The sequence below is a fragment of the Chamaea fasciata genome, unplaced genomic scaffold, assembly GCF_029207755.1.
Source record: "Chamaea fasciata isolate MVZ Bird 193981 ecotype frontalis unplaced genomic scaffold, bChaFas1.0.hap1 SCAF_7, whole genome shotgun sequence".
Lineage (NCBI taxonomy): Eukaryota > Metazoa > Chordata > Aves > Passeriformes > Sylviidae > Chamaea > Chamaea fasciata.
This window is the reverse complement of record NW_027094092.1, coordinates 37,801,327-38,053,396: the sequence shown is the minus strand read 5'-3', so window position 1 is coordinate 38,053,396 and position 252,070 is coordinate 37,801,327. Positions and strand designations below refer to the sequence as shown.

Genomic DNA, 252,070 nt, shown 5'->3' with positions numbered 1-252,070 from the left:
TCCTGCTGAAACACACCTCAGAGGTCTTTTAAAAGAAAGATCATGTAATAACTTGCAATCAATCCCAACACCAGTTTTACTGCAGTTACAGCTAAGCTATACTCAGGACCAGATCAAGGGATAAGAAAAAGGTAATTTTCTGTCACCTTTGTTATCCATTTTCATTTCACACACAGTAAAAAGCAATGAGCTAGTTCAGTTATCAGGACAATTTAGAGGAGTCTTTCTGAATTAGTTATCTGCAAGGAGCCACAGATAGCTGTCCCACCAATGGCAGAACTCTGCAGTGAAGAAGCAGTATGAAATCACCTCTTCCCACCACAGGACACAAAATGCAGAAGGAAGATGGGAAGAACTAGACCTGTGCAAGGTCACTACATCCAGGACTGGAAATGGTTTAAATCCTGCATAAGGGGTCAAAGATGTGCCTAAAACTTCCAAGATGATTAGACTCCTGTTTCTGTCTGTAATAGGTTATCTGTTAAGAATTTTGATCCTCAGACCACTAGCATTTTATCTTGAGGATAAACAGTAGGACTTTGTTATTTCTGCAGGAAAATGGATATCTGCTGGGATCTCTGAGGTTTCTCCTTGCTGCCCCTGGTAATGGCACCTTCTCCTGCTTATTTGTGACCACAGCTAGCCATCAAAGCTTCCTACAACATCCCAGAAAGCATGAGGGGACAACACCAGAAAGGTGAAGCAGTGACTAGCACTTGCAAAAGAGTTTCTGAAGAGCCCAGAAGTGTTGCAGATCACAGCACACCACAGAGCTGTCCAACCTCAGCAAAACCTGACATACAGCTGATTGCCTCCACAGCCAGAAGGAGGGCTCAGAGCTGAAGGAAGTCACAGTTCAAATATCTTGGAAACATTTTGATGGTCCCATGGACTTCATGACTGTTAATGACACCAGAAGCAGAGAAGCTGAATCTATGATAGCCTATTTGAGCTAAATACATTAGCTGTGGTCAGTGTGACAATCTGGGTGGGAGGAGCTGAGCAGGCAGCAGCCAAGATACAGATCCCTTCCTGACTGGCTTCATCACATGTGTACAGCTCTGAAGGGATAAATATCTTAGCAGCTTTTCTGGTAAAGGGCGATTACCAATTCAGCAGCACCAACTGGCTAATGCAGAACTGAATTAACAGAGCTGACAAGAGCTCAATTCCCCAACACTGCCTGGATTATATTGACTAGGAAAAGAGGGCAGCATATATCCAATCCATGGAGGTGTGCATTAGACTCATTCAATCTTGCTGCCCAATTTCCATCCCCTCAAACACCACCAGCCACATGAGATTTTGCACCTGTAAGAGATGGGATTAGTTCTACTGTAAGTATGACTTAAATAATTTAAACTTGAATAAAATATGTTATCTAGTTCATCATCTAAATTTCAATGCTGCATGTTAACCAAAGCTAAATAAATCAAAAGTACTCCACAAAAAGCCAGATAGAAGAAATGGGCACTTTAAGTATGGTTTTAGTCAATTGGTCTCCTTTATCACAACCTAGGATTTTGCAATCATTATTTCATCTTCTTTGTGCCTGAAGCTTTCGTGCTCCACAATGGTTTGATCCTTTTTGCCAAGCCTCTTCAGCTGTAGAAAGCTTTGGTTTGCTCTCCAGTTCAGGTTCCCGTCTGCCGCTTCTAATCCTCATTTTCATTCTTGCCAGTTAGTCATCTGATTTCTTTGATCCTTTGTAGCAAACCTTGAACTCTGTTTTTATTCAGATTAGAATTCAGCACTGAGAAGTAGTGTTTTCTTTTCCTTGTAGTTTCGCAGCCTCTAGCTTGTTAAATCTTGTTAATTTTTTCAAAAACCTTCAATTCCTGCACTTGAATTTTGTGTGGTTTCAGGCCATGTTTCTGACCTACATGCAGCATCTGTGACAACAGTTATCAGCCTCTAAAAATTGCAAGGGATGAACACCTTCCATGTCTTCTCTCTTTTTCATTTGCTAAGCGTTGTTTAGGCAGTATGGCTGGCGTGCAGCACTGGGAGAGCAGTGAGTTACTCAGCTGTAACAAGCACTGCTTGGACTGTCACAGCCTTGCAGGTGTGTAGGACAATGAGATCTTTCCTGGTCTTACGTTCACTGAGCTGGAGGAAGTGCTCTGAGGATCTCTGCTGTTGTACAGGAAGTTCCTGAGAACTTAGTGTGTCCAGGCTGGCATCTCAAAGCACCACCATAGCATAAATGATTGCTCCATGTGTGCTCCAGAGTACAGCCTACTACAGATGACTGACAAATGCAATTCATCCGGCTCATGCTAAAGAGGATGGTGCTTGACTTTAGCATAGGTCACCTGGATGAAGATGCTGGTGGACAGTAGGATCTTGGTGTGCCATAATGATCATGAATTCTTAGTAGCCAGAATGGTCATCTGAAGCATCACTCCAGTGTGATCCAATTAAATTTTCCTTTCCACAAAGATGGAGGAAGATTGATCAGTTGAAACCAGTGGAAGCAATAAGTTGAGTGGGGTAGCTGAGCTATGGTCTTTTAAGGTGACTCAACTGCTGCAAACATCCGTCTCAACTGCTAGTTCCTTGTAGAGGATATTATTGGACAAGGTGTTTAATCCTCTATTTGGATGCATGAGTTTAGGAATTGTTCAGACATTATTAGTACAGCAGTTCTTAGAATTATATGAGATGGTTAGTGTTAAGGAAGTTAAGTCAAGAATACCCAAACTTTTGCATTCTCAGACAGACATAAACATGCTGAACACTTCTCTGGGGCCTGAGTTTCTCTAAATAGGACATACCACGCCTGTACATGAATCCCAAAGGTTCAGAATTTGGCACAGAAGACATCATGGTTGCAAAACAGTATTGAACAGGCCTAGCAGATATAGACTTCGAAAAAATATTAACTTCAAATAAGAAAAGGAACAAAGCTCTTCACGCCTTTGCAAAAAGGTTTACAGACTTAAAAGTTTGCAAACAGGATGAGCTGAGCAGTCATTGGGTTGCATCTGAAGAGTGCTACGGAAGAGCCATTAATTATGTGTTCTTTATACTCATGCATTTAAGCATGAAAGTCAGAGTTTATATACATGTTCTTGAAAGATCCTGCTATTCAGAATTCTGATTTTTCACACACATGTGCCTCTGGGTCCATGCTGATGAGTACTCAAGGAACACAATACGTTGTCACAACAGAAAATAGAGTCCAGACAAACAGACAACATGAAACAATGCCACGAAGCCATGAATATGCTGATTTAAAACACTGTTGACAAATTTTAAGGACTGCCAAGATACATAGTCCCCTTAAGCACAGCTAATCAAGAAATTAAATGTCAAGGGATCATTGTAGAAGTCCTTCTGAATGGACCTTTTCTATAGGAGGATTAGTCACGTGTTTGTCCAGTGAGACCCATTATTTGCCGAATAAACACCAGTATACCTTTTTTTTTTGTCCCATACATCTGGGGAAAACTGGAGCATTGGCACTGATTCCTTGACCTCTTTGCTCTGTTGTTCTGACCAGCAATGTAACTAAGCACTGATTCTTTACAGTTTTCATATCAGATATTTGTATCTGCACCTGAGACACTGCAGATACAAACCCTGAGAGGGAAAGAGATGTTGTGTGAAGTTCTTTTAGTAATTACCCTAAGTGGAGATGAGCTTTTGTCTCTTGTTCTTATCTTTCAGGCATTAATTGCTTCCCTGGTTCCTAACAGCTGCAGAGTTTTCTTTTCCTAAGCTTCTTTCTCTTCCAAATACATTTCTTGCATTTCTTACCTGTATAAAGTTACTGAGCCCTTTGTTGCTATGGTTTCTTTAAATGTTCCCATGTCTGTCCTCTCCTGTTTTCCACAACATACAATTCAAAAACTTTTGTCAGCCAGGATCTTAATTACTGACATAAATCACCTAAGTTAACGAGAGACCTGTTAAAGAGACTTTTAACACTGTGATGTTTGCAATTTATGTTTTTGATTTAAGCATTTGCTAAGACTTAACAGAAAACAATTTTCTGTCTCCTAAAGCTTTACTTCATTGTAACTCAAACAGTGTGAAATAAGAAAGAAGCATTCAAAATGTAAAACCTAAAAACATAAAGCCAGGCCCACCCAATCCTTAAAACAGTTTTTCAAACAGTTTGTCTAACTATGGTCTTCCAGGTCCCAATGCTATCTTCATCTCCCCTGTGATGTTCATGCTGCTTAACGAAGAAGGTAAAATATTTTGTCCAGATGGTAATTTGTTCCCAAAAAATGCGTGACTCATAAGGATAGTCAAAGATGAGGCTAAATAAAAAACAAGGGGGGGAAAGTTCATGTTACTTTTCTTCCATCTACTCACACTACATTCCAGTTTCAAGGCTGGTGGCTGCAGGACAAGAAGGAATAGCCACATTTGCTTTAGTTTCTCTGTCACTGGATTGCACAGATATTAACATGTACATACGAGCCAAATAGTTATTCATTCGTAAAAGAAACAAAACCAAAACCAAAACACCCACAAAACACCAGACAACTCGTGGTTTATTTGACTCATAACCAGAAGTTCCTTCTGATGTCTTGTAAAGGGAAAGCATATGAAGCACTAGCAATTCAGCAGTAGCATTCCGGGCAGGAAATTTCACCAATAGATAATGATATCTTTAACAGCGACTACGAAAAATTTGTATTTATTTATTTATTTTCATGGAACTTGTTAAACAAGAAGCACCACATGAGCAATGGGACACGGGGTGTGTGCAGAGGTGTCGCCCTGTGAGCACACCTCACACGCCTCCTGCTCCGACATTTTCCATCGATGTACCACCAGCCACACTGACAAGTATTCCGTACTTTCAGAACGAAAAGCCGAGGGCCAGGCGGCGAACGCCGGACGAATGCCTCTGCGAGCTCTGTAAGGCCAAAGGCGGAGGTGCAGAGTTTAGGACGTGCTGAGGTCGCGTAAGAGAAACCGCGGGTCTTTACGCCACTGCCGGCTTGGAGACGCATCGCCACCCCACCCGGCAGCGGCGGGAACTCCCGCTCCCTCCGGGCGGACGGCCGGACACCCGCTCCCGCCCCCGGGCCCCGCTCCCGCCGCCGCTCCCGGCGCCACCGGGTCCCTTGTGCAACGGCGCCATCTGGCGGGAGCGGCGGGCGGCGCCGCCGGGTCTGCTCGCCCTCCGCCGCAGAGCGCCCGGGAGCCGGGCGGCCCATGGAAGCTGGAGAGCCCCGGGGAGCCCCGGGGAGCCCCGCGGCCCCGGCTCCGCCAGCAGCGCCGCCTCTGAGGCGTCCGGCACCTTGCGGGCCAAAAGCGTAGGAAAGGCGCTAAAGGTGACTCGGCAGAGCGTCGCTGGGAATGCCAGGGCTAAGGCAGAAGAAAAGTCTATTTTTTAAATTATTACTGTATTTTTTTTCAGGGGAAAGTTTAATTTCGAAGGGATTTAGTCACAAGATACCAGTTTGTCATAATAGACCTGTTACTCCATCGTCAGGGCCACGCACGGAAAGTTCCCGGGGCCAGCTGGTGTTCCCAAGAATAAAACACAGGGCGCAAGGGCAGAGAGCTGAGCAGGGGCCAGTTTCTGCGGGCGCGGGAGTTCACTGTTTCCAAGTCTCACCTGCTGAAACAACTACTTCAGGGACAAATTCAAATCATTCACGCTCATGAAAAACATTCGAGGAAAGATTCTTATCAGAGGCTGGCACTAAAGTGAAGTATTTGGGGGCTGGCAGCCCTCTCATTTTCATCGTAGGGATGCTGAACTCCTGCTCCTCTAAGGAATTTGTTTTAAAAGCTCCTCAAAAATTTTATGCCTGAATGTTTATGTTTCTCTGCAGCAAAAATATGATATTCTCTGTATCCAACAAACCACAGTTATGTTGCTATTTTATGTACACATACTTTTCAGCTTTTTTTTTGTCTACTTACTAGTTTTCCTCTTAAAAAAAAAGCCATAACTGAAAACAATGCAACAAAAAACCCCCAAACACAATCTGCACACACACACAAAACCCAAAACTCCAAAAGCCCACAAAAACTGACCATGTGCTTGGCGAGTCAGAATCTTTAGTAATTTGCAGCTCTCTCCTTCAGAACTGCTGCCTGTGAATTTTAAAATTACTCATCTCAAGAGAAATTGGTATGCTGGCAGAAGAATAAATCTCAATAGCTGTATAAGAATCTGTATTCATTCAATCTCTTGTTGAGGACTTTGCTTTGTAAGACAGTATTTCATAATATGTCAGGTTTTGCTTTTCTGGTTCTTTGTTGTTTAAACTGACGAGCAATAAGCAACCTTTTCTTTCTATACTCCATCACTAAAAAGTTAGCAATTTTCTACAATAAATGGAGCATAGTAAAAAAGTAAAAACTTACAGTGAAAAAGGCTTGGAAAAAATCTTGAAAAATCATACCTACTCTTGTTTGTAATGTGTGAAATTATTACAAGTATGTTCACTATGAGGACTATTGATAGATTACTCACAATTTAGCTAAATTCAATGAACCACATACTGTGCCCATCTCAGTAGGTGACTCATGCATTTTGTATTTCAAGTATCAAATGTTTGCCAAAAACAGTATTTAAAAAAGTAGGAAAATTGTTCAAAAGGGCTTGTGAATAGGTTGGGACTACCCACAGGCAGCTCTTACTTATGTTCTGACCACTTACGTAGGATTTCATGGCACTACTGTAGTATTCTGCTAGAAGTAGTGCTTAGCCACAGCAGCCCCACCTTACGCACTTCATGTCTTTTTCTCACATATATTGCACCTTCTTTAAATACACACACATTAGAATTTAATGTGATACTTTAAAGCAGTTGTGTTTTGAAGAGAAAAGCCTGCAGAGTAAACATTTTCCCTACAGAGTTACTGCTCCATAATTTTATACACATTTCCTAATTTTCCTAGCACCATGCTTTGTCCTTCTAAATTTAAATGTTAAAAAAGAAAACAAATCAGCAATGTCAAAAGAATAATTTAGTTGATCCCTGAATAATGTATAATACTGTTTTAAATCAAATATTTCAATGTAAAGCTCCAGAATCAGGTCCACAAGAAGGAATAGGCTTCAGTCCTCCTGGTGTTGACACCTTTTCACAGTTTCAACACCTGCGGGGTGACAAAGGAGGCCACTACATGTTCAAGACTCAGTAGGTTAGCTTAGATTTAGGCAGTTTTCCAAACCCATTCACACAGACCTCAGAATGCATCTGGATCTAATTTTTAGCTTCAAGCAAGAGTTACCTGATTGCAGAATATCGTGCGTTGCATATACACAGCATCCATGTATTATAAACTCTTTTGTGAAAGCAGAAGATCATGTGCCTTCATGGTGTGTGGTGAGAGAGGACAATTTTTTTTCACCAGGGCCTGTGGATTGTACATATTTATGGAGGGCATGACTTTCAGTGTCTGTTTTCTGGCTGCCTTGGGACAGGTGAAAAATTTGGTGTAATATTTTTGCATGTTTGGTGACTTCTTTAATTGGTATCAATCAGTGAGATTTCATTACTGATCATCTCTGCATCTTCTTTCCCAGCATTCCTTTGGCACTTTCCCTCATGAGCTGGCTCTTACACAGAGTCCCTTCTGATCCCTGAAAAAGCCAGTACAGTGTCATCTGAAAAGTAATGAACCTAGAGTTCACAGAACCGTAGAATGATTTCAGTTGGAAGGACCCTAAGAGATCACCGGGTTCCAACACCCCTGCCATGAGCAGGGACACCTTCCACTAAACCAGGTGGCCCAGGGCCCCATCCAACCTGGCCTTGAGCATTTACAGGGATGGGGCATTGTCATGGTTTTTGTAAAGAGCATATTATTCTATTCCATCTGGGTGGAGCAGAATTGCTTATCTTTGCCCAAATGGGTCAGTGTCACTTATCAGATGGTGGTGTGCTACTTATCTCTCTTCATTGTTTCACTGCTTCCATGGGAATGTCTTCTGCTAATGGACCATTAAGAGCTCATCAATGACATTACACATTACACTGCACTATTGTAAGCTGCTCCACAGAGGGAGGAGGAGCCAAACCATCTTAACCTAGATAAAAAGGAGCCACAGTTCCACTAGGTATCCAGTTTTTCCACCGGATCCCTGGAGGAAGACCGGACCCATCTCACCATTACTGTACCCCTTTTTTTTTCAACAGGACCATCTCTACTCCAACAGAACCACATCTGCCACTCCAGGAGGGCTTACTTTGGACTGCTTCCAATACCCTGACTAACAGGGTGTCAGGCTGTATTTCTGACTCTGTCAGGGTTTTTTCTAGGATTTCTTGTTTGTTTATTTGTTTGCTTATTCTTCTGTACTACAACATCTGTATTTTTATATCCCTAGTAAAGAGCTGCTATACCTATTCCCAAAATCTTTGCCGGACAGCCTTTCAATTGCAAATTTATGATAATCTGGAAAAGGGGGGGGGGGGGAGGGGCTTACATTTTAAGGGAGACTCCAACCGTCCCTGGCAGATACCTGTCTATCTAAACCAAGACAGGCATTCACAGCTTCTCTGGGTAACCTGTTCCAGTGTCTCATATCCAGTTCCTAATATCTAATCCAAATCTACCCTCTTTTGGTTTAAAGCCGTTACCCCCTTGTCCAGTCTCTGTGTGTTCTCTCTGTGTGTTGGAAAAAGCCTCTCTCCAGCTTTCTGAGAGGAGTCCCGGGAGGTCTCTGTGGAGCCTTCTCTACTCTGGCTGAACAACCCCAACTGTTTCAGCCTCTTCTTCAACCTCTTGAGAGTTGCTCAAGCCTTCTGACCATCTTTGTGGCCTCCTCCTCCATGGGTTCATGTTGACTAGGGATATGTTAAGTTGATGGAGTCACAGCTTTCATATATATGCAGAAGTGGTAAAATTGAGTATAATATTGACCCCTGAACTTCAATTTAATAAATTAAAAACCTGGCATGAAGCATATTTTATTCATTGTTTTGTCAACCGCTTCACATTTGTGCCCCGTTCTTCTTGCAAAATCTGTCAAAAGAACACATGTCTAAAAGTATTGTGGGAAAACATTTGATTTATTTTAGATTCATTTAATGAAATTTAGCAACCAGGCAGCAAGTAGGAAAAAAAACATCAGTATGCCAAGACAATTCTCTAAAGGCCTTTACCAACTGTTTTGCAAGAGGATCATTAGCGTCCTGCCTATGAAATTACCAAAATTGATTTCTTCATATTGACATGGGTGAAGGTAATGATACTTGAAGGAAATATTACAATTTGAGCATAGAAAGTATACATATTTTGCTGGTAATATTAACTTGTCCAAGTGTTCTACATTAGAAGTGAATGCATACACAATATGGAAAATCTCAAACAACATACAGATTGTATTTTTTTAAAACTCGAAGATAAAGCATTGCTCCACTTGGGAAATCATGTAAATTGTTAAATGATGACAGCTGTACTATTAACATTTTTAACAAGGGGGCCAGATTATTGCTTTACTATCCATGCATCATGATCGAAATGCTTTTTAACATCGGAGACTCAATATTTATCAAGAGAATTTGATTTAGTAATAACCAGTATAACAGTACTCCACAGTTTCCATTCGTTTGATTGAATGTTATATCTGTCTAAGCAAACCAAGCATTAGGCGCTTCAGTGAAAGTCACTTGTCATAGAGAAAAATATAATGCATGAATATTTCATTAGTAGATGAATACCCATCAAAACTTTACTTGAAATGCTTGAAAGCACCTACTGAATGCTTGCCAGTTATTTCATAAAACAGAGATGGTAGTAATGCTGCTGTTGAAACAGGAAAAAATCTATTAGATCATTTAACATACTAAAACAATTATGCTATAATTATAAGGAACATAATTATATGTTCTTGATGTCTTTAACCGTGCAAGCCTCACTAATTAACATTAGAAATTCAATCAAAACAAATTATGCTTTAAAATTTAAGGGTGAACTTAAAGAGAAAGATCACATTTTCCAAGTCAAACAAATAAAACTTTAAATTCCACCTCAGAGTAGGCAAATTCTTCATGTGTATGTTTGCAGTCTCTCTCTCTTTCCATTTTCTAAGTGTTACTTAGTGTATATGGAGATACACTGAGAGAGAGATGTATACATACACTCAAAGTACTTACCATGATAGAAAGCTATAGTGTCAGTTTTGCCTGAGACAAAATCCAATAGAGATTCTTGTGGTTTTTGTTTAAACTTTAAAGGAACAGTTCATACTGTTCCTACTGTATTAGGGTGTTCTCTGCATATCCCTGCATTGTGCATAAACTTAACATAAAATTTTCATCTCCAACTCTACCCTTGGTTTCTGTTTTGCTGTTCTCTGTTATTTTTCACCTCTCAGAACTATGGGACATTTTATAGAACAAAAAACCCACCATTTTGGGGGGAAAGCATTCAATTATTTTTTAAAGTTTAGATATGTCATGTCATTAGGACAACAAAGAAGATCTGCCCAGACCTTCCCTTCTATAAACTATTCTCTTTGAAAACATCTGTTTTGCAGAACTGGAATTAGCCTAATTGCTTCAATCCTGTTGTCATTCTCAGTTTTCCACTGGAAGGGATTTTTTCTGAGGCTCAAGCTGGTTCCTGTCAAAATATACAGGTTCTTTGTTTTGTTTCTTCATAAACAAACATTGTGTTTCACATCAAATATGCATCTCTGCCTCTGTCTCAGTTGCCATTGTGCTTCACAGGAAGGATGGACACTCGCCTGTAGTCCCTGCACCCCTTCAGAGAGGGGACTTCCTGGGTTGCATTTCTCTGGAGATGTCCAGTGAAGCCCAGCTCTGTGAGCAGCACAACCAGTCAAAGTGTACAGAGCAGGAGCACTTGAAAACTTTGGAAATATGTAGAGTAATATTTAATCCAAAGGAAACAACCATCATTTGTTTTTGTTAGTATTAGAGTGTTAGATGCAGAAACAAATTTATGGAGTGGAAATACTCCATTTTTGGCTAGCTCTTTTCCTAGACTGCTGCTGGTAGTCTGATAAGCTTTTCTGTTTGTTTAATAATCTCATAAATTCAACAGAATACCTACAGGGTATTTTCATCTCACACTGTGGCGATTAAAAAGAGAAAGAAGTTCAGTTATTGACATTGCATTAAACAGATGAATGTAAGAAACCTCATGAACGAGAGAAAGACAAAATTCTCCAAAAAACATAGAGCATTGAAATACTATTCAACATATTTATATTATATTTTTACTGGGACTGGACTGTAGAAAAAATACTTCAAATACCTTCCTCTCTCTTGCATTGAAAAACTGCAGAATGGCATCATCATTCATAAGGACAGAAAAATGGAAACCTCCAAGACTTGGTTTCTCTCTTAAAAAAAATAAAAAGTAGCGTACAGAGTAAGCACTGCATGTACTCCACTTTCTATATTTTTGCTTGCCACTCATTTTCTCAAATTAGCTAAGGCAGAATATCTAATTAATATTTCAGCCATTTTCTGCTGCTGTTTTAAGTGGACACAGACATTCGAAAGTCTAATCATGAGTAATGCTGAGTACTGTGGGCACCAACCAGTTCCCTAAATGTAGAAGACCAGTGCTAATTGAGAGACCTTCAGACAGCCCAGGCAGTCATCCCAGTGCAGGCAGATGGGAGTGTAGGAGATGCTTGCCCCTTTTGGCACAGCCAGAGCCCCAGCACCTCCTCTAGGTGACTCATCAGCCAGCTGATCCTCACCATGTCTCTCCAGGTCTGCCAAGCTCTACTCAAAGGTAGCACCACTTTGGTTAGCTTAACTCCATGTTCCTGGCTGGCTTGGCACTTTGGGATGCAAACCCCAACACAATGTAAGACATCAAAAATACTAGAAAAGTTAACATGATCATAGCTTATTTCAGGTTAATCCTCAAAAAAAATCTTGGTATGAGGACTATGAGATTTCAAATCCTTATTGATCATTAGAAAAGCTGGTACTTTAGACCCAAGTATATTCCTAGAAACACTGGACTTTATCAGAACACATCAGCCACAGCAGTGATCAGTGCCAGTGAAAATGTGTAAATTTTTCACAGAATAATTGCATTGGAGTATTTGAATTCTGAGAAGAAAATTCAGACAACTTCTTGCATAATTTGATTAATCAACACCTCCTCAGTGAATAAAGAGTCTCTCATGCTATTAGAGGTTGAATGGATTCAAGAGCTATGCTGGAGAATTACAGCAAGAATTCACTGAATAACACAGAAACAAACTTGTCTAGTTCCCCACATATAAGACTTCTTTCTGTTTCAGGTTCTATTCCATTCTTCCGCAGAACAAATGATGGGATGCCTTGATCTTCCATATAAGCCCTTTAAACATAGCAGTATAATGCTTTTGTTGTTATATGACAAAATATCCCTGTTGTGGTAGGGCTGCCTGCTCTGGTTTAACCCCTTCACCACACAATGTTTGTTGGTGCAGCGGGAGTGTGGAGAAACCCTGTACAGTTTTCCCCTGACAATTTCTATACTAGACTACATTTCCTTCTGTGAACTGGAGTTTTCAAAACAATTTTATTCACATGCGATTTTCATATGGTCAGCTGTGCAGTACAATAGGCTTCTGTTATTTGGTTTAATTTGCAAATGTTTTTAGTAAAGCTTATAATAAAATATTTTCCAATGCCTACCATCATCTTTCCTCTTTTGAAGAACCACCGAAATATCTCTGTGGCCCTGGCATGCATTTTGCTGGTGTTTGGAATGGCAGCACACAGTGACAAATAAATAAATAAATGGTAATAAAGCAAAAAAATTACATCAATTTTACTTGGAAAAAAATTATTACAAAGCAGCTGATTACAGTTGGAGAGAAGATGCAGAAAGACAAAATGCTGGTAGTATTAATTGGAGTGAATTAACTGGGGTACTCAGGCACAGTCTCAAGAAAAGGATTGACTGTCAGAAAGAGTTTTAGTGGTGTGAAAACTGCCCTTACATTTCTTGAACACACAGAAGAGCAATCTACCTGGTTTTCCCAAAAGTACTAAAGCAATCAGGTATTTTCCCAGTCTATTTCCTAGGATGGCAAGAGGGATGGGGAGCCCTAGAATGAAGAGGAATGAAAAATACCAGAAAATCTTTATTGTTTGCTAGTACATTTTCAATAAATATTTCTCATAAATTTTGTCTTAAAAAGGAATTTTTCAAAACACCTTTGGAAGAAAATATAGCCCTCGTTGTTGATTTGTTTATTTGACATTTAAAGGGAGAAGCAGTAGAAAAACCATTTTGGATGCTGCAGGGGCCTCAGACTGAGTTTCTCGTAGAGTTTTCTTTCCCAAATTATATCTAGCTATTTCAGTCATTTAAAAGGTGTTTTTAAGCAGAAATTCCAATACATGTACTAATAATTTTAATTTTTTCCCTTCTGCTTACGGCCTGTTGTGGCATTAGTTACAGTTGCTTCAGTAACTTTCCTAAACATCTTCAGCCGGTGTATCACCAAGTTAAGTATGTCTAGTCTTCATCAGGTCCAGGAAGGATTTCTGTGGGAATGCAAGGGAGATTTCCAAATCTGCTGGTCTGAAAGAGCCTGACTTCCATTTTCAGACTTGAAAGTGTTAAAGTATTCTTTTCCCAGAGTCACCTGGCTGCACATGTACTGCACTTTTTTTCAGTATTTTAAATCTGTAATTAAATGGGTTTAGCAAAGAGAAAATGAGTCTAGAAAGTGAATATCCTGGCCTTAAGACCTAATACTCTGAGCACATGTTAATTTTTATTTAATTGCTACAAATATAGCTGTACCTTTGTCTTAGATGCAAGGATTTCAACATCTTGTCAAAGTATTCCACTACAGCAGAATTTATATTCTTTAACATATGGTCAGAAAAAAGTGACCAGAAAAAATAAAAAGTGAACTCCCTTCAGAAAAGCTTACTGCGTTCCTAAATTGTGTCTTACTTGCTAAATGGATTTTAATCAATATTACCCATTCACAAAAATTAGCAATGCGATGCATAACAAGAACATAATTTGCTGTACTGGGACAGTGACAAAGCAGAGTACTTGCTTACCCTGTAATGGCCATTCAGATCAGGAAAGAAAAAGGGGAGGCACACCAAACTAATTAAGACACCAAGGCATTCTGACCTAATGACCAGGATCTTGGAAAAGCACTTGTTAAATATTCACAGCTGTTGATTCTCGCAGTTTCACTGTAAGATAACACCAATGAAATGAGGGCAAAGTCAATCTTGGTGTGGTTAAACTAATGGCATGGAGACCACGTAGCTATAATATTTTTATATGTATCCACTTATGAACTGTAACTTGTGATGTATTTGTGGTGTAACTTGTAAGACTCTGTAAAGAGGTGCAATAGTAATGAGAGGAGAAAGTAGCATCTATCCTCAGAACTTGCTTTCCCAAGAGACAAGCATGAGAGCAGAAGGAATAGCAGAGAGGCTGCTCAAGAGGCATTTTGCCATCTGAAAGAGAGTAAAAAGAGCGAGCTACAGGTGATATGAGAAAAGATGCCATATCTGTCATCCTTCAAGGAGTGCTCGAAGAGGATGGGCTCAGCAGGGACATGCCAGCCTCCGTAAGGGTAGGTTTCCATCCTCAGCAGCTAAAGCAGGGAGCTGCACTTAGTGTTGGGAGTGTTGTGTATTTGCTTTCAAGCAGGAAATCTGACATCACTCATTTGTCACATTGTGATGTAACAGGCTGTGATCAAATCTCTGTAGAGACACTTTCCTGCCATGGAATATGGGACCGTGGCCCTCAAGGGACGATAGCAGCAAGAAATCTGTGGGCAAGATGCTCCTAATGAAATCAGTATCTTCTTCAAACCTTCCTCTGAAGCCCAAAATTTCTGCGAAACCTGAATGTTCAGCATTTCTTTTCATGGTTACTTAAGCGTCAAAAAGATTTCAAGATAAGGATTGCAGCTAAGTAATTTCTGACTTGCCCATCTGGAGGACATCCCAGTTCTCTTCAGAAATGCAAGCCTTACCTATTTTATTAACCAAACCAAAAGATACTACAATGGTAGTGCTCCACTGTGTCTTGCTGTCCAGGTTTCAGATAGGATAATTTTCTTCCTGGTGGCTAGTAGTACAGTGCTGTGGTTTTTTGATTTAGTATGAAAATGATACTGATAACACACTGTTTTGACTGTTGCTGAGTAGTGTTTATGCTAAGTCAAGGACTTCTCAGCTTCTCACACTTCCAGTCAGCTGGGGGTACACAAGAAGCTGAGAGGGGGCACAGACAGGACAGCTGACCCAAAATGACCAAAGAGACATTCCAATATCATAAGACATCATAAACCAAGGGGAAAGGTGGCCCGGGGCCACTGCCCAGGAGCTGGCTGGGCATCAGCCCTAGGAATGCTAGGAAATGCTGACTTTCTGATTTCATTGCTTCCTGAAGGCTGACAGGAGGTGGTTTAAGCTGATCCATTTTACTGTGAGTTGCACCATGCAGGTATCCAGTTACCAGCCCCAACAAATAAAGCAGTAACCAGCAACATAATTGAATGTGCTAACAGAATTTTCTGAATTTGTCCTGCAAATGTCAATGTACTGGTTCAATCAACTGATGGCAGAATCATGATGAAAATTATAATCATTCATTAGTTCTAGATCAAATTAAAGTAAAGCAATTAAAATTCCCTTACGCAGTCCACAGAACAAGTAGATTTAAAAACATTCACTGTGTTGATAAGAAATTTAACAAAGAATAAGTATTGTTGATTCTAGAAGGCTTTTTTTTTTCCCCCTTCAAAGAACAAGCCTTAACGTACTGGAGGTCACATTTTAGATCTAAAATATGGAGATAATGAGACTCATTTCTTTTTTACAGTGCTTTAAAATCTCCTGATGAAAAGTGCTATGTAAGACCTTGATATTATTATGATTAATGCTCATAATCACCATCTTGTCAGTACCTTTTCCCCTTCTGACCTTGTAGTTTCCGTGTAGTAAAAGGCACTTACCTCACTGCTTGATCAAGCTCTTAAGACAGCTCAGGCAGCAGGTTTATGCCTCCTTTCCAGGAGGTGGATTCAAGAATCTACCTAGGTGGCTTGATAAAAGGAATGGGATGCTCTGGAAAGGAAAAAAAGAAAAAAAAATTTAAAAATCATTGATTCTTATTTATCTGACAAAGTTTTTCTTCTCCTCAGCTCTCAGGCTTTTTTCTCCTTGGGTCACTGTCCCTTTAGGTAGGACATCCATGGAAATCATTCTGAGTGATTTTGTTTGAGAAGGGATGCATTAAGGATAGTGTTTTAGCAATGAGACCACTTGTTCAGCAGTGCTGATTCCACTGCAACAACTTCAGGCTTGAGGGCAAAAATTGGGTTTATCTCTGGTGGATTTTGGCTATCGGGCATAAGCTGCTGAGCTGCAGCCTCATCAAATACAGGATTTGGAGCAACACCGTGAAGAGAAGTTAGAGTTTAAGGAATTGTGTAAATTACACTTAGATGCTTTTCTGCTTGTACTGGCACTGGTATTTCTCGTAGGCTGCAAAACGGCAGTCTGGCAGGAAGCAAGTGACTTTACAGGAGCTGCATCCTTTTGTGATGTCTCAACTCTACTGCCCCACCCTAAAGCAAAATGCAAACTCACTGAATAAAATCCTGTTCTCAGCAGAGTTAATGACAAAACCTCCTCTAGCACTGACTAAAGAGATGTCATCTCTCCTCTGGCTGTGCAAAGAAAAGCTGGAAAGCTTCGTTCACAGGTAGAACATTGTCTAGTTTTTTTAAAAATGCACTCATTTCAAAAATATGCACTGAAAAAAATCGTGAATCCAGAGCAAACCAATTTTTTTTTTTTTTTCCAATAGATGCCTTGGAAAGTTTAACCACTGTACACTCTTCTCCCTAGAGAAAAAGTCCCCTTACCAGCCAGGGCTTGTTGAGTGTAAATCCATTTATGATAAGCTTCACTCATATACCTTTCTGTTAAACTAAGAAATGATGGGGGGTTTTATACTGAAGGTGTTTGAATATGAGATGAGAGCGGATATAAAATTTCTCCTTATTTACTCACAGATTAACTAAATATTATTTTATGAACGTGCTTCTTTACTGTTGCAATGTTTGTTTCTGTGTTTCTAGGCAGCATTTCTCCTCATGAAACATCAGAATGCATTAAGAAAACACTTAATAATATTGTAAATAGAATAGCTGAGCAAGTATCAAGTAAAGCAACTTGATAAAATTAAGTAAAGTTCATTTATTTTACCTTTCTGTTACTTCATGTCTTGCTACTGTAAGTAGAACACATTTGCATTCTAGGTAATGTGACTGACCTGGGAATGCCAGTTCCCTACGTTCTGGCAAGAAGAAATTTGTTACATATTTAAAATAAGCAGAGGTCAGCATTTTTGGGCTATAATCCAGCACTGCTAGAGCAGGCTCCCCACCCATGAAGCTGATGTACCACTTGTGGTATATCCATAACTCTGAGGTAAAACATTAGTTGATATATTTCCCTCTGGAAAATTAGAATTAATTTCCTAAGTTAATGAGACTACATAGTGGTTTCGGCATTAACAAACATATTACCTACATTTTCCACCAAACAGTAGTCAACTACAAGCATTTTTTAAAAATACAAATATCTCTGGAAAAACTTACTGTAAAAAATTCAATGAAATTCTGGTTTTAGGAGGAAAACTCCATAAATTTAACTGAAACTTAAACCAGGAAATATATATTCAGAATAAATGTATAAGTCTTTATGTTTCTTGTCTACTAAAGTTCAAGACAAATTTCCAGAACTACATGCACTCAGATGTTTAATGAGGTCTAAAATAATTGTGGTTACACATATTTATAGCTGTTTTGACAAGCGGATAAGATAATTAGAGGCACATAAACAGAATACCCAGGGAGCAGATTTTCCCTTTTCATTACAATTTTCCAATCCCAAATCAGACTACAACAGTCAGAACATCTAAATACTATAAAGAATTAGTGGGAAATCCACTTTGATATTTTTTCCTCTAGAATTGCCTAGATACAGACTGATTTCAAACAGGTGAGATATTCAACTGCAGGACAAGACCTGCAGACCATTTGGTTTTGTCTTACCTTGCAAATAAGGGCAGCAGGTGGTTAGGGTCTCATATTTCTGCATATTATCTTTGCAGCCATCCTTAATGCTGTCTTAACTTGGGTGTCACTGGAAGCGAGCTGGGGAAAGCGAAGAAGTGAATTTGATGATACAAATTTTATTTCTTAAGTAGAACTATCTTAATTAAAAGAGGAACAAAAAGGGCCTCTAATTAGCAGTAGTTGCTTAACTATTACTCATGAAAGAGGCAAGGAATTAATGGAAATAATACATGAATAAATATATTCTCATTCTTCAAAATTCCTCCCTCACAGTAAATGTTTAAGCATTTGTGCGGGCCATTGTAGAGGAACTGTGAATAGTGCCATCAGAGCTTGGTCTTTGGAAAATTTAGTCACCCAACAAATTTAATAAGTCCCAAATTCACATTAAAATCTTCCAGTTTTCTTGATAGTCACAGGCAGGTGATTAACCCTTTTCCATGCCAGATCTCCACTCACACTCAGATGTCTCTCCCAAATAACCTTGACTTATATTATTTTTACATTTCTTTGTACATTTTTCTCATTGCTTTGCTGAATTAGTTGTGTTTATTTTTACCTCGCTCTGCCAGCTGCACAGATACCACTAGCTGTGAGACAAAAACCTTCACAGCTGGAAACAGCCTAAAATAAGCACTGGGATGATGCCACAGATACACAGCATCAATTAGCAGCAGGAGCAGCTGTTGCAGCAAGCAAAGACCTTCCTGTGTTTGGTTTGTTCCCTTGTCATTTAGCATCAGATGACACCACTCCTCATCAGGATGCAGCCATTGCACGCGTGCTGCACAACAGTCATTCCAGCATAGAGGGCCAGAATAAGTCTCTGGAGCCACTTATATGCAGCATAAGCTCTATTTTCAGACTGTAAGTAGTGCACAGGGAGTTTTTGCTGGCCCTAACACATCTTAGCATCCCTTATGGGGAGCAAAGCACAGTGAGAGCTTAGTCACTGAGGAGCTGCCCTATTTTTAGGTGGCCCAGATTTATGAGAGTCCTCTGTCGTCTCAGTGACGCTGTCCCAAGGACAATATATGGCACAGAGGCCTCAAAAGTCATTGATGATGCTGTACAAAGCTGAGGGAGTGTTATTTGCATGTAGTCATCTTTCAAACTGTAGCAAAGATGGTAGCTCAGGCTTCTGCTTCTTGTCCATGATTTCACGGGGAGACAGATGGAAAGACGACAGGGATGAGAAGGGGGAAAAAGAGGGTGCAAGGGAGAGGAAGAGAGAGGGGAGAGAAAAGGACACATAAAACTCAGGTTGTAAATTATAGACCAGATAATGAGATTGTTTCAATAAATTAGTGTTGTTAAACCAAACACAATTATCCTCCCAGTACTGTGTGTGTGTGCAGGTTCATATCACAAATGACATTGTTCCACCAGGAATCCAAGACACCATCCTACATCAATGTATAATAATCCTGCTGTGGCTCATGAACAGAATCACTTGAAATTACTTGCCAGACTTTCTAAATGAGAAAACATATGTAGGTACTGTGTACAAAGCATTTGGAGGGAACCATAAGATGAAATGCATTGAAATAAGCTTGTCTAAGACAAACTGCAGCATGGAAACACACTGAAATTTCAGTGCTGTCTAGGAAGGATGCTCTGTAGGTGGGATTTTGGTAGACAGGTGACTTGCATTAATTCCCTCAAACTCTTCTTCTCCCAATTCTCAATATCTGAAAAATTAAGCATAAAAATTATTACAAGATACCAATAGGTCTTTCAGAACTACAAATAGAGCATAGAAAAAAATAAGGAAACATTTGGCCATATTTTTGTGTATACATTGAAATGGCATCATCACAAAATATAACACTGCTGTAAAATATGTTCTTTATCATTGAATTGTTGCATTTAATTCTAAACATAGTCAGTTGTACTGAATCCAACCTCAAATTAATTGAGGTTTTATAGTTTAAAATTATTCTTTAAGGGAAATTCGTAATGAAGAGTCAAGTCCCTCACAGCTGAATCACCAGGAAAATATGAAGTGAGGCATTTAATCTCATCTCACAATGGGACAGTTCCTCAAGAGAACCAGTAATCTTTGTATTACTCACACAAATAACAGGAGGTTTAGGGGATTTTTTCCCTAGAAAGTATTCCTCCGAGCTCCAGTAAATACCAATGCCAGATCAGGAGAAGTGCATTTTCCATGCCTAAGTGTTTCATTCCTCCTGTATTTTAAAGCCTCAATGAAAATGTTAATTACCTCACCATGACTGTTTCACAGACCATAATTCATGTAACTTCAAAAATTCTCAAAAAGAAGACAAAGTCAAAATTGCCAAAATTTCTTCTCTTTAACTTGCTAAAAGCAGTTTACAAAACTCAGCCATAACTGGCATCATACACATTGAAAAATGCTTAAACCTCCAAAATATCTCAAAGAAAATGTTGTAGATACTCAGAGCTGTCCTAATTTTTATACCTAGAGGTACCACATCTTTGCTGAACCACCTTAATACTGATTTTCTTGCCTGAGATTGCCCGAAATTCTTGAACCTCTTTTCCTGCTGTGCCCAGGGTGTTGGGTCTGCTTGGTCCCTCACACCCTCCCTCACCTGATGGTGGTGGCAATGTCTTTTTTCCCCCATCCCTTGACATCACTCCCAGCATTGGGCTGCTCAGTGTACAGCAGCCAACCTCCTCTCACTTTAGAAGAAATGGATGATGTGATCTCCTCAGATCAGGCTGGGGCTCCAGTGGAACAGCCTATCCAGCTAAGGCAAGAGTGTGTGTGTGCCAAACACAAAGCCTCGGTGTATGTGCAGTCCAAGTATTCCTGACAGGGCTCCTTGTCTCTAACATCTTTGCTGTCTGGAGTTATAGCCTTTGAATACACTGCACGTAACTTCTGAGGTACACACCAATTTTAATACAAATTTACCTTTACATTTGTGTTAGAACTACTGTTGGTGATGCCAACATAAGCATGTCTATTCTAGTTCTTTTATGTAAGGACATTTCCTCCACTCTTTCAATCATCACATTTCAGCTGAGCTAAAGAGCTGGATTAAATGGAAGATGTTTCTCTCACTGGAGATTACTGGTGCAAATCCAACTGGTTTAAAATAAAAGAAGATTACCTGTTAGAAGTTGTTGTATACCTTGTGAAGAGGAAGGTTACATGCAGGCATCCACACCCCAAAACCTCTCCCCAGCTGGAATCTGCCCACAGTCCTGTGGCAGTCTCATATGAAAATCAAACAACAGAAGAGCATCAGAGATGACAGCTTTTATTCACCACAGGTAATAATGTTAGGGCTGTGAAGAACGTGTGTGAGTACAGAAGGACAGGAGTGTTGCTACCACCCCTGTCTGCACTGCACAGGGACTGTGAACAAACTTAGGGCCTCTGTTCCCTGGGCTGTCAGTGCAGGGCCTTTCACAAACACTAAATTCATGTAAAAATGCAGTAAAGTTTTATTAGGGGAAAAAACACCCTTTAAACAGTTGGTTCAGTTCTCTGCTCAAGGAAACCTTTCTCCTTGAAAAGTCGAAAGTGCTCGGACCAAGACAAAAGTACATTGGGAAAGTTAAGCAGAAACTGGCACGAAGCTAAACAGTGATTTCCACATGCCAAGTATCACTAGCTCCTTACTTTGGTCATATATCACGTTTGCCCATGTATTTTCTACACTGAAAACAATGGTCACTGAGTTATGCCTGTGTTCATGCTTCACTCTTCCACAGTCCAGACTAAGCCAAGACATTATATAGCACCACATATTAAGTGAAACTGCTCTCAAGAACTTATCAAATTAAACTAAACAATGTTACATTTCTCTGTGCTGTTCTTTTCTCTTTTTTTTTCCAGAGAAATAGTATGTGATTTTAACTATTACAGCTGTAAACAAAATGATAATGCCATCACTTTCTCTTTTGTTTTCCACATTTCTATTACCACATGGCAGGTAATGCAGCAGTAAAATGACATAAAAAATATACAAAGATGCATAAGTGCCTTTGGAGCCTTAGCCCATTGGGCTTTTATGGCTGATTTCATATATATTCTGTGTCTAAAAATATATTAGGGCAAATAGAGAGATAGAGAGATAGAGAGATAGATAGGTAAAGGTGCTGAAGAGATCAAGAGTCTAAATCTAACTTATTTATGCTGAAAATCTGTACATGTCCTGTACAAATAGTATCAAAATAAAGTGAATTGCCCATGCACCATTTTTTTACAAAAGTAAAATGCTTCCATGTTCTTTTACACTCTACATATTTTTAAAAAGTTGCTTCCATAAATTAGATTCAAGAGGACTATGCAGGATCTTGATACCACTTCAAGAACCCAAATCAAAAATAAAAAATTCAAATCCTCAAAACTTCTGCAAGTTTCCACAAGAGAAACCTCCTAGGAGACTGAGTTCCTGCACAGGGAATGAGCATAAGTGCTCAGGTCCTGAAAGTCCTCAGCAATTTGATGTCTATCTCACATTTAAATGCACTGACGTTCCCAGAACAGGTTTTCTACCACCTACCTCACCCTCAAGAGCTGACATGTCAGATATATTCCGAGGATGTCTCACCTCAGATGAAGTGTGGCCATTCCCTCAATCCAACCATTATTTTCCCAGCCAGTAGTAGTAGTAGTAGTAGTATCACAAGTGTTTTCTTGGGATCAGGGTGAAATCCCCCTTAGACTTCTGTATTTCTGTATTCCATGTGAGCATCTTAATCATCAAACTGCATCAGGCTGCCCTGTTCTGCAGAAGCACATCAGAGACATGCCTCACCCTTCACTCATAATTGTGGATTTACAAGGTTATAGAGACACATGTTCCTCTTCTCCAAGATGACTTGGGACGGGGACAGAGGGGCAATTCAGTAACTGGCAAGGCATGATACTCATTTGCCAGTTATGTCCCTAATGCTCCTTGGTATTTCTTCCCACAGATAATTATGGTTGCTCCCTAATTTTTTCACTCAGAGAATGTGAGATTGTTGATGTATGTTCAGTGTGTGGCAAGACACTTGGAAATTGGATGCTGCCTTGCAAATCCTTCTTGGTCAGTCCCAGCTCAACTGTTTAAGGAACCAAAACTCTAGTTTTTGAGCCATTTATTTTATTTTCAGTAACTCAATCTGGTTTATCACTTTCAATAAATAGAACTCAGATGTCCACCTACCTTCAGAAACTGAGGCCTCAGCTGATTTTGAAGCTGTGGAGTAGGCTTCTAAATTATTAAGAATCCGTAGTAAATTTTATCAAATATGACTTCCCTCAGTATTTGCAAAAGACTAAAATAGCTAGAGATAAAAAACTTTAGACCTCAATAAATAGTGTAAGATCTCACTCTTGCCTCTACACTGAAAACTGTAAGATAGATTATGTAATGTAAGAACAAGCTATAATTGGATGAAGTGAGACTAAAAAATTGCAGCTTTATGTTCCCCCTAATATCAATTCTCTGCCAAAGCACTTCATTAAATCTCAGTTACAGGTCAGAGTAGCACCATGAAATAGTAGGATATGTTAAATAATTATGTACTAAGCGTGGGTCTATATTGCCTCTCTTCACTTTGTGAAAAAGGTAAATGAGATTTTGTGAGGCAAAAATTCCATATCCACCAGACATTTATAGATCAGGAGAAGGAAATACATTTGGCTGCAGGATCCCCTGGTGTTCTTCCTCCATAAAGTATTTTCTCAGGTTACCTATGAAATCAGTGAAGCAATGGTGCAGCTGTTTTTAAAACATGCAGCTAGAAAAAATTAAAATTAAAGGAAACACGTATCTTTGTTTTTTCTTAGATGAAAAAACATTTGATAATTCTTCTGTGTTTTCAGTGATTTGACTGAAAAAAGTCAGCTGAGCAGTGTAAGATAATAGGAAAGCAGGGAATATCTGGGTCTGTAAGGGCAAACATGGTGCTTGACTCGTCCCTAATGCGTGGAAGTCTTAGTACCAAAGAAGGGCAGTCATATCATGCAATGGTCTCCTTCAGTTTGCAGATCTAAGGTATTCAACCTGGATCTGTGCTCTTGACAGGACAAAGGATCCGAGATCAATGACATTTTTGGTTTCCACACTGGCCAGCTGGTGTTGGTTTTGTGTTCCTCTTACCCTTGCTAATACAGGGCATGTTCTACCACAGCAACTAGAGCAAGAACTCATTACTTTTTAAGTGAATAGGCTGGTTGTGGGTTTTTTCAATAAACAGTCTAAAAGTTCAAACTACACTATCATCTAGAGTTTATAATTTTTTTCTCTGATCTACTTTATTAAAATAAAATTGGCTGCATTACGTAGAGACGGTTTTATTCAGCTTTTCTGCTGCTGAACACTCAGACTGGATAATTGGCTACCTTATACATGCATAGTCGTAAATGAAGCTTAAAATGTGGTCCTTTACACTCAGCATAATTTGGAGGGAAAAGCATCCTAGACAGATGTCTACTCCATGGTTTATAAGAGTATGTGATACCATCCGCACTTTTCACAGCTAAACCCTTGAAAACTGGGAGATTGACAAAGGGACCCAAACGTGAAGAGCATTCATTAAAAGATGTAAATAGCCAAGATCCATGCTGTTTTGTTTCAATCTTTTTTATCCTGTTGAAAACAGGAAAGCCTCCTGTCATGCAGGCTCAGGGATTTTCAAGGCCTGATAAAGGTTAGTGACATTTTCAATTCATGTTTGTTTTCATTCTTCTAATCATGAACCCTGTGTCAGCCTGAGAAACCAGCTGAGCTTAATCCATAACCTTTTACAAGTGAAACATTAACTCACAACATGTTCTGTTGTCTTTTTAAAGCAATAAAACAGCAAAGGGAGGGGAAAAAAAGAGCCACAACATACATGATAAAACATAGCAGCAACCAAATGTGAAGGTTACTTGAAAGCAGTTACAGTTGTGGACAACAGCATATTTTTAGGTCATTAAATTCATCATGTTCATATGTCATAGTATGAATTATTTTTCACAAGAATATTCAGGACAGGAGAATAGAGGCAAAAATGTAGGAAGAGCCAAGTAAAGATAATCTACAATTTTATCCTATATTTTGGTAAATATTCTAACACATTTCTATACCATCATTTTTGATTGGTATTAATGATGGAAAAAATATCCAACTAGTTTCTCCTCTTTCCTTCTGCAGATTAACTCATCCCACTTGTTTTCCCTGCAATTTTGACCAGATCAGTGGACAATGCTTGAGGGTTTTTGGCAATACAGTGCAACAGGGTGAATTTTGTGCAAGGGCAGACTACTGGCCACATATGGCAATCTTGCTGCCCCACCAAGCATGTGGAATGGCACACACTGACCAAACCTGGAGAGAAGAACAGCTCTGACTACAAAGCACTCAGGGTCAAGGAAGGATAATTATTCCTCAATCTTGTAAAAGCCATCATAGAGAAAACCTGACCTCCCGTGTCTTTGTTGGATAACAAATACAATACACGTGTATTAAGGAGGTTCTCAAGTTAAAAACTTCTGTTACTTAGAACAAGAAAACATCTTAATACTTAGAGAAAAATAATGAAACAGCAGTCAGAAGCTATCTGAAAACAGAACAGTAAGACATAAATAGAAAGGTATTTGATTTTAAAAACCAAACAAAGATGAAAAGGGAGCTCTAAGGGAAAGTGACTATTAAGTTTGAATTAATGTATGTACTGCAGATAGTTCCTGTGAAAAAGAAACCTAAACACTGGCTTTGCAAATTATTGATGATATATCTGAAATTATAAAGAGATGCAAAATAAGGGAGATTTCACAGGGTTTCTTTTCCTTTCCTGACCACCTGTGTTCAAATCATCTTTGGATTCTCTATTTCTGTGTGATTGGATTTGAAGAATAGGCTGAAAAACTACAGAGCAGAGGGAAGAGAAAGGGAGAAAGGAAATAACTAAAATGTAGGCAGAGAGGTATGTACACACACATATGCAGTGAGATCCTAGAAGGGCTATTTCCTTAGCAAACCAGTCTAAAACATTCAGACATAATTAGAGAAAGATGACATGTGAAGAAAAAAAGTAGAAGGATGTTACTCCACTGATGATGCACCAGGATGTGATGCTGTTTCCCTACCCAGGTTGCCCGACCATGACATTTTGCCAGTACCTATGTGCCTGCTGGCCACCACAGCATTGGGACTTCCTTGTTTAGCTTAAGGCTAAGAAAATTAAAAATCTTGAAGCTGAGGCTCACAGAAACAGCAAAGTATTACATAAGCTGCTGCATGTTGCTCTCTTGTGCAGCAAAAAGTTTGGCATGGAGAGCAGGACTCATCACCTGCACGCAAATCAGCAGGGAAATCAGTCATTGTATCTCCCAAATGCCTTTCCCTCTGGTTTGTCAGACAAAATTACTGGTCAGACTGGCGGCACACAGCCACAATCCAACCCTGTCTGCAGGAGCAGAGCACAGAGGGAGACCAGAGTTCCAAGTCCTGCTTAATTACCTGACCTGCTCTTGGGGCAAAATAACTAATTATTGAGGACATATTGTAGCATTACCATCAAATCCAGAATAGGTAAAAAGAGGCTTGGGAGGATTAAAAACGCTTTTATGGCTGGGGAAGCGCATATGAAAGAAAGTCTATTTACAAATGAGGGGGATGAAATTAATTGCTGCTCAAAAAAAAGTAAGATAATAGTCTTGCTAAATGAAAAATAGTAGGAAAAAATGAACTGAAAGGTCCACCAAAAACAACCATTGGTAATCACATGTAACACTCTACAATTTAAATATTTACTTATACATTTTAAATTTGCAATTTAAATTTGCAATTTAAATTTACAATTTAATTATTTATACAATTTAAATATTTCATTCATCCTTATGTATTATGAGAATTAGCTAAGAAATTTATTCATCACTGATTATTATAACTTCAGAAAGCACATCTGCATATTCAAGCATGATCTGTGATGGTGTTGTAGCAGTTTCCAGAGGCTTCTCTAGTTTGACTCATACGTCTGTGATCGCACAAATCCATCCATCATCTATCTGATCTTCATGTTGACTAGCCTTCCATGTGTTATTACTCCCTTAGTGCTTCCCTAATTTCTTTTCTGAATGTTTTTCAATTCAAACAAAGATTGTCATAAAGTTTTTGAGAGTCCCTTTTTCTTTGACTGTATTTCTACTACTAATGAGAATTTATCTTTAGGACTTATGTCAGTGTATGTGCTTGTCTTTTTCAACATATTCAGGACAAGTCATGTCCCTGGTTAGTTGCCCATTCTCACCTCCAGAACTGACTGTATTGCATCTGTCACTGCAGTACAGAACATCATGCCATTAATGTATCAGAGAACATTTAAGACAGTCACACCACTGGAAACTCCTGGTCCTTCCATCTTTCAAAATTCTTTCACTGGAGGTTCAAAATAAACTTAATAATCCTGTTGAAATGGCATTTTTTAATGCTGAGTCCAATGGAATCATTCCTTCTCATTTGTTCTTCACGCTGATACTGATGATAGAGGCCCGTGGTGAGTTCAGTGGCATGCTGTTGTATCTGCCAGCGTGCCCCTAAACTTTTGAGATAAGAGATGTCAAGTGCTTTCATAACAATAAGTAAAATATGCATTTAGTGGGTGATTGTGTTTTCTCAATTATGTGGTTTCAGCACTGTGGATGGTTTAGGTGCCTTCTCCTCCTCTGACACAAACTTTCTGTACCATGGCAATATTCTCAGCATTTGCTTCCTGTGATCATATAATACAAGGAGATGAATTTTTCTTGAAAGGAATATCAGTAAGGTGGCTCAGCTGTAACACTCTTGCATCCACATTCTTTGTCGTGGATAAAAAAAAAATTCCCTTCATCCAGTCAAATGGCCAATTTCAACATTCATACGCAGTCGCAGATTTTCACAAGATCAGCATGAAAGCTGTCAGCCAAATTTGGCAGTTTTGCTGGGGCATTGTCTCTCTGCAATTCTTTCCTGAGTTGCATTTTCAAATAAGCACACATCACAAGTAGTATTAGTACCTTGGTACTTCCTACGAGTTGTGGTCCTGAATTTTTTCTGTTTCTTTTGTCTTAGACTGTGAGTAGCTCTATGGGTTGGCAAAGTGAACACTGCTTAAGTGCTGACTGTTGCCTGTGGTAAATCTGGCCTCACAGACCTTTTCACCATTACTTTTCCTTTCTACTTCTGAAGTTGCATGCATTTGCTCTCTCTTGTTTTGCCAAACTTGGACTTTATCTGCCCACTTGTGTCTATGGTTCCTTTATCTGCTCTCTATGTGTGAGCTTATTTTACCACGTCTCACTAGCTCAAACTTTTGCATGATGGCATGGTCCAAAGGCCTTAGAGCAGAAAGTGGGCTTTACAGACAATTTTTCACTGCATCACAAAGTTTTCACTTTTGAATCATTCACAATGCTCACACTCAGTCTGGACCTCATGTTCTTTCACTTTTTAAACTTCAAGAAGTCACCGTCGATCGAACATTCAATTTCTGGCCCTGGTTGGGTTTTTTTTTATTTTATCAGGTTATGCTTCTAGGGTGTTAACTGAGGAGGGATTGACACTGATCAGGTTACCAGGACCACTGTAATAAATTAAATGCCTTTCTGCCTTATTCCATAAAGCCAGATCAATGTTCTCTATTAATTTTGAGAATTCCTGTTGTTAATAATCCCAAGTCCTGTTACAGGAGTGACTGATTAATTTACTTGTCTTTTAATGGGCTTCTCTTGGTCCCAAGAATTAGATGACAGAATCAGAAAGAGTAAGAATGAGGAGGTGAAACAGCAATGCAGAGCTAAGCAGAAATTTCAGCGGCTGGAAGACTGATGATCAGTGTTTCCCTCAGCCTCAAATGGGAGCTACTGTATTCTCAACAGCTCTCTGAAAACCTAACCCTCATCATTCAGTCCCCATGTGGTTTAGTTGTTTGTGAGCAACTTTGGAACAGATTTGGAAGCCTTACCTAAGAGCAAGTGGAAGGAAAGGGTCAAAGCAAGGGGAGAGAAAGCAGTGTTTGAGCACTAAGAGAGTGCTACTGATCACACAATACAGATGTTCAGTTGCAGTAGTTTCAAAAAAAAAACCAAAAGGCCCAACACCTGGTGTGCCCAAGCCAGTACTTCTCACCCACCACATCACCTGCTCTCATCCAGAGCTATGCCAAAGTTAGCAATAGTCTTTAATGTCATATCACTACTATTCACTGCCTCAACCTCCCAGAGGGCTTCCCCCGTTTGCCAGATGCAATTGCAAAAATTAAAACAAAGTCCCCACTACCAGTGCCCTGAGAACAGAGCCGCGTTTCAGGCTGTGCATTAGGCAGAACTTGAAGCAAACTGAGCCCCAAGTCATGAGGCTCTCCCTTGTTAGCAGGAGGTGGGGGTTGAAGCCAATGGGTATCCTTGATCTTTAGCATACCATTTATTTCATTACATTTAATTTGGTTGATATTATCAACATTATTACACTGATAGTTGTTTCAACTCAGACTAATTTAATTGATAGAATTCTGTGTCCTTGCTATTATATGAGACAATTAGCTCTCATTAGTTCACATTTCACTCATTTTCCACTGACTGATTGCACTACATACTGATACTTGCTATCAATATGTAATGCAATCAGTCAGAGGAAATGTTGGTATAGTATCTCTAAAAACTATCACACTTCACATTCTGATTGTCTTCAAAGTACCAATATTTTCCTATAACTTAATGGTTTCATAATGCAATGTTTTGTAGTAATAACAATTTTTTTAAGGTCACACAGTTAATCACATACTGATTAAACAGTAGTTAACTAATGAGGGTGACAACTTATTAATAAATTGCAGGTGATACATTTCCGTTATTCAGTGTAACCTTTAAAGAGCAGAGCTAAGACTGAGGGTTAACTTAAAGACTTTTTGCCTCTCTTTTCATATATTTTCCTGAATGTTTCCTTTCTTGAATTCCTGGCATTTTTGCGTGCTGTTGTCACAGTCCTGCTGTAACCATATGGACACCTTCAGCAAAGCAAGAACATACAGCGGATTCTTAGATACAAAGGTGAAGAGGTTACTTGAATTGTACTACTGTTAATTTGTCCTTTAAGCACCTGCAGCAGGGAGTCTATAACGGTAAGGACTGAAGAACAGAGGTCTATCAGATTATTACATCAGAAATGCCAAAGATTCAAAGGAAAGGAAAGGGTAAAAGGTACAGCCAACTTACCATAATCCACTGAGCTTTCACTGAAGTCCATCTGAAAGTGCACGAATAATTTACTCCATAAATTGCATACCTAAATTTCTCTTCTTAAGAATTTGTGTACCACTAATCAATGGTGTGAATTTGTAGCTGTGTTTATAAATAATAAACTTCCAGTCCTTACATTTCTATGAAGTATAAAATTCCTCAATATGCCATAAAGGATAGATCATTCTGTGAAAAATAATAGTCCAACATTCTTCAGTATTTAATTTGTAAATCTCATCTATTCAATAGCAAACACGTTTAATCAGCTCTACAGTGAATCTGAAATGGACTCTTAATCTTGAAAAGTTAACAATATAAAAAAGCATAAAATAAATGGTTTGCAGTTGGGGTCTTTAAAAATTCCCTACAAACATATTTTAAAGAGTAAATCCAAATTAGTCTTGCAATGCTAAATTTGATGCTAAATAATGATAGAGGACAATTAAATACCATACTTACTATAATAATCTGTGTTTGAATCATGGTTTCCATGAGCCGGGCTAAGCCTTTAGACAGAAACTAATTGCTACAAACATTAATTTTCAAGTCCCTTTTGTTTCCTATTGTAAGCACCTCTGGATGCAAAAGGTACCCAATTAGCAGAATTCATGGTTCTGATTGTGCATTGTGGGACTAGTATAAACACTGCTGATTACTATTCCACTGTAATGGTTGATTTTTATTTTTTTTTTTTCTGATTGCTTAATAAGGCCATCTATTCTGCATCAGACACTGGCAGGGTTGCTGGTGAAATCAGTTAGGTCACTTTTTCTGGTCAAAGTAGCAGGAGGAGCCTTGTGATGGTAAGAGATGACTAAAAGCATAATTACAGACTATTTAACCACATCTGTTTCCCCACTTAACATTGTCTGCTCGAGTTAGTTGTAGTTAAATAAATAAAAAGGAAAATAATGGTGAAGACACCGAAAATTACTATTACATGGGTAAAACTCTAGGGTTTTTTTATAATTACAGAAAACATAGTTTGCCATGTTTTTTTAAAGGCACTAATTTATATTAGAGAGTTTCTATACACATAGACTCTCGCTGGTTGCTGCTGCTTTTACAACCTATGTTATTTAAATACCTACTTGGACAGAAGAATTAGTTGGAACTAGAGAAAAAATGAAGATGACTATTCTTTCTTGAATTTTGCTGTATGTCTTCATTCAGTATAATTACATGGCAAGACCCTTTGTGATTTTGTGTTTAAGAACAAATACGCAGAATACCACTAGTTCTTGTCAATGACAATGGGAAGAGCAGAGAGCTCTGGATACCTCCATATGTTTCTCCAGTCATACAGGGATTCTGTTTTCACCCTTTTATTTATAAAGGTGGATCACTTGTTGTCATTTCTGAATATATTGCTGCTTCATGATGAAAAATAACACATAAATAAATTAGTGCTGTCAAAGTCCAGCTTGCACATGCGCATGTAGCCAAACCATCTAGAGCGGCATCTAGATGTCTAGCTAACATCAGGATATATGTTTTGTAAATTACCTGCACTCTTTTGTTCTGTGTAGATAAATGACATAATGTAATGAAAATATCCACTGTAACAATGTAACATTGACAGAACAAGGGAGATAGCTTGGCTGGTTGTTGTAAAACTAAGATATTGAAATACCAGAGCAAATATTGAGCTTCTTCACATCAGTTGCTACCAACAGACAGACCTCTAGCTACTGCCAGTGGAAAACCCACTGAAAACAGTGAAGTTTTGTCAAAATAAGGCAGGTGTCCTTAGATGTTCAGACTAGGAGTCCTGGCACAAGATCATCACATGATTTAAAATACACTTAAGGCAATAGAATTAGAGAGTCTTTATCAGGTAGGATTATGGTCCTATTTCCTTTATTTGGGTGGGTTTTGGTGGTTTTTGTTTGGTTGGTTGGTTTGCTTTGCTTTGCTTTGATTTGATTTGGTTTGGTTTTCATGTTCATGTATTTTTGACAGGCCATTGGAAATAACATGAGCTAGAGAAGGAAGAGTGGGGTGTTTTCTTCAGGTTTCCAAATGCTCAGTTGCTCTGGGACATGGTTTCACTGGATACAGTGGAGGGGAATGATGAAGTTCTGCATCCTCAGTTATACACTAGCACTACATTTGTAACCATGTGACCAAAAAGAGTTATGAATCAAATACTTTAAAAGCAAAAATGAAGTAGCAGGAAATAGGGAGTAAATATGAAATGGTCATATATGCTGTGTATATGTTCAAATTTCATGACAAAGTCACCATCAAATGGTTCTGCAGTTCACGTCTCCCATTATCAGCAGGTTCAGGATGAATCCACTGCTCATGTAGTGGTAATGTGCTGTAATTTAATCAGTCATAAATACAGTGGGCAATCTGTGTCAGGGCACTATTTAAAATACAATTTTATTTGCCATTTTCCCTGGGTAGGTAGGCTGAGAATGGTCAGGAGCACCAATACGTATCTGAGACTGCATAGCTCTGCCAGCTGCTTGACGTCCTGTCCATAGCAGCGTGACTTGCTGGCAGGCAATAGACCTGTGGATGACAGTGGACAATAGATCTGATATATATAATCGCTTCTCTAGCTCCAGTTTTTTGTAATGAATTTATATCAGGGAAATTAGGGCTAAACAAGTCTTTTTCAAATTTACAGAAACAGAGGTATAATTGCTTTGGTCCAAACTTCAATTTTCTGTTGTAATAATCAATAAATTTTGTGTGAATTGACCTGTGTTTTTTACACACAAAAGAGCTCAGCAGCTTTGCATGTGTTACTGTTTGTGTCCCATAAAAATATTCTAAGGCCTTTCTCACAGATTTTTTAATCCTTCACACTCACTTACACAATTTTTCTTTCATTCAACTTATTTTTAAAATTAGTATTACAAGTTATCATCAACATTTTTAATGTTTTTCAGTAAGTGCTTGCCTAGTTTGCTAAAATAGTAGAGAGGGCAGGAAATTCTGACATCAACTATTTTGTATTAATAAACATTAAGAGTGTTTCTGGCTATTACCAGGTGAGTTTTATAATAGAAAAGGCAGTATTGGTTGGTTGAGCTTGGTGGAAAGAGAAAAGATGCTCAGGGTTTTTTAACTACTCTAATAAGTAACAATTTTATCTGGTCTTTACTACCTTCAGTTGTTGCAAAGCTTACTCAGATGGTGAAAGTGTTCATAGTTGAGTCAAAAATATCTCAGTTCTTTGGAGATGTGCTTTTAGTATGATTGCTGGGTTTTAGAAATGAATTTATCACTTTTTGAAGAGTTTGACATTGAATCACCTGTCTACTGCTGAGGCAAAAATAAGCATCCCATTCACAGGGTCTTTCTTCAGCATATATGTCTGTAATATAAAATAAGGGACGGTATTCTGACTTATTCCCTACTCAGCAACATCCATGAATACTAAAATTATCACTTTCCACTCCCCCAAAAAAAAAAAAATCAGATTTTATTTCCTGTAATACTATCTCCAAAACATCTGTTCCTGGTATTACTGTAGGTGTTTATCGCTGACCCTTTATCTCTCCTCTTCATTATTCCTTGCAGCATCCTCTGTTTTATGGCACCTCTACCTGCAGGCAGTGCTGGCAGAATTAGCAGACAGTTTTACTTTGCAGAATTCAAAGTGTTTTTCTGGGTATTATGTGCCCAGAAGACATTTTTCTTCCTTAACTTCATCTTGGAAATTTTATATTAATGGTTGGAGCACAGTTATGGTACCTAATCATTTTTGTATATGATTTTGCCTTGTGTTTCATTTTTTGACAAAGTTATTCAGTTAAAATCACAAAACCATAAATCATTTTTTATCATAGTTATCTGATCATTCCATGATGAAAATTTTACCTGGCATTGTAAATGAAGATTACATTCCTCCTAGTGATCTTCTACCACTCTGCTGTAGAACTGCATGGAGTTAGTTTTGATTATCTTTCTTCCAGAGAGCTGATGACATCATTGTAGCCTTACATGTTTATAGATACCCACCTTATCTGTTGGTCTTCCTTTTCCTGTTCGGAGCTGAACAGTAGGGTTGTTTTTGAAGTTTTGCATGGCACTAATATATGCAAAATAGCTTAAGCCCCTACTGTATTCCCCATTATAGCAGGGGTTTTTTACCCCTTTGACTTGACTGACAAAAGTTTACCTTTTCATGAAAGTACATTTTTTTATGGTATCTAAAGGTATTCTGGTTTTGGGTGGGGGAAGCAGGGAAGGTCCTCCAAAGCTATAGCTTGTTTTTCCATGCATCAGTAACTTATATCTACTTATAACTTTAAAAAAGATGGTTCTTACAGAAGAATATTAAAATGACCATACAATATCAGTACGGGCTTACTGTAGTCTTCTCTCTTACAGCCCTGTTAGACATTTGCCATTTTCTTGTGAAGATTTAAGGATTTTAAGTCGGCAAACAAGGTTTCTTTCACACTCATATGATGAGAGGAATAGAGGGTGCTACCTTTGCTGTTTTTTAATGTTGTTTTGTTCTATTTGTTTTGTGCTGATTCACGTGTCTTTAGGATGGGAGTCACTTTTGCTGTTACACTCAATCCTCAAGCTGAAGTCTCCATTTCTCTTCCAGATAGGCTAGTACCTCTCATAAACCTTTCCTGAAAGTACCACTTCCATAAATACAGAATAATACAGCACCTTTGCTCAGAGATGCTCACATACCCAGTAACTCAAACTCAGCCATAATGTACAAGCAGTAAAGATGATTATATAGAATGAATAAAGGCACAGAAATATCTCATGTGATTCCCACTGATCATAAATCCTTTTATTAAGCATTTTAAGAATGAATCCTCAGGGAAAATTTATATACATAACAAAAAAAATATTAAAATATTTTGGCTTCATACATTGGTTAAATAAATTTTAAGCATGTAAAAATTATTAAACAACCAAGAGTGAATAACTTTTTAAAATTAAAGGATGAATTATTATTAATTTAGGTCTCAATTTCAAACTATATATTTTACAAGAGAAGAGTTTGGATATGTTTGGGGTTTTTTTATTTCCTGTGTAGTTTTATATTTCTTGTGTTATTTAAACTATTTAATTCTCTCCACCATGCCAAGCAGTGTTACCAAGCAATCAAAATCTGGAAGCATACAAGTGTCACTGAGGACAAAACATATAGATCCTGTATTTTGAAAAGCATGTTACCCTTTTGTGTCAAAAATATTATCCAGCAATTTTGTTCCAACTGGATGTCAACCAAAAAAATAAGACAAGTTGAAAATCAGTGGAGTTAAACCCCTTGGAGAGATGTAATACTGTGCGTATAATTGAAATGTTTATAATTATGCTCATGCTGATAATTACCAAGAATAGTTTGGTATAGTAGTTACAGAGCTCACCTTTCACCTCTGGGTCTTGGATTTGATTTCTACCTGGGACTGCATGAAAAGAGTTCAATTATCTCCATCTGCCTTTTAGTGGAGGGATTTTCCACCCCATTCATACTTCAAAAGTAAACAAAAATAAAAATAGATGGACAGAAAGAATATTTTTTGCCCCCAATCAGCTAATTAGTATGAAGTTTTGGACGTTCTTTTTAATAAAATTTGACAGGAAGTGTAACACAGTTTAGACCATTTGGAAAAGACACAAAATTACTGATAAAATGAAAACTGAAAACAAATCTCTACTCCTTCCTCTACCATTCCGCTTGGTATTTTAAGTTTAACACACAGAAATTACTGTAGTGTCATAATGTAAAGATAAAACACTCGTTGCTGTGCAACAGCCTCATAGCTATAAATCCAACCTTATCAACATGACACAAACACTTTAGCACAACACTTACCCTATTCAGTTTAATGCATAATGAGAAAAGGAAATAAATTACAGTTTATACACAGGATTGACAACAGAAATTCAAGAAAATGCATTAAACAGCCTCAGTATTTTGAGGGTTTTAATTAGCCCGATTGCCTCCATCTACTTGCCACATTTAGCAGGAAAAGAGTAATGATTGCTAGATTATGTAGAGATCTAAGCACACGTTTGTCTTAAAAGTTTCAGACATTTTATAAAGTTCTGCCCACTTTGCAGGGCATCTCTTTTACACCATGATTATAAGAGCTGGGAAACACCTGAAGCCCTGATGCAAAGTTATGAGGCAGTATGACATTGGGAATTTAAGAAACAGTGAGGTTTGTTTTATCAAGAAAAATGAAATCTAAGAAAGTCCTGCAGTGATAGGCAAAAATTAAGAAATAAAGATCAAAATTTAACAGCAATCATTGTTTATGAGACACTGCAGTTAGTTTCCATCGGTTACATACCATTTACTACGGTAAACATTGATTTAATCTGTGAGTTGTGAAAGTCTGAAGAAAACCCACAAACACCAAAATCCACCGTTTCCATAATAGGCAAAGCTGCACTCCTTAACTGTCTCAAGATAATCCAAAGGGGATTTTATGCCATTTTTATCTGAAAGAAACACCATCATTATCTGTGCTCTTCTTTCTTAATTGTTCTAGATGCCAAGATAAAATAGGAAATGAAACAAGATCTAGGCATCACAAAGAGTGTATTTTAAAAAATTTAGGTTCTAGTACTTTAATACCACTAGACAGGAAAATGAATATAGTTAAAGCCTGGAAATGAACAGGAATTCTCCCATGGATTTCAGCAGTATTCAAGAGAAATTTGAAATAAATTGAGCTAATGGCAAGAATGTGAGAGTATTCAGCTCAGTTTGGAATTGAAATACGCAGAAAGTGCTCCAGTTGCTGGTAGCAAGACACTCCCATTGCTCCATTCCTCTGCCCCTTTCCCTGGTTTTTAGTTACAAGTGCTTCGATTTTGAGTCAAAGAATAAAAACTGTATTTATGTGTGCGTTGTCCCTTTTCTTTCAGCAATGTAGGGAGATAAAAGTGGAACAGAAGATACTGAGGGTAATGCAGTCAAGCATAAGGCCAAATTTTTCTGAAATCAAGATTTGCTAACTCTGTTATTAAGATCCAGACGGAGGCGGATAGATAGGGACAAAACCCTTGCCTTCCATAGGATATGTCTGTGCAGTTTCCTGGGGTTTTTTTAAATTTTTGCTTAGGTTATGCATAGCTTTATTTTTCTCAGAACTCCCTTGGTACAAATCAAATATATATCTTACAATTATGACACATGTTCCACTTTTTCTGAGCACCTTGCTTGATTCCTCCTATGTGGTGAAGCCACCTAAAGTCACTTCCTCTAATAAAAGTGCTTTGTGATTCTCTGTGTCTCACTATGCTGAGACAAGGTAACCCTAAGTGGACAAATTAGCTACAAGAGGTTCTTTAGATTAATTTAGGTTATAAAAGACCTCTGAGATCACTGAGTTCAACTGTTAACTCAGCACTGCCAAGTCCACCACTAAACCTTGTCCCTAAGTGGCACATCACACTTTCACACTTTTTAAATACCTTCAGGAGTGGTAACTCACCCACTTCTCTGGACAGCTAGAAAAAATATTTCCTAGTATTTTTTTCCTCCCACAGTGCAATTTGAGGCCATATCCTGTCGTCCTGTTGCTTATTGCTTGGGAGGAGAGACCGACACCCACCTGGCTACAGTCTACTTTCAGGCAGTCGTAGAGACTAGTAAGGTCAGCCCAGAGCCTCCTTTCCTCCAGCCTAAACACCTCCAGCACCCTCAGCCACTCCTCATCAGGGTTGTGCTCCAGACCCTTCACCAGCTCTGTTGCTCTTCTCTGGACGCGCTCCAGCACCTCAATGTCTTTCATGCAGTGAGGGGCCCAGAACTGGACACAGGACTTGAGGTGTGGCCTCACCAGTGTCCAGTACAGGGGGAGGATCTCTGCCTTGGTTCTGCTGGCCACATTATTTCTAGTAAAGTCCAGGGTGCCTTTGGCCTTCTTGGCCACCTGGGCGCACGCTGGCTCATGGTCAGTTGCTGTCAACCAGCACTCCCAGGTCCTTTTCCACTTTGCATCCACTCTGCCCCCAATCTGTAGCACAGGCTGTTGCGACCCAAGGGTAGGGCCCAACATTTTGCCTTATTGAACCTCATACAATTGGCCTTGGCCCACTGATCCAGCCTGTCCAAATCTGTCTGCAGAGCTTTCCTACCCTCCAGCAGATCTTGGTGTCACCTCCATCCAACTTGGTGTCATCTGCAAACTGACTAAGGGTGCACTCAACACTCTCATCCAGATAAAGATACCAAAAAGGATTGAACACAAGACTAAGCCCTGGGGAACACCAGTAGCACTTGTGAGCCAAGCGCATTTAACTCCATTTGACACCACTCTTTGTCCTCACCCATTCAGACAGTTTTATACCCAGCAAACACTACACCTGTCCAAGCCATGAGCAGATAGTTTTTCCAGGAGAATGCTGTGGGTAAATCCTGTGTCGAATCCTGTGCTGAAGTCCAGGTAAAAGAATCTTTCCCTCATCTACTGCATTTGCTGCTTTGACATAGAATATTCATTTATTAACAGAACAGTCATTTATTTAATAACACTTAAGTTTGGTTTCACACTGCTAGCAGGAAACTTTATTTGTGAGCCATACTTCCATTTGGCAAAAATATGAATTGCTCACCGTTTACCATGTCTACCATTTTAAATGCTACAATTACAATGCATGGAAACACTAAATGCCTTACTGAAAATGGAGGATTGTGAATTATCCTAGCTTTTCTTTGTAAAGCATCAGGATTGTTCATTCATCCAGTGGCATTTGAAGGCCTTCCTGAGAAGAAAAATACTAAATAAGCCTTGCATTTACTGCTGTGAAATAAATACTGTGATCCCTGCATAAAAAATACAATAATATTGGCAGTAAAAATGCTAATTACGTGAACATAATCTGTCTGGTAATAAAGGCACCTAATAAAAAGAAGGACAAGTTAATGCTGTGGCTGTGGGAGCTGTAAGATGGGAGGTATGAAGATATATGGAAAGCATCCTGCCCCAAGTCTCACCATAGAAGGACCAGAGTCAGAGCGGAGGGGTTGAAAGGCCCTGCCATGCACATTTAACTTATCAGAGAGATGTGCACAGGCACAGCACTGCAGGATTGTGCAGTGTGGGACAATCTGGCCATGCCCTGGTTCATTCTCTGACTGTATTTCACCTGTGGTTTTGTCAGTCACATTTTTAAAAAATTACAAACCTGCATCAACAAGAGTCTCACAGAAAAAGTTACCTAGCAATTAAAATGTATTTTGAAAACCTTGAAGTGATGAAATGCATAAATCTGCAGGGAATGCCTGAGACACAGGAAGGAATAGGGCAGGGAAGAAGAACCCCCTCAGTTAAACATAATCAAAGGCTTTGATATTAAATGTACAGCTGCTGTATTGCACCCACAGAGTTTCAAAACAGTTAACATAAGGTTTTCACTCCTTGGGCTTTAAAACAGGAAAAATACTAAACCCCAAGTGAAACTGTGAAAATAGAGAATCCATTAAAGATATTCTCACAGTAGGGCACAACAGGCCTTCTATTTAGCAGCTTACAGATAATGGGTTTGCAAAGCACATAGTTGTCAACTAAATGACAGATGAAGGAACTTAAAATAGTGATTTCAAATCTGTATTTCTTCAACCTTGCCTTATTTAAGAGAAGTTTATCTAAAAAATGTTTAGATACCAAAGGATTCTGGCCTTGAAACTCCTTTCAAACTTGTTTTACATGGTTACCTCATACATCCATGATCCCTTTCAAAAATATAAACATTTCCACTTCTTCAGGTATAGCTTGACTACTGTCCCTGAATCCTCACATTTCTAAAGGATAAGGATCCTCTAATTTCTAGCACTATAAGCAAACCCAGCATTTCAAGCACAAATGCATTAACACCATGTGCCTTGCAAACACTGCTGCTTTTCATTTGTGCACTTACTCACAATGTTTCACCAATACCAGCCGGTGCTTCAATTTGCAGCTTCACAATTATTTTTCTTATCTTTAAGACTCCACCCATCTCTAAACTTAAATTCTAAAGAGCTAGTCCCCAGTTTTTATGCACCCTATTGATTTTCTTTCCTGTGCCATATATATATGGCCTTACGCTTGCTGGTATTTAATCTTATGTCAGATGTAATTTTTCAGTCATGCACCTTCGAAGCATTTTTTTCTTTTACTCCTTTTGTATGATGAATGTTCTAATCCTTGCCCATATCTTTATTTTCTTTGGAATTATCTCCCTGTTCTAGACCAGTATATGTCCTTATGTGCAGGCAGCTCCAATGTGAAAGCTGTTGCCTGTTGTGTACTTACACAAGTTTGTCACAGATCCCAGAACAGTCACTTGCTCTGAGACCTGGCATTACGCAAAATAGTGGTCTAGGTCATCATTATGCTCGGCTCCTTTCCTTCCACTTTGTCCAGCTCATTTTGACATTTCCAGGCTCTGACAGCTGCTTTTCCTGTTGGAAAATGTAAAACGCTGTGAAGAGGCAGTGGGTGGGCAAATACTTCAATGGAAGAAAAACAACTCTGTACTCCTTCATAACTTGCTCTCCTTTGATGATATCACAGGTCTAAAGAAGTCCTTTCGCACCTGCTACCAGTAGGACCTCTGTAAGTTACTCCTCTGTATTCTCTCTTCTTCCTCATTTAAGGTGCAAATTTTACACAGTATTTTCCATAGGCATGAGTTGGTGATTAAATACCAATTAAGGCATTGCTTATCACAGCAGCTATCAGTGATCCCCTCTGCTAGCAACCTAGTGCCACAGCCCAGGCAGCTGCTCAGCCAGGACATGGAGCAGGCCAGCCAGAGGATTCCTACCCGGCATGATTTGGGTCCCCAGCCCTGCACAACTCTCACTTGGGCTCAGCTGCTCCCGTGCACTGCCCAGCTGCAGCTTCAAACAGGCAGATTACACTGAGCTAGCTACACAAGGGTCTAGTAAGTTGGCTCTGGAAGTCTTACCTGAAGTAGAAATACCCTTCATTTTTATATTAACTTTTCTTTTTCCTTCTTCTTATCACTGCTGGGTTTTTTCCTCTCTGCGGAAAACTTCCCACAATTCTTTTTCTTCAAACAAATGCAGATTTCTTTCACTTGATCAGCATTTTCCTTGTGTATGGATAATGGTTCACATTAAAATTGAATTGAAGGATTTTTATTAAAAGTACTGGATCGCAAAAGTACTGGATCGCAAAAGGAAAAGAAATCTACCTTGACATGTCCTTTATCACTCTTGGCAGACCCTGTTCCAGTTCATCTGACATTTTGGCATCTCTAACTGATTTCTTTTGGCAAATTGTTGACTGAGTTTTTTAGACACCTGGGGTTTTTCACTGGGTTTTTTGTTTTGTTTTGTTTTTTGTAAATAAGTATGCATGCTCTACACTACAATGTGTTAGCTTGGTTAAAGAGCTTTTTCTCCATTTTTCCACAAATACTGTTCTGTTGCAAATGAAGTTGTAGGGCATTGGTTTTCTCCGTGTCTTTGTAAATTGACTCTGCTTTTTGTTGTTGATGTTGTTGTGTGCCCTCCCTCTTCCCTCTGTCTTCTTCATATTTCTATGGCTGGAAGACAAAACTGAGCTGGTTATTGAGACAGTATCATTTATTTGTGTTCTTTAAGCAGGCTGTAGCAGAGCCAGAAGATAATGGGTACCTCATTTATTCAGGCTTTGAATGATCATATTTAATTCCCAGTGACAGCTGTCTTCACCATATTAGCATTGCAAATCAGCACTGTTTTGTAATGGCCTTCTATTGAACATGATTCAATTATGTGTGGTCCGTAGCGAGGCAGGATACGGTCTTAGTATCTATAGCAATATTTCTGCAAGCTGCTGCTCTTTACACTGCTCACATTTAAGCTGTCTGTTTATCACAATGCTTTCCTTGAACTACACTGAACTCTCTTCATTTTGCAGCGAAATAAAGAAGAATGAATATAATTTGTAAAAGCAGTTATCTAGTCAGCTATATTACATACCCTATTGTCTTTATACATGCCTGGAATCAGGAAACACTTGTTAAAATAATTGTTATTATACTTAAAACATTTATATTACAAAAGTCATTAAAACACATTTAAATTATTATACAGTATTAGATGCTGGCTTAAGATTAGACTAAAGCTCCAATGCTGGCTTGAAGAAAACGGTAATTGTAATAACATATGAAACAGGTAAATTTTGTGTTACTGTCATAATTTTCCCAGAAAAGGGCAGTGAGGTTTAACTTTTATAAAAGAAGTTAAAAGCCATAAAATTTAAAAAACTATAGTTTCACAAGGTTTCAGAAGTCCTATTTCATTTACTGTGGAATGGCTAAATCCTGTGCCCCATATATTCTTCTTTTCCTGCAATGTGAGCTGACATGTGCATATGACATTTCAGACATTTCAATATAATCTGTTGAAGGCCTGAATTTCAAGACCATAGCTTAAAAGGCGTGTGTGTTTATTATAATATAAAAACCTTTATAAATTCTGATTCCAGCTGTAAGATAAGTTCTCCTATTGTGTTAGGCAGCCTCAAAAAGCTTCCTCTGCACAAATTCAGCAAATACATGCTTCAGTCAGTCCAAGGCAAAGCAAAAACCTTACTCTTTTCTTAAGGTTTTCCATTAATACATTCTCTACAACATTTAGGTTGTTTCTTGCAGAAATCTCATTATACACAATACAGCTGTCTCCAGCCCCAGGACTCTCTTAGCATCCTTCGTCTTAGTGACAAAGTCCACCTATAGCAGAAATACATTGTTCTTTCCACAGTCTAGGTGCTGTCCCATCATTTTAAACTACTTGGTAGATCAAAAAGATGGAAGGTTTTTTAATCAAATACTGACTTTGAACTGTTTAAAGATACTTTCTAGGTAACTGCAACAGAGGAGATGACATTCCCATTTTGAGGTTGGTCCAGCCAAAGATGCCCCAGGTGGGATGGAAGGCCGAAGAAAGCCATGCTAATCATAATACTTCCTTCAGTGACTGCATTGGATACCACTGTGCATGTATCACATTTATCCACTTTTTAAGAGATTACTTAAGGGTGTTTTCTTTTTGTTTTTTTTAAGTCTTCATTCAAAACTTTCCTCTCCACTGTCTCCTCCAACAGATTCTGTGCCTTTTTTGCAAAGATTTGATACATGTTAATTTCTTGATTGCCTTCCAAATTTCATTTATGAGATCTGTCGGTGGCTAATGAGCAATTCTATTGTGTATCACTTGTTGTTCTTGGGGTTTTTTACCCTCTCTCTTTTTTATGTCCCATTTCCTCTTCTGTGTCCTTCTCCCCATTATTGTTAGTAGTATTAGTATTAGTAGCATCAATAGTATTAGTATTGTATTTTATTTTTTTTCAGTTACTAAACTGCTCTTATCTCGCCCCACAGGTTTCACCTTCTTATGATTCTCCCATCCAACCCACCGAGTGAGGAAGCAGCTGCAGGGTACTTAGCTGCTGGCTGGGGTAAAATGCAACAATATCAAAATATGCCCCTTTCTTATTTCTTACGTGTTTTTCACCTCAGAAGAATTACACTGTGACTAAAAAGGAAAAGCCAGGGGAAAACCTACACTGTGGGAGGCCCTGATGGGGCTTCTAGAGGAGCATAATGCCATCTTGTACCAGTCTGTCACATGGGTCATACTGTATGACCTTTCTAGATCATTATCCAGGGCATATATTTGGATATTGACCTTCACACAAAACATTTTTCACTGTTTCTTTGCCTAGGGAAATGTGATTTCTTTTACCACAGTATCTTCCTCTCATCTAATTTCACACACACACAATCACTATTAACCCAAATTTGAGACTTACAAATGACTGCACTCCTACAGGTTTCCTGAAGACCAGCAGTTCACAATAAAGTCTAAAAGACAGGAATGTATGTCTGCCCCAGAGGAGCACAAATAGCCTTTGCAGCTGCCAATGCAGCTGGCACAAACACTGAGAGGAGCTCCATGTGTGGCACCCACATCACTGCTTGGTTTAACACACTAGAGAGGACTTAGAGGGAGGTGGAAAAGGGGCTGCAATAGTGGACACAGGAAATCCTAATCTACAGGCCCCCAGGCTCCACTGGTTTTATCACTCAAGAAAAACTTTTTTACTCTGAAATAAGTAAGCTATTTTTATTTGAAAACTACACAAACAAAACATCACCTCAACATGTATTGCTGTTATGTAAGAGTGGTCATGCTTACAGTCAATTACCACAGAAAACCAGGGAGTTTCTTTCTGTATTGCTGTATGTAATGGATACTAATGACAACTTCCTCCACCTGTCATGTAATTTGGTGTAATTAATGTAATTTGTCTGGTAATTGTAAGAAGGTCAGGATCAGAGTTCATGAAATATGAATCACTTCCACATATTCAATATTTATCATCCTGTGCTACCCACACATGCCATTATTATACAAATAACTTAATTGAGAAACAATAATGGTTTCTATAAAATAAAATAAACCTTTCACAGAAGTAAGGAAATGAAAAGTAAATCCCTTAACACCTTATTGTTCAGCCAGAGGTACATGTTCTGTAGCATTCATATAGCATAGGCCACCACTCCAAAATCTCCTAGAAGTGCCAGCCTTCCAAAATCATGACTTATCAACTGCATTGCAGTAACACTTTGTTTATGCTACTTGTCCCTGCCTCAGATGATTTATTTTGCAAAGTACAGAGGAAATTAATGCAGGCATCAATGGTGGAGATAAAGCAACCAGCATTGCTCAGCTTGATCTCAGGAGACTGTGCTCATGCTCTCATGTATTAGTCTTAGTTAAGAAGAATATTAAGCAGGGATTTGGAGGATAATGGAGTAGATTGGGTCTGCTTATAGGGATATTCCTGTTTCCCAGCTTAAGGGTAGGTATAGGAATACTACAGGAGAAAAAAAAAACAAATGTGTCTCCCTGGAACTTTAACAAGTAGGTGGAAAAGGCTGGGCTTCAGTTAGGTTTTCTAAATCTGATCACAGATTTTCTGGTCTTCCTTCTGCATCTGCATTTTTGATAGTCTTCAGATTTGTTTCTTGATTTGAAAATGTGCCTCTGATCTATTTCCTGTGTGGTTGCATGTAGTAGTGCTGTGTTTTCCTGAAGCTGTTGTTTGTGATGAATAGGAACTCCTGGAATAATCTGTAGTGATGCTAATTCACATTCACTTGTAGTGCTGCTGCCTAGATACATAGTAATTGTTCCAGAGCCAACTGGAGCTTGGTGCTCACCGTCAGTCTTGAAGATAAGGTCCTAAGTATGCTGCAAACGGTTGTGAAAATCCTCAAGAATTAATCAACAGCTTAAGTTTAGTGAAGCAAGGGGGGATGGATTTTGCAAAGCAAAGGAATTAACAGTAATAGAAACACAGGAAGGAAGACCTTTGCAGCAATATGAAGAATTGTCAGGAGGAAAAAAATTACAACAAAAGACAAAAAGTATGCCATAGGAATGAAGTCAAAGATAATTCCAACTTCTGCTACATGAAAAGACAGGAAAGATTTGAAATATTGCAGCAAGAATCATAAAGACAGCCTGAATGGGAAAAATTACCCACACAGCAAATCCATGTTATGTGCCTCACTGACAAGTCTAGCAGCATCCATACTCAGAAAATGAAATTGTAGGCTGGAATTAGAATCACAGGTTAGTAGCTATCTCTGAATTGAACATGAGTTCACAGGTCTCTTGGAGACAATACGAGAAATTGGTCTAAAATTTCAATTTGGACAAAATAAGTCAAGACTGGCATAGAGAGACAGCTTGTGAGGCCTTTTCTAAAAGGTTATCAAATTCCTATTTTCACAGGCAGATATGTAGTGATACTCTTCATCCAGATCATCAGTCCTGTATTAAACAGGACTGGCCCTAGCAATGAGCCCTGGGGAACCCACTGGTGACCGGCTGCCAGCTGGATGTAGCTCCTTTCACCACCACTCCCTGGGCCCGGCCATCCAGACAGTTTTTCAGCCAGAGACAGAACAGAGCACCTGTCCAAGCTTCTCCAGGAGAATGCTGTGGAACACAGTATCAAAGGCTTTGTTGGAGTCCAGGTAGACAATACCCACAGCCTTTCCCTCATCCACAAGGCAGTCAACTGACCACAAAAGGAGGTCATGGTGACTGGGCCTGGTCCCCTGCTTGTCCTGTATGTGCTTTGTGATGCATTCAAGGTAATCTGCTCCATAACCTTCCCTGGTACGGAGGTCAGGCTGACAGGCCTGAATCCTCCTTCCAACTCTTCTTGCAGGTAAGCATCACAATGGCTAACTTCCAGTTGTCTGATACCTCCCTGGTTAACCAGAACTGATGGTAAATGATGGAAAGTGTCTTGGTGAACAATTTCACCAGGTTTCTTGGTGAACAATTCGTAGGTGGATCCCATCTGGCCATGCAGGCTGCACAGAATCTAGTAAAACCCGAGAATAATTTGGGACAGCGCATTGTATCCATTTGGAAAAGATTCTGCAGTTACTCCATCGACAGTCTATTGCAAGTCAATTCCTTCACTAAATATCCTACCCAAATAAATCAATGTCTTTGTGGTCACTGGTTCTGGAGTTTTTGGGAAACTAAAAGCAATAGTTTCTCAACTTTTTCTTTATATGATTTAATTGCAACGAAGCATCAGCCCTTTAAAAGGCGTAACTTATCAATGGTAGTTACTGACAAAAATGGAGTCAATATGGGTAAGGAGGAAATAAATGCCTAGATTTTAAATCGAAAAACATGTGTTTGATTCTTCAGGTATACAATTCATAGAGATTTTCTTTGTCAAGAGATAGTACTATTTAGGGAGATTATTATATTTTTTTTAATTAGTTTCTAAAAGCAGAATGCCAGCAGACAATAGCAGTCTGCATGAGTTAGAAAAACAAGCACTCACTCCACAATTGCTGATGTAAGAACAGGCAAGCTACTGCTTATTGCTCCCTAAGTTACACTGTTAATAAATGATTTAAATACTTATATGGAGAAGTGGTCACCAGTAAACCTGAAGCATATTCCAGTATTCCCTGAGTGTTATCTTAAATGTTAACTGGTATGAATAAAACCCCTAAAACCTATATACTCTCTAAATAAATATACATGTAGTTTGAATTTATTGCTCTTCATCCAAACTTTAATTATCCATTTTCTGGATAACAACTGGTAGCAAAAGCATGTAGAAGATTATAAAATTCTCTCTTAAAAGATGAAAAGAAATCCAGTTTTTCCTAGGTTCTCATTCTTCTCTATGGTATTTTTTTTTCTGGAATGCAGTTTTATTTTCTCTTACATTCCTTTTCTCTCATATAGATTCTCTGTACTTGATACATGATAATTAGCATTTACCATTTTTTAAAAGGCCTTTAAGAATACTATAGGTAGAACAAAGAGCAGCTATTCTGAGAGCCAATTCCCTGACTCCTCTGCGGACAAAGAAGTCAGATTAGCAAACTGCCATTACAAAAGGTCTCCAGCATTTTCTCCATTTGATTCAAATTAACAGTTGCCAACTAAAGCAAGAAGACTGGCGCTGAGGAGTCAAACAAGATAAAACTATTCAAATGCTCATGAAATTCAAAGCAAATCAACCTGTTTATCATATTCCAATATAGTTAAATAAACATGGTGTTAATAATATAAAAAAGCAGTCCTTTGACTTTCTAGAACTTGCCTGTTGTCTGTCTCCGGAGCACCCCAATCACTCAGGGCTTAGTAGCAGCATGAGAGATAAAACTGAGAGCTGAGTACTCTGAAAGCTAAGCCTTTAGGTCTGCAGCTAAAGAAAACTCTGTATTAACTCAGAGCCCAACAGAACATATGACACAGAGTCAATTATTTTATGCACTCCAAGACTTCTAGAAAGATAGCCTATTTTGCTTTTAAAATGCCAGAATAGATTGCATCACCTAACCTTGGCTGTTAAAAATGGTCACTTCAAAGTTACTGCCAATTGATTCAGTGGTTTTTTCTACAAACCCTCTTTCTACCACTCTGAATGGTACCCATCAGATATCCCAACTCCAACTAAACACTTTAGAACTATTTTTAATCTGATCTTAAAAACTATTGCAAAAACCCTTGTCCACAAGCACCTGCATTTGCAATTGATAACGGCGTAGTTATATACACCCATACAAGAAAGCAAGCAAAAATCCCCAAGTGATTGTTTTATTTTACTTTTTTTTTAAAAAAGGCAAACCACTGTGGAATAAATAAATTATCTTCAGTTTATTAAAGGCTGCAAATACAGAAACTAAATAATATCAGACTTAATGACAGTCCAAAGGTCTCCAGCTTGGTGAAGTTCTAACACTGTGCACTACTACCAGAAACCAACAGTTGGTTGAGGAACACTCCTGATTTTATCTTCAGAGAAAATCCCTCTTGTACAACAGCACCTTAATAGTGCTGATGGACAGGGAGGGTTGCAATGGGTGATATGCTGGCATTGTGGTATCCAAGACATTCATACTTTAAATACATTGTGGCACACAAAATTCAAACAACATACATCACGTTTTCAACTGATTAGTCATAGTATTTTAAAGTTATTAAAGTCATATATATACATCCTCAAAACCTATATACATGTCCTTTTGCTTCTCTTCATCAGGAAAAAACAGTGTAGTTCTGAGCTTAGAGAGCAAATGAGTTAAAAATCAGCAATGTCTTCATGGTGAATATTTGCCCTTATCAGAATGGAGGCTCCTGTAACAATTACTATGGATCTAGGCAGCAGCACTACAAGTGAATTTGATTTAGCATCACTAGATTATTCCAATAGTTCTTATTCATCACAAACAACAACACCTTCAGGAAAACATAACAGTACCACATGCATCCAGATAGGGGATATATCAGAAAGCACGTTTTGAAATCAAGAAACAAATCTGAAGATATTAAAAATGCAGATGCTGAAGGAAGGCCAGGAAACCTGTGCTCAAATATAGAAAATCTAATGGGACTTTTTAACAATATCTGACAGCTGCACCACAAAATCTCTTACTTGAACAACACGAAAGGCTATTATCAGAAAATCCATTCAGACAGTTAGCTTGCCAGAGAGTCCTGGTGGGTAAAAAAGCCCCCACATTCTCTGTCACATATCTTGCAAGCAGAACTAGATCCCACTTTTATGTCAAATTGTTGAAGTTAATTTTCACAACTAAGCACACAAAGAAAAAATGTGTTGTTTAATGCATTCATTTTAGGTGGATAATTTAGAAGAAAATTCTATCAACTTTGCTTGAAACTTGAAAAAATCTTAATTCTGACGGCAGAAACTGTACTGCTAAGAGAGAGAGAGAGCACATCTTTTAAAATATTACAGTCTGAATATTGTTAGAAGGATTGAAAACCATTTTCCAGTATTTTGTTCCTAGGTAGGGGAGGAGCTATTGTTTTTACCTTACTTGTATCAGACACACTTCAGTGGGCCAGCATTTCTGTGACTGCACAAACCAAAAACCAGCCTCATTTCTGAAGCCCAAAGCAAACTTGCAGGGGTAAGTCACAAAGAAGACAAATTTCTATTTTACTATTTTCACATGTTTTGAGGAAATATTTCTTCCCCTCTTTTTTTTTTTTGTTTGGTTGTTGTTGTTAAAACAATTTTGAAATAGTATTATCAACTTTAAATACAAAATCATTTTAAAGCATGGTCAAGATTTAGGACCTGCATTTTAACAGCATGAAAAAATGAAGCCTGTGGGTCTTGAATATTTTATTTAAAATTGCAGAGTAACAGCAGGAACTGAATCCTGTTCTTTCTTTTCACCCAATACTTTCTCTTCACTAGCCCACAGAAAACAAACCTACATGGATACTATCCCACATAGACTGCACATGAGGAATTTTTCCATTTTGAGTATTCCTACTCCAGCATTGGAGTAGGTTCACACAGATCCCATTTTTATTCTGGTTTCGTCGAACTGTCATTCCAGGAGTTCAAGAAGCGAGTTCAGCACAGTTCTTCAAATAACTAGTTGATTCCATCAGCTGCAAACATACATCAAACATAATCAGAAATCAATTGGCAGTGACCATGACGGATCAGACATGGCAGAGCAGATAAGAAAAATGTGAAAAGTTCAAGACAGTAATTTTGAAGTCTAATCCTCACTGATACCTGCATTCAATTTGCATGTCAGTTTTTGACACAAATTCCTCAAAGCACCTAAATGTGGGCGCTGAAGCACATGCAATGACACCTGAGCCCTGCTCAGGGAGAAAATGTTCCCAGAGTCTGTCCAAGTCTCAAAGGTCGGGATGTTTATGCAGTGCTCAAGACAGTGCTTCTCTTACACCACAGGCTTACAACCTGACAGGACCATTCAGCCCATTGCCATTGTGCAATATATCCAACACCACCAATATCCCCCTCCACATGGCATTTCCAGCCAGTCCAACTTGACACAGCAGACATGCTACTCCTACTGCTGGAACCTGTCCAGATGCACACATGTCATCACATGAAGCCAGTGCCTTGTCTAATGCTGGCAGACCTTGTATCCTGGAAACAAATATCAGAACAAGTCCCAGCTCCATTAGGAAGCTGCCTGAGTGGCAGGACACCCGTTCAAATGAGCTCTGTCATTCTTCAGTTTGCAGAAGAAATATTCCAGAAAATACAACAGTACCTGCTTATAAATTTGAAAATGCTAGGAGAACACGTGGTCCTTGAAAGTTCAACTCAGTATTTCAGTTGTTGATAGCAATTTAAACAGCCAGCCTTTCTATTTTCTCTCATTTCTCCTACGGCATGAGCTCTAAGGGCTTAATTCTTCCTCAAATACTTAGGGCTTTTTTTTTTTTCCTCTCAATATTCTCAACCAGCAGAGCAAATCCAAGCTATATCTTTCTCAGCCTTGTGGTCAGGAGAATCTCATTTTCTCTCCTCAGAAAAAACCCTCAGGATTTTTCCCTCACTCTCAGTGGCAACTCTGCTAACAGAGTTAACTTAGTAGCTAACAGGCAACTCTGCTTTGTAGACCTTCCATATGCCAATTCCAAAGCTGCAGTTTTGTTCATGTTGGGCCTTGACAGAGAAAGGATCATTGTCACATTAGCTTTGAAGATCTGTGAAGACACCAACATTCTCCAACCAGGCTGTTTTCTGTTCCCACAGAAATCATACATTTAGTGGGAGCAGCCCTTGAAATTAATGGAAGTCTCCACATTCCTACAGTAATAAAGACCAAAAATCACTGGGGTTACTGTTCTTCTGGTACTATTTTGCAAACATAAAGATATTGAGAATGCTTAATCATTCATTCCTTCCTAGTTTTGCTTCACTAAAGCAAAATTAGAGAAGCCATAGAGAAACTGAATTAGCATCCCTTGCAGGATTGTGGAGATGTATTTCTCCCATTTGTCCTTAAGCCATGCAATACTTACTGAGTCTCAAGTTATATATTCTATATTTATTCCTTTTTCTTAGTAACATTGAAAATATTTGTATACCATTACATACATGATAACTGTCTAAAAAGGATCATTTAATAGAAGGTTCTGGTTGGATTATTATTGACCCTTTATTGATTCAGAAGTGCTCAGTTATATGACATTTAATCATGCCGCCCAAAAGAAACCAGGTTACCTTTTATATTAACAATAGGCAGGGATAAAGGATAGCAGAATCAGAGTCTACATACTTAGTATTGAATAAACCATATTTTCTAGGCTGCTTTACATAAAAACAGATATGCTAGATCAAACTAAAAACCGAAGGATTTTTCTCAGCTAGTGGCCCACACCTGATGTTAAGAAAAAAAGAACATATGAAAGAGGGGAAGTAGAACAGTAGCTGCCAGCTACTTCTGTTTCAAATCATCCATCTCATGTTTAATAGCTCTTCATGGTCTTTCCTTTACAAAATTGTTTAATCATTTTTTAACTTACTTGTAATTTTGGCATCCAATGAAAATTAATCTCAATGTGTAATATTGTTATGCAGGAAAGGGCTTTCTTTTGTTTGTTTTAAACCTACTGCCTAATCGTTTCCTTGGGTACCCCACAGTGAGTAATCATTCCCTATTCAGTTTCTTCATGTCATTCATAATTTGCTATTCCTCCCTCACACCCACATTTTGTTGTCTCTTTTCCAAGCTAAGGAGTACTGCTACACAGTTAAATGTCTCACAAAAGTTGTCCCATACCTCTAGCCCTCCTTCTCTGCTCTTCTCTCTGCCCTTTCTAGGTCTACTTGCCTCTGCACTTTCACAAACCGTTTACTATGTTTCCATCTCATCAATATACATATAATGAAGCTTTCTGGTGCTTTTTTATATCATTGCTTTTCTTTCCCAGTGCTTCCTAGTATTCTGTTTTTCTTTTGATGCTGGTGGCTGAGATTAGGGCTGATGTCTTAAAGGAATTAATCAGAAGAGTTTCAAGATCTTTGCTAATTTAGAGTCCACCACTGTGAGCTTCATCATTAAAATTGTTTTTCCCTCAGGAGGTTTACTTAGCATTAATTTAGTCTTTTCTCACCCAACCACTCAGCACTAATTCCTTACACAACTCTTTACGATAAGATTCAGCTATCTTGAATAATTTCATATCTGCCAAAAATTGTCTCATTATTTGCACCCTTTGCTAGATCGATGAAGAATATATTGAGTGGCTTACAGCTCCATCCATTAATCTACAAAATCTTTTGGAAAACAATAACCCATCCTATTCTTTTTTTTTTTCCCCCGTTTTTTAACCCATTGCTAATTCAGGAAGAAATTTATTCCATATTGCATTTGTGGAAAGATGACTGGCAGTAAAATCAGAGGAAACTGAGAAGATATATTCACATCCTAAAAGGAGTTACAACTGTACAGAAATTACAGGGTAAAATATAGCTGCTGCTCCCTGGATGGAAAGCGGCTGGCATGCTCCAGAATGATTTCTGATACAACTTTAAGTACCTGCTAAGGGGGATGGAATGGAGGGTGGAACAGAGTGGAGACACTGCAGGCCAGACCCTGCTGAAATCCTTGCAGGGAAGGGAACTCGATGGTACTTGGCAGCTGATAAACCTGTCAGCCAAAGGAGACAGAAGATGTCCGGCTGCTGAGCCAACAGCTGTGGCAAAATCCCTCCCCTTAGATTCATTGGTTGTCTCCCTTGGTTCATTATAGCCTAATTGTAATGTCAACACACTACCCCAAAGTTACTCGCCCCCAGGGTACAACCAGTACAGCCACCCCTCACTGGGTGTATGTTTTGTATTGTGTTAACTGTATCTTTAACAGCAAAGCAGGAGAATGTTACACCAATCAGTAACAAAGATATTTGTGACTGGAGTCACTCAAGATCCAGCTAAACATAAAGAAATAGCATGACAGTAAGTTGAGAATGGGGGGAAAGTTAGGGAAGTTTCCATTGTAACTGCTGGGATCTGTTGACAGGCTGAACCTGTCTTCTCCCCCATTGGAAAACGTATTGGGTAACAATCACACTCTATGCGGAATAGTTGTACTGGGGATTGGAGCTTCACTGTGTATTGCTTTAAATACGTGTTGGCAGTCACGTACTATCACCGACAATCCCCGAACCTTAACGTGTCACATTTTTATATCAACAAAGAGTTTTACTCCATAAACTGTTGGTGTCAGTCCTTCACAGGTGCTGGCAGTTGCCAGCAGGGGGTAACATGCAAATAGAGAAGAAAACCCAGTGAGGGGTCAAAAAGTGGGAAGACCAGCTGAGGGGCCTCTCCTAAGGTGTTGGCAGATTTCCTTGGGCCACCCTGCAATCCTCTGACTCTGCCCCAGCCTGCAGCACTGCCTGGGGTTGTTGTGACCTAAGGAGAGGACTCAGCATTTCACCATTTAAGCTAACACAACTGGCCTCAGGCCATGGATCCAGCCTGTCCAGACCCCTCGAGAGCCTTCCTGCCCTCCAGCCTGTTAACACTCCCACCCAACTTGGTGCTGCCTGTGACCTTGCTGAGGGTGCATTGGATGCCCTTCCCCCAGACCATCAGCCGAGGTATTAAACAGGACTGGCCCCAGCACTGAGCCCTGGGGAACCCACTGGCTGCCAGCTGGATGTAGCTCCTTCACCACCACTCCCTGGGCCCGGCCATCCAGGCAGATTTTCACCCAGAGACAGAACTAGAGCACCTGTCCAACCTTCTCCAGGAGAATGCTGTGAGACACAGTATCAAAGACTTTGCTGGAGTCCAGGTAGACAATATCCACAGCCTTTCCCTCCCCTATTAGGTGGATCAACTGGTTATAAAAGGTCAGGATGATCAAGCAAGGCCTGCCTTTAAACTCATTCTGGCCTGATCCCCTGCTTGTAGGTACATGTCTTGTGATGCACTCAAGGTAATCTGCTCATAACCTTTCCTTGCACCAAGGTCAGGCTGACAGGCCCACAGTTCCCCAGATCTTCCTTCCTAGCCTTCTTGTAGACAAGCATCCCATTGCCCAACTTCCAGCCATCTGGGACCTCCCCAGTTAACCAGTTTCATCCAGATCACAATGAAATTGATTAAGGGATACAAACAGTGCTTGATATTTTTTTCTCTATGGCTTCTGTTACCCAGACTGGTTTTGGGGTTTTGTTCCAACTCAGTGAGCTCCCTTGAAATAAGATCAGAATGAAGATTTGCTTGTTAAACCGAAAGATAAATTCACTAAGGCCAACCCAGCACAGTGAGGGTCAGTGTGTGAGAAAAGAGATTCTTTTAAATAAACATGTATTGAATGGTCTAAAACCACTGTGCTATGAAGCAAATATTGAACACAATTCAAGGGTGAATAAAGGTGACTAAAGACTATATTTGGGCCTCTTACTTTCTTAAGTGAGTATGAAACTAGCGACAATTTCCAGGACTGCCTTAAATTTAAATGATAGGAGCTGAAGAATGTCAGCACCACTGCCAAGAGGAATTTTCCATCTTGTAATTACATGGCTTGCAACCAAAGCCCTCTTCTATGCACTTCACACTAGAAAAGCAATATTTTTCTTTCAAATACACTTAAAATATAATAAAATATTGCACACAACCACCTTATGCAAGAATGTAGAGAAATCGGGTTTAGTCAATCTAAGATATGGACAAGCATCCACAAATCTACAGATACAACATTGAAAATAACTTCAACCACATGTAAATCTGTTTTTGCAACAAACTTTTATTAATAGAAAACACAAAAAGGTCTTTTCTTTACCCTCTTCAAAATTAATACAATTCTTTTCTCCATTTCTCTACACCTTGCTTTGTTGATTTTTTTCCCTGACATTTTAGATTATTTTTTCTCTTCTTCCGTACCTTTGTACATTCTTTTATTCGTCTACCTGACTTTCTTCCTCTTTTTAGCCTCTCTTGATTTATTTCATTGTGTTCAAAGAGCAGTGGTACCTGGAACATGGCCTCTGCCTAAGCCAACCTCAGCTAATTTACACACATTTCTTTCATAAGAGGGTACCTAGGGAATAAAGGCCCTTTTCCCTGATACCTCAGTATCCAGGTACAATCTTGTCATACAGCCATCTTAAAATAGTAAGAATAGGAAACTAGATGGCGGAAGGATCTTTACACTTATTTGCATTCATAGAAAACAATAGAAAACTTACTGTGCTATCTTCTTTCTTCTCTGGTTTTGCATTTGTTTTGTTCAATATTATGTTGTTATAAAAATAAAATAAAGCAGGTTGTCTCTTTTCTCTGAGATGCTTCTTTTCTCCTCCTCCCATCTCTGCCATGCTGGACAGCTCATCTGTAACACAGGTACTTCCCACACAGCAACCAGGAGAACGTGGAACCATGAAAGAAGAATAGAAACCACATTTGTCTTGCAAAACCTACTTTACAATTTTGCCACTAAACTTTGTGGTTCTGTGAAATTCATTTATAAATAGATGGCCTGTGATGGATATTAAACCATGTTAACATCAGTGAAATGCCTGGAAACACAGTCCTCAGAAAACTGCACACAAATACAGACCCAGGTTCTGGTTGAGACAAAAGCCAGATAAGTTATCCAGGAATCAAACAATCATTTGCACATCTTTTCCTGCCAACATCATGAGGTTTTCAAGGACAACACTCCACCCTAGTACTCTTGCTCAAATTAACCCACAGTGTAATCAATGAGATGTGTAGCTGTGAAGCTCTGAAGAGATTTTGTCTGTCTATAAAACAATCAAATTGAAGTTTTTATTGTTGAATATACAAACGTCTATTCACCGAAGCTAACAGGTGTTTGCTCCACTTTCTGCAATTTAAATGTTTAACCTTCAATTCTATTAAAATCTATTGATGAGAAGAGGAGGTTCTTGTAACAGAATGCTAACAAAACATTCATGAAGCCTTCTTAAGCATAGTCTGCCAATTATTTCTCCATGAGGTTCTTGCAGAAAAAAAATCTGCCTTAGCTTGTGACAAGCTCTGCATCCCAGAAGTACCTGAGCTTGAGAAACTCTGCATTTTTCTACATTTAGGCAAAAGTGCTTCTCTCAGCCAAAGACCCACAAATTCATTAATCAAGAAACACATCACAATGTACTCTCTTTAGAGGGTGAAATCAGAAGAATACTACAGTTGTCAGTTTATCAAATTTTTAGCATTTTTAAAAAGATCGAAGGAAATTCCTGCAAGTGAGAGTTTTCTTCTTCAGAAATGTTTTAATTTATTTTTAATTTAACTTAATTGTTAGTTTTCATTAAAAAAAATAACCATATAATTCTACTGGGAATCACTTAATTGTTGACCCTTACTAATAAACCAAGCTGTCCAATGCATCCATAAAAATAGAATTATTGTCCCAATCTTATGTTAATAGATTTGTAACCTTCACAAACATCAAAGTCATAACTTAGACTGTAAATGCCATAGCAAGATTGGTTGTTAGCCACTTGAGCATTAAAGTGGTGGATAAACTCCTTGAACAGAGTTCTTTATTTTGCCTATATCTTGGTTGAAGCGTTAGATTGCCACTGACTCCCTTTTTGAATTTTTTTTCTTTTTTTTCCCTTTTTTTTATTTTCTGGCCAGGCAGGTTTTGTATAAATTCTTTTCTGCACATTTATCCAGATTTTTTAGACTGATATTTCCTTGCCATTAAGAGTTAAGGCAATATTATGCACTGCATGACCTTTATTACTTGTTATTTATGAACCCATAAATAAAGTTTTTTTACTAATTAATTAAATAATCACAGTGCGTTTCTGTTTAGTGTTCTTGTTATGTTGTCAAAACAGTTTCGTTTTCCTCTATGTTGATATAATGGGGGTTTTTTCAGTTAGTTTGGAATATTAGTGGTAAAGAATTGTCCTGATGCTGCAGAAAACCCACACATATTTACCTCTGCAAAAGGCACGTGTATGTATTTGCCACATTTCAAGTTATTCCTCATTGTTCCACCTAGCCATTATTTCAAATGTGGTCTATTTTCAGTTTTGAGTTGCAGGGGTTTTGGCTCCTCCGCTACTTGCTATAGCATATTTTCTGTCTAGAGACTCTTCGAGTGAAGCCACATGCCACGACTGACAAGGAAGCAATAACCATCCTCTGTTCAGATGCAGTCTAGCACCAAAAAGAAAAGTACATCATGCTTCCCACAGAAACTCTCATTCTGGATTTATTTTGAGTTTCATGTTTAAAACAAAAATTATGAGGCCTTGAAAGCAGAAGCTACCCGTGGAATGTGGCAACTTGATTTCCAATACACTAATAAAATGTTTCTGAAAAATCTTTTGTTAGTTTCTTGTGCTATTTATTACCTGTATGGAAGCTGATTTAAATGGCTGTGTGCTTATTGTATCCCACCAGACAAGAAGGCAGCGATGTACCTAAAAGTCCAACAGCAGACAGGAGGAAAGTTGCTCTGGTCAAGAGTGCCAGGACACACAGAGTCCTGGACTCAGAGGAGGAAGCAGCTGCTCCACACCATCCTGTGAAGAGAGATTCAGTGCTGAATGAGTGAGCATGGCAGACGAGATATAGGTTAAACCATATCACATCTGATAAAGGCTTTCAACAGCAAGCTACTAAAAGCTACAAGAGGAATCCATGAGTTAATAAGCACTGTTGGAACATGTATTAGGACTGGCTCACTCACTAGCAGTGAGAAATGGTTTGATGAATGTTAATCATTTTTCCCACAAGAGAGTTGCAAAAGCAATTTGTGCAGCAACTGCTAATATGAAAAAGGGTCTGCTAGTCCACTTCAATGCTTACAGGTAGTTTGTCTTGTCTTTTGTAGTGTTCAAGTACACAGATGGTGGGATCAGAGCAGTGACCATTCTCAGTGCTAAAGAGACCTTGTGTTGACAGACAGGCCAGAAAAAAGGAGACAGCAGTAGAAAAAAATCTATCTCTTTTATAACAAGTTACAAAACAGGCATGGGCTATAGTTAAAGTAGAAAATAGAAGATCAACACAAAAACATTCTCATTATCTCCAGAGAAAAAGATAAATGAACAGATCATTTTTAAGGTGCATTAGACACACAACTGCTCAAAACAAAACTAAATCTCAACATTATAGTCTAAGCAGGCTAATTTTGACATTTTTAGCAAGAAAGTCTCTTTGGGCTGTCCAAAAATCAGAGTCCTAACATGGCATGGTGGAATTAGATAAAAATCCACAGGTTTGCTCGAAGAGGCAAAGAGAACATGAAATAGTTGTTCTTTGTCTGAACATGCCAGGTCACCAGAAGGGCTGGAGAAGGGAATCATCATGAAATTGCACTAGACAGAGTATTAAAATACCCTTAACAACCGGCATGGAATCATGTTGGTAACTGCTTGTGACAGTGGCACTGCACAGTTTTGTTGATCATAATACTAGCATGTTAACAACTGCATATTTTAATTCCCCTTTCTCCTCCCAGTCCTGTCAGTGATATTCTTTCCCTCATCTCCCAAGGTACTACTGTCACAAAACAAAATTGCCAAATAGAGTTGGATGGGAGGTGCCTCTTTTCACTTAGAAATACTTCAATAATGTAGGTGAAGGCTATCTGTGATAGATGGTGAGATATTTCTTTGGGAAAACACACCTTTTACAAGTTTTGTGATTAAAGGAAATGTCCTGGGATGTCCGAATGGAAACAAATTTATTGGCTGAATATTTCCAGAATTATTAAATGCAGATATATCCTTTTTCCATTCCAGTTTGTGTTACAGCAGGTCTCCTGCATGGATTAAGAATTCTACAGGAACACAGAGGACTGAGTTTTGCTCCTGTGTCTATGGCTGTGAATGAGCCACAAGTCTTGCCAAGGCAAGGCTTTCAATGCAACATGTGACACACCACAGAACCACCAAGCAGAACAAAGAGGATTTGAAGAATGGAAACAACCAGCAGCTCTGCAGCAGCAGGGATGCAAAGGGGAACTTATCTCACCACCTCCTTGCAAAACCTCTTTTTTTTTTTTTTTTTTTTTTTTTTTTTTTTTTTTTTGCAAGCCCAAGGACCATTAATGCCATATTTAAATGCTATAAAACTGCTTAAAATATTTCTCAGAATCCTCTGGGATGATATTTCATCTGCTGGCTCTATATCAAAGCACAGAAAAGTAACTGGATTAGAATGAGGGGAAAAAAAATCCAAAATAAAACCCAATGAGTGGGGTTTTCTAGTGGTGAGGAGCAATGTTATTCTATATTTTTCTTCATACTTGTATTGTTCATTGAAAAGATGTAATTATAAGCAAAGCGTACCCCCAAAGCAAGTTAAACTTATGCACTGCAGGAAGTGAGTTTCCCAGCTTTGAAGCCAAGATGTAGGACTGATAGGTGATAGGGTTTTAACACTACTGGATCGCATTGCTCCCTCCATCACATTTACAGTCAGTGAAAATTAGCCAGCATAACTACAGTCATCTCTCACTTGCTATTATTTCAAATAGAAAAAGTCCTGGTGCAGCCATACACTGCAGATTACTCCAAAGAGTAAATAAAACAAGATTACAATTCTTTTTCTAAAGAAAGGGTATTTTTTAATAAGAATCTTTTAGTAAATAAGACCACAGCCAGGAAACAGCCTTGATGTCCTTTTTTGGATTTAATCTGAATTGAAATGCAGTAACAAATAATATGCATTTTTAAAGAGACCCTTTCAAACCATACAGCTGTCCTCATGCTTTACAGTTAATTCTTTAATAATTTCCATGAAAAATACTAAGGGCCAGAAAGTGGAGTAGGGCACAGAGGAAAATGAGATTGAGCTTCACTTTCATTATAATCTCTATTCAGCTGAAGGAAAACACGAATTTGTTGAGGCTGGAAATCTTCCTTTTCTGAAGTACAATTTCCATTTCAATTTTTTTAAAACCTCAAGTATGTACCAGAAAATGGTGGTGTTTTTCCAACATTATATTTTCATTATGCTAATTCAGATAGAAAGCAAACACTGTTAGTCAATTTAGATAGATATTTAAGATGCTTAGTTTCTTAATGTAAATTTTGAGAAATTGCATGCTGTCAGCTTCATGCTTTCTACTCCTTTCTCAAAGCTGATAAATGCAAAAAGTGTGTATCTAGCAACGGCAGGTCCTTTCCTAACATTTTTGGGGGTTGCATTTAACAAAATAACTGCAAATGTCAGGTATTAGAAGGTTTGAAACACCCTTTTCTATTTTGTTGTCTCTAGAACCCCATCTTTTATTCATGACTTTTCTCTTAGTGCTGGAAGGGAGGCTGTGTTGCTATAGCAATGCCCTGCATATCCTTGTGGATAGCTTACAGTTTCACTTTTTTTAAGCAACAAAGAGCCATTGATACTACATGTTGCCAAAGGTTACAAAAGTTGAATTCTAAAATGGAAATATTTCTTCTATAAGGCTGCATAGGATATGTGCCATGCAAATTCAAATCTTCAAGTAAACATACAGCCCTTTTGTGAATACAGATGAACCTAGGATAATACTGTTTGGCTTCAATATAATATTTGGAAGAAACATGTTTAAAATATACTTGTTATCTACTCTTTTCAAGACATGAATGTACCAAAATGCATGACCTACTATTACACCTTTCTGACCTGCAGTAGAAATAAAACCTTTTTTCATTTTAACAGATCTGGAAAATAAGACACAATTTCATATTCCAATTATGATTTAATAGTAAATACACTTCCAATGTCAGGGAACAGTCACCTTATAAAAGCTTCCCTGCCCACAATGGATATTAAATATAGTTGAGTGTCCTTGAAGACTTCTTCAAGTGTGGGGGGTTTTTCCTACCCTAATTGATTTCTCTTCTGTCAGATTTGACTCCCACAGATAGATGTTTACATAGTACAAATTCAATAACAGTTCAACAAGTCAAATCAAATAAAGAGCTGGATGGAAAAAAATAGGGTTACAGTCATAAGAAAGAAATTTATACTCATGATTCAGCAGGCAGCAGCAATTTACTCAGAACAGATCAAAGAGGGTAACATGGGCAAAACATCACCCATCACTACTACAGAGCAGTAAATTAGAGAGGAAATCCAAACTTTTCCACCCTCAAATACCTTCTTTTACAGCAGGTATTTACTGCCTCGCTCCCGCTGCACTGATGGGAGGAACGAAACCATTCCAGGAGCCGTTTCGATTGAGCGATTCCGTTTTCTGTGTAATCGTTCTAACACCGCTGCCTGGCAGCCACAAGGGCCAGGTTCAATTCCCAAACCACTGAAACACTTAACGAGCCAGGCTCACTCTCCGTTCCACAGAAACCTGGCACAGGAAGGCCACCTCCCGACAGAGAGCGACAATGCCACGGGCAGCCTTCCTGTGCCTTGCAGCCTCAGCCCTGCCCGCTCCTTCCTCGCAGGGGCACTGGGGCACTCTGCCGGGGTCAGGCAGTTATGAGTTCAAGAAAACAGTTATCCTGTCACTCAAAACATCTGCTTTAACTTCCAAATCTCACCAGATTTAGAAATGCATGAACAGCTGCCTAAACTACTGCAGGGTAGACCACAACTCAGGAAGGAAGGGAATAGTCATCAAATATTATCCTGAGCATCCTGAACTATTTGGGTTCTGGACAATCCATCTCCACTGTCAAGCAGAGTGGGACATGCAGAGTTAGACCTTGTTTAATTTGAGAAAAAAATTGAAAGAAGGAAAAGTAAAAACATAAAAGATTCACAAGAGCCAATGCGACTGCCCCAACAGAGCCTCTAGCAATTTTCCTGACCCTGTCCTCCTACAGGTGCTCCTGATCCCATGTTCCATCTGATAGCCTGGTCTGCTGGACCTGGTTCTACTGCTGAGGACCTGGTCTGCTGCACTGCTCTCCCAAACCACCTTTCACACCAGTCCTGTGCAGCACAGTGGGACAGTGACATGGCAAATCCACTCAAGGACTTTGTCCTAAAGGAGCTTTGGCACATTATTTCTTTTGTCTGCAAACCCTCAACTGCAGAATTGGATTATGGTGGTTCCTTTGTCCTGTGAAAAACTAGACTGTTTGAGATTTGCCCAACTTGTTTATAACAGTTCTGTTCTTCCTGGTTTTACACTTTTATTTTGCAGCTTGGAAAAACCCCTTGGAAGTTTAAAAAGCTTCCAGTAGGAACAGGTTTCACTGCCACAGTTTACCAGTCTATGCCAGCCATTGCTTTCCGAAAGAGAGTCTCAGAGGAACAGGAAAGTTCCTCTAAATCTAAAATCAGATTCCCAGAGAAGCACTGATCTTTTCCCTCCTTTGCATCCACAGTCAGGCATACAAGGAAATGCTACCTACCACAAATAAAAGCCTAGAGTGCCACAACATCAGCTCATATTCTCCAGACTGCCACAGAACATTTTTTAAAACAAATATGTTGACTTTCTTTCTCTTAAATGATGACAGTGCCACAAAGCTTGCCAGAAGTTCCTTGCTAGACATCTGCAAGAGTGCTGTGTGTGAGCCTGCTCCCCCATCAGAAATGGTCCACAGAAAGAGTCTTTAGGCCATGACTTCCTTGCCCCATAGAAACCAGGAGAGTTAGGACAGCACACCCTGTTGTACTCCCGCAGACACTTCCATGCTGCTGTCCTCATGCCTGTGCAGCACCAGTGAGCGAGGCAGAGACTGCCAGCATGGGGATGCAGAAGCCAGAATCCAAGCTGTCTGTGAAACCCGTTTGTCTTACGGCATTTGATGTCACATCCTTTTTCTGAAACATTTTATCTTGCTACAAGGGGAAATTATGTGTGCACTGGGGATGGCCCAGGAATGCTGTACTCAGACATGCTGCACATATGTTGCTGTTGAGGTAGGGCTAAGGACAGGCAAAACAAGATTCACCTTATGCCTCCTCTTGTAAGCTCATCTCAAGTATGTGGTTGTGGGCACATTTTGTGTGTGTGTTGGTTGAGACTTATTGGTCACAATATTGATTTTGAATTCAGGCATGGGCTTATCTCTTTTAACCTCTCCACTGAAATGGGAAGCACCAGTTCCTTTTAGACCACACAAACTGGTTTAGCACGGCCTTTTAGAGCCCCTGGGCACCCTGGGCTTACTTTTACCAACAGTGTCCTCTGTCAGATGCCCCTCACAGAAGTACTTTTGGGTACCCGAGTTTCCAGCAGGATCCATTGATTTGGCCTTTCACCCAGAGTCATATCATGACAGCACAGATGGCAAAGAAATCCCTGCTTAAAATGAAGTTCTCAGTCTGATACAAGGTGTGCAACACTAAATACAGCTAACAGACTCTACACATTAGCTCCCCCAAAATATCCTACACAGCTTTTATTATTTGCACCTCCAAAACCTGGGCCAAGCTGTGACCATGAGCCACAGCTGAGCTGAAACCCAAACTAGTCAGGCTCATCAAGTCTCCATTCAGAAAAAAATCTTCGGACTATCACACTAACACATCTGAATCTTTTATGCTCATTCTCTGGGGCTCTCCCTACTGGCAGGCTGCCTGTTAAAACCAGCCTTTGTGGGTTACACAAAACAGCAGTTTGAGGTGATTGGGAAATTTTCTCTTGTGGGTTTGTTTGCAGAAACAATTGCCTTTACTACTTGTTTAGTATTCATAAGTATTTTTGTTATGTTAATTGTGGGATTTACTGTTTGAAAAGTTGCTAGTTCAGTAACAAATTCATTTGTTGTCTTCCTACTTTAACCAAAATTACAACTTCTTGGTTAGCCTACTTGCTCCAATTTCCACTGTGGCAGAACCTGGCATCATAATCTTTTCTTGGTATAGATACCTGTAGATACCCCTCCCAAACTACCTGCAATACTGAGTGCTGCCTGTCCCTCTTCTCAAACCCTCTCTAGTCTTATTTTCATGCTTTCCTCACATTGCTAGTCCAACTTTTGACCCTTATATATCCTCCTTCTGTGACACATTCTACAAACGTCTTCTTTACCACATGTCTGCTCTCACAATGCTGAGTCCCGCCTCAACATGCTCTTAAAGATGAAGTCTTGGCTTATAACCATAGAACAAATATGTAGAAAGTACCCCTGGGCAACACAAGTTCTGTACTCAAGACTGGTGCTGAGCAACAAAGAGTTGTCACAGTCTAGATTTATAAAAGTCTTATATGTAATTGTGTTTGTCTTCATTTCTTTGCTGTGTTTGAACATAGGGTTTTATGTTGCAAGTTATACGTAAACCAACACGGATTGGACCTCCCTCTGAAGCAGAGATCAGTGCTTATTGACAGATAAAACTCCAGGAAGGTGGAGCTGAAGTTAAGATGTCTGATGCAATGACTTGGGGTAAAATCATTACAAGGCTGAATTGTAACCATTCTAAAAATCAGATTTATAAAATCAGATTTTTAAAATCAGGGTAAAGCACACTTGAAGTAAATCCAAATATGTGAAAATATCTAGGGTATTGTTATAAGCTTTTTTTTTCATCTTGAAGGGCTTTACACACTGGCCTGAAGTAATCATGAGATTCTGATTTAGCAAATACGGTTTCGAGGCCAAGTTAAGAAACCTGCAGCTATTCCATGGAGTGATATTGAAGGTTAGAGTTTTAGCATAGCTTTTTGAGAATTTTTTCTGAAAAGTATGAAAGTAGATGGTAGACCATGAGAAAATGAAAAATTTCCACAACTGAAAAGGGGTTCATTGATGATGAGGGATTTAGTGTTTCTAAATGTGCCCAGATAAAATCAAGCTTTTAAAGAACAACTAATTTTTTATGTTTTCTTGATCTCACAACAGAAGAGATATTCTTATAGTCATTCACAGAAAAATAAAAGATGCAGAGATTTTTTACATTACTAATTTTTAAATTATTTTCAAATTAATTTGCGCATTGAAATGCAATATTTTTTGAAAAAAAATTGCAATCCTGAGTCCATCACATTTTCTGAAGAACATCCCTGTAGCATTCATATATGCAAAAAATTTTTTTTGCTTGTATTAAAGAGGTCTCCAGTGGAGATCTGGGTTGCCAGACCGCTTTCCCAAATTAAACAACATGGTGATAGGAATGTAGGTTTATACATTCTTGGTGGGAGTCTTGGTTACTAATTAAAAATAGTTTTAGGAGTTTTCTCCTTACTCTTCCTGTGAATGTTCCCTAACACCTTAAAGTTCGTATTCAACCACCAATGGATCAAATTTCGCTGGAATGTGCAAAGTTTTTCCTTTCACTCGAAACTTTCTACTGAAAAAAATATCCTATTGGGCGTATGAATTATTAATCAAATTAGAGAAAGCACTCTTCCATTCATTTTCAGCTTTGAGAACTTTGGTTAATAACTGAAGAAACATCTTCTAGGTACAAAGAGAGTTCTACTGTTTTATAGCAGGATGCTTTACTGTGGAAAGTACTAAAGGATGAATTCTGCTCCTTAATCTCCTGTCCTTTTCAGTTATAGCTGATAACAACAACAACAAAAATCTGACTTAAATCAGCTCTTGGATCCTTCCTTATTCATCGCACAGTTCTAGATTACTGATAACACCATAAGAACAAATATATGCTGGGAGTCCCATAGGCCCATTTGATTCTAACTAGGTTTATGGAGTGTCAAGCAGATAAACTGCCCCTCTGGGATTCCAGTAATGTGTGCAGAAGAGATCTCATAACTCCCAGTACAGAAACCATTTGGCAAGAAGTGAAAAAACCCCCATTCTTTCTAAAGGACTGGTTTTCCATGTATGAGGACCCTGATGGAAACAATCTGTCAGGAAGTAGGAAAAAAATTACCAGAAACATTTCTGACAAGTAATTTTATACCAGAGGGGTTACAGGAAGCAAGAGCCTAACAGAATTAAACTGATACAGTTGCATGCATAAAACTAGTAATATTTGCAAAGCCACTAGATTTTAAGCGACAAAATCCTATAACCAATGTATAAAAATAAATTCGAGGTACTTATTGTAGGAGGTCTGATGAAATCAAAGCCAAGTTTTCAGAAGACTTAGCAATAGAAGCAATTGTTCCTGTAAGGTGATGTGTGCATTTGAAGTGCTTTGAGATCACTGTGAGGCACGGGAGGTGGTAGTGTGCTGCCCCCCAGAGACTGCACTGCTTCTCTTTAACAACCGACCTTTTTTAGTACCGACAGCCAAATCAGACATCCTTGTTTTGCCCTTGGCCCAAACAGTTCTCATCTAGTCAGTTCTGAGCTTTGTGTGCTTCAATAGCCATTTGAGGGAAAGGAATAATTTTCTTTACTGCTGCAGCTGAAATTTGATTCTAAAGGCAATAGATAGATGCAGTGTCCCCTGCTTTTTGTTATATCTGAAGGTACCAATTTATCTGCAGTCATAACACACAAAAAAATTTATATTTACTGTTTTCTCTTAGAGAATCACAAGCTACCCATATTTCTTTTTCTTTGTGTGTTTAAAATTACAACATGAGAGATTTGATGGCACCTTATCTTATCTGTTTAGCAATCACCAAAACAATCACCAATCCCATACAAGATGAGGAAGGCTTCCCACTCATTCTTCCAAAGCTTTTCTTGCTGAGTTCTTGTTTGGTCTTGAAAAAGCAGTAAATGCTTTTTGCCCAACTGCAATGGCACCAGAAGGTATACAAAGTCATGGATGTTTATGTAATATAGGAAATAGTTTTATCACTAACATAACAGGGCTAGGATGTAAGACCTTTAGGTTCCAACACTCACAGTTGACACACTGGCTCAGCCATTCCTGCCATTCTACATATATTTGTTTTTCATTAGATCTCTCTAATCTCCTCTGAGAAGATAAGTCTCAAGTATCTCCTCCTCCTGTGTTTTATCTGTCTCATTCTCTTTATTTTGGTTCCCTTTTCCCTTTGCCTTTTTCAGAATTCTGAAAGGGCTTCTTTCCAATTCTTGCCTTTTCTTCCTAGAACTCTCTTCTCATGTTGTCAATTTCAATTGTATGTTTCACAGGCCAGAAGCCAAAGTCTATTCCAAGTTAATTAAGTATGGAGTTAAGATGCTCACAGTATTTTTCAATTAGATTTTATCACTTCAGCATCCTTTTTTCCACCCCTACATTCACATTCCTCCCTTTTTCTCTCTGAGGTCTTTAAGGCTAGATCTATTTTGGTAAAAACTCAAAAGTAGAAGAAAATGTTTGCAGAGAATATTTGGTGTAAGGCATTATAGTATCAAGGAATGAAAATTACTAATTTCTTTCCTGTCCATAATCAACCAAAATTGAAATTTGATACTTACAGGAGGCTGAGAGCTTGTCCTATTAGCTGCTGCTGCAGAAAACTCACATGCACCTTAAAGGAGGGACAAGTGATCTAGAAAAGGCAAGGTTAGTTCTGTTACCCATCATCTGGGTAGCAGCTCATCCTAAGGGTTTTTTCCTGGAACAAGTGGGAAATGAGATGCAGAATATGCAACATGAAGGGGCATGCACATGGCTCCCCCTAGCTGCAGGACATTTATGACCCATACAAATTTTTGAGGGGATATTTTCACATCATTGAAATCAAAGACACACACAGATAAACAGTAGAGGTATATCCCCAACCAGTTCATCAAATGAGCAAATTTGACCACTGAAGTCACAACCCTCACTTGGAGTTCAGGATGTTTTTCACAGCTCTGTTAGCTGCTCTAACACAGCTCTCCTAATCTTCAAGGAAAACCATTATCCCCTGTCCAGAGGACTACAGGAAGAGCCCACAAAGATGCAAGGACAGGTGCAGTCTTGCATACTATCCCTATTCCAAGCCAAGGAAAAGTTCTCAAGCCACTGATCCAAATCAGATCATCTCAGATGTAGGCCAAAACAGACCTCAGAGCCGATAACTCCCAACTTTTTCCTAAATTGCTGGATGAACAGCACTCTCCACCTGCTGTCCAACTAATTTAACAGAGTAGTTTTAACTGTCGCAAAAAGCAGCTGTTAATTTCAGCAGACATAAGCTAGAAGTAAAACAACAACCACAATTTTTTTAAAAAGTGTGGTTTGTAATCACCAGGAAAATGCAACAAATCCCCTTTCCACAGAAGGAATTTTCATACTCAACATATATTTTGTTTAAGGAAGTGAGAGATACAACACAGTATCTGCCACTTTTCATCGTGAATTCATCAATCTTGGGTCAACATTTGAAAAAGATTGCTACCTTTATCAAAATCACATGCACAAGTAGCCAGATGAGAGAAGTTTTGTACTGCACTGAACTCACTCAGCTAGCTGCCTCTGACATTTCATATATAAGCAAGGATGTGTGCACTGTATAGGTGAACAAACAAGAGGGTTATGTACATACTTAGAAGCAAACTGCAGTGACAATTACATCGATTGCAAGCTTAAGGAGAATGCAAAGCCTGCTGTGAGCAGTGCAAGAGCTCAGTTAGGTGCTCCGAGCTGCCGTGCCAGTGCAGCCAAGGCACAGGTGATGGGCAGAGAGGAGGGCAGGGCAGAGCCCCTGCGGGAATGGTGGTCCATGGCAGTAGGCATTCCCTTTTAGTGGAGCAATCAAACAGGTTTGATTGTCACTATCTGCTTTTGTCCAGCCCTGACCTACACATTGCCGCTGAGGGACATCTTTGTCTCACTTCTCTTTGGTCACGGAGTTCATGGAGCTCAATGGGCTGCGGCCGGCAGTCCATTAACGGGGGTGCTGGGCTCAGTCCCGGGCCACCCAGGAGCCCCGCTGCATGTTCTCACTGAATGGCTTCACTGGTGGCCCATTCAAATGCGATAATGTCAGCAAAAAGGGTTGAATGGAGGAGCCAATGTACACCATTGCTCAGGCGAAGTGACTGCAGCCTCCAACAAAGCCTCCCCTGTGGCGATGTTAAGCAGAGTTATCAATAGTGCTAAGGCAGAGCAAGAACTAATGCTCCAATCATGTCATCCACAGGTGGCACAGATGGAGCCACTTCAATACAGAAACCACAGGGCAACATTTCCTGGTAATTCTATCCTCTTTCCAGTGCTAACGTACAGAAAAATGTGCAGATGTCATGTGGATCTCTTGTAGTGTGTCAGACCCCCTTCAACCGAGCTCCAAAGGACTTTTTTGTTTCCTGTTCCTTTTACTATTCACACCAACTGTAGGCAATGTTAAATTCTCATTTTGTGGGAAGCAGAAAACTTGGGTTTTAATGTACACATAAATAAATTCCCTCACTTTTTCTGAGCTGCAAGATTGGACCTTGTGAGCAAGAATGGAAACTGCTTCACTATTCACAACAGTACAAGACACATTACAGCATTTCATTCATTCTTAGAGGGCAGACTAAGTTATTTTGATTATGTAAAAAAAATTAAATTAAATTAAATCAAAACATTGTTGAACTCACATACACTATGAGCATGAATATCTTTTCTTCTCAGCTTAGTACAATGTTCATCTCTAATGTTTCAGAGACAAAAAAGAACACAATAAAAACAGGGCTCCTAACAATTCTGAATGCAGCATCTATACAAAGTGAATTTGCAAAGCACATCTGAGGCAAAGAACTGCCAGTTTCTGCTCTAATTAACAACTCATAACTTCGTCTATGGATTTCCATTGATGCGTTCATAGTAGGTGGTAAATGTGCACCAGAAGGGAAGTAAACATCTCCACAAAACACATTACTTCTGAACAAGACAGACACCTTCCTTGCTTAGGCCTAAAGACTTGCATTCATTTTCAAATCCTTCATATGAGACAGAAGGGGAGAAAACAAAAACACTAAAGAAAATTCCTCTGCCTGGGGAAATTCCACCACTCAAAGAGGCTGAGATAGGATTCATTCCAAAAGGGGTTCCCACAATTACAGGCAATCAGTCAGGACAGGCCACAGGTCATGGATGCAAACCACTCACCAGAAAGCTTTGCTCAACTCTAAAACTAACCAAAAACCAAAACCCAGGACCCTGAGTCACACAAAGAAACAGAAGAACACGTCAGTGTTCTAGGTCTTTATTCTATAGTGAATTGATTAAGTACAATTCCCAGATGATTTTAGGAAGAGAATTAAGCAGAGCACTACAAAGGTGAGAGGAAAACTTCCCTCGCAGTCCAACCTGGGTTAAAAGAAGTCGCTTATTTGGATTTTGGCTCTTGTTTGAATCCCCTGATTACCTACAGGGACACCTTCCACTCAAAAGAGGCAGAAGAGAAATTGTGGGCCAAAAATACGAAGTAGGGAGTAGACAATTCTACACAAGGAACAGATTCAACATTTCTCCACTACAAAGCAAAGCAAATCCACTACATTGACAGAATTGAGGAAGAGTGCTGAGATTAACGAGATTCAGGTGGGATATTCCCATTGGCATCATGTGGTCTGGTGCATAGATTTACTATCAGAAGGTGGGTTATTTCCTGAGCTGCTGTAACTATTTTCAAAATCCACTGCTACAAATACAGAATTCTTTATATCAATACAGTCACTGAACTAAAATTTTATTTTATTTCTACATTTGACAGTCTGGATTTGTCTTGCATTACTTACTGATGTGTTCTTCACTTGAGGATAACTAAGCTATTACAATCTCTGGCTGATAGCATTAAAAATTGTGAGAGAGAGTGATAACATTTTCAAATAATCATTAAATCAACCTGTCTGTGGGATATATGATTACCTATTGAAAGGAGTAGGATGGTCTACTGAAGAAGAGGTTTTGCTTTAAATTCTATAAATATGTAGAGAAATTACCATAAGATACAAACGAGCCCTATATAGACACCTATCCATTTACATCAGGTTTTCTATGGCCCTCTGCATGAAACTTTAGACCTGTTTGCTTGCTTTCTCTAAGAATTCAAAAGACATAAGGGAATAGAAAAGATATCCTGATAAAAATAAATGTTTTCCCTAGTACCTTACTGTTTGCTAATTGATAATAATTGTTTTTCACTTCACATCCAGCATACAAATGTTCTAGAAAATTTAACAGAAATTTTGTCTAAGAAGATGTCTAATGCAGACTTCAAGAACACTTTAAGCAGTGTTCATCATCATTACACATTTTTAATAACTTCCATTACAGTTGGAACTTCTCAGAGGCTTTCAGTCCAGAAATTTTTTTTCTCATTTTGACCTTAAATGCTGCTATACAATTTCAAAGGGATGTCAGAAGAGATTCTACCAGAATAACACAACAAGAAACTTTTTCAAACTAATTTTCCCCAAGGAAAACTACGTTCACTTAGTGCAGAATCACCTGCTTTTCATTATTTCTGGCTTCTTTTTCTCTCCTTGCCTATGACCATAAAGGCTCAGCAGACCTCTGTGGAACTTTAAATCAGGAAAGAAACTCCTGCTGTTTTGTGTGACTTAGTCTTCGATGCCTTTGTAATTGTGTACAAAACTACAAACTGCAATAATTTCACAGCTGGCCTTCTCCTTCCATGTCTCCAATTCTACAGTTCTAAAATATTCCCTTTCGTGTTGCTGTCCCTCATGGCCAGCAAACAGAGGAACCTGATGCCTTTCCCAGAGGAATGAGCAGGAGCCTTCAGTACTAGCTCATACAATGGCTCTTTTTACACAATTTCTGGTCTTAATGTATATGCCAAAGTATTTTACAGGATGACATTTATTTTCTTAATTTTTAAAAAAAACTTTCTGAAATTTTTTCTTTTCCCCCTTTAAATCACACCTAGTTTGTGCTATCACTCAGCAAATATCCAGATTAATTCATATCTCAGAACATGCCACTCGCTTCAGACATGCTTTCCTCCTGTGGTGCATTTTGATTGGGTTTGAAGATACCTTTGCTCAAGGAATTTCTTGCTCCTGTGAGTGACTCACTGAAGAGAAAGGTTAAGTGAAAGGGTAGCTGTTTTATTAAGCCCATTGAAATTGCATTTGTTACATCCAACTGGATTTTTTTCAAGCAGTGCACTGGTTTGACAAGAAAGCAGATACTCTGAGGCAAATGAGTGAAAATTCATAGGTGACCAAGGCAAAAGAAAGACTCTGGGTTTTGCTCACCATCATCAAATTGTTGGGATTCAGAAGAGCACCCTTTGATCTCCCCCATACTAATTACTGCCCTGGATTTGACTGCTTAGTACGTTAGTTGTCCTTCATATAAAAATGCAACCATTGTAATACAAATCTGTACTGGAAATAAAAGTGAAAATACAGCATCCAATCACAAAAAATAGCAAAAGTCATCCATCAGAATACCTATGTCACACAACTTTTTTCAAGTGTTCTTCAGCTGAGCAGCAGCACATGCACTGGCTGTTAAAATGAAACAGTTCTGAAAAGGAAAAGCATGTGCCTAGGAGCAAAACAGATCAACACAGAGCTCTATCATGCATATTGTATTTCTTCACTTTTTCCGATATGAAGTTGCCACATACTGTTGTTCTAAATTATAAATTACCAGTGTAAGTCCTATGTTTGTGGATTTTTTCTATGATAAATTCGTCTACTGCGCCCAGGAGTGGGATGTTCATAGAACACATGGCCTTTGCTGCCAACAGATGATGAGTGAATATCAGATACAGTTATACACAGGCTGTACCTTTAGCTTGTACAGGTAAGGTAAAGGAGAGAGTATGTTAAAACTTTCTTAAGGTAAGAAGGAATTAAAATGTGAGATCAGCACAACATACATAAACACCCCTTACCACATTGTACAGCAATATACCATTCAACATGTGTTGAAAACAGCCCCTTTCACAGCCTGGGCCTTTGCCTGGGAGTCTAGAGCCAGGCAAGGATGGCTACAGATGTATCTAGCTCAGGGTTACCTCCTTTAGCAGTTCTAGATTTACGAGCAGTACATTTACTGTGCACCAGCAGCCTGGTACAACGGTGGCACCTCTAGTGTGGATTCATATCAGAGCAGCATGTCACCAGCAGGCTGCTGTGTTCCTGCCATAGCCATTAGCCAGGGCACAGATCTGCTGCCCCCTTGGAGCTGGGCGCCATGCCATTCCACATCTGCCACAGCATCCACTAGCACACCTGTGACAAATTCAGCAGCAAAAAGCTCAAGGATTTCCCTCAAACATTTCTATTCATTTCCACTGTCAAACAAGCAAACAAAAAAAACCCCATTCACAGGAGAACTTGTTGGCACATTTTCAGGTAAAGACATGGACACCCGTGTGGTGTGATCACTGGTACCGACTGGGAGTTGCCTGCACGCTCCATCATCACAGTTCACTGGCAACATTTATCCTGTGGCCAAGGTGTACATGCAGCTCTGAAAGCAAAGCTATAAATGCAATATAGAAGCTGCTAAAGTGCAGCACAGGCCTGCAGCTCCTCAGGCAAACTCCCATCCTTGGTCAAGCATCACTAAATCGTGGGGTTTTTTCCTGCTTTATTTAAGAATTTTTCACAGCCCTCAAAAAAACTCCCAAAGAAAATAATTATCTCTTATACACATTTAAATTTGTTGCACCAACCATAAAAATCAAATTTCTAAATATGCTGATATGCACAGAAAACCCTAAAGTATGGCCATAATACTTTTGATGCAATTACATTGTATTACTTCCTAACTATTTAGAAAAGAATTGATATATGCTGTTGGAACTTACAGACCACAAGATACCTATAAAATTGCAGGCAGCACTATGAGTATTTAAGATTAAATTTATAATTAATGTATAAAGCATTATAAAAGTGATGAAAAAATGCAAAAGGAAGGAAAAAAAATGCCATTCCTGGCTTTGGTTTCCTTGCTCACTATTTTAGATATTATATACACATACCTAGGATAATTTTCCAAGCAAATGAGACTGATTCAACTACACCTTCTGTTTATCTATCAGTCCTTTCACTCTAAAATGTTCTTCAACAGCTTTAATTACATCAGACAAGGCAGCAAGAGGATTCAGAGAAAGCACTTTGCTACAGTGAATGAGAACTTGGGGGGGGGGGGGGGGTAAGAGCCCGCACTGTTGTTCCCTTTGGAGGGAGTTAGAGGAGACCTGAGGGCTGAGGCTAATGTCCTCCTTTCACCAGCTACAATATCTTCCACTTCTCGCCTTTACAGCATCAGAAATGTTTCTGCTGCCCAGTCCTGGTTGGAGGACTGTAACTTTTAGGCCAGGGAAGTGGCTTCCCACATATATTGGAATTGCTCCTTCCGAGGAAGGGACGCCAAATCCCAAAAGATGGTGATGAAAATTTTCCCAGATTATTATCACCAAATGAGATTGCTAATGTCCTGGTTCTGTATATTTCCAAAGTTAAAATTGGAGATAATGAGATACTAGGTATCAGGAGATAGCCCTTGCTGTGATAGCCTGATTCAAAAAATAAAATATGAGTGAGATATGGTCAGTCCTCTGTAACAAAAATATTTCTTGTATTATGAAGTAAAATAATAAAGCAACCCACACCCTGAATCCTATATAGCAAGGAAAAAAGATTATTCTATACAATTTCAAACAATACTGGGTTATTTATACCTCAGGAAGGGAAAAAGCCAACCATTACTACCAACAGACCAACCAACCAACCAGAAACCCACAAAGAATGAGCATTACTTAAAATGAGAAACAATGAGCTTTCTCCAAGTTTGTGTGTGAATTTTTATGACAGAACCCCATCCAGATGAAGCCTGACTAAAAATGTACATTTGTAGGCAAGTTGGATTTGGCTGACTACTGCCTAATCATTAGGAATATTTATATGCATCTCAAACTATTTAAAATGCAAACACTGGAAGAATTTTAAAAAACAAAACAAAACAAAAATGCATTTCATCCCAAAAAAGCTTTCCTTTGGTTTCTATTTAGAGATATAATGAATACTACAGTCATACAAGCAGCAAGACCACACAATCAGAGAAAGAAAGCCCTTGGACAAAGATGAGAACTTAGTAACTGTTGTGCAACTATTATTTTATCACATGATCTCACCTTTTTCTATAGGTGCTGAGTTTTAGGCTGTTCATCACAAGTGAGTTTTGGAGACAGAAATTATACACTCATAAAACTGATTTGTGGTTTGATTCTTGCTGTTAAAATGGCTAAAAACTTGAAACGGTCAGCTACTGTTTACATACCATGCACAGATTTTGCCTTACTGAAGTTATTTGTGTTCTTCAATCCAATAATCATTCCAATAAAATAATCCTTTGAATGACTAAAAACTAGATCCTGCTTCATCGTTTTAAATGCAAAATGACTTACTTATTGTGTAGGGCTCAAAATACATTCTATGTAATATAGCGACCTATTTTTGTTAGTTCTAGGGTTCCCCACAACCAAATAATCTGATAAATCAATGTCAAACACCTTAAACCTCATGGCTTCCCCTCAAGGAAGTGGTCTTTTACAAGTGGGGACAGATGAGAGCAGAGATTAAGAGCCAAACTCTCAGTAGTACCTAGGAACCGAGTAGCAAAGCTTTGCCTAATTTTGAGGCAAGAGCAAACACCCGAAGTGATCACCTACAGGTGGCTACAACATCCCTGACTCACACACATCCATTTCTGGACAGGTATCGAAGCTGTGTATCCCAGACCTACAGGGAATGTCATCAGCACCAGATCTCAGGGACTTGCACTTTCACTTGTTGAAGTTGTTGCCTACCTTATCATTAATGTTTACTGGAAGCACTTCAGTATGTGGTTATTACCACTATGTAGGACTTTTGCATATTGAGTAATTTTGCCACTAGACAGCATCCACTGCCTTCTGCTGGCTGCCTCCAGCTTCAGAAAGCCAGGCAACAGAGCTGAGAAATAAACCATGTGGGATTAGGCAGAAAACAAACAAACAACTCAAACAAACCCCACACCTTTCAGGGATTGGGCTTGCCCTGAATTACCCATTTCTAGGGCACCACCAGTATTCAGGCAATTTAGCAGGGCAGTGGCTGCACTGAGAACAGATTGGGCTGCTCAACTGCTTGAGCCTGAAAAGAGGCCTGAAAAGGACATTCAACTTCGATCCCCCGAGGTTTTGGGCATGTGCCCATCCCTACCTCTCATTTTACATGAAAGGTTGGAAATTATTTGGTTGCTTTAAACAAAGTCAGGAATCAAAAGAACATTGAACTGATTCAGCCTTTAGGAAGTTGTAGATGGTTTAGGAGTCAAGTAATTTGCAATAACATTAATAAGCATAAGAACATAAGGGTAGTGTTAGCCACAGAAAATTAGGAATTTGGCATTTTACAGATCCTTTTACAGTGTTGGAGCACAGCATGGTGTTAATTTAAGACAAGAGGTAAATTGTGACAATTTTTCATTACCATGAGATAATACAATATTTCTAGGGATAACACTTAAGAGTTTTTCAGTCACAGTAGGCTTTGTAGCTATGAGAAACTCCCAGCAACTTTGTTGAAAGACAGAAAAATGGTGCCTTCAGAAGTCTTGCCAGTGGCAGGTATCCTAAAATATTGAGGATTTAAATGTGTTTAAACACCCCTGACCTAACCCTGCTTATCCATCCCCCCAAAAAGGGAGGGAAATCAATGCACTTTTCTAGGGTTTGGGGGGATTTTTTTTTTTTTTTAAGATACGTACACTGATAGACTTTGTTAGCTGGACTAATGCTTCAGATGCTTTAGAAATCTGTGTAAATACAGCCAAACAGAACAACACACACTCCTACACCTGAGGAATAAAAGGCAGGCAGATCTCAAATAAATTACCAGCCCAGAAAATTTTAAGAGTTCAGTCTTTTTCTCCCTTTTCTCCATTTCCCTTTTGGTTCTGAGTGAGGAGGGATGTTGGACACACTTTGCCTCTGCAGCCGAGCTGGCACTCTGGGACCGCTCAGCATTTCCTCCTGTTTGTTTCCACCCCAAGATGCAGAGCTCTGGAAATATGTGTGCTAAATCAAGGCTGCTATGTCCTCAGCAGGACTGTAAGAAATTATTCATTCCACATAGAAGGCTGGCAAGCAAATGCAGATGTGACACAAAAAGTACTTCCAAGGTCCACATTGTCTGGATAAGGTAGATTCTGATATTAGCCATGTTTTGGCATAATCACCTGAACTTGAAGTCATACATTTAACTGAGTGCAGGATTTCTTTGACTTTTCACTCACTCTGAAGGAAATAAAAGTAAGAATCATATACCTTTTTTTTTTTTTTTTCTTGGAAGGGTGATGTTGATAGTGTGAAATACAAAGCCAACCAATTTCCATCCACCTCCCAGGGCCACACACTGAGATGTGCTAAATAAGAGACCTTACCATGGAAATAAGTCTCCTCAGTTTAAAAATAGCAGAAGGTAGTCACCTACAGAGTTAAGCTAACAGAGAGAAGTAACAATCACTGCTACATTTCTGAACTTTAAGTCGTGAAATTTTATGGCAAAAGAATGAGAAAGAGAAGTCTGAGAACACGAGTTAAACTTCTTTTAAAATTAGTGTTTCAAGAGAAACCTCAAAGTGCCCTCTCCTGGCACCTGGCACTAACTGCGGGCTCTGAACCATCCTAAACCCGCAGCACTTACTATCTAGTTAAAAGGAAGTTCTTTTGACACACATTTTTTGTCAAGAAATTGTCTTTACTAGCTATAGAGCAAGGGTAAGAAACTCTTTGCCTATTCTCACAGAACAACAAACATTGAAGTGATCTGTTAAAAAATATTTTAAAGTGTTCATACTGTTTTGGTTTTTTTTCCAAAAAAGGCATGTGCTTGAGATTCATTTAATTGCATTATTAGCATCACATAACATTAATGTTATTAATCTGCAAAAGTATGGATGCAAATTTGCACTGCATTACTTGTTGCTGATTATTATTGACAGTCCTTTTTATAGATTCACCCTAGGAAGGAAAACATTTTTGGTTCCAGTTAACCGAGCACAAAAAGTGCAGCAAGTGAAAGTTGCATTAGAAAAATAAACCTGAACCCCCTCTGTTTATTTCTGGGTTTGGTGTTGCAGGTTAAAACACTCATTCCATTGTCCCACCTTTCCTAAACACTTTCATCAGTGTAAGAGGTATGTTTCATCTTATTTAATTACATATTTTGTTTCTATGGCAACTAGACAGAAGCTAATCCATTTCTGTTCCTTCCTAAGCCTTTACATAACGACTTTCTTTCACAGTATAGTAGGAAAAGATAATCCTCCTTTAGAACTCCGAGTACTGTTCTTTCCAAATATCCCTTAATTAGCATGCGTTAGGATTAAAACCATTTGTAGTTGTGCTATAACTAAGAGAAACTGTGAAAAAAAATCTAACAGGATCTAGACCGAAAACTCGAAACTACCATCAAGTAGCTTCAGCATAAATTTACTGCCACCTGCAGGCAGGCTTTCAATATCCTGGATCTCCAGAGCACGGGAGCAGGGGGACGAAGGGAAAGCAAATTTGATGTTCCAACTCCAGCTAATTGATTAAGATTTATTTTACTTACAGGAAAAGGAGAGCCCACTAATGTTGCCCTATTTAATGAAATAATGCCGATTCTTTTAATTTCTGTTGTCCTATTCCAGCTTACTTCTATTTGAGAAGACAGTGGTGATGTCTGAAGATTTTCCTTCTGAACTGACACTGTAATAAAAGACACAAATTCTACTGCTGCTAACCACCTCTTGAACAGTGTGCTATCCATATTCTTCTACTTTTCAAAGAAATTATTATGTTCTAAAATTTAAGCCAGATTTTTTTTAAAAATCTAGTAAGTCAAATCTTTCAAAAGGTATCTCTGTGGTCAAAATACAAAATTTGGAGATTACTGCCTTACTAAATGGCTTGAGTCCTATACATTTATATTCTTTCACACAGAGAAACCAAACTGAAAGAGCAACGCTGACACTTGTAAAGCTTACAAATATCAAACATAAAGTTTACCTACAAGGCCATTTTTGGAGCCATTATCATCTGAAACAATCCTAACTTACAAAATCATACAGTATTTTCTCCTATCGGAAACTAATGCTGTCTCAGTCACTGCTGAGGGTAACTAGGGCTAAATTACTCATCTTACCAATTTTTTAAAATGCTAGTGCTTAACACACACTTCATCCCTTCATTTGTTCCATCTACCCATCCAATCTTTATAGTGCAGTAGGAATTTTTTCCTCTCAACACTGCATTCAGCACCACATCTAACCTCAGGTACTCTGCCTGCTAGTGAATCTGTCAGATTATTTTCAGCCTTCAAACCTTTCATGCAGCCTCTGGCAAAAAAATTAAATTTCTGGAAGTGAGGTCTGCAGGGCTGCCAGCACACTGAAATAGGAGTCAACTCAAAATAAAAATTTTCAGCTTTCCAGGCTGGTAGTTCCAGAAAAAAACCAGTAGTGAGTCTTAAATACTGGAAGTCACATTTGATCCATCACAACCATTTTCCGTGCAGAGAAACAAAAGCATACATAATGCCATACAAGTACAGTTAGGCTAGCTTTTCCAGGAAACATACTTTTGCTTCAATTACAGGCTGCAAATTCCATTCCAGAGGTAATATACCAGCTACCTGGTCTTAATTCCAGCAGCAACTGTGCCTCTGCCGGGGAATAGCATAGTTAAGAACTTTCTTAGGAATGACGATTTGCCCTCAGAATAGAGCTTACTTTGCCACGTGTAAAAGGCTGTGTGACAGGGCTGTCATCTGTCAATCTCTTATCATAGATGGATAGAAAGGCTTGGGTTGAAAGGGACCTTAAAGATCATCCAAGTTCCATCCCCTCTGCCGTGGGCAGGGACACCTTCCACTAGACCAGGTTGCTCAAAGCCTCATATGGATTAAAGCACTGAAGATTTTAGTTACTTAAATGCAAAGTCTATTGGACACATGGTTTCTTTCTCCTTACCTCTCTTCCTTGTCCTCTAAAAAAACAGGGGGAAAAGAAGGCTGCTCTTTCCCACAGTAATATTTGAAGAATTTCTCCAGGAAGTTGTATTAGCATGTCTCTCTTTTGCTAAAAGTCTAAGCCTATTTTTTTCTTTCCACTTAAAAGAAAGAGGAAAAAAAAAAACAAAAAAAAAAAAAAAAAAAAAAAAAAAAAAAAAAAAAAAAACCAAACCAAACCTCACACAGAACAGATTGAACCTACTGCTGAAAGACAGCACAGGTTATCAAAATGAGTGAAAATTTCAGTTACTTAATCATCTCTTACCACTTGATGGGGGTGGTGAGCTACTTAGACAGGCCTTGGCTTACAAATACAGAGTAAGATGTTCATGGACTATAAATAGCCCAATTCTATAGTTTAAAAATAAACACACTATGATAAAGTGCCAAAATTCAAATGCATTTGGAAAGTTTAAGACCTGCTTACTATGAAATACCTAAGCTAAACTCCATGTGATACTTATACAGTAAGTATTGTCTGGTTAAATCAATTGCATTCCAACTAAATATATCAGACACTTCATTGAGGGAAAGATGAGTAGATCAATTTCCTTTGTGTGTTTGGCAAAAACCAAACTGCATCTCCTCTGAAACATAACTATTGATAGAGAAGCCTTTTCTACACGTGTACAGAAAGTTACACTTGGTTGTAACTTTCTGTTGTACACCAAGTTGTACTTGGTGCTTCTTGTTCTTCACTTACTTACCTTTTCACAAATTACAGAATTCCTTGCAGCACTTCACAGATCTAAATCCTATTTGTAGGTTAAAACAATGCTACCAAAGCTTGGAAAGTTTTAATGTAGTGGTGTGAAAGATAAAACAGATGGACAAGAGGCTAACAACATCTCTTATTTCAAAGGCCTAAAATCTGTGGAAGACCCCTCTTACATTTTATGTTGGATCAAGAAAAACATTAACTGTTCAAATATTAAAACGATACAGAGCATGTACCAAATATGATTCACCTAAGCATGAAACAAATAACCAGTTATAAACAAAGACCAAGCTCACAGCTCTCCCATCACAGAGGCAGAAATGGTGACATTTCAAAAAGGAAAGCCACAGCTCAGTTTCCTGTACTTTTAGTAATAGAACAGGTAGGTCCCAGTTGTCTGATCACTAATCTCCATACTGCTATGATTATTACCTCTCATATTGATATGCATTATATTTATTATTCTGAATTAAGAAACCACACTCATGAAGTGTCAGTCCAAACTGCAGGGCTGTATGAAGCAAAGTTTTGCTTTGTAGATCAGATCAGAAAGAGCTGCAGGAATAATCAACTGCAGCTAGAGGGATGCAAAATACAGAAGAGGTAAAAGGAAAGTGGTGAATCATAAAAACAGTTTAGAATACTCAGCATAGCCTGAATACAAATGATTTCAAGTTATGAGATTCTTAACAGTGCTTATGTTTGATTTATAAATGTAACAGAATAAAGTTTCCATAAAATATTTTGTAAAAGTCTGTAAAAACAAACAAAATCTATACAGACAAACTCTCAAAAATCAAAAGAAAAAAGTGCAAGTCAAAAGTTTTTTTAAAAAGCTTTAGGCCTTCTGATTATTTGAAAATATTTCCCTCTGCCATTTGGTAGATCAACAATTCCAACAAGGCTAGAAAATCAAAGAGCGAAACAACATAAAAGATGTCGACTACCACAGATCATTTATTTATATACTAAGTTAAAAAATGCAAATATTTAATTACAAAAAGTTTATCAAACAACTGTATACATACAGTTTATATTGTTAAAAGCCAACATGTCAATCGATACTTATGTACATTTGATTTATAATGTCATACAATTGTAGAAAAGCATCACTCAGCAGAAATTGGCATTTGGAAAGTACTTACCACCCTGCACTAGAAGAGACAATTAATTTATATGTTACAATAAAAATATTTATTTGCTGTGATCATTTAAAGCAAATGGAAGCTTTATTTTCTCCAAGAAAAAATCATCATAAGTGGAGATTAAAGTGCACATAACCAACGCATTAACAATTCTTCAGCAATCTCATCTATCATTCCAGATGCTCGAAGCACATCACAGTAACATCAAGCATTTAGGACTTTTTCCGCCGTGGCTGAAAGAGCAAGACTATAAAAGACATTCAGCTTCCTAAGTTGCATGAAATACTTCTGATGTACAGTAAGATGAAATGGGGTACAGAAATTTTGAAAATAGTGTTTGGTGAAAAACTGATTCTCCCAGATATATGACTTCCTGGGGAAATACTTTCCTTTCCTAACTAAAATTTGTCATATTTCATACAGCTGTGGACCAAACATGCAGGCCATGCAACAGCATTTATGTAACCATCCCCCCAATCATTCTTTGTGGGCTACATATAACACAGGTTGGAGCAACTCTGTCTACCTTATGCATAAATTTTGCTGGCAATCAAGAACAAACATCACCAATGATTTGTCTGCTATAGAATAGGGTCCTACACTAGAAAAGTGCTCTTCAAAAACATAGTTCAAAATATTGGCTTTGTCTCATTACAAGCAATATAGTAACCCTTACAAAATATAATACAGTCAGTACTAGCAGAGCTGTGGGGGACAATAATTATAATAAATCAGCACACTTTGGATGAAAGAATGCCTATGCGTGTTACAATCTATTCAAAAGCAACAGCTGAACAGGCTAAATTTACATCCACAAGAGAAGCATGACAGTCACTGAAAATAAAGTGAGTTGCTGGTAATTATGGTTATCATTTTTCTCACACCAACTGGTCACCAATGGAATAAGAATTTTTTTTTTTTTTCAGTTTACAAATTATGATAAGTTTTGAAGCGTTATACTTGAAGAGCATACTTCATATCTTAGGCACTGGACCCAGTTTAGAGGCAAAATGTCTGTTAACAGGATTTACCCTCCTCAGGTTTCTGAAGGCCGTCCATATGAAGCTTACATACAGCACGACCAATACACATTAGATACTGCTGTAAATATATAAGGAATACAAAACACTATTAAATACAATTTTCACCCCATGGCACATCACGCATGGCAATACCACTTGTTTCATATCCGGTGAGCAATGGTCAGTTGTGGTTATGCTTTATTGAATATTTTCCTTTCTGTAGCTGAGAAATATACAGCTTAGACTTGCTTCCATCCGGTCTTTTAAACCAAACTTCATCATGGTTAATTGTTGTAATTATGGCACTACAGAAAACGAGGGAAGAAGGGTCAGGGAAAGAAAAACAAGAAGAATTTAGAAAGCTTATAAGCTAAAAATAATCTCAAAACTGCAGCTGTATTTCCACACACTAAATGAAAATATGCATTAGTTGTAACTGCTAGGCCCAAAAGATACTAGCACCACTCTAAGGATAGCTTTAACAGAATTCCTTGGCAACTGCATGTGTCTTTAGCGAAGGTAGCTAATGTTTCAGCCGTCTATTTAAGTCTCTTACAAGAAAACTCTAACAGGTACAAAAAAGAACAACAATCACACAGAGAAAACACAACAATAAACTAACCATAGTAAAACTGAAATTACATTGAATATGAAGTACTTGAAAAAAAGTTGAACAACCTGAAGCCACGATTTAAAGCACAAAATGTATTCGACTCTTACTCATTATACCAAGACCATAAGAAATAAACTGAAAACTGATTTAGTGATTCACTGTTAAACAAGCCCTGCTTTTACGCTCCTTTAACACCAATAGTGAAAAAAACTCTTTCCCCATACCCCACAGAAAAAACACCATTTAGTAGATTGATGTGGAAAACAGAAAGCACAAAACCAAAGATTAAAACAGTTAATAGAACAGAGATCTATATCATACTGAGGTTGACAACTCCCTTTAGTTGTAGAAGTTGCAGGGGTCTCGAAAGCCCAGGAAAGCTCCACTGCAGGATTGCCCTGTTAAGCATCAGCTTTTGGCTTTTGTCAGACACTGGATCCTAAGATCTTTACTTGGTCCAGTATAACTGCTGTGTTCTGCTAAATTGATCCAGAGTTTTTTTAACTTCAGTCACCATCTGTAGTTTACTGAAATACCTTCCTGTTTCCGCCCTGAACACCACAATCACCAAAATTTGTTCCTCTTCACCATATACAAGGAAGAAGAGGAACTGCAAGTTCTACAGTAAGCTACTGACATATGAAATCAATTTTCCTGAGTACATGTGCGTATTTAATCAACACTGGGCTTAGACTTATTTGCCCCATTCAGTAAAAGGTAAAATACATTCAGACTTTCAGAATTTACAAATATTATCTATACAGAGAAAACACATTTATAGATCTTAAACATTCAACCAAATTTGAACTCTAATATTTAGACTGTTCCAAGGTAGAACCTTTCTTAAGAGAAGAAAATACCATTAAAAAGCTCCTCTCTTCTTTCAGAGCACTAATCAATGGAAAACAAAGCTTATCTTCAACAGCATAAAGCGTTTTTACTTAATTAAGCATTTTTGAGTGGACCAACAAATCAAATTCTCAAAGCAACAAATACCCAAGATACTAGAAAAAAAATTACTCAAAGGCTATCAGACAGTTGTAACAGCTTAAATTGTTTGAGAGATCCTAACTTGACAACCCTTCAGCCAATTCCAACCTTTACTAGCCTCTTTCACAAGTCAGCATTCATCTGTGGTAATGCCTACATTCCAAGATGAACTCGTAAATGTTACTGAGGTGGCAGTATTCCCACACAGGCCTTACTCTTCAAAGCCATCATCCTAGTTATTGCTTAACATGAATGTACAGAGCTGCATAAACTAAATCATGTTTACCTTGTAGGACATTCATCTTTCTTGTCAATGCATATCGTCTGCCCTCGTCCATACCACTCGCCATCATAATAGAGTCTTCCTTCTTCAGATCTAGCACTATGAAGATGCTTTTCTAATTTGACAGGTGCTAAATTGAGCAATGAAAGTGATTTAATATTGACTTCACAGAAATCAATTAGGTGGTTAAACACAGTTTCATCAAGTTATTTACATAGAATACACATTTTTTCCAAAAGCAGTCTGTCTTTTAATAATTGCATGAAAATGGGAAGCAATATACTTTTTTATTTCCAGTCAGATAATTAGACGTTATATTTTCATTTTCAAACAGAAGCTATCACCTACGTTCCTACTGTCCCTTTTCCTCCTCACCTCCAAATAGGTGATTTTACTTAGCAAGAACATGCTTCTCACTTCAGTACCAAATATGAATACCACTCATTCCCCACAGCTCTGCTTTTTCAGGCTTGTAGCTTGCAGACAATGTGAGCATCCTTTGAAATGCACCTGTAAGGTCCAGATGCTCTCAGTTTTCTGCTTAATCTTGTGCAAACACTGGCACAGCTCGCTAATACGAATATAAGTATGAAGTAAACCACTGTTAGAAGCCTGAACTTTTGTTGATAATTTTCTAGAATGTGTGTCAACAGAAACAACAGCAATCAAGCAAGCTACAGGTATCAGAACCTGAGACAGGGGAAAGACAAAAGCCTCATCTTCCAGCTACTTCATCCCATCCCCCATCACTACACCAGTACTGTAATAAATACAGTCTGCCTGGATGTATTTTGCATCATTGTACACAGTAAGTTCTGTCTTGTGAAACTGGACCATGTTTACTTACGTTCTGGCTTTACTCTGTGTGGCCCCAGCGTAGCCATTGCCTTGAAACACAAAAGAAAATTGAAGTTAGTCAGCAGGCAGAGTCATTTTGTCTAAACTGCCAGCTCTAGCTGTGGAGCAACATGCAGTGGCATTTGCTTTTATATGCAAGTATATACTTGCATTTACATGCATAAAATACAATGAGAATTCCAAAATAGAAATGTGTTCAATAGTGACTCAGTAGCTAAATAAAAAAAGCATTTTGAGGGTGAAAAAAATCACCTTCTTTATTAAGTTCTGATTTCAATAACTCAAGCTTTTCTAAGTGAAATCCTCAAAATTGCTCTTATGTAATTCTGTCAAGAAAACACAAAATTACATTAACTCATTCTGAAAAACAAAATGCTATATGAAGAATCTCATCTTAAAAAAAAAAAAAAAAAAAAGCATTTAAGAGTTTTTGGGGGTTCATTTGTCTGCTTTTTGGGGATTTTTAAAATTATTTCCAGAAAAGGCAAAACCCTAGCAGATGGGTAGATTTGTTGCTATTGTTTAAAATTATGTAAAACTGCAGAGAAGAACTTCAGGGAAAAATATTTTGTGTCTCTTCCTCTGATGTGACAGAAAGAGAAGAGTCAGACAAGTTCTCACATAAAGGTCACATTTTACTTCTTGTTTAGGAAATCAGTACAGGGGAAAAAAAAGGATAGAAACTGACTCAGAGCCAGCTCCCCACCAAGTTTTTGAATGCACCTAAGTGGTCTGCTATTCCATAAGCTGGGAAGCACTAGGATACTAGGGAAAGCTTTCTGACTGCAGGAGCAAGACAAGGATAGCATTTCATTACAGCAAGACCTAAAAAAGGCATTATGCAATTGAAAGTCGGATTCATTTTTTCAAATACATCAATTGACTAAACAAATTTCTCTTCTTATAAACCAAGATTCTCTTGTAATCTGAGAAAAACACAGTTCCTCATTTTTATGTAAAAAAAAAAGGAGAGGTCAAAGCACAGAAATCTTCTTAAAATAAAAACTTTATTCTATGAAAACATGCCATATGAGATTTTAGAACACCTTCACGTACAGCAAAATTCTATCAGTTTATGCTATCATAGTTTCTATCCAATTAGCCTGAACTATGAGAAGGCAGAACCACTTAACACAGGCTTTAGGCTCACTCTCCCATGAAAAAACATGAACTCCCCATTTTAGAGATCCAGATGCACGCCCTTTAAAGGATTCCACAGTCTGATTTAGGTAGAATCAGAAGAAATAGCAGTAACACAGACCAAAGTGAAAAGATTAACTGACTGAAGAAATAAAAATCTATTGAGTGTTTTGACCATGTAAGAAATCCAGTTCCATATTTTTAAGCAGCAAAAGGACTAGACATTAACCCAGCTAAATCCAAAGTCACTGGCATTCATCCTTTCATCTTACCTTCCTTATTGTTGTCCAGTCTTCAAGTATATCAAGGTCTTGTAACATATAAACTATATAAGGGCGTGGAAATGTTAGGGAAAACTCTTTTAAACAGAAATAATAAAAATACTCTGATGTTTGTAGAAAGATATCATTAGCTCAGTTCTGCAGATCTTTCACAAAAAGTGTACCAATACGAAGTAAAAGCTCAATGCAAACACATCCCTCTTTGAATACTGCAACCTAGAAGTACACTGTAAGAATTATTACGAGAGGTAATAATAGTATGTAGATATTCAAGCTACTGGAGTTCAACCTAAGATAAACAGCTGAGATACAACCATTCCATTCCTAACAGTTCGAAAACTATTCTATTTGCAATAAGTCAAATTACAATTAAAATTCATTGCAATTGCAATGTACCACTGCAAAACAGCACCTACACTAGCATCAGCTTAAATAAAATAATTATTTTCACAGTATTCCACAACATGTATCTTCAGGAGAAAAGTATGGTCAGCACCACATATCTGAATATCAGATATCCAAAAAACAGGAGGTAGAAAGTCCCCTCCCTTAAACTATCAACTGCAAAAGAAAAAAATGTGTATTAGAACAATGCATGAACTTCAAGTCAAAATTCCATATAGTACAGCTATTCCATTACAATAGTCTTCACTTTTTACTTTGTTTCTCCCCATTTTATCTCTGAAAATTAAGTTTAGCAAAAGTTTCCATGGATGTTTAAAAAAAAAGTCTCCTAAAATGGAGAGCAAGCTTAAACTTAAAATTCCATTTGAAATTTTAAAAATCTTCAACCATTTTCAAATTTTTTTTTCTCTAAATAGCAAAAAATTACAAATCAAAAGCTGTGTAAAATTTCTAGGTATTTGCTTTGCACAGATCTGACAAGTTCACAACTATCTCTAAACTACAATCAAAAAGAACAAATTCATTTACTTCACCACTGAACGGATTTTTAGCTTTACAAACTGCCTGAAATTGCTGAGATTTTATACCTAATACTGGATTCATATTTTTGGTTTGGAATATACTCTAAAATCGCAAGGTAACTTGTAACTCACAGAATCCAATGCTATTTATATGGTCAGTTGGTGAAGTTCAAGTGACCTAACTTGATTCTGCTTTTGTCTTGTAACTCTATTTTTCTTTATGAGTTATAAAAATCAACTTTTAGAAACATTTTTACATAAAACTAGTAGCTAGGTAAGAGAATCTTCATTTCAATTTCCATGACGGGATGGGTGTGTCAACATGGCTTCTCTAATCTGAATTAGAATAATGTCTGCCAAACAAGAATCAGTTTTGATAATGCCTTATCACTTCAACTTGATATTAATGACACACGTAATAAAATTAGCTACAAAACTGCAAACACTACTAGAAAGAACCATGGTTTCAGTAAAAGGATATCTGATACAACAACAGGTTTCTTCTTATCTGGGCTAAATGGATCCTTCCTTTTCTTCCTGGACTGGAGCTCATCATTCCATAATTCTGAAAAGATATAATAAGAACATGCAATGAATCAGAAACATTTTCATATTTAGCTCTCTTTATAGCAGAAAACATTGTCCACAAATGAAAAATAACATTTTCTGGTGAGACGCTGTTTCTAAACAGAATAAAGGAGTTACAAGATTATGTAGGCATAGATTAATACTCTCAAAAGACACAACAGACGCTGACAGCTATAAAACCAAAGTTAAAGTTTAAATTCAACCCCCTGCCTGAAGTCTACAGCTGAATAGTGTTCTAGCAGATAACCTAAAACTCACCAGAAATACTATGTGTACAGTTAACTAATTAGTAGCCAGCAGATTAAAAACAAATAAAAAAAGAAAAAACCAAACTGAATTTCCATCTACCTGAGGTAATGTCAATGCTATGTCTGTCTTCTTCAAGTCTTCTAATCTTCTCTTCTAGTTCACTTTGTACAGTATCATACAAGAGAAGCTTCTCACTCTATAAAAGTAAGATTACAGATTTTTACATTACTAAATTCCATAATCTAAATATTGACAATTTAAGGCATGAGTGGAAGGAACATAAGAATAGCTTTTTTAGAAGCCACAAAGCATATGATATGTCCCTCTATCCACTTTCTTAGCATGAGATCCTAGCTCCTTAAAGACAGCACACTCACTTAACACAAGTGAAAATATAATTACATCTTTATCTAGATAGATAGCTAGAGACAGATAGACATATATGCAAAGCCAAACTAATAAAAAGCTTTTCAACGTCTTCATTAACAACTCAGATACAGGACTCAAAGGAATACTAAGTAAGTTTGCCAACAACACTAAACTGGGAGGGGGCTGCTGACTCCCTCAAGGACAGAGAGGCCCTACAGAGAGACTTTGACAGATCAGAAGGCTGGGCAATTGCCAACCAAATGAAGTTAAAAGAAGAACAAGTGCTGGATTCTGCATCTAGGACAAGGTAATCCTGGATGTACAGACAGACTGGGGAATGAGAGGCTGGAGACAGCACTACAGAAAGGGACAGAAAGCTGAGTCTGAGCCAGCAGTGCCCTGGCAGCCCGGAGGGCCACCCTGTCCTGGGGTGCACTGGGCACAGCATCACCAGCTGGGCAAGGGAGGGGATTGTCCTGCTCTGCTCTGCATTGGGGCAGCTCCACCTCAAGTGCTGGGGGTAGTTCTGGGTGCCACAAAATAAGAAAGCCATTAAACTATTAGAGTGTCCAGAGGAGGGCCAGGAGGATGGTGAAGGCTCTGGAGGGAAAGCTGAGGTCACTTGGCCTGTTCAGCCAGGAGGAGACTGAGGGGAGACCTCCTCTTGGTCTTCAATATCCTCACAAGGGGAAGTAAAAGGGCAGGTACCAACCTCTTTACTCTTGTGACCAGGTACAGGATTTGAGGAAAGGGCAGGAAGCTGAGCCAGGGAAAGTTTAGGTTGGATATCAGGAAAAGGTTCTTCACCCAGAGGGTGGTTGAACACTAGAACAAGCTCCCCAGAAAAATGGTCCCAGGTTGTCTGAGCTCAAGGAGTGTTTGGACAGCACTCCTAGACACATGGTATGATTCTTGGTCCTTCTAATTCAGCACATTCTATGATTCTAATTTTTAGATGCTTTGAATAACCTCCTGCATGGAATTAAATATTACACAGCAATTGCATTCAAATAGCAAATAACTGCAATAATAAAAACATGCACTCAACCTGAAAAGTATGACAGACAGTAAAGTTAGATGAGATTAGCTATCAATGTGAAATAGCTCGTACAACCTCACAGTGCTGTCGAGAGGCTTGAATTTCACATTCATATTTGTTCTTCACAGATTCCAGACAAAGCTCTCTATAGATACCTGTAATCAGACAAATTACAGCAATATTACTTTCTTTAGCATATATCCACCTTCAGTATTCTATTTTAAGATGGCCTGCAAGTCCCAACACATGCACACAGTGGAAAATACATATATATTACATTAGGCACATTGGCTGGCTGCTTTAAAAAATAAAAATAAGAACAAGTAAATCCTTAATTCTGAAGATCTGAGAAAAATTAAATGCTATTTCAACTCCTTCTCCTTTGAGTCAGTAAATTACACCAGTGGTCAGACTAACTTTGGAAAATATGTCTATTTCTTATTTCTGATCAAACTATCCTGAATATTATCAGTTTTCAAACTTAACTACTGAATGGCCTCTTCTATTTTCTAATTAGAGTTTAAAATAAGGTTTTGGGGGTTTAAAACAGCTGGAAAACTGATTGAAAGAAATAGGGTTTACAAGTTAATATTTGGAGTAAAACTTACTTTATAATGCATGACCTAAATAAATTACATTAATTAACAAGACTGCTCCATTCTTAAAAAGTCACCTTGTGATAAAGAGTACCGCTTCTAAGTATTAAAAGCATTTTTAGACATTTCTGGAAATGTGTCCACTAAGCAGCTGAAAAAAAAACCCCTCAGGTACCTGAAATGTAATATCTGGCAAGCACCAGTAGAACTTGATTTAATATATTCAATGCATTCAACAGAGAACACTTATTTTGCTTCAGATTAGAAACTTGAGGAGTCCAGTTTGCACACACAATGGTGGTGTCTTGCAACTGAAGAACTTTCAAAACCAACTTCCCATATAATTCAACTTACTATAAATGAACACAGTACTAGAGGAACAAAACTACTGGTAGCAATCCCTCTGAAAAATAAACCACAAAGTATTGTGTCAATCATCTTTGCACAGTGATGCTATTCTGGAACTCAAAATGTTTTTTCTTACATTGCTATGTTATGCTGGCTTTTATTTTCTTCATATTTATGGCTGACTGGCATATTTAGGTCACTGTGTATTTGCCTGAAATTGAAAGATATAGGTATGAACCATTCTAGAAGAACAGCTGTTTTTCTGACTTGCTATAATTGTCAAGATACACATTTTGTGTGAATAGTGCCTTACAGAGCTGAGGAACACAAGTTTCCTTTCTAACACAGATGCAATTATATCTGAAGTTTAGCTAAATATAGTTTAGTTTGGGGGTTTTATCACCACTTCCTCCCCTTTCTTAGGTAACAGTGGGTCTTTATGGGTTACCTGCTGAAACTCAAGTCCTGCTATTACCCACTTCTGTCAAGGCACTCGAACAGTAAGAGCAAATAAGCCAGTTCTGTAGTGTCTTGCTTTTTATAGAATAACTTTATCAAGGTCATTCAGTTGGCGAAAAATGGGAAAAAAACTCTTTATTTTCTATTCTCAACTTCAAAGAAACTGTTGTTTTTAAGCTGAGCTTTTTTTACATTGAAACATGGCTCTTCAATGGTGCTGAAGACCAATCAGGAGAATGTGTAATATGCATATCCCATACCCACCTACCTGAAAGCACCGATGGACAGCCACACTTAAAACTGAAAATGGAAAGCCTGGATTAAGGCTGCTTTTATACCAAACCCTTTCCAAGTTCAACTGAGATCCTTCTGCAAAGCCCAAGTGGGCTACTTAGGACTTGTCACGTAAATTTGGGCTAAGAACTTAAAACCCAGAACTGCTGGATCAGCAGCTGAGAAAAAGCATTACAGGCAAGATCTGGAGGGAGAGAAATGCAATGGATCATAAGATTTCAAATTCTCAGAGTCAGAAGAACCAGCGAAGACATATGGAAACAGCACTAGCACTATGAAAAGTATAAAGTGGCTTGCCATTTTTCAGTTAGCCTGCACCATGTTTCTGCTAAATTTCTTAGAAAAGACACTGCTATAGCTTCTCTGGCTACAGAGATCACAGGTGTCTGTCTTTTGGCTCTCTGGCAGCCTGTGTTGGGTAACCCTTAGACACCTGAATCCTCCTAACTGAATCAAGCTGTAACATGAAACAAATTTACAGTAGGGAAGTACAGAACTTTGTCTTCCTATAATATTACCATTTCATATGATTGTGTATGGTTGTATACAAGAAGAAGATAAATGTTCTTGCCTTCTTCTATGAGCACAAAAACCTGTATAAACATTAGTTTTAGTAACTAAAATTTAACTTAGATAAAAGCACCAAAGACAAGAGGTTTTTCCTCTTTTCCTAGAAAGAACAGAATAGGAGCAGAGCAGAAGAGACACAGACTAGAAGAGCAGGAAAAAATGTCATATTAGATAGCAAGCATTTCATGACATAGCACCTACATATCTCTTAAAAAATTACCATTATGTAGACTTGATCTCAAACCTTCTGACTAAAAACTTATTAGCTTTTACTGAGTAATTTTGTTCTTACTACTCAAAAACAGGCAGATATTAAATGAAACATAAAAAAGCCATATTTTAGTGTGATGTTATCAGGCAACTTATGCAAGGAGGTAAGCAACATATTCATTTTTACTTAAAAACTACTTCATATTTAAAATTATGCTACAATATTTCTAACTTTAAAACACACTCCTTCAACAATTCTAAAGAAAACAAAGATTGACCTTAAAATGCATAGCAAGCTTCTACTTTGACACAGCAATACTCATTTTACGTGCCTACCTGCCACCTTGGTTCGGATTTGCATATTTTCTTGTAAAGCTGCCAATGGTTCTAAATATTCAGGTGCTTTTCCAGCTATGACCTCTTGCAGCTTTGCATCCACTTGGCTTAATCTTTCTTTGTAAAGTCTTAAAAGAATAGAAATAAAAATATGTATTTTATTTAAAGTAAAACACAAGGTAGAAGAAATGTTTTTAAAATAACTATTTGTCATCCCTTTGTTAATGCTATGGAACACTGAAACAAAATGAGGATTTGCTAGGGTTTGAATTTTCCAATACGTATTTTCTTTTTGAACAACACTGTCCATGTCCATTAAGACTTTCTGAAAAGCAAATGCAAGTAAGTGCAGAAATGTTAAAGCTGAATGTATCTCCAACTCTAAGGAAGAAGAACAAAAATTGCACATCTGTTAATAATAGGACATGAATCAACATGGAAGAGGAGATGAAAAGGTGCTACAGTATATAAGAAAAAACTGGGTTATGTCATGAGAGAAAAAGACAGTTTGTGGATAGAAATGATCATTCATATTTGTGTTCACACATCTGCTCCCACACTACCATAAACCAGGGAAAAAGAGATGGAGGCGCTTAATGAAGCAAACCTCAATTCATCTCCTATGAAAATCGACATGTTGCTTACTGTTACAAATAGCATTGTAACACTCCTGCCAAAAGGAAATGTATATAAAATATTTTTATTTTACCTGAAATTTAGTCATTCCATAAAAGCTGATATTTTCTGGCAGACAATGAATCAATCTGCTTGCACTTTGAAGAATTTAATGTAATATCAATTACAAACATTTCAATCTCAATAAAGCTCCACTTATTTGTAACTGTTAGTGTTCCACGTTAGAATCATCAATATAACTAATTCTCCCTGTCCTCATTTTTCACCTTGCACCCTACAATCAAAAGATGTAAAATTAAAGCAAACATGTACAAACTCTGTAAGTGATACAAACACATCAGATGTTACCTGCTTAATCAGATACACCAGATGTCCTTGGGACAAAGATGCTGCTTTTTACTTATTTAAAGTGCACAGGTAAAGTAATTAATTAGACAAAATATAGTTCATGTATACTGATATATCAAGACCTCTGAGAAATAGCTGCCTGTTTACCTTGCCACCAGGATCTGCAGTTAGCTACCACAGCCTGCAGCTGATCAAACCCCAGCTTGCTGGGCTTAACCCTTGTTGAGCATGCTCTGCACATGGCGGTTACCACAGGGCTACAGCAGAATTGTTTAGCCAGACCATAAGCCTGAGTGCACAGGGCACCTGACTGAGTCAGTCACTAACATTTGATTACACAGCACCAAGTACCAGCTAAATAAGAGCAAGCAGTTATGGACTGGGTGCCACAAGCACTTGGTACCATGCAGCAGTTGATGGACTGCAACTATTTATCCAGTACCTTCAAACAATGATTTGTCCAAAATGAATAAATGTTACCAAACCATCGTAAATGCTACTTATAAAATCCAAATTCAATTTCCCTGAAAGGGAGGAGGAGGCAGACCCAGTCATTACACCATCTCTGCTGCTAGTTGTGACAAAAGTCCCATTGTTTATGCATCTACTTCTACTTTCCCAATGTTATCATCTCCCCATTCACAGCTGCTTCTCCCTATACTCACTTTTCCATCATTCTAATGCTCTATTTCTGATATTCCCACCATCACTGTTCTTCCAGCCCACACAAATACCTCTATCCCTCAACTAACCAACGTGTCTCTACACCTCCCTCCATATACCACAGCTCAAACACCATGTGTAAGCCCTAAGCCCCCAAAAGTACTTGCTTCCTTCCTCATAAGACCACCCTCTTTCATATTCACTCCTTAAAGATCTGTTTCCACAAATTGTTTTCAGTCATCCAAGCTGTTCAACAGATGGAAGAGTAAAGCTGAACTCAAAAGCTGACAGTTTTACAAATGCCAAACCACTCAGTACCAACTGGATCCAGTACTCATCAGCTGGCTGCATTTCCCAGGTTTTTCCATGCTCAGCCCAAAAAACAGCCGGACAAGCAGTCTTCTCAAGACACTGCAGCAAGGAATTTCTTGTTGGGCAATTCTTTCCAGACCCTTTTATTTCCAGACCTCACAGAGCCCTGTTATGCAAAGCCAGTTATATGTCTCAGTTCTGTAGCAGAAAGAACTATCTCACAATATAAATATGCATCTGAACCATAATAAAAACTGACTAAAGTTTCCAGTTAAAGCCTATGCCCAAGAACAGATCAGGTCTTCTCAAAGTTTCATTTACCTTACTAAGTGAGTTGCCAAAATGCCACCAAATTTCATCTAGAACAGAAGCACCTAACTCGAAGTTAAAACAAATTTAACTTCCCATACACTGCTGGAGCTTGTCCAAAGAAGGACAATGGAGCTGGTGAAGGGTCTGGAGCACAAGTCCTGTGAGCAGCAGCTGAGGGAGCTGGGGTTCTTTAGCCTAAGGAAAAGGAGGCTCAAGGGAGGCTTACTGCTCTCTACAACTACCTGAAAGAAACTTGTAGCAAGGTGAGGGTCAGCGTGTTTTACCTGGTAACAAGAGGCAGGACTAGAGGGAATGGTTGCACCAGGAGAGGCTTAGATTGGATATTAGAAAAAATTTCTTTGCTGAAAGAGTGTTCAAGCACTGGAACAGGCAGCCTAAGGAAATGGTGGAATCCCTGAAAGTGTTCAAAAATATGCATAGATGTGGTGCTTAGAGACATGGTTTAGTAGTGGACCTGGCACTGTTAGGTAAATGGTTGGACTTCACGATTTTAGAGGTCTTTTCCAACCTTAATGATTCTATGATACAAATGACAGTCTGTAATACAAATGACAGTAACTTTTGAATAACTGTGGCTATTAAGTTTATCTCTTAAGTAGGTTTTTACTAGCTACTTATGTAGGCATTATGGCAGACAGAGATAACAGTATTTTCATTTTATCTTGTACTGGTACCTGGTTTGCAGTAATCACAAGAAACTTTCATTGGTACCAACTATAAAAACTATTGCTACTGCAAAAAAAAACCCCAACCTGATTTCTTACTTAGCAAAGACAATGCACTTAGGTCTGTCCCAAATATATAAAAGTATGAGAATGATATTGAATGAATAAGTAATTAAACAAAATCTCAAACTTCCCTAAAATCCCAACTCCTTGGTTCTACTAGGGAGTTTGATGCAATAGACCCAGACTAGCCCTTCACAGGAACATTTCAAAACCATCCTCATAGCAAAACAAAAAATATGTGAATACACAGAAGCATTCTGGAGCAACTGCCTGTCAGTAATTTCAGAATTCCCAGTCCCCACTCTTCTCCAAAAGTAGCATCCACATACATGAAAGACAAGAAACACCAGCTGCACACAATATTTTCATGGAATGGATCCTCAAATGAGGCACTTGAAACATTAAAATACTTACTGATCCTTAAGGTCTGTAAATTGCTTTTCAAGATTGGACATTTCATCTAAACATTCCATTCTTCTTCTTTCACAGTCCTCATCATCCATTTCTAAGAAAAAAAAAATTAACAATGGAATATATAATAATAATAATTAATAGATATAAAAAAAAAACAACCACTTTGCTAAGCAATATTCAAAAGTCAGATAAGTGAAACTGCTTTATAATAGTATCTGCAGGAATTAGCCCTCTGCAGTTACACTACAGCTGACCATTATCAGCCAGTGGAAGGCATGCAGAAGGGCTGGCCATGCATGAAGGAACTGTGACTGAACTGCTGCAAACAGGCCAGAGGCTTGACAGAAGGCCCTGTCCTAAGGAGCCCTTATTTATGTAAGCTGTTACTCTGGCAAGAAAAACCCTACCTCCTGACAGAGAGGCAAAGTAGGATCCTGCACCCAGCAGGGATCACTCTTTTTCGCTATAAACAACTCTGAACATTTTGCTTCTTCCTCACTCCCATTTTTCCAACCAACATGTTCAACTGCTTTATGTTGTCTCCTACACCAACTCCAACACCAACCAACTAGAATGCAGCATGCAAGTCTTCATTCTTTTTGTTTTGCAAAACAGGATGGCAATTTGTAAAGCTGATGAGGTAAAAGGAGTAGCTTCGGGGCCACTAGCTGCTTGGAAGGATCTTATTAAATCAGATTGTCTGCTCAGCCCTCTCCGCACTTCTTCCTGAAATCAACACAAGTTTTTAAGACTAAAAAACATAGTAACTTTCTCTGCCTGGATCTGAAACCCAGCAGTCAGCACAGCAATACCAATCAGCATTACAATGGCACCTATGAGTCCAAATTAAAGATCCAGCACAGTCTGTCATACTACTGTTAATACAATCAAACAGGGCATAGTTTTAAACCACAATATAATCTGAAGTATTTGAAAGCAGAGCAAGAAAATTTCAAGACAGAACTTAAAAAAAAAACATGAATGGGGAGAGTGGGGCAAGAGCATATCAGGTTGTTAAGAGATATTATTTGTATTAAAATATTATTTTCAAAAGTAAGGCAGAACCCTAATCCCAGAAGAAGGCAGAAAATCCTATTAAAGAACAATGTTTTTATTTGACTGTTTGACACAATATCCAAGCCAAAATCAATTCAGCAACTTATAATTTGGCCAGATTCAAGGAATGTGGCAATCATATTACTCAGTGTTGTATATAGTGTATTTCTGTGCTACAAAAATAAAGCTTCTTTAAAATGTGAAGGCATCTCCCAGTGAAACCAAACAGGAACGAGCACAGGGATACCGTTTTTCCTCTTTACTCTCAAACATGTTTCAAATGTGTTCTGCTATGCTTTTGATTACTATGGTTTTTGATTAGTATGTTTTACTAAGGAGTTCACTCATAAGCTTTTCTTAAAACTTAACATGGATTTTATTGTTTGTGTATGTTTAGAGAGTGCAAAGCAAAGCAAACTACAACTGTAACCCTGGCTGAGGATCAGAGAACACTCACTGTTGGAGGGGAAAGGGACTGCATCTTAGATTTTAAACTTGTGTTGCAAGGAAATTGCTATTCATTGGCATCTGAGGGTATAGCTGACTTCCTTGTAGATAGAGAAATAACACACAGCTCTCTCCACTCTCCTCTCAGCTACAAATACTCTCAAAAGCCTTTGACCTTCTGCCTAGAAGTCTTCATTCTACCTCTCATCCATACTAAATGTCAATTCACATGCCAAGTTGCTCTTCAAGTGTTTCGTCTCTATTCTTCCTCCAATAAGACACATAAAATGATGAAGATTCTCAGAGTCCTGACATATCTTTAATTTCCCACTTACGGAATTTCTTCCTCGTGGCCTTAAACAACACACAGAGACTATGGAATTTGCATTGCTGAAAAAGTAAAATGTTCTAAGATCAAATTGCATGGCTTTCCAATTGAAAATTTACATCACAAGAGGTGGAAGACTGCTCATTTCATATTAAAACAATTGCTGGTAGGCCCATCCTGTCTCAACACTTCAGATTTACCATACAGTTTCATACTGCAAAAAGTATTTAGGGTACTTCTAAGCACTTTCAAAATCCCAGCTGTTTTATCTTACTATGTTCAAGCAGTGCAACACAGTAATTAGGGCAACCTGGTTTAAAAATAAAAAAAAAAATCTACACAGCACTTAAAATGTAACAGTACCTAAAATAGCTTTTTTTAATAAGCTGTGGCCTATATAAAGTGCTTCAAAAATGGCCAAATTCTCCTCTGGGATAGTGAGCATAACTTGTGGCTTTTTAAATTCATCCCTAAAAACCTATTCTGTATCCCAGTCAATAAAACACCTGTACTAAATACATAACATCAAAATGGACAGGCTAGAAAGAGTGCCAGTTCTCAAGGATGAATTATGCTTCCTCTAACAGCACCTTTTGTCTTCTCAGGCATCTACTGGAGACAAAAAAAAAAAAAAAAAAAAAAAAAAAAAAAAAAAAAAAGAAGGTTGAATGCAAGTAAAGCAAATGACAAATTTAAGAAAAAAAACATTATGCATTTCAATTGAAACTTATTTCTTGGGGTACTAATCATTTTAAGGGTGTAGAAATAATATGCTTCCAAGGAGCATGTCATATTGGTCAAGACACTGAGACAAGCATGTAATTTTCTGTAATCATCACACTTTAAGCACTCTCTTAAAAGCATTCTTCTGTGGAATGCAACAAAAATTATCTGTAGAGCTTCTTGTACTGTTTTAAAGAAACACGAACAGGCTATGTTCACCTAAACCACACTTACTCCTTTGTAATCCCAGACTCTCAGGCACATGGTGTGACTCTTGGGGTGTCTCCTGTGCAGTCAGGAACTGGTCTCAATGATCCTTCTGGGTCCCCTCCAACTCAGCAGATTCTATGATTTTAATTTGGCGATACAGGGGTCTCAGCACTAAATCACTTAAGCCGCCAGAACCACATGTCAGGACTAGGGCTGGTCCTGGTCCACATCAACATCAGGACTTTTCTCAATTCACTAACCCTGTCCAACTCCCTTTCCATCCACTGTCTTGCACCTCACCACTATTCAAATAAGGCACCACAAACTCCTACTGGTTATCAACTGGAAATACGTTTTAAGATCAAAGACAGAAAGTAGTAATCACAAGGCAAGTTTGAGCAGATAATAATAACCTTCTTAATAATACAGTGGGGATATAAAAAGTGATCCTTTCAAAGCTAGATTTCATCTACTAATGTAATTCAAAATCTACAGTCCAGAAGGAAACTATGGAAAAAAGAAAGGACCCTCAACTGAGCAGAGGCTGAAGTGATTTGCAAAAGAGGCCAGTGGTATTGACAGGGCTTCCAATATCCCCTCAAAGGCAGATCTTAAAACACCTAGTTGAAATTCATGAGCTTGCATGGAAATACGTGCTGATATATACGGACGTACACACGTGTTCACGTATGCAAACGTATGTATATAAATACCAAGCCTTTAAGTGGACACCTCAGCGAGGAGTCCCCCTGCGAGGACGCACTCAAGCCCACGGCTCTCGCACGGTGCGGAGCAGCGCGGCCCGCCCCGCCATGGCCGGGCGCCAGCCTGCTCCGGAGCCGGGGCTCACCGGGGTTCCCGGCCCGTCCGCCCCGCCCCGCTCCTGCGCCCTGGCCGGCGGCCCGGACAGAAGCCGCTGTGCCGAAGCAGAGGCTGGGCCGGGGCGGGGTCACGGGGGGAGGGGAAGGAGAGACACCGACAGCCCCCAGAGCCGGGGCGGAACCGGCGTGTCCCGGGGGCAGCACCGAGCGCTGAGTGAGCCGCCGCGGCGCCCTCTCAGCGGCGCTGCCTTGCGGGCGGCTGTGGTACCTGAGCTGTCCCCCTCCTCGGAGACGGACGAGCTCTCGGTCTCCTCCTCCTCAGAGCTGCTGCCCTCGTTCTCTCCGTAGTCCACCTCCATCTCATCGTGATTATTCTCCTTCTTCTCCCGGGAATGGACCGGCATCGTCCCCGCGGCTGCTGCGGAGCCCCGAGCCCGCCCTTCCCGCCGCCGCTCCGCCGCTGCCACCGGCCGCTCCGCCCCGCCCGGTGGCTGCGCGCCCGCCCATTGGCCGAGTCCCGCCGCCGTCTGGCGTCACCACGCGCGCGGCGCTCTGGGAGTTGTGGTCCGCCCTGAGGGGACAGGGCCGGCGGGGCGCTGTGAGGAGCCGGGTCCGTGACGGCGGCGGCGGCTTTTCCGCCCCTCTCCCGTCCCGGGACACTCACAGGACTGCTCGGCGCCGAGAGAGGCTTCATCGCGGCCGGGCAGAGTTCGGAGCGCTATATACGTGCCCGCGTCTCCGCAGGAGGCCGAGCGAGGCTGTGGCCCTGTACGGCAGGGGGTTCGATCGTGCCCGTTCCCTGCCCAGTAGCGGAGGGGCCTCGCGGGGCCTCACGTGTGCCCCCACACCCGCCTGGCTCCTGCCGAGGAGTTCTGCATCCTGGCAAGGCGTCCCTTGCAGCTCCGATCTCAGAGGGAAGAGGTCCTTGCGGTTATTAAGGGGAAATTCTTTACTGTGAGGGTGGTGAGGAACAGGAACAGGTTGCCTAGAGAAGCTGTGGATGCTTCATTCCTGGAAGTGTTCCAGGCCAGGTTGGATGGGGCTTTGACCAGCTTGGACTACTGGAAGGTGTCCCTGCCCATGGCAGCACATTTGGAAGGAGATGATCTTTAAGGTCCCTTCCAACTCAAACCATTTTATGATTCTATGAATAGTGGCCTCCCCAGCAGAACTTGCTGCTTCCCCAGTGTCACATGCTGTCCTGTACCCAGTCTGATATGCTTTAAATTAAATCAGACTTAACTAAGACTGACAGCTGTCCACTGACAGTGGATATGAGAAGGGACTAAAGAGGTAATACTGCAATCTGTGCAGGGTTGGGATCGTTTTTTGGCTTTGAGTGTCATTACTTTTCTGTTCATTCACCAACTGCTGTTAATTGGGCTACATAAGATGTACTGAGTAGAAGGGACACTGTCTGGAAAAAGCTGTCCCAACTGTCCCTTTGCTCTGAGGAACTGTCAAGGAAGTCTGGCAGGGATCCTCAAGAGTCCTGAAATACAGAGTTGGTTGTGGCCTGCAGGCCAGTGTGGATATCTTTGGGGTGAAGGTGAGCTCACTTATACTGCACAGGCTCACTCTTGAAATCTGGGCCAGCTGAAAGATCAGTAGAAAAGCACAGTGTGTCTCAGTGATGTGATGTGCCACTTCAAAGAAGTTAAGGTTCTGTGTGCCTGGCAGGAGCAGTTCTTCATACTGAGAGCCAAATTTAGTCCCTTTCTGCTGTCTGGATGGATGTTATGGAGGCTGTATTGTGAGGCAGTTAGTAACTTCTGAGTTTCCCTATGGATTTCCACCTCCATAGCAATAGCTTCCCACCTCAACCACAATAACCATTGCTTTATGTTAGTCACTTCTCCCACATCTCTGTATATCCAATGCAAATAATTTCTCTGTATCTCCCCCAAGAGGAGTGTATGTAGGTGTGCCACCTCTTCTCCAAGAACACTGAGCGAAAAAATTGGCAAAATTAATCTCTCATCCTTCAGTGTGCAAACTCCATCCCTTCTCTTTTTATTGTCTCTGGCTTTGTAATCATCCAGGGACACAGCACAACTTGGCATGCTTTCATCATACCCATTAGAATTTTCTTTTTTTCTTTTCATAGATCCATAGAATGGTTTTGGGATGGAAAGGATTTTAAAGATAATCTAGCTCCAACCCCCCTGCCATGGGCAGGGACACCTTCCACCAGCTGCTCAGAGCCCCATCCAACCTGGCCTTGAACACTTCCAGGGATGGAGCATCCACAACTTCTCTGGATAACCCACTCCAGCTCCTCACCGCCTTCACAGCAAAGAATGTCTTCCTAACATCTAATCCAAACCTACGATTTGGAAAAGAGCTGAAGCCCACGTGGGAATCCTGAGTCCTTTCCTAGATCCGCAGCAGTGGGCAGCTGCAGTTGCCAAAGCCATTTATCATTTCTCCTGCCTGCCCTCCTGGAGCCCCTCGGTGGGCCCTGTGCTCCCGGCTCGCAGTGCCGCGGGGCGTGCAGGAGAAGGGAAGGGGCAGCCGAGCGGCGGTGGCCGGGCCGGGCCGGACATCGATCGGCCTAAGGGAGCCAGCCTGGCCCAGGGCTTCTAAACGTCTCTGGCTGTTAAATGGAGCAACGGCAGCTGAACTTGTTCCTAGGTTTTTCCCAGGAAACTTGTGAGTCCCCGAAGCCTGGCCAAGTGCTGATTGACATAGCTTTAAAAATTGACTGAAGCAGTTACCAAGGAACTTTTTCTTTTCCCCAGTCTGGCATTCTTTTGAGGTAGCCCGGTTAAAGTGTAAGTATTGATGACTGATGGTCAAATGGCTGAAAGGAGCTAGGAGACAGCCTGAAACAAGACCAGGAGACATCCCAGAAGAAAACCAGGAAATTTGACCAGCTGGATCTAATTTTTTTTTAAGATATCCGTGGAGATCCAGAAAGGGGAAAAAAAAAAGAAAAGAAAAAAAAAAAAAAAAAAAAAACAACAAAAAACCCCACAACCAACACCCCCCAAAAAAACCCAAAAAATCAAAAAAAACACCCCACCTAGAAGTAAAAATGTCTAACAGTCCCCAATTCAAGTATTGCCTTTTGGACTAGCAAGATAAAAAGATTAGAAATCAAAGACTAGGGCAAAAAAAGACCTACTGGAAATAGTTGTGGGGAAAGGAATGGCAGGAAAACAGGAAACCTTTGGCTTGATTTTAATTTCCTATTCAAACAGTTGGAACTAGGTCTAAAGGAGCTAAAAATAAACCCCAGAAGGAAATCAAAGTTCCCATGCCCTGGTGGAAATCAGCAACCAAGATGAGGAGTTAAGCCAGAAACTTATTTTAATAACACAATTCTACATGCCTCTATTCTGTTTATAGCCAGGAGAGGGGGGAATTACCCAGCTAAAGCAATATAAACATTTGTTGTGTGGAGAAAAATAAGGTACTGGTTGAAGTCAACTTGACCGTCCAAATGGAGTGCTAGAAAACGTAGGAGCAAAGGGTACTTCTGGGCACTACATATGGGCACAGGGCTAATGGCAGCTTATAGTTTATTTCCAGACTATAAAGCTAATCTACCAGATCACCTAGAAGCCCACATGTCAAGTGGCAACACCTTATCTTAATCAGCTCTCTAGAGGCAAATGCTAGAAGGAGTGGGGAAAGAAGACATTCTATCGGTCCTGGTGGAGGACTTGCAAGGATTTTTGTTTAGTTGTTTACATCTATGAATCCAGCCACCTGCAGAGGACCAGTCTCTGGATTGACCATTTGATCAGTATAAGTGCAGATAATGCAAGTGTTAGGTGCCTACAAAGGTGTGATTTATTTTTTTCCCCTCTGGATCATGATTTTTGCCCCTCATTAGAGTAAAATAACTATTAAGAAGGTGATGGTCATCATCCTACTCGGTTCTGCATTTAATGGGAATATGGGGATTAACAACTAGGATTTTTTTTGGTGGTATTTTCCAACAATTAGAAAGAGGCCATTAACAGGGACAGCTGGCAACCATGTAAAGATTCAAAACTGGAAATTCTGTTGAAAACTGGTATTGAAAAAATTTGGATGCAATAGCAATCATTATAAATACAATGCTGGCTAGTACAGACAGTGATATCTCCTTTGCCAATTTGGTACACCTTTAGAAAAAGCTGGGAAGGAAAGCTGTAATTTTACACCTAATTTATTGAATGCAGGCAGGGAGTGGAAACATGTATCACTTTAGATTCTGAAGAGCAGTTACTAACTTTCTGATTATAAACTTGATTGCCAGCTTTTGTTGTAGTGAGTAGTTGCATAGTAATTGAGTATTTCTGACAGGAAGATTGAAAAGGGAGAAACCAGAAAAAAAAATATATATATAACATGAGTCATTAGGATACAGGTATGGATGAAACCTTGAAGGAGACGCAGGGATGAAAGAGCTTTCATCATGTGTGCAATTTAGTGCACTATATCTTAATGAGTTGGAAATACCTTCTCATTAGGAGTCTCTCCCATTTCAAAGATGTAGCTTGTCTTGGACTGATCATCCCAGGTATAGTTGTTGGGGGTGAGGTCCTCCAGAGGGGACAGGACAGCAACCTATTAGCCAGATCAGCCAAAAAGAAGTGATAGCCCTTTCTGTGTTTGGACATGGAAAAGTTAGTAGTTGTTTGGACTCCAGCAAACCAAACTATTTCACTTTCTGTCACTAAAAAATGATACACTGAATACTTTCTTAAATCCAATTCTTTGCTCTCAATTTGAAAGTGCAATATTAGGAGGTCACAAGAGCTCTGAAAAGACTTTTTCATGCAGGTCAAGATCAGCAGCAATTTAAAGTAGCAGTCATGGAGTGCCCGTTATGAGCTATGTTTGAGGGCTGTTGGATGATGTTCATTCCTCAGATTGTGATTTTTCTAGGCAAAATATTCTGATACATGCTGCAAAAGGTGTAAAGTTGTACTAATCAAAATAAACACAAAGAGATGTGACCCATTTCTAAAATACCCATTTTACTTCTGCAGGTGGCATAACAGGAGAGATCCGGGCAAAATATTTCCTTTGGTAGAAAGGAAATAATCTGTACAAAATTCTCTGTCCCCTAGAGGCTGGCAGACATGCAGGGTTTCTTTTGTGCATTTGTCAATATTGCAAAACTATTTCATAAGTTGGGAAAGAAAAATAAAACATCTCAGTGGTTGAGTGTTTGAGTACTTTTGGTTAAAAGAAAAGTTGTCGCAATTTCCACTGTTATCAGAGTATTCACATTTCAAAAGCTCTTTCCTATCAGATGTGGGTGCTAGTGCTTACATTAGAACTCAAACATTGTGAGTTGGAGGTGACTTTGCATAGCAAAAGTCTAAATTCTCTGGCACTGCTGGCCAGTAATGATTACACCAGTTTTAAATAACTTCCACATGGATGAAAGTTCTCATCATGACAGGCCCTTTACCCCTTCTGTTCTCTGAGCACGTCTGACACAGCCTTGGCACACTAAAGAAACAAAGCTTAGGTGATGATTGGTTGGTTGGTTTAGGGGGGTTGTTTGGTTTGTTTGGGGTTTGTTGGGGTTTTTTTTCCCATTTCGCTCTCCCTGCTACTTTTGAAGCCATTGTCTGATTTTGATCTTATATTACATGAGAGTGTGAGTATTGAAAATACCAAGTTTTTGCATGTTTTGGGAAACAGCATTTGGAACAAACAAAACGTAGTACCAGACAGGGATATATGTTTACTTAGCTTTTGTCCAAGGGACAGCAGCTTGCCAACCTGTACACATATAATTAAGATTTAACTGCAGTCCAGCCTCTTGCCCACACCAAACAGATAGGGGAGGACTAAACAAAGGAAGGCTGATGGTTGTGAAGGGACATGGCTCATGGCTTTCAGTGGCTAGAATACAAATTTGGAGGAAATCTGGCTTCATGAGTTCTGTAGTTCTTGGAAAAATGTATTCAAACTTGTGGTCTTTGGTGATTGGAAAGACTGCAGTGTCCTGAGTTTGTATCACACAGAAGTATTAATGCAGATACACTGCTAATGAAACAAAAGCAGAGTATAAGCTCATGAAAAGCTCCTTCCCTTAAATACAGATGTGTTGAAATTCCAGATTTCGTCTGTGAGACAGAGCTGTGCAAATACAATGGGAAATCATGGGAATCATCATCTTCATAGGAAGAGGATTTTCTTCAAGGGACAGCTAGCTGTTCCATTATTATACTTGAAATATACTAGAGGATCCTGATATTTGATTGCTTAGGTGAAAGTAGCAAACATCTCTAGTATCAATATGTTACAGTAGAATATTAAATTGTACAGAACTGTGGTTTTGACTACTCAAACTTAAATATCTAGTTTGGGGGGGCCTTTTTCATAAAGTAAATAGTTGCCAATTAAGTAAAATTTTGTTACTGAGGATGAACAGGAATACTGCTGCACAGGCAAAGCCATATACTCAGAGGTTCACAGCACACCACTCCAACAGCCACAGCAAAATTTAAAGAGCCTTTCTCAAAAGCAAGACATCCCTCATAGGAAGGACACTGTGAAGCTAAATAAGAAAAATCAGAAGCAGTGACACTTTTAAAAAATTCTTTTAAATTTCTTCTTTTCTCTTGAAGGACCATATGGGCAAGTAGCTCTTCAGTGCATGCACCCCAAAGGGGTCAGGTTTAAGATCTATACTAGCTACCTGAAAGATGGGAAATACTTAGTGAAAATTTGAGTAATTTTAACTTACTTTTAATCATGTACTCTTATGTGGTGTAAATATTAGTAAGGCAAGAATTCCAGAAACATAGATATCTGTAGGTGTACCCAAGTGTCGCCCTGATTCTTTAGCCTTCTGATGACTGTTTACATATTTCTAGTGGAGTCTCTCACAAATGTAACATAAACAAGTAGATTGTTTTCATTCCAGTCTGTGATGGACTGGTGAACTGACCACTAGGGTCAGAAAGGTGTTCCTCTCATCCACCAATCCTTGACCAAACTCCAAATCCTATTTAAATCACAAATGATCATAAACTTCCTCTTTCTCTGCTCACCTCTGAACCTGAGTGAGTGTGGTTCTTTCATGTCCCTAACGGTGATACCCAAGAATTCAAAACATGATCTATCCATTTGGAATGTTGAACTGTTGAATTAGGCCACAACTGAAGGGTTAGTGCTCTCTAGAATAGATTAAAAAACACCTATATGTTTTCTGAAGTATTTGGCAACAGCTGAAATCTTAAGAAATCATAAATCCTAGATAAACTGGGAGAAGTTTTTTGATGGTATGAATGTAATCCAAGTTCCCCCTACTACTCTGAGTGTCCTGTGGGGCCCTGTAGAGATCACAGAATCACAGAATCTGCTGAGTTGGAGGGGACTGCTGGAGTGGAGTCCAACTCCTGGCCCTGCTCAGGACCATCCCCAAGAGACCCACCATGTATCTGAGATTATCCAAATGCTTTCTGAACACTGTCAGGCTTGATGACAGTTAATAGAAGGACGGAATAAAGTTCTGCAGCATTTAACTGTCTACAGTACTCCGCTAAAAGTCCAGTTAAACTTAGTTATGATAGTACTCTTGCATCTGGACAGAAATATTTTGAGTTCTTTCTTTAAAGTGGAAATGCAAAGAATTGGGCACAGTAATATCAGCCTGGAATGCAGCAGGACCTACCTTCTGCCTAACTAATCCTGCTCTTTTCTAACCTTGTCCTTCATGCATATTCAAAGGAACCGAAGTCACATGCTTCAAAGTCAAGCCTTTGCAAGATCATGGCTTTTCTTGTGCACAGAACATGCCCTTCCTGCCTGGTGTGCCTGCACAAGGAGGTTATCTGTAGAAGCCACTATTATCTTGGTTAGCACCACTCCCTCCTGTCATTTAATACTTTATTGATGTCTTACTCTATTATTTTTAATCTTGAGTTAAAGATCTAAAAATTAACAGAAAATCAAGCAAATTCTCCAAAGAAAAGATATTTCAAAGTTTTTCAATATGAAGAATTGTTTAGAATGAATGAAATTTAGGAAACAAAGCACATAAATCAATGTATCATTGTCAGATCTTAGCTAAAGTGTACCATGTTGTAGTAAACTAAATAATTGTAATATTAGCTATTACCTAACATTGTTGATCTTCAGATCTCATTTACAGAGATGGTAGAATATTAAATGCTTTGGGGCAGACCACATAGGCAGGCAGACAACACTGAGTCCCTCACTGATGGTCTGCTGACTATGTTCCCACTGCCCTTGTGCTTCTAACATTAACTGTTATCTGTCATTATTTTAAACACTTGGGTTATGTTATTTACGTGACAGGTCTGTAAATGTTGACAACTCTTGTAATTTTAAAACAAGTCTCAAATAATTAAATATTTCCAATATTAAAACTCCAGCTGTTTCAATCAGACTCTTAGCTCGCAGAAATGGATATATATCCTCAATCCAAAACAGAGCACCAGTGACTGTTTAAAAATGTCCAAGCAAAGAGATACTGGAAAGAGTCTTAAATGATACTACAGCAGATATCTTTTGGAAACTCCAAGAATTCTCTATCTCACGAATACAAACAAACTTTTAGGAAAAACTTGGGACTTTTTCAATGTTAGTAATTCAATCCTCAGCAAGAGTTGATGTGGCACCCCATCCATTTCCCTGGCTTTTGTTGTGGGCCTCGCTGTGAGGTTTTGCGTGGGACTGACACAAACATGTTCTCTTGAGCTCATTTGGCTTTGCTGTAGGAGCAGAAGGGACATGACCATCCTAACAGAGGGCAGAAGAAATGAGGATGCCTCAGACCTTCATGCCGAACCCCGACGTGCCTGATGGTTCAGTCTCGATGCCAGCACTGCAGCTGAAGGCGTAGGCAGTGAAATCAGGGAGAAGTTTGGTCAGGAGCTCGGCGTGAGGAGTTGCAGCACTTTGACGACCAATGTGGAAAGAGGAACTATGAGGCACATCGTTGCTGGTTGCACAACTGAGGCTTGAGTAAAGGTTTGGAGTCGCTGCCGTGGTGAATACGGTCCCCACCTGGATTTTATTTCCTTACTGCTCACAGGATTGCCCCCTTACACTGCAGTATCTCTATAAGCCAGAGTAGCTGTGTGATGGGATAACTTTACACTTTACTTACAAACAGCAGAAGTACAGTTTCCTACACCAGTTACTGTTGCCGAGCTGCGCAGAGGATCCTGCACCGAGCCCCTAAATGTCGGGCTGCAGCGCCCGCCCTCCATCCCCGGCCCGCACTCCGCGGGAGCGCGGGCGGCGCGGCCCCGCCCGCCGCGCCTCGGAGGTGCGCGGGGCAGCGCCGCCGTGACGTCACGACGCGGTTGCCATGGGGACGCCTGGGGTCGTACCTGACGGCTGTCGTGAAGCAGCGGGAGGAAAGCGAGGGAGGAAGAAGGGGGAGTCCAGGCCCAGCCCGGCCCCCCGGCCCGCGGGGAGTTGGCTCCGCGCCGCGCCCCTCCGCCCTCGCCGCATCGCAGTCGGAGTCAGGAGGAGGAGGAGGAGGCGGCGCTGCCGCCTCTGGCTATGTAGGGGCCCCAGCGCGGGCAGATCCGGAGGCCGCTGTCCGCCTCTGGAGCTCGGCGCCGGGGCCGGGCCCGAGGCCGGGCCCGGTGGGATGTTTTCCAAGAAGCCGCACGGGGACGTGCGGAAATCCACGCAGAAGGTGCTGGACACCCGCAAGGACCCGCTCACCCGACTCAAGCACCTCCGCGTCCTTATCGGTGAGGCGGCCGGGAGGGGGGAAGGGAGTGGGTCAGCGGGGGCCGCGGGTCCCGACGTGGGAAAGACCGAGAATCTGGAGGGGCCGGCTGGGCGCTGGGGCGAGAGGCGGACCCGGGGCCCAGCCCCGGCGAGAGAACCCACCCGGCGAGCGGGGGAAGACCCCCGCCCGGCACGGCGGGGCGAGGCTGCTGCGATGTGCCGGGGGCTGCGGGACCCCGCGGGCGCGGCGCGGGATGCTTCGCTCGGCGCTTTGGTACTGAGGCACGGACGTTTCCGTCTGAAGGTGGAATTGCTTTGGTAACTGGAAGGAGGCGAAAAGGTGGTGTTCTTCCCATGTGAATTATTCTCTAGAATACACAGACTGCTAAGTTGCTGCGCATGAATAAAAGTGGCTGGTGAGCGCAAATGGTGCCTGTAACTCCCGAATCCATTTCCCTTACCTTCTTACAGTAACAATTTATATTTGTGTACGTTTTCAAAGTAAGAGCTACACTAGTAAGTGCTCACTAGCGTAGATGTGAATGAGCTTCTATACAGCCAGATTTAAAACGCTTTTGGTTTGCCAGTTGGTAAAGGAGGACACACAAGCCCTTAAGGGCTGCCGCAGTTCCATGTGAACTGACATTTAACCTGACCAGTGAATTAGAAATTGTGATTATACGGCATAATTGCCTAATGAAAAAAAACAGTGGGAAACGAAAACAAACCTAGAGTTAGCCATTCCAAGATATCTGTTAGTTGCATGTGTTTGTAAAAATCGAAGTCATTGTCATCAAGCTGTCCTTGAAAAAGGAAGCTTGCTCTGGAGTGTCTTTTGAGCGCTTCAGTCCTGTAAATGTGAGTGTTGCTTCTGACAGTTTATCAGCGAGTGAGCAGGGCTGGGTCAAGGGCAACTGCATTCCATGTTTAGCACAGAATGCTGAATGGATTATTTTGGGTTCTGCCCACAGTCTGGTGGTATTTGTGTATCTTGTCCTCCAAAGCTGGATTCTTTCCTTTCAAAGGAAAACGGCTATTGCTCCCTTGTTTTGTATTGGTGTTTAAAGGAACAGGTGTTCCCATGTTGCACCATCTGCTGTTTCATGAGTTATTTTCTGCAACATAGTAATTATCTAGACTTGAAATGGAGAATAGTTGTGTAGCTGTGTAAGAGACTTCAGTAGTCAGATGAATCCCCTTGCCTCACTCAGAATGTACCACTCTTCCTAACTGGCTGTACTGAGCCAGCTGTGGCTTGCTCTGTGTTGGTTTTTAGCTACTTCTTGAAACTTTAAAGGAATAAACATTGTAAAGAAACTAAGTACCTCTCTGAATTCAGAGTTCCTGGCTAAAGTATGTTGAATATTTCTAGTTTTGCTTTAGTCTGCAAAACACTCTGAATGATTTTGATCTGATCTGTTACAGACTTTGTATTTATGTTGCTTGCAATTTATTTACAACATTTTTTTTTCTTCAGCTTTCTTAGTAATAGGATGACTTCTGTAAGTTGCAAGCCTTAAGCTATGTAAAGCAGACATTCTTATCTAAGGTTTCTGTTTACTGGCTGTATGACAGACTAAATTTGCTGGGGATGTTTTCATATGATGCCCCCTCCCATTGTGTATATCTCAGCTGTTGAAGCACAGCTCTCACACATCCTTTCTCCAAGTTTGAGAGAACACAGTGAGCGAGTGACTGTGTAATTAGAGAAAGGTGTAACTGTACTCTTCAGCTTTTTGTCTGTTTTGGATACATCCACAAGATTTTGTCATTAGGCAGTATTCTTAAGTGCATGAGGTTCAAAAACCAGGTCTTTTTTTAGAGCAGAAAAGTAAGGTATTTCCAGACATATTCCCACTGAAGAGCACGAGGCGTATACACTAGATTATTTGAAGCCTGTCTTCTGGTGTGATCATCTCCTTGCCTTTATCCTTTCTCTGCTGCCTCAAGTGCCTTCCAAAACATGAACTCTATGCCCTTTCTTCTGCAGTTGTTTCTTTGGCTAATCTTCAGAACCAGATTAAAAAAAAAAAAAAAAAAAAAAACAAAAAAAAAACGGTGCCCACATAAGACAGACTGCTTCCTGAGGTGGCTTCTCATACAGGCACCATCCCACAGCTGGAGCAGTGAAGTACTGCACATCATTTTGTCCTCAGTAACAATTTCTCCAGAAAAATAATTGCCATATTTCCCATGTGTTCAGGGGAGCCATGTTAGCTATTGCCAACAGACTATCTGAGGGGTTAGGGCAGGAAATCTCGGGTCAGCTCTGTTCAGCCTCTTCCTGAAGGAAAAATTATTTAGTTTATTGCTCTTAGCCTCTGCGCACTGGAGACTAAAAGACTAGCCAGAAGAGAAATTTCTGCAGTTTCACTTCTAGGAGAAGGAGGGAATTTTCTCTTGTTCTTTAATTTAAAATACTTTCAGTGCACCTGCAAGGCATATTGGACCAGAGTTTGTTTTGTTTTGTTTTGTTTTTTTCTGTACATTTTAGTCTTTGGTTCAGCAACAATAAACAGGTATGGCCTTGGTTTCATGGTTAAGACCTGAGGTGAGGAAACAGAGTATTAGTTCATTTTCCTGCTATTTTACTGAGGCATCCAAAGCAGCAGTTCTCCAGTAAGCCAAAATAATGGAATAGTCATGAATTTGGGTGAGTGCTTGTGAATTATAGACTGTTGGCTGTCTATTAGCCGAAGAAAAATCTAAAAATTTTAATTACGGTAAAAGACTGAGAGTTGCATCCTCCAAGGCAATGGTGTAAGTCAGCCACCATGTAGTCTAAAAATATTTAAATTATTATAATGCCACTTTTAGTAAGGATCCGAAGAGACTGAACATTATCAAAGCACCTAATATGAAGCTAAGTGGATGGATAGCACAAAGGCCTGTGACTTTTATTTTTAACAAACTAAGAGTAGCATATATTAGATAGAATTTTTAAATGTCTTTTACAAGATAGCTTAGAACACACAGTGATTTGAATTCTTTTAGGAGAGTATCTTGTCATTGGTGACATCTCAGGTTAAATTTAGTAAAAAATGCAAATTAGTCTGCATAAGGATATATAGAAAATTTTGTGTGTTTTGTAAAGCAGTGATGTACGATTATACCAAATACCATTGCAGCTTTAGGAGTCGTGTTGCTATAGTCAATGTAGGTATGGGAATGACTCAGATGAGGGTAAAATTTTAATGTGAAAACACACTGAGAGCTTTAGAATTCCTTTGTTTAGAGACAGAAGGTGAAAAATATGCAAACATATATGAAAAAAGACTAGGAAATAACATCTCCTAACATGATAAAATCAAGGCTTACCCAATTTGAAGTTACAATAAATGATTTTTGTCTTGGGAAACTCTTGAATGCTAGGCTAGTGATCAGTTATAGGTGTGCTGGGGGGAAAATGCATTTCTTGTGGATTGAGTTTTGTTTTTGCTTTTTTTCTGTTGTGGTTTTTTGGGTTTTTTGGTTGTTTTTTTTTTTTTTTTTTTTTTGTTTTTTTTTTTGTTTTTTTTTTTTCTGAAGCTCTTTAGTAGATAGCTTCTCTTTGCCACTTCAGTCCAGTGTCCTGTCTCTGGTTCTCTGATCTGCTTCTGATCTGCTTCTGATCTTCTCTGATCTTCTGATCAAAAGTTTGGCTCCTTTCAGTCTTTATTTTGTAATTCGGGAACCAGAGAAAATTCTGTGAAATTCAGGTGGTGACTAATTAAGAATTGATTAAATTATTTGTTAAAGTAAATACAATATATGACATATTTATGCTCGTCATGGTGTAAGGGTTTTTTTACTAGAAGTTAAAGCCTTTAGGAGACCTCTAAATTGTAAGAAATACTATTCTTGCTAAGAAATGGTCAGAAAAATTGGCAAGATTGAAGACTCATATCTTGGGACTCAGCAGTATGTGAGCAAAGCTAATCTGCTTTTTGTCATTATGCTGCTGCAGTATATTTCTTGAAACAACTGTAACTATCTGGTTTCACAGATTTTATTCTTTTGAGATGTATTCCTTTATTCCCGTAGGGACGTGTTTACCCCGCCCTGCTCCACTGGGTTTTTTCTTCTCAGTTCTGGAAAGTGCCTGAAAGTCTCATACAGTTCCCTGGTGCTGATTTGGTCAATGTGTGATTTTTTAGCCAACTGCTCTGCTGCTGTCTTGCCTTCCCGTGTGCTGGAGGTGCTGTGGCAGTTGTGTTCACTGTGTGTGGCTGCGGTAGTTGTCACACACCGTGAACCTTGAGCGGGAATGTCAAAGGGGATTCCCTCGGGGCCTGTGTGGCAGCAGCGGGGCCCTGCTGGAAGGAAAGCTGCAGTGGTGCAGGTGTGATCACTGAGGCTTCTCCAGCTGATGGAAGGGAGGCACATCGTGTACCTTACAGAGTCAGGTATTGCCTGTACAGTGATTTTCCAGAAAATCTCCCTCTCTCTCTCTATCTCTGTCTCTCTATCTCTGTCTATCTCTCTATTTAGCAGTGCCCAATCAATTAGCAGCTAACAGCAATTTTTAGGATCATTAAAGTGGAAATAATGTGGCATTATTCTTATTATATAGATGCACTGTTTCATCAGACTTCAACATCAAACTAAAACTCTATGATTTTAAAATGGTAATTTATAAAAGTTTGTGGTGGTAATCTTTCAAGCATCACATCTTGGTTTATATGTCCTTTTACTAAAAGGGTGCTTTGAGCATTCTATAAATAATTAAGACAGCTAGGTCTGTTGCCCTTCATAAGGTCATGCTTTAACAATATTGACTTTTCATTTTGATATTAAATATGTTGGTGCTACCTGTTGAATTTGAAGTTTCAGTCAGAATTTGGAAATGGTTGTATTTTTTTAAAAAAGCTAAAATCTCTAAATATTTAATGATTTTTGTGAAATCCTACTGTGTGCAGGTAAATCAAATGAATCTACTTGGTGTAAAATTTTCTTATAGGGCGGAATTCTTAAGATACTTGTTTTCTTGTTGGGTTGGATTTTTTCCCCCCCTCCTTTTCACTTTTTTTTTTCTTGAGCAAAAGTTACAGGCCTATAATCTGTTAATCCAGAGTAAAGAAAAAAGGAAATATTATTGTTTCTTGTTAATTATTTTATTTACATCTGATATCTAAAGCTATACTGCTTTTATCTCTGGAACTGTGGAGAGAATACTTGTAAAATGCAAGAAAACAGAGTATCTAAAGTATAGGGTGTTTGTTATAATCTTCTTGTGTTATTCTTGGTGCTTGGTCAGTACTGGACATCTCATGTAAAAAATCTTTGAAAGGGAAAAGTCAAATTACATGGGACAGAATGAAATGGACTGCATTGGACATCCATTCTGAGATATTGTTTAATATTAAACAATATACTTAAACAGAGATTGCATTCGTTTAAAGGGATTTTAATTTAAGAAATCTATTTCACTGGCAGTTAGCCTTAATGCTTCAGCTGGATGGCATTCATTGGTGTTGCGCATCATCAACATCAGTCATAAATGAAAAATGTTTTATCATTGTTAAAGTGACAGCAAATGAGAAGCTACAACAAAAGTAGCTGCCTGGAGTTTCAGTGGATGTACAAAGATTTATTATTTTTGGCAAGAGTTGTAGATTATTTTTTCTTTCCCAGTTAGTTTAACTGCAGAGGATGTGTCACTGCTCATATAACTCGGGGATCTGGATGTGGATTGCATGAAGTGTAAGAAATTTGGCTTCATGTTCTCTCTTGACTTAACCCTGGAGAAGTTATGTTTTGGTCAGGAGCAGAGGGGGAAGATTTACTCTGCTCTAGTATTTTGGCTAATATTACACTCGACTTGCAGAGTTCAGCAGTGGCCAGGGCTGCTGAATTGCAAGGCTGAGGGCTGGAGCCGGATCAAAGCCCCAGGGTAGACAAAAGGGAGGCTCTGACCACTTGGTTGCTAAGGAAGGGTCTGTGTGGGTTTAGCTTTGACAGTTCAGAATGAAAATAAGTACATTACTATGGAGGTGCTTGAAGTTGCTTAAATAAAAGTTTCAGATCTGGAACACGTGTGAATTGTTGTAGAAGTATTTCTTAAGAGTTTACTAGTGTAACTCTCAGAGTCTGCCAGCACCATTAGAGAATTAGCTTGGAAAGCTGGCAGCTGCTTCTGCTCACTCCTGTGAGCACAGGGCACTGGTGTTGTAGCAGTCTGTATGCACATGATGTTCATTGGTTCTGTTAACCTACTTATTCATTTGTGATTTTTTTTAATTTGTATCTAAAAGATTGTGATCAGGGGTTCAGGCTTGTCTGATGCAAAATAGAAGTCCATTAGACGATATAAGTTACATTCCTTTTTCAGTACCAAAACCTTCAGGAATATTTTCTTTGACAAAATTACCTTTAAAAAAATGTTTTTGCTAAATAGCTGTTGGTTAGATCTGAAACAGTAAGAGCTAATGTGGAACCTTTGTGTAATAGATTTGCATTTGTGGTCTGTTATCAGAGCTCTTTCACTTTGACAGTGAATGCCAGACTATACCAGAGCCAGCAGTTAGTTCCTGAGGTTTTCCACTTAACCTTTCTCGGTTACATGCTTTTCTATTCAAGACAGTCCCTATGTAACCAAATCTCTCTACTGTTTTACTGTAAAGAAACTCTTAAATTTTTCAGCATGGAGAATTAAGAATTAATAAGTTTGATTATCTGTTGAGGACATGGAAACCTTTGCTTTCTAGTGGCACCAGTTTGTTACAGGGATTGATACTGACCATGTCAATCCATAGCAGGCCTCTGCTTTACAGAAATAGATCCAGAATTCTGGCCATCTTCCAGGTCATTGTTTTCTGCAGTTGTCAGTTTGGGTTTTGGTAAGGCAAGGGAAAGTGACTTAAAAGCCAGTAAGTCCTGGAATAAGACAGGATAATGTTTTCATTATACAAAGTGCTCTGACAATTTTATGTATAAACATAGTATTACATTCTAAAACTCTTAAAATAGAACATAAAATTAACCTCAACTTAATCTGTAATGATACAGACTATTTTCTTAAATTTCTGCAACGCAGTGTGAACTGATCAAAGTTTTCTTTAGAAGAGTTAAAATATATGTCTAAAATCTGTTTTGGCAGGGTTTGTTTTGTTTTAAGGAGGAAGTTACATTTAAGCAGCATAGTGTGTAAAATTTAAATATTGTAAAGCAAGTAAGATAGTACTTTTCTGCACAGGCTGAAAATTTAAAGGTAAACAAAGCACTGGACTTAAAACAAACCCCACCAAAATGGATTTTGGCCTTTCCCCCCCCCCCCCCCCCCCCCAAGAAAAAGCACTCTTGAACATAGAGCTAGCATGGAGATCAAATTTGTACCAGTTTTTACATTACACAAAATTATTAAGGAAAAAAACCAGCAAAGATCTGTGTCTCTTGCTCTTATAAAGCATGAAGAAAATTGCATTTTCCAGACAAACAGCTTTCATAAAATCCTGAAAATCTGGATTTTGGTGTACTGAAACTATGTTTTGTACAGTAGAAACTTTAGTTTTTATGTCCCTCTGGAATACAGTAGTATCCCATTTTTCCCTTTCACGTTCTGAGGAACTTTTCCAACTACTTCATGTGGTGCCAGATCTATTTCTGAGTCCTTCCCTCCTCCCAGTGTGGACATAAAAGCAAGAACATGAGTACATTAGTTGTTGTTAGTTACATGATTGGTGGTAGAAGAATATAAAGTTCTTTTGTTTTAAATTAAAAAATAGGAATGCACTGGAAGTTGTAGAGGAAATCCTGTTTCTGTTTAAACTTGCTTTTGATTTTGCTGTCAAGTATGATCTTTGAAAGGAATCAGAGTGAAATGCATTTGCTACCAAAATTGCAGTGTCAAGGAGTTTTTTACTCTCCTCCTACTCTTGCAAGCCATAACTATATTTTGAAGATACGCTTTTAATGTTTCTTGGGTGTTAGTGGTAATAATACAGGTCTACCATGTCTCCTTCAAGCATTTTTTGAGGTGATTGACACATTGTTCTAAAATAAATACAGAACAAACAAACAAAAAATTTAAAAAGGGGCAAACTTCTGAAATTCCACCTCATCCTCCACCCGAAGGCAGAATGTCTTACCACAGTACCAGTTGTACATATGCAATTATGTGGTGACCGTCACTGCTCAGCTGGTTATGTAGACAAGCCTCCAGTTTGTTGCCTGAAGAATTTAGGAATAGCGTCTCCCAAAGTTACTGACTGTTGTATTAAGATTGAGTGTTTAAAAGAATACATTTTGTTCAGGCATTTGGGTTTTTTTTCTGTTGGTCAGCTTCAGAGTTGACCCATGTCTGAGGAAAAAATGAGGGCCTATTTCAGGAAACAGAACATTTAACATGCCAGCAAAAATGCAGCATTCCTGTGTTTTGATTGGAAGAGATCCTGTTTAACTGCTTCCTATTCCTTTATTATTTGGAACTATTATTTTCTGCACCTTTGCATTGAGTGAACCATTCCACTGCTTTCTAAATGCAATGCCTATACAGTCCTATAAACATATGGACTACAAGATAATCTTCTGTCACCCTTCTTTCTCCTGAAAGTCGAAATCCTTGCTTTCTTTTTTTTTCTTTAATCCTTCCATCTCAAACTCCTGGTTTTTCTTCCAGTATTTTCTTGTGCCTAGCCTAGGACTCACTTAGGGCTCTGCCTGTGAGTGGAAGTGGTTGTAGTGGTTGTGCTTGTGCTCTAGTCATAGCTCCATTTCGTGTGGATTTTCCTGATCATCTGAAAATTGTCATTCGGCTTGTTTGAAGTGGATCTGGTTTTTGTTATCCTTAACGTTTGCATGTCTAAACTGTAGCAGTTCAGCTGCTGATCTGTAGGTGGTGTGGCAGTTTCTGCTGGCCCGGGCGTTTGGTAAGCCTGTAGATGGTCAGGCACATGCTTGGGTGCTCTCGACCACTGTTTCTTCCAGCTGAGCTGCCTTGTTTAAGAGTTGATCTTGGCTGCTGGTGTAGCACTATCTGCTCCAAGAGCACCCTGGCTCTACTACACTCATTATGCGAGATGTTGGTAGAACGCTGTGATGCAGCAAAAAATTAAATCTGTGTTGGAAATTTTTATAGCAAAATTTGTGTTAAAATTGAGTTAATAGTCCTCTAGAGCTATATAAAAAAGCATAACTGAAAATACGCCATGCCTTTGGCCATCCTTTCTGTTCATTGTTCCTGACATTATACTCTACCGTTTGTATATCCAGTCATGTGAGATGATAAAGATTGATGTCATTTTAAAAAGGGCTAAAAACTCTGTGGTCCAATACACAATTAGAAGGAACTTTTTAGAAGATATCTCTACAGGGAAAGAGTCTGTTTCAGTGTATACAGCTGGTGAAAGGGTAAAAAGGTTTTGTTTGCCTCACCTTTCTTCATGTTTTGCTTTTGTTTGTTTCACATCAGCATTCTGAAAGAGGAGCCATTTAAAATGCTGTCTTCCTGTTCCTCTGTGCTTCCATGGTATTGTTTTGTCCACCTAGTTTCTCAAGTCTTAAGTAGTTGAATAACAGGACAGGGAGTGTCTAGACAGTGTGTACTAAGGCTTGATTGTTTAAAATGATCACTTTAAAATTAATCTAGATAAATTACTGTGTATTTCTTTATTGGGAATTTTCAGAAAACCATCTAGTGAGTTGGGAATAGAGTCTGAAAACCTTCCTGGGGTACACAAGAAAGCACATTCTCCTATACTTAGAGTGATGTTTCCACCTCAGGGTATCCTTGAGTTCCCATCTTCTGGTTTCCCTAGACCGCACAATCCGAGGAGTGTGAGGGACTGAGCCAGACTAGGACGTAAAGTGTGTCTTGGAACTTGGAGGGAATAAGGAGACAACAATGGGAATCTTGTGCTCCTGTTGTGTCCTTCGAGCTTGTTTATCTACAGAGCAGATGTGTTCATCACTTAACGTCCTTCTTCCACTTTCTTCAGTAAGCTTAGTTGTGCTTAGTAATTACAATTGGAGATTGTGATGGTCTTTCTGTTGCAGAGTTTGGGCAGTGTCACTGGCTTTATTTCTATTAAATTAACAGTTGAAACCGGATTCATCTGTGCAGTAATAGTCCTGATGGAATTAGGGTTCATGACTGGCATTTGTTGGCATTACTGTCGTGCAAACAGTGGGTGTGCAAGAAGATGCTGCTTCCTGTTTTAAAATTCACTTGGTACTTATGGCATGCCATACTGAATTTCATCAGCCTCAGTGTAAAGAATGAAAACTTCAATAGTTTCTCTAATTATTTACTTAGTTATTTAAAAACCAAGAATTTTTCTTGTAAATATCTTCAGTTCTTACTGCTGGATAATGATATGTAGTGGTTGACTCTGAATATTTGAAAGAAATATAAACAATGCTCTGTTCTGTTTTTCAGATAATGGAGAATCAATTGATCTCAAACAGTTTTTCGACCTACATTTTTCACATATATATTATGTGTTCTTTGAAAACTTTGTGACTATTGAAGTGGGGCTTAAACAAAAAGGTAAGTATTGCAGATAGAACTCTTTTTGTCTTGATGCTTGTGTCTTTGTTATGAAGGAAAGCAGGGTGCTGTAAATAAAGCTTTCTGTGGTCACAAATGACAATATTAGTTGTGCAGAAATATGTCTAAGAACTAACTTTGGAATTAAAGGCAGAGCAATGAGGTATGCATGCAGTGGAGGTGAGCAAAAAGTGTTTATTCTACAGTGACTGTGTTTGCCCTTTTGCAAAGTGTGGATTCTTTAGGTGTTATACTTTGTGTTTTGCAGAATTATTCCTTAACAAGATACTGTGTAACTTAATCTCTCCCAGTTGTAGATTCCATAATAGGAAGTTATGCAAGTTGTAGCTGTTACAGACTGTATTTGTGGAGTATAATTTTTATTTGCAGAAGCAGTGCAAAGTTATGGTTGTATAAATGCAGGTTTTCATTTTACGCATGTAAGGATCTTTGCTTTGATAATGAAAGTGCATCTTCTATTTATATTTAACTATTTAACTGTTTTCACTATTTTTGCAACTAGGTCACAAGTCGCAGAGAGAAGAATTAGATTCTATTCTTTTTATTTTTGAGGTAAGATATTTTGAATATTTTTTCTTTAAGTCCTATTATTTTACAGTCATCAGTAAATACACTTTGCATTTAACTGCATTCCTTTCTACTTTCGCATAGAGCTAAATTCATGTGCTTTGTGTGAAAAATAAAAATTTGACTTGTGGTTTGCAAGATGCCTAAACTGGAAAAAGATGTTTCTGTGTCTCTGATTACTCTTTGGTGGTGGTATTTCCCCATAATGTGTTAAACACATTGAAATTCATAGAAAGGTGATCTCTGTTTAGTCATGATACTTTTGACCTTCTAACTGCATATTATCTCTGATTTTTCTCATAGTAGATTGCTGCTGCAGGATTTTTTAATAGATCCTTTTTGAAAAATATTCCTTATTTGAAAATTGCATTTCATGGTATTCTTTCTAAAAGCATATCTTGACTTAGTTAAGATGAATTAGACACTAATGAAATAATTTAATAAAATCAGAACATTTCTTAGCAGACACTATAGTTTAAAAATAGCTTAGAATGTCAAGTTTTCATCTTTCCATTTTGTTGGAGGCTTCTAATTATAGAATAAGGATTGTGTTTCTTAAAAATATGCAAGACTAAAAGCTGATTGATGCTTATCACATGGCTGAATACAAATTCAGTTATTATTTATTTATTAGTGAGGTGTGTTGGTGAATGTGAAAGAGAGCTTGTTCATTTGTTCACTGGTTCCTCCATAAAGGATTATTAGGTGATCTGTGCTTTGGAAGCAGTTGCACGTTGTGCTGGAGGGCCACAGCCAGGAGAAATCAGGTTATTTACAAATGCCTCTAGTGTAAATGTTGCAAGTCTTATGTGATAGATTTTTAATTGCTAACTGTGCTCTGTTTCTTGTTTCTGGAGATGATCATTCTATTTGTAGAGGTCTTGTCTTCACTGTTTTGCTGCAGCCCATTACCCCTCTGTTGAGAAGGCTGAAGCAAGTGTTTGCTTGTGCACAGAGGCAAGTTCACACCTGAACATCCTAGCTGAAGCCATTAGAAAGGTGGACTAACTTAATGCAATCTGTTGTGAACCAGAGCAACTGAGACAGACACTCATCCCATTCCATTCCATTCCCTGTGCTGTAAGCAGCAGTGTCTGTCAGAGAGGTAGTGGAGCCAGATGACCTAAAGTAACATCTGAAGTCTCCAGTGTAGGATTTAAAGACAGTCTGTCAGAACCTTTGGGCTTGCTTCTTAGCTTTTGGAATGGGGTGATCTTGAAAGGACAATAATGCTTCCAAGGAAAGCATTGTGGAAATTTTCTAAGTTGATGCTTCTGCTTCTGATCTATGGCCTTTGTGAAAGGACTGTTTGGTCTTTGAAGAGCAATATCTGCAACATACACCCTTGGGTTCTGTTTCTTTATAGAAAATTTTACAACTCCTTCCTGAAAGGATTCATCAGAGGTGGCAATTTCATAGTATTGGTAAGTTGATTTTTTTTCCCTCTCCCTTTCCCTCTCTCTTTCATTTTACTTTTTATTAGTAGTTACCAGTTAGTGGCTACTGTGCCACTTGTTTCCTTAAACTGTAAGTGACTTAACAGAGGTTGTGGTCTGGAGAATTTTGTAAGTTAGGTGAAGGAAAATAAGAAAGAAAATAAACAGACAAAACCCCCCACCAATGTAATGAATACTCTTCTGTATAGATTTAAATCTGGGAATATAGAAATAGGAGTGGCTGAGAAAGAACAAGGACAGGTGAAAAGTTTGAAATTTTAATTACTTTTTTTTCCTTATTTTCTTTATATTGGTAATACATTTCAAGATGACATGAGGTACTTGTAAATAGGGAATGCTGATTTTATGCACTGTGATGACTTGAGAATGATTTACTTTTAATGTAAACATCTTGAAAGTCTTTGGGGAAAATATTCTATGAGGAGGCTGTGGAAGGTGATATTTGATTTTTTTTTCCTTCTGGCATTGAGTCAGTTGCTTGAAGGTATCAAGGTCACCAAGATTAAATTAGAGATTGCCAAGGACTTGTTTAAAAGTGGTTATCAAGTCTGACCGAGAACTCTGACATTTTACTTAATATAGAAAGAACAAAAGCAAACTTTTTTTTTTTCTCTTTTTTTTTTTTAGGGTTGATTTTAAAGAAGCTTCTTCACACTGGAAATTCATTAAAGGTATTGCAAAAAGTTGCATGCATTTTTGTCTACAATGCTTAAAAGTAAAAATAAGAACATAAGGGCAATTTTTTACAGTAAAAACCCAGGAATAAGAACCAGGTCATGACTTGTGTGTCATGAAAGAGTGACTCCAAATCATCAGCTTTATCTCAGTAAAACTACTCACAGTAGTAATGTGTTTATATAGTGTAGACGGTGGTTTAAAGAATTTTGCATTAACAAAGCAGTAAGCATTAGCTGTTCATTGTTAGGGCAAGGAGGCTGATTTTGGAGCTTGGGCTACCTTGGAAGTGGAGGATTATCTATACCAGGGAGACCTGCTGGTGGGTGGAGTAATTTGAATGGTTGGGGCAAAACAGCTGCACCATTCCTCTGTAAACCACCTGCAGTCTTCTCTGGTGCTGAAACTCTCCAGTATGAGAGCCAGGAAGGGAGTGCTCTAGGACTCTATTACCTCTTTTGAAGGACAAATGGAAGAAGGTAGAATTGGTCCTTCTGATACAGAAAGCTCCCTCACTCTGTTGTTATAATTAATGAACATATTTAGAAATTTTATGTCAGTCTTTGTATTTTCTAAAAAATACATCTGGCATCTTGCAGTGCTGTAGTCAAGCAAGTGATTAGACATGTTGGTTTTCTTCCTCTTCTTTCAGAGAAACCCCTGTGAGAAATTCTTTGAGGCAAACAGCAGTGAGAGTGCCAGGCTTGCCCTTGCGTTTCATCAAGAACAGCAGATGTGTTACTTTGGCCCTGCTGCTTGCTGGGGGTCATACTGTCTGTCCTCATGTTTTTATCATTCCCTTTCTCCTTCACCCTCCAGGACAAATGGAAATGCTTTTGTTTGTTCTAGCACAAGATAACTTACTCCATTTTTTTTCCTTTAAGATACGTCGAGAGGGTGTGCGTCTCTTTCTTTTGTGGCTGCAAGCACTTCAAAATAACTGTAGTAAAGAACAATTATGGATGTTTTCTTGCTTGATTCCTGGATTTTCATCACCACAGTCTGAATATGGCCCCCGAACATTAGATAATCTCATTAACCCTCCCCTTAATGTCCAAGAAAGTAAGTAATGTGGTAATATTAATAAGTTCTCAACATAATACAAATCTTGTCACAGACAAGGCAAGTTGAAGTAACTGACATACACATGTACCAAGGGAGATAATGGAGCTGTGATGAGTTTCTTAGCAGTTTGTCAGTTCTTCTTTCTGTAGCAATTTCTGTCTTTCTTGTTTTTCAGAATGAGTTGTTTTTTGTGGTTGTTGGGGTTTTTCCCCCAAGTAGGTTATTGTAGCTTAGCACATAGTGCTGCAAATAAACTGACCAATTGTGTGTAATTCTTAAGAATTGCAAGAGGATCCTGCATCTACTGCAAACTTGCACAGGTGAATTCTGCTTGTGTCAAACACTTGCACTGGCTTTGTTCATGCTCCAGGGAGTAGGCTGTGAAAAGCTGTTTGTGGTGTGGCTTTGAAGAGAATGAGTGGTTGGTTGTTAGGCCAATGTGTAAGCACAAATGTGTCTGTGTATGACCAGGCAATGAAAGCTGTGGTATTCTTGCAACTTGAAATCTTCTATAAGAATTAGACCTTGTAAATTGCAAAACTTGAGGCCTTACAGGTTTGCATGAATGGAAAAGCTGGAGCATTCTGAGATGAGGTTTTTATACTTGCTGGTTGTTTTTTGTTTTTTAATGGTAAGGTCATTATCTTGGCCCTAATCAATAGAGTTAGGATGACTTTTCTCTTAAGATGATTCTTAGGACGGTTTTTCCTTTGTACACACTAGTATTAAGTTCCTCATATCTCAATTTATTCTTGATAGTGGGATTTGAAGCTCATTTATTAATGATTTGCAATTGGATGGGGTCTTTGAATGTAAGTGCAAACTATGCATACACATAAATGGGAATAAAAAGTTGAACACTTTTTCCCCTGAATTTTGTGCTTTGCCTTCTTTCCATCTTCTCTTAGTATTTGAGTATTTTACTGCTTGTAGAGAAAAGCGGTGTCTCCATGACTAGTAATTAAATTTGCAGACAAATTTCTTAGCAGGATAGCTCTGCAGGTAAAATTTTGCTACCTACTCAAGCCCTTTTTTGGCGTTATCTTGTGAAATTCAGAGTGCAAATATTGACATATGAACATCTAACTACAGGAACAGGAGAAAAATCAGCTCTGAACTAGCTCACGGTCGAGGCAAAGAAGGATACTGATAGTAAAACATAAAGGAAGTGTAACTGATCAACCGCTAAATGGGAAAATGGTGAAAGATATAAGGAAAGATTTGGCATTTGTGTACCGTAACTGTTACACTTTGGCATAAATTCCAAAAGACATTTTAAAAAATTCAGGTTTGGCAGGTAGATTCCAAAAGTACATAGAGAAAACCTACTTCTTGTCTGCTGTGCTTTTTATATGTGTAAGAAAATAGTTCTGTGGTGGTTTATAAGTTTAAATTTCCTGGTTTTCATTTATCTATGGGTGTCACACTGTTTTACCTGTAACTGTCTCTGCTTGCTGCAGTGCATTTTTACTTTTGTAACTTTGTAGAAGTTTATGCATGAGAAAAATGGTCTAAATGTTGGATGTATTTCTGTTTTTCTTTAAATAGCTCAAGTGACTATAGAAGAAATCACTCCACTTGTTCCTCCACAATCAGGAGATAAAGGACAAGAAGATTTAACAAGCTATTTTTTAGAAGCACTTTTGAAATACATGGTAATTCAGGTATGTTCTATAATTTTCAAGCAAACAAGTATGAAACCATTAACACCTCTTTGTCCTTTACAGTAAGTTTTTTACTTGTAGCACTGCAAATGCATATAGAAATGTTTTAAAGAAACCCTCCTTGCCACTCCATTTTTTGTAAAAAGCAAATTCTTCAAGAAAAATGTTCCCTTGTCTTCTGTATGAAGATTCCTAGATCTGTTACCACAGGATCTTCTATCAGATTGTGGCATGGAGACAAAACACGACTTGTCAGTCACTTCTAGCAATGCTGATATCAGCTCGCTTCTCATTTTCATCTCCCCTTCCCTGTCCTGTTGTTTCCAACCAGTGGATCAACTGTGTGCAGAAAATTAAGAGCTGAATGAGCATTTAGTCCATGGTGTGCAACTCAGACCCACGCAATGTTCTTCCCTTTGAAGTTTGACAATTCCGTGATCTCAGCCAGTATGGGGCATAGCAACAGCTTCTGTCAAAAACTGTGGCTCAGCTGTTACATGTTATGTAATTGATTTGCTGGCTAATTAGCACATGCTGCTTCTGAGCCTACTGTGCTATCATGTGCTGCATGACGTGGTAGGTGTTGCTGGGTACTGCCTTCTGGGTCAGACTTGTCCCGCAGAACCGAGTTGGGTACCTCTTAAGTTTTTCTTCACACTTATTTTATTCAGGTTTTACTAGAGAAGATGGATATTGTGCAAATATGATATCTGTTAAACATTTCATGGCTTCCCTTTATCCATCTTTCTCTGTGAACTTGCCATGCTGGAACGATTTCCAGCCTCATTTTATTGCTTCCAGTATCTCCCACTTTGAGTAGAGGTCTTCAAACTTGTGATCTGTAGGGTAAGTTTATTACTGGCTATTTACTTTGAAGAAAAATAGCCCTTATATTTTTGAAGAAGACTGCCTTTTCTGTAATAAATTGGTAGTATTATATTTAAATTCAGATAGGTCATTGAGACAGGTGTCATAGAGCATGTTTGCTATGTGAGTGCTGAAGTTGTTTGCTGAAGTCCCTTTAGAGGCCACTGATAATTGCAAGGTTCTTTGATATTAAGTTCTGCTAAAGGACTTTGTGTCACTAAGTTATATGTGTCAGCTAATCCTTTGAGTTATATTGGGGGGTGAAATATATGCATGTATACTCCACTCTATGCACCCATTGCCCTGAAAATGGATCATAATAGAACTGTGGCCTTTGAGTAAGAAATGGAGAAGTAGAGGGGAAAGGAAATAAAAGAGAGGGGATTCTTCCTTTATATTATTTATTATAGACTTGGGAGATTACCTAGCTCTGCAGGCAGATGGATTCTCAGGAACAAAGATGGAAACTGCACGCTGTGTTTCTTGAGGGGAACTTACCATGCTTGGTACCACTCACCATGTAGGAAAACATTTCGTAAAGGGGAATGCTTAGCACTCACAATCCATGAAAGTACATTGGTACTTGTAACTCAACTTCAAAGTTGTATCTTCTGCTGCTTGTGGTTGAAAAATTTGTTTGTTTCATGTTGCCAATTACACAAATGAATCCAAGTACCTATTATGACTGTATGGACACGTGTTAGTCAAAATGTCTTAAAATAAGTTGTTGAAGAAATATTTGGAATGGCATGGGTAATTCTTATTTTTTTTATAAAAAATTTTGAAATATAAAAACAGTTTCATTAAAAACAGTTTGGGCATACTCCCTGACTTGGCAAGATGACTGCAAAAGCAAATGTATTTCTGTTGGTTTCCGTATTTTATGTGTTTAAGTTCATTTTGAAACAGTATTTTGGGAGAGAGCAGTCTTTGTTTCATTGTCATTTCCCAGCTAGTTTCTGTCTCAACTTTCTAAAACTGTGTATTAAAATATGTATGATTTTGTTTCAAAGAAATAACTTAAAAAGAGGACATTTCATCAGTTACCTGTTTCTTCTACTTGTAGATATTTACTTTGTCCAAATTCTTGTTTTAAGGTTAAGAGTTTAGAATGGAAGAACAAGGAAAACCAGGAAAAGGGATTTTCATTTTTATTCTCAAATTTTAAGAAATACTACTTACCTTCTATTTTCCCAAACATCTGTAAGGAGACCAGCTTGTATAACCCTATACTTGGTAAGTGCTCACACAACTGATAAAATCATTTCATTTTATCTAATAGCAATGTTGTGATCTGATTAGTGAGACATGCCTCTGCCCAAAATAAGGTGACAACAAGACCAAATGCTGATTCAACAGCACTGACTTTATTTTGTCACATTGACTGCACGGATAAAGAAAATACAGAGGGAAGAGGGGGAGAGGGAAAAGAAGAGAGTGCAAGCAGAAGCTGGTCACCACCTGTGGATCACCACCAGCAGTGTCTTGTTGGGCCTTCTTCACCCTGGGCTTGGTGGTGGGGTGTGTTAGTAAGTTCCATGCTAAAGGGGGTGCTGCGTCTGCAAGGTCCGTTGCTGGTACTCAAGATCTTTTCAGTATTTATTCATTTTAGAAACAAAGGAATTCTTGCTTATTGGCTACAAGTAATACAGTTCTCTTATTAATTAGTATTCCATCTTCTGTTGGTTGAATGCATCTTATGCTAATTAGTCTGCATGTTCAGTCTTTCTCTTCTTTTGAGATGGTGGGTTGCTTAGGTTGGTGAGTCAGTGGTTGCAGATCTTGCCCTGTGGAATTACCTTTTACCCAGCTGGAACTGATTTCAGCAGAATTGCTGCAGTGGTTTTAATAATTTCTTCCCTATCTTCTGCCAAATGTTCTTATTGCCCCTAAATTCTTCATTCTTTGTATCCAATATCAGTAATACATCATTCTTCCTAAGCTTTGTTAACCTCCCCCTAGGTCCTAACACCTGGACAACAGTACTGCCTTTATACAGACCAGATTCCCGGTGTCCACAGGGTGTATTTGGGGGAGCTTTGGTGGCCATTGATCGCCACAGATGTGTCCCATAACTTGGGATGATGCTTTTTTGACCAGTGATATAAGCAGGTGCTTCTTGTCACCCAGTCTGTCACAGTGGGAATGCGTTAACCAGGATGTGCTAATCAGATCTTCCCTCTGTCAGGCCTGGAATTAGCACCTTCCTGTCACAAATTCCTCCCTTCTGTGGCCTTAACAATGCTTGAGACATGCAATTGTGCTCTCTAACAAGACAGTATAGCAAAGCAGTTTTTAGCTTGAGTCATGTTGCCCATTAAGGGCATTCTTCAAAAGTATTTGTCATGAAAGAACATGTTAGGATTCCTGTTTCTGGTTTTTTACTTCTTTCTTTGTGGGAGCCTCTGACCCTTTCATTAGAGTCAATCTTGCTCTGTTAACCTGAATGAGGTAAATTAAATGTTCTTGTAAAACCTTTCTTTAATGTGACCTGTATTGTTGATCTCAGTTGTGCTCTGAAGAGAAACTACTGGTGCTGAAATAAAAGGTTTTAGTGTGCTATTCTTTAGGTGTGTTGATTTTATCCGTACAGAATCAGTGTTTGGATTATACAGTGCTTGCTCATATTTCTGACAGGACATAGTTAGGTTTTTGTGCCAACTGCATTTTATCAAGAGCTTGCGGTAGGGAAAGGAAAGTAGGGTTTAGCACAGTCTTCAAAGCTGATGGTGCTAGAATGTATCTTTCCATATAGAGAGTGGAATGTTAAGTGTTTCTAAGCAAACCTGAGTTTTACTCAGAGTTTTTAGCCCATTTTAAACCAGAATGTTGTTTTCAAATCTTGATTTTGTTCTCTCAGGTTTGCATGCACCCATGCACATGTTGGTTGTAGGCCAACAGAGTTCAAGAGTCCTCTTTCGCAATGCAATACCTTGTACACAGGCTTTAAGTTACCATTTCATCACTTGAGTCATACAGTCACATCACCATTCCTCTTATCTGTTGATGCAGCATCTCAGGAGGACTCTTGAGAGTAGTGATCTGCAGACACAATTCCATATTCTAAAATCAGCCTGTCAGGGAAGTTTGTTGAAAAGGTTTTAGCTTCGTCCAGTCCATGTTCATTTATTTAGATTTGAGAGATGGTTGTGTCAAAGCCATGTTCTCTCGGAGAAGACAAACACTGGGCTTTCTCATCTACAGGAGAACCTTATAAATACAGCCATAAGTAACAGTAGAATAATAGTTATTGTGCAGATGCTGAAGAGGTTCAGTGATAAAATATCTACAAGAGGGATAGTAAGTAGTGCTGAGAAAGCGAACCTACTGTTGCTTCATGCTCCGGAACAAGAAATATGGAAATGCTATTTTTCTCTTTCTATGAAGACCTTGATTGAGTCCATAGAAGTGTTACTGTAGTCCTCTGTTTTTCTGTGAACTGTAAAAAAGAAATTCAAAGGCCTTAGTAAAGAAGAGGACAATGGGAAACAAGAAGAAATGTGCACAGGTCCCCAGAATTATTGCAAGTGCGTTAAACTGTGCACAGTGAGCAACTATAATGAGGATTTTTGGAACAGTACAGTGATGAAAACAACAAAAGCATTGGTAAGTTGAATAATTTTCTCTCCTCTAACACGTTCTTCTCTGGCATGCATCTTCCCAACCTATTTGAAAACAGTCCTGTGCTTGTTCTTAACTTACAGTTTTGAAAGCAGGGCAAACTTGGGCACTGAGCCTGCTACTAAGAACAGTTTTCATGCTACTGGTGTAATGTTTAATTTAGGAGAAGTCATGAGGTACAAACCAGAACAATAGTTTTAGTAAGCAAGCATTGATACAGAGCTTTACTGGACATGGCATACTGGACTGACATTGAAATTCTGTTCAAATTCTGGCTTTAGTATTACAGACTTAGGAGAGGAATACAGCCTTAGAAAAGCTCATGAGATTGTTTTTTGAGGGGGGTTGGTTTTGTTTAAGAGTTTTTTTTGCTTTTTTATGTTTTGGTTTGGGTTTTTTTTGCCTTAGTGTTTATTTTGATTGTAAATTCTCTGTTAAACATCTGTTGAGATTGAGTTAGAAGTGGCTTAGTAAGAGCTACAAATACGACGGCAAAAATATTCCAGGAGCATTGCTTCTTCCATCATAGTAATGTGCCTTTCTGTGCCATTTCCAAGTCATTTAGATAGGTTCCTTCATTTACAGGGAAACACTAAAGTAGGCTGTCCTACAGCTGTCTCTAGCTCTTCATTCCTTATGAACCCTTTATTGTCTTAAAAATTAAGCATGGTCAAAGCTTACAGGTGTCCACTGTGTTTTTGCTAGTGTGTTCACTTCTACCCTATTATATCTTCCACCACCTTCAGCTTACTGCCCTTTTTGGCATCAGGTTCCCAGAGGGGGAAGGGCAGGGGGTGGGGAAAGCCCAAAACACAATAGAGAGAAAAAATGGAAAGTTGGGGGAAGAGAATATTTACTCTTGTGCTGTTTTAGTCCATCTAACAAGTTGTTTTTGGGTTGTTTTTTTTTTTTTTTTTGCCTTGATTTTATGTCTGTGTTCTCATCTGAAGCCTTGATACCTTCTTCCAAGATGGACAGAATTTGAAAATACAAGAAACAGCTGGGAGGATACATTTGAGAAGCAGCTGAAAGGACGATACATTTGAGAAGCAGCTGCAGCACATAATGCAGTTGAAACAAATTGTAGAAAGAGGATGTTCTGAGAGGCTATCAGGAAACAAGGAGACAGTATGCTGCAAAAACATGTTTACTGTATGTTTAGTCCTTCTGAAAATACTGCCAGTATTGCAGCCTTTGTGCTCTGCTGAATGTTTGTGGATACCAGAGAGAACTGATTTTTGCATCTTTAAATGCTGTGCTACCAGGCATTTGCTTCCTGTTTCACAGATTGTACTGTTATCCATGCTTGTTACAGATACCTTAATTTTTAATTTTCTTACTAACCTGCTGCTTTCCACAGAATGAAACCAATGTACTGGTTTAATTATTTGCAGTAAATAAACCATTTGTAAACTTGTCAAAGAGTATTCTGTGTATTTGTTACTTAGGTAGATGATACGCAAGAATCATGGGGTTTTTCCTATAAAAATAATGCTTGCATTGAAAAGTGTGGATGTAGTTCTGGAGTTTGTACAGGAAACATTCCTCAGTGTAGCAGCATTGTGGTGGGTTTATCACTACTTATGTATGTGACTTTTGAAACAACACTGAGCTAGACCGGCGTGGATATCTTTAGTGTGGGTGCTGGATCTTGTGTATTTGTAAAGATAACAAAGAAATCTTTACAGCAGTCTGACAGATACTCTGGTTTCACTTTAGATGCCTTAAAAAGGCTGTAATAATATTATTGCTTAGACAATAGTTGATTATTTCTTCACTGCTGTCCAGATTTGTCCCTCTTGGATTCTAACACCATAAACTGGCGAAGTTCTGAAGGATCCTTTAAAACAACTCTTGACTTTGTTTTAGGAGGATACAGTCAGGGAATAATTTATACTGTTCAGTGTGACTTTTTTATATCTTCTTTGACTCTCACCATTAGTGTTCTTGAACTGCTTTCTGGTTGGCCTGTAATACCATGGAACTTCTCTCTTGCTCATGTACTGCAGGCCTCAAAAGAGTTGAGGCCGGGCCGACATAACCATCTCTGTTCAATCTGTCACTCTCTGTATATGGATAGGACCATCATTTTTCCATGCTTCCATCTTCCTGTTGGTTTGGGTTGGTTTTGGTTTTGGGTTTTTTTTTTTTTTTTTTTTTTTTTTATTTTTTTTATTTGGATTTTTGTTTATTTTGTATTTGTTTTAGTTTGAGTTTCTTGGCTTTTTGGGTTTTTTTGGGTTTTTTGGGGTTTTTTTCTGTCACTAGGTGGAAATCACCATACTGAAACACCAGCATCAGGATGTCCTGACAGTACAAATCATAATCAGTCCTCACATAAATACTCATCTTCTTTTTGTTTTGGAGTATGTCTCATATTTGCCCATATAGAACTGGGACTACGGTTGGCTGGCATGCCACTTTCAGAGAAATGTCATTTGCACATGAATGTACCATTGCTGCTTCAGGCTGATGATTGGTAATGCAGAAGTATTCTGTACCATGTCTTGGGTTGTAAAACCCAGAAATGACATTTTGCAGTGTTAAGTCACAGAGAAATGCACAATTTTAAAATGGTATCCATATGTCCCATCCATCTTTGTAGTGCTTTTACCATACGTGTTCACTCCATCCACATAGAGTTAAGTACTGTCATTGTTTTCTTCTGAAGCAGATTCAGGAGTACTGATGACTAGCACAATGGAAAACCACAAAAGCTTAACAATTCTGAACCATCATGTATGACATGGGATGGCGAAAATGGAGTTGTCAGTTCTAGTCCCAAAACAACCATAGTTCCTGCCAGCTGATGTGCCCCTAAGCATCCTTCATTATATTCCCTACAAGCTAGTATAGAAGCTATTGCCACAGACTCATCTTGCAGCTAAGTCATAGGAAAATTTATGTGCCTGTGGTCTGGCAGCAAAATTAGCCAGTGCAAATGGGGTCCTAGGTGAAGCTGCAAAGCTCATGTGGCTTTGGAGCAGGATTCCTCTATTCTAACCATCTTTCACATTTTGCAGGGCCAGAAGGGGCTGTGTTTATTGCATTTGCATTTTGGAATTATTTATCTCCCATTGTAGCCATGATTAGATTTTGCAATATATTAATTTTATAGGGAAATAGTTTTCTTGTATAGGTCATAGTCTAGTCTAGTTGACAGTTATTTTGCTACTTGGAACTTCGTATACAGTTTTCAATGAAAATTTGTAGTGAGTTTGCTGAAGTTTATCTTTAAATATTGAGTATAACGTAGTTTAAAAGAATATGAAAATAATGAAATGCATTTACTTACATAGAAAAACAATGCAAGCAAAAACGTAAGGCTATAGAAATCACTTTCAGATAAAAAATTAATGGTTCCGCATAGCAGAAATACGTTTCTGTCTTTTGGACCAACAGTGTTGTCTCCCTTCAGTAGAAAATTCAAGTGTTTTGATGTCTTACGATTCTTGACAAATTCTCTGTTGCATCCATTCCAGTGCATCTTGGAATGAGTGGTGCAACAGGTGAATGCAACTAAACTATACCTCTGAAAGTTCACGTGTATAGGTTGTATTGGTTATGGTTTTCGGATTTCTTTCTTATGCAGATCTTTCTCTCTGCGCATGTTTTTAAGATGTTATTTTTTCATACAGATATACCACAAATGAGACCAAAGCCACACTACGTAATAGTTAAGAAAGATGCTGAAACCAATGAGGCAATATATTGCACAAAGGAACCTTTCATTAAGGCTCGTGTTATTGTCATTCGATGGTTGGTGTCTTTCTGGCTTGAGCCAAAACCTCATACAGGACCTCATATTCCTGGGATGGAAGGTGAAAATGTGCCAAAGAATATTCAGGTAAAGCCAAATATACAAAAACGTATTTGTTTTCATGGTTTGATTTAATTGTTATGACGGCAGTATGCTCTCCTCCAATAATTACAACCAATGAAAAGTTCTAAAAAAAAAGGAATTTCTAAACAAATTGGATGTTTATTAATTCACTTTGAAAGGATCTGCAGTGCTGCTTTTTCCAAATTCTGTGATTTGTTTTTGATCAGCTGGACATTAGAAACCTTGAAATGCAATAAATCCCTTCGTTTGTTTTTTCTTTAATTCCTCGTGCTGGTTAAATTATACTTAAATTGTTTTGATTTATTGCTGTACTAAAAATGAACTATGAAATTTTATTTTTTTTTTCAGAGAGCAGCTGCTAGCATGGCTTCAAGGGAGGATAGCAAAAATGACAGTACTGATAAGCAGGATAGAAATGCAGAACCAGAACAATCTCATTCTAATACAAGTACTCTAACAGAGAGAGAACCAAGTTCTTCCAGCCTGTGCAGTATTGATGAAGAGCATTTAACTGATATTGAAATTGTCCGGAAAGTCTTTTCTTCTAAAAGAAGCAATGTTAATTTTCTAACTGAGATATTTCGACAGGTAAAAAATTCTCTTTAGAATGCATGAATCTTGATTATTATATTGTATATTTCCGTTATGTCATGGTTTTCTTTCAAGACTGCTTGTTAAGTAGAATGCTATACCAAGGTACAGGTTTTTTCTGTCATCTTGCCTTCAAAAATCAAAAAGCTAAAATTCTGAAATACTTTCTGTGTAGAATACCCCTAGTTCCTGTTTTTTTCTAATTTTATATCTTTAATAGCCAGTTTAGCAAATTTAACTTGGACTTCACATTTCCCCGTAGATGGGAATGTTTAATCTTTTCGTACATCAACGCTGTAGGTATTAGAACTCACAGCCTACCATATTAACATAAGCCTCCTGTGGGAGTCTGCAGCTGTTACAGAGCTGTTTTAGGAGCATCTGAATGTCCTTTCCTTGTTAGCGTTCATCAAAAGAGTAGGACAGATGGCTATAAAAGGTAGCAGCTTCTGTTTCTGACTTAACTGCAACCAGAAATGTTAGCTGAGCATACTCAGAATTGTATTTCTCTACTGGAAGCTATTAAACAAATTTAAACTGAGAACATACGCCAGAATATGGAGCATTTATTAATAGTAACTTAGAGTTCAATGTGGGAGAATAGAACAAGATAAACTTTCTTTATGCCCCATGCTATAGATCAAAAGACAAAGAGAGTTTTCTGAATAATAGTAAAGAAAGATATACTAAGTTTCAAGTTAAATGGACAACACTAATTGCTTTGAGCAGCAGAAAGCTGAACATTTTAAAACCCTTTTATCTGGATGAAGTAAATGTTTTTGAATGAGGCAAATAAATGTCAGAAGCTAATCCACATCCCTTGAATCAAAGAGCTTGGACACATTACTGAAGCACATAGAAGAGTTACCTGAATTCAGCTGACACTCAAGGGTTTACAGAGTCTGACACACTGAATGTAGAGTGTAAATTATCAGTGGTCTACTTTTCACTGTCCCCACAGTGAATAGAAGCAAAGGCAATTTTCTTCATTCTTTTCGCAAGTCACTCTGTGAGTTTATGTAGATTATTTGGATTTCATGTGCAATTATGAGATCATATTTACATCATTGTATACCCAGGAGTTTTCAGTGTAAATAAATTTCTAATAAACAAGATGTTTGTAATGTTTTGAAAACATCAGGACTAAGTTATTCCTGTCAAGAGGAGGTTTCAGTCATATTGAGTGGTGGAAAGCTTGTCTGTAGAGAACAAGTTTTATGCTTTTTAGACTTGAGGGTTCAAAAAATGTATATGGGCTTGCAGAAGAATGTTAGACTTGATGAGCAAGTATATGACTCAACTTGTCAGTTTAATCTTGTAATACACAGCTGAATTCTTTTTAGTGTGATAATGGTATGAAACCTCTGTTTCCGGAGTGAACATACTACCTGTGTTACCTGGACCCTCCTTAAACACATGGGCAGCTTGTTTTCAACAGTCACAGCATGGGCCCTGTAAAACTGTGTTAGTGTAGTTTATCTGTTCTTCTAAATATATAATTAGGGCATCATGGTCTTTGGTAAGTGTATTTATAGTTAGTTAAAATCTGACTAATGTTTAGAGTTTCTGGTCTATGACTAGTTGTTACCAGCGCAGCCGATAAAGAAAACCTTCTGAAGAGGGGACTGATTAGCCATTACACCAACTCAAATGCATGATTTTTATAAACAATAATACTGAAATCTTTTCAGAGAGTCAGTTGCTTTAAGGATACTGTTTTGTAAGATCTTACTTAGCTAAAAAGAAGATAGATGACTACCAGTATTGTGGGCCACTTGATTTTTTCTTAGTCATTTAGAGCTGCTTTAACTCCACTTATCCAAATCCTCTGAATGGAGGATGTTGTAACAGAAACTTCTGCTCAATTGTTTTACATATTTTGGTGGGTGTTTGGGTCTTAATTTCAGCAGGCTAGGTGCTAAGTACATATGCTCACATGGATTCTTATAGCTTTCAAAATATTTCTTGATACAAGAAACAAGTTTTCTTGTTTAAATGTGGAGTTTTTTTCATGTTTTCAGTTTATGTATGAAGAAAGTGGGCAAACATTTAGGTTTGGCAGTAGTTTGTATGCTAGGATTCTACATGGCTGTAGGTGGCTTAATTTTTCCACCTTTATCTCTTAGAACTTGTACATTATAGAGCCTAACTTATTTCAAATATTGTAACAGTTTTGTTTCTTTCTTCTTCTACTTGCAGGCATTTCTGTTGCCAATATGTGAAGCAGCTGCCATGAGGAAGGTGGTGAAGGTGTATCAAGAGTGGATTCAACAAGAAGACAAACCTTTATTTATGAAAGAACCTGAAGAAATAATGCAGTGCACAACTGTAGATTGTGATGAAAATGTTGACCATAATTCATCAGAGAAAGGAAAAGAAAGAGAAGAGGTAAAATATTATTGATTAATATTTGTGCATTAATCTGCCGATAGACAGAGAAGTGGCTTCCTTGATAGTTTGTATGTGGTTTTCTTTGGTGTCATGTCACACTTTGTGACACGAAAGAATGAGGCAGGCAGCAGGATGGTCAGCAGGAAAGTTCTATATTTAATTTTCTGACTCCATCTTTTATACAAAATCATCAGAAGGCACAAGATTGGCTACATAGGTTGCCACCTCTTTGACCTCATTGCTGAAGGCAACCATCAGTCACCTTTCTACTCCCAGAGGAGAAATATGTACGCAAGAAGATAAATTCTAAAAATATACATTGTTTTCTTGAAGCTGCGTGAGAACAAAATGCAAACTTTGAAAAGCAGGCAAAGTTAGGGCGACAGTGTCAAGAGCATTTATTGGGGAAAATCAATGGTAAAACACTTTATGGATGAACTACCAGTTTTATCCATTATCTGTAGCTTTTTAATGTGCTTAGTTCAATTTAAAATTTCATATCATATTATGAACTGTTTTCAAGATGTGGATTATGTAGTATGCCAACTTACAACTGTATAAAAATTATATACAAATAAAAGGATGACAAAAATACTAGTTACTTCATTCAGGTACTTTAAGATAATTCCTTCAAGCCTCATGAAATATTGTCACAGGTGCATTTGCCTGCTGTTGTTTATTATTTAGTAACTATTATATCCTTTTTCCTTTAATATAAAGCTAAAATATCTGTCTAAAAATCTGTGGAATTTTAAGAAAATATATTTTTCAGGAAAAAGGGATGAACTCCAGTCATGTTAGAAATTCAAACTGGACAAGAAATGGCTGTTATGAAGACGCTTTGCATAAAACATCTGAAATTGATACTGAAGAGCACAATGTACGAGCTGGAGTGCAGTCAGTATTGCAGGTATGAAAGAGATTTGGTATTTAATTTCATCTAAATTATTGATCTAAAACTACCTAAAATTCTTGTTATCAGCACATAAGGAGTGGAATGTAGTGCAGTGCTTCTGCCATGGAGTCTCATGCACCTCTAAAGCATTTATGAATTTTAAAATTATTTTATATGCAACGAGTATGATGATAAGTGTTAGACAAATGATACTGGTTTACTATATCTTTATTAACCTGAAGTAGGACAATGTATAGACCAGTGCTGGGTAACACAATAAAAAAAATCTTTTAATTTTGCATCAGAATGTGCATTCTCCTCTGCATTATATTAGAGAAAAAATAATTCTCATGCTACTGCAACATCTTCAAATAATTCTAATGAGGTGTTTTATGAAAGTGTTTAGAGGCTCTTTTCTTTCACGCTGTTAGTCACAAAACCCAAACCATCCAATCCTGTATTTTTTCTAGTCCTATTAATAAAGTGTACGGGGATATTTTTTCATCTTTTTCTGAATTTGCACCATCTTTGAAAAAATTTGATGAGGTGCCATAACTCACTGGTGATATCATTGAAGAAAGCAGGAGTTGCAGTTGTACCCTAACAAAAGTTTTTAACAGCTTCTAGGCAGTTCGACAGGGTAGAAATTGTGTTAATTTCTAATGTTTAGCAAAATGCTTCACTAAAGGTGAGGCTATGGAAAATTGGGAGGGTATAATTAGAGGGTCTTTGAAATGCTCTTATGGTTATAAAGTGTGTGCATTTTATGTAGATGTGTGTGCACATACGTTCATTTAGGTGGGTATTAATTGTCGCAGTTTCAAGCTGTGTCAAGGGAAATCTAGGTTGGATATTAGGAAGAAGTTTTTCATGGAAAGAGTGATTAAATGCCGGAATAGTCTGCCCGGGGAGGTGGTGGAGTCACCACCCCTGGATGTGTTTACAAAGAGACTAGATGTGGCACTCGATGCCATGATCTAGTTGAGGTGTTAGGGCTGGGTTGCACTCGATGGCCTTGAAGGTCTCTTCCAACCTACACATTCTGTGATTCTGTGATATGACTCTAGCCTCCATAATATTCTTATATCCAGCAGAAGTGATTCTGAACGAAATAAAGTAATGTGCATTTTCCAATTTACTGTGTGCACTGTGTGACCATGCTAAGTAAAACTCATTATTACTACAGCTTGAATAATTTTATGAATGCACTGTTATATATAAAATAAACTTTGTCATTGAAATCAGTTTTAAATTCAAATACATTACAATAATTTAGTGTTCATAATCCTTATTTTCAACAACTTTTTAGAATACTAAGTGTTAGTGAGGAGAGAAATACAAAGTAATCTGTATCTGTTTGCAATATACTACTAAGGCTTACACATCTGACAATGTCTTGAGGATTATTTGTGTTGAAGTTTTTTAGACAAAGGTTCATTTGACTACCAAATATATATATATATATATATTTTTTTTTTAAAATTTTTTTTTTTTTTGCTTCCTGAAACAGAGTCAAGACATCATTCTAACCCAGTACCATGTCTCAATTTGAGATTTCCTGACCTGGAACCACACTTTTCATTTTCCCTGTGAATCAATAATCCAAGACTTGTGTCTTGAGTTTTTTTTTCCATTTGATGCTTGCATAGACTTATTTCTAGGCATTTAGAATAGATTAGGTTCATTAGTTGAGGCTAGTGAATGTAAAATGGCATACTAATAGGCTTTAATTATTAAAAATCCAAAGTCTTCAGTAGAAGGAAGTTATGAGTTTAGTACCAATGACTTCCTTTACATGTAAAAAAATAATTTAAAATATAGGCCTGAGATTCAAGTGCTTTCTAAAGTTACATAAAAATATAGTAACACTTCAGTAGCTGCTTCTGTAGTGCCTACAATGTCCTTGCCTACCTTTTTTTTTATAATTTTCATTCTGGAGGCCCTAATTCACTGCCCACTGAAGTCAGTCACTTTGGGGAACGTGTCCAGTTTCCTACCTTTGGTAAGCCTTACTGATCCCAGTGGGATGAATGGTTTTGTTTCCCAGAACGTAATACAGGCTGTGTCATGCTGAGGTACACACTGTGTACCAGGACTACTTCAAGCAGTTTACCATATATTGTACTAGTCAGTTCCTGGCTTACAGGTGGAACTTTGTGCAGTGGACTTTTTACTGGAACATTTTTGTCCAGCATACTAAATTAATTATATTGAGTAGTTTATTGAACCATCTGTCTGTGAGAACAAAAATATACAAATAGGCTTTGTAGAAAAAATGGGAAAAAGATCAGTCTCATTGTTGCTTAATTATTATTACTTCAAAGTGACATATTTAAACATACACTTCTGTGTGCATATGCTACCTTTTCTGATAAAGATTCTCTGCTGTAGATTTTATGTTCCTGGTTCTACCAACTGTATTGCTGAAAATATCAGAGTGCTTCAGGGTCATGACACCACTCTTTTCTGCTTACAGGTTTTTATAATAAATTCTTCAAATATATTTTTTCTTGAACCTGCAAATGAATTTAAAGCTCTGTTGGATGAACACACTGATATGTGCAAACGCATTCTCAATATCTACCGCCACATGGTAGTCCAAGTGACTATGGACAAGAAGACATGGTAAAATGCTAATGTTTTTACCTTAGATTATTGGTTCACAAGACAAGTAAAAATTTACTTGGTAGTAAACACAGTAGAGTGGTATTGGTTATATGAACCAGTTCCTCTAAATCAGTAAGCACATGAACTTGAATGCTGTAGACAACTTAGCACAGGGGAGGTTATCTGCTTTCTTAAAGCCTCTAGTAAGCTCCTAGCTGATTTGTGGCAGCTTAGACCTCAGTGCAAAGAGGACTAAACTGGGATATACAGACTGTTATTAAGGAGCTACTGATGATTTTTTCCAGGGCATTTTGCATTAATGTACCAAAGCACATTAATGTACCAAAGCATTAAAATATTGAAACATATGAAGCTTCACAGCCTTATTTAAGAATAAAAATGCCCCAGACAAGCATGGATAATTATTACAATCAGATGTGTGTTGGTTTTGACCTGGAATTGTATGCAAGAGTCTGTGTGCTGTTGAACTGTGTCATGCCTTTCCAGTGCTTACAGTGCCTAGCAGGTACAAGAGACCCTGTTTTAAAGGAATTCCTATTGTTTTCTACTCCTTTAAATATTAGTCTGTAATCAGGTGCTATATTGCCACCATTCTCCATTACAAGGAAGAAGTAGCAAGGGGATTTGAAATGTCTGATTTATTCAATTTTAGCTTGACTTAACTCAATCTGTTAGTAGTATTTCCTGAATTCTGGGTAAGTAAAGCTGGCACTATGTGTCATGTGAAGCTTGTCTCCTCCTCTGAGGAGCCAATTTAGCTGGCCACTGAGAAATTTGGGAGTGATAATAGTAAACAGATTCTACTAGATTGGTATTTTCTTTCCCAGTGTAAAGAAGTGACTCTACACCAGAATGGTAAATATTACGCCACACAAAATAATTTATGAAGTATAATGATAATGCAAAAAAACCAAAATCTGTAATTCATAGAAAAAGAAACAGCTCAGACTGAAAATACAGTTAAAACTTGGCCTCTAATTCCAGGCCTTTGAAGGTGATAGCAGTTGAATGACTTGGAAGAAGGTATTACAGGGCAACAGGGATTCCTTACTCTTAAGTGTGAAAAAAGATTGGAATAATTTTTTTTGCAAGAACCAAGTTAGGCTCTTTGTAATCATTATGACATCTTTGGAATGTATTTAAGCAAATAAGGCTTGATTATTGCCTTTTAAAATACCTTGGTATATACGGAGGTATATACCGTGGTATATACAGAGGTATAACAAAATGATAACTCTAATACTGTGTTGCAGGGAGCAGATGCTGCTTGTGCTGCTCAGGGTAACCGAATCTGTGCTGAAAATACCACCCCAAACCTTCTCTCAGTATCAAGGAAGAAAAAACTCCACTTTAGCTGGAAGACTTGCAGGACCTCTTTTCCAGGCAAGTAAACATCAATGTACTTTAATTAAATTCAGCCTAATTTTCATTAATAGATTGGATACTGCAACCACTGTTGGCTAATTTGTCAAATCACTGATATATTACCCCGATAATGTGAATGGTGTGAGTCAAAGAGCTGGTTATATTTGTTACTTTCTGTCCTATATTTTAATGACACTGGGGCAACAGTATTTGAGGTACGATAAAATTCAAGAATTGCTGTCCTTTAGATGAGTTGGAATAACTGGCAAAGATAACTTTGTGTGTGCAGTTTTAGCCTGCTGCCATAGCAAAATTTGCTCCAGTCAGCATGAAATCTTCTATGTTATCTATGCCTAACTGATGGATTTTTTTTATTTCTTAAAGAAGTCTGTAATTCCTTACAGAAAGCTGAAACAAGTAATTTCAAAGTTTATAGTTGCAAAGTGCTGTTGTGTTGAGTTCTCAGTGACTAGGATCTGTAGAGTCTGCAGTTACTTTAGCAGAAAAAAAAAGAATACACAAGATAATGGATCAAACCAGTTGTTCCTGTGTCTAAGTCAGAACCCTGTGTTAACACTGGATAATTTGTTTAAAATCTGTGTGTACTGGTGAGGAAAAGAATGTCAGGACTACACAGAAATTTCTGTGGCAGTTTGAAGTTTCCTTTGAAATAATAACAATTGAATATTGTCAGCTTATGTTCACAATCCAACTTTCTCTGTTCTTTTAGACTCTTATAGTAGCTTGGATCAAAGCAAATCTAAATGTGTACATTTCTCGAGAGCTTTGGGATGACTTGCTGTCTGTCATGTCATCACTGACATATTGGGAAGAGCTGGCCACTGAGTGGTCACTGACAATGGAGACACTTACTAAAGTATTAGCTAGAAATTTATATAGCCTGGACCTCAGTGACCTGCCACTGGATAAATTAAGCGAGCAGAAGCAGAAAAAACACAAAGGCAAAGGTAAGACAACAGTGTATAGAGATCATTTAAATTTGTGCTGGTGTTGGGCACAGGATAATTTTGGTCTCACTTTTTTGCACACCTAATTAAGTATCTCTATCACCTGAAATAACCCCGTTTCCTTAAGGTATATCTGCTTCTTGGAACTACTAACATGATCATGTTATTTCTGCAAATAGGCACATATGGAATCTAGTTCTTAGAAGTGTGTTGAATTTAAACAAAAATGTTACACTGTAGTGGGTTATGCCTTTCTCCTTTTATCAAAGCAATTAAATAGTTGAGTCTCAATCATAACTTTTTGAAAATAGCAGACTACTCAGCTGGTGAAAATTAAGCCATTGCAAGCACAATTGGAATATTGATCCTGAAATGTTATAAGATTAAATGTAAGGTGAACATAGCAGAACTATGGTGCTAATTGATCACTAGCCCATCGTGAAGACAGGCTTTGTTACAATGACCTTGTGGACTACTTAAGAGAAAGTACAGTTTAAAAATCCATATGAGTGGTACCTGTTTTAAACTGATTCCTAAAAGATACATAAAATACTCTGTAGGACATAATATGGGGAGAGGTGTCTGCTTATAATGGCACAGTTCTGGAATTGGTAAGGCACTTGAAGTTTGTGCTCCTGGATAGAGGTCTGGATTGAAAGTTGCAAAATCTGGATTCTTTTCTTAGTTGGGAGAGAGACCTTCTGTGTGTGTGGCCATTAGAAATCACTTTGTTTCCACTTTTGTAAAACATGGATAATGACAATATTCTCCTTTAAAAAGTGCATTGTGATCTAATAGTGAGAGGCAGGATTATATTTAGAGTGAGTAACAAAGATGTAAAAACACGTTATTTTTCGGCGACTTTTTATCTCTTCAGTGAAATCTGAGGGAAAGTGCTTCCTTGCACTGTCTCAGGGTTTGTCAGTGAGAAGTAACCTGTGTGGATTCCCTCTCTTAAAGAGGACGTTGCTATAGGCTTTTTTTTGCTAAAAACATTTCACATGCTTCTATGCCTTGTGTTAAGCAGAGTCATTGTTCACAGATTTGGTCTCGTTTCTGATGTGTGATAACTGGACTGATACATCTCTCTGTAGTTGCCCTTGAGACGTCATTCCAGACCACACATTTTTTGTTTTCCTATACTACACAGGTTTCTTCTTTTTCCTACTAAAAAAACACAGGTTAAACAAAACAAACAAAACCAAGCACACACCAAAAACCCCCAACAACAACAAAAAACCCCCAACAACAACAACAACAACAAAAAAACCCAAACAACAACAACAACAGCAAGCCCCAACAACAACAACAAAAAAGCCAAACAGTCTGGCATAGGATAAGAATGTGTACGATTATCTGAATATGTGCTTAGAAAGCATTTTGAATCATCTGAGCAACATGAGGAAAGTTTATGTTAATCTTCAGTGACAGAGTTTCCGAGAAAGCCTCCGTTGCTAAATGTGAGTTGCAGAGTTAAGTCCAGCTTTAGAATTAAAAAATATCATACAAATTATGGCAAATTTCTTTGTCCCTGTTTGTTTGCTAATAATAATGAACATGTTGGATTAGAGCTCACTTTTTCCAAAAGGATCCCCCTTTAATGATTGTAAGTCTGTCACTTTGGATTATTAATGAGCTCAGTATGGGTAAGGAAATACATTGCAAATAATTCTTTACTTCACTTTTTTTTTTTTTTTTTTTTTACATCTAGCTGGTTTTGATAGCTCCTCATATGAGCTGTATTAACTTCAATATAAATGTCAAATCTGAATTTGTTCCATCTTAATCTTACTATAGGATTTTCTGTAAATTTCCAAAGAGCCTTGTTCTCTGAGCCCATCATCCAATTTTTTTTATTTCTTTTTGCTTTTGCATTTTGTGTAAAATTATGTTATCCTTATTTCATGTTCTCAATGTTGCAAAATTATTTGGAAATCTGCCCCCCGAATATTTTGAAATCTTATCTGATAGGAGCAGCAAAGGAAAAGTTGCATGTAGTATCAGACTACAACCTGTGTAAGCCCATGTTTCCAGAAAATAAAATTGCAGTAGTTTAATAGCACCAACATTTCTGAAAAAGTTTGAGTATCCCTCAGAGTTAGTGTGGGCTGAGCTTTTGAATTCATGCTTGCTTTGGCAACTTAATTTATTCCATCAGCTTTAAATTTTTTTGTAAGAACACATCTACAGTCATCTGGTGATAGCAGAATAGAAGTGAATAGATTGGCAATTTTATTTTTGCAGGAGTTGGGCATGAATTCCCAAAGTCTTCTGTAGATAAGTCCTTTTCTAGAGGCTGGAGCCGTGATCAGCCTGGCCAAGCACCAATGAGACAACGCAGTGCTACCACCACTGGCTCTCCAGGAACAGAAAAGGCAAGGAGCATAGTACGGCAGAAAACAGTGGGTAAGTGTCTGTAAGAGCTGATAAAAAGGACATTTGAGAAAGGGTAAGGAATTAATAACTGACTTCTGTAGCAATGTGGATAGCTTCTTTCCACAAAGGTATACTATCTATAATGATTCACTCATTAGTTAAAGTGTAAATTATGCAGCCTTATGTGCTTTGAGGGTAGCTGAATGGCTTATGTTTACTGCAATTGTAGTTACTGCAGATGAAAGTAATGCAGTTGCTATATTAATTCTTAATGAATTTGATCACATGCTTAAGCTGGATTGGAAAACAATACTGTTGCGTGTGTACGAAGGAGGAAAAAGCTGGAGTGGTTTGAGCTGTGGTGCTGATAGGTGGATAAGAGAAGGTTTCTTGACTGTGCTTTCATACACTGCATGAGATGGGTTGAGTATTTTCAAACTGTGCAAAGGAAAGTGGGGAAAAATATGTGTAAGTCTGCGTAGTTTACAAAATGTGAATTATTGCAGTAATGAAAGATTGACACAGATGTGTTCAATTCTCCATTTCTGAAGTCACCTATTTCTGAATTTTTATTACTTGCAGATACTCTTTGCTGTGTTATAAATGAGTTATGCTGAACAATGCTTTAGGTGAACTCCTCAAAAGAAGACTCATTTGTGTTCATATGATTTTCTTAGATTGTGTTAACAGGAACTGGACTACAAATTTCTTTACTCTCTCTCTTGATGATCTCAGTGCTATGCTTACATGAAGGAAAATTAAGCTGGTTCTTATTCTGTATTTAAAAGAAGAACCTCTGAAGGATTATCACTTACTTTTCTACAATCTTTATATTAGTCGTGGCTTTGGTAATTGAGTGTTGTTGCTTAACTGATACTTCTTGGAAGTAGGTACATTCTGACACAGTTTTAAAAATTTGAGACGCATATTGGCAGTTGAATAAATAATTGTGCTAGCTTTTCAGAAATTAACGTTTTCTTTCTTTTTCCAAAAATATTTGGTTATTTTTTTTAAATCACAGAGGTTATTTAGACAAAGTTTCCATTTCACTATTTGACATTCCTCAAAATTCTCCATTTAATTTTTTTTTTCTCCTAAAGCTCTTGTTAATGTGGTAGAATTAATTGTCCTGTAAGGCATACAGAAATGAGAGAAAATAAAGTCCCTACTCCAAAATTTTCTGTCTTTTTTTGCACATTCAGACGCTACACAGCTTTTCCTGTATCTCATGCTGACAGCACCTAGTTTTCCTCATTGATCACAGATACTTTAAATGTAATTTCTGCGTCTCTGTAGTCTGTGATTAACTGTAATGGCGGTTTTGTTTTAAATCTTAATTGTCTTAACAAGATAAAGTTCATGTTAAAATTTCTCCTTTACAAATTGTTAATATTTCAGATATTCTGTCAGAAGGTTATGTTGTTTAGTCAATTTATTAATGCTTTTGTTTTGCTGCAATTTGAAAGATGACTATTTATATGATGTTAGCCTTGAAATGACTAGAATTTATCTTAATCAAGCTTTATATTGACCTGGTTAGCAGCAAAGTAATCTGATTTTCGTTTCCCTGCACTTTAGCTTCCATGCTTTTGTTCCTTTCCTCCAATTATCTTACATATTTGATAATAATAAGCCAAGTTTGCATTACTGCAACCAGTTAAAATTTCCAATCTATTCATGTTGCAGAATACCAACTGTGGACAAGCATCCCAGCATTGCTAGGATGATTTTAAAACATGATAAATCCAAAAAGAGTTACCGGAACCAGAATCCCAAATTCTTCAGTTTTTTAAAATGTTAATGAGGAAAATGTTACAAAATGTTACATACATCTTAACTGAGTGGAAAAAAATTTTTGTTATTCCCTCTCTGGTTTGTAAAGAGAGCTTTTCAATTGTTTCTTAGTCTGTGCCATTAATACAGGGTCAAATAATAAATAATCACAGTAAGTAAAATCTAGAACATTTTTCTGGTCAAATCACCTTCAGTTTATCATTAGGTCTGCAAGCTAAGTGTGGAATTGAGTCAGACCTTAAATATGTTGCATGATATGTGATTTGTATTACATTCCCTTTGATTGTGGGTAATATATACTTGTAATATCTGAGTAGCGGGGATGTGCATATTGAATATTTTATGGTAAGAAAAAAGCTGGAGTTTCTTTTTCATCTGTTCTATGTTGTACACATTTTTGTGTACATCTTTGCACCTCTATTTTTTTGAGCCATCATCATGCCAGCACACATTTATTGCTGCACCAAATATGTGTGTGTGCGTGTTACTCAAATAAAAATCACAGCTATTTTGATATGCAATGTGTACATTTTTAGCCTGAACTTATGTAAAATAATTTTTGGAAAGGGCCTTTAAGCATAGTATGCATATGGGTTGAAAAATCTGTGAGGTTAGATACAGGAGCTTGGGCTTAGACAGCAGGTTCTACTCCTATAAATATATTGTATCAGAAAGAATTTACTTACCTATTGTTCTGCTTTTGTATAGACAATAGTGGAAGGTTATAAACTATCAAATATCTACATGTTCTGACATTGCATGGTCCACCTAACTATTTAATTGAATGTAATATGATGGAAAAAAATCCAGTCAAATTGAAAGGAACAGTTTATGTTAAGATTTGTAATCAACAATTTATCCAATATCAAAAGCTTGATTTATTTAGAATAATTTACCATGGAAAAGATTCTTGATTTTACTGTGTGTGGTTTTTTTTCCTCTTGCCTACATTCATTGTTAAGTTTCACAGTGATGAATGTAATGCATCTAACTATAACTGTATCCTGAATTTTATTACTGTATCTCTGAAACAAACTGATACTAAAGCCTTACACAGAATTGCCTTTTAGAAAAGAATAGTTACTGTCGTACAAAGGTTACTAGAGCATTGCTTCAGTCTTAAGAGGTCCGTCTTTCTGAATTGTTTTTCAAACTAAATTTAAGACTCCACTTAAGTTGTGCTTCATTTGTCAAATGTATTTTCTGCTCAGTGTGACCTACCCAGGCTATCAGCATGTTGTTATTAGCAACAATTTTTTAACCTGCTTTAGAAGTGTGATGTGCTCAACTTTCACTACACTCCATTCACGTACATTTGATTCCCATGCAGATCAGGAGCACTAAGATCCTCACTCTATATTCCATGTTGTTTTGAAAATACAGATATAGAGAGAAAAGTTCAGACTGATTAAGTATTGCACTGACAATATTTATGCTAGATACTCTGAATTTTCCTTAAAGAATTTTATGATTTTGAAACAATGCTTTTAATGCAATGATTTTAAAACAAGTTATCTAATTTACAACAGTATGAAAGGAAGCTACTTGAAGCAATGGATATTACTTTTTTAAGAATTTCCAGCATACTTTGAGGTTGAAAGCAGTATCAGTTCGTGCTCTGTCTTACTCTGACAAAGAGAAGCAAATGTCAAAGGTTCATTTAAATCTATTAGAAAAGCTGCAGATATAACCTTGATAGTAATATCACAATTCTTATGTACATTGTCCTATTCTGTGGGACTGTTGGCAGGATGTGACATATGAAAAGGTGAATAAACATAAGTTTGGCAAGATTTATCCAATATCAATTAAAAGCCCAAACCCATGGATAAAAAAAATTAATGCTTTCTTGTCAAACCATTTCACTTCAGTAATTTCATTTTTAATGTGGAACTATAACAAGCTTTATTGCAAATTTCCCCACACAGAACTGATCATTTTCTCCCTATGATTTTGGGAGAACATGAGTTCTCTTTTGGAGAACATCAATTCAGGAGTATGGGTATATGTATAATACAGAGGCACATTTTCAGGATAATATCAAAGGAAACTAGAAAAATACAAATGTAGTACAAGTTACATTTTCTGTTAAAAAAAACCCCCAAATTCAGAGTGCTTGTGGAGTAACTTTAGCTTAGATTTTTCAACCCCTGATGCACTGGGAAAATGTGTTAATTAGCTTCTTGATTTCAAATGCAAAATCTCTGTAATCGTCATGATAAAGGCATTGTTGCTGCTTTACATAAAATTTGAAATCTCAGAATGTCTTATGTGTCCACTGATTTTTTTCTTTCTTACAGCTCTGCCAATATCTGCCGTGCTGAAATGTTTTAATTTTTGAATTTTCTTCCTTTTTATCTTTGTTTTCTCTGTTGCTGCTTTTTCTGTGACACAAGCCTTTCATTATAGTCACTCTTCTTTTTTCCTTCCCCACTTCTTTCTTTTCCTTTTTAAAGCCATGAGAAGCCGATCCATTGGTGAATGTGCTCTGCCATCGGCCTATATACGCAGTGCTAAAAGTGCTCCTGTTCTGATCCATACTTCCAAACCCTTCTTGCCTGATATTGTTCTCACTCCCCTTTCTGATGAGCTTTCAGGTAGTGCCACCTCTGCTAATTTCTGCACCCCCTTTATCACTTTTTTAAACCTTCTGCTTTCAAATTCTGCTAAACCATTAAATTTTTCAAAGTAAAAATACTTTGGGGATGGTGGGAGAGGGGAAGAGATTAAGAATTAATATTTTGAGTTTTGTAAGATACCATGCTATTTTACAATTCATTCTGGAACTGTTAGAAGTTAGTGCTGTGCCAATGTTTACTATCATAAAAGAGAAAATTTGAGAAATCTCTTTGCTTTTCCAATTTATTGGTAAGCAGCAATATAGTATCTGTCTACCAGAGAGTACAACTAATCTAAAATTTTTATTTTTGATGAGTGAGGGAGGGAAAGGAAGAACTTAATTTTACTTTAATTTGCCATTTACGTCTTTCTGTGTAAATTTTTTAATTCAGTGTCATAGACGTTGTGTGAACAACCATGATGATACTCTTCAGCTCTCATGAAAAAAGAATATGGTATCATATAATATGCTTTTGAGTATGCCTGTTTTTCATTACTATATAAAAACATGAAAAAAATCTGTAGTGTGGAATTCTCAAGTGTGATGTTTTGGTGTTATTTTCCAAATGATCCATTTTTTAGGATTGTGGTTTTCCTCAACATTCTGTTTGGTCCAGCAGGGTGGTTGGCTACAAGTTGAACAGTAGTTTACTTTAGATACTTTTCTTTGAACAAATAGATTCAACAACTAGAATTAGCACAGACTTAAAAAATGCATGTTTTCAGATAATGTAATTTTTCCAGATATTACAAAGGTATAAATTAGTAATGTGTTAAGGCTGACAGTCATGTTATGCCTTTGTATCAATGAGTGGAAAAACAAATGACAGCGGGAGGACTATATATAGTCAAAATGGCATAGAAATATAAGGACTCAATGACAATAATATTTTTATTAAAGACTTTTTTCTTTTCTGTCTCTCTTGCCTGTCTTTGTTACCCAAAAAGTACCAAGAACTACATCTTCATAACTGTGTTTTGTCATGTGTCACATGTCACAAAATTCTTGTTGTGAAACAGAAACTTGATGCCTTAGTATTCAGTCTGAAAACATCATTGAAAAATCAGGAAAGTTGAAAAACCCACTCTAGAGAGACTAGACTTTCACAGTGAACAATTACAAAGTATTTGAATGCAATCCTTGACACCACAAACAAAATTTAATAAAATACAAATTATAGATAATAATTAATAAAAGTATGAATGCAAAGAGTATCTCTTCTGAGATACAAGTGATTATAACTTAGAAGATAGAGATTTTTGTTGGAACAATACATAAACAACCTATTAGAAAATGGATCCTACCTGGCCATAGCATTGTTGGAAATAGTCAGTGCTTAATGAAGACCTTAAGAGCACCTGCAGAAGGATGATGAGCTTTCACAGTGAAATATTATTTCATCACATAATCACTGATACTTAATCACCCTTTCTTAAACAAGGCAAAAGTGCTTTTGTAGTCAGTTTTGTCATCCATGTTTCTGAAAAGTCCTGGCTTGCATATTACTTCTAATGTGTCCCAGATCTGATGCCTCTCTTGCTGTTATTCTTTATGTTGGTACTCATCCAATCCAAAAACTGCATGACCAATGTAATTATAAAAGTAAAGTGACATTACAGACCTTTGCACTTCTAACATAGAAAAAGTCCTAAGCCCTTCTTGGGTTTGATGTCTTCTCAAACAGATGGGTGTTGCAGCGGCTTCATGATGTGCCCAAGAATCTTGAACATTGCCAGAATCCTAAAAAACTCTAGTGAAAAAAAGCAAACTGTTGATGGGGTAGTAGCAGAGAAAGGGAAACACTGTCCACTGGATCAGAGTGCACTTTGCTCTTTTAATTTTCTGCATTTTTAATTGTGCTCTCTTTCTTCTTCCCTTTTTATTTAAACATGAAGCTTTATCATTTTCCTTGCCTTTTCTTCTTACATTAAATATATTATTTTCTGTAAGCCTTCTGTTTCCAGACATACAGCATATAATTTGGGAAGTAATCCAATTGTTTCAATCATAAGTGTGTTCTAGGTAATGAATGATGTTTAGCTAGTTGTGACAGCTGTTTGTCTTATTACAGGATTATAGGAATATCCCTGTTATCCAAAATGACTTTACAATCCAACACAACTTGAAGGAGAGGACATTTCCTCTGAAAAGGAGAGGAAATTATTCCAAAATAATAGGATGCCTAATACTAAGGTTTTGGAAGTAGTTTTCAGCTTCTTTTTAGCTGTGAAACTCACCAGTGAAAGGTGGACACACTGAACAGTGGTGAATCTGGGCAGGTAGTCTAACAGAAAGCGTTAATGACCAACCTTTTACCTTATGTACTGTATATTAATTTTCAAGAGTAAGGCACAAAACCTGGCTATAATTTGTAAGACATAATTTGAAAATCAATCAGTAGGTTGATAAAATATATTGCAGAAGTTCAATTCATTGAGCAGTACATTGATATCCAGTCATCTAGCATCATGGAGGATGCTTTTCCTAAGATTGTAATTCCTTCATGTAGTTTCTGTTATGCTGTATTTTTTCCATGTGCAGAATATTTGCAACTTTTCAAGTAGCATCTGGAAAGTAGAAGTGATTTATGCTTTAAGGTGTTTAGTTAATGAAGTGATTTGGTTTAGTATATCTGTTGCAAATCCACAATATTTCTAAAAAGAAGTTTCCTTTAGCCTGTCAGAATCATAGAAAATCCAATCTTATACGTTTACAAGATAACTAGTAAAATGACCATTCGTTCTGGAATCCTTGGGGATTTTCAGGTGCAAGACCTGAAATAAAGTGTCAATGAGATGTAGGCAAGATTCCTCGAAGCAGTGAGCAAACTAATTAATTGCAGGTGGGAGATTTTCCCTTGTCTACTAGGACTAAAAGAGTCAACTATTAACATGAAAGGGAGATGCATATTATGCCTTGCTCCCAAATTATTAAATAATCATTAAGATGAAATATAAAGAAATCATAACTGTAATGCCAGTATGGTTGTAATTATTCTTTAATCCCAAAAACTCACAGAATGCCTGTGTTCTCTTAAAAAAAAACCCAACAAACTATTGAAAGCTCAGAAGCAAAACATGTTATTTTTACTCCACTTCCCAAATGGACTTTGCATGATGAAATATAAACTTGACCCAGTGTTTTACAGGGATTTTCTATTAGTACTCATACTGTCTTGTCAGAATGTGTCTCTCCATGAGTTTGTATTTTAGCATATATGTCTCACACTTGATGCTGAAAAGCTGCCTTCTCTTTCTGCCTTCTAGCAGCAAAGGGAGAGGCAAGGTTCATTGTGGAAAGTTGTGATTGTGTGAGATTGGCCAGATGTGCAATTGCAGTCTTTTCCTTACTGTACCATATGATGAACCAGGGCAGTGTTTCTCTTAAGGGTTGCTCAGGGTCAGATACACAGGGTCAGCCTGCTGGCACACAAACTCCTTGGGAGTTTTGGCTGTCCCAGTCTGACTGTACACCTGTGTGCAAGGGTGAGCCTTGGTTGTGAAGGACTGATTCATTTGGGTTTTTAAATATTGTCTGTGTTTTCAGTGCTGGTATTGCAATAACATTTTTCTTTTCCTTACTTTCTTCCTGTTCTACAAAAAAGAAATCTTTATTAGGGCAAGCACATGTTTGTTTGAAGATGTGTCCTTGTGTGTGCTTGTCATGAATATATGAGCACCTAAAATTAATTCTGGATCAACATTGAAATGAATCTAGCTGAATTTATTTCAATGTGTGGAGCTGCTTTGTGTGCATTGTGAGTTCTCTGTCCGATTATTTTTAACATTCTAGAAGGTCATGATCACTGCATGCATGCACAGCATGGGATTTCTAGGCTGCTGCTTCAGATAAGGTTGAGTTTATAATAGATTTGAAGGATGCTTACTGAGGGCTCAGGATGAGATCACTGTATCATAGTTGCATGTATTAATCTCATATATATCATGCATATTTTTGACTGAATCCTGTGGTAATTTCTTTGCAGGTGTAAGAAATAGCTTGAGACTACGTTAGCATAACCTCTGTTAATCTCTGCCTAAGTCAATAGGGAGTTTGAAATAACAGTTCCAACTAGAGTGAGACACGATTCATTTCAGAGGGTGTTAATTCATATAGTTAGTAAGAAGTTGAACAAGAACAATGATGGAAAATTTGTTGCTTATCAAAGCTGAAGACAAAAGGAATAATAGATTGTATTGTATTTGATGATTTTTCAGTTCATGTTTATTTTCTCAGACAGCTTGAATGTCTATTCTCTTTTTCCAATATAGATCTCTCAATTTCCCATCTAATAGCTTCTATACAGTTCAGTAAACTTTGTATGAGGTTAAACTCTTACTCTCAAATTTTCACTTCTTTGAAAAATTGAGCATGGAAATAGCACTTTTCATCTTCTTGGAACACATGATTAGTTAAGTACGGACATATCTCATTCCTTTGTTTTATATGCTTTGTTCAGAAGGAGAATGTGAGAAAATGCAGCTCCATCTCTAACATTCTCAGAAGAGTACAAGCTGTTCAAAACAGGTTTTAAGGAGACTTCAGATTATCATTACTCTATTACTGAAATACATAGAGATCAATGAAATAATATTTTGAAATACTTAGTAATGTTTATATATAGTATTTAGTAATAATAGAAATATTTAAAAATGTAATTACATACATAGTTACTTTATTTTAGCTGTAACACATCAAAGATAGGGGAGGGAAAGGGGCATAAATTTTCTCCTGATGTTAAGTAAATTCACCATTGCAGTCCTGAAGTTAAACCATCTACATAAAACGAGGTAAGTCTGTCTATTGTGGCAAATAACTCTTTCTGGTGTTCATTTAAGCTATTTACTGTTACTCCTGAATTTGAAAGCATCTACAACTTTTTAAGTAGTAGGTAATAAAAAATAATTTAGGGAATAAAGGATTCTATCAAAAAGAAACTAGCAGAAAATTGAGTAAATTGGTTTTACCTTGCTCTTTCAGTGCTTATCTCATAAAAGAACTGGAAGGGAAATCAGTTAGGTTACTTGTCTGTAAGGGATATTTAGGCTTGCAAACAGTGGTAATTTGATAGTGTATGGTATTCCCATACATAGTGGGAAATCTGAAGAGATGCATGAAGGTTCTTTATTTTTGTGGATGATGTGAAATGAGCTGAAGGTACTTCTGTACAATTCCTAGGTGATCTCTGTTGGAACTGCAGGTTTCATTACAGTTAACTATGACTTTTACTGACACTAACGTATTAAGAGTCTCAACAGAAACAAGGAATCATTAATTTAAATGGTAGTAACAAATTCTGATCTTTTCATAAACAAAAGTGGGTTTACTCTAATGTTAACTGTTGTGAAGCTGCAGGATGTTTTTTGGTATCAGAGTACTTAATTTTGTAATTCTCATAAATGTTATATTTGCCTGAGTAAAACTGGAAGAAGAGGGGGAGGTAAGCCTCCATTAGGTATTTAGTTTCATATTTTGATGATGAGAGACAAGACGTCCTTCTGAGGGAAAAGGGTACATCTTTAAATTGTCCATTATGTATAGTCATCTTTTCTGTATAGGGCCAGTTCTTCCTTGTCATTTAAAGGCTTTAGTCCTTAGGTGTACACTATATTACATATCCTGAAATACTTATAATGGTGTGATGGTATTCTTTCTGAAATCTCAGTAATTTTATATATACATATATATATATACACACACATATATATTAATTAATGGTTTGCCACTTCAATAGACAACCGTAATTTTCCAAAGCATATTATTGTTGTCTTTGGACTTTCCCATTTTTCTGAAGATGTAAATTCCACAAAGGGGGTACTGCTGTTGAGCCAATTTGTATTCCAATAACCACTTCCTGAACAAGCTAGCTGGAATAATATTGATTGAATTATTGAACTTATTGGCACAGCTCTAGCTTTAACTGTGTTTCCAAACGTTCCATGACCTCACTGTTTGTTCTCATGCATGTTAACATTTAAAACTGTTCTTATGGTCTAACTCATTTATATTACATTCTGTACTGGATATAATGTGCGTGTGTTTTTAACACTCTAGTGTTGGAAAAAGTATCTTTTGTAGTACCTAAGCAAACAAGGTTCTGAATTTTTCTGGCTTTTAAAGTCACATAATTAGGATGTAGTGGTAAATATATATTGTCTCTGTATGTAAATTTTTGTGCATGTTACATGTACTTTTCTCCTACAGACATTGACGATGCTCAAATTCTTCCACGTCCACCTCGAGTCAGACATTTTTCTCAGAGTGAGGATGCTCCAAGTGAAGTTTTTGGTGCATTAAATGAAGAACAGCCACTGCCACGAAGCAGCAGCACCTCTGACATCCTGGAACCATTCGCAGTTGAACGAGCCAAAGGTGCAGTTCCTGTCATTGACAGTTCATCCCATCATGCTCCAAGCTTACAGAGTTCCACTGAGACCTCTTCAATGCATAGATCCACTGAAAGCCATATCACTGATACAAATAGCAGAGAGTCCTCCTTGGAAGTTGGGGATAGTATTTATGACCATCTTTGTCATTTAATAGGGCCGGTAGAATTTGCAAACACTGCCTTTGAACAAAGCCAGTATGTTGACCTTGAAGGTGAAGATGATCTCCTTTCCTCTCTGAGAGAATATCTTATTAAAGAAAAAGAAGAACTTTGCGGTAACTTTGAGCTAGATAAATGTGAGGCTTCTGCTCGTGAAGTTGATACATCAGTAAGTAGGAACAATAGATTACCACTGGATGGAGTAGAAAATAGAGATCAGACTGGTCAATGCACGACTAGCAACACTGTTGCAGAAACAGCCAATAACACAGAGCTGCAACTAGAACAAAACCCAAGTGGCTTTATAAGTAATATTGCACCTACTCAAGTAGACTTTTTTACAAGGAATCAAGCACTCAATAAAGCCAGACAGTTAGATATTGATAAACAATATGGAAGCGTGTTTGATCATGGGTCAAGTAGTCCTAGCAGCAAAGAAGGGAAGAGATATCTGTACAGGCAAGCAGCCACTGAAACTGATGTAGATTTAGTTGTGGAAGCACCGGTAGCTGAAAAGCATAAAAGTGCCCAATTTAATGAAAAAGTGACCAACTCACGTATTGTCCATGCAAAGAAAATTCTTCCTAAAGCACAAGTTGATCCTCAAATGCCTCGCATCACAGGCACGAGCAAACTGGCACCAACTAAAAGAAGTATATCTGAAACCGTAACTCATAGAGCCAAAATCATGAAAACAACAACTAAAAAAAGAAACAGTGTTCATGTTACTTTTAGGCCATCTACAGAATCGGTTCAGTTTTACAATCCTCTTGAGAACAAAGAGGCTGCTTGGAAAGCAAGACTTCGTAAACTTGGTGGCTTCAGTAGTAGCAGTAGTGGTAGCAGCAACAGTAGTACCAGTGCAAGCAGTAGCTCATCAGCTGCCACAGAGCTGGTTAGACCTGGAATATATAGGCATCTAGATGCAGTCAATGCTGCTTCAGCTGGCAGCAAGCAAGTTAAGGAGTCTACAGAAACTCAAGCAGCTGTGTTGCAGAAAGAAGGTCTTGCAGTTAGTCAGTTCCAATGTCGTAGTGCCTTTAGAGCATCAGGTCAGGAGTCAGCACAACAGCAGGGCTCCCTGGGTGGTGTTTATAAAACTGTTGTACATGCTCTTTCGAAGCCGAAGGCAAATGTTTCCCCACAGAGGCAGAACAGAATGCCAGCAGAGGCTCCACTGAGGGATCTGTACAGTCATGTAATGGGCTATTTTGGAAGGAAAGCTGCAGGTGAGCACTAACAGTGTGCAGAGCGCAAAAGGAGAAAGGCAGCACCAGTTTGGCTTAATGCAACTGAAGCAAGCTCTGATAAAGCAATCAAAAGGCTTTGGGATGATCACTGCTTACCCTGTTTGGTTATGCATGCGCCTATAGCCAGCTGATTTTTCTCCCAGCATAAGTTACATTTACATACTTTAAATTACTAATTTTTCTTTTCAAGATATTTAGTTGAACCTCTTTGCTGCTGAAGATCATCAGGTTAGGGAAGAGGAAGAGACAGTAAATGACCTAATAAAGGATTAAGCCTTGAGACTTTTGAATTTTCATCTACAATGCAGAGCCTTCAAATTAAGCCTACTGAATTATTGGCAATGCATATTTTATCAGAATATGTTATTCCACTCTGAGTGTAGTTTCTTTGTCAGAAGGACCTGGCTCCCAACCAACTAGGTTGAGCTAATTGTATTTCTGGTTCATTTAGTGTGTTTTCTTCTTCCTCCTCATCCTCTTCCTCCTTTTCCTCCTCCAAAACAAAACAAAAAAAAAAGCCCCTCAAATTTACATTTGGAGGTGATTTTAGATAGTTTAAAAAAATAGTCCAAAATAGCAATCTGCTATTACTGGAATTATTTCATTGCAACAGTTCTCTGAGTCTAAATCATAAGATTTTGTTTGAGTTTGTTTCAAAACATGTCATAGGCCTTCCTCTATTCATTCATCCAAATGGCTGCAGTTAAATTTTGGCAACATCTTCCATTGCTTTCTTTTTTTTCTTGGAATCTTGGATGTTCATGAAGGTCTTGTGATAGTCTTTCGCCTGCTAACTATGAGACCTCTGTGGACTGATCAAAAAAGAAGGCTGCGACTCTAATATACATTTTCTTAGTTCACATAACCATAAATGAACAATAAATTAACTTTCAGCAGTAATGCAGGTTTTCTTTTTTTCCCACTGTTATGCTGGCATGATTAACAGAGGATTCTGCAATGCATCCTGCATCAAGATGTTAATGCCACCTGAGGGCAGTCTCTGTAAGCACAGCACCTGAGAGCGGTACTGTCACGGGTCTCACAAAATTGATTTGCTGCTCTTCAGAAATTAGACTTCTGAAAAAGACATATCTAGGAAGCACCAATTTTAGAAGTACCTGTTATTTAAAATCCAACATTTAACAGAACCTCATTGTTAGAGTAAACTGCACTGTGGTCTCATGAGAGATGACACTGAGGGAAAAATTTTTATAAAGAGATCATGAACTGGAATAACTTGAAGACTTGAAAGGCTAATACAAAGTCAGGTGTGCCACAGCTAAATATGAACAGTATAGTTATATCAAAAATATAGCACTAATAAAGGAGTGAACTTCATTAATTGTTCATAACGGTTGGTCATCTAGAGTTGGAACTTTCATTCCATGTACTAGCATGTAATATTATTATGTAACATTTTCTTTGCACTATTCATACTAACTATACACTGCCACATTGCCATTTGTCATTAGTATCTATTACAACCTAGTTTACTTTTTCCACTACATTGCTTTTCATTAGGAATGCAATGAAGAAGGATCCTGAAGGAATCACATAATTTTAGAATTTGTTACTTACTATGTGATATGGAGGAAGAACATATGCTTTATCCTTAAAGCAAGCATTAACAACTTTGAGTAGTGCTTACCTATAAGCTTCCTGCTCTTAAAGGTGGAATTGGAAATCAACTAACCTCTGCTTAGTGGGAAGAAGAAGCCGTACTAATTCTGAAAGTAAAATCTGCTTTAAAAGAGGGACATTCTTAAAATGCATGTTGGGCAATTTTGATTTTTAAATTTCTGTTAATTAGCAGGTTTTTTTAATTTGTTACATTTTGTTTTGAAAATGTCTTATTGCGTTCTTTACTATAAATGGTTGTTCATTTGCTTTTAGCTAATAGAGAGGATTTGAGTCAAAAGCTGCACCCTATTGATAGTGATATTGGCAGTAGCAATACAAATGTTCCTGACCTCATGGATGAATTTATAGCTGAGAGACTCCGCAGTGGTAATGCACCGGTAAGCTTTTAAACTTGCTACATTTCAATACTTAAGTCTCCATATATATGTGAACTTGTCAATGACATGATAAATCAGTTCACTAAACATATTTCTCCAGCTTTTATGAATGAGAATTAAGAATATTGCTTAATTATTCCTTGCCTTTGGCATAGATTCTTGCCATTTTATACCATTTGTGTTTTCATATCTATTAAATCTTCATCAGGGAAACAATGCAGAAGTTACTGTCAGATGAATAGTGTCATTGAATTAAACAGCCTTAATTGCACCTGCAAAGGTACCTGTACATAGACACTTTCAGAATACTAGTTTAAATGTAAATTTGCAGTCCTCAGTATGGTATGTAATTGAGTAACATGTTATAGTACAGTACTGTTCTCTACAGGTATAGTTAATGCAACAGACTACAAAACTACTCAAATATTTTTCCTTTATTTTTTTTTAAATTTCACTTCCAAGTGTTGAATAATTTCTTGTAAATAGTTCTCTGCTAATCCACTCAACTTTCCATTTGCTTTCTTCCTACACTTTTCCAAAAGTGTCAAGTTGTTTGGAATGGCATTCATAGTAAGGAATATTAATCCATTTTAAATTATGAATTTCTGGTTACTTTTGAATGCTTACAGAAGGAGACAACTGATTTGAAGAGCTAAGTGCTGATTAAGTAGTAACAATAGGGAAAATACTAAAAACAAAGTTGCAAATTAAGAACAGAATGGGTACCAGTTTAAAGATGGTGTTTCAAAATTGTTTAGTTCCTTTTCCTTGAAAGTTTACAAGGTCATTTGAAGACATGCTCCTGTAAGACATACTCCTATAGAAAACTGTCAGTAAGGAATTGGTGATAATAAGGGACAGAAGAAGATTCTTCAAAGTTATTTAAAAATCTGTTTATTTATCATCACCTTTTATGAATGGCAAGAGAGGATCTATAGCGTTTGTCCATATGTATACTTTTTTTTTCTTTTTTGTATTGAACTCATGTTTATGAAACCTGATTGTTGGCACAAAGTATTCTTTTTGGTAAGTCTTGAGTTACACAACAAAATGCTAGCTTGTAGTCTATGAAAAAGGTTAACTTAGTCTGAAAATTAATGAGACAGAAATGATCACAGCTGGTTCCAGATGAGAGAAAGGGAGGGATTACTCTTTGTTTTGAGAATTTATACTTTCCTCAGGCAGCAGAAAAGAGCTGAGGTTAGTTTGAGTAAATACTCTGAAACTACCACTCTTTTTTTTTTTAATTAGCACACAACAACAGACATACCTTCTTAAAACAGTACCAACTTAACTAAGACTAGTTTTAGATTGCTATATTTATTGAATGCTAAAACCATATCATGAAAAGCTTATTAGTCTGAGTTAACCTAAAATTAGTAGTAGAGTAGTAAAAGAATGCACAGCTGACTGGGCCTAGTGTAAAAGGAAGGCATCTTTAGTCCCATAATGCATACAAATTTCAAGCCATTTCAGAAAATGGCTTTTCTACTTTGATGTCTCTTCCCTCTTAAACAAACAGTGCTATCTGTGGAAAAAAATGCCTTGAAGAAAGCCTTCAAATAGATCACCACCTTACTTGTACATGAGCAAATCTGCATGCCTTACTTCTGTTATATGTGGTCTTTTGCATTCCAAACCAGTACTGAAGTGGTGTTTTAATCATAAGAAGATTAATGCATGAATTAGTAAATTAATTTGCTCCTTCTATAAATGAAGTTTTTGATTATAGTATGATGGCCTATAGGCCATTGTGTCTGAAACCAAGGTTAACAAGTTTTCTTTAGATATTTAGATGCAATATACTTTTTAACTATTTTTCTCTCGCACATCTTACCTACCATGTGGCCCATGCTACTCTGAATCCTAGCCTCTCATGATATGTGTCCAAAAATCCACTGTGCAAATATAATTTATATTGATGAAATTCTGTGACTGCATGGGTTCTTCATTTGGGGGTTTGAAAAGTCTTGGTATTTAGAATAATGGCAATTTCTGGTTTAGGCACATAAGAACTGATCGTTACATTCTTACTTCAGCAAATGTGGGATTGCTTTTTCCATTTTATGTAAATAAACCATCCAAGACTGTAAGATAATTTATGTATCTTCAATGTTCAGAATGTGACAAGAAGAGGAAGCAGCCCTGGCAGCCTGGAAGTTCCTAAAGACCTTCCTGATATATTGAACAAGCAGAACCAAATGCGTCCTGTAGATGACCCGGGCGTGCCTTCTGAGTGGACGTCACCTGCCAGCGCGGGCAGCAGTGACCTCGTCAGCTCAGACAGCCACTCTGACTCCTTTAGCGCCTTCCAGTATGAGAGCCGCAAATTTGAAAGCAAGTATATTTTCCCAAAAGTAGTAGAATTTTTGGTTAATGTATTGCAAATTTCCTTTGTTTTGCTTGTTGCTTTAATTTTTTTTTCCCCAGATAAAGTTGTATGGCAGCAGTTTTCTGTAGATTAGAGATTACTTTGGTTTTCCATTGAAATCATTAGCAAGTTACTGTAGTAAGAAAAGTTCTTACAAGAGGCAATTGTTTTTTTGGTATACCAAAACTAAAAAGCACTGGAATACTACTATGCAAAGAGGAGAACATAATTGAACAGAAGTTAGAAAGCAATATTGTCTCCTTTGTGGAGCATATCCGCTTTGCACAAAATATAAAAATTAAAGGTTATTTATTTAGGCAAGTGTTTTAATTCTTTTGAAAGCAATTAGGTAAAACCTAAAGGACGACTTCTGGTGATTTTACAAATAAGTCATGGCATTTAAACCTACATTTCAGCCTGACTTTTTTGTTGTTGTTGTTGAGGATAACATTTGTTAGAGTATCATTTGCTGTAATATTTTTAGTTTGAAGCTAGTGCTTTTACAACAAGCTTGAATATTTCTTCCAGCTTGTAAATTCTACAAATAAATTCCTGAATGTGTATTTCCATTATATTCAAATGTAGATGTCCCTACAGCAACTAAGCAAAATACAAACATGCAAAAAGTATGTCTTCTGCAGACATAAAGTCATGGGTTTATGATAGGAAAGAGAATATTCATAATAGTCAATCCTTTCTGCTGTTGCATTTTATTTAAATTTTGCAACAGTGTGCTAGTACCATAGAAGATGAACATTCAAGGTTTCTGTTTAGTTTGGAGGTCCTGCGCCTCTTGTGTTTTTTTGTATTAGTGGTATTTTTATGTAGTAAGTTAATACAATGCTGTCCTCATACAGATTTCAGCTTTGGCACTGAGGCAGGGACGCCAGCTTCTACTGATGTTGATGCAATTTCAGGACAGCAACAAAGTGCGGAGGAACAAGAAGTGGCCAGTCTAACTACACTCCACATAGACTCAGAAACAAGTAGTCTCAATCAGCAACCACTGTCTGCTGAAGCTGCTACTATTACTGGTAAAGTAGATTAAAAAAAAAAAAGTATTTCTTTTAGAAACTTTTCACCCATCCTGAAGACTGCAACTTTCAGCTTCTGCCAAGAATCTATATTCTATTTAAGATGATTCCTTTGTTTCAATTATTTTTTGATTGCTATTGAAAAGTAATATGTGAAACAACATAAGTGGAAAACCTTTGTCTGACTTAGTTACCCATGGTCCTGAATCTATTTTAAACCCTTCATGAGAAAATCTATACAATTACCAAGGAGAAACTCTTACCACATAATGTATGTTAGATCTCTGACAAGTGTCCTTCTATTACTGGTAGTTAAATAATTCATTTTTGTGAAATGTTTTTGCTTTGGAAGGTTTTCACAGTGCTCATTCAAACAAGTGTATCACACTGAAGTATCTTGGGATTCCTCTATATGCATCCGCCTTAAAATCTCTTTGTGTTGTCTTTTGTGTAACTGAGAGGTTTTATTATGCAAAATGTTAGTTATTTGGCCATGTAACATCACTTTCTATATGTATAAGTGAAAAGCAATGCAGTTAACCAAAACTGAATGGGCTCCTGTCTGAAAGAGAGAATACTTCTCTGCAAGGATAATCTGAAAGAATGGTCTCTTGCCTGATTTTGTACATGAGAAGTAAAGATGTCCATAGTCATTTTCATAGTCCTTGTTCCATAGCTGCTATATGCTACAGTTCCTGTTACAACCCTAGTTGTAACAAGTAACAAGTTGTAACAAGTCTCTATATTTCTGTGAAAGCCTATACCTACATTTTATGTCTTGTTCTCTGTTAGAAATCTGCATTTTCAGAGATATGGAAAGACATCTTTACTTCCTCTGCCCTAATTTTCACTTTTTAAAAGTGCTCTTCTGCTGAAAGAACCATGGTATTAGCTTTCATGGACATTGTTGCTGAGCTTGTTCACAGTGTTCAGCTTGACTTGTATTCTCTTTATTTTTCTCTTTGCTGTGTGCTTGTTGAATGTCCTTGCTGTAGATCTGTTCTTTTTCTGTTTGTCTGTATGTTTTTATATGTTAATAACTTCATTACTGTTTGGTATTTTTGTCCAAATGTGCTCTATAATTGAATTGTTGAGATTGCAATTAGTGACTGAGTTATCCATTGAGAGATTGTGGTTAACTCTTCTTGCTTGAACCATTGTTTTAGAGAGGCAGCTCTTGTGTGTCACATGCATTTAGCTGGGTTTCCTGAGGAAACAATACTTGTGCAATTGTTTTGTCTGCCTCTGACTTTCCACACACCCAACAATATTGGAGCCTATTGTCTAATTTTTGCTAAATTGACATATCAGAAAACAGGAGGTTATTTTCTTTGATGTTTTATGAAAGATAGGCAGCTATCTAGTGAAAATTGCATGTATGCAGACTCTAATGATGGAAGCTGCAATGTGAATTTCACTATATTAGATGCCAGCAAATCAGTGCAGAAACTCAACCTCAAAACGCACTCATAGTAAACAAGTTTTCAGTGGTTCTACTGATCAGAAAACTACTCTTTCTAAAATGGGCATTGCATCATAATTTAAGTAAATTATAAAGTTGGCTATTGACTGCTGTTTACTAGTCCTAGAACAAGTTGTACCCATGGGAGTCTCAGTCAAAGTCAGATCCACGTATGCTGGAATATCTTTTAATGACAGACTCCTGTAGTTCTGCAAATTTTCCATAATTGTTTCTGTCCATTCTCTTCCATCATGTGGAGATCTCTCCCTCCTTCCTCTACTCCCTGCCTTCCCTGCCTGCTCTTTCCTTCAATCTCATTCACTTTCTTTCCCTCTCTCTCCCACTCTCTCTCAATTTCTCTCTTCCCCATCACTCTTTCTTGCACCTTTTTTTGATCTACTTTCATCTGTCCCCAACTAATAAGCAGAATGGAAATGAAGTAATAAAATACTTCCTCGAACATCTTTGAAGGGTATATTTTACTATATCTCTGTAAGTGTGTGGAAAACTAGTGGTCAATAGCAAGTGAGGATCCTTCCTAGTTGCATGAAACAATAGTCTGTGTGTGAAGCAATAGTGTCCCTCTATCCTGCATAGAGGTGTTGATTTAAACTGATAGTAAAAGCTTCATTGTCTTAGCCATTTAAAGGAGATAGAGACCTTTGCAGTTTAACAGCTTAATAAAGAATTTCTCTTTAAGCAATTCTCTTTATAAGAAAGAACACTTCTGTCAAATGAGGAATGTTCTTTAATTATTCTCACAATAATTTGGGAAAATTACTATTTAAAAGATTCACTTTTCAATTGCTGTCCCTAAAGTTCACTTTATCGCTAATACTGAACTTTACACATAATGTTTTTGTGTCTCTGTTACATTTATCTAGAATTAAAAGTAATAGGAATTCTTCCGTTTTAACATGTGCAGATGTGTAGAAAATCTGTGATGAATATTTGTTCTCTTTTTGTCCACTGTGTGACTGTTCCACCTAAACTCAGCTATTTGTAAGGATCTTTAGACAGATTCAGGATGTGAAATGTAAGATAGTACAGAAGCAAAATACAACTACTTATTCCCTCTCCACAGATCACACAGTAGAGACCACATAATTGCCTAGAAAGTTTGCTCAGAGACTATCACAGAAAAATGCCTTTGTAGCACTGTCATTTAGACACTTGTGCTTTCCTGTTTTAAAGGAAATAACACTCTTCTAACTATACAGAACTTTCCCCTCATATGAATTTTCCCAACTCAATCAGTAGAAAAACACCAAACGTTCAGTTGGTGGTTTGAGTTTTTATTTATAAATTACCTGCATGCACCTATAATCCTGGAAAAGCATTTGTTCCAGGAAAATTTTTGCTTAAACATTTTGCTAGAGAGAAATTTAGGTGAGGGAATGTATTGAGAAGTTTGACTGGTTCAAAACACTGAAAGTGCTGCAAAACAAACACATTTAGAATTATTTGGACCTAAAATAGAGGTCTGCTAGTCCACTTACCTGTCTGATTTTGATGTTCATCTTTCAACTTCTCTGCATGTACTTCATTTTCTTTCAGAACACCACTCAGAGGGAGATCTGCTTACTGTTTTAAATCTTTTCTTGGCCCAATTTGATACATAAAAACAGCTCAGTTTTCTGTTAATGCTGTATTTAGACAACATTTCAATAGCTCAAGCAAATAGAAAAGGCTTTTAAGGTAACTGTTAAAAATTACATTTGCAGGCTCTGAAAGTGCTTCTCCAATCCAATCTGCTCTTGGATCCCGATCACAGACACCCTCTCCTGCCACTCTTCATGCAGATCATATTGAGCAGAAGGATCTGCAGCTGGATGAGAAGCTCCACCACTCTGTTTTACAGACGCCAGATGACCTAGGCAATATCTGGAATAGAAAATACAAACCTGTTCTTTCTTTCTTTCTTTCTTTCTTTCTTTCTTTCTTTCTTTCTTTCTTTCTTTCTTTCTTTCTTTCTTTCTTTCTTTCTTATGCAATGTAGTAAAGTAGCTAGTATCACTTGAGTTGTTAACAATCCTGTAAAATGCTATTTCATCTGCACTTCAAAAAGTATTTCATTACCGTGATTACTTTTAAAAGCAAACAAAAACCTTTTGCATTTTTAGCTGCATTTCATTTGAATTTTTAGCAGTGGATTAATAGTCCACGTATTCATAATTGTTCTTTTAGTTGCTTAGAATTGTGGCAGCTTAATCTAGCATGTGGTCCTGCCATGGACTGTTTTATCATTGATGTACAAATAATAAGACATAATTTCAGTAATCTTATAATTTCTTCTTGCAAGTTTGGTTCATTTCCCTTTTATATTTAAACCAATTTGTAATTAAGTCTACTATCTTAGCTATTGAATTCTAAGATATATTTTCTTTGTAAGTATGATGTGAACATTTCTCCCACATTTGGTCTCATGGGAACAAGAGTGTCTGCTATGTATTTCAGACCCTATTTCTTCAAGTAGCCTACTGATGGACAGAAAGGTCATTTTGCTTTGTGCTTTGAAATCTACAGCCTAGAAAACAGTAGTGTCTCTACCACAGTGGCCCAGAAGCTCAAAAGAAGAGGCTATGTGATAAGGCTGAATTCAAATTTAATTTTGATTTGGTATGGCTGTGGGAAGCTATGATATTTTCAGAAGATCCCAGCGAATTATCCACCTGAGGAGGTGGAAAGAAGATTCTGAATGGCTGCTGCTCTCAAACTGGCTCATTATCTATTTTTTTATGGCTGTTTCGGTAGTTAAGCGTGACCTGAGTAGACTTGAGCCATCATAATCTATTGAAGGTTTCTTTATATGGACAGTCTAGATAAATCAACTTCCACCTAAAAAAGAATATTTATTTGTATAGCGCTGATTTGTGGAAAGAGCTAGGTGGGTGTTAGGGCTGGGGTACTATTACTGATCGTTGCCTCTCCACTTGTACAAATTTACTGTTTAAAGGACAATAGATAGAGACAAGTTTAGTTACACTTTTCTCTATGACTTGCAATAACATCCTTTCCTAGTAGAATATAAGAAAAATAGTCTTTATTAAGAAAAATGTAAAGTTGAAAGATAATTTTACTTGAATGCAGCAAGGTGGAGCTCTGGAGATTTATCAACTTCAAAGAATGTAAGAAAATACATTACAAAAGGAATGGCCTTACTAGGTCTATCAGATCTGTATTAGAGCTGCAGCAATGACCTTAAATGTTATTTAATGAAAGGATATAAGAGGACAATTCTTCCTCTACAGAGTTTATTATAGACAAAGCATAATGTATACAGTGTTGAGGTGGCTGAATGGGTAGCTTATTCTGAAAGCCTGATCATTCACTTTTAAGAAGACTGTGTATTTAATAGTTGTATCAGAACTTTTCCTTTTCTGGAGAGGTAGATCTCACTATACTTTTTTTCTTCTGTTACAGAAACTAGTGACTTCCCCTCAGAATGTTGCAGTGTGATGGCTGGAGGAACACTTACAGGATGGCACGCGGATGTGGCTACCGTGATGTGGAGGAGGATGCTAGGAATTCTGGGGGATGTCAACAGCATCATGGATCCAGAGATTCATGCCCAGGTTTTTGATTACCTGTGTGAACTGTGGCAGAATCTGGCCAAGGTAAAAGAACTAGATATTTTCTCCAACCTGACCCGTTTGGGCAGGATTTTCAAAAAGAATACCGCCTTATATATTTCCCTTAAATAATTCTGTTTTGTTTTTAATAATCGCAGATAAGAGACAATCTTGGTATTTCAACAGATAACCTAACTTCACCATCTCCCCCAGTTTTAATTCCACCACTGAGAATTCTAACACCATGGCTCTTCAAGGTAAATTTGAGCACTAAACTGTGAAACAGAAATGAAAGTTAACGTAAGTGTAGAAGAGTATTTAATGTAATTTTATATTTTATGAATAATAAATATTGTTCTAATGAATAATAAATATTGTTCTAAAACTGTAGGCAACAATGCTGACTGATAAATACAAACAAGGAAAGCTACATGCTTATAAGCTTATTTGTAAGACAATGAAACGAAGACAAGATGTTTCTCCAAACAGGGATTTTTTAACTCATTTCTACAATATAATGCACTGTGGACTTCTTCATGTTGATCAAGTAAGTTAATTATGAAATTCAAGATAGTATAAATGTTATGACTGAAAATAAAATTCTCTTCTCAAAAATACTCAATATATTTTCATCTGAGTAATGTAACTTTGAATTTAGTGCTGTGACTGATTCTTTTTCTAAAAAGAAAATTCTGATAAATGATCCTCATGTTCTTGGTTGTATTCAGAAGTGATTTTTTTGTAGTCCGTTTCAAGGAAATATGAGGGCAGAAAAAGTACTCTCTCATTTTTTATTGATTATATGTTACAGATTGAAGTATGCAAGAAAGAGAAGGAAGCAGGTCTCTAAAGTCTACTGTTCTTCTTACTTGCTCCCTGATGCAACAGTTTAGCTAGCAAATTGTGCTCACTACATTGGAGGACTTTGTTTCTACAGCATGTATAGGAACCAGCAAATTGAGATGTACTGAGTGTATATAATCAGTGGGAGTAGATCTTTTTCGTAGGTTTTGATATTAAGAAGTCTGAAAATATTGTATGGCCTAAATACTTTTTTAAATGTTTGAAGAAGTATAAAAATGTTGGGTTGGTGAACTTTTTTGAGGAGTGATTATAGGCATGGGGAGATCAAAGGTTCAAACAACCCAGTTTTCTTTAACTGGGAAAAATAGAATTTTTCCAAAATTATTCCACAGACAACTATGTATTGGACAGATCTCCAGTTTCTGTCCTCTAACAAAAATTAATGCTGCTTTTCTTGCTGGATTGAAGATCCTCCTATGACATACTGCCATTTAATTGGATATTACTACTAATAGAGAATTATTCAGAGGAGAAAAGGGGAGGGGGTGCCTATATGTAGACTTGGGATGGTTTTTTACAATTAAAGCATTTTATACTGTTTCAAGTACTTTTGAAAAAATTGCACCATGTACAATGATTTTTGAAAGTGCCTCACTAAGTCTACAAGAACATAATATGCTGTGCTGATTAACTGCATACCAGAAATGTTACGAAACACTTTATTATCATTCTTTAAATTTTGTTTCCGTATGAGTATATGGAGGAGGCTAATACCTTTTATAAAGTTATAGTCAGACAATACTTGCTGGAGAGGATTAAGCTGTGTAATAGCTGGTTATCTTACTGTATCTCTTCTGTACCTATTCAAATGAATGGTTAATCAGCTACAGAACTCTTAAAAGCTGACTGTAAATTATTATATGGACTATTGTCCAAGCTTAAATTGATCTATAAAGTATACCAAGTTTACTTACATTAATATGAGTATACTTAAGGAATTTATCTTTTTGTGCTACTCTTCTCTCACTAATGAGTGTCTTACTGGCCACAACGAGTTTTCTTTCTCATAATTTTATTTTCTACCTTTGATAAATACCTGCCTTTTAAAATTAATTTTTCATCTTGATTTGTGTTGATATTCTTCCTTTTTTCCCTTTTCCTTCTGCGAGGATATTGTCAATACAATCATCAAGCACTGTTCTCCTCAATTCTTTTCACTTGGTTTGCCTGGTGCTACCATGCTTATTATGGATTTCATTGTAGCAGCTGGAAGAGTTGCTGCTTCTTCTTTCCTCAATGTAAGTATTCATCAGTTAATTCTCATTTATGGGTAAGGAAAATTTTGAGAGAATATTGAGCAGTATATTTTTCCGTGACTAGGGTGTTAAATTGATCCCAGAATTCAATATAGTGGTTATCAAATACAGATAATCTTAGTGACTTATTCTAGAGCACTATACATGCCTCTCCAGAAAATATGTGAAGAATGCAAAAATTACTGTTATAGCAGAGAATCTTATTTTAGAGTTACAAAAACTGTGATGACCATTTTTCTGTGCTTGAAGATGTTTTAAAGTGAATGTCCATTTTGACTATGATTTCATTAAAAATATGTTTATTCCTCCATATCTCTGCTATGGAATGATTTTTATGATCAGGCTTCAGAACTCAAATATGCTAGTGTTTGCACTATTTGGATTTTTTTTCACACTTCTGATTTTGTTACTCAGGTAAGTTCAGCCTTATATAGTAATACTGATATGATTACCTAGGTGCTGTTGGCTGTGCATATTTTACTCTCTCAAATCCCCCATAGTCTCCTCCAATTGTCTGTGCATTTTGACTGTTTCTCCCATCAATCCCTCTCTAGCCAGTTGTGAAATCCAGCCTCCCCCTATCTGGAGCCTCTGTCAACTTCTTACACTGTATCAGCAATGCCTCATGTCACATTTAGTAGTTTTCCACATTCTGGTCAATTAGCTGAACCTAAGGCCTGAGCCCAGTTAGCAGCTCAGTCTGCAGTCCTAAAAATTCTTCTGCCTCCTTTTGACTGTCTTGGAAATTGAGAGCTGGGGTGTGCATGAGTAACAGTCCAAGGAACTGTGGTGTGTGTTTACTCAGTTCTGCAGGGACTCAGAATTTCCAGGAGAAAGGAAATAGCTGTATACAATTTCAGCCATCGCTCTCTTTTAAGGCAGCTAGAAATGTCACCTTCCTTACTGCAGTAGAAATATATATTTCTCCCCACCTTTTTTTTTTTCAGGCACCAAGAGTTGAAGCACAGGTTCTTCTAGGATCTCTAGTCTGTTTTCCCAATTTATATCGTGAACTACCAGCTCTTCACCCAAATATTCCTGACATTGCTGTGTCTCAGTTTACAGATGTTAAGGTAGGAATTTTTTAAATATTGTAAGAATATTTTAAGAACTTAAGAATATTAGTATTCTGTTACGAAATATATGTTTAATAATTGTGCTTTTGCAGAAAATACTAAGATTTTAAGATCCTAAAGTTTTTCAAAAGTAATTTCAAATAGATCATAAGCCTCAAGATCCCATAAAGTCTTGTCAAACTTTATGCTTCTAAACATACATTATAATTGCAATTAACTTAATAATAAAGTCTTTTCTTATGTTTGTAGAAGGAAATGATACATTATCTCATCCTTTCAAGCCTCCTCTCACTAGGGCTATTTGTAGATACCACAGATTTAATTAGCTGAGACAAGAAGGTTGAGAGGTTTAAGATTCATTATTTAATTTATTAAGACAATTTTTTTTTATTTCAAAACTGGTTAAATCTGCCTGAGTACCTAGGGGCTATAGAAAATTTCTGTACAGCGGTGTGTTCTTTCTTAAAAAGGCAAATATTAATGGACTCATTACCTTGTCTATCATAACAGAGAGTTAGGTAGTGTGACAGTATACTGAAACTGCACAGGGCTCAGTTTGTGTGTCTAAGAAGGGCTTCCTTTAAGTTTTCCAAACTGTTTCAATTTAGGGAGAAATTGCTCCCCTTTGGAGACTTATTTTGAGTTCCTTCTTTCTCATTTCTATTGTGGAACGGCCGTTTACTTGAATTATATTAAGGGCAGCCTACATGTCCTATTAGGGACATTTCACTGTAGTTGAGTCAAAATTCTTCTTGACAGCATTCTTAAGGCACTGTAGGCACTTATTCTGCAACTGGTTGAAAATACTTCTAAAATCAATTAAAAATTTTTAAATGCTTGTTTAAACCTCAAAGTAAAAGATTCTTTTTGTCATACCCTTCAGCATTACTCAAGATTACTTCAGGGAGTTCTTTACTGTTTCTTCTGTTACCCTTGATATTTTATGGAAATGTTTTCACAAGAATTGGATGAACAGCTCATCAGCAGAAATTAGGACAGTAATGTGTAGGATATTCTTGAGGTGGCACAGTAATGGGTATCTGGAACAGGCTAGATATTTGGAGTAGTGGCAACTAAACAGTTCATCTGACCACAACATAGAGGCTCAGCTAAGCAATATGCCTGTGTGAACTATAATAATATTTTGATGCTTTCTGTCATGGAGTTATGTCTAATTCAGTGAGTATTTTCTCTTCATTTTAGGAGCTCATAATTAAAACTGTGTTAAGTTCGGCGAGAGAGGAGCCATCTGGTCCTGCACGGTAGGTCATACAAAAAGAGCTTCTACATTAATAGATTATTTTCTTTATTAGACTGTTTTGAGGTGAATATATTACAGAGCTTTAAGTAGAAGTTTGTTGCATTTTATTAATGGTTTTCTTCACCACTGTCAAAACTGTGGTCCATGATGTGAATTTGAAATTGTTTGTAATAGAGATATTAATAAACTGGGCTGCTCTAGTCCAGTATTCTTTCTATGATACTGGCTTATAGGAAAGGGTGTAAATAAGGGTAAGAGAATAAGCTTTCCCAGCCTACCCTGGTGTTCAGCTTAGGGATTTTCTGGACTAGAAAGGCATCTTTTACTTTGATTAGGACAAGATTATTTATGATGGAGGGATAGTTATTTTTTATTAGATCACATGATCTAATTTGAAAAACAGAAACAATCCAATGTACATTAGCCTTTCTTTATGGTATGGACAAGAAGCAGAAAAAGCTGAGCTAAGTATTAAACAAGGAATGGTTGCTCTGATGCTTAAACCTAAGCATCTTCATCAAATAAACAACTTCAGAGGGGATAGTTATGAGTTTTCTCTTCTGTTTCTTAATTTGCTTAGGATGTTGTTCCTCTGTACCCGTCTTCAGAAGCATTAAGTTATACAGTCCTGTGTATGGGATTGGAACAGAAATCTCTAATGCCTACCAAGGAAGAGTGCATTTGTGTGCCTTATGTATTCGGAAAGAATGAATATATATGTCCAACTAATATATTGTCACTTATAAATACTAGAATTACATACCTGAGAAACTACAAACCTGGAAAGATGAGCTTTTTGAACCTATAAACATTTTGTTGGAAAAAACAGAGCAATTTTCATTAGCCCACTTACCTCTTCCTACACTTGAGCTGATAATGTTTCTCAACGCAGGAAAAGGAGGGAGTATCCTGAGATCACATTAATTTAATTTTTCGTGTTACAAAACTGCTTTCTAAAAGGCATAACACTCTCCATTTTGCAGTTTTTCTTTCAGGGACAATGTACAAAATAGGGTGGTTTTACACTGTAATGTACAATTAAGTCTTGTATGTATTTTTGGTGTCTGTAAGCATTTTTGTGATTCTATGTAGCCTTAAAATCCTTTTTCTACAGCACAGGCTTCATAGCCACTTCTGTTTATATTCTAGCCTACAATTTTTCCTTCCCAGATGTAATGAATTGCAGGTCACATGACCAGCTTTCTTCTTGTCGATTTTGGATTGCTCTCTGATTTTATTCAGGATTTTGAATTCTGAAGTTGTTTCCAAAGTATTTGTAGACTGTGTTCCTGAAGAAAATAGCCAATGGCTCAGAGATTGCTTAAGCTAGCTCTTTAACATTTCTGAACAACTTCCATCCATCTGCTGATTTGAACACATATATATCTAAATACTCCTTATCTTTACACTTCTTTTCTGTTTCCCAATTTTAAATGAAGAAACAACAAAAGTTGTTGTACTAATCACGATATTTATACTGTCTCTACGATTCGTTTACCCCTCCTCTCTTCACCTTTGTTTATTGTTCATCTAAAACAGTAGGAATGTCTATGAGAGAGTAACATTCTCCTCTCATCTCTGTCTCTCTAAATATGAGCAGCCTCTTGTGTTGGGAAGGAGGAAGCTCCTACCCCAATTTTTGCTTTGTCATAAGAAAATATTAGAATTTCTCGTACTTTGATTTCAGGTAATATTTTTAAATCGAAACACACATAGAAATGCAGGGGTTCTTGATGTCTTTTGGATTTTTCAGTTGCTTTTTCAGGTAGGTGCTTCCTCTGCCCTTTCCTCTGCCTTCACCAGCATACTTTGAATTTCTTGCTCATTTTTAAATAAGTTACAGTGCTATAAGGGTTTCTGTGCAGTTGTTTTGGAAATATTAAAACCGTATTTGTTGTTAAACGTCTTCAGCAAAACATAATGAATCATAAAAATTACACATTCCTGTAGAAGGTTTCTCAACAACTTGTCCTCCAACATTGTTTTACAGGTGTGTTGCTCTTTGCAGCCTTGGTATTTGGATCTGTGAGGAGCTAGTCCATGAATCGCATCATCCTCAGATCAAGGAAGCATTGAATGTGATTTGTGTTTCTTTGAAGGTGAGAGAATTCAATTTTTACCATGTATATTGCCTTTATGTGTAAAGGTACTTTGCATTTTCAAAGTCACAATGACATTTTAGCATCCTTACTTTGCAGTCTCATTTGCCATCCTTACAAAAGGGAGAACTCAGTTAAATGAGTGGATCTCTGAAATATCAAAAGTTCTTTACCCTTGTTTAAGTTTGGAGGGAATGGTGTGCTGGGGCACGAGATAGTGGACCTTCATTTTAATATATATCAGTAGCCACTCTAACCTACCACGTATTCTCATAACATTTTCTGCATGTTCACTTCTGAGTTTGAGCCACTGAATTATGCAGTATTGCTTCTTAGCCCTGGCTAGATATTTAGTGAGAAATGCAGAGTACTTATACTGTATGCATGGAAGCGCCAGTAATGTTTCATTTGCTATGGCAGAGTCCTTTTCTATGCTTATTCCAGGTGCTGCATACTTTTGGCTTTTTTTCCCCTGATGAATGTTTTTGTTTTCCTACTACTTTAAATCTTTTTGCATTTGTTCTTATATTATAGAATAATTAGAATATTAGTAAAAACATCTTGTTTTTAAGCAGTTTTCAAATTTGCATGTTTGTGAGCAATAGCTTCAACTTTATAAATGTTTTCCAGCATATCTTCAGAACCTTTCTATGTGCTTCTTGTTTGCATCAAAATTCTATGAACGGTCTAGTCTTTCTGTGTGTACAGATTAATAAAAATTGGAGTGTACACCTGTTACATATGACTTCCATCGGATGTTGGGGATTATTATTTTCTTTTAAGCAATGGGAATCTGAAAAATATCTTAGCAGATCAGCTGCTCACATCCTGTGAAGCAGGATTTAAGTCTCTGTATAAGGTAGCTGCGGGGCTTTTAGTATTAGACTCTAAATTGCAATTTCCTGTTTTGCAAAATCACATTCATTCTTTGCAGCTCCGCTAATACCCTCTTCCAGGGTTTTCCCCTTGGTTTTTAATAATGCTTAACTTTTGCATTTTATCAAGTTCCTGTGCAAGTTTGGTATAAGGCAAATGATGTTTTTATCTTGCTTCTTCAATTTATCAATATTTGAACTATTTTTAATCCTGAAATTCACAGTGATTTATGTTCTTTTTCTCTGATGTATTTATTGAACCAATTATTTGTATCTCATTTATATTAAACGTAAATTACTTTTTGAATGAGAAAACAAAGATCTTTATATTTCCACTTTGCTTTGTGTTGGCAAAACCATCCAGTGCACACTGTCTTTTTTTCTACTTCTGAGCAATCGTATATATTCACAATTGAGTTTGATAATGAAATGAAAAGTTCATTAATGTGTCATGGGAGAAATAAATTAGCTCTAATTTGTTACCTAAGCAATCTCCTGGCTACCAAGTGGTCAGAGGTTTGAACTCTCAGAATGGATTATTTTCTTATTTTCGGGAGAAATGAATGGGTAGAGAGCTATAGGCTTAGTCCAACTTACTGATAAGTTCAATTGAGCAAATAGCATTGAATAGAAATGCTAGCAGCAATTACATGCTTATTTTTGAAATACCAGAAGCATATTCAGAACTGCAGTTCAGCAGCTCGCTTTGGAATATAGCTAGTGCTTCTCTCAGCTGTGTGGCAATACTGCTCTGTCGACATTAACCTGGAGCTTGAGCACAAAGGATCCTAGCCAGCCATCCAGACCTATGATTTTATTCTGCTTCTCTCAAAAATGCTGCAGATACATCACAAAATTGTGTTGTATGGACTTAGTTGAATGAGTGCTAAGCAATAGGTTATTTTCAAGTATGGACAGGGTTAAATTCCTGATTTAATGTCCAGAAAGAGTGGACCCTTATAAAGATGAACCTTATGTTCCAAGGAAAACCCTGAGACTTGGGAAACAGGCAAACTGCCAGTTCATTGCCATCTTTTTTACCCCCATCAAGTAACTTCTCAAAAATTACATTCACAATCCACACTACTAAATATAAAAGTGGTGAATTCTTATGCTTTATAACATAGGACATTTTCCAGAGACAAAAAAAATGGCAGGTGGAATGTTTATGGCAGCATACAGGTGTTTCCGTGCCACCTCTGAAGGTTCTTGTTAAAGAAGTCAGAACCAAAGGACTGACTTGAAAGGGGTGTGAATTGTTTCATTATCTGACACGTAGTCAGTGAGGCTACTTGAGTTCAGGAAAATGTCCTTCCAGAACCCACAGCTCTCATAACTGTTTGTTCTAACATGCCTGAGCATTTCTTGTGGTTTAAGCTCAGTTGGAAATTAAGCACCATGGAGCCACTCGCTCAATCTTCTTTCTTCCTACCCACTGCAGTGGAATTGCAGGGAGAATCAGGGCAAAACTTGTATGTTGAGATGAGAACAGTTTAATAATCAAAAGCAAAGTAAAACAGCGTAATAATGGTAAATTATAATAATAGTAATAAAAAGAGAAAGGAAAAAAAGCCCAAGTGATGCACAATACATTTGCTCACCATCCGCTGACCAATATCCTCTTCCCAGCCCAGACTGACCCCTTTTCCATATAACTCCCCCAGTTTATTTACTGGGCATGATGTTCTATGGTGTGGAATATCCCTTTGGGCAGTTCTGGTCGTCCATCCCAGCCATGCTGCCACCCAGTTTCTTTTGCTCACCTTTGCACAGGCACAGCATGAGACAAGAAAAAAAAAAAAAATCCTTGTCTTCTGATAAACAGAACTTAGCAAAAAACAAAACATCAGTGTGTTATCAACATCATTCTCATTCCGAATCCAGAACACAGCACTGCAACAGCTACTGAGAGGAAATTAACTCTACCCTAGCGACAGCATTCTTTTGAAATGTGAAATATTGACCATGCTAGGACAGCTTTCTGAAGCAGATGAATGAAAGAAATTTGATCTATTTCAGCCAACCCCCATATTCTTCATCAAAACTTCCTCCCTGATGCTTTTCCCGTGAATAAAAAAAAATAAGTGTGCAAGATTAGATTTTAAATTTATACATATTCATTACTTTATACACTTTATGCTTTATGTGGAATTGATGTCTCCACTTACTTTTGTTTCTTTATTAAATTAAAAAAAAAACAAAACCTCTCTTCAACCAGAGGAAAAAAAAAAGGTTAACTGATGTGTGTAAACCAGCCTTAAAAATTATTCATTCATCTTCATTTTAGAGCCTCTTTAGAAAAAGAACTGTTAAAAATTTAAGAGATAAATGCTTTCTGTTCTTAAGTAGTGAATGGCCGACAATTCAGTGTCTCTGAAAACTCTGCAGGTCTTTTTCTCAGGTAATTTTTTCTTACTTTCAGTGATCTGGATGCTCTGTATTAAACTACCCCAATTTTTCCATCCCATTTTTTTCTCCAGTGATTTTGGGATTTTCCTGCAAGCTTGTTAGGATGTTTTGAGTAATCTGGATTTGATCTCAAGTTCTGTGCTCAAATTGTCATTCTTTCAGTTCTTTTTGTTTTGTTCTTTTCTTTTTTTTTTTTTTTTTTTTTGATTGCCACTCAAGCTTGAGAATTAGAACCTGTACCCTGCTTACTGTGCTCTAACAGAGTACTTTCACAGCATGGGGAGAGGCTGTCTCCTGAGGGATAAAAAAGTAATTATATTCTTGTCATAAAGTCTGTGAAGATTTAGAGATGTGAGATGTTTACTTTTTTGAGCTAAAAGCCAACAATAACACAAAACTGCATCCACTGAGAAAGAGAGAAAGTCAGAACGAGAACTAACTACCCATTGTGTACTCCAGTTTCCGTCTCCCTGGATGACTTGCAAGAGCCATTCACAGTCTTTCTTTTTGCTTATATAGATACCACAAATAAAAAATGGTAATTAAAGCTTCGTCCTCCTGACTTTTCCTTTCACTTATGCCATTTCTTTTCAAGACTTTAAATGTAAAAATTGATAGCTCTGCTTTGATAAGAAGCACTGACCCAGAACAGAGTCTTCTTCCAGTGTATTTTCAGTTTAAGTTTTTGCCATTCAAAAATTTCATTCTAAAATCGTTGTTTTCTCCTCAGGCTTCATGCCCAGACATTTAAGCTTTCTTAAAGCTTTGGGGTTTTTTAAGTTTTGTGAGATGCATCCCTCCCTGGAGGGTTAATAGAACTGGTCTGAGTAAGAAAAAAGCCTATGAAGCCGAGAAATTACATCTAAACATTTTTACAGCCTAATTGCCCTTTTCTGAGTTCAAAAGTAGAGAGCCATCTTGCAGCACATACCTGTGACAGCTTTGCTGCTGAATATAGTGAGATTGAAACAAGTAAACTACTTTCTTAATAATGCAGGAATTCACTTGTAATATTACAACTTTGTCCTTGTCATTTGCTGCACACCTTAATGTTTTAAAGAAAGTGCAGTGAAGGAAGAAATCTCAATTACATGTCTTGTGCATTAACAATTTAGGGAAACACATCCCTTTCTTTTAATTTATGTTTTCCCACTTAGGAGTGTAGAAAAGGGTGTTACATTCTCCCCTAAGACTGGGAATTGTACAAATGTGTTCCCTTCTGCTTTGACCAGCACAGTAACTGTGGAGGGCAGACTCCAGAGCAGCAACCTTCTCCCTTCTTTAAAAGAAAAGCAGAGTTAAGCACAGAAGCCAAGGTGAACTAATTTCCATTCAAACACATGCTGGGCACAGCAGTTGCTCCCAGGTAGCGGAACAGTTCATCTCGTGTTTAGTACTGCAGGCTGCATTTTGGGCATGTGGCTTTTCACCTGCCTTGATTCTAAGCAAAGACCTGTGATTTCAGAATTGGATCCTTGGGGGGGCTTTACAGTTATTCATTAATATTAATAATCAATAAGGTAACAAGGAATTAGTTCTTTCTTCCTGTCTTCATGATATTGTACTAACCAACCTGAAGTTAGTTAGGAGACACCACTCCCCTTTCTGGTGTGCAGCTCACTAGATGTCTGATCCAAAACTTTGGTGTTAGCTGCTAATATTTGTTTATGAATATAAAGTAGTTCCGTTTGAGTTTTGTAAAATTTAATTCTGTTCCTCTGATAAATAGATACTTAAGGAACTATATCTATAAAACTACCAGTGAAATTTGTGACCATCTTACCACCTAGTGTACTCTTACATGAAATCATTTTGTCATTGCTACTGTGCTCTGTTTTCATTTCTAGTTTCCAAATAAAACAGTAGCCCAAGTTGCCTGCAGTATGCTGAACATGCTGATACATTATGTACATAGACTTCAACTGTATCAAGCTGATTCACCTTTAAGAATTATTCAAGTAAGTAATTTTTTTTTGAATTGAAATTTTCAATTATCTTAAGTGAAGCACTACAGTGTATTACCTTAAAATTAAACACCTGAATATTTAGAATTATGTTCTGAAAAACACTGAATTAGTATAAACATAGTCTTAACACTAGCAGTAGGGAATTGCAGCACACTTAACTTCCTGACTCCAGTATTGACATGTCATGTGTCTATGTCATGCCTATTTTTCCTCAGAGAAAAAGTGTCATGAGAATGTTGTCAATAAAGTACAGTTTTGTTATAATATTAGATATCTTCAAGCGTGTTTATTTAAGTTCAGGGAGAAAATGATTACTTAAAATATGGATCTGCAATTGTATTTTGCATATCCATGAATGAGTTTCAGTATAAAGCAAAAATAGTATTTTGAATACTCTTCCCATAACAAGGAGATAGACTATGGCCTCTGGGAGTCTGAACCACATAGGAGAGACAGAGGGCTCCCAGGTTCTTTTCATGTGAAAACTTCTTATGAGATACAGCAAGCATTTCTGTGCTCTGGAGGCATATTTTTGATCAAATAGAGACAGGGTGTATTCTAGTAGTCCTGAGGAACAAGGTAGCTCAGATAGCACCATACACAAACCAGCACCAGATTTCTTCCTGCATCATACAAGTGTGTTGACTCACATTCTTTTCATGCATGAGTATTTGAGGTAGCTGTGCAATTCCATTTTCTTATGTCCCTATGTGAGTCAAACAGAACATACTCCTGCAATGTATTCTGCAAAACTCAATTAAAAGTGTTTTTATTAAAAAAAAAATTGTCAAGTAATACTGGAACTTGTCTCAAAATAATTGTAATAGAATTTAACTGTGAATCTAGTATCGTGTTATATTTATCTGCTTAAAAAATTATTTTAAGCTTAAATATTTAGGTTCTGTTTTAGAAGAAATATGGTATATTTCCCCAGATTCTGATAGCAACTATTACACATCTGCTACCCAGTACAGAAGCTTCCTCTTATGAGCAGGACAAGAGGGTAAGTATTTTTCATTTCTAGTACTTTCTGCCTCCTGAAAGCTGTGTCTCTACTGAATTGGCTTTGCTGTGGGGCTCATTGGGTCATTTAAATTTGGGCACTTTGGTGCAGTCTGTTGCTGACTGCTCCATCATTCTGGGCTACCATTCCCACAAGGAGCTCGAGTTCATCTGTTGCTCATTTTTGTCTTCAGAGCTGTTTCATCTTCTGTCTCTGTTTGCAAGAAGTCAGGGGCTGTTGTAGACTACAGTCATATACCAAGCTACCCACTTCTCCGCTTGAGGAGGCTTTCCATAATTGACCAAGTTTCCCCATGAACTATTGTCAATCGTTTTGCATGAAATATCATATAAAAATGTCTTACGTATTTTGACAAATGTAATCCTAATGGGTTTCTTCAAAAATTGGTTAAAATTAAAAAGATTCAGTGCCCTTCATCTTTTGGTTTATTATACTTTTGAGGTACAAACTTGGAGTGTATTATGTGAAATGAGTAAATTAGGTAAATGGATTTTTTTAAAGTCTTCTATCTACCTTGTATAATATTTTAGAGAATCTTATTCATATTTATCTGAATTGTCTTCCCTTCCACAGCTGAGTTTTAAAAATCAAAAACAATTATTTGGTCAGTAAGTTATTGATGGTTTGGTGTGGGTTTGTGTCTTAATCTAATTCTGTTCTAGAGTCTTTCAAAACATCCCAAGAGGGAGTTGATTCTTTTGCTAACTGAGTAACCTACAATACAGAAAGCAGTTGGGTTTCTTTCAGGTGATACCTGTTGCAGCATTACGTTATTGATACATTGTTAAGGACATTATGTTTTATTTATAAAGCACTAAGTACAGGTGAATTAGTTCCATTCTGTGTAATCCTTGATTCACTTTGCAGTGAAATTTATGTGCAAAATGGTGTATCAACCTTAATTTTGACCTATGTTATCTGTCATTTTAAAAACAACACCCTACAAATCAATTTTGAAAACTGTGGGTATTCTCTTAAGTATAGTATCTGCTCACAGTCTTACCCTGATGAGAAACTGTTGAGTGGATGGCCCAAGTTTTTACTGAATGCCATATGTTTTGACGATACAGTGGTTAACAATTGGGACCTGCCATTACTGCAGAAGGTTGACTTTACTGAATTGAAAAAGGAAGGCAAAACAGAGAAATAAAATGAAGTGATAAATATGAAGTAGCAGGTGCTGGCTTAATTGATGTGTAATGGAAAGTGTTTTTTTCCAGTTGGTGGTTTCTTTACTTCTGTGCTTATTGGATTGGATAATGGCTTTGCCATTGAAGACTTTGCTGCAGCCTCTTCGCACTACAGGAGCAGAAAATGATAAAACTGAAAGATCCGTTCTTAATTGTATATATAAGGTACATGTTTCTTTGCTCACTTATTAAGAATTTCTGTGTATGGAGGTAGTGTCAGTTTTCATGGAAATGAAGGCAAAAGTTTTCTGTAAGCTGACCTCCATTCTACTCCTGAAATATGGAGTGCTGGCTCAGTTTTTACATATTTCATTGTAACAGCTTGACCTTTGGTATATTTAGAATAGTAGATTATATTTTACATTTTGGATGCTTAAACAAGCCTCTTTTTGTATGTCATGTGCATTGCAGATGCTTGTATTGTAGATATTGTATTGTATTGCTTGTATTTAATACAAAAAGGTGTAAATTTTATATATCAAGCAATTTCATTTAGCAATAAGCAAAGCGAAATGCACTAAGTTACAATTACTGTCTTTAGGAACACAGAAGAAAGGGGTTTTTATCTATTTTGCAAGGAAAGGGGATTAAAACCTCTAGTGGTTTAGACCTAGCATATGTAATTAGAGAAGATAAGAGAGCTAAAAATAAAGGAAGCCTAATGATTTTTTTTTGTAAGTTTTGTTTCTTTATTGTTAAATTCTATTTTGGTGGTAATAATTTTCTTTGCAGACCAGAGTTTGTTTCTGTAAACATTAAGCATCTAAAATTTTCCAGCGTTTCGTCATGCCTGCCTTCTAACAAATCAATTTTTAGAACGCAAGTAAAAATGAACTTCATTTCTTGTAGAACTGTAAAGTATAAATTTCAGTAATTAATGTAATGAAATTCTCATTTTGTTCTAGGTTCTGCATGGATGTGTCTATGGGTCTCAGTGTTTTAGCAACCCAAAATATTTTCCTCTAAGCCTTTCTGATCTGGCATGTATGGATTATGATCCTTTTATGCATTTAGAAAGCTTAAAGGAACCAGAACCACTGCATTCTCCAGACTCAGAGAGGTCTTCTAAACTTCAGCCAGTCACTGAAGGTTTGTCTAATTGCCTAAATACATTTTCTTTCAAAAAGATTTTGTCTAGGTTTTCAGTGTTGAAGTGTTGGTCTAAAGCACAGGTTTTTGGCTATATGAAGACACTAGGTAAGAGCCATTAGTATGGAATGAGCAAATGTAATTTTGAGCAATTGCCATTTGATTAACTGAAATAAGTATGTTCTGAACAACACCAAGATCGATATGATATGGATTCTTCCGTGCCCTGTGTATCAGCAGAAGTGTTAAGTACTGCAACATGGATGAATGTTGCTTTTCATTTTACTTTCAGTAAATTAGTTTGATTTTTTTCTTAATTTTGCTCCTTTTTCTAGGAGTATTTTGGGTTTTTATTCCCATTTGACATTGCAATATTGAATGCTTCCGATGGATTTTTTTAGCCTATCATAATTTGTTGTTGAGCTCTTTTTATGCTGCTTAAAACCACAAATTTGTCTAAAAAGAGAAATTTTCTTTCATCTGGTTAGAATCTTAGGGGACATGGGAATTAACATTTTCTTCACAACTCAAAAATAAAAATAAAGAATTAAGAATCTAAGCTGCAGAGGACTATCATGTGTTACGCAGTATATCTAGTAAATATCAGATGGCTACATAGGGAAGAAAATTGAAAAAGATGAGATTAAGATATGAGCAACTCTGTGTAGTGCTATTCTGCCTCTGTATTAAGTTGTTCCATTTAGGCTTTTTTAAGGGTATTAAGAACCAGATAAATGCAGCAGTTCTTTGTAGCAGCTGTGTGCTAACAGCAGGTGATTTTGTGGTCTGTAGTGACTACGTGCTGTTTTTTATGTAGAGAAAATGGCTAATCATTGTGCCCTTGTCTAAGGCATGCTTCATCATCCTCAAGTACTTTTTTGGCCAAAGAATTCTAAACATAGATCTGTCCCCTAATAAGCTCAGTATTGGATTGAACAAGTCTGATCTGAGAACTACTGGCAGGAGGAGCTCTAATTATTAAATTTACTGAAGAATGAGGGAAGGTACTATAGTTGGCTTTTCGTCAAATGGCTGTGGCCTTATTAGTAAAAAGTAATCATCTGCAGGGTCAGAATGAAAGAGGCTTCGAAGGATTCATTCTGTCCTAATTACAGTCTCACCTATACATATTATGTAAAGCTAATATTTAAAGCATTTGCCAAAATTTACTTCCACTACATGTTCTATTACAGTGTAGTGAATAGTAGTAGCTTTTTATGCCTGGCATCTTTTGTATTCCATAATAATCTGTAATTATGGGTTAAAGCAAATGCTGTGTAGCTTTTTTAATCTGACAATCTGAAAAGACAACCCTGAATAGATTTCTCTTTAAATGAATACGGTTTCACAAAGCCTTAGCATCAATATCTTCATTTTGCATTTCTAACCATGATCTTTTCTTTTATGATTTCTTGTTAAATTTCTTAATAAAAGTAATTTCAGATGTCCCTTTTATCTCTCCAGATAAATTAAGTTTCAGGGCTCTGGAATTGTAAGTTGGACTGTGAAATTTAATTGGCATACTAGTGTTATAATGCAACCCTGGTTCTGCAACCTTGGCACTTCTAGTCCCCATTGCCAGGCAGAGAATAAAATTGGCGGTGCTTAACCGATTGCACAGCATCTGTTCTCTCTGGCATTGTTGGAGGAGTGAGAGGAGTGAAACTAGTGGATAACAACCAGTCTGGGTCTCTGTCAAAAAAGAGGGTCAAATACTACAAGCTAGCAGCAGAACAGTATGCTGATGGGTCGGCATCTTTTAGTAGAGTAAAAGCGCTATCATGGTATCTTTTTTGAGGGAGTGGAAATGAGCAGGGCAGAAGTTTTAGGGAATTCAGGGAAGTGCTACAAAGACTGGGTAGGAATTGCAAGACTCTTTCCTTTGGTCACAAGCAAAGCTGAAAGTGCTGAAATGACAAAATTCTTAAGGCAGGGTGCTTTAACGGATGTGGTTGATTTACCCTGTTATGCCTCCATTGTTCAAGGTCAGATCCATTACAAGTTTTGTGGGTACTCAGCCACAGCATAATGGGATACGAAACTAGGAAGATACAGGACTTAGAGTGACACAGCTGTGTAGGTGGGACAGGATCTACTGAGTGGAGCAAGCCATGCAATAAACTGCAGGGCAAAGATTTCTTAAATCCTCCAGGAACAGGTGTATGTCAGTAAAGAAGATGATTATTTGCCTGTCTTTTTCAGTAACTTTCCAAGTTCTACCTCTCACAAGGAAGCTCTTAACCTAGGATTATCAATAAAATTGTCTTTGTTCTCCTTTCTGGTGCTGGTAAAGTGGTAGATTTTAGTATGAGATATACAAAGACTAACTTTGAAAGTAGGTGTTAAGCATATTAAACTGTTATATTTAAACCAGAATGAACTTTCAGCAGCTCTCAGTAAGGACATCAGTAGGAAGCTTTTATCGCATCATCAGAACTTGCAGACAGCAAGTCTGTGATGCTTTCATACATCTAAAGAATCACTGGGTTTGTCTGTGTGAAGGCTGATGAGCTGGTCCTCTAGTTAGTGTCAGCAACAACCTACTCTAGCTGCAGTACGGACATACAAATGGTGGTGGTGGTGGTGGTTTGACCCTGGCTGGATGCCAGCTGCTCACCAGCACTGCTCCATTATTCTCATCTGGATAGGGGAGAGAAAATATAACAAAAAGCTCATGGGTTGAGATAAAGACAGGAAGAGATCACTCACCACTCACTGTCATGGGTGAGACAGATTTGACTTAGGGAAATTAATTGAATTTATTACCAAGAAAATTAGGATAGGATAATGAGAAATAAAATCAAGTCTTCAAAACATCATACGCTTAACCCTCCCTCCTTCCTGGGCTTAATCTCATGATAAATTTCTACCTCTTCCTTGCCCCCAGTGGTGTAGGGGCGTGGGGATTGGGGGACTGCAGTCAGTTCACCACACATTGTTGTCGCCCTGATTTTCAGCCTTCTGATTTTGTTTACATTCTTGTATTGGAGTTCTCACAAACAAAGTAGATTGTTTTCTCATTCCTCTCTGTGATGGACTGCTGGTTTGACCACTGGGATCAGAGGGGTGTTCCTCTTGTCCCCCAATCCTTGACCCAATCCCAAAAACTATATGAATTGAGTTCCCAAAGTAAAAGCCCTTCTTTCCTCGCTCTCAACCTCACCAGATGAGTGTCGTTCTTTCATGTCCTGATTGCGACACATTGTCTCTGCTGCTCCTTCCTCCACAGGGGAAGATCTCCTGCTCCAGCATGGGGATCCTCACACAGGAGACTTCTACAACACAAGTTCTTCCCATGGACTGCAGTTTTTCATGAATGCTCCACTCTGGGTCCCCTTCATGTGGCTCAGTCCTGTAGGCCCAGCGTGCTCCAGCATAGGTCCCCCACTGGGTCACAAGTCCTCCCAGCAAGCCTGCTCCAGCATGAGCTCCTTTCTCCACAGCACCACAGCTCCTGCCAGGAGCCTGGTACAGTGTGGGCTTTCCACAGGATCACAGCCTCCTCTGGGCATCTACCTGCTCCAGCATGAGGTCCCCAGGGATTTCAGGATGGATCTCTGTTCCGCTGTTGAACCTCCATGGTCTGCACCAGAGGCTGCAGGGAATCTCTGCTCTGGTGCTTGGTTCACCTCCTGCCCGTCCTTCTTCACTGACCTTGGTGTCTGCAGAGTAGTTGCTTTCACATATTCTAACTCTGCTCTTCTCTGGCTGCAAACTCCTTCTGCCAAATATTTTTTTTTTCCTTCTTAACTTTGTTATTCCAGAAGCATTACTTTCATCGCTGCTCAGCTTGGCCTTGGTGAGCAGCAGGTCCAGCTTGGGGCTGGCTGACATTGTCTTCATCAGATACAGGGGAAATCTCTAGCAGCTCTTCAGAGAAGCCACCCCTTAACTCCCGCACCACCAAAACCTTGCCAAACAAGCCCACTGTTCTAATTAACTGCATCTAACTAGCCAGCTTAGATGTTCACAAGTCAACCTGGACTGCATAGTGCCACAATCTGCTAGCTTACTTTTGATCTTTTCCATTTCATTTCAGAACCATAACCAAATATGAAGAAGGGTTTTTTTGCATTTATAGACAAAAACATTTTGAAAGCTGTTCTTCACAGATCAGAAATCTGTTAGATAGTTGTGATTGGAAGGTACTAGTAACATTACATGGATACATTGGTCTATCAGTTATTGATTTAATTGATTTTTCCCCATTACTCATATTTCTTCAAACATATTTTAAATTCTTTTGCATAGATTGATCATTTTTTTCTAATATTTTTCCGTTCCTAATGAAAAAGTTTTCCCTGCCTGATGTTTAGTCTTAGCTTTTCTTTAAAAATATAAAGCACTTTTCATTTAAGACTTTGCTGTTTGTCATTTTACTGAAAGGACACAAAATGCACACTTAAAAAAATACTTTATACATAGTGCATCCAGATTAACGCATTTTGTGTTTTGTGGGGAATATTCTAGAAATGGATTCTCTGTTACTGCATGTCTATATAGCTGAAGTTTAAAATTAGAAAGGCATGAGACTTGCTTAAACTAAGGTAAGATACAGGAAACTAAGCTAAGAGGAACACTCTTAGGCTCCCTTTAAACATAATGAAGGAAAAAGGAGTGCTTTTAGAGAGTGATTCATCCCATTGCTCCAATTTGAGATTAATCAGTCTGTACAGGTCATCATTCTTTAGACAGCTAAGAAAGATGAAGAGAGTGAAATTCCGCCCTCAGTCATTGCTTTTTACATCTGCTACATAACCATAGTTGTTTAAAACTGTTCAGCCAAAGTTGAATTAAAAAGTTAACAGCACATCTTAAGGAAACTTAGGAATCCTTCATTCATGCCACAGATACGTATTAGTAGTGATGGACCTTCGGTCTTCCCACAAAAGAGATAATTTCAGGACTGAGAAAAATAAATTATATAATACGCTTCTAGTAAATTACCAAAAGATCATGTACACGTTTAAATTACATTGCCCAAGCCAGAGGCAGTACCCTTGTAAAGAAAGCAGCGATGTGTTCTCTCTGGAAAACAGGTCAACAAAGCAGTGAGCTGGACTGCCTTAATGTGTAATGATATGACTTATTTTGTAGATTCTGTGGCAAAGCTGTGATGGCTTGCATTATTACATATTCTCATTTGCCCTCCAGAAACAAAGAGCATGGTTTAGATACTCATTTTAAGGTTTAATATATTGAATGTCCAGTTATTTCTGATTGAGGAGATGTGCTTCTAGGAATAAATTAAATTGCAAAATTAATTTAAAATTTTCATAATTTCAAAATGCATTAGAAGGCTTAGGATTTTTCCTTTTTTATTTCTGGAGAAACCGTCACTAAAATCTGATTTTCTGTGTGGCAAAAATGTTTCAAGATTGCTTTATTTTATTTCAGCATAGCAGGTTGCATCTTACAGTCTGCTTTTCATATACTTCTCTTGATACTTCTCATATAAGTTCTCTGTGTCATTTTTAGGTCAATAGCACTGTATTCTGAGAGAAGACTCAGATGTAGTGTTCACATTTTATAAAAGAACAATGACAGATTTATGATTTTAGTTCAAGTGCAAAGTTTTCAGGGAAAGGCTGTATTAGGACTGAGAATGGATCTTCCAAATTTAAATTAATTGTTCTTCCCTTCGTATCACTGTCATCTTTCTTTTCCGTATTTCCCTTAGGCTCCTAAGGGAGTACATTCACACACACAGGCACAAAAGGACCATGATCAGGTTTGAGATCTTTAGGGTTTGCCACACAACAGTAATAGTAATAACATATGCTAGAATGTCCTTATTTCTTCTGGTTTCTCAGCAGAACTTAACAGGGTTCATTTAACCTTTATAAGGTGGGACTTCAGGAATCAGGAAAGCTTGTGTGTCTCTGCTCCTGGGAACCTGAGAAAAGTATTACCTTATTTATCTGTGCAGTAGCAAGTGCTAAATACTTGGTATAAATGTCCTGATGAAGGTGGGCCAGTCTCTGCGTTGTCCAGGAGGTGGTCAATAATGTGCTGATAAATCATTCTTCAAACACCCAGATTATTTTTGCCTTGTTTTCTATAAAATCTGCTTCCAGTTCCTTCTTATATTTCAGCAGATGGCACTATAACTTAATTTCCTTGTGTGCTGCCAATATCTGGACACTTAATTCAGCATCACTGAATGTATTTGTATTTGTAAATTTTAAACCTCAAGAAGACTGTAGGTGATAAAAAATATAATCTCTAATTTGCTTATATTAATTCTCAAGGCCTTAATTTATTAAAATACTTGAGTAGATATGAGTTTTGGAATTGTGTAAATGTTATGTTGATTTTGCCAGCTATTAACTGGATGAAATGTTTCCCTATTTTCAGTTCAGATGGAGTGCTTCCTAAAGGAAGAGAATAGCCAGAATCCCAAACATCTCTTACATGCTGTACCCAAACCTTTTGGGGAAAAAAAAAAAAAGGCAAATACATACTACTTGTTTATTTTTGCAGTTGCTGAATGCATCCATCTTCAGAAATTGAGTATCTATAATGGCAGTCAGTACACATCACAAATTTGCCTTTATTTTTCCCATTAAACCAATTAAGACATCTGAAACGGCAAAAAGAAATCTGTTTCTTGAACATTAGTTTGGCAGCTTACGAATATCTAGCATAAGGAGAGATTAACTCATTATACCTTGCTTTAATGCCCAAGAGGTTACATATTCTCAGTAAATACTGAGTGAAAAAGTGATGTCGTTCAGAACATTCTGGTTTGATGGATTTTGGTGAGAAAGAAGATGGGAAGCATTTACAGCAGTTTTCAATGTTTAATGTAATCTAAAATACATTATGTAATCCTGAAGAGTATAGTTTTTTAATCTTCTCTTTATAAATCCCAAATTCAGGGCATCCATGCCCAGTTACAAGAGAGAGGATACAGGAAACAAGTACTTTGCATTTTGATCTTGTTCCCTCTTCCACAAGTCTTGTTCTGCAGTGTAATATTTTTGTGTTTGGGTTCTTCAGTGGGTCCCCTGAACCAGTTGATGGTTCTCTTCCTCAGAGAGTCACTTTGTCCTGCTCATATAATTCATGTAGAGTGGACTTGATAAAAATAATTTGATAACAATATAGTACTGGGTTAGCAGGGTGTGATATAAACATTAAAAATACCTTTTGGGAATTTAGGTGATGTAATGTGCACGTGGAAGGTATGCAACAAAAAAGTAGGTGGCAAAAACCATGTTGAATTACCAGTGCAACTCACAGGATGAATTTCACATAAGATGGGCACAATTAACTTTTCTTTCTCCCTCCCAAGGTTTGCTAACCTGAAAATTCTTAAGATGCAGATGTGGCATGAGATTTCCTTTTTGAAAATTTTGCTAATGTTAGATTATGTTGAATATAGATGGCCTGATCTTTGATTTTGTACTTTAAAATTATCCAGTGCTGTTCTCAAGCTAACCTACAGCTATATGCTCCCCAGGGAAATTAAGACGGATTAGACCTTTTGTGCATCTATCTTCCTTTGTATTTCTCAGTAATGATGTGTATAAATATAATAATACACTGCAATTGGAATGGACATCTTGCAACACAGTTAGGATCTCTACTTCAACAGCCATTCAAGATTTATTTTCACTAGATAAAAAATCGTGTATTTTAGAAGAACAGTGGTGATAACAAAGCTATGGCAAAGGAAGTATGCTCTGTAGACATAGTAATGGCTGTAAAATAATGAAGATTCTTCTTTAACTGTTTCGGGATTTTTCATGTTATTAATAGACAAGACCAGTGGTCATCAAAATACATATTTTTCCATTGCTTAGTTGCATGTATCCTCAGCTTACAGTGCTAATTGTCTCAGGAAGGGACCAAAAGGAACTCATAAACCTCAGTGTTGTTTTCTGAATACTTCTTTTAAAACCTGTGCTCTTTATCTTGCAGTGAAAACTCACATGCAACAAGGATTAATTTCTGTTGCTGCTCGTACTGTGATAACACATCTAGTCAACCACTTAGGCCACTATCCTATGAGTGGAGGTCCTGCTATGCTGACCAGTCAAGTGTGTGAAAACAATGACAATCCATACAGTGAAAGTCCTGAGCTTTCTCCTGAACTTTTTGAGAACCCAAATCTTCAATTCTTTGTATTAAACAATACTTCCCTGGTGTCTTGCATACAAATCCAAGCAGAAGACGACATGCCGGGGGGAGGACTGTCTGCTGGACTTGCATCAGCTAATTCAAATGTTAGAATTATAGTGCGTGATCTGTCTGGCAAATACTCATGGGATTCAGCCATTTTGTACGGACCATCATCTTTATGTGGATCTTCACAACAAACTTCTTTTGCACTTTCATTATCTCAGCAAGATAAACCAGAAGATGCTCTTTCATCTTTTGAGCATGTGGAGGATGTATCTGCAAGAGATGGAATTACACTCCAAGTTAAAAGGAAATTTAGAGACACTGTACCAACATGGGATACAATTAGGGATGAAGAAGATGCTCTTGATGAGCTGCTGCAGTATTTAGGTGTTACAAGCCCTGAATGCTTACAGAGAACTGGTGTTTCTCTCAACATCCCTGCTCCTCAACCAGTCTGTATCTCAGAAAAACAGGAGAATGATGTCATCAATGCAATTCTGAAACAGCACACAGAAGAGAGAGAGTTTGTTGAAAAACATTTCAATGATGTAAATATGAGGGCTATGGAGCAGGATGAGCCAACGTCACAAAAGCCACAGTCAGCATTTTACTACTGTAGGTTACTTCTCAGTATACTGGGAATGAATTCATGGGATAAAAGGTAAAATGATTCATATTTTAAAAACCTCCTAAAGGAACTGTGCTGTTCTCACCTTGATCAGAGAGTTTGTTAAGGCAGAAATATTCCAGGCCAGCTACCAAAAGGGGAGGGATGTGCAGCTAAGGGCTAAATGGCAACTTTCTTCTGCTTTTCAGCCTGTCATTTAGAGAGACAGAAAGGAAGAATCTGTTGGATTTATTGTGATTCATATTCTTTCCTTAGAAAGTGTTTGAAGGCAAATTGAAGGAGTGGTGTATTTTCTTTGCATCCCATGTATGTTGCTGCAAAAATCATTACCTTTCGATGTCAGAATAATACTCAGGAAGTGCCATATTCTCAGCTATTGTGTCATTGGACAGTATCCTGCTGCTTTGTCTGCTAAAAGCATGCTTGCATGCAGCCTCAAAGCCTTGCATGTGTATTAGCTAATGAGAAAGATGTGTCCCCTACAATTTATTTCTACATTGGCTGTGCTTGAGTACTGTTTGAATATTGTTTAGAACAACAGGAGAGAAGCCATGTTCAATTACAGAAGTAATGTCTCTTTACTTTTTTTTTTGTGTGGGTGTAGTTAAATGCATGTCTGCATATGCATGGGGGTATGTACAAATATTAGCATCCTAGAATTCATGGGTCTTTCTGCAATCTTCTGCCATTGCTTTCAAATTCCATATTAGAATCACTGATATGTTTTCCTACTATGAAGGGAAATGAATATTTGGTAAAACAAAAATAATCTGTGTCACTGAGGTATCACTGGAATCAGACAAAATGTTGATATTACAACCCTTCTTATTTCAGTCTTTAATTCCTCAAGGCAGTCTGGTTTTGAATGGATTGCCCTTAATTCCACAGTGTTTTGTGGGAAACATCTTAAGCACAGTTGAAAAGACATGAAAAGTGCCTTTCTTTCTCTGACATATTGGTTTCGTTTTTTGTTTAAATTGTTACAGCTGACTGGATGATTACTGAGCTAAGTTCTGCTCTGCAGTTCAGCAGCAAAAAGCAAAAAGTTTGTGTTAAATTCACTAACTCCCTACAACAGTAGACTAATGGGAGTGTCCTTTGTCACGACACATATATATTTTATGGTCTTTCTGTAGAGAAGAAATGGATCCCAGTCAGATCCAGTGGGTTGACAGAAGAAAGTAGAAAGAAATAAAGGTTATACTCAGGGCTGTAATGAATATAGAAGATTTGCTGGAGTAAGAAAAATTGCTTGTATATTTTTTTAAAGATGCCCTAATTTTTATATATTAAGAAAGAGCTGTTGAAAAGACAGAAGCATTTGTTGACTGTTCCTGAGTGGACCTGGATATGTTGTTTTACCATTTTTGTACTGTTCTGTATTCATCAGTGAAGAGGTAATAAAAGTTGCAAATTTTTCTATTTAGAAGGAGCTTTCATCTCCTGAAGAAAAATGAGAAGTTACTTCGAGAACTCAGAAATTTGGACTCAAGACAATGGTAAATTCTTTTAATGACTGCCTACTTACTTGTTTTAAGTGTGCTTTTACTCAAATGGCACTAATTGCATAGATGTGAGACTTGAGCTGACTTTTTAAATGGATTTTTAATTATTAATGTATTTTGCATCGCATTGTCATTTTTTCTGTTATATTGAAGTTGCATTGGTTTTATTTGCAGGGTCAAATTCTGCATGTAGAGTACCATGAGATAAACAAGTTTCAAAATAACTTATAATTATGAGCATTTGTATATGCATAACATCTAATTCTTTTAAAACTTGGATATATCAAACTCTCCACATTTTAAGCTTTGGTTGATTGTTTAGCTGTTTCAAATGGTCTCAGTATTTGAAAACATGGGCCTCTAGTTGGAATTGTAGCACAGAATTAAAAACCAACTTGTTTTTGTAGAAGTTGCAACAAAACCCTGTGGAAGTTGTAGAAGTGTGAGAAACCATCTCCACTTGTCCCAGTGTCTAACAACAACCTGTCAACAGAAAACATTTAAATGATGATGATCTTTAAAAAATATGTGAAGATTCTTCATTCAGTTGCACAAGCTGCATTTTCATTGTGTTCAGAAGGCACTGTTGTTAATGGGCAGTGCAGTGTGGATGCCTGCATTACAGGTTTTGCCCATGTCTAAAGCCCACCTATTCCATTAGCAATTGGTACAGCCAGTACCATCCTGCATCTTAGAAGTGGTGAAAGGGGTAAATGCTGCTCATGTATAGCAAAACTTCAGGCTCTAGAGAAGATGACAGACAGGACAGAATGAAAATATGAAAATATAGGGGTTATCCAAAAAGAGGCAATGTAATTGTACTGTAATTCCACTATGCATTTTTTATGTTTTAAAAGCCATACTCTGTGTGTATTGTTTGCATATTTTAATTTCGTATTAGTTAAGGCACTGTCATGCACTGATCATTCTGTTTTACAGCCGAGAGACCCACAAGATTGCAGTGTTTTACGTTGCTGAGGGACAGGAAGATAAACACTCCATTCTTACGAATACTGGGGGCAGTCAAGCCTATGAGGATTTTGTAGCTGGTCTTGGATGGGAGGTATTTATTAAATGTTTTTATGCAAGGTTTTTGTACAGACACAATTACTGATACCATCATATAGTACAAGTCTTTGGCTCTTCAGCATTACTTACAAGAACTGAAATACACTGGTTTAAAAATGGGATCTAGAGAAGAATTCCTGTTTCAGTTTCATTAGCAATACTAGCCATTTAAATTCAAGCTCTCAACAGCTGAAGAAAGTTGTAGAGGCAAAGATAATACTTTAATGTGCAGTCCTGTACTTGGCTTTCATGGACTGATTAGGAGGCATCTTCATTTCCCTGTAAGCTTGTGCAGTGTTAAGTCCATTGAAGTTTGAGCTTTGCTTAAGTTCAGGACTTCAAAAAGTACAGACAGGCAGCTTCTCACATAATCTCTTCTTCCTGCCTTCCACTGCAGGCGTGTATCAGTTCACACACTCCACTCAACTTCTCTTCCAGGAGTCAGAAATATTGTGATCTACTCCATCATCTATGTGGGCCTACAGCACTTTAGTCACTTGTTCAATACTGTCACGAGGATTTCCTTTTTTCCATCTTTCTTTCTGATGCTCAGGGTTAATTACCAGTGTAAAGTTCAATTTGGCACTGGTACACAGAATACAAGAATGGCTTTTGGTCCTGGTTGGCCATACAAGAAGCTGCAGGTTTTTTGCTCCTCTTGCAACTTGTGCTCATCAGGAGTGTCCACATGAGTGTCTATCTTATTTGTTCTTTGTGTTTCTTTACTCCTGAGGTATAAAAGGACACTACCAGATTAACTGTGTGGATAATGACTCTAACTTTCCCACAGGAGCAGAGTAAAACAGCTACAAGTCTGCTGACTTTCATGAACATAGATGTTTATTTCCCACATTCAGGAGGAAAAAACCCCAACACTAGTACCGTAAAATATCCTTCTTTAGTGGTTTAATTCTCTTAGGCAGTATTAGCAAGTTAAAGAGTTGCTAATTTGGATTAATATTCTGTAATGAGACAACTAATATTTTAACTTTTCAGCATTAAATTCTGCATCCTTTAGTATCCGATGAAAACAAATATATCCCATGTGGTCAGAGATTAAATGTATTCATGTCTGAAAAACAACTTTTTGTAGTCACTGTTTTAAAGGTGAAACAGCACATTAAACACGCCTACTTATTTTGGTGTCAGACTATTACCCATTGATCTAAGACTTTAAAACTTATTTACAAACTATCAGTTAGTTTCCTGTGATTTTTTTTTATGTTCACAGAATGAAATTTTCTCAAAAATATATATGGAAGGTAATAAATTCCCCGGCTGTTACATAAAGTTTTTCCAGAGCTCAGGTCAAGGTTAATGTAGTGTCAGAGAATTTTAAAAAATTCAGAAAGCACATGCAGGTGACTCCAGTCAAATGATCAGGGAATAATGCAGTAAATATTATTTACACAGTCTTTAATTTCTTCTAATACCATCTTTCCAGTAGCTTCTGTGGTGACCATGGAATATGGAATGCTAGGGCACTGCAGTTGATTTCCAGTCTAGTCAGCAAGTCTGAGCTCTTTTAGAAACGAAGTGTAACTATACTGTTGGGAAAAGGATCTTCACTTTTAAAGTTCAGTTGAAAGTGCATTTTAAAGTATAAAGAGTGTATTTATTACCTGATAATTTTTTTCTTGTAAAGTTTTCTTGTCTTTATTTCTAGGTAAATCTCACAAACCATTGCGGCTTTATGGGAGGACTGCAAAAAAACAAAAGCACTGGATTGACCACTCCATATTTTGCTACCTCAACAGTGGAAGTAATGTTCCATGTATCAACAAGAATGCCTTCTGATTCAGATGATTCTTTAACAAAAAAGGTAGGTGTCCCTGAATAAACAGTGTTCTCTTGGTAATAAACCTAAAAATTAGAGTCAAAGAAAGTCCAGTAACTTAAAAAAAAATCCAACGCAACAACAAAACACCATAAAATATCAGAACACCTTTGCCTGCTAAGTTGGTATATTCTCTGCCAGTTTCTAATTTTACCATACTGATGATTTTTGTCATCATTGTAATTGTTGGCAAGAACATATGTAAAGTGGGGAAAAGTGCAAGGAAGTAATGGTGTAGAAGAAGTATTACATCTGAATGATATCTTAGTACTTTTGAAATCTTAGATGCCAATTAAGAAATATGGGGTGAGTATTTTCTGAGATGACTTTATTTACCTAATAACATCATTTTCCCTTAAAGAAAAAAAAAGGTTAAAAATATGAAGACAGTGTTTATTGTATATAAGATGTTTTGTTCTGGAGGAGGCACAGATTCTCAGCAGTGATATGATCTCCTACAGCTGCATTAATAAAAAGAAAATTCTGTATTGGTATTTTTTTCTTTAGAATTTAATAAATTCCACATTAGTGATAGTTACAGTCTTGAACATGTGTCCTATTATAAATGAACAATTAGCTATCCTCAGACTGTCCCCCCATCCTGCATACATACATCTTCAGATGTGCTAATCCATTCACTAGACACGTTAATGAGCACTGGTTGAAGTGTAATATTGGAGGAACTGAAGCTGGTTGACCTCAGCATGGACTTTAATACTTGTAATTAAATTAGATGGTAGACAGTTAGTAAAGAGAGAAATAGCCATGCCTCTGGCAAGCTTCAATTATTAATGACTTCTTTTTCTTTGTGTTCAACTTGAAGAAAAAATATTATTGTTCTCATTATAGACTAACTATGAATTCTAACTTCTCACTGTTCCATCTCAGGTTGTTTTGGTTGGTGTGGGGTTTTTTAATGAAAAATCCTTTTGCCTGTGTGCCTATGATGCTGCATCCTTTCTCTTCGTTATTTCCTGAAGTAGAGTCAGGGTAATACAAAGGTTGTTAAATGATTTATAGAAGTGGTTAATAGCAAAAATAACTCATTTTAAAATTAGATTTTTGCTACTGTTTTAGTATAGAACAACGTGGGGGTCTCTTTTTAAGATGACTGGCTTATTTTTTGAACAAAACCCTGGTTTTATAAAACACAGCTTGTAATTAACCCTACAATGTTTGTTTATAATCTGTTTGAATTAGATCATTACAAGGTACTGAAAAGGGGGAAGACAGGTCACAGTGAAAAATAATGAATAGTGAATAAGTTGAAAATGCTGTGGACTTCAGCAGAACACAGAGGCAAGATCTCACATCTGTTTCCAGGAGCATGTCCTGAATGAGTGTTTTAGGTAGCTCAAAGAGTGACCAGCAAAGGCATTGGCAAAAGCAGGTTTAATATTCAAATAAAGGTGTGACACAGTTCATTGGCAAGATTCAGTCTACTGCATACTGGATGCTTAAAGCACACAGAGAAAAGTCAGACTAAAACATACAGTCAAGCAATCTATCTAAAACTAAAATCAGCCAAGTATGATCTGTGTACAGACTGGGGATGAAAAAACTATAAGGATGGGAAAGGGTATGGATAAAAAGCAATGAGGAAGATCCTCCTAATGAATCAGAAGATTCAGAGTGGACCCACTTGCCAAACTTAGGCCCAGATTTGAACGACAGTTTAGGCTTAAAGGTTTTACCAGCATGTAAACTTAACAGTACTTAACATGATAGCTTAATTTAAACAATTGAACAAAAGTTTATGTAGAATTTACTGTAGCACAACAGTAACTCACTTATAGGCCTAACTTACTTACAGATCTAAAGTACTTAATCTGAGAGCAACATTCACAGTACAGTCACTATAGCAGATTTACACTCGTATGCACACAGATCTAAAGGAGTATGTATGAAGTATATGCCTGTAAACAATACTCCTTGAGTTCAGTGAACTACTCATGTTGGGTGCCTTTGCATCTTCTCAACAAATGAAGGGCTTGATCCTTGAGCAGAGGGAGTATCAGCCCAGGCTCCATTGGTGGCATTTGACAGTGATCCTCTGAGTACAGCAAACTTGAGAGTTTGCTGCCTCTGAGAGGTGTCCACTCAGGGAGATTGCTGGCTGCAGCTGACTTGTGGTCCAGGAGAGCTCAAAGGGTCTCACTTCAAACCAATGTTTAGGGCTGCAAGAGAGTTGAATTTAGTCATGGTAATTTTCCATTCTGTCCACAATTTGGGTTGGTAACTTTCTTTGGAAGTTTGATTACAACTTCAGTTACCAGTTCCACTTGGGCTGTTATTCATGCAAGAAAAGCAAGTTTCCAAGGTTGTTCATTAAAAGACAGGAGCTCATTAGATAGCACAAGTTCCTGAGACCAGACAGTGTTTCTAATACACTCAAGAGGAGCTTAGCCCAGGTGCTGTTTGTTAAGGCCAAGGCCTAATGAGCATTTCCAAGATGATAGTGCAGGCCAAGAAGGTAGGGAGGGATACACCACCACAAAACACCGTGCATATGATGTTCTCTCCAGGCAAAGTTCAGTGCTGGTCCAGTCTTCCTGTGACTCAACTTGTGAAATTTTGTCAGCTGGGCTTCTAAACAATTCCAGCTTGCCCCAGGCTTGTTTCTCTCCTGCTTTACCAACAATCTCACTCATCAGTAATCTGGAATATTTGAGGTCTGTATGGATATGTAGAGTGTATCAATAGATTGATATTATATTTGTGGCTCAGCTACTGTTTGACTGTTTAATCAAGCTACTTTATTTCTCTGTGGCTTTCTTTTCTGTTCATCCTCAGTGTGTTGGTTTTGTTCTTTTTAAGCACATTTTGCCAAGTACAGAGGCTTGTGTGCCTCTCTCTGTCTCTCTTCCCTTCCCTTCCTTTCCCTTCCCTAAGAGTTTTTGGCCCATTCCAATCAAATCTAATAGAGACATGTTTAAAAGCTGTTCATTTTGTGTATGTTTAATGATGATAGACTAAGTAAAGGAGACAGAGTAGGTGTGTAGGATCATCCACGGACTGCAGGGAGAAGGAATTCTGCTGACCTGAGATATTCTAGAATACATGGTTTTATTGCATGGGTCGTGGGTAAAAAGGGCCTTGCCTTCAGCCACCAGCCTCGGCTGAAGGAAAGTCCCAAAGAGAGAGGGAGAAAGAACAAGGGGGTAAGAGTTAAGAGAGAATGGAGCAAGGTGGTGGGGGTCAGAGAGCAGGGGGAAGAGGTAAGAGAGCAAGAGAGCAGGGAATAGAGAGCGAGGTCCTTGTTACAATGCATTATATCTCTTTTTGTGATGCATATTCTAATTTACAGTGACCAACCAATACAAGACACAAAATCCTATAGAATCTACATATAACCTATAAGAACTACTTCATTACCATACTATGTTATATTTTAAACTCTAAAAACTACTCTTTAGACTTTTCTGTTTTGCTACGTTGACCTTTGGATCCCTTAGCCAGCAGAAAGGTATTGTTCAATCAAAAGGAATTCTTCTTCAGCTGGCTAGGCTATTGTTTTCAGGTTATATAGTAACTAAGACTCGGTATCCTACAACTCAAAGTAAGCTTCCATTTCTATTATAGGTTTCATATTTTCAGAATCTTTTGCTACACAATCATATTTATAAGGTCTCCCTGATTCATCTTCCCCAACATCGGCGGAACTTTTAGTGCTCCTACTTAGCAAGTAAAGACTTAATGGAAAGAAGCATTAGATATCAAGGTCCCAGCAGCAAAGAGAGATGTTAAGAAATTCATCTTAAATTTGAGAGGAGCGTCAGCTAAAGTTGACATCTTGGGGTAAACTTGCAAGTGCTATCGGGAGACATGAGTAGGAAAACAGTCTTAATTCATTTACTGTTCGTGCAACTACTCATGCTGCTTGGACTGAACATACCAGCAAAAGGATTGTGTTTTATGAAATCAACTTACACTATCAAAATTATTTGAGAGCCACATGAGTGCTAACAGTCCTAATTGTTCTGAGTGCATGTAGTGTTTGTGACCTTCAGAGAAAGGTTGAGGTTTGAGCTCCTCTACAGGTCTTTCATGTGATTTTTTGTCTGTTTTATTCAATGGGAGAAAAAACAAGTAAACTTGCAGTAGTTGGCTTCAAATGGCTGCTGTTTTTTATATTGTAAATGTGCCTTGAGGTACATGATAGGTTCATCTTATAAATGGAAATTAAATTAAATTAAACCAAAACTTCTTCCTGCCAGTTGAGCCACTGTAAAATTAAGATTCTGCTGTTTCAGGGGCTAAGCCATTTTAAAACCAATTTTCCATCCGTCTTAGAGAGTAGTAAATTAAACTTTTAAGTTTCTTGATAACTCTGAAGCATTTGTTTCTGCAGATATGAACAAGAACAAAAAAAGACATGAATTCAAGAACTGATGAAAAACTTCTGATTGTGTAAAGGAACTTAAGATTGAAATACATACATGAAATAACTATTTAATTTGCAAATAGAAAATTGAAGTTTTAATGCTGATGATGCAATCCATTCTGGTTTTCTTACAATTAAAGGTTAGAGAAAACAGTATTTACACTTAACCTTACAAGAACAAGCTTGCAGAGAATATGCAAGGACTAAATAATGTGAAGATCGAGTTTACAGAATGAGACAGGTTGTAGAGGCACATAAATGAGCTATCACCTGTCTAGTTCCTCCTTCCTTAGGAGGAACTTCCTAAAGGAATGAAGGCATAACAAATGAGAATTTTACACTATATGTAAAATATATAGTATGTTACACAGTCTATGTAAATAAAAAGTAGTAATGTTGTTAGTGATGAGAATACTAATTAATCTTGAGCTTTTGGTGAATTACACAATTCTAAGTTGTGTATGATACGATCCTAACCACATGAGATTGTTACAGCTCCTAGTAGTTATAGCATTTTTTATTGTGTTGCTAAAATGTATTGGGAGCTCGAAGGTTTATAGATGTGAATTATCAGTATAGTACCTGTTTGAGTCAAAATTGGACACGCATATTGCTGAAAAACCAAACCAAAACCAAAAACCCCAAACACACCATAGTTATTGAGACAAAGTTTTGTGAAAGATTCATCTAGAAGGTACATGCACTGTAGACAGTAGTGCTGTTAACATTAAAAGGACAAAAGTAGCTGCATAAAGCCATTACTTCATATGTCTCCACTCCTTTTGTTCGTTTTGTACTACAAACTTCCATTTTTGAAGAAGAAAAAAGTTGAGGCTAGCTGTTCTATCAGAAGAAAATATAATAGCTTTTTTTTCTCCCTCCTTTAGGTAAGTGGGTATTAGAAATTACAGTAATTTTGGCAAGAGTTCAAGGGTTAATGTAACAGATAAATAAAAGGAATTTTCTGTAAATTGAGCCCTGCATTATTTCACTTGTCTTGCCTTTCCAAACCTAACTCATTTAATTTTAAAAAGTAAATACTTAAATTCTTCCTGACAGTGTGCTTTGCTTTTACTATCGTTTATTACTTCAATTATACTTGGTATCACTTAGAACAATCTGCCATTTGGAAATTTCAGTATAGCCTGCAGCTTAGTTTAAAGTCTGGCTGCTATTGTAACATGTACACCATATGACACTAATGTATCAAAATTAGATTTGATCATCCCTCCCGGTTATATTTATTTCACGTTTCTTTTGTATTCAGTTAACATAAATGTATTAGGAGAGCTGACACATGATGATGGTTATAGAGTAAGAATATTTTAAAGTATTTTGAGTTAAATTTGAAATTTCAGGTAACCTAACAGTCGGTCATTTTTATATATTTGTTCTAATGGAGTAGAGTTACAAAGCAAGCCTAAAAAAAATCTGTTCGTCTCTTTTATCTCCTCAGGGCTGTCTTCCCGACAGCTCAGGTTTAAAATGGCTAAAACAGAGCTCTTAATCTCTTTCTCATTGCCACCTTTCCGGATCACCACAGATAACATGACCATTGTGCCTGTCACTTGTGGCCATAGCCTGAAATCATCTTTAATTTGGTCCACTTTCTGGATTCTTACATTCACTCTGTGCTTATGACTCTTCTTTTTCCCACCTAACATTTCTTCCAACATAACCTTTCCAGACACATTGTTAAAATTTATTCTCTGTATCGTAAACTGTTGTTTTGGCTGCTGAACCTTCCTTTCATTCTTGAAGAATGCTGGTATAAACAACATTTTTCTAGTCTTTAACACCTTTTTACATTTGTAAAACACCTTCTCTGCATTTGTCCATCTCCATTTTGTGTCATGCTTAGATAATGAACTCTCTAGGGCAGTTTGATCTGCATTTAGAGTGCTAGAATACTGGTGTGTAACCTATAGTTCCAGGTGTTTCCAGTGTATCACCAGTTGCTCAAAGTAGAACATTTTTTGTGACTTTTTATCATTTGTATTATTGCAGTGACTTAAGTCTCTGGTACTGATTTGCACTTTGTTAGGCTTACTCTGGTGTATCACATAAGAAGTTGTAAATTCAGGAAAACAAGGTCAGGAAATAAGTGTGAAGACAACTAGTAGTGAGTTTTGAATAACCATTAACACAGAATTCAGTCTAGACATCTGTTCATTCTGTGTGCACCAAATCCCATTCTGTTAGATAACACTGGGACCACACCTTCTTAGGAAATCATGTTTTAGTCTGTCCTTAAGATTTCCATGAGCAGAGGTAGTTGTAGCTCAGTATCTTTCTCCTACTTATGTCCAGGGCACTGAATTCTGGGACGCTTCTAATTCAATACAAAAAAATAAAGAATCCAGATTTAAAGTTGAAAGAGATCAGGCTCTCATTCTCCTGTGGCGTAATAATTACAGTGAATGATGGATTCTCAAAATGTTTGCTGTGCTTGCAGATCTTGGTTGTTTAGCACTGCTGAATTTCAAGGTCCTCAAATGAAAAATTGAGAAGAAATCTGAAATTCTTCTTTCTAAAAGGTTTATGTAAAACCTCGCAGATGAAATAAGCCAGGAAAGCTTTTCAAGTCAATTTCAGGTATCAGATCTCTTCCATGAATGAAGTGTTGTGATGAGTCAAGTTACCACCATTTACGCTTTTTCAGCTTTCTTTCTGAAAGGAAGCTTTTCTTGCTGACCAAGGCAAGGACATCTGAAAGGAGCACTGTGTTAGTAGTGTAAGAGCTTCTTCTGATCTAAACTTGAAAAAATAACAAAATTACTTACCCAGAACTTAGTTATTCTCCAGACATAAATATAAAATCAGCAACATGCAACCTTGTTTTCTTGTCTATTATTTTTGTCAGTCATGTGACTACCTATAATAGAAAAAAGGTTTTGATCCTGGGTACTTCTCTTCTTTTATATACTACCATTCATACTTTATGCTGTCATCCACCTACCTGCATCCTCTGATTTTGACTCTTAATCCGTTACATGCCACAGAGATACCATTACGCATTTTACCCAAACTGGGTCATTGCCAGATCATTCTTGATAGTAATCATGAGGTGAAATATATATGACAGGACTTGGAACTCTGAAATAATCTGATTAGTTTTCCTCTGGAGCTGTTTCTCCTTTTATAGCCTGGAATGTATTCTCATACATATATATGAGTATTAAGCAAACTTTGAAATTAGAAAGAAAAGTTGCTGATGGCTTCAGTACGCTTGGCATCCAAAAATATGTCCCTTGTCTGTAATCCTGCTGAAATAACCACGCAGTGCACTTTTATCACAGCAAAATCTGTATCAATCTAACGGGAAAGCATGCATCAGTAGCAGTGCTCCATCTGGGTAGCTTTCACAGAAGTGCAAGAACTTGTGTCCTGTCTGACTAACTGCAGGTATCAGTAACACGTATACAGGGGCAACCTGTGATAAATGAAATGCAGAGGCAATGATGCCCTCAAGAAGCTGCAGTATCTAAACTCGCTATATGTTTTGGATTTTAAAACTGGCGTGTACACTGTCACCATCACTTGTTTCTAACAGTCTATGAGTTTATTGTCTCTGAGTTTGTTGTCTCTGAGTGCAAAGATGGCAAAGTAAGGAGTTAGGAAGAATTGTTTTAGTAAATAGTTCAATGTTGCTGAATTATGAGTCGTGCAGTACAGTGATGGTGTTCTAGCCCCAGTTCTGCTTTTTGGCAGTTGGTTTGATGGGTTCAGTCAGTGTTCCAGATGGCCATCCCTCAGTCTAGGACCATGTGGGTCTTTTACATTCCACAACACTTCTTGTCCAAACCGATTTGCTTCATGCTTTCTCTTTGGCTGGTCAGCTTCATTTTCCCTGAGCTTTTCACTTAATTCTAAGTGCAAGCCTGTCAGTCCCTGATACCTTATCATTGTCGTATTTCAACAGCTAGTTTGACTGGCACTTTGCTAAGGAAGAAAAATGGGATTTTTTTTTTTTTTTAATCTGAGGTGCAGTTCCTCACTGACTTCTCTGGTGATATAGCCAGTTTAAGATGTGACAACCCTGCTTTCCACTCCTGTCACACTTCAAAAAAAGGTGTCAACAAGTTGTTTTCTTGGGCTGTGTTTGAGACCAGTACAACGAAATGAGCTGAATTTAAAAAACAAAAACAAAAACAAAAACAAAACAAACAAACAAAAAAAAAAACCCACAAAAAAAAAAAAACCTGGCATATATTTTCCCCCCTTGGATCATGTTTGTGATCCATTTTAAAAATTATCTCATGCCTGAAGAGAGAAGTTGGTTAACTGCGGCCAAAGGAGAAGAGGCCAAGGATAATGATTTATTAGACAGTGATGCTAGAGGAGACTGAAATGAAGCTGAGCCTTGTGTAAACTTAAAAGACAGAACTCTGCCCTGATGAAAATCAATGGATGGGGCTGTTCTGGTACCACAGTGCTTGGGTTCTTGAATTAATGTTTTGCTGCAAAACTAAAAGGTAAGAAGGTCAAGTTGCTTTTCTGATGATTTTGGGGGGTTGGTGGGGTTTTTTTGTTGTGTTATTTTGGAGTTTATCTTACCAAGTCCTCCAAGCTATAGCCAGGAAAGAAAAAACAACTAAGTGTGCTTCTTGTCACTCTTACTGCTCTTATTGACTGTATTGCTTTCTACAGCTACATGAAAAGAGGTTGTAGTGATGCAGAGGTCAGTCTTCTCTCCCAAGTAACAAAGACAGGACAAGGAAATGGCCTCAAGTTACACTAGGGGCAGTTTAGACTGGATATTAGGAAAAACTTATGTCAAGCATTGGAGCACCTTACTCGGGGAAGTGGTGGAGTTGTCATCCCTAAAGGTACTTATAGGATACATAGATGTGGGGCTTAGTCATATGATTTAGTGATGGACTTGGCAGTGTTAGGTTAACAGATGATCTTGATGATCTTGGAGATCTTTTCCAGCCTAAATGATTCTATGATTCTAAGGTAGGAGAGGGTCAATTTTGCAATTAATTATCTTTTATGATGTTTGTCATTGTTAAGTGTTATCCAAGGGTCCTTCAGCTGTGGTTTGTTCCATATCAGCTATTCAGGTTGCTGTCTGACTTTATTCTAATCTAGTAAAATAAAGCTCAGTGTAGTGAATGTTGGTATAACCAATTCTTTTGGTGGGTTGGGTTTAAGCGTTGGTGCAGGAGTGTCCCTAAGTAAGTGTTGTTAAAAATAATTCAGCCATCTACAGAAGTGGGGAGAACAGCTGGCTTCAAAGGAACTAAAGCCATTTTAGAGTAGGTGTATAGGCAGTCTGCTCCAGACAAAACAAATTACTTGTTGAGCATCAAAGAGATAGGATATTGAAGCCACCTGTCCTTTGCTGAGTCCAACACTGAAGTAAATCCTTTTTTTAATAGAAATACAACCCTGTTCTTCAGTCTGATACAATTTAAAGCTACCAGAGAAGAGCAGAGACAGCTTCTTTTTCTCCTTTTTTTAGAGTCTGCTACTGACAACTGGTGTAGGCCTTCAGATAAGACAGAGGCATTACAGGAGGTTTTGTAAAACAAACAAGTGAATAATTGCAATTAAATTTTTCAAGACTGTGCATGTGTTTTGCTTTTATTTGAAGTGCAGTGGTGCTCTGAAAGTGCTATGGCAAATTGTTGCTTTTTTATATAGAATAGCTTCTTACACGTGCTCAGAGTGGTATTTGTATGTTACGTGTTAACAGCAGTTCTCAATGCAGTTCTTTCAATAACGTCAAGGTGATTTTTTGACAAATTCCACCTACCTAAAGCTGTGGAAACGAGCTGAATATGGGGGTGAAGGTAATTGTCAGTAACTGGTGATGCACTAGGAGATTAAAAAGATATTCCAGTTTGAATTTTCAGAAATAACTCTTACTGGAAAGAATCTCACTTTTAATAATCTGAATGTATTCGATCAGTATACATAAAGCCTTGCTACATGATGTGAACATTTGTTATCAGATGATAATGTTTATTAGAAGGAGCGTTTTGGTTCTTCAGTGCAGATAATTTCAGAGTGTTCAAGGAGTTCCTTAATCTGGTTGTATCTGAGGATACACCATAGTTTTGGAGGAATCCATTCAGCCATTCTGAGCCAGATCAAGAACCAGTTTGTAGTTTGTAGGGGAGCAGGGTGTTATTTTTACAAAGGTGTCCAGGTTTCATGGAAAATGAGCATTTATCTTAGTTATTCTGGGAGCTATGGAGAATGCAGTAGCTATTCTCCTTTAAAAGCTTTTTGTTTGTAGTAGGCAGTTTGGAATTTGTCTAGAATTCCAAACTGAGGTTTGGAGCTTCTCAGATATGTAGCTTTTAAACAGATCTCCATTCATATACTTTAGAAGTTCATACAGAATTTAGTAATTTTCTGCCAATCAGTGATGGCAATCTTGAGCACATTTTTGTATATCAGGTTGAACCACTCTGCATTCTTGAGATAATATCACCAAAATTTAAGCTTCCAGTAGGAAATACATATTCCAGATATTCACGTATCTGTTGATTTAAATAGAAATTAACACCAGTGTATAAAAAATATATAGAAATCAACACCAATGTATAAAAATATATTAGTTGACAGTGCTGTCAACTGATACACTGAAATGGTAAAAGAACTGTTGTGTAATTTGGTTATTTTACTCATTTTTCTTCACATGTTTTTAGTGGGTTTGTCTTTTTAAGTATGTACATTTAATATAGCTGTATGGCCATAGAATATTAATTAAGAATATTCAAACTGATGCTGTTTTATCCCGATTTTCCAGCTAAGACATTTAGGAAATGATGAAGTACACATTGTCTGGTCAGAACATACTCGAGATTATAGAAGAGGAATAATTCCAACAGAATTTGGTGATGTTCTTATAGTTATCTATCCCATGAAAAACCATATGTTCAGTATCCAGATCATGAAAAAGCCTGAGGTAAGAGTTTGTTTTCTTTTGTGTTTCCTTCATGCGTTTAAAATGAACTGAGTTTTGTTTAGAATCGGAGGTTTTGGTATAAAGATTGATCCAACAAGGTGATGTCTTAAGCATGGACTGTTGCAGTGGTGGTATGAGGGAAAAGGAAGAGCTCGGTGAGTACAGTGCATATTACAAAGGCCTGATGCTAACAACATAATCTGGAAACAGAGCTAGAATATTCTGCATAGTAATTTAAATATTACAGTAAACTTGTCGAACTTTTTAATCAAATTTGATCCATAATCGAGGTAGTTAAATAATGACCTGTTCCAGCTTCCTCCATCCATGTCATATTCCCCTTTTTTCCTCTCAAACCTATTTTTTTACTTTCTTAACTCCACACAGGAATTTGGAGATGAATTCAATAAAGCAAGACCATTTAGCCCTTAGGCATGGGGACACACATTCCTTCTAATGACTGTTCCTCAAATGTCAGTGCTGGCCCTGTACTTAAAATGGTGGTTTAGGGTTGTGAACACTCAACTGACTGAATAAAAGCAGTCATGAGTTTTTGTACTATGTAACTTCTGTGTGTGATGTCACTTGCCATGGATTTCTATACTTTATTAAAATTGTTACTACAAGCTGTCATATTAATAAATGTGGTATGACTGAAATAGGATTACCTCATTATGATGATTGCCTCTATCTATCTATTGATAGGCATGAAATGATAATCATTCTTGTTACTGTTGAATTACTTATATTTTTAACTAATAAGTATATTCTTCCTTTTACTACTTCAGATACAAATAGTTGTATTATTGGGAGCATGTGGGTTAAGGAGGAGAGCAAAAACTGCTGAAAATAGTTGTTGTTAGTCCAAAAAGAAGTCCTTTTATGGGAAAAAGTGCCTTCCATCAGATTTCAGTATTCTCAAAACTACAGTAAATGTCTAATGGCAAAAATAATACAGGGATCTAAAATTCTTTTGCATCATTTGTTTCCTCTTAGCGGGAAAAATATTCAGTGTAAACTCTGCTCCCTTTGCTGAGCTGATGCACAAATTTTGCTGCTCTTCTCCTGCCTTTTGTCAGCAGCTTCAGAACTTTATTCACATATGCAGGAAGTGAAGATACTTAATTCTGAATGCTTGGTTTGGTTTGTTCTGTTTTAATTGCAAAATGATGATTGATTAGAGAGGAATGTAATGCCAAAACGTAAGATCTGGCTGCTCTGTTCACCTTTTGCAGGCCAGCTATTCTAATTATTGAGGTGTTCTACCGATCTCACAAATAAGGTTTTACAGTTAGGTTCCAAAGAGGCAAAACTCAAAACTTTCACCACAGAATCCTTTTGTAAAGGGCTTACAGTCTTTTTGTTTAGATAATGTAGAAAGGAAGAAGAACAGAAGAAAAAAAAAATAAATAAAAGGTGAGGGTCAATGCACCAGTAAATGCATAACACTTTCACACTGGGTTGGTCATTATAAACATGTTAATAACTAGAGCCATGATAAAAAATATTTTAGAATTTGAGTAATTATTTCTGTTGCTTTTTACCATCTATAATATTATCATCTAGCCTATCAACCTCATAAACATCATATGCATGCCTGTTCCTAGGATTTTTGCAGCAAATGTTGTAAATGATCTTTGATGAGACATAATATTCAAATAGTTGCTTAATTTTTTTTTTCAAATGCTGTGTTATCTGTTGCCAAGGATATCAAGCAGTTACATGGCTGTATATTTCTACAAGAGAAAAGGTCTGACTTGCAACACAATAACTGGTTTGATTATCTAGCAAAGAGGAGGGAAAGAGACATATATTTGAGTGCTCTATTGTTAATGTTGATTGCTAATTGTTATAGCTATGATCTTGTCTTGCTTTATGTTGAACTTCTTAATTTTTTATTCAGGTTCCGTTTTTTGGTCCACTCTTTGATGGTGCTATTGTGAATGGGAAAATTCTGCCTATTATGGTTCGTGCAACAGCTATAAATGCAAGTCGTGCATTGAAATCATTAATCCCTTTATACCAAAACTTGTATCCTTTCACTCAAATAGTTTCCAAAGCATATACATTCCCTTGCAGTTCTACAAATATGATATTCATGCTTTTTTTTCTTTTTTTCAGATTAATATAGGGATTTTTTTTAATGGCAATGGTGCCTTTAGGGAACTTAAACCCATAGAAGAGCATTCAGATGAAGACCTCCTTTTTTAATTAAATAAAGAATAGATCAAGTGATGAAAAATTGCCTGTTTCTAATGTTTTGTAGCATGGACTTGTCATTTTTTGTTAACAAAATTATTTTAATGACCATTTTGTGAGTAGTCTTTCTAAAATTGCAATATCATGATGTTAATAGATGTTAATAATCTTTCTTTCATTAAGATATTAAGTATTTATCCAGTGTTAGTGTGACTTAGTTGTATTTTCTAGTTCCAAGAATGCTGCTTTCCTTCAAGGTGAGAAGTTTATTAAACTTGCGTCATGCAGATTTTGTTATTCAGCTCAGAATACAAGGTTGATGTCAAAATCATGTTAGTGTCTTTGTAGATGTGTCAGAAAAGGCTGCCTCTTTTCTGTTGTTGTTGTTGGAACTGAAATTGTAGGTTTTGAAGGAGCTGCTCTTGGAAGAATAGATATATCAACCATAAATTAAAAAACATAAGGTAAGTCAGTCACTTATATGCCTTTCCTTACTTAAGATTGAGTTCTGTTAGTTAAATCAACAGAATAAAATCAACCTGTTAATTAAATCAACAAGAAATTTTTGAATTTCATAAACTGAAAGATATGTTTAAATTTTAATCCAAAAGAATTCTGTGCTTAATTTCTAACCAAGCTGTAAATACTAGTACTTGCCATGTGATAGATTGTTGCTAAAATACTATTTTTTCTATGGCTGACTGTTAATACTTGCAGAGTTTTGGATTAGATATGATGAAATGGATTTACAGATGAATGATGGATGTGTTTTATGTGATCACATTAAGTGATGTTTGTGCCATTTCTGTAGATGACACATGTTGATTCATTATATTTTCATGTTTGGAAAGGTCCGATCTTTCTGTCATTACTCAAGTAGCTTAGTCAAAGAATTTAAAATGTATTATCATCATCATCATCAACCACCAAAAGTGATGGTTTAGAGCAGTTTATTGATGTATAGCGATGAGCAATTAGAAAACAATTTGCTTTGAAATAGTGAACTTCCAGTACCAAAAAAACCCCACAGACTTGTATGTTTAAACTTCATAGAATATGAAAGGTTTATTATATTCCTTGGACATAGCTTGCCAGCTCAATGTCCAAGAATGGGCCAGTTCCATGGAGTTGTGCACTGCATCTTTAATTCAGTTCTCCAAATTGTACTTTTTAATATGCATCAAAGCACAGCATGTCATTTATGACATAACGTAGCCTCCATTAAAATGCTGATACGTCTCCTAGTACGGTTAGCATGATGAGTGGAAAGCATTATGTGTGTTTGATTTTAGATAGCATTGGTTGGTGGGTTTCATGTCATCACTTGGTAAGCTTATGAGGTACCAGTTGCCTGGGCACTGATAGTAAAGGGTGGCTTTGTTAAGTCATCAGTGGAATTCTTTTCCATCTGGCTTGGAGTATCTTTTATTTACTGTGCGGTATAATAATTTAAAAATTAAAATGGGGTTGTGGGAAGTTCTTTAAAAGCTGTTTGCTTGGCATGAAGTTAGAGAAAAACTCTACAAACTTTCATGGCTTAAATTAGGCTTTGATGGAGTCAACTGTGTCAGTGGAGAACAGCAAAAATTCAAAGTCTGGCCTAAGTCTCAGTGATATACAAACCTCTTGATTAAAAATGTCATGGAAATGCTTTTGGTGTTTAACCCATGGCCAGACTTGAGGTCAAGAAGGAATTTCCCTCATACATGAGTGGCCAACTAAGAGTGGTGGACACTTCCTGTAACATGGGCATGGTCTGTTACCTGGGAACATTTGAAAGTTGAATCTAATTATGTTCCTGTGATAGTGGGGAGTTGAAAACATCAAGGACTGTCTTTATTGTCCTCTGCTTTTTTTCCTCAGGAATATTTTAGCTATGGCTGCAGCAGTTCATTTCTGGCTTCTAAGTTTGTAGTGAACTAAAAGGTGTGGGGTACAGGCATATTTTATGGTCTGTGGTTAAGTAGTTTTCTGGAGACACTACCAGAATTAATGTCTCTTGTGGAAGACAGACAGGATTCACTAATCAAGGTGGCCATTCCTTGTGTTGGAATATTGCTGGAGCAAAGAAGAAGAGGGCTCAGAGTGGTGAAAACAATACATTTGAAGAGGGAGGAAAAAGGAAAAAAACCGCTATTTTTCAGAAAGTACACAAAATGGAGAAGTGGAGCTGATGATCAAGGATTCCTGCAAGTCCAGGGCCAGTACAGAGTCAGTGAAAGAGAATCCTGAAGTGATGTTCTTGAAACTGATCTTCATTTACTTACTTAAGAATCTCTAATATACAGAGCAGTGCTAGTTTATTAGGAATTTGGATGATGGTTAATAGATATCCTTGAATGTGGATATCAAGGGCACAAGAGTACTTGAGGTTTGTCAAACGAAACAGGTGTCAGGCACTACATTTCTGTATTAGCCCTTCTTTTTACAGTAGTAGACCAGCAGAAATAGTTAATTTCAAAGCCAGAATGAGTGTACGGATGTCTCTCTGCCTGCAGGTGTGTGGTTTGTTTTCTGGTGCTGTGTAATACTTGGTGCTTTTTGACTTAGTAGGGAGTTGAAGATATATATGTAGGCCTGTGCTTATCCATTTTTGAGGAATGTTTATAATATCACATTGTAGATCTTGTGGTGATGGATCACTGTAAACTCTTAATTAAACTAAGACTGTGTTGATTTGCCTGTGTGTGGGATGGGGAGAAACTGGCAGAGTTTGGCCCTCCTACTTCCAGGGAGAGCTTATCTGCCCTCCGAGACAGTGCATTTTCTAAGTGCAGACCTGACTGAAAAAATCAGCTGTCATTTGTAATCAGCAGGGATATTCAGTCCTTTTCATGTAACCTGATTGCAACTTTTTCCTTAATGCGCTGGTCTGTTAATCACGGTGGCAGTGGTAGTATGTGTGAATGGTATAATAATGGTTGCATGGATACCAGAAATTCTGGTCATCTCCCTCTTATAGTCTTCTCCAACTTTGAGTATGTGTTGTATGGTTCAAAGTAGCTTTCTAAGACTGACATATTCTGTCAATCACCATCCTCTTTCTGACATTATTTTGACATTTCTGATAGGATACTTAGATAGCAAAACAATTTAACATTTGATTTGGTTGATGATTTTTAAAGGTTTTATCTTCTCTATGGTTTTATTCTTTGCTCAGAATACTGTGTTACCATATTGTCATGTTCTAAAATTAAAAATTTACCAGATTTATCAGCAAACATTAGTCATGCATGTCAGGTGTCCTGCTTTATTTGATTCTTGACACACTAATTGCTGTAGCTGTCTGAAGAGAATATGGCTATTTTGGGTGGAGTTTTTGCATTGGTGTGTGGAATTTGCTTTAGTTTCTCCTTCAAGGATTCTCTGGTCCCCCAGTATTTTTTTGTTGCCCGGCTCTCTTCTATCAGTACCACCTCAGGAGCAGGTGGCATTCATGCACACGGAAGCAAGTGACAAACACAAAATACTTGTGGTGTCTTGCTAATGCAGCAGCAGTAACCCCCTCTCTGTCTCATAGCTGCTGTGTTTCTTCTCATTTCATTTGCCATTATTTTAAGAAGTGCATGCTTATCTCCTGAGTATGCTCAAGCTGCACATATGCTAGGAAAACTTCTAACACTTGTAAGTGCAGGTGTAATAATGTAATAAATGTTGAGAACAATTGTCATCACTGTGATGTAGAATAAGAAGGCCAATATTTAGGGATTGTTAAATACTCTATATTTAGTAAATTGCGTTGAAATTCATGATATGAAGAGTTTTATTCATGGCTCATTTTTCAGACCAAGCACTTTTTCACGTTCAAATTCAGAATCAACCATGTGTGGGAAATGGACCAATACTAGGTATTTGGAACAATAGAAATTGTGGCTTCGTATAAAATTTTATTTGAACTTCCTGAATAAAGAGCAGATGTCAGCCAAATGCCAGGAGGTACACCTTGACATAGTAGGCACCTTCAGAGATGTTTTTACAATTATTGCAACAAAGCAGGACAAATACTAGAAACCTTGTGGGAGTGAAATAGCAATTGTGAAAAATTTAGTGTCACTTTTTTCGTTGTACACAAATTCTGGAGGGTTGACAAATATTCCAAACCACCTGCACTTCAGATAGTGCATTTCAGACACTTTCTGTCTTACGTAGTATTCCCCTCTTACAGATGCTACCTGAGACACACAGTAAGAAGCTAAACTCACAGTAGGAAATTCTCTTTAACATGTTTTAAATCTGAAATTTATAGGTATTTTAGAATACCTGGAATATTCATGACTGTTTTATCCTTATTCATCATAGCATAATTTTCACTTCATTCTAATAATCTGCAAAGTCTTTGACCTAGTGCCAAAAACTTGCATTTCTTTTTGGAGACTTTTTTTGGTCACATGAAACCAATTCATTTAAATAGCAAAAAATAATGCTGCTTTAATTATTCCATCTAAAAGTGTTATAGAGTAAATCTTAATCTGAATGATTGGATAAATTCATATTTGTTGTCAAAACTGAAAATTTTACATCCTCCTAACTTTCTTGATATCGTATGACTAATCAGTTGGTACTTGATGTACTGTAGCTAATCTTTTGACAGTTGTCTTCTAGAGAAAAGGGAAGGTATTAACCCCATATGGTGTCTGACAAGGCAGTAACTTATTTATGAATAAAGTAATGTCTGTGACTGGTTTGTTAAAAGTTTGCTCTGTATTAGAAACTGATTGCTCAAAAAAGCTTGTTTTCTTGAGGTGATACTCAATTGCCCCAAGAAAGTGTTTTATTAGAACTGGTAATGTTGCTGTTGTTCTTGCTTGACCATCTCCTTCCTCAAGATAGAATTGCAGGCCCTGGAAAAGTGAAGAAAGTGTTCTTTATTAATGACGTACAGTGAGCAAAGGGTATTCTTCAGATTTCTGGCTACATTTGTTTCACTTAAATAAGAATATTTGTTGTATTTGAATTTTCAAACTAACTTGTGGAGGTTTTGAAGATTTCTCACTAGTACAGAAACTTAGAAGTTAAAACTGGATAGCACTGATTTTGGCAGTGCCAGTTTCCCTTTCTCCAGGAAGTTTTCTATCTTAAAGCTGCATGAGCATCTCCAAGGAAAAAAGTGAATAGAGTGGTACAACTGTGTATCAAATGGGAGAGGCATAAGGGATCCTTGCTCCCGTAGTTTTGGTACAGTGAAAGGAATAATGCATGAAATTAAGATTGCTCTTCTAATATTTTCTGGTTTAGATTTTTTTTTCATCTGCCATATGCCAGAAATTTGCTGTATTTCTGGCAACACATTTTTGATACAAGACATTCAATAAGGTTTTAACATACCTGTTATTCATTTTCTTCTGTCACCACAGGTGAGAAAATACCAACATTAAAAATAATACTTGATACACTTTTTAAAAACTACTTTATATATTTTATACAAATAATAACAAATTTCAGAATTTCAGTGAATATTTACTCCATCCCTGATGTCTACTGTTGTAGCCTTATCTGATATGATTTCAAGTAAGAGACATGGATAAGTTCATCATATGACCCCTGCTGTTTTTTCCAGAAGAAAATACAGTTATTTCTGAAATCTGTTTTACTGTCTAGCAGTGAAAATTGTTTTCCTAGTTCAGGCAAGGCTCATAAGGTACAGAATATGATGTTCAGTCTTTCCTGTACTTTGAATTGCTCTGGGTGTTCTCCCAGATCCTAGTTCTGCCGACAACTTACTTGGTATTTTAATAATTATACATGTGAGTGATTAACTAAATGCCTGCATACAACAATGTAACATGAAAAACGGAAGAGTTCCAACACGTATATAAGTATATGATTTTTTTAATGGACTGTTCAGGTGTTTCAGTTTTAAGGAATCATGTAACAGTTTCTCTGCCATTTTAAGAGACCTAAATGTAAGAGGAAAGTCTTGTATCTCTGTATATCTCTGTGGAGTTGTGTGTGTGTATGTGTCTCCTTGTAGGTATGCAATGACTGTAATAGCTATATCTTTACCTTTACTCTACTTTTCCTCTGAAGTAATACATCAAATTAATGTATTTTCCTGTGATTTCGCAAGTATTTTTGAACAAAAAGAGGCTGTTGTAAGGAAAATTGCTGGGAAAATACCAGAAAGATGTAATACCAGGTTACTTGTGTGGCCATGAATGGCTAAAATGCTCAGAATGACAAACCACTAATGTCAAAAAAGCAAAATGCACAGTACTTAAATAACTGCTGCATTTAAGAATGTTCATGTTCAAGATTAACGTTTTAATACATTATATAGAAAATTAGTACCGTTTGAAATATCATATGTAAAGGAATTGGCACAATGGCAATTCAGTGCAATAGAGTAATCTAAAATAACTTCTGTATGAATAACATCATGTTGAAGTTTGCCCAATTAAAAAAAAACCAAACAAACAAAAAAGGGGCTAAATGAAAAAAGAGCTAAGATTCCAAAGCATAAATTGTGCTATTTATGTTCGTTAAGTATGGTTTGAAATCCTGTCTTAGGGACATCTTGCCTAACTATATATCTCATGCTGCTCAGTAAATGAGAAGAGTATTGATTGGCATATGCTGCTTAAATCGATCACCTTGACAGCCAGAATTACAGTAATCTGTCAGTATTAATGACTATCTTTCAAGCCTTGATACCTCTCCTTTGCTTGTCTCGTCTTGCCTCAGTTCTGTTTGAAGTGCATTTTCTTGAAACCTCTGGTTTTGTCAGGGTAGGTACTTTTGTAGGGTTTTTTTGTCCCCTGAGTCCAATTTATTGGCTTGATCATGCAATTAGAGTAAAAATGCAACACCAGGGAGCAAAAGTAGGCAGTGTCCCGAGTAACAATTGGAACTCAGAGGTAGTGCAAGCCTGTTCTCAGCCATCATTTATTAGTTACCTGTTGAAAGAATAGGGTTGTTTTGCAATGAATAATTCCAAAGCATCACTTTAAATGCCTTTGATTTTAGCCACTAGAGACAGCTGATTGAGCCAACATTTGTGATAGGCTTTTAAACTCTTGCCTTAGTGTTTGTCATATAGACACTTCAATTAACTTCTGGAGAAATACTTGTACATGTGTGTACCAGGCTGCTGTGTTTGCTACATTTTCATGTAGTGAACATAATTTCACAAAATTTCACTTGGTTTTCATGTATTTTAAATGTGAGGAGTAAGTTGAAGCATGACATTGTCTTGTTGAGCACAACTCTGAGTGTGATCATCCAGACAATTCCTGATCCGCCAAGTGGTCCACCCATCAATTCCCTGTCTCTCACATTTAGAGACGAGGATATCATGACAGGTGCTTTGCACAGATCCAGGTAGATGGCATCAGTTGCTCTTGTCTCATGTACCAATGCTGTAACACCGTTGTAGAAGGCCACCAAATTTGTGCATGATTTGTCCTTAGGACAGCCATGTTGGCTGTCTGAAATCACTTTATTTCCCAATGTGTCCTAGTATAGTTTCCAGAAAGATCTTTGCAGGCATTGAAGTGAAACTGCCTGGCCTGAAGCACATGTTAAAGGGGTACAGTTTAGGCACATGGGTTTAATCATGCTGTTGTTATCACAAGATATCTACAACATATTTCAGTCAGCAGTACAGCTTTATTTATTAGCTACTCTTCCCTAATGAAATGCATGAGACCCTCTTGAAAGTGGTAAAAACACGAAATATCAAGTTAGCAAAACTGATTGACTGTAGTAATGTAGTTTTCTACTATTAATTGCACTTACAAAGACCTGAGTGCTCTGTCGATGTAGTAGACACTTATGGGGAGACTCAAATCTTTTTGTACTGTTTGAAAAAATATATTCTAGATTCTTTTACTTTTATATTCTTTCATAAATATAATTTATCCATCTGAAGGAGAACTAATGGTTCTACTGATTTCTCAATAAAATATGGGTAGGCTTATGCCAGTGGCATTCTGTTTTAAAATAGAAGGAGGGCAGTGAGCTATCCTGAAAAGCAGTGACCTGCATTATCAGCCTCCTAGAACTTCTGAGTCTGGATATGTCAGTACAGATCCCTTGAAGAAAGGGAATTTTTCTTCTTATATGTTTAAAAATAAGCATAGTTTTAAGGGAGGAAATTTTTGTGTGTTGTAAGCTGAAAGTTAGTAGTGGAATCACTCTTTCATTATAAAATGTGTTTTTGAAGTCTATAAATCCCTTTTAAAAAATTGCAGGGAGAAGGCTACGATTCCTTAAACTGGAATGAAAAAGATAAATTAATCCAGTGTTACACAGAGTTGATTGCCTTGTGTGTAACTCAAAGTGACAGGTTTTTTGTTAATACCTACTTAACCTTATTAATTAATTAAACATTTTGGGTAACAAAAGCCCTTTGTTAAAATGTTAAGACTCTTGCCCTCCTAAGGTGTTAAAATTCATACAGATTTCTTTGATAGCTCTCAGAAGTCTGTGAATAAAAGCCTGGGAGATTAAACAATTTTTCCTGACATTTCTAAGATGTAAATAAAGAAATGTTTTTAAACTATTTAAGCCCTGGTTTTACATTGCAAAAACAGCATTGTGTATTGATTTAATCCTTTTACTAAATTCACCCTCATAACAAATAAGGGATGTGCAAACAACTTCCAAGGTTTGTATGTTAAAACATGAAAAGCCATGTATACATAAAAATAAGTTGTGGCATTCTATATGTTTGATTCTGACATTTAAATTGGTGGGACATGTAGGAGATTATTTATAACAACCAAAACTGGCAAAACCGTAATGGTTGTGAGACAGAGTGATGTTTTTGGGTGAGTTGAACAAGATATTGGCAAACTGTTGCTGCATCATTCTGCATACGGTAATCAAAACAGTTGGGGTATGCTTTCCAGTGCCAACAGAGGGATTAGAAGATCATAGGTACCCAAAAAAAAAAAAAAAAAAAATTAATAGAAACAAGCATTTTGGTTGGCTTTGTCCTCCTACAGGTCTGTATTTCTGTTACTGAAAAAGGGCTTTTTTTATAATACCTGGCAGTATGTGGAAATAGCTAGCTGGAGATGGAATGTACTTCATGTAAAAATATTCCCCAGGGTCAAAATTATGACAAAAAAGATTGTAGTTTATTCTGTATATACCACATAGTGGAAAGATGGAGTAAGCTAACAGAGCAAGGATTAAAAGTTAGTGTTACAGTAATTGGAGTTACCATATGGCAGTCCGAAGGACGTGAGTCCTAACCATAGCCTGGCCAATCAAATTAATCTCAATATACTTTCTAGGCGTTGAGAAAATAGTTTAATTGCCGATTAACTGCACCTGAATAAATCCATGAGTCACAAATACATCAATCTCCTTCTGAATGCTTCTCCTCCCAAACACAGAAGAATGCATGCTATTAGAAAATCGTTTAATTTCAGCTTGCTAAACCATAGTTACCATCCATCTGTTCATGCCAATTGTGGAAAAAGGTCAGTTTTCAGCAAAGCCATGCATTTCACAGAAGGTATGTGAAGTGAAATTTCACAGGGGACATGATGGATCCTGATTCCTAGTGATAAACCTTAGGGGCCAGCAGGGTTGGCATATGGTTCAGCATGATATGAAGGCTTGGGTTCCCTGGCTTCACTTCTTTGGTGTGGAACTGATAAAACCTGGCTCTTAAGTATTGTTTCACTGGACACCAATCATGGGCAGCAGGAACTGCCCACTTAACTCTCTGTGGGAAGGAAGCCCAGGCTGTGTTCACAATAGTACCATTGTAGTGCTGCAGACTGTTCTCAACAGCTTGACAGCATTAGGGAGGCGGGCAAAGGGGCTGCTTTGCTAATTGCTGTTCAAAATATAAAAAGAGCAAAATAATTGAAAATTCATATTTGTTTTCTTCATTTAAATAGAAGCCTGACTTTGAGTTTTTAAAATCATTCTTAAAATTGACTTTACTGCCTTCCAAAGAGGCTTATAAGTAGATTATCTGCTACTGGTACTGAAGCAACCCAAGGTATAGAGAAAACATTCTCATCAACTATAAAATTTTTAAAAGGTAGTTGTAAAGTTCATTGAAGTACAGATTGGAATTAATGACAGAATTTCTCATTAGAGAAGTTTCCTTTGTTACTGATAGTGTGGAATGGCAAATGAACACTTCTGCATGTGCAGTCTTTTTACTGGAACTGTCCAGTAAATATATTAATATAATTTTTATTTGTGTAATTTTGCAGTTTGGAGTGATTTCTTCATTAAAAGGCATTTGCTGTTTTTCTCATCAATTAATATGTCTATATATGTAGAGAAGGTATTTAAAGTAGAAATTTAAATACTTGAATATATGAAAACAGTGAGCTTAAGCATTCATGCTGATACCAGAGAGCAGAGAACTAGTTTTGCTTCTGTATTCTTTACACCTATCAGCCTTAGTTACCAGAGTTAAAACTGATGAAATGCTGGATGTCAGAATGAGGATGAATCCCTCTCCCAACATCAAGAGTTAGTTTGTGGGGTTGCATTTCCCCTCTGGCCTGTAGTATTCCATGTTCATTGCTGTCATCACTTCAGCCCACACCTTAACTTCTTTGGTTGGTGTGTTTGGTGCAGGAGCTTTAATGAACTTCAGTCCCATGGCCGGTGGCCCTGTGCCTCCCCTGCTGCCTCCTGCAAACCACCAGCTGCCAGGTGAGCGCTTCTGTCTGACCGCAGGAGCAGCGCTCCGTCACTCCATAGAGAGCCTGAAGCAGTGGCAGCTGTAATGGGCTTCAAAACAATTAGCACAACATTCCTTATAGATTCATTGATTCCGATCTTGGATACATTAGTAAGACAAATCCTCCCTGTACTTTGGAGTGGGAATTCTGCCTGCATATGGGCTGTTTTCTTCACTATTTTGTTTTCATGTCCATAGCCTGTTACTAAAACATCGATGAGTGCAGTATTTTTAAATATTGTCATTATTCTTAAAACCACACAGCCAAAGTTATAGTGCTGAGGTATTCGTGCTTCCCATCCTGCTGGCCGTTTGATCGGACTTTTTAACTTCATGCTAAAATGCAGTTCAGGGTTTGTGGAACCAACAATACACTATAAATGGTACCGAAACTGATACTTTCTGCTATATGTTTGTATTAGTATGCTCCTGCTATATTTCAAACAGATAATTCATTGAATGCCCATTCTTCCTCTTACTGCACAGTAGATTATATTTAAGTCAAGATTAATGGATAGATTCTGATGTTAAAACCCAGTCTCTGAGTCTGTCGTTCCCTAGAGGCATATAGTGCATTAGTTTAAGCCAATGTGCTGTTTATCATAGATGCTCTGACACTGTCTTAAATGACAGTTCACTGTACTTTGTAGCTGCTTACTCTGGTAATAAAATCACTATATTGTGTTCTTGATAATTACAATATTAAATAGAAACTTAATTGGATTACTGCACATTTAGATACAGATAGTTCTTAAGTAATTGTCCACTGTAAAATTTCTGATACTCATTTTTTCTCTCATGCAGTGTGTTCTGTAGGAGTCTAAGCTTAATATGTAGTTCAGTCACCTTAGATGAAAAAGTGCTGAAAAGACATCTGCAGTGGGATTTTTTGGTGCAGAGGAGTATCTTTTATCATACAGGTTTTCACTTGAACTTTTGTTGGTTTTTAAACCCTTCCAGAAGATCCTGTTTGCCAAAGTCCTTAAAGTAAAATAACTTCTGGGTTCTGCAGAGTTGAAGAACTTGATAAGCAGTCTTAGTTCAGATCTTTTTTCCCTTAATTTTGAAAAGTCTGTGTATAATTTTTGTCATTTTTACTGCCTAAGCAGATGAACAGAATTAGAATTCATTCAGTAAATAGTTATTTTTATATTATTATCTTAAAAAGAACCCCAACTTTTTTATATAATCAGTTTTTTATATAGTTTATATTCTAAAGGATAATACTGAAATTAATTTTTTTTTTTAAGTTCAGTTCACTTGCACTTTAATTCTACATATCTTTATAAGCCTTCTGTAAAGGACCTTTGTACAGAGTGGTTACATTTTTCATTTCATAATTGAGTGTTTTAAGTGGTTAAGCGTAGTCCAAATTTTATCCAATTCCAGCTTGTGTTAATGGTGCTCCACTCACACTGCCTTAGCACCTGTTATGGATTTTGAGTCATCTGGCAGCCCGTGGGACTTAGATAAAGAAGTACCAGGTGTCCTGCCTGTCTCTTAATTGAGACGCAATGTAAACAATATAGACTTGGCAATATGGTTATAGAAATGGATTAAAGCCCAGCTTTGTCTGCACCGATGAATCACAGCTTTTTCTTCCTAGAAGATGTTATAAACCACTGATGAATTTACCGAGCTGTAAGATTTTGTGGAACAACATAAAAGTAAACAACGCATCAAGAATTTTCCTACAAGGACAGTTTTGCAGAATATTAAATGTGATGAGTTTTTTTAATGAAAATGTAAGCATCAATTAGAATTTCTTGCAGTAATTTAGCGATTTTGAAACTACCCACACTGTAAAAATTAAAATTCTTACATAAATTCAGATAAAGTCAATGCCTTTCAGTATGTAGTGTGTTAGTAAACAGGCAGAAAACAATACCATTTATGTGGAAACACTCAATGGCTGCAACTTTATCTCGCCTACGATTACATTGCAGGACTTTTAACCTTATAACCATGGAGTAGATATAAAGTAAATTATCTCCTTTAACTGTAAGAAAGTAATCTTAAATAAAAAAACTCCTCCAAATGGCAAAAGCGCATGATAACACTTAATTTATCACAGATTTATTTAACTGTTTAGTAGTATAAAAACTTAAAAGTAATTTTCATTATATTTATTCAAAGAATGATGCAACTATGTTTTGGAAACAAATTGCAGTACCTGGAATGATGGAATTAGTTTGTATAAATGCATCTATTATATATTCCCCTATTTTCTTAATGAAGAAATATATCACAGAAATTACCTCAGAAAGCCCTTTGTAGTTACAGCTTGAGCTGAAAAAGAATGTCATTAAATGTGTTAGATAATACATTTTAGGCTTGCTTAAATTCTACAGTCTTGGTCTGTTACTTGTTTTTCATATACACTCTCATTTTATTAATGACATCCCTACATTAATTAGTAAATTGTAACATATACATTACTTATTAAAATTATTGGTTTTGGATAATTAAGAGAGCCCCTCCTGCAGTTTTAAAATGTTTTCACCAAATGCAACATACAAGTTTACTTTTGAAATACATTTTTCCTTGCTCTGAGGTTTATGTTCTGTTCTTATGAGTAAGAAAATATATTGTTACATTTTATTGCAGAAGAGCTGTCTTGAAGAAGTGGTTCAGTAGGGAAAATCATCTTAAAAGACTATAAAATTTTTAATTCTTTGACCTGCTTAGTAGTGTCAAGCATAGTAATTTTTTTCTTCTCTTTCACCTAAATAACTTGCATGAGATATGAGAATGAACTGAATTCTGCCTTATGAATCACTGGTGTTGTTGCTAATCCAGTTGTATGTAAAGAAGCTTCTTTCATTTACAGCATAGCTGTATAAACAGATGCACCTAGCTAAATATTTATTTGCCATTTTCAATATTGACAGTATTTAAGAAACACAAAAGAACCCAGTCTGACTTTGAGATATCAAGGTGACTTGAGTAAACAGAAGATACAGCTGGAAGAGAAAAACCCTCTTTATTTGTATACTGTGCAAACTAGATGTGGAAGTGACTGAAATGCAATAAATAGGGAACACCATGATACCACTTCCACAGAGTCACTTTTCAGAATATAAGAGAACTTTAACTATTCCTCTCAGTTGATGCTGATCACCCACCTACATACAAAATGCTGCTGCTTGCAGGGCTTCCAGCACTGGATCAATAGCAGCCCGACTTACATCCTTAACTCTTAAGAGCCAACAACGACTACAAATTGCTGTGACTCAGTATGAGTTCAGCTGGTTTGACAACCACTGCACAGTCTCTTCTTTTAGAGTGAGATTTCCCAGAAAAAAATTCCATTTCTGTGATATGTGTGGGTTTTATCTCATCTTCCTGTAGAAGTCAAATTCTGCTGGGACTAAGTTTTCCTTTCAGCTTAAAGCCTTGATCCTAACTTTTTATCTTTATAGGGAAGGCCATTATCCTTTCACACTTTGATCTAAGGCATTGAAATTTGCTAGGAAAAATGTGCCAAATAAAATCAATTCTTTCATCATTTTAAGTATCTCAAACTGTATCAATTAATTCTGTGCGGTTTACACACCTGTTCAGGCCAGGGAGCAAAAAACTTAAAATCTCCTCCCAAAATATACTCTTCACTGTGCTTCACTGTTTCTTTTTTTTCCTTTGGTCCCTAATATCCTAGGAGCATTTTTGTATGTTGACAATACTACAGATTTGAGTTTTTTCCCTATAAAAAATGATGTGTGCTTCTAAATTTGCTGAGGAAGAAAATGTAGTAAACAAGAGAGTTCCTTCTTATATGGCTTTTCTTAAAATATTGTTAATCTATTTTATGTAAATTGTGTATATATGCAATTAAAAACCTCTTGCAGTTGTCCATTGATCCTACAAGAAAGTATCTCTGGTGTAGGATTTTCATTTTCCAGATGAGGGTGGAGCAGCAGTTCGGTTTCTGCTTGTCTTAAATTATTTTCCAAATGCCTGGCTAACAAAGTCATACTCTCCACAATCATATCAATATATATTGACTTCTTAGATGATTTTGCTAACAGTTGGAACTGCCAGGGATGCAGCTGTACATGTATTTCTGAGAGGAGTTTGTAATTTAACCTGAAAAAAATCCATCTTGCTATTTAGAAATGCATGTTCTAGCTTTTTTTTTTTTCTAAAGTATTTCAAGGCAATCGTTAAAACCCTGTCTTTTTTTCTCAGCTCTGGAACCAAAGCATACCAATATACAGTTATATCATGGTATACTACACATGTATCCTGCACATATATACAAATACACAAGTATGAGGAGGGAAGATTTCTGAATAAAGCTTTCATGAAAGTGTTTTACCTCGACACTGCTGAAATTGTTCTTTGTTTCATAAAATAAGATTTCTTCTTAATCAAAGGAAATACACATGCTCATCTATATAGTCTAATCTTCATGGTGCTTTCTTGGGAGACGAGAGTCCCTGGATTCCAGTCTGTGCTCAGGAAGCATTTGTTATCAAATGGGTTTTGGAGCAGGCAGTAGAATTTCTTCTCCAGCCCATCTGAGAATCTTAACACTTGGTTGTTCTGGTAATAGATTACATAGTTGTGAAGTGCTATATCCTTAAATAAAGTCTTGGTAATCTTATTACATGTTTAAACTATTTTTCCTTCATTTTTTCTAGCCTCGGGTTAATGTCATTTTAGGATTGGTATTCCGTCAATGACTGTAGCAGTAATCATACATCCACTTCTTAACTAAAAAAAATAGATAGATTTCTTGTAATGCGTTTTAGTCAGCTGTAAAACTGAGAAGTGTGAAGAAGAATGGAAAGAAAATGCATAGTCAGAATGACACAGTAAATTCTAAAGAGTTTGTGGGGGGGATTGTTTGTGGACACTTGTGGAGGCCTGATGCTGCACATAAGCCACATAGAAAAAAGTACAAAAGTACCTTTACAAAAACGTCAAGTTAGTAAGAGTGGCTGCATTAACTGACTGGAGGTGAGTGGTTTTGGTAAAATCAATGGAATAGGTATGGAATATAACATTCAAATTAGTAGCCTGCATTTGCAGTAGGGAGTGGCAGACTGATGGCAGTATCTGAGAGAATGCACCATCTAAGTAGTACATCCAGAAAGTGGATTCTGCAGTGCACTGAGTAGATTATAAAAGGATTAAAAATGCATTTATTTAGGCCAGAGAAAAGGCAGTAACTGAGATGTGAGGTAAGAGCCTAGGTAATTTGTTCAGATAGATGGCTCGAAAAAGTTTTAGCTTAGATTCTGCATAAAGAGTCTGCAAGAGATAGATGTATTTTGCCATAGGAATCTAAAGCTTGGAAGTGATGCAATCAACAGAGATGGCGAGCTATTAGGTGAAGACATGAAACGATGTTTTTCAGAAAGATTGGGCATAAGTTGGTGATCTGAGAGCCAGGCTTTGAGTGCTTGTTCCCAAGTACAAATCAACAGGTCTAATAATGGAAAGTACAGTATTTTCAAATAGTAGATCTTTTCAGGTAATTATTAATAGAAATAATTACAGATTTAGAGAGTAAGTAAAAGGGATTGTAATGTAAATTAAATATTAGCTAGAGTGACTGCCACCTGAGTGACCTATAAAGATACAATTCCTGATTTTTTCTGGTACTGATTCTATTTTTCAGAACAGGTTCTTCTGAAAAATATAACGAAGTAATTAGATTTTTTTGTTACGATTTTTGCAGTTATGCATCTGCAAGTTTTTAGCTGACACATTTGGGCAAGTGCCTGCATAATTAATGTATATTGTACATTTTTATTCATTCAGTTTTGTTCCAGTTAGCACCATCTTCAGAAGCAAAAAGCCCACAATACTGTTGTTTAAGTGTTTTGTCACTATCTGTGCCAGTCTTTCTCCATTGGTTTGTCTGTGCATCCTTCCCATTCCGTCTTAATTGCTGATGCCAGTGGCAACATCCACTCGAAGTAAGAATACAGCTTGCATTGCCCTATTATTACTAGCCATTGAGTTTGTGTGTGCCACTCAATCTGTAAGTGCTAATACGTCTTTCCTAGAGAGCAGTGTTTTAAAGAAATAAATGTCTAGCCTATTAGAAGTAATGTAGAAATTAGCTACCATGGGTTTATGGTCACTCCTGCAGACAGTTGCATTCAAATACAGTGTAGAACTAGATTATCTCAGCCAAAAAAAACATATAGAATTGGTGTTTCAAAATTACTAGGATGTTCGCAAAATATAAATGATTAGAAGATAAAAGTATCTCATCTATGTAGTCTCTAATACAGAAAGAGAGTTCTTCTGAGGAGAGTGTAATTTCTTAGTGCAGAGTAGAGCAAGCTTTGGACTTGGTGTTTGCGTCAGATTTTTTTTGTTTTTAAGGTGGGTTATGTTTTTAACAAGCTACAGATGGTTTTGTGGATTGTTAGGATGAGCAGCAACCCAGATAGCTGAATTACTTTTCTCTGGGTGTGCGTTTGAATTAGACTTCTAGAACTGATATAAACATATCCTCTTCACTGTGTAACAAAAACATCATTATCATCCTCAGTCAGCATCTATCTCAAGACTTCTGTATTTGATTAGGAGATTGTACCAAGACTAGAGAAAAAGAATGTCCTTGTCATGTTCAAAGCAGTAACTTTCCTTCATTTTGCCTTATTTGTGTATAAGCTTTGGATATAATAGGATAAACTAAAAGGTTTCCTTTAGAGACCTCTGAATGTAGAGCATTTTAAAAGCAAGTAGGTGTCTCTACCCTACTTTTTCATGAAACATTTTACCCATTCAAGCAGACTTTTAAAAACAGCTTGTTTTGATAGCAGCCTGTTCTCCTGTGGGCCTTCAGCCTTTGCTTCCTGGCAGCACCTTTGGTGCGAAAAGAGAGTGATCAATTGGGAGACTATCAGTGCCAGCATGCATAGAGTGATAAGTTAACACACCACTGGGAATTTCTAGGGCCCACCAAGATACTTCACTTCTAATGTGCTAACAAGCTCGTTTTTCTACCTCTTGCCTCTTCAGTTATTTTTTTTTTCTCAGAAGAGCTTAGAAGTTGAGTGCATCAGGCATAATGAAAAGCTCTGTAGGAGGGAGAAGCAATAACCCCATTTTTCCCTTTTCAGCCAAATAGAAAATTAGTTTCTGGTAATACACAAAGGCCAGTATTTTTTGTGCAAGGGGCACTGCTGTGAATCAAAGGACTCTATTAACTGCAGAAAATTCAGCAGCTGTGAATCTCCCCCAATGAAAAAAAAAAGTGCTTTTCAACAAGTTGTGAGATACGTAGTATTATTTAGACTTCAACCATCAGTTTCATCCTCTACCACTTATATATAGCCTCTTAAAAACTGTGCTATATTACTGTCCTCTGTTCAGGCTCAGTACTGTGTTTATCCCCCAACCTAAGAATCATTACAATGGGAGATTTCTATATTTTCTCTTGTCCCAGTGCTTCTATTATAGCTTCCCCAAACTGAGGCTTCTGCTGTGGTTCAGCTGTCTCTGGTGTAAGAAAGAATTCAGAGCACAGATTTTGGAGGGAAGACTGTTTCCCAGTTTCACTATGTAACCAAGTTATGGCCTAAGGAAATACAATAAAAATAATTTTATTCTGTAACTTGTTTCTAGATAATATATTCTCTATATTTTTTTATATTTAGATAGACTGTAAAATCTACAGTAAATATTGTACAAAAAAATCGACAGAAAAATTGAGTAGGAAAAGTTCTGTAATTGTAGAAGTGTAGTTTTGTAAGATAATATAAAGATTACTGTTTCCATCTTTCATTGGCTGTTGGGAATTGCATTGCTTATCATAACTGAAATTGTATCATTATTTATTTTAAATGTTATCATTAGTAATTAAAAATGCTTATTATGTGTAATGCACTTTTAATGTTTGGATTGCTAAATAATTATGTGCAATGTGAGTATTATCTCCATTTCAAAGGTGGTGAAATTGAGACAGAAGGATAGTTTCCTCACTGTCCCTGATTCCCCCAAAAAGAGCAGCAGATCTGAAATCAGACCCCAGAATTTTAAAGAAATTATTTTGAGTGCATTCCTCCACAGCATGCTGATTTGTTTGGGGTATTCTTTTGGAAAACAGAACTATGTAAGGAGAAAATGACCTCACTATCTGCAAATAAAATACAGGGGAAAAATAAGTGGGCACAAGTGTAAATATCAGGGAAAATTTCTGGTCATTCTCTGTTTGTGTAAGATAACTGGAGAAGGTTTCCGTCATTCAACATACTGAGTCCAGCTGCAGGACTCTGAAAGTTGTGTGAGAAAAGGTTAACTGATTTCTCAGTTCAGCAACTATACAACATGAAGTCAGCATGGTAGTTTTTCTTGATAATTGTATGTTGCTGCCTGCTGCTCTACATTTTGACAGCCATTTCCATAGTTGCTTTCATGAACAGCAGAAATATTCTCTCTTTTTCTCGCTCTCTCTGTGCTAACAGCACAATCCGGCCTGCTGGAACAAGAAGCCTGGAGAGGGTTCTTCAAAAACAACACTTCAAGATACCAGTCTCTTGTCAGTAATATTAGAGGAGGAGAACACAGGAAAAAAGAAGAAGTACAGTATTTTGCTGCCAGTGCCCTGCCAACACCCTGTTAACCAGTATTTCAGGGTCCTGTGGATTCTTTACAGATATTCTTGCTTGTTTTAATGACGTAATTGACAAGGTGTTTTTCCCAGTACTGAAATTTCCCTATGTTTGTCTTAAATGTGGGTGTGTTTAGGGATTTCGAGAGCAGTTTATTATGGAAAAGTGCAAAGTCGTTTGTTTTGTTAATGCTAAGGTATGTTTCATGCTACACCCCCTAAAAACTGAAATTTTTTTTTTTATTTAATTGTGACTGGAATACAGGCAAATTAGTTACTTAAGAGAGTACTTCAGTTGTTGCTGTTTGTAAACAATTTCAGGAAGTTCTGCATCAGACATGAAAAGAATACAGTTGAACCATAAGGTTTACATTAATCATGTTTATCTTACACTTAATATTATGTCAATGCACCAGACAATATCACAGTCATATAAAGAACTAAAAATAAGTGCATACAGTCACTGAAATAAATGATATGTATTTAACAAAAACAAGAATTCTGATTTACTAGGCACTGATATTTGGCATTTACAGTACATTATATAAATTAATCCTTAATTCTTGGCTAACTCAGCTATGAGGAGAGAGCACGATACCTGCAAACTATTGTTCAACATCATCTAGAGCCTACAACATTTGAAGATTTTGCTGCTCAGGTTTTCTGTCCAGCACCTTATCAACATTTGCCCTCAGAGACGGGTAAGAAGTAACAAATAGTTCTTATAAAATCTTACTTGAAATGCAGTATCCTTACTTATAAAGACTAAAAATTCAGCCTTTGCACATCATGAAGAGTTATCATTAATTGGAAAGAACCATACAGGCTTGAGAACATGGGCAAAGTTGACTTTAAATCTTTATTCTGTTTTCTGGCATCATGAGCCAATGCCTGGCATTAAGATTTGGCAAGATGCTTTAATATAGCAACCAGACCCTGGATTTTTACAGCAAATTTCATTACAATCCCCCGTGTAAAGTCTGCTTGGAAACATTGGTACTGTCATCTAGGCTAGTTCTGGTAGAAACATTTTTAAGTGCACCTTCCTCATAAGAAAGTTTCAAGGGTTGCTACATGGTTAGAATGAAAAGTTTTAAACTAAAATTCTGAGCCTCGCAATCTTAATTTTGTTCCCAGGTTGTTGGTTACAAAGTTGGTTTTAAGGTAATTTTTACTTTTCAGTAAAATACCTGTTTTATAAGGGGATACTGCATTTTTTGTTACTAATAAGAAAATCGGTAAAAGAAACTTAGTAACTCAAGGCCTTCCTGTTCTGACATTTCTTGAACTCCTTATGATTATTTCATTATTTTATTTCCCCTCTTTTTAGATCATTAAATATCAGTTCTGTTTATCTGAAGGTAAGACAAAGTGTCAAAAAACCCCTTTGTTCCTCTTACTTTTACTAGAGCACTAAGCTTGTAACCAAATTGTATGCAAACTTTCCTTGTTGCCCTTGTTCACACTAAAAAGAATTTCACACTGATTGAGAAATGACCACTACATCTTCTAAAAGTTTTAGTCTTTTACTAACCTCAGGTCTGCATGAAGCACTAACACTGGTTCTGGGATTAAGGTAACTAATGATAGAGACAGTTGTTGAATGAGTAACACTTTATTGTGTTGACCTTTGTTTCTCAGCATGAATAAGTAGTACTGGATGGCAGTGGTGTGTTTTGTACCCTGTACTGTCTTTCATTGATGTTGTAAGACATTCTGCAGTGATAACCTAGGAGAGATGGAGACGAAGAATGTGTAACACTTGAAATCCCCTGTTCAGAAAAACCTTATTTAATGATAATCAAAGTGCTTCCATGGAAAAACTGTAAATCTAAATGAAATAAATTTTGCAAGAATAGTTTGGCAAGTTGTTATCTGAAAATTTGTTTATCTATTCCAAAATGTATGCAGAAATCAATTCTGAATTATACAAGAATTATGGTAAGACTACAGAAATAATGACTGAGAGATGTTAAAATGTTGAGGCTCCTTTACTTTAAAACACAAACTATAACTAGAAATGAGGTGCAGTTTCAAAGTATAGTAAGTGGTATAATTATGCTAGTGGAAATAGTTGAGACTAAAAGTAAACAAAATTAAAAGTAATTAAATAGTATAAAAATTAGTAGCATAATTTAAAGTATGAAAACATTTGAATAGGAAAAATCTGTAACTAGAAACACTAAAAACAAACAAAATTAAAAACAATAATCAGGGATACCAATCCTTGCCACATTTCCTGCCAAGGGACCTAGTGAATATTCAGCACCAGACACTTTTGTATGGCTAGTATATATTCTGTATTCTAGTGCACTTGTTGAAGTTCTGCCTATTCCTTTTCAGAAGTCTCATTCCAAGTCAAGTCATTCTGCCCTCTTCCTCTAATTCATTCTTTCAGGGTGAAGCAAGGCTGCTTTTCTGTGCTACAAAGTAGCACTTCTCTACAGTGGCCATTTCTGTATTTTAAAATTGATATTCTCTAGCATGATCTGAAATGACATTATGATTTTTTTGAAACTTGATTTTAACCTAATCTTTCTATCAAAGTTAATAATTTTCTGTAGGAATCTCATTAATAGGAGCTTGTGATGTGTTTCACATCTGCACACATGCATGTGTGTGTCTGCATGCCACGAAACACGATGTCCTGTCCTGGGAGCCACATTCTTCTGGACCTTGCATTGTGCAGTGGAAGTGACCAAGACTTCAGTGTCAGGAGCAGCCAGCAGCTTCCTAGGACAGACATGCAGCACAGTGTGACCCAGCATCAGAGTCAATCAACCTGACCCCACATCTGCCTGACTCTGTGCTTGCATTTCACCCAAGGGAAGCTGGGGATGCTCTGGCAATCCTGCCTGCAAGCCTGATCTCTGTTCCATCTAGGACTCCTGGAACTCTCATACTCAGCTCCAGGACAGAGTCCCTGAAGTAGCACCGAACCATCTGCCTCCAAGCTGACTCTGGAGGGCACAAATTCTAAAGCCTGAGGCGGGTATAAAATAACACGGCAGTTACCTGCCAGAAAGGTTACCCCAGGGGTTGGGGTTAGCCTGGAAACCACTGGTTTCCAGTTCTAGCAGAGGCAGACCTGTGAGCTACGTTGCTGCAGATGACCCAAATTTCTGATGGACTGTGATCCCAAGGAAGAGTTTGCCAGCAATGCTATTGAAAAAAATAGATACCCCTAAATTTCCAGGGTCCCTGCAACAGGTGAATTTCTTAAAAGAGGTACAGAGCACTGAACTGTGCCAGGATTACACACAGGAGCGGTGCTGGAGTCTTTCCTGGGAATGCACATGCATTCATCACCCTCAAGATGATTCAGACAAAACCTTGCAAGCTCCCAGCCAGATGTGTTCATGTCATCTGAAAATTTCTAGCCAGCTCCTAAGATTTCATCACCTTTTCTAAATACTAAATATTTCATTTCTGTATGGGCTTCTTTTAATAAAAAATGACTGACCAGAAGAGACTAAGAAAAGAAAATCCACATTTTAGATATTATAGAATTAATTGTTTTATTGGATCATGATCTCCATGATTACAACTTCTGAATGTGTTTTATTTTATAAAATACTCTATGCATTTTTTCACCTAAGAGAGATCTTAGAAACTATGAGGCTGCATCCCATCACCTGCAGCCCATCACCAGGTGTTACCATTTTGTTGTTGTGATCCCGTTGGCCATTTTTGGTTTTTTTGTTTGAGTTATGAGAATCAGAGCAAATAGAGAACATGCCATTCAGTAACAAACTGTATTTTCTTGGATGGACTTATTTTATCAAAGGCTCAGACATCAGCAAAAGCTGTTTCCTTTTTTATTGTGACTCCTCTTCAGTGTAATGTGATTGTGACAGCTGCTGTTTTATCTAGAAGCTTAGTTTGCCCTGTCAAAATATCTGACAAGTTCACCTTGCCATGTGTAGGAACCTGACTAGTGTAGTGAATGTGTACATTTAAAGAAATTGAGATTTACCTGTACTTAATCACAGAATGCAATTCAGTTGCCTCTGTGTTTTTTACCTTGTGCTGTCTCTGTTAAATTGAGTAACTGCAAATACTCTGCTAAATAGAGTAACTTGTCCTATGCAGATATTGAGTGAACTAGATCTCTGTGACACCAGAAAAGGTTGAGGGATCTGTCAATGATAAGCTCAATTATATTGAAGGGCATATTGACCTCATGATGCTGAGATTCTGATCTTTAAAATGTACTCATGTCTTGGGTTCATTTTTTCTGTCTTCTTTTTTCCCTTTCTTCCTACTAAGACAAATACCTCATTACAGTAAATTTCTAAAGAAGAGGCCCCTCTACATTCATCATAGTATATTCCTTGTGACAAAAGCATCAGTCTTTTTGGTCCCAACAATCATTCCTGTATTTTCAATCCTGCATTCAGAACAGTTCTGCTGCCCCACTCCCAGAGTAAGTAGGTTTGCCACCATACAGTCAGGGAAGCAAGGGAATGTAGACGTAATGATGCTTCAGCCTTGCACAATTAAAAATCAAGTTGAACAACTTGTATTTTCTTCTGCTACTTCCTTGGTGTGAAACGTTGAAACTAGCAATCTTTTTGGCCCTGTACCACCCCTTCACAGATGAGAATGATGGTACTTTAGTCACTGTAGAAGGATCTGAGTCACACGTGGTAGTGGTGATTTGTGATTGGAAGTGAAGCTGAAATACAGAAGTGAGCAGTCTGTGTCTGGCAGGGCTGGAAGAATTTCTCATTATCTTTTCTCCAGTCCAAACTTAGGACTCTTTTTTTATTCCAAATCAGAGCAAAACCTCAAAACTTGGTGACACTTTCCAAAGAATTCATATTGGAATGGCTGAAGCTGAAACCTTACGCATTTCTGAACTATTGTCCTCAAGTCAACCACTTGGGTGAAGATACACTCAGCACTTTGAGATGGTAAATTCAGTGTGGACTGCTAGAAACCCAAACAGATCAACTATCTACATCTAATGAAATAAGTTCACTAAAAAAATAATATGATTGTTCAATTAAAAAGCATCCCGTGCATACACACAAGGGGGCAAAATTAAATTTTAATCCTGACATTTTCTAGGTTTTTTTAAATTTTTGACTTTATTTTCTTGTGACATTTGCCTTGTGTAATTACTTCCATTTTTGTTTTAAAGTATAGGGCAAAACAGAATTTCTATAACACTGATTAACAGCCCCAGGATACATAAGCAAACTGCAACCTCTAGAACCACCACCTCCTGCAGACTGAGATAGGACAGTGGTTTGTAGGAATGGTAAGCTCTCTTAGCTCTGCCTCAGTCTCTGCTAGTGGAAAGACTGGGATTTTTGCCAGTGGGTTTCACTGTTATTTGGCAGAGACAAATAGGCTTACCTAACACACATGATTCCAGCTAGGTTCTGAAGAGCATTCTTCACTGGACATGGACTTGCCTACTGTTTTTCCATAAACTTAATCTTTTTTTACTGTGTTCCTTCTCATGCTTCTTAGTTCTTTCTCTTCTACCCAGTTCTGGTCTCCTAGGTCTTTAGACCATCTCTTCCTCACCTTTTTGCCTTGCTTTGCAGCTGCTTTTGCAGTCTTTCTACATCTGCTTCTCACTTCCTTTCTTCTATTTCACAGAATTAGTGAGAGACTTAATTGACTTGATTCTAGCAAGGCTGCTGAGTGTGACAGACAACTTGGCAAGATTTGGACTGAAAGTTTTAAGAGTGGCAAAGGGCACAACCTCCACAAACATGATTGCCCTCTTCCCTGAAGGTCAGGTGGGACATGCTGAAGTATCTTAGAAGACCATCAAAATTTGCCAACATGAACAAAATAAATTTTCCCCTGTGGTCATTCACAGAGACAACACTCAGGGCAGTGTTGATCCAGACAACGGGGTGTGGTAAGGCCAGAAGAACTGAGAGTAGTCTTACTGTGCAGCATCCTTTCAGCCTTCACCTTGGTGAATTTTTCACCTTTGAAAGTCAGAACTGATACATGAGATTAGTCTTGGCAGTGCATATGTTATCATACCTCCAGATTCCTCCATCTCACCTCACTTCTAATTTAGTCTGTGTGTAGTTAGGATTCCATTTTAGATGTAAATAGGTAATTTCTTAGTCAAATAACCAACATATTACCATTAGAAGATTCCAGATTTTTTCAAAAGGAGTGTGAAAATGTTGCATTTCGACTTTGTTGACCCACCTCCTTGTTCAGAAGCAATTGAAATGGCTTTGCATTATAGCCCCAAAATATCATAGCTGATCAGGCTATGGTATTTGTCACTTGTCAAATCTAAGAGGAGAAAAATATGGAACACTTCCTGATGTTTTCTGCCTCTTAAAAACCAAAAAACATCTATTTGCTTTTTTTATAGAACTTTCTGGCTTCACATCATTTGTCCATAAAGCTTTCATATATAACCCTATTTTTATATTTTGGATAACTAAATATTTTGTGGCGGTGGTTAAAGAATTATATTTTCCAATTCAATGTTCCCACTGAAACCACTCCAAACCATGTGCTTGATCACACACCCCCTCCCCTCAGCAGGCTGCGGAGGAGAACTGGAGACATTAAAGGCATGGGTTGAGATAACAACAATTTACTGGAAACAGCAATAAGATAAGAAAATGAACAGCAGCAACGAGAACATCAATACTTATGACAGAAAGTACAAGAAAGAGGCAAACAATTCACACAGCCACACCCCATCCCTAACAATAGCCATGCTGCACCAATCTGGAAGTGAGCCCTTCCCCCATCCCTGAAAAATGACACAAAGTTGCATAGAATAACCTATGTGTCCTGGCCACGCCACCTTCTGGCTACTGCAAAAATCAACTGTCCTGGCCAGAACCCGGACATTTCCCCCCCCTTATTCTGTACCATCTCCATCATGCCCAGATCCTACAACTTCCAACTATTACATACTTATACCATCATGTATACATAAGCATGAACATCATTTCCATAGTCAATGACCATCCCTCCAAGCTGTTCATTGACTTCCTTTAGTCGATGACTGTGGGTTCAGTCCATCCTAGATATCTTCCAGGGCAGGAGGGCTAGTGTGCTGTCAAGTGGTTGCAAGCTGCACCAGGAGCTCACAGCTGGAGCAGTTCATCCTCATTGTCCACAGTAGTCCTGGCACACATTGGCAGTATCATTCAGCAACCACTTTTATACAATTCAACATCACAGACTGTTCTAACCCAAAAATCAAATTCCCTGGAGTTATGCACTGTATTTCCCTGTCCCAAGTGCACCCAGGTCCTTGAGCAAAAACAATCCCATGGATGGGTTTGCCTTTGCTTGAGGCAGGATTAATCCAAACTGTCTTCCCTAACACATTTCTCCTATGCTTCACAAGGACTTTATATCCTTCTGCAGTACATTGAGGTTTTGATTAGGCAGGGAAAGCAAGGTAGATTGTCTAGTGTTAACTAACTAGGGGGCCTGTGCTAAATGCAGATCCCAGTGTTGAAGGTCTCACCACCCATTGCTTTCAATGTGGTTTTTCACAGTCCACTGTAATGTTCCATTTTCTGAGAGACTGGTGCAGGATAGGGAATATGATGCATCCCCTCAATATCATGCTGGCCCCAGTGTCTATGAAGATATTTTAGAAATGATCCCATTGTCCAACTTTGTTGTTTTGGGGGTGCTATGTCACCACATGAGCTGCTTTTCAAGGATGGTGTTGTGGGCAGTGATGTGAGGGACAGGGTGAATCTCCAGACATCCAGTGGTTGTCTTCATCATTGTCAGCACATAGCGCTTGCCTAGGCAGATTTGTGGAAGTGTGATATAATCCATCTGCCAGGCCTCCTCGCATTTATATTTCATCCCTCATCCCCCACACCAAAGAGACTTTACCCATTTAGCCTGACTGATTGCAGTGCATGTTTCATGGTTATGAGTAACCTGGGATTTAGTGTTCACTCCTCAGTCAAAAGCCCGTGTGGATGTTGCATCTGTTCCCTGATGACCTGAGGTGTTATGGGCCCACCAAGTGAGAAATAATCACCCTTATGTTCCAGTCCAGATCTACCTGAGGCACTTTAATCTTGGCAGCCTGATCCACCTGTCCATTGTTGCAGTGTTCTTCAGTAGCCCAACTCCAACCCCCCCATATAATCAGCTACCAGAAAATGAAGAAGTATACTCTCTTTTCACAGATGGTTCCTAGAATTTTGTAGGGATACATCAAAAATGGAAGGATGATGTATGGAGTCCTACACGGTGAGTTGCAGAAGCTGTTGAGGGACAAGGTGGATCAAGTCAGAGTGCAGAGCTGAAAGCCGTCCAGCTGGCCTCAGGTGTCCTTGAATGAGAAGAATGGCCAGCATTCTACCTCTACACTGACTCATGGTGGCAAATGCTCTGTGGGGGTGGCTACAACAGTGTAAAAAGAGTGATTGGCAGCGCAGAAGGAAACCATCTGGGCCACTGAACTGTGGCAAGACATCACTGCCTGGGTAGAGAAGTTGGCTGTAAAATTACATCATGTAGATGCACACACATCTTCTGTATTGCTCCTCTCTGGAGCTGCCACAGCATTCTTCTTGCAAATATTCTCTCACTTTATCAGGGTTGTGTACGTGAACTGCTGAACCATTGGAGCAGAGAATTTCCCCCAAAAATGGCCTATTCTCTCCCCCATTTTACGCTATGCATGACCATCCACCTTCAGGGCAGATCTCTGAATGACATCCCAGGAAATCCCTGCCTTGATTCTAAATACGGTGGACTGCACTGAGGAGACATGGCAGATTTAGCAACAAGAATATGCTTTTCTTAACATCCAGCAAGAATTCAAAATTCTCAAAAGCTGTTTTAACAGGTCTGAAGGAGGAAAAAGGGGTGGAAAGCTGGGGAAAATCAACTCCCCTGTTTCCCTCCACAGACTGGATGTGATCATTAATGACTCCCAGAGCTAGTGCCTGAGTAAGGATAGGAGAGAAACACTGAATACACATCCCAAATGACCTTCATTGCCCTTTATCTTACTATGTCATAAACTGATACTCCATAGTACAGCAACAAAGCAATCCCGATCCCCTCCCTGCTCTGAAAAAGAGCACCATTATGAGCACGTAGTGGATTTACTAAAACATGTACAGGGTTAGGTACCACACCCACATGAGCAGACCAAGCAACATTGCAACCAGTAGGTCTAGACCTGATACAACTGATCAAATCAGATTAGATCAAACTTGTTTTCAAGTCACTCTGGGCAGTTCTGTTGTTATCTCAACCCTTTGTGCCTCCCATTAGGCACCAAAGAAGGCTTGTGGTTTAGGAATGGTATTCTCCAATTCCGTGTTCCCACTGAAACCATGTGCTTCTGCAAACCATGTGCTGCTCCATCACTCCCCTTCTCCTCAGCAGGTTGGAGAGGAGAATTGGAGGCATAAAAGGTAAAGCTCAAGAGATAAGAACAATTTTTACTAGAAACAGCAATGAGATAAGAAAACATACAGCAACAACAACAGTGCTAATGACAGAGGGTACAAGAAAGAGGCAAACAATTTGATGTAGAAGGGGAACCCCCCCCCACAATAATACCCAACCACTCCCTCCACCGCACAACACTGACCGAGAAGTGAGCTCTTCCCCAAAAAATGACACAAGATGGTATAGAATAACCTCCAGGTCCTAGCCATAACCCCTCCTGGCTACTGCAAAAATTACCCCATCCTAGCCAGAACCAGGACAATTGTGGAGAGAGATAAAGATAATAGCATTTTATACTGAAAATCTTAGAACTCTGAAGGGGAAGCAAAACCTGCAAAATTTTTATATACCATCTTTAATATCCACATGTGTGTATGAGTGTATGTATGTATATATATGCTTATCTAAAATTCAAAGAAATTTAGTTACTAATAATCTGTTAATTTCTGTCAGACTTTAAACATATTTTAAGTGCTGTTATTCTTCACTCTTCTGGTGTGGTATGTTCAGATGTGAAAATCACTTTACATGACTTCTGTTCTTCAATAGCTCTAAGTTTCTTTTAAAAAATGTGGTTAAATGTGAATTTGTGCTTTTGTCCACAGGAATTAGAAACAAATTTGTAAGCTACAACTGGAATAATATTTTAATTGGAATAATGGGGCAGACTGAGTTTTTCTTTATCCAACAACTCATGATAAAATTTCACACTAGGGTTTAACCCTTCAATGCAGACTAACTAGCTTAAAACTAGCTGCTTTTGCTTTTGTATGTGATTTCAGGAGTCTCATGTTAAGACTGGCTATAATTTTAACGGGTTCAGTACTGTGAAACAGCTGGAGAGCAGAAGCCATATATCGAGTTGCCATTTGTCTTTCCTTCTCAGTTGTGTGTATGTGTGTGAGTATTTATCTGTTTTCACCAATGTTAAGCAAGCATTTCAGACAGTGTTTAGGTTGTATCTCAGTTGCTATTAATAAGGTTGTTGGATCTGGATAATGTTATAGAATTCTTTTCTTTCTCTCTCCCTTCCTTTTTTTTCTTGTAATGCTTAGTTGGTAAGTATGATGCCGTATTTCAGAGCTGTTGCTTCATTGCACATAACTAACTCATCACTCTCTTTAACCTGTAGCATGAGCAGCAATTGCATAATGAAATTCGAAATTCCGTTTTCTGTGCTCATCTGTTAATACCCTTCAATCTCTGCGGTTCGTGTCTCATGTCTCACACCTGTTATCTTTTATCTTCTCTCCTTCCCTTTCCTCACTTCTTTCCACTCCTCCTTCCTCATCACTTCTTCATTCTCAACAAAGAAAGAAATGCTGTGATATTTCTTCTCCTTCCAAAACCTCCACTAGAAAGCATTGGCCACATCAAGGTAAAGGGCAAAGGCTTGAAACGGAAGGTCTTTCACGCTAGCTGTGAATGGTATGCTGTGCAAAACAACAACGGTTATTTTCTATTCTCTAATTTCCACCATTTGAAATGCTTTAATTTCTTGTAAAATCAGAACAAGATAGAATTTCAGAAAATGCGAATGCATGTTTCCCTGCCTGCCTTTTTCTGTAAGGCACAGTGAGTCAGGCATTATCATGCTTTTCCAGATTGTTTGGCAGTGAAGTACCTAGTTCATGAACGAAATTACTGTCACCAGCTGGGGAACAAATAACAGCCCTTTCTCTCCCCTGTCACTCGGATGGGTCATGTCAGTTTGAAGATAGGAAGTATTGTGCTGTTGCTCTGGAGCAGGCAGGTGAGGGACCAGGCAAGAACAGCCAGGTGGCTAAATACCACATGTTTATGACAATCTTTTTAATTTGCTCCTAGACTTCTTACCTTACGACCTCATTTGATTTTAGAGGAATCTTTCAAAATAAAAAATCATGACCAGTTTTGAATGATTTTTGCACCCTTTATATGTGAAATGTATACTGAGGCAGAGAGACCTTCAGTTCTGATTATTGCATTATTATTATTTTAAAGAATTACTAGTAATAGCATGATGTGGAAGAAATAGCGAGTGATTTCTGGCTTACTGCAGTCCGCAGGGGTTTCCCCATTGACCTGCAGGACCAGGCTTCTGTCTGTAAATTAGATGGGTTAGAAGCCTTCAGAGGCAACTGAGGTAGTTGAGTTCAATCACACTGTCAGTCTCTGTAAATGGCTAATGAAAATGCAGTTTAGTTCTATGGATGGAAGTTCATAGTATTAATTTTCTGTAGCATGGGAAGGAGAATGTGATTTTGATTTCATATTTTCTCCTTTTCTTTTTGTACCTCTATGGAAGAAGATTTGGAGACAGGCTGTTTGTAGGAAAGAGCCTTGTCCCTTGCAGTGAGGACTCTGGGGCCACTGGAGCGTAGCTCTGGGCACTGGGCTAATTAATTACATATTGTTGTCTCAAATTCATCTTGTTCCTTTTACAAAGAAACGTTAACATATAGTGCATCCAGTTAGTACAATCTGTTCAAGCTTCTGCCTTGTGGGCCCTGTAGGAATTTGCCTTTTGAAGCACCAACTAAAGTTGGTATGGGAGAAGATGCTTTGCTCTCTCAGTTGGCCCCCAATTCACTCCACCTCTTCAGCAGCATTCCTAGAGCTCCCTTCATGTGCAATGAGCTGTTAACCTTCATGTTCTCATTAAAGACTGGATTCTTCTGGGTTGTGGTTTGACTAATGATTCCCCATCCCTGCAAGGGAACTGGAGCTGTTTGTTTTCCGGGTTAGCTGGAGAACGTTGCCCACTTCAGTGCTGCCTCAATTGCTCAGAGCAAGGGGGTTCTGCAGTCCCATAGCTCAGTGGTTTCTGGAATCATCTTTTCTCTAGGGGTGGATTTGTGGCAGTTGATAATTCCATGAGCAATACCATCACCCACAGCTGGTAAAGAGCTAGGAGATGCTGTGGCAGTGATAGCAGCACTGAAATTCCTGTCTGCCCCTTGCTAAGAGATCCCGTGCTGCAAGTGCGGAAGGCGGCACTGACCCATCTGGTTCTTGCTGTCCTCTGCAGGCTTCTGCCCAGAGACTCAGCTGGGAGAAACTCCAGCAACAGCAACAGCACAGGTGGATGGAACAGACTTAGCCTCTCCAATGTCTCCTCGGACTAGCAAGAGCCGCATGTCCATGAAACTGCGCCGCTCCTCTGGCTCAGCCAACAAGTCCTGAGTGGCAGGATGCCTGCAGCTTTCTAGTGAAGACCAACTGGCCACCCTTCCCGCAGCGACTCACCGCGTTCTGGTTTTTTTTACTGCTCACACCTTTCATTCAAGGATAATGTCTCATGTGTGCACGCCCGTGCCCTGCATACTCCTTTTCTGTATGTTTATTTTAAACAGTGACACTGGAATTTTACTTTAATATTTTAACTTGGGGTTTTTTTATCAAACTCCAGTCTGCCTTTTTTTTTCCTTTGCAGTGCAGTTTGTACCCTGCACCTTTTGCCTACTTGGATGATTATGGATGATTAACTTTGGGTTTTTACTCTGGTTGATCTTGAGTCAACATGGAACTGGAGACTGCAGTTGGATTACACTATATTTATTGTGCCCCATTGCAATTTTCTCTGTAACAAAGAAAGAAATATGTACAATTTGAAAATGAATGTACAATTTTAAATTTAAGTTGCATTTGTAAAGTCTTTGTCAGATGTCACGATGTTAATGCACAAGATGTGTACAGATTATTTATGTTGAGAATAAAATAGTTCAATGGCCTTTCAAGCATTACAGAATCCAAATGAAATAATTCGCTCATAGCACCCTTTCATCATAAAGGGATGTATCGTTTCATAATTCTGCAGATAATCTATGCCAGAAAAAAAAAATCACTGTGCTGAAATTCTACTTATGCTTGGCTTCCAAATATTTTTATAATGTTTGCTTTTCCAAGTGGTGTCAATAGTAAATGCCATTGAGTTTCATGAGTTTTAGCCGTTATCATTGGGCTGCTCCATCTAGATGTATATTCTTTTTTCTTACATTAAAAAAAATTAAACACTTTCTTGATAGAAATTCATTGCTGTGATGATGGGTACTAGGGAAGAAAAGGGAACACGCTCCGGGAGCCTGGCCTGAAATGCTAATAATTTCAACCTTCTGAGCGCAGATTAGTACACAAGTTCCACCCACCCAAAGGTATTTTCCTACAGAAAATTAAATGCTCACATTTTGAGTCTAGTAAACAACAAAATGCTGTTAACGAAATGTAGCATGGCATCAGTACTAACTGCATGTGTAAATATATCATATGGGCAACAATAAAAAAAGAAATTATGTATTGTCATTCATGTAGTATCTACAAATTTGTAACGGTTGAAAAGAAGACATGCTATTTAATAATCCAATAAAATTATTCTTACCATCTTTTGTATATTAGTCATTCACCTCACTGATTAGATTATTAGTCCAATTTATAGACGAATTTTGTATTACACGTACATGGAGACGTTAAATGCAATACACACCTTAGTTTTCCTTTGTATTAAAAAGTACATACAAGTTCTCAAGAATGCCCAACTGAAAACTTTTCCCCTTATCTAGTAAATACATTGCATGTAGCTCTGCAGATAATACAAAGCATAGGCTGTTCCCTCTGGCAGGCTGGTTGTTCAAGTGCTAATTGTAGGAGCTGTTAATAATCATCACGTTTGCGTGGTGTGGAGCCCTTCATCTTTGACTACACAGGGAGAGAAAGAGGAACCAAGATTTTAAAAAATACCCCAAAACTAGTGACTTTCTCCAGGGGTAAACTCATTGAATTGCATAAACAGGCATTTTTACCTAAGTCTCTGTTGCCAACAAACGACAGAAAAATGCACAACTTAAAATAACATGCTTTATTTTTGGCATATTAGTAAGTTGCAAGTTTAGCCTCCTTTGTTGGAAAGCAAATGGTGGCTGCATTAGGTTATATTGTATTAATTCGTTCATCCAGGTTGTGGAACTAAAAAGACAAAGTCCATGAAGCACATTTAACATAAAGCACTTATCACTTTCTTGCAGCCTTTGGGCATGATGCATCTTTTGTTCTGTGTAGCAAAATGTAAAACTACAGAAATAATTGCTTTAGAGGATGCTAAACAAGAGATGGAAATATTTTGCATGCTCATGTCAGAGAGATTGTTAGAACAAAGACTACAACTGGGATCAATTTGGTTCTTCAGAAGTCACCAGCTGACCCACTTTGCCCTGCTGAATTCAAGAAAAGCATGAGCTTTCTTTTAAATCCTTTATTGAATTTTCTTGCCCTTATTTTTAGCCTCATCTGCTATCACATTTAGAAACAAGCACTCATGGAAAAAAAAATAAATAAGTAAATAAATAAACAAATACTGGCTGAAATGTCAGTAGCTGGTAAAATCAACAGCATTTCAAAGCATTTGGCCAGAGCACTGTCAAAGCCAGGGAATACACGCCGCGGGTTGCTTTGCTAAAGGTAGGTGTTGTTAGGGAGAAGGAAAGTAGCTTGTCACCTGCGCTTTAGCAACATGTCTAAAGACTGCTTCATGTCCTAATTTCAGCTGTTCACAAGACTCGGGAGCTCACATCAAAAGCGCAGCTCACAGGGAAGAGGGGTCGGAGGCCGCCTGAAAAGGCGAGCCGCACGCAGGGTGCTTTCCGCCTGCCTGCGATGCCGGGGCTGGCGGGGCCGCACGCTGCCCCAGCCGGGTGAGACCGAACTGCCCTTCTGGCCACTGTCCGTGCCGCACTAACAAGCCACTAACGGAGAGGAGCAGCTTTTGGAACGGGCAGCTGCCAGAGACGTGTGTTTTGCCTACCACACAGTTGCCAGAGTACAGACACAGAGAGCAGGAGATGCGTACTTGGCTATAGAAGATCACCACCTCGTATTTCAATTAAGCAGACAGCACGATTAATTTCCCATACGTTTTGCCTAGCTATTATATGACTTGACACTGACTTAATATGAACATTTACCTTCTCAGCTATCAGTACAGAGTACAGCAAACAAAACACCACGAATGTTGAAGCTCGGGGGCTAAGGCTATTAAGACAAGGTCTCTAAATCAGGCTCCTTTTCTCACGAAAATAATTCCTCTCTTTAGATACCCTATATACAGCCGTACTTCTCTCCGTCGCTACAGAAGATGTACTGGCGGCGGGCCGCCACCCGACGCCTCGGCATTGCCCGCCCCCCGGCAGATGCTGGCGGGGCTTCTCGGCTGTTGCCGCCGGCCCGGGGCCGTGTCGGCGGCTGCCCCCCGTTCCCCGGCCGCCCCGGTGGCTGGGGAGCTGCCTGGCGCTCCCTCCACTGCGCTGTGGGCTGAGCACGCCGCCGTGCCGGCGCGGGCGCGCGTCGCTACCCACCGGCCGGGAGACACCGGGCGGCTCCTCCGACGTCGTAGCCGTGAGAGCCGCGACTTTCCATAGGAATTACAGCGCGGCCAGGGCTCGCTCGGCTAGCCCGGGCTCTCGGAGCAGTTCCACCGGGGCGGCCGCGGGCCTAGCAGCCGGGCCGGACGGGCACCTGGAGCAGCAGGACCTGCCTGCTCTCCGGCGGGTGGCACTTGCTGGCGTGCCGCGCCAGCCCGGGCGCGCTGAAGAAGGTGGCGGGGCAGTGTTTGCAGGGGAAGCCCTGCCGCTCGCCGCCCGCCGCGCCGCTCTCGGGGACCCCGGCGGGCGGCGGCGGAGGCAGCAGCAGCTCCTCCCGCACGGCGTGCCACAGCCGGTGCTTGTCCCTGATGTCCGCCGAGGGGAAGCGGGCGCCGCAGAGGTGGCAGGGGAAGGTGAGGGGTCCGCGCTCCGGCGGGCCGAAGGCGGCAGGCCGCGCTGCCCCGTGGGTGCCCAGGTGCTTGCGGAGGTAAGCCTGCCGCCGGAACCTTTTTTGGCAGCAAGGGCAAGCGAACGCCTCCCCGCCGGGACCGCCGCCCGGACCGGGAGCGCCGCCGTGAGCCGGGCCGGGGCTGGAGCAGGGGGCGGCCGGGGCGCCGCCGGCGCTGTCCACGCCGCCGCGGTGCTGACGGGTCGGCGGCGGTGGCTGGGCCGCGGCGGGGCCGCGGGGCCGCCGCTCGGGGCTGTTCTCCTTGCCCGGCGGGGCGGAGGCGGCGCCTTCGGCGCTGGGGCCGGGACGCGGCTTGTGCCAGCGGCGGTGCGAGGCCAGGTTGGCGGGACAGCTGAAGATCTTGTGGCACTCGGGGCAGCGGTACTCGACGCGCACGATGCGGGAGCAGCGGTGCTGGGCCAGCGCCAGCGGGTCCGCGTACTGCTCCTTGCACAGCTGGCAGATGAACTCGCCCAGCGGCGTGCGCCCCGCCGGCGGCCCCGGCCGGCTCTCGGGCCCCTCCTCTTTGATGCGCAGCCCCAGCACGGGCGAGGTGGTCACCTCGTCGGCGAAGCTCAGCTTCCGCGTGGCCTTGCCCTTCTTGGCCGGCGCCTTGGCCCGAGACGGCCGCTTCATCGCGGGCACCGACGGCAGCGGCGGGGCGGGCAGCGGCGTGCGCGGCTGCAGCAGCAGCTTCTCGGCGGGCGGGAAGGAGGCGGCCAGGGGGAACGATTCGGCGGAGGCGGGGGAGCTGAGGCACCGCTCGAAGAGAGCCGCCCGCGGCCCCGCCGCGCTGCACGGCCCCGTCGCCCCCCAGGCGGCCGGAGCCTCCGGCGGGGTGAGCCTGGGGCCGCCGCAGCCGCCGCCGGGGGGCCACGTCGCGGGGCGTGCGGCGACGGCTCCCTCCTCCTCCTCGCACTTCTCCTGCTCCGCTCCCTGTCTAGCGGCGGGGCTGTCCCCGCCGACGGGCGGCGGGGGCGGCGGCGGGGTGGGCGGAGGGTCCCGGTCCGGGTCCCGCTCCCGCGGGCGTGCCCGGTAGGAGCCGCCGGGTCTCCGGCTGCGCTTGACGAGGAAGCCGCGCGGCATGGCGGAGCGGTGCGGGACAGCGAGAGCGCGGCACCGCCAGCCCGCCCGGCCTTTATACCCCCGGCGCCCGCTCCCGCCCGGGCGTCATCCTCCCTCCGGCGGCGGCGGCCAATGAGGAGTTGGGGCCGGCGCTGGCGGCGGGGGGCGGCGGCGGCCGGAGCGGGCCGGGGCTCCCTCCCGCCGCCGCGGCGGGAGCGCTCGGGCTGCGGGGACGGGCGGGGTGCCTCGGGGAGCGTCCCCCCGGCGTCCTGCGAGACTGAGGGAGGTGTGGGGCCAGGAATGGCTCCGAGATAGGAGACACCCCGAGCTAGGTCACGGGCGCTGCCCCTCGGCCGAGGGGCCGGATGGGGCTCGGGCAGGAGCGTCTGTCGTGGATGTTCGTACCGGTGCCTTCATCCGCCGCCAGGGCCGCACGGACCGCCCCGCACGCCCTTCCGCCGAAGGGAGCCGAGCTGGGAACTGGCTCCGTCCTTCCGCACAGCCACATCAGGAGTTTTCCCAGAAGTAGCCAGAAAGCTCCGGTATTGCGGTGAGCTCCCAATGCAAGAGCAGGGCTGCCGGGCTGCCACCGCCGCGTAAAATGCTAAATCACGGCTCTGCGTAGTGGCCATGACTGGTCCCTTGGCAGCCACACCCGCGGGCAGCCCCCCGAGCCCAGGGGAGGCGAGACTGAGGTGTGGCACAGCAAACTGCAAAAGCACCCGAACCTCCCACCATCCCGCCCCGATGCGGCTCCCGGCCCGTTCGCGGGTGCCGTGGGCCTAGTGGCAGCTGGTGCGCCCCTGGAGCAAGGCAGGAGTCGTGTTTGCTAAAGCACTAATCGCCTTTTTAGGGGAATCAAGCGCACTGGCAGCGGGCTCTCAGCAGCCCCTCCGGCCCCACCGCGCGGTACCAGCATCTCCTGTTGGACCGCCCATGCAGCCGAGCCTGGGTCTGGCGGCAGGACGGGGCTGTCCTGCCCGCAGACCTGCTGCCCGCGCTATACGCGAGATGGCGTGCCAATGGAAGTGACCGCGCTAAAGCCTCGCTACCCCCCGACCGGGGACAGACAGACAGCCCTTGCCACGGTAGGACGGTCGGACTCACCCTGCTGGAAGCATCGCCTAACCGGAGGGAGTAGAGCGCACCAGGAGAGAGGGAGAAGCAGTTCGAGGGGCTCTCCAGAAGTGGAAGAAAGATGTGAAGCCCTCATGCAAGACCAGAACTCCCCCCACCTGCTCAAAACACTCTCTCAAACCACTTCTCTGTGTAAGTGCTCTGATTGTATTTGCTTAGCTAAGTCTTAATTTTGTTTTACATTACTCTCCTCTCCCATTTTCCACCATTTTCATGGTTGCGCTGAATCTCAGATTAGATTATAGACTCCGTGGCCTAGAGATCACCCTTTGTTAGTACAAACCACTCTAACTGGGACCAATGAGCCATGCTTTCATGCAGTTAGGTCACTTCACTAACTGGCTGCATGATTTTTACCCCAAATTTTTTTACCTTTGTAGCTGGACTTCCCAGCTACATTTCTCACTGAGTAACTGGATCTCTGGTTACAGATCCACTGTTCCTCCAAGCGATATGTAAATAGTTCTTTCAGTTTCCCCTTGTAAACAATGTTCCCATTAACATTTCATTTGCATTTGTCACATTGCAAAAATGATCTGTGGTAGGAATGTCCAGTTCTGGAATGTCCAGTTCAGTTTGCAGTCCTAAGAGGTGAGGAATCCAACAATACCTTTTCCAGCACAGGAGTAGCTGGAGGTAGAGTATCAGTTGGAAAGCAGGTGTATTGAGTGCTTACTGAAGCTCCAAACATTTTTCCAGTAAAAGCTGTATATTGAAGTTGCATCTGGGAGTTTCTCCAGGCCCTCAGTGTCATCATCTGAGGTGGCCCACACATCATGAGGAGTAACCTACAGTCACAGATGTGGAATCTTTGCTCAATCTCCCCAGCTGATGTCCCCTCTGTGGTGCTTCTAGGCTCTTCCCTGTGATATGGTGCCTGTCTGTGCCTCCCCCTCTCTCACAGTGCCCTCCAGCACAGCCCTCTTTTAGCTTTCTATACTTGCCTCCAGGTTATGATCAGTCTCCAAGGTGGGACCCCAAACTGTGGAACTCATCGCTCCGTCCTTGGTCTTGCTGCAGCATGTGCCAATGCCCACAGATGTCTGGCAAAAACACCAAAATTGCTTGGGGATTCAATTTGGTTCAGCCACCTCATGACTTATTTCTCTCAATAAATATACTGTTTTCCCCAGGCTGTCTCTGCTCGAGTACAGACTCCCAGTGCCATGGCTCCCACTTGGAAGGGTCACAATTATTCTGTGATTACAGATTATTTCCCCTCCCTCCCACATTTACAAGAGGATGTGACTGTAGTGACTGGCATTACACCCAACTCTCACAGCTTCTAAGCTTTCCAGACTGTTACACAGGTTTATGTTCTTGCCATGATCCTTTACTCCTACCAAAATTTTACAGTTAGAAAATTCAGATAATTTAAAATAATAGTTAACAATTATGTGGGCACACCTTCAAATTCTGTGTAAATTTGCTGGATTTTTTTTTTCACTGTCTTACTACATTTCATTATTCCTATCGCCTAGCTGAGAGTGCAGCACTACACCCTCCTGAACGTGCTGCAACAGAGAAACTTTATGTGAGGTCAAAGCTTTTCTAAGCAAGGGGCTGAATGATGTTATTGCTGCTGTCCATAGACTGTGTTCTCTATAGTCTGCTAAAATCAGGTTGGCCTTGATTAAACATGTTGGCTGCTTACGTGAGAGTCATCCTTATCTGACCTAAGATTAACCAAAGGGTTAATCCCACAGTAAATAGGAAATCAAACTTCTAGTGGAAAAATGTGGTAGCTAGTAGGGAACTGGCAGGATGAAAAAAAGAGGAACCAGTTCCTTGTCCTACATCCTTTGCTTCCTTAGTCCATTCCCTCCTCTCTGGTTGAGGCTGAATGTTGGTGTGCTAGGGAATGGAAACAAGAGTAGTGCAGCACTGCCCTGCCTCCCTTTTTGCCAAAGTTTCTCATTTTGTGTGAGGGGACTTTTACCCTTGTTCATAACTTTGCTGCTAACATAAGCCTGAGGGATCCATTCAAGCCTCGCCAAGATTCAGTGATGGCTGGGCCAACCTCTTGGGGACTTCCCAAAGTGAGGAAAATCTTCAGATTCCTCTAGATACCTTTCCCTGTTGCTGCCTTCTTTTAGGGGCATGGTTTAGTGGGCTTGTCAGTGCTGGGTTAATGGTTGAACCCCTTAAGGTCTTTTTCAACCTAATCAATGCCATGATTATGTGATTCTGGAGGATGCTCCATCTGATTGCCCAGGGTGTTCCAGAGTTTGGCACTAGAAGCTCATCATCCAGGTCCAGCTGTCTGGAGACTGTCATCTCTGGCTGTGAGATAGGGGCACCATTGCTGTCAGCCCCAGCCATGTCTCCAGCAGCTCCAGGACACCTGGAAGCCTGTGCAGACACTGAAGAGGAGGTCTACACCTCCAATGTCCGTGAATAAAACATTGTCAAGCAACTGGGTAGCTGTATTTATATTTCTGAACAGTCTTGGGGCATAAACAGGAAGAGGAATGTATGACAGAAATGCCAGCTGGCAGAGAGAAGGTCTTGAGTGAGGTCTGGTTCCCAGAGAAAACCCTAGAAACTCTTCTGGGGGCTGAGGGGACAGAAAGAAAAAGAGAAATTCCTTTTGCCACTTAGTAAAGGAAAAAATAGCCACAACTTAAAAAAAAATAATAAGAGTTAAAAATAAAATAGAAAATAACTATAAGCAAAGGATTAAAGAACATTTTTCTCCTTCATGTTTCCCCTCCCCACCACAAAAAAAATGGTTGTGGTTGAGTTTTTTATATTGCAGGATTTCAAATAAAGTTGACTTTTAAATCTTGCCCTGACATCTGGTTTGTAATTAATGGAGCAGTAAATAGGAGGGAGACAGAAGCTGCCTCAGAAGCCTGTCCCTGATACATGACTCTCGAGCAATATAGCCAGATGAGCGATACCACCCCCAGGCTCCAGCACTTAAACAAAATCCAGGCTGGTTTTGGTGGCAACACAGGCCATTTCATCTTCCCCCCAGAACAAGGCTGCCAATTATCTTACTGCAGTTGGGGATTTGATGCTGGTGACAGACATTGAAGGAAATATCTGCATTATGAGGATATGGATTGTCTAATATAACTGACCTTGCTGGTATCTTAATTGTGTTTTGTTTTACCTGAGGACAATCTGCTTCAAGAGGAAAATGATGCTAACAGCTGCTATGCTTTCTTCATTGCTCAAATGTTAACAAAAAGCTTTCTGTGAGGGAAGGTAGAAAACACTGCTCTGTGAAGGTACTTGGCTTAGAGGGATTTGAAGGGTTATGAAGATACTATTAAAACATTTAACCTTCCTCTTTTTCACATCACAAATGAAGTGATGCTGTGAACTGGTCACGTCACGTCACCCATCACTAAGGTGATGCTGGGAGGACAGTGGTGCCACAGCTGCTGTCCCTACTCCACACGTGAGCAGCTGCATAAGGGCCAAAAGAACAATCTCACATTTTGGTTCTTCCCCACGTCCATCTGCATTAGCTCATTGCAGGGAAACCAGGTGCTCTCTAGGGAGCAGACTGACATTCCCAAACTTAAAAAATTTATAGGAGACTTGATGGGACCATGATGACTTCTGTTACTTCATTACACATTTCAGCTCATGCCCCACAGGCTGAAGCCATTCCCCATTTGCCAAATTTGCCTGCAGTGGAGTTATTTATTGATCTCACCATGTCATAAATTGGAAGATTTGGCTTCCTTTGGCATGAGATTCTCAGCAGTCTGTTCCTTACAAGCATCATTATATGTTGCAACTCACTGAAAAAAGACCTCCTGGTAAAGAAGGCCATGTTATCAGTTATATGGATATCAGTAGTGGCTTTCAGAGAGGCTGGGTCCCAGATGCACTGGATGCAGGTGTGTGTGCAGGCAGGTGGATGGTTCTGTGTGCAAAGAGTGCAACAACTGAAGAGACCAGAAGACAAGACAGCAGGAGAGTGGGAGAAATGAAGTTTCTGAGGGATACCTCTGCTGCATGCTGGTCTGGGAAAATCCACGCCTGCCTCCAGTAAATTTTAGGCAGGACAGAGAAACCTGCTGGTTGCCTAATTTCCCAAAAATTTCCTCTCAATATAGGAGGCCTTCAGAGAGCAGAGATCAGGACCAGATGAATCAAAGCCACAGATACTTAGTTTTGTTATGGTCATACTCCATCCTGCTCTTGTTCTGGCACTGGAGTGTATTCAGTTCTGCAGAGATGTGATGCAGGGTGCTGTGCCCACAGGAAAATATTTACATTTTTTTCTTTCCCCCCAACCCCAATAATTCTTTCATGCCCCTGTTCTAAGGCTACCTTACTCAGTAAAATTCCTCTGACTTAAAGGTGCAACAGGTAATTCCTCAGGGCTGTTGCCCAAGACCTTTCTGCCACCCCTACTCCATGATACCCTCTCTATTTCTCCCTCCATTTTCTTCAGGTCACACCAGATTCCCAGGTCCTTTTCCTGCCAGAGCTGGAGGCACTTCCTGGCAGAAGTATGCTACTGTGTCTGTTTGTCGATG

At 38.3% G+C, this 252,070-nt stretch overlaps 3 protein-coding genes and 1 long non-coding RNA gene across 14 annotated transcripts; 1 reads left to right on the top strand and 3 right to left on the bottom strand.

The window, feature by feature from the left end:
- Positions 1-49,316: 49,316 nt before the first annotated feature.
- LOC136291772 (uncharacterized) lies at positions 49,317-61,722 on the bottom strand. The gene is made up of 4 exons (XR_010721713.1): positions 61,637-61,722; positions 57,895-58,065; positions 55,747-55,903; positions 49,317-50,166 (listed from the first exon to the last, which is right to left on the bottom strand). It is a non-coding gene; the product is annotated as an uncharacterized lncRNA (long non-coding RNA).
- A 20,215-nt stretch (positions 61,723-81,937) lies between these two features.
- BRMS1L (BRMS1 like transcriptional repressor) lies at positions 81,938-100,812 on the bottom strand. The gene is made up of 10 exons (XM_066188448.1): positions 100,602-100,812; positions 96,749-96,839; positions 93,315-93,442; positions 90,577-90,656; positions 89,193-89,289; positions 88,738-88,821; positions 87,322-87,386; positions 85,899-85,938; positions 85,055-85,181; positions 81,938-83,470 (listed from the first exon to the last, which is right to left on the bottom strand). Exons 1-10 carry the CDS (start codon positions 100,735-100,737, stop codon positions 83,347-83,349), a joined length of 972 nt encoding a protein of 323 aa, XP_066044545.1. The 5' UTR covers positions 100,738-100,812; the 3' UTR covers positions 81,938-83,346.
- Positions 100,813-109,653: 8,841 nt separating this feature from the next.
- On the top strand, positions 109,654-242,945 carry RALGAPA1 (Ral GTPase activating protein catalytic subunit alpha 1). 11 transcript variants are annotated; one of them, XM_066188444.1, is made up of 42 exons: positions 109,823-110,022; positions 120,357-120,467; positions 120,991-121,040; positions 122,422-122,479; positions 123,140-123,183; positions 124,072-124,249; positions 125,801-125,916; positions 127,881-128,019; positions 134,043-134,251; positions 134,597-134,836; positions 137,039-137,227; positions 138,003-138,140; positions 140,602-140,750; positions 142,007-142,136; positions 142,849-143,086; positions 145,331-145,492; positions 149,713-149,853; positions 156,081-156,248; positions 159,567-159,691; positions 161,812-162,028; positions 162,920-163,096; positions 166,283-166,435; positions 167,982-168,175; positions 168,289-168,387; positions 168,522-168,677; positions 170,104-170,232; positions 171,198-171,323; positions 172,530-172,588; positions 174,578-174,686; positions 179,818-179,928; positions 180,872-180,940; positions 182,182-182,316; positions 183,057-183,240; positions 191,167-192,031; positions 193,426-193,497; positions 194,443-194,566; positions 196,238-196,393; positions 207,556-207,714; positions 209,618-209,745; positions 229,722-229,846; positions 239,900-240,014; positions 241,597-242,945. In XM_066188444.1, exons 1-42 carry the CDS (start codon positions 109,917-109,919, stop codon positions 241,691-241,693), a joined length of 6,450 nt encoding a protein of 2,149 aa, XP_066044541.1. In that variant the 5' UTR covers positions 109,823-109,916; the 3' UTR covers positions 241,694-242,945. The 11 variants fall into 11 exon arrangements, with proteins under 11 accessions (XP_066044532.1, XP_066044541.1, XP_066044533.1 ...); XM_066188436.1 differs by having other exon boundaries at positions 156,081-157,652; XM_066188438.1 differs by having other exon boundaries at positions 156,081-157,652; positions 239,900-239,964; positions 241,597-241,759.
- Positions 242,946-245,048: 2,103 nt separating this feature from the next.
- On the bottom strand, positions 245,049-246,452 carry INSM2 (INSM transcriptional repressor 2). The gene has a single exon (XM_066186898.1). The coding sequence runs from the start codon at positions 246,450-246,452 to the stop codon at positions 245,049-245,051; it is 1,404 nt and encodes a 467-aa protein (XP_066042995.1).
- Between the last annotated feature and the right edge of the window lie 5,618 nt (positions 246,453-252,070).

Coding starts and splice junctions, on each gene's coding strand:
- BRMS1L (XM_066188448.1), bottom strand. CDS start 100,737: ATGCCGGTCCATTCCCGGGAGAAGAAGGAGAATAATCACGATGAGATG. Junction 89,290..90,576: donor CCTCTCGACAGCACTGTGAG/GTTGTACGAGCT, acceptor TTACTTTTATAG/AGTGAGAAGCTTCTCTTGTA. Junction 85,939..87,321: donor ACTGGACAACAATAAGGAAG/GTAAGATGAAAG, acceptor TTGTGTTTCAAG/GCAATGGCTACGCTGGGGCC.
- INSM2 (XM_066186898.1), bottom strand. CDS start 246,452: ATGCCGCGCGGCTTCCTCGTCAAGCGCAGCCGGAGACCCGGCGGCTCC.
- RALGAPA1 (XM_066188436.1), top strand. CDS start 109,917: ATGTTTTCCAAGAAGCCGCACGGGGACGTGCGGAAATCCACGCAGAAG. Junction 168,176..168,288: donor TGTGGCAGAATCTGGCCAAG/GTAAAAGAACTA, acceptor TAATAATCGCAG/ATAAGAGACAATCTTGGTAT. Junction 170,233..171,197: donor CTGCTTCTTCTTTCCTCAAT/GTAAGTATTCAT, acceptor TTTTTTTTTCAG/GCACCAAGAGTTGAAGCACA.